Below are 243793 nucleotides of genomic sequence, written 5' to 3' on the forward strand. Positions count from 1 at the left end.
ACTAGTCATAAGCCATAACTGAACCATATAATCAGTTTTTAGAACTTAAAAAGTGATATTAAAAAGATTATACAACAATATTAAATTGTTAGAAATTTCTCATTTGCAGTCATACTTTTTCTATGTAAATTCCCAACTTAAATTTAAGATCCAGGTATCAGATAGAACCAAATCATCTTCAATTCAAATATTATCATATTATGATCACTCTTCCCCAAAGGCCCCTTACCTTCCATATTATCAATTAATTCTTTGGTATTGCAGAGTAACATACCTGAAAAGATCCATTTCCTCACCAAATACTCAACACACAGATCTTGAAAGCTATTGCATCGGCGCTCCAAAATGCATCTTCCACATTAAATGCGATTAGTTCAGTATATATGTAAATTACAATCAGCTATAATTATTACAAAATCATTGTAACATATGCCTCTAAATTCCTGGTGTATACTATGCTCTACATCAGTAATGATGTTTGGAGACCAATGGACAGCTCGACAAACATTTTTTGGTCCTTTTTGTGCTTAACTCCACGAAATTGATCACCCTTTCTCTCTACTGCCTTTATCCTATTCTTTACATTGGAATCACACTTATCACCTCAGACTTCTTTGATTTCTAAATTTCCCTTTGGCAAAACACTCCTTGTCCCTACCCACATCCCAATGCTGACTTTGGCAACAAAGGAGCAATAACAAAGCCATGCCACCATCTTATTAGTATTTTTGGTTAATGCCATATTTAGTGAAGAATTATAAGAATACTTGTGTATAAAAAAGATTATTGTTGCAGAAGCCATTTCTGGGGACTCAAAGTCAATTTTTAATAATATAACTCTTTCCTGTTATAATTCCACAGTTAAAATTTAATATTTAATATACATTATTAATACTACATGAAAACTAAATTCTATAAATAATCTTCATCTTATTTTGTCCCTTCAGCACAAAGCTGTAGAAAGAAATAACAAAGGTAGTAGTGGTGGGAGAAAAAAAAACATTTATGGTATCCGTTTTAAGCTTTTGACCGTGATGTTCCTATTACATGACAGCCTGCAATCATTCTACCTAGGTCATGCATAAAAGATGCTTCAATGAGATAACAAAAGTAGTAGTCAGCATCCAAAGAGCAATATCTCAACACTGTCAACACAGAACTTTTAGAATGGCTAGAATGCATGTGATAATAACAAGATAACTGTAGGAGGGAGAGAGAAATCTTGAATAACTTGCAGTAACTCATGATGAAATAGTACGTTAAGTGAAATGGCTACCACCAATCACTACTTCTCCACTTTCCAATGCTAAAATGATTTCATTTCATTGTAAATGGAAGATTACATTACTAGCAAAATTCCCATGATTTCATTGAGCACCTTAAAATGTACAAAATATTTACAGATTCTGAACATACTATAAAGTAATATCAGCCTATCTTGGCTAAATTAGACTGACTACAGTGAATTATTTCCTTTTCTCTTTTATTTTGAGAAACTTGGTTTGGCAAAAGTCCGTCATACAGGATAGCAAGGACAAGTTGAGCTGATCAATCAAACAGTGATTAGATCTTAGAAAACTTTGGTTTTAAAAGCATATTCACTACACAATTAAGAGAATGCTTGAGAAGGCGAGAAGTTTCACAATTTTAATGTCCAAGGAAGAGGTCATAAATTCGAATATTTGCAACCTGGAAGGAACAAGAAAATTCAGGTTTTATTTTCCGATCTGCTATAAGAAAGAATTCTAGATTTGTATACTTTCCATTATGCTGGTTGGTGGCTTAGTGGCACCAGCGCTGGACTTTGGAGCGAAGGCTCCCGAGTTTGAACCCAGCCGGCTCCCTTACACGCTTTCCATCTGTGCTGCGCATTGAGCTAGCAACTCAGCCCCGTAAAAAGTAAGAAAGCCTGCTAAAGAGTGCCATCATGACGGCGTCCCGATGACTCCACTCGGAGTTAAGGGCTTTCTTCTTCTTCTATACTTTCCATTAGTGCTATCACTACACGAAATAAAAGTACATTCAATGCGAGCTTCTTAATAGACGTCCATATTTCCCTGTAAATACCAGTAACACAATATTATGTTATGACAGAGTGAATAAAACTACCTAAGGTATCTATGTATTAACAACTTGACTGTGATAATACAGTCCACACAATTTGATTCGTTGGTATTGTTGTCTGACAGTAATATCGTAAGCTGTTCAAATACCTGTTGGGGGAGAAAGAAAGATACATAAAACAAGTAGAGTCACTCCAAGTGTGACATATGGTCTGCCTGTTGAAAGAAATACATATTTTTATAATTAGAATCAAAAACAACTGGTAAAGAACAGAGTAATGATAACCATTAGAATTGATACTGGTAGAATTGATACTGGTTGAATTATTTCTGACAGGAATCTAAATGTTTAGAAGAAACATCTCAAGAGATCCAATAAGACTATTTCCATAAATAATACAACACTTTACATTATATGGGTACAAATAAAGACAGGCTCTTCTGAATACTAAGCTAAGCTTCATTTGCATCCACCTCATGTATTACTTAGAAGAGCATCATGCTTTGCATGTCAAACAGCAGCTGTGAAACAAGGGGTTAAGGCTGTCTCCTTCCCAATTCCTTAACAATTCCAGGAATGTGTATTCTTGAAACACATTGACAATTAACATGAGACTTTTTTTAAAACCTTTAAAAATACTCCATTAAAAACAAGCACACAATATGTGAATAATTTCTATTATTGGATAGGTATAAGAAAATCTTCATTTCAGCCCAAATTAAAATCACTGATATACCAAGACATATTAAAATTGACTTGCATGCTCTTCAGTATAATGTGATTTTATTTTTAAAATATTATATTTGCTTTAAAAAGGGTAATTTGGCCCTATTTTCCTGCAAATATCTTCCAATAATAAACTGACAAATTTGCATGTAATTTAATACATTTAGTTTTTTTCTGTAATGTATACGCTATGTTCATATTCTACAAATCTTTGAAGTAAACCAGCTTACCCATTATTTTATGTTAATGGAATAAATAATACTTTATAGTAATTTGAATTTACTTGGAATTACCATATCATCCAATGCTTTCTTACTTGCACAAATTCTTGTACGTACAAGAAAATTGCATACTATTCAGTCTCTATACAACAATCAACATACAAAAGTTCATTGTATTTTCATACTTATAGCTTCAAAACATCAGCGCCTGAAAATGTGTTTATTGTACTGCACCATTACTACTTTCATTAAAATAGTAAAAGGGAAGGAAATTCAATATGAAAATGTCTTTTAACACGCTGCACTTGAAAAGGAATCGAGTTGTAAATATTTAAAAACGAACAAACTTTTTTCCAAAGTAAATAGATTGAAAACGTGATCTTTTGTCTAAAACTAGAATTGACAAAAAGATTAATCAAGCAAAATCAAACTTCTGACGGTGATCTTCCATTAATACTTGAAATTGTGCATATGTAACCGCCAACGTTTCAGCCTTCTACAACTATGCCTCAACTAAAGTCAAAACAAATATATATCGGAGGTGACACTTTATATGCAATATCCACTTGTCGACAGTGATCTTGCGAGTTATTCTGGAGTACATTACTTCAAGTATTCCAGTATTTGACAGTGCGAGAGGAGTTAAATCACTTTCACACCAGATAAACAATCTGTTACCGCCCTCTTGTGGAGTTTACCGCCAGCAAATACCAAACAACCTTGTATATTTGATTTTTAAAATATTAATTATTTTTTCTCTCTATAGAAAGTGACAGTTTGCTGAACACGAAAATTAATTCGGACATTGACTCTATTTCTGTAAGGAAATAGTTTGCCCTTCTCTATACTCCACACATAACGGTTTTCTATATTTACGATAAACCGTTTTTGCTCCATTTGCAGCGCTTCACACCCCCTTGTTCTGTCAGATTCAGCTTTTTTCCATCGTCCAGCAGGTTGTCATCATAAATAAATATTAAATACCAGTGATATTTTACACACACTTATATTTTTCTCCCAACCCCTCCTCCTTAGACCCTTACCTTCCGGCTTCTTTTCGGCAGCCATTTCAGTCCCCCACTTACATCCCTAAACCCGACCGCCGGAGAAACCGCCGCTCAACCAACCTTGAGCACCGGGCACAGAACCCACCCCGCCCCCCTCTTCGCTCCCTTCCAATGGAGACCAGATCATTGGGCCGACCGCCCCACCTTCCCGCCTCTTCGCTTGTCGGATCGATGTGCTATTCGTTAGGATGTAAGTCCATCATCGACCGGGAACTTCCGGTTATCGGGTTAGGTTGTGACCGCCCAGAAAGGCGTACGCGTTCCTTACGTGCGTGTGTCCGCGCGCGCGCGCCTCTTGGGGAAAGAGAAAATTCTTCTCGTGCTCGCGTAGCCAAGAGTAAATCTCGTGAGATTTGGGGATTTCGCTCCCAGTTCCCGTGACTGAACTAGTAACGACGAACGAATGTGAAGTAAAAGCAAGATGGGTCGTAAACATCAGCATAGGTTGGTTCTCCCTAATCAGCGCCGTAACTCTTGGAACATCATTCACGGTAATCGTGAGATCATCGCTACTATGGCTGAATTCCCCTATTATCAATATCTTGGAGGTCACTTGAACCAGCCGCAGAAGTACTGTGACTTCAAGAGCTGGTCAGAGACTGGATATCTTGTGGTGACTGATTCTGGTCCTGACACCTCAGAGCCTTTTTACAAGGCACCAGTCAGGAACATGGAGAGACAAAAGAAAATGAACGCTGGAATCTGGAGCAAAACTCTGCGAGACGAAGTCACTGGGCTAAGCGACACCTGTGGAAGCAAAGGGATAGAGCATGAGTGGAGTTTTGAGTCAAGCCCCTCTGTCAGGTCTGAGAGTATAAAGGGGGATGTAGCCAGTATAGGGAGAAGAAAGGAAGGGATATACGCAAGAAATTCTGCAGGTGCTGGATATCCAGAAAATGGCATGCAAATTGCTGGAGGAACTTGGCTCGTCAGGCAGCATCTTTGGAGTGGAGGGGGAAGGGATCGATGTTAGGCCAAGACCCTTCATTAGGACTGGAGAGGAAGGGGGCAGAAGCTAGAACAAGAGGTGAAGGGAGGAGAAGGAGCTGGAGGTGATTAGTGAAGCCAAGTGAGGAGGAAGGGGTGAAGTGAGAAGATGGGAGTGTTAAAGGGCTGAAGAAGAAAGAATCCAATATGATAGCTGTGGAGCATGGGAGGAAGGGATGGGGCAGGTGTATGATGGAATACTCACCGTTGGATGAGTGTAGCATTGAGCAGGGAGCACCAAATGACAAATATTACTGTGTGATTGGTAACCCACCAACCACCCTAAACACTCATTATTCCCCCCCCCCCCACTACCAGCACCAGGCCTACTCAGGCACCTCCCAAATCTGTGATGTCAGCCAGCAACAAGGATGCTGTTTCCTGTAGGTTCCCTTCCCAAGCAGCCTACTATTTGTTTCCTCTGAATCACTCCCCAACAAATGAAATATATTTAAAGTGACCTCACCAGAATGATGGTAACTTTCAAAAAATGTTACCTTGCAGGAAATTGAGGATAGGCACTTAGTACAAGTCATAACAGTGATGCCCAGTTCAAAACAATAAATAGTATTGTACCTGGGCCTATTCTTCAATCACCTTCTGTACCGTCATTCTGCATCTCAGATACCTCAGTCACCCTTCCTCATGGAACCTTGCTGTACAAATGTGGTGAATACACCTGCGGTTTTCCCTAATCCCTTCCTATTGCCAGTGCACCATGCCAATGAAATACTGATATACTTCTAATATCGTAAACTTTTTTCTACATATGATGCAAATTTCACCCTGTGCAGACCAAACATTACAGCATAGCTCAGAATCAGGTTTAATATCACTGGCATATGGCGTGAAACTTGTTGTTATGTGGCAGCAGTACATTGAAATACAAAATAATAATTGTAAATTGCAGTATATATATCTTTTAAAGTTATATTTAAAAAGTAGTGCAAAAAGAGAAAAAAGTAGTGAGGTGGTGTTCATGGGTTCAACGACCAATCAGAAATTTAATGGTAGAGGGGAAGAAGCTGTTCCTGAATCATTGAGTATGTGCCTTTGGGCTTCTGTACCTCCTTCCCGATGGTAGCAATCAGAAGATTGCAAGTCCTGGGTGGTGGCAGTCCTTAACTATGGACGCGGCCTTTTTGGGTCATTTCTCCTTGAAGATGCACTGGGTGCTGGGGAAACTAGTGCCCATGATAGAACTGACTGAGTTCACAACTTTCTGCAGCTTATTTCAATCCTGTCCAATGGCCCTCCCATACCAGATGGTGATGCGCCCATTTAGAACACTCTCTATGGTTCATCTGTAGAAATTTACGAGTGTCTCTGGTGATGTACCAAATCTGCTCAAACTCCTAATGAAATATAGCCACTGCTGTGCTTTCTTTGTAAATGCATTGATATATTGTGCCCAGGATCGATCCTCAGAGATGTGGACATCTAGGAACTTGAAATTACTTCCCCTTTCCACTTCATGAAGGATAACTTCATAAAGTTGACCATCAAGTTTCCAGGTCGACCCTGAGCCTTCAATTGCTTTTCCATTTTAATTCTCTACCCTCTTCTACTCAGCCTGTAGTTTTTTGTGTGGTTTATGTAATATTAGGTGTGTACTCCTTTAAAAACCATGATATATGTCTACCGTTTTCAAGGAAATAACTGGCTAAACCAAATTACCTATGTGACAGCAGGCACACTGTAAAGAAATGCAGCCCCTCTCTCTCTTTCTTTGCTAAATTCCTTTGTTTAATAATGATATTCTTCAGATCACTCACTATTTTGCAGTATGTTAGGGAGAGCTACTGAGATATGCTGTCGGAAGTGCTAGTTAATAAAATAATGAAAGTTGCTCTCCGAGCCTGAAACACAAGGGGCCAGCATTGTGAAACAATGATTCAAGTGAAGGAGCTGCTGGATTTCCAGGCAGGTAATCAGTCCACAGAATGGAAATCTCTACACTGCATATGGAGATACCTATGGTGGATAAGAGAATCGTACCGTACCATAAAGACCTCAGACAATTAACATTACCACTGATCTACTTACAATCTTGAGCAGGGAAATTCTGCTGATATTTTCTTAATAAATACCTCAGAGTTAGCAGATAATTGCAGATTCACAGATTGGAAAGGTTTGCTCATAGAAAGTGAATTATTTGTAGAGTCCATTCTGAGGAACTACAACAACATGGGACAGGGTTCCCTCCAATAAAATGTGTAAAGACATGCAAAGCCATGACTAGTGGAACAAAGAAGCAGAACACAGGAAGCGCAGCTAAGGTGCAAGTATTGTAGCAACAACATGGAGCTGTGAAAGTAAGTGTGCCCAATGTGTACCTTGGAAAATCCATTCTACCAACAATGCATAAATAAGGGACATTGAACATTCAGACAATGGCTGAAATGAGCTATGCAGAGGGAGGGTGCTTGCAAAATACTAGCTGAATGCAACGTATATGGTGCCATACCAGATCATATGTGTGTAAGGAATACCTAGTAAGTGGCATCCGTACCAAGATGTTTGTGCTAGAATAATCAGTGATGTTTTAACTGGACCTGAAGTCAACGTGTAAAGTCTGTCCAAACCAAGCTTCTGTTTCACAGCAATGGAATTAAAAGCAATAAGTAATGTGCCATCAGTGCTCAGCAAGATGACATTGAAGCCATCTGGATGGTCCTTTCTGGAGGAAGTGAACCAAAACCGCTATGCATATTTTACTATAGTAGATCAGGAAGTTACACATCCATACCAGTGGGCACTGCTACTGAAAGGCTAGTTCTGTACCCTTGAGCTACTGAATCTTCTACAATAAGTCATTCTCCACAACCCAATGACCATGGCTTTTCTGCTGGTCCAGCTCTTCATTCTAGGTCAAGAGGGTTTACTAGGAAACACACTCTAAACTTTAGGGCCTCCAAACTGATCTGATGGGAAACCAGCTCTCAGTTTCCTAGAATTAGGGCTTATTTACTGAAACTTACCAATTTTGCATCCACAGGCTTGTTGGCCTTTTCCTCTGGAAGTGTAAGACACGAGACTGTTCTCTGCAACCTACAGCTAATGGATCAGCTTACCAGGAATCCAGCTCTATATCCCTACACTTTTTTGGCAAGGACTGTCTCTGTACCCTTGGAATTTATGTGGATCTCTAGATCTGCACCCCAGGTCCATTGGTTCATTTCGCTGGTGGCAGAGGTGTACTGGGGTGCCTATGTCATTGAACAGAGAATCTAAAGGGATGGAACTGTTGGTAGTACATCCACCAAGCTGTGTCTTTGTGGCTCTCTTGGAGAGGTTACTTTGAAGAGAGAGTAGGTCCAGTAGATATACCTACTTTTGGATATCCATATTGGTGTTCATTGAAAAAATCAAAACATCAAGCTGAGAACTTAGTGGAACTTTATACAGGAGTCACTGCCCTATGAAAATGTAATAAGATCTTTTTCCAAACTTGGCTATGGCAAAAAAAATATCATTACCCTGGACGCAAAGAATGCATTTTGATACATAGACCTAGTACTTAAACTTTTTCAACACATCATTTGGTAGATACCACTGGGAGATAATGCCATTTGAAATCAACACAGCACCAGAGAAATTCTGGCGAAGTCTGAATGCTGCATCTGAAAGCCTCTGTGGGATTAAGATCACCCAAGATGAGATATTAATATTTCACTTTTTCCACATATCTAGAATTAGCTCCCTCATAAGCAGATCTGGGGAGAAGTAAGTGATGAACAAGCAAAGGTTGAATCAAAACAAAGGAAGTTTCCTTTATGGATCACTTGATCACCAGAACTGAAGGAAGATTCGGTAAAAGACAAGACAGCAGCAGAGTTGCTAAGCCCAATAAATGTTACAGGAATGCTATGCTTTCTGGGTCCATCAAATATCTGAGTACATTTGTGCCCAATCTGAGATGTGCGAGTCACTTGGCTGAGTAAGGAGGATGAAGACACCTATGTGTAAGCAATCTCCTGAATTTAGGAGACCATCACAGCAGAGCCTGTGCCACAGTACTTTGATGATGATAAGATGTTGACACTACAGTTGGACATCTCAGTAAAGGACTTAGAGCAATTATCTTGCAAGAGAGACAGCTGATTGCACACAAAAGCAGAGCTCTGACTGATGCAGTGACATGCCATGTGCATATTGAGAAGGATTCCATGCTGTGATCTTTGGTCTGAACAAGCTTCAGTAAATACATACGGGAGAACCATCTATATACACACTAATCATGTGCCACCGAGATAATTACTCCAGAGAAAACCAAAGAGGATGCAAAGGATCCTCATTAGAATGCAGGAACCAAAAGGAGTCAGTCATAATATTGCAACAGAGATGTCAAACAAGAGTTGGAAATAAAATGAAAATAACGCCCATATCCAATCAAAACAGATATAGCAGATGGCAGTGGTGATTCACAACACAGCATACATAGGATCACTTGTCACCATGGAGTTTCACAGCAGAAGAATAACAGAAAGGATACCACCAAAGAGACTTGCTTGACAAAAATAAACGCGTGATACCTGAGGATGCACCACTGACCCTGATGAATGAGAACACAACATCATGTTATCAGGCCCAAGGAGAACAACCATATAGGATGAAATCTGGAAGGAGAGTCCATTGACCTACAGTACTGTGCAAAAGTCTTCGGCAGATATTTGTTTTGTTCATTATATCATTTATACACACACACACACACACACACACACACACACACACACACACACATACACATACACACACAGTGGCATGCAAAAGTTTGGGCACCCCTGGTCAAAATTTCTGTTGCTGTAAATAGCTAAGCAAGTAAAAGATGAACTGATTTCCAAAAGGCATAAAGCTAAAGACACATTTCTTTAATATTTTAAGCAAGAAAACTTTTTTATTTCCATCGTTTACAGTTTCAAAATAACAAAAAAGGAAAAGGGCCCAAAGCAAAAGTTTGGCACCCTGCGTGGTCAGTACTTAGTAACACCCCCTTTGGCAAATATCACAGCTTGTAAACGCTTTTGTAGCCAGCTAAGAGTCTTTCAATTCTTGATTGGGGGATTTTCGCCCTTTCTTCCTTGCAAAAGGCTTCTAGTTCTGTGAGATTCTTGGGCCATCTTGCATGCACTGCTCTTCTGAGGTCTATCCACAGATTCTCGATGATGTTTAGGTCAGGGACTGCGAGGGCCATGGAAAAATCTTCAGCTTGCGCCTCTTGAGGTAGTCCATTGTGGATTTTGAGGTGTGTTTAGGTTCATTATCCTGTTGCAGAAGCCATCCTCTTTTCATCTTCAGCTTTTTTACAGATGGTGTGATGTTTGCTTCCAAAATTTGCTGGTATTTAATTGAATTCATTCTTCCCTCTATCAGTAAATGTTCCCCGTGCCACTGGCTGCAAAACAAGCCCAAAGCATGATCGATCCACCCCTGTACTTAACAGTTGGAGAGGTGTTCTTTTCATGAAATTCTGCACCCTTTTTTCTCCAAACAACCTTTGCTCATTGCGGCCAAAAAATTCTATTTTAACTTCATCAGTCCACAGGACTTGTTTCAAAAATGCCTCAGGCTTGTTTAGATGTTCCTTTGAACCTTTTGAATAGAACTTTTTGGCCGCAATGAGCAAAGATATGTTTGGAGAAAAAAGGGTGCAGAATTTCATGAAAAGAACACCTCTCCAACTGTTAAGCACGGCAGTGGATTGATCATGCTTTGGGCTTGTTTTGCAGCCAGTGGCACGGGGAACATTTCACTGGTAGAGGGAAGAATGAATTCAATTAAATACCAGCAAATTCTGGAAGCAAACATCACATCGTCTGTAAAAAAGCTGAAGGTGAAAAGAGGATGGCTTCTACAACAGGGTAATGAACCTAAACACACCTCAAAATCCACAATGGACTACCTCAAGAGGCGCAAGCTGATGGTTTTGCCATGGCCCTTGCAGTCCCTGACCTAAACATCATCGAGAATCTGTGGATAGACCTCAAAAGAGCAATGCATGCAAGATGGCCCAAGAATCTCACAGAACTAGAAGCCTTTTGCAAAGAAGAATGGGCAAAAATCCCCCAAGCAAGAATTGAAAGACTCTTAGCTGGCTACAAAAAGCGTTTACAAGATGTGATACTTGCCAGAGGGGGTGTTACTAAGTACTGCCATGCAAGGTGCCCAAACTTTTGCTTTGGGCCTTTTTCCTTTTTGTTATTTTGAAACTGTAAAAGATGGAAATAAAAAGTTTTCTTGCTTAAAATATTAAAGAAATGTGTCATCTTTAACTTTATACCTTTTGGAAATCAGTTCATCTTTTAGCAACACTGGCAACACGCTGGAGGAACTCAGCAGGTCGGGCAGCATCCATGGAAACGATCAGTCAATGTTTCGGGCCGGAACCCTTCATCAGGACTGAAGAAGGAAGAGGCAGAGGTCCTATAAAGAAGGTGGAGGGGGAGGGTGGGAAGGAGAAGGCTGGTATCTGTCAGCTGAAAAACCAGTAAGGGGAAAGATAAAGGGGTGGGGGAGGGTTAGCAGGGAGGGGATAGGCAGGAAAGGTGAAGAAGGAATAGGGGAAAGCACAATGGGTAGTAGAAGGAGGCAGAACCATGAGGGAGGTGATAGGCAGCTTGGGGAGAGGGCAGAGTGAAACTGGGATGGGGGACAGGAGGGGGAGGGAATTACCGGAAGTTGGAGAATTCACTGTTCATACCAAGGGGCTGGAGACTACCCAAACGGTATATGAGGTGTTGAGTTCATCTTTTACTCGCTTAGCTATTCACAGTAACAGAAATTTTGACCAGGGGTGCCCAATCTTTTGCATGCCACTGTATGTATATAGATAGGGTGCCTAAGACTTTTGCACAGTACTGTAGTAATTTTATGTATTGACTGCTGCAAATGCAAATGTACTGCTGCAAAAAAAAAACAAATTTCATGACATGTTGAGAGATGATAAACCTGATTCTGATATGGGTCTCTATCGTGGATTGAGAGTGGGAAGGGGGCAGGGAGAGGGGAGTGTGTGGGAAGCACCGGAGAGACATTCTGTATTGATCAATAAACCAATTGTTTGGAATCAAGTGACCTTGCCTGGTGCCTCGGTCGTGGGTGTGTCTGCACCCACATCAACCCCTGCCCCAGCACTCCTACTCTGCCACCTGTCCCACACCCTTCCCATGGTGCTCCACCTTTGCCATCCTTTGCTCCCACCAGATTTACAAACTTGCTCATTGACAAATACAGTACAGTGCAAAAGTCTTAGGCAACCCTGATATATATATGTGCCCAAGACTTTTGCATGGTATTGTGTGAGGAAGACTTAATATCAGAGTAAAGTATGCCAAAGTTGAAAGGTTAGTTGGATGCTTGTATTTTGTTACATAGAACATAGAATAGTACAGCACAGTACAGGCCCTTCGGCCCACAATGTTGTGCTGACCCTCAAACCCTGCTTTCCATATAAGCCCCCACCTTAAATTTCTCCATATACCTGTCTAGCAGTCTCTTAAACTTCACTAGTGTATCTGCCTCCAACACTGACTCACTTACTTCATTGTTTAAGACCGGATACAATCTATATGATTTATGTAACATTGAGTCCATACTCAAAAGATTGTTGCATTGACCTTCAGATCCCTATGAAAGGACCAGGCTTGAAACAATTTGCCTGTATGGCAGTAGGCACACAATGGAGAAATATGGTTTCTCTCTTTGTGAGTCCTTTGTTTAATGAGATTCTTCACTTAATTTGAATCGCCAACTGTTGTCCAGTATCTGAAAGAGATATTGACATATTGGCTTTACTGACCTTCTGCAATGGTATAATGAAGTTCAGGGATCACATCTCATCCTTTCAAGGAGATGAGACGGTATTCCTCATCTTTGGAACTCTTTTTTGATAGAAGCAGAGTCTTTGGATAGCTTTAGGACTGGGTTATATGTATAAACATAACAAAGTCTGCAGATGCTGGAAATCAAAAGCTACAAACATAAAATGCTGGAGAAACTCAGCAGGTCAGGAAGCATCTATGGAAGTGAATAACAGTCAACGTTTCAGAACGAGACCCTTCTTCAGGACTGGAAAGGAAGGGGCAGATGCCAGAATAAAGAGGTGGGGGAGAGGAAGGGATATATGTTTTCTTGATAAGCAATGAAATGAAAGGTTACTAGGGGGATCAATGGGGACATGAAATTGAAGGATTCCAGTCAGATAAGACAAGATCGAATGCCAGTGTATTCATTCATGAGTTCATAATTGTACATAAGTGGAATGATAAAAATTCCTCCTCACTCAACACTGAGCTGAAGAATTTCCGATCCTAACCAATGCTCCCTTGGTTTCAGACCACAACTTTTTATAAATCTGTATATCACTAACTTGAAGTTCATATAAGAGGTTTGCGATCTGAAACATTTATTTCTCTCTTCCCAGGATTGCCTGATAACGTGCTGAGTGTTTCCTCCTTTTATCATTTATTATTTCAGATTTACAGCTTGCACAATATTTTCCTTTGTATGTACGTACAAAGTATATGGATAGATTTTGGCATGCACTTACCTTCTTGTGATAAAACATAAATCATCTTTTAACCTTCTCTATTCAAAGGGAAAAGAATTCCAGTTTCTTCTGCCATTTCATGTTATGTGAAGTGCCTCATTCGTGGTACCATTCTTGGAAATGTCTTGTATTGTTACAGTAATAGTACATTTTGAAGTGTTATCAGTATTAAATTAACACACTCCAAAGAGGGGAAAGCAGTGATTTCTCTTGCAAGTTGTTACAGTCATTGTCATTTTGCAGATCTCCCAGACATGAAATCTTCACTCCACATGTTTTACTCACAACGTGCCCATCATCATTGGAAACCTTTCAAGTAGTTTGTCAATTGTAACAGAAACATAAAGACCACAAAGTCCCAGGGATTAATCCCAGTTGGTGCTGAATTAGCTAAACTAAGCCTGGTAGTGGACATGATTCCAAGAAGTGAAAAATATGTGTCTTTGGCATCAATTTTATTCCCATCACCCCTCCTCTCTTGTTCCCATAATGCAAAATTACTGCAGCTGGTCCCAGTATCCCTCAGCAAATGAAAGAGGTGGAAGGAAATCTGAGGATTCTTACTTTCAATCATTATCCAATGCCTATTTCTTTACAATGTGCTTAGATTCTGCTCTAAGACACATGTGGTTGAATAACTTGCACAACATTGTTCATATTTGATGTTGGGCCATTCAGCAAGAAATCAAAGGCTGATTTTGCCTTTGCAGTTATTTGATACCAACAGCTGAGGAGAAAAGAGAGAGAAAATTGGTGCCAAAAGATGTAAAACTTCCAGTTGGTGATTGTAGCTTGAAGGTGACATTTCTAACAAGCCTGTAGATTGAGCATTCATATGGTGCTCTGTTTCTGTTCTGCAGTGTTGCCCAAAGTGGGGTTGTAAAAAACATAGGGTTATAACGGAGGCAGGACATGAAGGTAGGCATATTAATAGGAATATACTATTGTCCATGATATCATACAAAGATAACTCAGCATTTCTGCAATACACATTTCATTGTTGTGCTTGGGAAATGTTGAAGCTTACATTTATAAAACCATAGACTCACAGAACATAAAAAGTTATTCCCTTTGTCCTTATGAGGAGTCTTGGCCCAAACCATTGATTCTTTATTCCCCTCCATAGACACTGCTTGACTTGCTGAGTTCCTCCATCACTCTCTGTGTGTATCCTTTTATGTCTTGGTTTTTCAGGTATTCCAACTTCTTCTTGTCACCTCTCCTCTAGCTATGCCTTTTTATTCACTAATCTTTACTATCTTCTTTCATACAGCCCAAAATGTTACTTATGACACACAAACTCTGCACCTTCACCCTGTAATGCATCTCCTTTTCATTGTCTCCATCATTCACAATTTTGTTTCTAGCTTTTTATTCACTAATTCACTAGAGTGGTTGTGGATGGGTCATATTCTGCATGGAGGTTGATGACCAGTGGTGTGCCTCAGGGATCTGTTCTGGGACCCCTTCTCTTCGTGATTTTCATAAATGACCTGGATAAGGAATTGGAGGGATGGGTTGGTAAATTTGCTGATGACACAAAGGTTGGGGGTGTTGTGGATAGTGTGGAGGGCTGTCAGAGGTTACAGCTGGACATCACTAGGATGCAAAACTGGGCTGAGAAGTGGCAGATGGAGTTCAACCCTGATAAGTGTGAGGTAGTTCATTTTGGTAGGTCAAGTATGATGGCAGAATATAGTATTAATGGTAAGACTCTTGGCAGTGTGGATGATCAGAGGAATCTTGGGGTCTGAGTCCATAGGACACTCAAAGCTGCTGCGTAGGTTGACTCTGTGGTTAAGAAGGCATATGGTACATTGGCCTTCATCAACCGTGGGATTGAGTTTAAGAGCCAAGAGGTAATGTTACAGCTATATAGGACCCTGATCAGACGTCACTTGGAGTACTGTGCTGAGTTCTGGTCACCTCACTACTGGAAGGACGTGGAAACTATAGAAAGGGTGCAGAGGGGATTTACAAGGATGTTGCCTGGATTGGGGAGCATGCCTTATGAGAATAGATTGAGTGAACTTGGCCTTTTCTCCTTGGAGCAGTGGAGGATGAGAGGTGACCTGATAGAGGTGTATAAGATGATGAGAGGCATTGATCATGTGGATAGTCAGAGGCTTTTTCCCAGCTGAACACAGAATGGTGTGAAAAGCAAAAAAAAAAATCATCCAATGAGCAGCAGTTTTGTGGGTGAAAACGTTTTGTTAATGAGAGAGGACAGAGGAGAATGGCCAGGCTGACAGGTAGGTGACAGTAACTCAAATAACCACCCATTACAAAGTGGTGTGCAGAAGAACATCTCTGAATACACAACATGTCAAATCTTGAAGTGGATGGGCTACAGCAGCAGAAGATCACACTGGGTTCCTCTCCTGCACCTAATAAAATGGCCACTAAGTATATTTCTAGTACCCAGCACCATATCAGGTGATGTATTCCAAATGCTTATGTCATTGACAGAAAAGGTTTTCTTTCTGTCATTTCTGATACTTCTACTAATCATCCTAAATCTGCTCCCATAGGAAATAGTTTCATTTTGTTTACTCTATTCAATCCTATGACAATTTGAAACACCCTGATCAAATTACTTCTAAGCTTGTTCAGTTCTGATTTCTTGATGATCTAAAGAAACTCATACCCATCCTGCCATCTTCATTGATCATCAGCACAGCACATAAAAGTAGAGCTATCTACTCCATCTAGTGGGGAAACTCAGCAGTGTCCCAGTTACATTTGTTGTTGTTATTTTAACATGCAGGTAAAAATTAATATTAATAACTTTTATAAGACATATGGTTCCTTAAGGTTGTTATAGCTGGGGGTGGTAATGGGGACAAGTTCCCACTACCTATTAAATGCTCCCAACTGTGTGTACCTCAGATAGCCTCTGACAACCAAGTCGGGCTCCAGGCCTTCAGGTGTGACTTAGCTACTAAGCCCGGCGGAATTGTTTCTATTGACAGGAGAAGGGGCAAAGAGGGTTACTGGCGCCTTAAAGCCAGACACTTTGGGCGGATGGGCCTCATCAGCTGTGGTTGGCAGCTCATCTAGGAGGAGGGAAAACTGATCTCAGACTCCACTGCCTTGATGCTATACCCAATCACGGGGAAGGCTTCGGGAGTAAACCCCAAGGGAAAAATCCAGAGCTAGAGTCCCTAAGGCAGTCCTACATTGAGTTCAATGTTGATAGGCAACTCTGTGATGCTGCTGGTACCAAACTATATCGATCTCTGCTGTTTCTTTGGGTTCATCAGAAGCATGGAGAGGGCAACAGCTTGCTCTCTATATGGTACTGCCCAGGCTTGCGATCCTAGACAGCTAGGATGCAATATCCATGGTCAACTCTGACCAAGGTAGGCCTCAGACATAGATAACACATAGCAACTGTACAGTAAAATTGTTTAAGTTCTTCAGTCATCTAACTGTACAAATACAAAACCAAACAAAACAACCTTCCTCCAGACCACAGAGCACCCATAAAACAGACACAGCACAAAACAAAATATTACCAGAAATAATTTTATAAAATATCATTCAAAATGCATGTAGTGCACAGCACAGATAAACAGTAAGCGGTAAGCAGCTCGCTGTCCTAGTGACGAGACCTTAGTGGTGACGGGGTATTCATTAGTCTCACAGACTGAGGGAAGAAGCTGTTGCCCAGTCTGGCAGTCCTAGTCCTGATGCTCCTGTACCTCCTTCTTGATGATAGTGGGTCAAAGAGATTACAGGATGGGTGGTAGGGATCCTCAACAACGCTTCGGGCCTCTCGTTGACAATGTAAATGTCGCAGACGGAGGAAGGGAGACCCCACTGATCATCTCAACGGAATTTACTATCTTCTGTAGGGCCTTTTGGTTCGATGGCTGGCAGCTTCCGTACCGCACAAGTATCACCTTTGGCTGAGTGGAAGCACTTTTGACTCTGAATCAAAATGCGATGATTGAAGACCCATTCTGGAGACCTGAGCTTATGATCTGGACTGTTACTTCAATGCTGTGCTGATCATTCCATCTGCTATGAAACTTGAGGCCTCACCTCTGACAGACATGAGGTATCCCAACATGTCATCCCAAGTATATATTCAAGCTTGTAATTCTGACACACAGCTAAGCAAACTAGCACCTCCAGGGCTTGTATTATCCACAAGCTCAGTGTGACCTCAGCAGTCACCTATTAAAAGCAGATGGAAAATTAGCACTATAGGCTGTTGATCAATGAGTGACTGCCTTAAAGGGACTCAACTTGGTCTTAATATTAGAATATTTCATTGAGAATTACATGGTCCTGTTAAAACAATGTATCATGCAACCTACCAGGAGCAATAACAATGTAGATCCATTAGTCTGATCAAAAAAAGTGATTAGGCGCGATAAAAGATAGTGGGTACGGATGCGTTCATATCCATTGTACAACCATTTTGACTTGAAATCAATTTTGAACTCAGATTTAATTTCATTTAGTTGATCTCAGGCAGGCTGCTGTTCAAGGATTTATACTTATTCTCTGAGGGACACAAATCAAGGTTTTGTAGTCCTTTTGGACTGTGTATATTTGCAAACATCAAAACCACATTTTTAGTGATAGCCTCTTACCAGTGCCAAGCCGATTTGGAAAGGTCGAGAACCGTTTCTTCGGCAGTGAAATCTAGGCCCGAAGCAAATTGCTCAGCAGCACATTCTAGGGCCCCAAGCAATTCGCTTCACCACGGCGGAGCCTGGGTCCTAATGCAATGTACAATCCACAATTCGGGCAATTTAAACGCCGGTCCAGATAGCCTGGGGACTTCTCTCTCCACGACGTGAGACCACCCCCCGGCTGCTGTGCTTTGTGTCTGCGAACTTTGCAGCAATTTGCCCCGCCAATATGATGAACTGAATACCGAGGCTTTGGGCCTACTCCAGGCTACTCTGGGGATTTGGATCTGAGGACTTAATTTGGTTCAGAGTTCTGTTGTTTACATGATTTGTGTTTTTTTTCTCTTTGTGCACATTGGGGGTTGGTCTTTTTTTTTAATTAGGTTCTTTCGGGTTTCTTGCTTTGAGGCTGCCTGTGAGCAAACAAACCTCAAGGTTGTGTAATTTATATGTTCTTTGATAATAAATCTACTTTGAATCTTTGAGTAGAATATCCTGGTGATGTTCACAGAGGATAACCAATGCGCATGGAGCAGCATCCTAGCCTGAGTCAGCACCTTCAGGAGAGGAAGATATAATTCCCTCTTATGCAATAGCTAAACATGTACCAATATTGTAATCTTAATACAATGAGAATGAAGAACAGAATAAGGTTTCTTCTGCATATATTATAGCAACAATAAAATATGTAGCATAACTATGTAACACTTACTCATCCTTTTCAACCACCAGTCATGTAAAACACTCCTACATATTCAAGTTGGAAGTGAACTGTTTCATTCTGCAGATTCCAAAGGGATTTGTGTTCCAACTGCTGTATGTGTTAGACAAGGGCAGATTCTCAAACACTGGCAGCTCTGTAATTCCCCCTGGGAAAATTCAAGAGGAAATCTAAGAACTTGGGAAATCATTTCTGTGGGAACTACCCACTTGAGGAAGCCTGGAACAACATATTCTCTTGTAGTCTCTAATTTAGCACATTTATTTAGTAAACCTGCTGTTAGTGAGGATGTTCTTTAGCTCTCTGCACGTTTTCTACAAAACCTAGACATCCTGTCATGATCTGCTTTCAGTGCAGCACATCTCCTTCCACCACAAGGATTCACTTGGCTCTTAGTTTAAGGAACAAATTTTCTCCTTAACATGTGCTTTTCAATGGGATGCGAACACATGATTCTTTCATTCTCGGCACCTGGTGATATTACACACAAAATGCTGGAAGATTCCAGCTGGGCAGGCAGCCTCTTTGGAGGGAAATGGAGCAACCATGTGCCCAACCTGCTGAGTCCCTCCAGCCTTTTAGGTGTGTTGCTCAAGATTTGCAGCATCTGCAGAAACTCTTGTGGCCCAATGGCATCAAGCTCTTTTTGGTCACCACAGCTATTATATTGGAAATAATTTTGTTCCCTTCCCTTAGAGTGCAATGATGTAATGGCCAGTTACATCCACAACAACCAGATGGCAGATTTAGAAAGAACTTCTAAGAGAATTTTGTATATGTACATGGATGGGAGGGCTATGGAGAGGCATAGTCTAGGTGTGGGTCAATTTAACTAGGCAAAATAACAGTTCAGCAAAGACTAGATGGGCCGAAGAACCTGTTTCTGTCCTGTAGTGCTCTATGACTCTAAGGTGTCTCATGCCATTCATTAGGCATCCTCATCACCAATGGACTCATTTTGAAATAATGTAGGCAAACTTGGCATTCTATTCGCAAGGTCCAACAGAGAGCAGTGAAATGGGTAATTATCTTTAGTAAACATGACAAACAAAAACAGAAAAAGCTTGCATTTATTTAGTACCTGTAGTGAAAGATCCCAAGTTTCTTTACAGCATTGTTATCATGCAATATTTAACACCAAGGGATTCGGGGAGCCAGTAGCACAGTGATTAAGGGTTTGGCAATAGAATATTGGTTTAAAGGGGTATTTAAAGAAGTAAAGTGAAAGAGGAGGGGGAAATTCCACTTTATGGACTAAGCAGCAGAAACGTGGGTCAAGGGAGGGGGGCAAAATGATTTGCTAATGCTGAGCCCAACGGGAGGAATGTTAGCTTAAGTCTTTGGTCTTACGATAATTTCCCTTCTTGCAGGAATTACCTGCATTCCTTCATATACAAGATGGGGCCTTGGTTTGTTCATTCTGAACAGTTTGATGCAATGTTCCCTTGCACTAGCCCAGACTAGTTTTCTTAGAATCCTTAACAATGATACAAAATGGTGCTGATTCTAGCTTCCCAAACACTGTGATAAGTGGGAGAAGCAGAGTCAGATATATAAATACGAATTCAACATTACGGGAACTGCAGTGAAGACCTAAGTGATCTTGCTGATCATGGTTCCAAGATGTCTTTATCCATTTCTGGTCATTATCTTGTATGTTTGACTTACTGGTAAACTATCTACTTCTGTGCAGGTTCAATTCCCTTTTCGGGATATGATTCTACAACGTTAGCTGCCAAAGCACCAAGGGAGAGCTGCACTTTCACCAGTGTTACCTCATTGGCAAGATGTAAAATTGGATTAATGCAGATAAATATTGAGGATATCAAATTTAGATAGATATTCAGGCATATCAAATGAAGAAGGGCAGGTTTATCAAAATACACTCAGTGGCCATTTTATTAGCTACCTCATGTACCTAATAAAGTGGCCACTAAGTGTACATTCATGGTTTTCGGCTGTTGTGGTTGACCTTAAGGTTCAATGTGTTGTGTGCTTAAAGTTTTCTTCTGTATAGAACTGCTGTAGTGCATGGTTATTTGAGTTACTGTCGCCATCCTGATGGCTTGAACCAATCTAGCCATTGACCTCTCTCATTAAGAAAGCCACAGAACTCCCATTCACCGGATGTTTTTTCGTTTTTCCCACTATTCTCTGTAAATTCTAGAGACTGTTGTGCATGATAATCCCAAGAGATCAGCAGTTTCTGAGATACTCAAACCACCCCATCTGGCACCACAAATCACTCCACAGTCAAAGGCACTGAGATCACATTTCTTCCCCATTCTGATGTTTGGTCTGAACAACTGAACCTCTTGACCATGCCTGCGTGTTTTTCTGCACTGAGTTGCTGACACATGATTGGCTGATGAGATATTTGCATTAATGTACAGGTGTACCTAGTAGAGTGGCCACTGAGTGTATAACCAGGTAAGAATATACCAGATGAAAAGATCTCAGGATAGGTGATCACGCAGCTGGACAAGGGGTAGGTTTCAACAAGGATCATTAAGAGAGGCTTGAATTGGCAGGTAGGGGTAGACAGGTAAAGGAAATAAACACTAATAAAAAAAACAAAAAAAATCGGGGAAGTGCAAGAGTTAGAAAATGCTGAATATTCATCTGAAAATTCAACTTGCATTGCTCAACCTTTCAAGATTCAGAAACCCTCTGCCTGTAAGTTAGTTGGTGTTCTTTCCTGCAGCCAGCTGATTAAAGCAGAAGTCAGATCTCGATTAAATGATTTTGACAGATTCTAAACTTACCAGACCACCTGTGAGACCACTCTGGATACTTTTCAAAAGTGAGATTTCAGTGCAAGGTTTACCAGCCAGAATCTTACAGCATAGCTGAAACAACTCTGGAATCACTTCAGATTGGAATAACTATGCAACTGGGCTGATTGCCAAGGAGATGTCAACACAGCAAACTTCTGTTAAGTGTGTAATCGATTTTCAACATACATCAGCAGCAACACATACAAGAATAGAAGCTTTAAGCTACGCAGCAATATAAAAGTTAATTTATTTAAACAAAAGTCTGTTTTACATCCATGGTAAAAATACATTGTGAAGTGGAACTGAGCCACAGAGATCAGCAAGGCTCCAGATTGGTTTATGGGTCTGTGCTGTACCTAGCTTCAGTTAGAGTTAGCTGCCAAGTCAGGGAAACATAAAATTTGCCAGCAATTCCGTGCCAGATTACAATCCAGCAACTATCACTGAAAATTGGTGAATGCACAATCAGTTCAGCTTGTCTTCAAAGCAACTTACAGTCCAAATTGCCTGCTGGTATTTATTGCCTACATTCATAAAGAATCGGATCTTGAAATTGCTATTGGAGGTCTGTTGACACCAGTGAAACCAAACTCAAAAGCATGTTTGTGTTCTGGGAGAGAAAGGAGAATATTATGCAGGAAAATTTTAAAGCGTGACTAATGATAACTAATGAGAGAAAGAACAACAATTATCTCAACCTGAAATTAGTTTTCACTGCACCTAGCCACATTATCACCAACATTAGTAAATACATACCCCTTGGAATAAAAAGCAAGAGAGATAAAAACTACAGATGTAGAAAAATAAAGAGCAGCCTCACTTCGATAGAACACCAAGCACCAGGCTGTGCTCCTTCTCCCTGCAGACAAACCAAAGCAGAAACACGAGGATCCAGTACATAAGGTCATTTAGTACTGAGCTGATGACCTTTTACATGACTGCTTTGAGTTGGTAGACTGGTCCGTGTTCAAAGACTCAGCAGCCAGTCTAGATGCGTATGTTAGCACCCATCACAGGCATTATCAACAAGTGTTTTGAGGACAATCCAGTGTTCCCGAACCAGAAACCATGGAGGAATGCCATTCTACAAAAGTCAACGACGATGGTGTTCGAATCAGGTGATCCTGACCTTTACAAGAAGTCAAGATAGATACAGCCTCCATAAAGCTATCAGGAATGCCAAGAGACAGTAACAGTCCAAAACAGTCCCAGGCCAGCTGTCAGTTGTGGCGGGGTTTACATGCTGTAAAAGGCTCCAAAATGAAGTCCGGCAGTATCACTGACAACAGCACGTCCCTTCCCAATGAGCTTATGCATTCTATGCATGTATTGAACAGAAGTGGATTGGAATGTAACCAACCACCCCACCAGAACAGCCTCCAGTGCACCTGAACCCACAGTCACCATTGCAGATGTAAGCTCAGTCTTCCAGAGAGTAAGCCCTCAGAAAGCATCTGGCACAGATGGTGTCTCTGGCCTTGTTCTGAGATCCTGGTATGGGTGTTACAAACATTTTAAACCTTCCCCTGCTTCAATCTGAGGTTCCCACCTGCTTTAAGAGGACCACAATCATCCGTGTACCTGAGAAAAACAAGGTAATCTACCTTAATGACCACAGCCCAGTGTTTCTGATAAAGTGTCTCATAAAGTGCTTTGAGAGGCTGGTCCACACATTAACCTCAGCCTCCCAGTGTTTTGTTACGCCATCAGGTTCTCAGATCCAGCTCAGACAGGCAGAAAGACACAAACTCTACTTAAAACTACTTTAATCAGGAAAACAGAGCAAGCATTAAAATACTTATCCAAGTATGCATGGCCCCTCGCATGGCAGTACACCTCCCACTTGATCCACAGCACTGTCTACGACCAGCCCAAACAAGAACTATCCCCCAAGCCCCCTGACCACTCTACTTTTATACCCTTTCCATTCATATGAAATGCTGCAGTAAGTGGACCAATACATAGCACCATCTCAAACCACTAAATAAGAGCCAATCACCACTCTTCAGGAGTCCCAACCCTGTGTTCAACTAAATTTCATGTTCCCACGGTTGTTCCACAGCAGTATTGCATTCCCATGTGTGTATTCCCATAACAGTAATCAAAATTCTGTTACGTTCAAGGCCACAGTGATGGTGAGACATTGGACAAGCACAAAGATTAACCCTTTACAATATACAAAATCAACCTTGGCCCATTACAATTCACCTAGCAGCAAAACGGATCCATCACACTGGTTTTACATTCACATGCACAGAAAAGACAGCTATGTTAGTCTATGGTTTATTGACTACATCTCTGCTTTCGGTACTATAATTCCAAGCAAACTCACCTCCTTAATACAAGACCTGGAATTCAAATCCTCCCTTTGCAACTGGATCCTTGACTACCTGACCAACAGACCATAAAGATGGGCAGCAACACCTCTGCCATCATCACAAGAGACTGTTGGCGTGCAGCTGCTCTGCCACGATCACAAGAAACTGCAGAGAGTTGTGGAAACAGCATAACATATCACAGAAACCAACCTCCACTCCACAGACTCTGCTTACGCTTCTCGCGGCCTCGGTAAAGCAGCCAACTTAATCAAATACCCCACACACCCCAAACATTCACTCTACTTCCGCCCACCCCTTCCATCAGACATAAGACACAAAGGCCTGAAAACATGTACCACCTGGGTTAAGGACAGCTTCTAACCTCTGGTTATAAACCTACTAAATGGTTCCCTGCTAATGTTGTTGCATGAACAAAATCACCGGAGAGAAGTACTGGTAGGTATGGAGCAGTCTCTTTATTTGACAAAATGAGATACAGCAGGCATCAGATGGAGCCCCTCTCTGCCTGACCCAACACTCATGACATTCAATATGCTAAAGATCTAAGGACAATTCCATACTTACAATGCTTCCTTTTTCCCTCTTAGCACCCACACAACAGACACCTAAATGGCACCCAAATAATGAATTTAATCAGCACTGTCTGGTCTTCCATTAGCTGTGGTTCAATATCCTAGGAACCCATTGCTCAGAGTTGCATTTTAGATTTAATCCACAGTTCAATTTGAATCTGAAGATTGGTGGTTGAAGTCAGTTGCTGAAGTTATTTGCTATATGTGCTAACCCCCCAAAATGCTCTAACACCACAATAAGATGGACTCTTGACCTCACAATCTATCTCATTACGACCTTGCACCTCGTTGTCTGCCTGCACTGCCCTTTCCTTCTAACTGTAATTTTAGGGAGTATTGTGAATATATCAGATATTAATTCAAACAAGAACCAGGCTTCAATTTTTGTTGTAAATGTAAATAAGTTTAGGAAGCTTGCAATTAGTCTTTAGTGTTTTTTTTTTGCAAATTGCAAGCAGTAAGTTACAGTTAAAAGCACAGGCTGCTCCACAGACTAAGAAATTGCATATGCAAGAGCCAAACGCTAAAATAATGGGGTTGTGTTACACAAAATAATCTGCAGATGCTGGGGTCAAAGCAACACTCACAACACGCTGGAAGAACTCAGCAGGTCAGACAGCATCTACGGAAATGAATAAACAGTTGCGTTTCAGGCCAAGACCCTTCTTCAGGACTGGTAAGGAAAGGGAAAGATGCCAGAATAAAAAAGGTGGAGGGAGGGGAAAGAGGCAAGCCAGAAGGAAATAGGTGAAGCTAGGTGGGTAGGAAAGAGAAAAAGATGGAGGGGAAGGAATTTGATAGGAGAGGAGAGTGGATCATAGGAGAAAGGGAAGAAGGAGGAGACCCAGGGGGAGGTAATAGACAGGTGAGAAGAGGTAAGAGGCCAGGGTGAGGAACAGAAGAAGGGGGAACGGGGTAAGAGGCCAGGGTGAGGAACAGAAGAAGAGGAAATGGGGTAAGAGGCCAGGGTGAGGAACAGAAGAAGAGGAAATGGGGTAAGAGGCCAGGGTGAGGAACAGAAGAAGAAGGAACGGGAAGGGAATTTTTTTTAACTGGAAGGAGAAATCAATATTCATGCCACCAGCTTGGAAGCTACCCAGATGGAATATAAGGTGCTGCCTGGCTCTCTGTTGTCAAAAGGTTTAATAATATTTATGTTAATTAGTTTCTCCCAAAGGTGTTATGGATCTTCAGAGGTGTCTTATCAATTAAAAATGTGCTTCCACTATGTATCTCAAAAGAACCATTTGTCAACCCAAAATACTGAAATAACTAATGTCATTGTAACTATTGAAAAGGTATTGAATCACCTACTATTACTGCTGATTTTATGGGTATAAAAATGTGATGTACCTTAGGGTTTGTAAGCCTCTATCTAGTGTTTCCAGAATGATGCCTGCTTGTTGTGCTAAATAAAGAGGACTTTATCACCAGCTTCCATGTCTCTCCAGTGACTTTGATCAAAGTCAGAACAGTGACACTTTATTCTGCAATCTGTTATTGTTTTACTTTGTACTAACTCAAAGTACTGATCTATATGAACAGTATGCTAGACAAGGTTTTCACTCTACCTTGGTACATGTAACAATTATAAACCAATTTACCAATTAACCAGTTTAACAAGTATTCCTGAAGTAATGAATAAACCTTCTATTAAATATTTTTTTTAATGTCTCACCTGTCCTGTATAGTTCTTAGATAGAGCAGTAGAACAGCGTTGGACTTTGACCTTTCAATGCTGGGATCAGGATTCAAATCCCGATCAAGGGACTACTTGTCGGTGAAAGAGATTCTGGTTGAGTAGAATAGCTGGGCAATTTCAGTGAACGTGTCCAGAGCACAGAACTGGCCCAAAGGACACCCCAACAAGCAGCATCAAAGTAGATTCTCTGGCCCTTCATCACTACCTCTGTTGTTATTGCTCCTCCAAACATGCCTACATAATGAGAGAGATTATACTGCAAATGTAATTCATTGGCTGTAAGGTCATGGCAACTAGAGACAATAAAATCAACTTTATACGCCTATTATGAATCATACAGAAGTAAGCATAAAGGTCACTCAAATTCAACATTAGATGTCATAAAGCAAAAACCTGACTCAAGAAAAGGCAACAGGGTAGTAGAATGAGAGAGACAAGAGATTGCAGATGCCAGAATCTGGGTAAAAGAACAAACAGGGGGAGGAACTCAGCAGGTCAGGCAGCATCTGTGAGGGTAAGGAGTTGTTGAACCCTTGGACCAGAAATGAAAAATGAGTTCTCAGAATTGGGCTGTGGTGCGTTGATGGGTGGAAGTGAGTTATCACTGGGATTTCTTAATTTAAAAACATTATTAATAAAATCTGCAAATGAAGATAGACCATTGAAGGTCCCCGTTTCAATCCAAGCCATATCATTCCATTTATATTACACCACCATGACAACAATTTATTTTACATCTGTTCATCAAGCAGACAGTCCATTGTCCACAGGACAAGCGTGCTCCAGCCCATCAGTAAGCAATGGGTGAGGACTGTGAGTGCCTCACCAAGGAATCAGTGTGGCTACTAAGTCAGACTCCTATGTGTCCCTCACATGTAGTCCTGGAGTACCGAGTGCGCTAGTCTGCACGTTCAGTGATGAGCGTCACCTTCTGCTGGAAAGTCAGTGAGCTTTCAACAAGATGGCCTTGGTGAGACCACACCTGGAGTATTGTGTGCAGTTTTGGTCCCCTAATCTGAGGAAAGACATTCTTGCCATAGAGGGAGTACAAAGAAGGTTCATCAGATTGATTCCTGGGATGGCAGGACTTTCATATGATGAAAGACTGGATCGACTAGGCTTATACTCTCTGGAATTTAGAAGATTGAGGGGGGATCTTATTGAAACGTATAAAATTCTAAAGAGATTGGACAGGCTAGATGTAGGAAGATGGTTCCCGATGTTGGGGAAGTCCAGAACGAGGGGTCACAGTTTGAGGATAAAGGGGAAGCCTTTTAGGACTGAGATGAGGAAAAACTTCTTCACACAGAGAGTGGTGAATCTGTGGAATTCTCTGCCACAGGAAACAATTGAGGCCAGTTCATTGGCTATATTTAAGAGGGAGTTAGATATGGCCCTTGTGGCTAAAGGGATCGGGGGTATGGAGAGAAGGCAGGTACAGGGTTCTGAAACAACAGGAACTCTGCAGATGCTGGAAATTCAAGCAACACACATCAAAGTTGCTGGTGAACACAGCAGGCCAGGCAGTATCTCTAGGAAGAGGTACAGTCGACGTTTCAGGCCGAGACCCTTTGTCAGGACTAGTCCTGACTAGTCCTGACTAGTCCTGACAAAGGGTCTCGGCCTGAAACATCGACTGTACCTCTTCCTAGAGATGTTGCCTGGCCTGCTGCGTTCACCTGCAACTTCGATGTGTGTTACAGGGTTCTGAGTTGGATGATCAGCCATGATCATACTGAATGGTGGTGCAGGCTTGAAGGGCCGAATGGCCTACTCCTGCACCTATTTTCTATGTTTCTATGCCTTTCTTTGAGTTATGGCCTTCCAGTACCAGCTGATATTTGACTGGCAATAGTCTATGATCATAGAGTATTGTAGCGCTCCGGGGAGTGGGGCGTGGTCAACAGGCTGCCCCAGCATTCCTAGTGGCCAGCACTATTTATTGTTCTTGTTTTAAAGTGTGTTTGTGGGATTATGGTGGGATGTTCAAGTTCATTTATGGTTACATTTTCGCTTGGGTTGTACAGTTTTGTGGGTCACCCTGCCTGTGACCAGGGTGTGTGATCAACACCCCCCTCCACCCCCATCTGTATGTGTCTGAGTGGGTTCTCTCCCTGGGTCTTAGTGCCCGGTCAGTTTTTGTTCTTGCCACAATAAAACCAGCAGTTGAGCTAAACGAGCTTCTCTCGTCTGTTATCATGGATCGAATGCTTGCCACAGTATTGTATTATCCAGCTACTGGAGACAAACCCAAACATACACTGTGCCCCTTTCCAGGGCTTCTGGAGAAAATGCACGGTTAACAATCTCACCCCGAGCACAGCCAAGTCTTGGGCAGAGCCTGGTGGTAATAACCCTCTGGTCACCTGTGAAGGATCTGACAGGAAGAGTCCTTCTCACTGCCAGCCAAGCCAGGTGCAGTCACTTGCTCGAATGTTCTGTTAACGAGGCATTGTGCCAAAAGCCAGGGTGCATCCAACAGCATCCACCTTTCTCTGAAAATCAGATCTATAGATGATGTAATTTAGAAACAGTCCCATGTCATGAGATTAATTTACGGCTCCTTCAAGGTGGCAGATAATGAAGGCTAGGGCACAATGCTCTAGTCTATGTCTATGTCTATGTCAGTCTATGCCTGTTCTTCTCTTGATTTTTCATTGAGATGCAATGGCTCCAAATGAAAGTGCATCATTCCTAACCGCGGGTATCTTTCTTTTACCTTGATGAGTACAATATTCACAGAGTGGAAGAAAGCTAAAAATAATTACTTTTTTTCCAACAGATCATAGCTCTTGTCGTTATTCATTTTACGTGATGGTTTCCTCTCAGAATGCTAAGTTCCTAGGGACACAAGCCAAAGCATTTTTTTTTTTGCAAGTTGTTAGTCTGGGACCTGCTGACGAATGTAATTTATAGAAGAGTTACATGACTCGCATTAATCCAGCCCCACCAATCTCCAGTCAGTCATTAAAAAGTGATGACTTTGTTATAAAAGATCATGAGATTCCAGGGCTGCTGAATGACATTAAACTCCATGTCTCTTCTGAGAGATCATAATATACCATTCTTTTACTGCTTGTCATTTTCTACGTACAACTTTTTATATAACATAATGGTTCAATGCAAGCTCATTTTAAATAACAGCATCAGATGATTCCTTTACAAAACCTTAAGCAATGAGAGCTACATATAAGACACCAACGTAAATAAACAACTTGCATTTATGCAGCATCTTTGAAACCATAAAACATTTCAGGGCAACTTAGAAGAGCACTATTGATAAAAAAGTATTGAGCCATATCAAGGGGTATAAAGACTGGTGGTCAATTGCTTGTTCAAGAGGGTTGTTTTAAGGCGTGTTGAAAAGCAGAGAGAAAGGGGTTAAGTGGTTTAAAGAGGAAATCATAAATTTTTGGGAAGATGCAAGAGGCAAGATTTACATGAGAACAAAGATCTTGGAGGATTATTGAAACGTTCATGAGCGAGAGAAAAACTGTATCTTATTATAGATTCAACAACACCTACTCAAATCAATAACACCAATAATATAACACTCTTGAATATTCAATCATAACCATGAGCTGATTTGAGGTCTTAATTTTCATGCCAATTGTGACAACCAGGTTTCGCTCCCAGATGAGCTCAATGCCTTTTATGCTTGCTTTGACTGACAGAAAATAGAGGCACTTTTACAGCCCCTGAAGACCCTGTGATGTCAGTCTCTGAGACCGACGTGAGAGCATCCTTCAGGAGGGTGAACTCACGGAAAGCATCTGGCCCAGACAGGGTGCCTGGCCGAGTACTGACGATCTGTGCTGACCAACTGTCTGGAATGTTCACTGATAACTTTAACCTCTCTCTTCAGCACTGAGGTACCTAGCTGCTTCAAGGAGGCTTCAATCATACCAGTGCCTAAGAAGAACGTGGTAATCTGCCTCAGTGACTATCATCCACTGTGATGAAGTGCTTTGAGAGGTTAGTGATGAAGCACATCAACTCCTGCCTGAGGAGCAATTTGGATCCGGTCCACAGCAGATGCCACTTCATTGGCTCCTCACTCAACCCTGGAACAGCTGGACAGTGAAGATGCTTACATCAGGGTGCTCTTCATTGACTACAGCTCAGCATTCAACACTATCATCCCTTGAAGATTAATCAATAGGCTCCAAGACCTGAGCTTCAAAGCCTCCTTGTGCAACTGGATCCTCGATTTCCTCACTTGCAGAGCGCAGTCAGTTCAGATTGGCAACAAAGCCTCCTCCGTGCTCTCCATCAGCACAGGTGCACCATAAAGCGGTGAGCTTTGCTCCCTGCTCTACTCGCTCTACACTTATCACTGTGAGGCTAAGCACTGTCTCCAAGGCCATATTTAAGTTTGCTGACGACAGCACTGTCGTTGGCTGAATCAAAGATGGTGATGAATCAGCATATCAGAGGGAGACTGAAAACCTGGTTGAGTGGTGCCACAACAACCCCTCGCTCAATGTCAGCAGAACAAAAGAGCTGATTATTGACTACAGTTGGAAGAACCCAGAGGTCCAGTCCTCAGAGGTGGAGACGTTCAGCTTTCAATTCCTCAGCGTTATCACTTCAGAGGATCTGTTGAGTTTAGCATGTAACATGGCAGAACCTCCACTTTCTTAGGAGTTTGCACAGATTTGGCATTATCATCAAGAACTTTGAATAACTTCATTAGATGTGTGGTGGGGAGAGTACTGACACGTTGCATCACAGCCTGGTATGGGAACATCAAAGTCCTTGAACAGAAAATCCTACAAAAGGCAATGGGTACAGCCCAGTCCGTCACAAGTAAACCCTCCCTATCTTTTTGAGTACATCTACAAGGAGTGGTGTTGCAGGAAAGCAGTGTCCATCATCAAGGACCACAACCATCCAGGCCACGCTCTCTTCTTGCTGCTGCCATCAGGAAGGAGGTACAAGAGCCTCATGTCCCACACCAGCAGGTTCAGGGACAGTTATTACCCCTCAACCTCTCGAACCAGAGGAGATAACTTCACTCACCCCAACACTGAACTGATTCAACAATCTATGGACACACTCTTAAGGTTTCTACAACTTGTGTTCTTGATATTTATGGTTTATTTATCACTTATTTCCGTTTTTTTTGTATTGGCACAGTTTGTTGTCTTTTGCACATTGGTTGTTTGTCCGTTGTTTTCATGTGCAGTTTTTCATTTATTCTATCGTTTTTCCTTGTATTTGCTGCGACCGCCCATGAGAAAATGAATCTCAGGGTAGTATATGGTGACATTTCTGTATCTTGATAATAAAGTTACTTTGGATTCGAACCTTGAACCTTCCCTCAGGGCTTCACTGGACAAGAGGCTGTGATTTATTTCATCGTTAATATCAGCCTTCATTGAGAGGTGGCTCAGACGTGAAAAGTAAGTCCATGTCTTGTGGATTTTGATTGTTGGTTGAGAGTTTGGTGTGAGTGGGAAGGGGTACAGCAGAGGCAGGCTGGAGGAGAATAGTGGAAAAAAATCAATGATAGCTTGGAACTCAACCTCCTGGTTGTGCACATACTGCAAGACCATCTGTGCTCTGTAACTTAATGACCAAAGCTGTGGTGATTTTGGGAAGAGGAGTCAACACTTGTTCTGTAGATTGATTAGACTCCGTTGCGGAGCAAAGAATCGTACACAAAGGGTGAGCGCAAAGGCAGTTGAAACGGTGGCATCACATTGCTTAATTTTCGCCTACACTGGGAATGCATCTATGGTAGATCCATCGTTGAGTATCACAGCTTCTGTACCATAGTTGTCCAGATAGAGAGTGGTAATGAATTTTTGAGAATAGTCTTAAACCCTCTCAGTTGATGGAATCAAAACTTTTTGTAAGGTCATAAAAGACAATAATGTCCACATTGACTGTGGACCCTACCATTTTTTTCTGATTTGGTACACGGTGGTTATCTATCGAGTGTCTCGATTGACAGATCTGCATTGCAAGATTGGGAAGAGCTCTTCACCACGCTCAAAAAAAACTGAAAAGTCATGAATTCACAGAAAGATTTTATTGGGGATTTTGTGTGCTTTAGAAGCCTAGCTGTTTAATGGTCTTTACAATCTCATGCTGGGGTTGCGGGGAGGGGGATGCAGAAAAACTAGTGAATGAAAATAGAGCCAAGGGCACACCAGTCAAAGGCAGGGTCCTGGGTGAGGAGATTTTCAGTGTCTTGTTATCCCACTTGAACTCTCCTGCATTCTTGGTTATGAGCAGGGTGCACACTAGAGCATTTGGTTAGCATTTGCCAAAAAATCCACATATATAGTGATGAGTGGCCATTTCCTGATGACCTTGATCTCCTTCCTTTCATTGCCTTCTCTTTAAAAAGTTTTTTCTGTTGTCCTTTTGTCCTAATTTGTTTCCAATCAAAGAACCCCTTGCCCTTACAACTTATTTGCTCAGAATCTCCTGGTTACTCTCATCCAAGCAGCCTTCACCTGACCTTTTGATCTCAATTGACTTATTTTTGCCATAACCACTCATTTTCATTTTGCAACATTAATCCATCATCTCTTTTAAGTCAGTCTTCCACTGTTATCTAATAGCTTAAAACCTTGTCCAACGTATAAATATCCCTGTGGTTTTGTTTAACTGTTTCTTGATATCCCAATGGGGTGTCATACAGAAAAGGAGGTTAAATTGCATGAAATCGATTACTTAAAAATGTAAACAGATTACATGATTCTCTGAAAACATTACTTAAAATGTACTTAAGAGTATTCAGGGTAATTAGTTGAGTAAGGTCCTTCACTGAACTAAATCTGTGTTTTATCTGGTCAGGCCTCTGTGATGCCAGCCCCGAGACAACACAGCTCTCAGCACTTGCGCGCACGTAGTCCTCCTGCCTTTTCCAGCCAGCAGGCGGCAGCAGGAAAAGAGCAAGCGTGACGGCGACTCTTGGCCTTCCTCGTTGGCGGCGTCGGCCAGCCGGAGGTGTGCCCCGCAGCGGGGTGAAAGGTGACAATGGCGGCGGCCTTGGTGGACGAGGAGATTAACAGCGATGACTTTTACGCGCTTTTGAACGTCAGGAGGGAGGTGAGCGGGGTGCTGTGAGCTCGCTCTGGTTACCGTGTAGTCGCTTTCGTCAAGGTCAGGCGAGTGCGAGGTGGAAAAGGAAACGTCTTTATTTGCTGCTACTGGTGACATTATTGACCGCGGCTCAGTCATTGTGCGAGGGGGGCGGGCACTCCACATATACCGCTGGTCAATTCACGTTATCGTGAAAGCGGATTCTGATTAACTATCCAAAATCCATTCCGTTCAATCCTACGGATGCCCTCATGGCAGACAGGCAGGGTAAGAGTGTTGCAGTTGTCTGGCGGCGAGTGCAGGAAAGTTTATCTGTTCACTTGATGTATGGAAAATCATCAACATTGCACCCATGTACAACGACACGATTGCCATCAGACTAGATTTTGGGAGAGTGAACTCAACGTTGGAGTGACTTCTGTCCACTGTCTGTTGACTCCATCTCTCGTTGCCTACTGCGTAGTAGTGAACTGGACCATACACGGCTAGAGAATTGTTTTAAATTTGATATAAATTATTGACGAAGTATCTAGTACGTTACTTAACGCAGGAGCAACTCCTTTCACCATCCCAGTCTGCTGCAAAAACACTCAACTATACCATTGTTATTGGAAAATTAAATTGTTCCAATTTGGCTAGCTATACAATTACCTCTAATTTTGAGCTCTTTCAAGTTCTGTCTGTACCTTAATTTTCACCAATCCATTCACTCATGCTCTTTCTTCTTGCTGACCCAAAATGTTTTACAATATGTAAATGCCTTGATTTTACTATTCTTATGTTTGCATTCAAAATCCTCCATGACCTTGCCCCCTCTGCCTTTAGAGGTTTGTGAAAATCTTATTTTTTTTTAGTTTCATGATCTTAATCCTTTTGTTGCTAACAGCCATATCTTACGTTGACTATATCCGTGAAGCCCTCCGTTGGTCGATGTTGACTATGGATGTTGCATCCTAGCTCTTTATATCCAAGCCAGGGCAGTATGATATGGAGAGCGAGCTGTTTCCCATGCGGCAGGCTCCCCCTGTCCCCACAGCTGATGAATCCAAAGAAACCGCAGAGACCAATACAGTTTGGCACCAGTGACGTCGCAGAAGTTGCCAGTCATCGTTGAACTCAATGCAGGGCTGCTCTGGACTTTTACTCGAAGCCTTCCCCATGAGTGGGTACAGCTGCAAGGCTGCAAAGGTTAAGATCGGTTTTCCTTTTTCTTGATGAGCTGCCAACCACAGCTGATGAACCCCATCTGCCTGGATGACCATATCCACAGTTAGGAATGCACCACCGAAAATATTGGCAACACACATCAAACTTACTGGTGTACGCAGCAGGCCAGGCAGCATCTCTAGGAAGAGGTACAGTGGACATTTCAGGCCGAGACCCTTCGTCAGGACTAACTGAAGGAAGAGTTAGTAAGAGATTTGAAAGTGGGAGGGGGAAGGGAGATCCAAAATGATAGGAGAAAACAGGAGGGGGAGGGATGGAGCCAAGAGCTGGACAGGGACCTAAAATATTGTATCTTTTAAGTTTCATCTTAAAACTCCTCCTTGTCTTGAGTCCATATCTTGATATGGTATTGATAATCTGTGATGTGCATTGGGGCCATTTATCATGTAGGTTATTGTTGAATTTCTAAATTGGATGCATATTTTCAGGGTATTTGTTTTTCTCATAATGATTTGAATAATTAATACTAGTCACAAATGGTTTTAATTTTTTTGATAAAGGAAGGTTTGAGTTAAACAGCCTCCAGGTTGAGCCTCTAGTTTTTCTAATCTGTTATAAATGAGCCAAGGTTTAAATAGGTATGAATCCATTGGATCTGGTTGGAGAAAGGGAAGTTCATTGTATCCTATTTCCATGAAATTGACACTTCCATTTTGTTGCTGACAATGATATGAATGGAATCATTTAAGATTTAAGCTGCTGCCTTGTAGTGGTTTCATTGAACATAAATTATGTGACAATCTTTAGAACATAGAACTGTACAGCACAGGAACAGGCCCTTTGCCTCACAATGTTATGCTGAACTAAATAAATTAGTAACCAATTGGCCAAATAAACTAATTGCCTTTGCCTTCACAATTGCCATGTCCTTCCATTTTCTTTACATCCATGTGCTTATCTAAATGTGTCTCAAAAGTGCCTAACATACCTGCCTATACCACCACCCCAGGCAGCACATTCCAGGCTTCTACCACTCTCTATTTAAAAAGAAAATTTGTCTCTCACATCTCCTTTGAAATTACTCCCTCTCATCTTAAAAATATGCCCTCTAGTTTTTCAACATTTCATCCCTGGGGAAAAAGGTACTGTCTGTGCACCCTGTCTGTGCTTCTCATAATCTTAGAAACCTCTTTCAGATCTCTATTCGTCCTCCACCGCTGCAGAGAAAACAGATCAAGTTTGTCCAACCTCTCGTTATAGCACATGCTCTCTAATTCAGGCAGCATCTTGGTAAACGTCTTCTGCACCCTTCCAATAATGGGGTGACCAGAACTGCATGCAATACTCCAGATGCAGCCTAACTAGAGTTTCTATAAGGTTGCAGCACAACTTACTGATTTTTGAATTCAGAGCCTCAACTAATAAAGGCAAGCATGCCATATGCCTTCTTAACCACCCTCTCAACTTGTGTAGGCACTTTCAGAGAGCTATGAACTTGGACCCCAAGATCCTTCTGCTCCTCAACACTGTAAAGGGTCTTCCCCCTAACAGTGTGCTGTTTCTACATTTGTTCTACCAAGGTGCAACACCTCACATTTGGCAGGTTTAAACTCCATCTGCCATTTCTCTGCCCATATCTGCAGCTGTTCTGTATCCCACTGTATTCTTTGCCAGTCATCTACACTATCCACTACATCAATCTTCATATCATCTGCCAACTTACTGACCCAACCATCTACTGTACGGTTTCATCCAGGTAATTCATATACATCACAAACAGTAGAGGTCCCAGTACAGATCCCTGAGGAACACCACTGATTACAGGCCTCCAGTGGTCCCTTTGACCACCACCCTCTGTGGGTAAGCACATTCTAAGTCCTAACAATTGATCCCATGCATCTTAATCTTCTGGATGAGCCTCCCATGTGGGATCTTGACAAATTCCTTATGAAGCTCCTTGTAGACAACATCCACAGATCTACCTTCATCAATCATCGGCATCACCTCATCAAAAAAAAAACTCAAATCAAGCTAGTAAGACTCGACTTGTCCCACACAAAGCCTTGCTAGCTCTCCCTAATTAGGCCACCGTTTTCCAAATGCTCATCAATACTATTCCTAAGATTCTGTCCGGTAACTTCACTACCACTGACATGAGACTCACTGGTTTATAGGTTCTGGGATTATTCCTGGTTCCTTTCTTGAACAATGGAATGACATTAGCTACGTGCCAGTGCTCTGGGACCTCACCTGTAGCTAGAGAGGAGACAAAGATATTAGCCTTCACTTGCCTCTCTTGATAATCTGGGATATATCCCATCCAGTCCTGGGAACTCGTCCACCTTAATGCTCTTTAAGAGACCTAACACTACTTTCTCCTTTACGTCAAAGCGCCATAGCATGTTGATACTCTTGGGACTGCTCTCCCTATCCTCCGTTTCCTTCTCCTCGGTAAATACTGATGTACTCATTACGGACCTCACTCACATCCTCTGCATCCAAGCAAATGTTTCCCCCTCCCTTTGTCTATGAGTGGCCCCACCCTCTCCCTCGTTATCCTCTTGCTCCTAGAGTTACGCAATTTGCCAAATTTAAAGAAGTGTTTTGCCCTACAGATTCAAGACCTGATTTGTATCTGACCAAATAATGAAGAAACTTAATAATTAAAAACTATCACAATACTCAAAAGAGTGGAAGAAGTGGATTCTCTGGAGTAAGGAAAAGGGCTGGTTTGTGTTTATATTTTAGAAATTTATAGACTCCCAAATCCATTGCACTGTTTGTCCCTATTTTGTACCTGTGGCAATAGTCATTTCCTGCACCTGGATCATTTGGAATGTTTTGACCTCCATTCATTTCAAGTCCAAGAGGTTAGTAAATTTGCAAGTATGGATGTTTGTGAACTTCCAGGGCATGTTGTTTGTGCTTATGGTGTATTATTTAAGAGAATAAGGAGAATGTTGCCTGATCTGTCTGGCATCCTTGCAGCAAGTTCTGACATGCTGCCATGTTGAGTGGCCATGACTCTCTGGGAGCCATGTCCTTTCTCGTATCCCTGCACAGGAAAATACCACCCTGCATGGAATGTGTCCTCCCTTGCCTTGGTGCGAAGGCACTGCTTCAATGTGAAAAGCACCTTGGAAAAACAACTGTGAAGATTAAAAATAGAAAATGCTGAAATCACTTAGCAGGTCAGGCGACATCTATGGTGAGAGAAACGGGTAAACATTTTGAATTGATTAAAGCTACGTAAAGCAATGAGTTCCTGTTTTACGTCCTGAGTGCCCCCTCCATTTAAGCTGACTTAATCTTGGCTACCCACTCTCCTGCTCCACTGATTAGTGTCTGGTCAGCATTTAACTCTGACATTTGCTCTGTCACTAGGAGTGCTGTGTACGCAGGGCCTTTAGTACTATTAAGGATCCCACCCATCCATCCAGCATCATCTTTGACTTTCTATCATCAGGCAGGAGACTCTGATGCATAAAAATAAGAACGGGCAGGATGGGAAACGGTTTCTTCCCTCAGGCCATTGGGCTTCTGAACTCCCTTCCGCATCACATTCAAAGTGTCACTGATTAATCTGCTTCATATCTTACTGTATCTGACTTATGAACTTTAGTTTGTTATTTATGTGAGATTCATCTGTAGATTTTATCCTACTTTCATAAGTTACTGTGTGTTACGTATACTACTGTGCTTTAAACAGACAGACAGACATACTCTATTGATCCCAAGGGAAATTGAGTTTCGTTGCAGTTGCACCAACCAAGAATAGAGTATAAATATAGCAATATAAAACCATAAATAATTAAATAATAATATGTAAATTATGCCAGTTGGAAATAAATCCAGGACCAGCCTATAAGCTCAGGGTGTCTGACCCTCCAAGGGAGGAGTTGTAAAGTTTGAAAACCACAGGCAGGAATGACTTCCTATGACGCTCAGTGCTGCATCTCGGTGGAATGGGTCTCTGGCTGAATGTACTCCTATGCCCAACCAGTACGTTATGTAGTGGATGGGAGACACTGTCTAAGATGGCATGCAACTTGGACAGCATCCTCTTTTCAGACACCACCGTTTTGGAGAAATGTCTCGTTTCTATATACATTACATACATGTATGTAGTTAAAAACCAGTAGGCTTGACTTGACGTTGTAGTAACCCATGGGGTCAGGCAAGTTCTTGGTCTTTGTTGATGTGCTAAGTTCCTGCAGGATTGTGAGGAGCAAATCGACTAGATTTCTGTTCCCGGTCACTGTCTGTGGCCCACCCCACCTCCGCATGATGAAGAATGCAGGACTTGGCTGCGTTGTCCTCTGTGGATCAATATCACCAACAGACTAATGGAAAAGAATGCAACTTGGCTGAATGTTGGCTTCATGTTCCACCTAAATCTGAGAGAAGCAGGGAAAAGGGGTGATATCATTTTATTGTAAAGAGGAGGATGGGGACTGAAGAAAATATCATGTACCCACTGTGATATTTTCTTAGCATCTCACTGACAGTAGTGAATTGACCGATACATCTTTCTGCTGAGTTAGATCGTTGTAGTACATTGCATTTTGTAACCACTTCAGACATCATTCATCAAATATTGAATACCTGACCTTAAGGAATCAACAGTGATGGACGATTCCATCAGTTGCCTCAATGAATTCAATATTCACAAAAAATGAAACTGTTCACTTATACCACATAATCGATCTATTATTAAACAATTTGTCAGATAACTGGAGACAGAAGGTCATTTGTGAAGTGACTATTAAGAGATCTTCACTTCTAATTCAGTTTTATCTTAATAAATGTGCAGTGTCGTTGTCTGCATTAAAGGTTCAGGTAATATATTATGTTTAGTCTTTTGTTCTCCCGAACAAAAACTTCTGCATTCTCTGTGGGATTTGTCCTCTCATACTTCTGAGGAGTGCAAATGAAATGAAAAGCATTTCTATACTGTTCAGAGTTGTTCTCATTGTGGGATTTAACCTTAACTTTAATCTCAATGGCTTCTGTGAAGGTTTGCCCATGGTTTTACCATATTCTGTGGCATGGCTTTAAAGGCAAGTGCTGAGTTTCTTATTTTGGTCAGCCTGTTTGGCAAAGTAGATGAAGAGGTTGGATATGGCATAGAAGAGTTAATTGAAGGTTTTCACCCAAATCCAGGCTGTGATGTGATTGATCGCGCAGCTTCAACTGCTAATCATGCATCATTGTCTGGGACTGCTGCTTGGATTCAAGGGAGGTTGTGAATGATAAAGAGAAGAAATATCCACTCAAGTAATGTATTACCTTTCCAAAAAAATAACTGTAGGTCATTCAGTGCCAGTTAAGTGGGTTAATATTTTGGAAGTGTGCACTTCATGCTAACTGAAAAAGCCTACACTCAAAGCAGCAAACCATGAAAATTTACAGCAAAACTCTGACCAATGTTAAATTTTATTGTTTTGTGCGAAAAGTTGCTATTTTCCAAAATGGGAAATTGGCAGTGTTAACAGCTTGCCTGAATTCATTTTGTACAGAATGCAGTTGGAGAATTGTTTACTGAAATACTCACTATTGGATTCCAGTTTTAGATCGTTTTAAAATAATCAGAATGTTGATTTGTTTTGCTCAAGACTTAACTTGTGGGTTATTTAATTATTTATTGAGATACGATGCAGAACAGGCTCTTTGAGCTGTACCATCCAGCATTCCCCCAATTTTTGTTTTTAATTTAAAGGCTGATTTATACTTGTGCGTTCCAGCTTACACCGTAGCCTACGCAAGTGGGTTACGCCGTTGTGAGCATTTATGCTTGTGCGTTGGTGTGTCTGCATCGCTCTGCAATTCGCGCACGTCATGCATGCGCACACATTTGCCCGTGCAAGGCTTCGTGGTCATGGTAGTCTTTCTCGCGGTAAACAAGTTTAAAGCGAGCATCTTTTTTTGTAAAAGCGAAATGGGTCCTCCATAATTTCGGAGGTCTGTAAAGCTTTATGGAAAGCATTGCAGCCAGAGCTCCTTCCCTGCCCTTCAGTCGCCCAATGAGAAGTTATTGCAGCACGAGAGGAAATGCGATGCTACCAAGTGGACTGATCACAGTTGTCGTGGTCTGTGTTGCTGCGATGCGTAGTTACATTTTGGGAGAGGTGCGCGTCAGGCTACGGCATAAGGATCCGCGTAGGCACTGCGTAGCGTTCATGGCTACGCCGTACCTACGGCGTCGAGTTGATGCACATGTATAAATCAGACTTAAGCCTAATCACGGCACAAATTACAATAACCAATTAACCTACGTACTGATATGTTTTTGGACTATGGGAGAAAACCAGAGCACCTGGAGGAAACTCACATAATCACAGGGAAATTGTACAAACTCCTTGTGGGCACTGGCGGGAATTGAACCCTGGTCGCTGGTACTGTAAAGGATTGCACTAAACTACGCTACTGTGCCACCCTTATCACATCATCGTGTCTTCATTTCCGAAGACTAAAATGACCCGACAGAGGACTTTGATTTCAAAAGTCCTCTGATTTCCATGACGATCTTTCTCCCTGCTGAAAGTGAACTGATCTGACCATCAGAAAATGTTCTATGAACTCCTACAGTGTCCTTTCTTTTCAAATCTTTCTATTGTTATATTATACAAAAGAAATAACATGAGTACATTGAAGTAACAACACTTACAATGTCTCAAAAAAGACATTATCTTAAAGAGTGAAAAAAATTTGTGATAACAAAAAAAAGCTACTAAGCAGAAAAAGTGAGAAAACAAAAGAACCCATTAGATGTACAACCCCGGAGCCATGCGTCATACGAAAAGCTTTTAAAAATAAACATCAAACCATCAGCAAGAAAAGAAAATATACCAAAAAATTTACAGTTAGATCGTGGAACTCCTACAGTGTTAGGAATGAGTTAGAAGTGGAGCTCATGGGGAGAGGAGATGAATAGGGAGGCTACACACACAAAATCCTGGAGGAACTCAGCAGGCCAAGCAGCATCTATGGAAAAGAGAACAGGCGACATTTCCGCCCGAAATGTTGACTGTACACTTTTCTATTGATGCTGCCTGGGCTGCTGAGTTCCTCCAGCATTTTGTGTGTGTTGCTCGGATTTCCAGCATCTGCAGATTTTTTCTTGTTTGTGAATGGGGGGGGAGTACCCATTTACTCACCATTCCTCCCTCTGCAGCCAGTTGCACGGAATAACTCGGGACATTAGTCTCCATTTACTCCGCATATCTTAACCCAGGCATGGACCTAAAGTCTTCGTTTTCTCAAAAGACAGAATTTTAAAAGACACTGAATCTTCTCAACAAATGGATGGAGTGTAGAATTGCAGGGGCCTACATGTTGCAGTTAGAAGCCAGGGGAGGTCACAAACTAATCTTTGGCTTCTGAGTGATTCTTGAATAAACTCTTGGGTCAGTTTTTCTGATAACCCAGTGTGCTTGCTCACTGAGCCCATATTGATGAAGAGACAATTGGTTAGGACTGAGGTTCTCTCAGACTCAAAAAGCATAATACTACATAGGAAATCTGAATTGAAAACAAAGTGCTCAATATGCTGAGCAGTTTAGGCAGCTTCTATATGGAGACAATCGGCAAACACTTCAGCTTGATCTTTCATCAAGATGTAGAGAATTTAGAATGTAAACATATTTTAATTTGTAGAGGAAGAGAAGGAACTTGGCCCTGAATGAGGACATATTGAATGACACAAGTGATAGTGTTAGCTGAAAGAGGATGGTAAAGACTGGTGACTAAAGTTGTCTAGAGAGAGAAAAGAAGAGAGGAGATAAATGAAATGTGAATTTATTGTGGGGGGGGGGTACTGCAAAGGACCGAAAGAAGCTACAGAAAGTTGTAAAATTAGTCAGATCCATCTTGGGTACTGACCTCTGCAGTATCCAAGATATCTTCAAGGAGCAGTGCCTCAGAAAGGTGGCATCCATCACCCAGGGCATTCCCTCTTCTTATTGTTCGGATCAGGGAGAGGGTACAGAAACCTGAGGGCACACTTGCAGCAATTGAGGTACACTTTCTCCCCCTCTGCCGTTCGATTTCTAAATGGACATTGATCCCATGAACATTAGCTTACTTTTTTTTAACATTATTTCTGTTTTGCACTATTTGTAAACTAACAATTTAATATACATCTATATACTTACAGTAATTCGTTTACTTATTTTTTCCTTCCATATTGTGTGTTGCGTTGTACTGCTGCTGCTAAGTTAACTAATTTCACGACACATGCTGGTGATAAAAAAACCTGATTCAGAGATGTTTTAAAAATTGAATACAATATTTTAAATTAGAAGTGCTGTGGCTTATTATCTGATCCTTTTGAATTTAGTATTACTTGCACCATTTCCTCCAACTCTGCCAGAGTACTGTTCCAACAAAGTTTAAAATAAGTTTGAGGAATTATGTCCCATTTTTGACTCAGCACATTATATTCGTCCACATTTGAATTAATGATTTCAGATTATCTGCCATTCCAGATTTGTATTTCCACAGATCCATCATTCAGTCTTTATTCCCCTCTCCACTTTGAGTAATTTCAAATATCATTAATCTTTTTACATTGCCCTTGGCATACCATTAATTATTTACTCATCTTCACTCCCGTCGACCAGTTGACATCACCATCACTTGTCTCATTCAGTTGCTCTTCATTTCTACTCTTATTTCAGTTTAATTCTTGCCCTCCCCGTCTCTCATTTCTCTCCTTGTTTGACTCTACTTTTTCTGGATGAAAAATCATCAGCTTGAAATATTAACTGTCTTTCTACAGATACTACCTAATCTGCACTCTTCCAAATTTTCTAAAATGTTCTGTTTTCACTAAGGCCCACCTGTGAAGAACTATCCCTGGATGAAATTAATGATACCTCTTGGATCTGTGACCCAATAAAATCTTCAGGAAAAGGATGAGGTGGTGGTGGAGGGAGATGTGGGGTTGGCATTCTAGACAAAAATCATACTTACACTTTATGCTAACTGCTGTGGAGGATTAAGAAAGTATTGTCTGGCTAGTTACTGTGACTTTACTGATACACTCCTCCTAGATAAAATGGTAGAAGACAAGTTAATCTCTTGAGTTTCTGAGTTTGGAAGTACTACATCTACCAACAGGAGTAACCTTCCAAGGTGTTGAGGGAGAGGGAAAATTGCCGCAAACAAATTGCAAAAACAAATATATCAATGACTACAAAAAATAAACATTAATCACAGCATGTAACAAGTTTTTTTAATCAAAATTGCTTTTAAACTTATTGATTCCTTTTGAGACAATTTATGTTTTCTGTGGGTGTTTAATTGTGTCGAAGCCAGCCAAATTCCAAGTTTTGTCACTCTGCTGAAATGAAAACAGAAAGTGCTGGAAATACTCAGCCCATGAAAGAGGGAGTCTTTTATCTGTGAAGAGAGAGTCAGTTCACGTTTCGGGTCTTGGACCATTCATCTGTGGGATTTTGAGTTGACTCCAATTTGGTAATTACCAATCCTTTCAAATATTGTCTCTTCTATTAGACAAGATGGAGTATATACAGAGCTCTGGTATTTTTAATTAAACATGAGTTATGTCAATGGAATATGTGGTCAGTGGAAGCATTTCCTGTTGGTTCATAGAAATGCATATCAGCTGCTTTTCAGTGAGAGGTTTTCTGGTGATATGTTTGAACTAGTTTGGGTCTTAGCATGACTATAGCTTGTTGGGAAGGAATAGATATATTAGCTTTATTTGTCACATGTACATTGAAACATAGTAAAGCGTGTTGTTTGTGTTAATGACCAGCGCGGTCTGAGATGTGCCGGGGGCAGCCTGCAAGTGTGGGCATGCTTTCAGCACCAACATAGCAGCTTACTGGCCCTCACTCGCATGTTTTTGGAATGTGTGAGGAAACTGGAGCACTCGGAGGAAACCCACGTGATCGTGGAGAAAAATGTAAATTCCTTGCATATAGCAGTGGGAATTGAATCCCGATCTTACAGCTGGCGCTGTGAAGTGGTATGCTTACTGCTACACAACCACGCACTGGATGACGTTGGAGCGATGGTTCCCAAACCACCTCCGTTCTGCAGGTCTTTGCCTGATTCTGATATCAGTCAGTTGATATCAAGTGATTAATCAACAATACCTTGCATAGTTATCAGCAGAGTCAAAGTTGTACTAGATGTGCTATTGAATCTTGATCACATTGATCTTGAGTTTCCTTCCTTTAACCAGAAGGCCAGTAATAAACCTACAGTCATCATTTTGAAGACATTCTTTGTGAATTCAGGAATTGGTTTAACAAGCTAAGCCACAGTATGGTGTATTCATCGAGCAATATAGTGTTCGTGTCTGAGCCTCAGGTCATCAGAATAAATTCATCCCTACATGTCTCCTACTCCACAGTTCTTAACAATCTACAGAAAAGCTTGGGTTGAAAACGCCTTTGTAAACGAACACCCAGTATCCAACATAGCAACTCAGCTTCAAACCGCATTAGAAAACTGTAAAGAGGACAAGGAATGATCTACAGATACGCAGTTGAGAACATCCTAACTTGTTGCATTACTGTGTGATGCAGAAACTGCACTGCAGCGGGTGGAGGGGGAATTGTAATTAAAACTGCCCAATGTACCACCAGCATACCTGCCATCAAGGACATTTATACTCAGTGGCTACTTTCTTAGATTACAGTAGTGGAACCATTGTGATCTGCTGTAGCTCGTTCCACTTCGAAGTTCAATGTGTTCGATGCATTCAGAGATGATCTTCTGCACAGCACTGTTGTAATGTGTGGTTATTTTAGTTCCTGTTAGCTTGAATCAGTCTGGCCATTCTCTTCTGATGTTTTGGGTTGAGGCCTTTCATCAGGACATTGTGTTTTATTGGATTGCTTTTATACTTATATTTCTTGTGTTTTGTTTTTGTGTTCTTATTGTGTTTTGTTTACCCTGCATTGGATCTATTTCGTTCTCCTTTACACTTGTGTACTGAAGAATGACAACAAACAATCTTGAATCACGGCCAATGTAGCCATCTGATGAGGTAACTTGAGAAAACCTCATTAAATCATGAAATACATTCTCACTTCCTGCCCAACGCAAGTCCCTGGGCAACAACTTGGAGCTGCACTTAATATTGAGCAGGGTTTGGAACTAATTAAGACTCTTGAAATTAAAGCTGTGCCTGTTTCTGCACCTAAGTCTTATGAAAGAAGAAGACCTGCTGAAGCTCTGTGCCTGATTGTAAGGACTGATCTAAAATTAAGATAAAAAGAATAATTTTGTCCCTTTGGACCTGTCATCCTACAAATGTCAAGAATGGAAAAAGGATGGAGATTAAATTGGCAGGCAGAAAGGTATGAGAAGGTAGCATCTGATATTAATTTTCATTTTGCCCTAAACTTCCTCCTAATTCCCAGTGAAATCTCTCTTTGAAACATGAAAATTGCTTATCCTTGTGCCATTCAAAAGTGTTTCCCCAGATGGTACCTAGCATAGCCCTGGCCTGTGTCACAATGCCATGTACTTTGTTGCATTGACCCAAGGAACCATGGGAATTGTTTGCTCTTTTCATATGCCAGGATCTAAGGATTGGTCATAATACCAGCATCTTTTGACATTAAGAATCTGTGTGATCTATGTGTATCTGTGCAGGTAATCAACTTTGAACTTCCAACCCTAGAGGGCATTCTTTGCTTTGCTGTTTTCAGTGCTTCCACCAAGTCTTCAACACAGAGCTCTGCTTCATCAGCTGAGGGAAAGTCCTCTTTAATTTCTTTTCCAACAAGGCTGTTGCAGTACAATTTGCTAGGTTGCAAAATCTTTTAAAAGCTGGAAGATTGAATCCAATGTTTCTATTGGTATAGTAGTTCCATTGATCCTTGCTCAGTCTCAGGTTGCAGGGCAAGAGATTTAGAACTGAGTTGGAGAAATTTCCTTCCTCAGCTGGCAAGCCCATGGAATTCGCTATCACAGAGGGATGTAGAGGGCAAGACACCAAGTTAAGTTAAAGTTGCTAGATGAATTTATTTCTGTGTTTGACATCGAGGGATTTGGGGAAAGAGTAGGAATGCTGTATAAGTGATTAACTGTGGTGGTATTGAATGGTAGAGCAGGCTCGAAAGGCTGAATGGCTGCTCCTGCTCTCTGATACAATTGGAATCAATGACCCATTCCAAAATTGTTTGTTCAGGCCACAGTAAATTGGATCAGACAGTTGAGTGATGTGGAGATAATATCCCAGGTCAATAAGAGTTAACTTTATTCTTTTTTTTAATGATGCATGATTAATCTTTTGATTGCAGGCCACACAAGAAGAATTGAAGGCTGCCTATCGCAGGCTATGTATGTTCTATCATCCAGACAAACACCGAGACCCTGAACTGAAACAACAAGCAGAGACTCTCTTTAACCTTGTGCATCAGGCATATGAAGGCAAGTACCTTTGGGCATTAGAGGAATATACTGAGCCACATTACATTAGTTCCTTTTTCCTTTACCCTTTTCCTCAGTTCCCAGGCTTGCTCAGCATATCACATGTAATAATCACATTATTCATATAGTTTTTCCTAAGAGCAAAGTGTTTGTGAACCAGTTCGTTGGCTAGTAAACCACACTCTACCTTTTATCATTAGATGACCAAATCACAGATTATCTGCTCTGAAGGCTGAAACTCAGTTTGAAATTCCCTTTTTTTTAAATTAGTGCGTTTTCATTCTTAGTCCTCTGTTTACTAAGTTGTGATAACATTTCAAATTCCAGTTTTTTTTTCATATTTACTCTTTCTGTCTGACCTATTCCTTTCCTTCTGGCTAACTTTCTCACTCTCTCTCCACTAAAGCCATGCCACAATTTAGATAGCAACTCCATGTGCAGATTATAGCATCCTGTGTTTCTTACATTATGTCTGTACTAGTTCTTAAACACTTCCTTTTCTGAATGCTTACTTTCTCCCTCTATTTCTCTTGGCAGTACTTAGTGATCCTCAGAGCCGAGCCATCTATGACATCTATGGTAAAAAGGGCCTGGAAATGGAAGGATGGGAGGTAAGGCACCATATCCAATGCCAGAGCTTCTCCCTCAACTCGACTAAAGTTACACTAATACATGCAGAATGCTGCAGGAACTCAGCAGCTCAGGCAGCATCTATGGAAAGGAATAAGCGGTCGAAATTCAAGAGCCTTCATCAGGAAGTTACATTACCTTTCTGTACTGGTTTTAAGGAAGCACGAACGTGGTTTGGGTCATAGTAATCTCGTTCCAAGTCAGTGTAAGCCTACATTCCAGACTTCTAAATCAGCATTTGGTTAATAATGATTCTGTTTCTTTGGTGACAGTACCATTTATTTTCAAATGCATGGTGCAAATGTTTGAAGTTTGATTGTGAGCTGATTAGTTGAAATTTGTTTATAAGATAATGCTCAGGATTATCTTCATTTGTATATTCTGTTCATCAAGCACCCTGGCATTTAAGGAATCAAAACTATGGGAATAAATAAAGATCTTTAAATGTTCTTTCCTACTTTGGAAAATATCAGACTGAATCTGCAGAAAGCATGTCCCTTGATCTCTGTGATTCTTGTACAGGTGAATTGAACAACAGGCTTCCCATAGGCTCTCATTTATTGACTTCATATCTAATTCCTTGATTTTTCACCTCTGCCTTTCACCTGTTTACTACCTCAATCTATTTGTAACTCTGTAACTGGAAACTGATCTGAAACAGGATGCTGCCCTTTTAAAAATATTATCATGGCTATGACTAACCTTTTAGTTCCCTTGTGGTGGGCCAACTCATTCAACTACTGTTGCCTTTGTGCTGTTGGTGCTGCATAATGGTATTGGTTTGGGTATTTCAGGAGAGTGAATGAGGAATACTGAAGGAATGTGATATATATCCCAAGTTAGGATGGTATTATCAAAGCATTTTTGCTTTTGTCCAACTCAACCCAGCTGAGATCAACCACAAGAGTACAGGATTTTGAGAACTGTCTTGGCTGGCTGAGGTATTTTCTCACTGCATCAACCAGGGAGTGCTGTTTACAAATTCAGTGTGGAAATTAATTAGAATGCATTTCACTAAGAAATGAAGAAAACTGAAAATTAAGACTTGTTGAATGCAAGTAACTGGTTCTATGTTTTATGTTATTATTACAGATAGTGGAAAGGAAGAAAGCAGCAGCTGAAATTCGAGAAGAGTTTGAGAGACTGCAACGAGAAAGAGAAGAGAGGCGACTACAACAAAGGACAAACCCCAAGGTGAGTAAAGACAGGATGGTAGAGAAATGAGAGTTCTCTATTTCTGCATGCTCCTCCTATTCATTCTTTCTCTGTCTCTGAATGTGCCCTCCTCCTGGCAAATATGAGAGCAAATGTGGATAAAAGAATAAGTTCTCTGCCTTGAGTTTGTTTGGCTATTGTCAGGTTGGATGCAGGGCATGTTTAAACTTTATGCCGAAACAGACATCCGATTCTTAAAGCTTTAATTTGTTTGGTGTTGAATGTCCAACATGCTTGGCCTGGAGTATTAATGACAGGGCACCCCCTGACTTTTTGAAGTAGTAAATTCCAAAGGGATGAACTCTGCAGGAGGGGAATACAAAAAAAAAGTCTGTGAACATGAATGGAATTATGTCCCAATTGCTTGAGACACAAAACATTTAATTGTAGTCCCTGACCAAGATTTGTGACTGAATTTTCCCTGATTTTGTTAGAGCTTACTTATTTGAGCCTTGTCTGTAGCTTTGGATATTTATGAAAATTCTTTCTTATTTATAACAAGATATCAATCACAATCCCAGTGACAGTGTCGCCATTTAATGATCAAACAAGCCTTTGGCCTTTAAAGTTCAGCTGAAGTGCATTGCTTTCCATGTGCTTTTCGATGTGCCAATATGCCAAGTTCAGTTAGTGTTCTTCATAAGTATGCATAAAGAAATTTCTAATAATATTTTAAATTAGGACATGATGTGAGGCTTGGAAACAGGACTGAATTACTAATATGCTCTCCAGTCCAACGATCATTTTTCCTTGAACGCTGCTTTTTCTTTCAGCCTCTGTCTTAACTCTTTATTGTATATCACAGGAGGAGAAGGACTAGTATACATATAAATTTAAGCCCATAATATTTTTGATTTAAAGGACTGCATTCATCATTGGTGGTTTGAAATATCAAGTAATATTCACTTGAAAGTTCCTGTTCTTTATTTTCTTGCAGGGTACAATAAGTGTTGGTGTTGATGCCACAGATCTGTTTGACCGCTATGATGAAGAATTTGAACAATCAGGCAGTGGATTTCCTCAGATAGAGATAAATAAAATGCACATATCGCAATCTATTGAGGTACGAAGCAACAGAAGGCACAGGTGTCCCTCATATCATGGGTCCCCTTTGTATTACTATATGTTTGAGGATTTTGTTTTAGATTTCTTATGAAAGTTTGGGATAAAAATTGTCTTTGAACTTAACAGTAGCATTGTCCTCATAGTCTATTGTGCCAATATGAATATGAGAGCTGTGGCCAGCACTGAACTCTCCTTGTTGCAGGTTCTCCTTTCACCATCCAAAATTCTCCAGGAAGTATTTGAGATGTGTGCAAACTGCCATATCCTGACTGGATTTGAAGAGCCCAGCCATGATAACTCAATAATTAAATGCATAATGCAGTAATAAGCTTCACAGACCATGAAAAGTCAAAGGTCCAGCTCCAGTATGTGCCAAATATATCTATCTTGGCTAGGAAGATGGATAAGCTGTAGTCTTTGTACAGTGAATCATAGGTAGCCAAGAGCTTCAAATATCCTTTCTTGGGCACTTCACCTGTCTCCTATCTATTTTGTGCGTTAGAAGTCTGTTTGCTTTCTACAATGCTTTTGGTAAAATTGTGAATTATTTGCGCTTGTAATTGTCAATGTTTGCATACATCAAGGTCTGTTATGAAGTTGGATTCTACACAGGTTAGTAGATGCAGGAACAGTTTTGGCACTGAAGTACACACTAGGATTGTACTCTGTCCTCTGCTCAATTAATCTTTCATTTGAACTGGGTTTTGGGGACGGACCATAAATGAACTTGCCTTTGGGAAGGCAAAGGTTGCTGCCTTTTTATCCTATTCATCACTACTGGCAGGGGAAGGATCGTGTGTATAGGTTTTATATTTATGGAAAATATTGTGTTTGGATGCATTACTATTCACAGTCAATAAATTCCCACTTGAAAATGGTGCGTGAGGGCTTGGAAGCTTGGATCTGCTATGGGTTGGCATCTTCAGAAGGGACAAGTAGGAAAGAAAGGGAAGTAAAAAATATTCTAACTTTACCTCATGTTTTTCCACCAAGGCTCCACTGACTACGACGGATACAGCTGTTTTGGCTGGGAGCCTCTCAACACAGAATGGCAATGGTGGTGGCTCAATCAATGTTGCCTTAAGGCGGGTAACCTCTGCAAAAGGGTGGGGCGAGGTAAGGACTGAATCTTGATATTTTGCAATAAACTGCAATATTGTGCCATCAGTCGGATTTCTTTACAATTATTGCTTTTCAAAAAAGTGTTGACTTTGAATTTGCATTATGCTTAGGTGTAGAAAATATGTGTCAGCTGGCCAACAGGAAATGTTTGCTCTTTAGTTCATTGCATCACGCAAGTGGAAAATTACAGAAGTGTTATTAAATTAGAAAAATTTAATCCATGTACAGTACCATGCTATGCAGAAGTCCCTGTTCTATTGGAAGGCAATTTATTTGATTGGCACCTGTAAAATTTATTTGTTCTAACTTTTACTGAAAGGCAGTAAATGCCTAGAGGATACTTGGTGATTCCAAGGGAATTTAGCAGTTGACATTACAAATGATATGCTTTCAAAATTCTGTTTGCATAAGTGAAAGTACTTGCCCTTCTTAAGCTTTTCTGTGACCCTTGATTAGTAATTTGGTTATGCTAGCTTCAGCTCACTAGAGATTATAACTAATTCCATTACAGTGTACTGATTTCAATTGATTTTTTTTGTGAAACCATTTGCATTTATCCAACCAGCACAATATTTTGCTTCTTTTTAACTGTTGCGCAATATTCTCCAAATATCCTCCAAATATCCTATAGCTGTCAACTACCTTGTTGTGTACTTGGTCTGGTAGTGTCACATTGGTTGTGTTACAAGGTCAGTTTCTTGAACAAGGGCAATGTTTTGTTTTTAAAGGTTGCATGCTATCATGCCCACTAACTCAGGGAAAGTTCCCCTGCTTTTTAATAACTGGAGAGGATTTTAGAAGTAAAACATTTTGGGGTGGAGATATGTGCTGTCTGACATTCAACTGATAGCTGTGTAGATGAAATAGCAATGAAATTTTTGGGTGAGGAGGGGGAGAATTGCAACTCATTATGGCAGTCATGTGCGTACAATGAAAAATGACTTGAATTCGCAGTGAAACTTCTCACACTGAAGGTCTATTATTGTCCAGCAGGACTCCCTGGTGTATTTCACATAACATCCCAGGATCGTTTATGTTTGTCTAATTCAGCCTGAGCTTATACACTCAGTGGGCACTAATTGAGTACAAGAGCGTACCTAATAAAGTGGTCACAGGCGTGCAACCCAGTGTGATCTTCTGCTGTGCCCATCCATTTCAAGGTTCAACTTGTGCATTCAGAGAAGTTCTTCTGCACACCACTGTTGTAATGCATGGTTATTTGTGTTACTGTTGCCTTTATTGCCAACTTAAACCAGTCCGGCCATTCTTTTCCGATCTCTCTCATTGACAAGGCATTTTCACCCACAGAACTGCTGCTTACTGAATTTTTTTTTGTTTGTTTTTCACACCATTCTCTGTAAATTCTAGAGACTGCTGTGCCTGTGCATGAAAGTCCCAGGAGATCAACAGTTTCTGACATACTCAAACCACCCCTCCGGCATCAGAAATCACTCCATGGTGGAAGTCACTTTGATCACATTTCTTCCCATTCTGATTTTTGGTCTGAACGACAACTGAATCTCTTGACCATGTCTGCATGCTTTTACACATTGAGTTGTTGCCATGTGTACAGCTGATTAGATATTTGTATTTAGCTAATAAGTATACTACTGTGTGGGTATTTAAGTCCTGGAGCCAAATGCAAGCCCATCATTGCTAACGTAAAGATGAGTGCCTCTAACTCACGATGGATGTTCAAAATGAGACTGATTGAACTCTTGTTGAAGTGGGAACATAAATTATTGCGGGGTCTATAGTGTTTTGTTGTAGCTCAGTTGCCTGCATTTTGTGTTCAATAGCTGGAATTTGGAGCTGGAGATGTTCAAGGACCTTTACTTGGGATGAAAATATTTCGAAACCTCACTTCACAAAGGTAAATGATGTAAACAGGTCACGTGGTTATATTTCATAACAGCCGTATTGTCACTGCTATTTTATTCTGTATTTATTGGAAAAATGGCCAGATGTTTTTTGACAATGGAAAGATGTAGATTTCCATTGTTCTTTATGTGAAAAGATGCTTGCTGGCTAAGATTTTTGCCTTGTTGTTTTGGATATGATAAAGTTTGCAGATGATATAAAAATCGTGGGAGTTGTGTACAGTGGGAAGCTTGTTGAAGGATTCAGCAAGATGTAGACCAGTTAGAAATGTGGGCAGAGAAATAACAGATGGAGTTTAATCCAGACATCAGAGAAGTGTCCAGTACTAAAGGGCATAGGTTTAAGGTAAGGGGAGAATGGTTAAAGATGATGTGTGAAGGTAGGGGGAGAATGGTTAAAGATGATGTGTGAAGCATTTTTTTAAACAGAGTGGTTGGCACCTGGCGTGCTCTGTCAGGGGAAGTGGTGGACGCAGGTATTATAGCAATGTTCAAGAGGTATGAACAAGGAATGGGGGAATATGAAGAAATGTGTGTAGTTTGCATTGGCCTCATGTTTAGCACAGACATTGTGGGCCAAAGTGCTTGTTTCCGTCCAGGGGGTCAGGGTGGACATGGTGGAGGTTTACAAGTACTTGGGGATACGAATTGACAATAAACTGGACTGGTCAAAGAACACTGAGGCTGTCTACAAGAAGGGTCAAGGCCGTCTCTATTTCCTGAGGAGACTGAGGTCCTTTAACATCTGGCGGACGATGCTGAGGATGTTCTACGAGTCTGTGGTGGCCAGTGCTATCATGTTTGCTGTTGTGTGCTGGGGCAGCAGGCTGAGGGTAGCAGACACCAACAGAATCAACAAACTCATTCGTAAGGCCAATGATGTTGTGGGGATGGAACTGGACTCTCTCATGGTGGTGTCTGAAAAGAGGATGCTGTCCAAGTTGCATGCCATCTTGGACAATGTCTCCCATCCACTACATAATGTACTGGTTGGGCACAGGAGTACATTCAGCCAGGGACTCATTCCACCGAGATGCAACACAGAGCGTCATAGGAAGTCATTCCTGCCTGTGGCCATCAAACTTTACAACTCCTCCCTTGGAAGGTCAGACACCCTGAGCCAATAGGCTGGTCCTGGACTTATTTCCTGGCATAAATTACATATTACTATTTAACTATTTATGGGGTTTTTTTTACTATTTATTATTTATGGTGCAACTGTAACGAAAACCAATTTCCCCCAGGATCAATAAAGTGTGACTATGACTATTTGTTCATGTTTGTGTTGCTGTATTTGTTTCTGCCGTTTTGACAGTATCTACTCCATCAAATCACTTAATTGCTTTAAATACCTCAACCAGCCTTTAATTTTCTAAATTCACACTGGGCTTATCTAATTTATTCTTTTATAAATTGTTTCTTTTAAGCCTCAATGGAGAATTGGTGATTCACTTCTTCCAAAATTATTCTGTCCTTCTTGATGTTTGAGAGGCAAATGATCGCTGCCTTTAGGATTCTGAAGGGACTAGAAAATATACTCTATGACCCGCTATTTTTGCTTTTATCCAAAACCAAAGCTGCAGAAGAGAAGAGGGATTAAATTGAAAATTAACCTGAAAGAAACTTAAATCAGTGAATGAAATCAGTACAGTAAAACTCTGATAATCTGGATGATCAGGACTTTGGTGATGTTGGACTGGCAGATTTTCCATTTGGGTTTGGCTGACCAGTGTGAATTGTCATTGATTACTCCTGATGAATGGTTAATAATTTAAAGGAATAGAAAAGTCAAGCAAGATGAGATTTTTATTTTAACACATAGCTGTCTTTGCCTACAAATATTCTCTTCATTTTCCTTGGTCCCACACAGTTTTGTCACCACTCACTGCGCCTTACAGTTTTCATCTCGTGGAATCCGTCCTGGGCTGACGACAGTTCTTGCACGAAACCTAGATAAGAACACGATGGGTTACCTGCAGTGGCGCTGGGGCACACAGTCCGCAATGAATACCAGTATAGTGCGGGACACCAAAACCAGCCATATAACAATAGCATTACAGGTAAGGTTAAATTTATACATTTTTAAAATATATGTACAGTTTTTTTATGATCTTGTTATCATGCCAAGAACATTTTCTGTTGTTCACTTTGATTCATTCCTTTTCTCACTCACCTGTCCCTCCCTACTGTTTGTGACCATCTTATGAATTGATACTGAGGCTTAGAACTCTTTCCCCTCTCAGTTATGTGGTGCCAACATTCCCAAGGCAGTTGCACCTGAGATGTAAAGTTCCTCTGGACCATCCCAACGTCAGAACACTAACTATAATGTCTATCACATTTTCCTAATTTCAGAAATACCCAGTTTTGACAGACTGGAATTGTCAACTTGTCCAGGAAGAGGTGATGTTCTTTTGTGGGTTGATTTCAAATCCATTTTACTTTGGATATTTAAGCCTATGGTCAAAAGGACTATTATTCTATCAATATGGCTTAAGACTGAACCAATATCCATGAGGTGAAATGAGTGCCTGACCCACTTTGCCACCAGTTTCTACCTCATTATTAAAAGTATTTTGAGTAAACAAAATATGTATATTTATTTTACAGCTTGGAATTCCTCATTCTTTTATGTTATTGAGTTATCAATACAAGTTCCAGGATGAAGATCAAACCAGGGTAAAGGGGACAATCAAGTAAGTTTTTTTTGTGTTTTTTTTTAACATAGAAGGTTAAGATCTTAAGATTAGCTTTATTTGTTGCATGTACATCAAAACATACAGTGAAATGCATTGTTTGCGTCAACGATCAACACAGTCCAAGGATGTGCTTTCTGGGAGCAGCACACAAGTGTCGCTAGGTTTTCGACACCAACGTAGCAGGCCCACAACTTACCCTTACTTACCTGTACATGTTTGGAATGTGGGAGGAGACCAGACCATCCAGAGGAAACCCATGCATTCACAGGGGAAAAAAAAGTACAAACTCCTTAGAGATAGCAGTGGGAATTGAACCCCAATTACTGGTGTTGTAAAGCACTACACTAGCCACTATGCTATTGTGTCGCCCTACTATAAAGGTTGCAACATTTACTATATAAGTAGTAAAGCATACTAGCACACAACTGCAATAACATAAAATGCAGATACCTGACATCAGTAAATGGGAATGTTATTAAATTTTAAAAAAGAATATGCCTTTCGCCAAATATTTCTGGAACAGAAATAGTTCACTAAATTTAAAACAATTTAAGACAAAGATTTATGTAGCTTGTGTATTGACCAACAGAGAGTTATGGCTACAGGCAAGAATCTAATAAAAACTTTTGATGGTAAAATATCAGCTAATAGATCTAGAATGTTTTAATGTGACAAAATTCAAAGATGCATAGCGAGGAAATAAATCTACACTGAAATGACTATATTTCACAGAACCTTGTGTGGTTCTCTCTGCAGGGCAGGATTCTTTGGCACTTTGGTCGAATACGGCGCTGAAAGGAAGATATCCAGACACAGCGTCTTAGGTGCAACTGTTAGCATTGGAGTACCTCAGGGAGTGTCTCTCAAAATTAAGTATGTACTGAAAAAGAATGCATTGTTATATGTTTTTAAAAAATTCTTTAGATGACCATATTTTGTTTTAAGAAGCCAAATAATGTGTTGATTTGTTGTTGGAAGTTTTCCATTTCAGAATATTTGTTCCCTGGACTTGTGTAGTTGCTGAGCTATTGAGCAAAAGGATGTGGGTTCAATTCCTTTCCATTCCGTAACGAGCTAGCAGGCCGTGAAACTGAGATATGATGACTTCACCAATACTTATCCTCATGCTTTAGGAAACGTTTAGTAGAGTTTTAAGGATAGATTCTTTTAATTGCCTTTACAACTTAATTGTACAGAAAAGATAAAAAGGTAGGTTCCTTGAAAGAATAAATACCAGGAGGAAAAAGTATATGCTATTTCCAGACCTGGTATATGACAGGCCCTATTATAGACTCATTTTGCCCAATGTTACACTATGTAAAAGTATTTAAAGATCATTTCAGATAGATGGAGTAGCCATGATCTAACTGAGTCACTGTGTGACTTGAATTGTCTCATTACAATACAGTGGATTTCTCTACAGAAGCGTTTTAATGTTTAATCTTGGGAAATTGTTCTTCACGTGGCGTCTCCTCAGTGTTTCTCCAAGTGCTGCAGCCAACATCACAGAGTAAAATGATACTATGCTTGTGACTGGCATGACAACATACTTTGGTGCGCAGCAGGTTGTGTTCTCTTTATCGAGAACAAGCTGTTGGCTTTTCTCCATCCCTCAACTTAATAGCAGATATGCTGCTCAGGGTACTGGACAGCTGTGCAGGTCAAAAGGTCCAGATTCAATTCCCAGACTTTTACAGAATTAGATACGTTCCATTGGAAGATTGGTGCTATCAGAACTTGCTGTGATGTTCTGCTTGATGTCATGCATATAGATTAGGTGCCCTAGCTTTCTGACTGTTGAGCAGTTACTTTGAAGAAATGGAGATATACATCCTGTCTCAAGCTTGTACTGCAGGTTAAGCATTTGTGAGTACCATTTTTTCTTTCTGAGTTTTGATTTTACTTTTCCATTTGTTCCAGATTAAATCGAGCCAGCCAGACTTACTTCTTCCCTATTCATCTGACAGACCAACTTCTGCCCAGTGCCATTTTCTATGCTACCGTTGGACCTCTGGTCATCTATTTTGCCATGCATCGACTCATTATCAAACCCTACCTCTTAGCACAAAAAGAAAAGTGAGTGTTTCTTTGGCAGGTACCAGTCAATCTTGTTCTTTAGTGTTTAGTTTTCCCTGCTTTTAATCCTACAATTGTAGTTAATCTAATTACACATATAGGTGTGTATGCAGCTGAGAGCCAAGCCATTAAGATCAGAATCCTGTACACCCGCCCACTCCAGACACATTTCTGGCTGACGACCAGTCTCTTCATTACTGTATTCCAAAGAGTACTGCCTTCAGAAGAGAGAATACACAGAAGAAAAAATATAGATATAAGTATTCTGCGAGTAATTATGCTGAAATCTTTTTGCACTTGGTATTACAGTGGTTGCTAAATATGAAAACAGGACCCAACAATCATGTAAATTTTGCAAGTCGTCCATATGACACATAAATTTTTCAAGAGCTTTTCTCAGTCACATTGGTCTTAGACTGTCTATTTCCAAAAATACATCCAGTGCACTTAGTTTGAAATCAGTTGGGAACTCGCTTCCAAAACCCTCCTACTGGACTCCAGTCTAATAATAACCCTTCAAGTTACTGTCATCTACCTGCTTCAGCATTCCTAACAACCAGATAAATTGCACCTTCTAAATTCCTCCATTTTCCACACATTGTTTTAAGTTAAATTGAAGAATTCTTGAACACAAACCTTGTTTCCAATTTTCCATATTAGAGCAAATATTTTGTGGGTCATTTCCATTGCAAATTTCTTTGCTGCATTTCCTGTTTAATGTTGACAGATACAGTGTAATTACAGGCTCTGGCCATATAATGGCTCTGTGGAGCAACTTTTCTGATATCTTTCCAAATTTCACTGCAACCTTACTGATGAAGGGAAACCCATATTCATCAAATGCTTGTCAGCAAGATCACTGAGAATTTATAAAAATTGTATGGACGTCACAATTGAGTTCAAGCCATAAACTACCTACTGTTGGTTCATTATCTAGTGCCTATTTTATCTTATTAAGGCTGTGAAGCCTCTTACTTAAAAATAGTTTGTTCATATAGTAAGTTAACATTTTGCTCTGTGTCTGTGTGTTATCTGCTAGGGAACTGGAGAAACAGAGAGCGAATTCATCAAGTACAATAGCATTAAAAAAGCAAGAAGCTGAGGCAGCGGTAAGAGATGCAACATAAAATCATTTATCAGTTACAAGAAAAATGCATGCGCAGCTGAAACATGAAGTGATGGTAATGTGACGTTTCCCAATGTCTTCCAGGACTGACAGTAGGGAGGTTTTATTTGCCCATAGTATATTGAGTCATTTCCAGTGCCCTCATTTATTGACCATTCTTGATTTCATTGTGCATTGAGAAGCACATACAACTAAGAGTGGAATTCAGTCATTCAGAGCAGTCCATCTTAAAATGCCCAAAACTGTGGTAAAAGTCAACCACACTGATGGTCTAGAATTTCACAATCCAGCTTTGTATAAGAACATAAGATATAGGAGCAGAATTAGCCCATTTGGCCCATCGAGTCTGTTCTGTCACTTCGTCATGGCTGAATCCAATTTTTCTCTCAGCCCCAATCTCCTTCCTTCTCCCTGTATCCCTTCTTGCCCTCAGCCCCAATCTCCTTCCTTCTCCCTGTATCCCTTCTTGCCCTGACCAATCAAGAATCTGTCAACCTCTGCCTTAAATATACATAAAGATTTGGCCTCCACAGCAGCCAGTGGCAAAAAAGAATTTTACAGATTCACCACTCTCTGGCTAAAGAAGTTCCTCCTCATCTCCATTCTAAAAGGACTCCCCTCTATTCTGAGTCTGTGCCCTGTGGTCTTAGACTCTCTCACCATAGGAAACATCCTCTCTACTCAATCAAGCCTTCCACCATTTGATAGGTTTTAATGAGATCATCCCTCATTCTTCTGAATTCTAATGAATACAGGCCCAGAGCCATCAAATGTTCTTCATATGACACGCCATTCAATCCTGGATTAATTTTTGTGAACCTCCTTTGAACCTGCTCCAGTTTTAGCACATCCTTTCTAAGATAAGGGACCCAAAACTGCTCACAGTACTCCAAATGAGACCTCACCTGTGCTTTATAAAGTTTCAACATTACATCCTTGCTTTTATCTTCCAGTCCTCTTGAAATGAATGCTAACATTGCATTTGCCTTCCTCACCACAGACTAAACTTGCAAATTAACCTTTAGGGGATCCTGTACAAGGACTCTCAGGTCCCTTTGCACCTCAGATTTTTGCACATTCTCTCCATTTAGAAAATAGTCAACCCTTTCATTTCTTCTACCAAAGTGCATGACCATACACTTCCTGACACTGTATTCCATCTGCCATTGCTTTGACCATTCTCTTAATCTAAGTTCTCCTGTGGCCTCTACTTCCTCAAAATTACCTTCCCCTCCACCTATTATCTGCAAACTTTGCAGCAAAACCATCAATTCCATCATCCAAATCATTGACATATGACATAAAAAGAATTGGATCCCAAAGAAGGGGAACACTGTGAGTCACTGACAGCCAACCAGAAAAGGCTCTCTTTATTCCCACTCTTGCCTCCTGCCAATCAGTCTCTGCTTTATCCATGCTACAATCTTTCCTGTAATACCATGGGCTCATAGCTTGTTAAGCAGCCTCACGTGTGGTACCTTGTCAAAGGTCTTCTGAAAATCCAAGAACACAATATCAGCTGATTTTCCTTTGAATTGAATTGAATTGAATTGACCTAATTACTTACGTCCTTCATATACATGAAGAGTAAAAATCTTTATGTTGCGTCTAAATGTGCAATGTGCAATTTATTGTAATTTATAATAAGTGGTATGTACAACAGGATAGTCAATGTAACATACAAATACAGTTGTGTCAGCATGAATTAAGCAGTCTGCGGCCTGGTGGAAGAAGCTCTCCTGGAGCCTGTTGGTCCTGGCTTTTATGCTGAGTCCTGCAACTGAGGGAAGTACATTTCCCATACCAGGCAGTGATGCAGCCAGTCAGGATGCTCTCAATTGTGCCACAATAGAAAGTTCCTGCTTGTTATTTCTTCAAAGAATTCCAACAGGTTTGTCAGGAAAGATTTTCTCTTGAGGAAACTACGCTGACTATGGCCTATTTTTATCCTCTAAGTACCCTGAGACCTCATCTTTAATGATCGACTCTAACATCTTCCTAATCAGAGGTCAGACTAGCTGGCCTATAGTTCCCTTTCTTCTGCCTCTCTTCCTTCTTGAAGAGTGGGGTGACATTTGCAATTTTCCAGTCTTCCAGAACCATTTCAGAATCTAATGATTCTTGGAAGATCATTACTAATATCTCTATGATCTATTCAGCCACCTCTTTCAGAACTCTGGGGTGTACACCATCTGGTCCAGGTGATTTATCTACCTTCAGACCTTCCAGACCTCCCAAGAACCTTCTCTCTAGTTATGGTAACTTCACATACTTCATGCCCCCAACATGCGGAACTTCCACCACACTGCTAGTGTCTTCCACAGTGAAGACTGATGCAAAATACTTATTTAGTTCATCTGCCATTTCCTTGTCCCCCATTGTTGCCTGTCCAGCATCGTTTTCCAGTGGTCTGATATCCACTCTCACCTCTCTTTTACACTTTATGTACCTGAAGAAACTTTTGGTATTCTCTTTAATATTATTGGCTAGCTTACTTTCATATTCCATCTCTATCTTCTTAATGACTTTTTTAGTTGCCATCTGTTGGTTTTTAAAAGTTCCCAATCCTGTGACTTCCCACTAATTTTTGCTGTATTATATCTCCTCTCTTTGGCTTTTATGTTGACTTTGACTTCTCTTGTTAGCCATGGTCATACCATGTTTCCTTTAGAATACTTCTTCCTCTTTGGGATGTACATATCCTGTGTCTTCCGAGTTGCTTCCAGAAATTCCAGTCATTACTGCTCTGCCGTCATCCCTGCCAGTGTACTTTTCCAATCAATTCTGGCCAACACCTCTCTTATGCCTCTCTAATTCTCATTACTCCACTGTAATACTAATACATTTGACTTTAGCTTTTCCTTCTCTAATTTCAGGATGAGTTTGATCATACTATGATTACTTTCCCCGAAGAGTTCTTTTACCTTAAGCTCTCTAATCAATTCTGGTACATTGCACAACACCCAGTCCAGAATAGCTGATCCCCTCATGGGCTTAACCATAAGCTGCTCTAAAAAGCTATCTAGAGATTCCCTTTCCTGGAATCCAGCACCAACCTGATTTTCCCAGTCTATATGCATATTGAAGTCCCCCATAACCTTTGTAATATTGCTCTTTTGGCATGTATTTTCTATTTCCCATTGTAATTTGTAGGCCACATCCTTACTATTGTTTGGGGGTTTGTATACAACTCCCATCAGGGTCTTTTTACCCTTGCAGTTCCTTAGCTCTATCCACAATGATTCAACCCCTTCTGACCCTATGTCACCTCTTTCTAATGATTTAATTTCATTTTTTGCCATCTGAGCAACACCCGTTCCCTATGCCCTTTGTGCCTATCATTTCGATACAAATGTGTATCCTTGGACATTAAGCTCCCAGCTATAATCTTCTTTCAGCCATGGCTCAGTGATGCCTACAACATGATACCTGCCAATCAGCAAGTTCATCTACCTTATTCTGTATACTGCACATATTCAAGTACAACACCTTCAGTCCTGTATTCACCCATTTTGTTTTTGTTCACCTTTTATGTTGCAACTCTCCAGTTGACTGCAATTTTGCCCTATCAACAACTCCTCCTCAGTACACATTTCCTCTACTTGTTAACCAGCTACCTCATCTTCCACATTATCCGCTTTTCTTACAGTACTTCTTGCATTGAAATATATACAGCTCGGCACTAGTCAGACTGTGCTTAACCTTTTGATTAATAACTTTGAATAAGGTCTTACCAACATCTGCCTCCACAACCTCTCCACTATCTGTTCTGGCACTCTGGTTCCCATCCTCCTGCAACTCTAGTTTAAACCCCACTGTACAGCATCAACAAACCTTCCCACTAGGATATTTGTCCCCCTCCAGTTCAGATGCAAACCGTCCCTTTTGTACAGGTCCCACTTTTCCTGGAAGAGAGCCCAATGATCCAGAAATCTTATGCCCTTCCTCCTACACCAACTCCTTAGCCCTCTATTGAAGTGTATAATCTTCCTAGTTCTTGCCTCAATAGCACGAGGCATGAGTAGCAATCCTGAGATCATAACCTTAGAAGTCCTGCCCTTTAATACCTATCTCCATGAACTCCCATGTAGAACCTCATCACTCATCCCACCCATGTCTTTGATACCTACATGGACCACAACCTCCGGTTGTTCACCTTCCCACTTAAGAATACTGAGGGTTTGACTTGAGATATCCCGGACCCCAGCACCCAGGAGGCAATATACCATCCAGGAATTTTGTTCTTGCCCCCAAAACCACCTGTCCATTCCCCTAACTAACAAATCCCTATCACCACAGTGAGGCTCTTCTCCCCCATTCCATTCTGAGTCACAGGAGCGGCTGTGACTTCTCTCCATTAGGTCATTTCACCCCCCCTCCCCCGCCCCACTGACAGTATCCAAAGTGTTGTTGAAGGGGATGGCCACAGGGGTACTCTGCACTGGCTCCTTAACCCTCTCCCCTTCCTGACTGTCACTCAACTTCCTGTGCCCTGCATCTTGGGTGTAACTACCTCTCTATATGTCTCATCTATCGCCCCCTCAGCCTCCTGAATGATCTGGAGTTCATCCAGTTCCAGCTTCAGCTCCTTGGCACAGATTGTGAGAAGCTGCAGCTGGATGCACTTCTCACAGTTGTAGTTGTCAGGGACATTGGAGGTCTCCCTGCCTTCCACATCCCACAAGAGGAGCATTCAACTATCCTGCCTGGCGTATCAACTGTCCTAGCTGAGCAGACAGAAAGAAAGATAGGGGAAAAAAAATCATCCTAGAGCTTTTCTTTCCTTTGCGTTCTCTGACTGAAGCCTCGAAGAGCTGTAGCCTCACCACTCTGACTCTCTGCACTCAGACGACAGCCGCTGTGCTTACCACTGCCTTCCTTTAACTTGCTTTTGCTAATCAATCTCAAACGCCGATTGGCTGCTGGTCAGAGCTCTTTTTCACTATAGTGACCCTCTGCTGCCTTTTGTACTTGGGCCCAGTTGAAGCCCCCTTCTCTCAAAACTTACAATATCCAGATTGGGTTCTGGTCAAAGTTCTTTTTATATATATATATATATATATATATATATATATATATATATATAGGTAGCATAATTTCTCTCCTGAAAAACAGTTACCACAACTTGGTAGCTTCACAGTTGCTGCTACTGAGATGATTTTTAATTGCAGATTTAAATACAAATATACAAATACAAATTTTTCTACCATTTTGTGATACAAAGTTGTGTTTTTGGCCCAATAAATTAGTTATTGTGTTCTGATACCCCACTAAAAGCAGCACTAGTGTGGTGGAAGCTAGGAACAGAAGAAAGCCATTTAAGCTCAATTGTGTTCCACTATTCATTGACATGTGTCAGCCACAGTATAACAGTTTCATCCACCTGTGCCTCCATCCCCTTTGAAATTCTTAACTAAAGAAAAAAGAATAGCAATCTTAATGTGCTGTACTTGTTGATCAACAGAAAGTATTGATCAATTCCTTAAAAGACCCTTACAAGCACAACCAAATCACCCTTAACCTTCTGTATTCCAAAAATGTAGCTTGGTTTGTTACCTAACCCCTGAAACTCTGGATATATACTGACATATCTGAGAATATTCCCTCCAAAGCCAATGTAAACTTTCTAAATAATGAACTGCACAGATGTAAATGGACCAGACTTGCTTTGCCTCAGTTAAACTAAGCTTAGCTGTGGCCAGGGATCCGACTGTGACTCGCTAACCCTTTATATTTGGAATGACTGTTTAAACAAAGAAAGAAACTGTGAAGAGCAACTGTGGTACAGTACTTTCACAAGGATTGAGCACCTTTTAAGGAGATTTATAATTCCAGTGAGAAATCTGTTATTTTAAGTCCCTGTGCAGTAGCTTAGCTGGGTATGGCTTGATGCATTAGAAAGCTATGCAGTTGTGGAGTCATTCTTGAATAAAATAGAATTTTTAATTCTGTTAACATGAAGCTGCTGAAATGTTTAGTTGTCTTTCAAGGAAGAAATTCTGCCCTCCTTAGTTTTCAGGCAAATAAGGATACCAGTAAGTGCTGGCATTGTGATCAGCATCCATGTTCTGTGAACAACTAAATTTTAAAACAAAATCGAACAACACAGGAAGGTGTCCTTTTCCAGTCTTGCATTGTAGTACAAGATTTCTTCCATTGTGTGGCACCAGAGAGCTTTGTTCCAGCACTGACCAGTTTCTGTTTAGGAGGCTGATCAGCAGGATATTTTTGAAAAGTAAGGTATTGTTGAACCAGAAAAAGTTGTTACTGGGTGAATGGAACTTCATGATAGCTAGATATTGGATGAGCTCCAGTTTAAAGGTTTAGAATGGAGAGGCTGGATGGAGACTGGTGGCCTTAATGAAGTCTGAAGACAACCAAAATACCCTGCCTTTTAGTTTTTCCACAATCCTGTCAAGTGTTTAGATTTTAACTTGGGGTGCATACCATTCCAATTTCTATTGAAGAGAATGCTTAGAACAAAACAGTTTTAACATTTATATCAGTTTATTATTTTTCTCTAGCTGCATATAATTCAAGAAATTCCTTGCTAATCACAAATTTATCCTGAACTTCCTATTGAGCTGATAGTCAACAATTCCAGCATTTTGATATAATCTGCACCTTGGAGTTTGAGTGGACTGATGATCTTTTAACAACTCTTGTTTTAGGTTCGGTTGATGCAAGAGTCTGTGAAGAGAATAATAGAAACAGAAGAATCTAAAATGGGTAAGAGTGTTGTTGCTGATTGTGTGGTGTTTGTCACTCATTTTATTTCTGTCCCATCAGCCCAGACACAATTTGTGAATTGCTTTTGACCTGAGCAATCTAAGCGCAGTGACTGATGTTGGAAAGTATTTTTTTTAAAAATGAACTTCAGTGCATGGAAAACTTGATTACTTAATTTTTTTTTTAAGTCCGTGAAAGGAGAGTGCTTTATAGTAGAGGGAATAAATTATACACTAGTGATTGAACTTTTGTGCTGAGTGACTATCTTTAGTCCAAAGTGGTGGGCTGCAGGTCATAATTGTCCCCAGCATCTATTTTGCATGGCACAGAAATAAATTTGTTCTGCACTCTCTCATGCTCCTATATTCTATTTGTAATTACTTCATACATTTATTTTTTGAGATCTTGCCATTGCTACAACGTCATCGTTAATTGGCCATCCCTAAATGTCCTTGAGAAGATGGTGGTTTGTTGACGTTATTAGTCACTCTGTTAAAAGTGCTCCTACAGTGGTGATAGGCAGTAAATTCCAGGAGTTAGACCTAGCAGTGATGTTTCCAAGTCAGAATGATGTGAACTTGGAGGGGAATCCTACAGGTAGTCATATTCCTATATGCTTGCTTCCTTTGTCCTTTTTGACGATAGAGGTCACATCTTTAGGAAATGTTCTTGAAGTTGTCTGGGTGTTTCTGGAAAATACACACTGAAGCCACTGTGTGCTGATGTTGGAGAGAATAAACACACATGGTAATTGATCGGGTGGCATCAAGTATTGAGATTGTTGAGATATATTGGCATTGCACTTACCCAGGCAATTTGAAAGTACTCCAACATGCTCCTGATTTATGTCTTCTGCATTGTGAAAAGAGCTTGGGGTTGTCAGGAGGATTCCCAGCCTTTGAACTTCTCTTCTCACCATGGTATTTATGCAGTTCATCCCGTTGGGTTACTGATTCATCTTGACCCTAAAGTTATTGATAGTGAGGCACTCTGCAATGCTAAGAGAATTGACTGGCAAGTGTCAGTGGTTAGATTCTACTTGAAGATAATCATTTGTAGTGTGGATATTATTTGCTACATATCAGCCCATGCGTAAATGTTTCTTGGTCATACTACTGACAGGAATAGCCTTATTCATTTGTAGAGAAGTTGCGATTGAAATTGAGTACGTATTGTGCTATTCACAGTGAATATCCTCACACTTAACCTTATGATGAAAGGAAGGCCATTGAAGGAGCTAATATTGGCTTCTCGATCAGTCTGTGATGCTTTTAATGGTCTGACCAGCACTCAATACCTAACTTTCCATGAGTTCAATTTCCTCCCTAGAAACGTAAACCTAATTGATTTTTTGTATGGCCTGTGTCCATAAGCTTTAATTTCCAAACAATAAATTACCTCTCTAGTCTTCCTCTCAAAATAACCTCCTTTTATCTGTAAACAACAGGAATTCTGCAGATGCTGGAAATTCAAGCAACACACATCAAGGTTGCTGGTGAACGCAGCAGGCCAGGCAGCATCTCTAGGAAGAGGTACAGTCAACGTTTCAGGCCCAGACCCTTCGTCAGGACGAACTGAAGGAAGAGTTAGTAAGAGATTTGAAAGTGGGAGGGGGAGGGGGAGATCCAAAATGATAGGAGAAGACAGGACGGGGAGGGATGGAGCCAAGAGCTGGACAGGTGATTAGCAAAAGGGATATGAGAGGATCATGGGACAGGAGGCCCAGGGGGAAAGATAAGGAGGGGGAACCCAGAGGATGGGCAAGGGGTATAGTCAGAGGGACAGAGGGAGAAAAAGGAGAGTGAGAGAAAGAATGTGTGTATAAAAATAAATAACGGACGGGGTATGAGGGGGAGGTGGGGCATTAGCAGAAGTTTGAGAAGTCAATGTTCATGCCATCAGGTTGGAGGCTACCCAGACGGAATATAAGGTGTTGTTCTTCCAACCTGAGTGTGCCTTCATCTTTACAGTAGAGGAGGCCGTGGATAGACATGTCAGAATGGGAATGGGATGTGGAATTAAAATGTGTGGCCACTGGGTGATCCTGCTTTCTCTGGCGGACAGACCGTAGGTATTCAGCAAAGCGGTCTCCCAGTCTGCATCAGGTCTTGCTCCCGATGTGGCCTTCTATATATTGGCAAAATTTCACGCACATCTGCTCTCACTCCATCCTCCCGCCACCCCACTAGGAATAGGGTTCCTCTGGTCCTCACCTACCACCCCACCAGCCTCCGGGTCCAACATATTATTCTCTGTAACTTCCGCCACCTCCAACGGGATCCCACCACTAAGCACATCTTTCCCTCCCCCCCCCCCTCTGCTTTCCACAGGGATCGCTCCCTACGTGACTCCCTTGTCCATTCGTTCCCTGCCCCCCCCCCCCCCATCCCTCCCCTCTGATCTCCCTCCTGGCACTTATCCTTGTAAGCGGAACAAGTGCTACACATGCCCTTACACTTCCTCCCTCACCACCATTCAAGGCCCCAGACAGTCCTTCCAGGTAAGGCAACACTTCACCTGTGAGTCGGCTGGGGTGATATACTGTGGCCGGTGCTCCCGATGTGGCCTTCTATATATTGGCGAGACCTGACACAGACTGGGAGATCATTTCGCTGAAAACCTATGCTCTGTCTGCCAGAGAAAGCAGGATCTCCCAGTGGCCACACATTTTAATTCCACATCCCATTCCCATTCTGACATGTCTATCCACGGCCTCCCCTACTGTAAAGATGAAGCCACACTCAGGTTGGAGGAACAACACCTTATATTCCGTCTGGGTAGCCTCCAACCTGATGGCATGAACATTGACTTCTCAAACTTCCGCTAATGCCCCACCTCCCCCTCATACCCCATCCGTTATTTATTTTTATACACACATTCTTTCTCCCACTTTCCTTTTTCTCCCTCTGTCCCTCTGACTATACCCCTTGCCCATCCTCTGGGCTTTCCCCCCCCTCCCCCTTTTCCTTCTCCCTGGGCCTCCTGTCCCATGATCCTCTCATATCCCCTTTGCCAATCACCTGTCCAGCTCTTGGCTCCATACCTCCCCCTCCCACTTTCAAATCTCTTACTAACTCTTCCTTCAGTTAGTCCTGACGAAGGGTCTCAGCCTGAAACGTCGACTGTACCTCTTCCTCGAGATGCTGCCTGGCCTGCTGCGTTCACCAGCAACCTTGATGTGTGTTCCTTTTATCTGTGTTGAACTTTGTCAATTATTGCCACCCATTGTACACGTATATTAACAACATAATTTATTGCTGCTCTCCTCAGAAGTGAATCTTGCCCATTGCATCAGCATATTTGGAAGTTGTGTTTTTGATTCCAAAGTCGAGATCAGATGTGCACAGCAATGGTCCCTCCATTAATCTTTGTGAAACGGCCTTCTACTGCAAATGGCTACCTTTTACTCCCAGTCTCTGCCTTCTATCCTGAACACAGTTAGCAATCCTCTCTGCAATATATCATCCTGCAGATGGCATGTTTGATCCTTTGCTAATTTTAATCTTGTTCCATGTGATTTTGTTTTTCTTTTAAATGTGTGTTATTTTATTCCTTTTGTGATTTTTGTTAACAATAAAAAATATTCTACTACTTTTTATCACTCTTTCCTTAATAAATATCATACTTTTAAATCCCATTTGATCTTTTTTCTTTATTGAAGTCATTTTCCTTTCAACCCTACAATGTCTTCTTTCCAAAACCTGATTGTCTCCAGTTGCCATTTTATTATAGGTATTGTGTATTGCTGTCTTGACAGTTTTAACTTGTAAGATGGTTAGCTGCCTAAACATCTGTTCTGAAAGTCCTTTGACCACCCTAATTTATTCTTTCCTATACCTCTATGTTTTTATATTTGATCTATTTGCAGTTATTGTAGATCCTTCGTGTTTCTACCTCTGCTCCTTTCCTTCACCCCTAGTATCTTGTTTTCAGATTCTCCGTTCTGTGTTCTCATTAGCTTGTGCAATTTATTGCGAATGTAAGCAGTGTTGCAGAAAGGCACATATCTACCTGTCTTCTCCCAGGTTTAATCATCACCAATGCCTGGTATGGGAAGTTTGTGACTGACAGCAGTGGTAAGAATGAGAAGGCAAAGGTTATTGATGTGACTATTCCTCTTCAATGTCTGGTGAAAGAGTCAAAACTCATCCTTACTGAAGCATGCAAGGTAAGGTTAATTTTTATATCTACAATGTTGACTTTCCCAACTTGCCTTTAGGCAGTCCATGAGCAACTTACTCCCAGTGCAGAACTTGGGATATTTTGCCTATTTTTTTGCCTTCACATCTACAGCTATGTTTAAACTTCGGCTTGTTTGCTATTCACTGATGACATCATTGACACTGGCATTGTAAGACCATAAGATATAGGAGCAGAATTAGGCCATTTGGCCCATCTAGTCTACTCCATCATTTCATCATGGCTGATCCATTTCCCCTCTCAGCCCCAATCTCCTGCCTTCTCCCCAGATCCCTTCATGCCCTGACCAATCAAGGGTCTATCAACCTCTCCCTTGGCCGCCACATCCACCTGTTGCAAAGATCACCACTCTCTGGCTGAAGAAATTCCTCTTCATCTCAGTTCTAAAAGGATGCCCCTCTATTTGGGGGCTGTGTCCTCTAGTCTTCGACTCCTTTACCATAGGGAACTTCCTTTCCACATTCACTCTATCAAGGCCTTTCAACGTTTAGTAGGTTTTATTGAGATTACCCCTCATTATGATGTGGGTGATTTGATCTTTCAGGTGAGACAAGAGACTAGAATGCAATACACAACTTTTAAAACCTACATATAAGACCGAAAGACATAGGAGCAGAATTAAGCCATTCAGCCCGTCAAGTCTACTCTTCCATTCTATCATGGCTGATTTATTATCTCTCTCAACCCCATTATCCTGCCTTTACCTTGCAACCTCTGATACCCTGTCTAATCAAGAACCTATCAACCTCTACTTTAAATATACCCAATGATTCGGACTTCACAGCTGCCTGTGGCATATTGGTTAGCACAGTGCTTTACAGTACCAGTGACCTGGGTTATCTGTTATCTGCTCCTGGCTTATCTGTAGGAATTTGTACGTCCCTGAGACCACGTGGGTTTATCTCCAGGTGTTCCAGTTTCCTCCTGCAATTCAAAGATGTGCTGGTTGGTGGGTTAATTGATCATTGTAAATTGTCCCGTGATTAGGTTGGGGTTAAACCGGGGGTTCTGAGTAGTGAGGCTGGAAGGGCCTATTCCGTGCTGTGTCTCAATAAATAAACAAATATAAATAATTCACTCTCTGGCTAAAGGAAGTCCTCATCATCATATGATGTACTGCAAGCTTCATCATTGCTTCTGGCTTAGGATCCCATTGTATAATTTTGTTAGTTTTACTGCTAAATGATGTACAGTGTGCTGTCATTATAAAAGAAAGACCTTGCAAATATACAGTGCCTTTCACGACTGCAGGATGTTCTGGAACATTTCACAGCCAAAGTACAATTGTTAGACAGGGAAACAAAAGCTCAGTTAATCTGATTTGATGGGTTTCATCGTGACTCTCGTTTTGAGGTAATTTCCCACCTTGTAACTGGAGCTTTAATTCACCACTTGAACCCACCATCAGCAATATCATGTCTACAGTAAGTGCTCATATACTGTTGTGGAGGACTCAAACTTGTGATTTATGTCAGGGAACAGAGTGCTTTCAACTAAGCCAAATAGCTAGAGAGCAAGGGTCATGTTCTAGCAACATTTTTGTAACTAAAATGATTTGTTCTCTAAACTTTGTTAATATCTTCCTAACATGATCGTCAATAGATCCCACTTTCTGTAATTGTGAATTAAAGTAGGATTATTACTGTGATATTGGACCACGAACAGCATCACAGCTAAGCATATTTTTTTTAAATTGCATCAATAAGTGTGTGTTCATCATCTGCCATGATCAAAAGTAAAACTTGGGAAGATTTATCTTCATTCCCCTTTCCACCAAGCTTGTCACCAAAGCAGCTTCTCAATTGCTGCTGAAAAGTGAATAAAGCTGAGGATGTTCTAATCTGCGTGACCTTTTGCTACCCCAACTCCCTCTTCGTTGTAACATATGGGGCCATGGGGACCCCACTGTGTACTTGCCAAGTTTCTTCCTGCTCGCATTCCATTTGCATTGTTTTGCATATCTGACATCTTTTACAGGTTGGCGTGCCAGGATTCTATGACCCATGTGTCGGGGAGGAAAAGAGCCTAAAAGTGATTTACCTGTTCCGAGGAGTTCTGCATCAGGTCATGGCAGCGGACAACGAATCTCTCAGGATACCAAAGCAATGTATGTTCAAAGTGAACCCTTTCAACCATTGCAAAAATACTCAGTTAATATATACTCTTAATAATGTGCAAAGTACCAAATTCAGGATTTTAAGTCCAGCATGAGGTACAGATTCCCGGTATTTTGTGGTCATTTTAAATGAAGTCAAACTTTTACTTTAGCAGCTGCCTTTTTTCAGCACTGTTTGATGAGTATTACAGTACATTGCTGGGATCAGGCTTGATGCATGAGATCTTGGTGGATGAGTTGCCAATGAAGCAAAGATGGCGAAGGCAGTTGGTAAAGTGGTAATGGGAAATGGCTTGGCTCTTTGGAGATAAATGTTTGGTACTTGTCTGTTAAACCTTTGCTTCACTGTTGTCCTGATCTTACCGCATGCAAATATAGAGCAAATTATTACTTAAGAAATAGCACACAGCCACACACTTAAACACTTCCAACTGTGACATTATTATAAACAGAGGATCACTGATGATTCTGGTATTCTGATGTTCCTGGAGAGGCCAGAATTTATTGCTTATTCAGCTGCTGAGAAGGATGTGATAAGATGGTTTATTGGTGCATTAAGAAAAAGCTTGTGGGACTGGGCGTTAGAAAGTACATGTTAGCATTCAAGGTTAAGAGTTGCAGGGAGAAGACAGAAAAATGGCAGTTAAGAAAAATAATGAGCCATGACTGAATGAAGAAGAAGACTTGTTGGTCTTGAATGGTCTAATTATTTAATTAAATCTTATGGTGTTAACTAAGACAAAATAACAAAGTTATTTCCAATGGGTTTAAAATGGGAAATGGAAGATTGTTGAGTGTTATCCACCACCTTTTGTTTCTCAGCTCCACAGGAAAAATAATTTCCCTATTAACCAGAGTTCCTCTTGTCCTCTCTCAGCACCTCATGAGCCTCCACATCCAGCACATCATTCTCCGCAACCTCCACCATCTTCGACAGGATCTTACCACTAAATACTTCTTTATCTCCCCCCTGCCTGCTTTCTGCAGGGGTCACTCCCTCTGTGATCCCCTTACCTATTCGTCTCCGCCACCCCCCATCGGTCTCCCTCTCGGTACTTATCCCTGCAAGCGGAGGAAGTGCTACCGTGCCCATTCACCACGTCCTCTCACCTGGAAGGACTGTGTGGGACCTGATTCCATTCAGGGTCCCAAACAGTGCTTCCAGCTGAGACAGCACTTTACTTGTGAATCTGTTGGGGTCGTCCACTGTATCCACTGCTCCCAGTGAGGCCTCTTCTACATTGGTGAGACCCACCGTAGATTAAGAGACCACTTCGTTGAGCAGCTTTGCTCCATCCACAAAAGAGAAGGATTTCCCACTGGTCAACCATTTCAATTCCAATCCCCATTCCCATCCCAACATGTCAGTCCGTGGCCTCCTTTATTGCCACAACGAGGACGCTATGAGGTTGGAGGAGCACACTTTATATTCCATATGGAAGGCCTCCAATTTGATAGCGTGAACATCGATTTCTCTAATGGTAATTTTCTCCTCCCCCTTCCCTCTTCTTTCATTCCCCACCCTGGTTACCCTCTGGGCTCTTCTCTTCACCTGCCTATCAGCTCCCCCTGGTGCCCCTCCTTTCTCACATGCTCCACTCTCCTCTCTTATCAGATTCCTTCTCTGACATTTTACTTTCTTCACCTATTACCTCTGCTTTTTACTTCATTTTGCCTATCCTCTCCCACCTCCCGCTCCGTCCCCTCTCCCACCTCCCGCTCCGTCCCCTCTCCCACCTCCCGCTCCGTCCCCTCTCCCACCTCCAGCTCCGGCCCCTCTCCCACCTCCTGCTCCGGCCCCTCTCCCACCTCCCACTCTGTCCCCTCTCCCTCCTTCTTATTCCGCTTTGTCCCCCTTCCAGTCCTGATGAAGGACCTCAGCCTGAAATGTTGATTGTTCATTTCCATGGACACTGCCTGACCTGCTGAGTTCCTCCAGCATTTTGTGCATGTTTCTCTGAATTTCTGCAGTTCTGTTCAGCAGCTCAAGTTTTATCCCCCCTGTGAGCATTGTCACTGTTTGCTTTGGTAGTTATCCTTTATAGGGAAGCAAAGGGAATGGTGGATATATTTGTAGCTTGAGATTTCTAAATTTGTATCTGATTTGTATTTCAATCTGGCATACTACTTAATAAAGGATATTATTGTCTCATCAACATTTTTAAAATAATCAACTATTTTTTATCTGCAATTAATGTGTGGTTTGTGGCTGAGTAACTGCTTCCTCTGATTCCCTTTACAGCGCACAGGGTTGACACGGATCGTTGAGGAGGAGATGTGCTACGATATGGGGTTGGACCTGAACAGAGATCAGCTGCTAAACATCTCCATATACCATAAATTAAAGAGAGAATGCACATATGATTATTTTTATGTATGTAGAGTTTTTTTGTTCTTTTCTGTGTATAGAAGATTAAAAAATGCTTTTACAGATCACTAAAACATTTGGTCATGGATTTTCCATGTCATTTTTGACACTGGATGCTGTAATAGTCTGAACTATTTCAGACCTTGTGTAGCAATTCCTGTGCTCTGGAAAAAAAAAAGATTGTTTTAAGTCTATTTGATGTACAAAGAAATTAAAAAAATAAACCCAGATACTATTGCCATAATAAAACTTCCTTTTATTTAGTTTCCATTCTCCATCTGCAAATCTAGGCAGGTTATTTCAGCATTATGTGAAGGAAGATCATCATGTCTTCAATATCAGACTAAAAAGAGCCTTGTTCTAAAAGTATGCGTCTTTAATATCCTTTTAAAAGAATGTGCAGTAATTTTTCAGAAAACCTTATTTTAAACCTTATCATTTATTTTAAAATGATTTCCTGGGAGAGAAATTTTACATTGTTATGATCAATGGCTAACCATAACGAGACTCATTAAGTTATGATCCAGTTGGATTCTCTTCTGGGATAGTGAAGAGTTTTGCTGGATATTACTTGCTTCAGCTGCTCTGGGATCTGGAAATCTGGCAAAAACCAAGGTCAAAAAATGGCTTAACAAGGTGTTAAGCATGAACAAAAATTGCTTGCATTTCTAAAGTGCCTTTAAAAGAGAGGTATATACAGGCATAATCAGAGAAACATTGAGGGGCCTGGGTAATGATCTTGGAGGCCGGGTTAGAAACGTAGAAAACCTAGAGCACAATACAGGCCCTTCGGCCCACAAAGCTGTGTCAAACATGATCTTACCTGAGAAATTACCTAGGGTTACCCATAGCCCTCTATTTTTCTGAGCTCCATGTACCTGTCCAGGAGTCTGTTAAAAGACCCTATCGTATTTGCCTCCACCACCGTTGCTGGCAGCCCATTCCACGCACTCACCACTGTCTTGAGTTTTTTAAAAAAAAACTTACCCCTGATAATTCCTCTGTACCTACTTCCAAGCACTTTAAAACTGTGCCCTCTCATGCTAGACATTTCAGCCCTGGGAAAATGACTATCCACATGATCAATGCCTCTCATCATCTTATACATCTCTATCAGGTCACCTTTCATCCTCCGTCACTCCAAGGAAAGAAGTCTGAGTTCCCTCAACCTATTCTCATAAGGCATGTTCCCCAATCCAGGCAACATCCTTGTAAATCTCCTCTGCACCCTTTCTATGGTTTCCACATCCTATAGTGAGGCGACCAGAACTGAGCACAGTACTCCAAGTGGGGTCTGACCAGGGTCCTATATAGCTGCAACATTACCTCTCTGCTCCTAAGCTCAATCCCATGATTGATGCAGGCCAATGCACCATATGATTTCTTAACGACAGAGTCAACCTGCGCAGCAGCTTTGTGTGTCCTATGGACTTGGACCCCAAGATCCCCTTGATCCTCCACACTGCCAAGAGTCTTACCATTAATACTATATTCTGTCATCATATTCGACCTACCAAATGAACCACCTCACACTTAACTGGGCTGAACTCCATCTGCCACTTCTCAGCCCATTTTTGCATCTATCAATATCCCACTGTAACCTCTGACAGCCCTCCACACTATCCACAACACCTGCAACCTTTGTGCCATCAGCAAATTTACTAACCCATCCTCCACTGCTTCATTCAGGTCATTTATAAAAAAATCACGAAGAGGAGGGGTCCCAGAACAGATCCCTGAGGCATACCACTGGTCATTGACCTCCATGCAGAATATGACCCATCTACAACCACTCTTTGCCTTCAGTCAAATGCCTTGCTGAAATCCACATACAAATAACAATTGTAATCAGATAACAATTCAGCATTGCACAAGAGATGTTGACATTGGGTTGGGTGTCTGAAGTTTGTTTCCAGTATACCTTTGGCAGGGTGTTAAAAGAGCAGTGAGGTTTGGAGAGGTTTTAAGACATTATTTAAAATCTTAAAGCCTAATGGCATAGCTGCTGCTCACGAGGAAATGGAAATTCAGGTCTATGAAAAGTTTGAGTTACAAGTTTTTGTAAAGTTCTCAGAGGAATGTGTAAAGTCAGCTGAGGCAATAGGGTTTTTTTTTAAGGAGTAATTAAAATCCAGGCCCAAGTAATTTAGCAAGGAACCAGGGTGATTGTTAATTGTGAGTTAGGACAGAGGCAGCAGAATGGAAGGAGTCTGAGTTAGTGATAAATGGAAGATGGCATGTCAGTCAGGAGAACATTAAAACTGAGTCTATAGGAAATGAAGGCACGTTTTGGGCTCAGGTAATGACAGAATGAAGATGGGCAATATCATGAAGGTGAAAGTTGCTTGTCTTTGTGAATTAATGTTTGTCAAGTCAGAAGGTCACCAAAAATGCTGATAATGCCATCAATCCAGTTCAACCTAAGACAAGCCATGTAGATAATAAGCATTGTATCTTTTTCTTTTGTGCCTCCAAATTTTCTGGGAGAAGATAACCACCTTTAATCTCCAAATATTTTGTGCACCAAGTTCATAAATCATAATTCTCAAACACAAAAATGGTTATAGTACTTCATACTGTACAATGAAATTGAAGTATCACTTTTCACAAATGAGGTATTATGAATTTTTTTTATAGACCCAACATTACACCTGGTCTTTACATAGACAGTGTGAGGTGCAAGACAAATAATTATTTTGGACAATGGAACCAAAGCACAACCTATCCCTTCAATAGTTTCAAATGATGGAGCAAATGTATCTGTTCTCAATGTAGGAATGTTGATCATGCTATCTGCAAGATCAATAGAATAATAGATTGAAAGAGGGAATCCCACACAGTAGCTGCAGCTTCTAACAGACCACGTTCAGCAGTTGGAGCTGGAACTGGATGAACTCCAGATCATTCGAGAGGCTAATGGTCAGGACATACAGGGAGGTAGTTACACCCAAGGTGCAGGGCATGGGTAACTGGGTGACTGTCAAGAAGGGGAAAGGGGATAGGCAGCTCAGTGGCCATTCCCCTCAACAAAAGGTTGGATACCGTGGGGGGGAGGGGAGCTGTACAGAAGAGACTGCTGGCACCTAAACTAGAGGGGGACTAACATCCCAGTGGGAGGGTTTGCTAGTGCTGCACAACAGTGGGAGGTGGGGTGTTAAATTAGAGTTGCAGTGGGATGGGAACATTGGATACTGTGTGTGTGTGGTGGGGGGGGAGGGGGGTGGTGTGACCTATTAGAGGATAGCCATAGCAGTCAGGTCTCTGGCACTGTCTAGCTCTATGGCTCAGAAGGGAAGGGATGAGCTGTAGTGATAGGGGACTTGTTGGTTAAGAAACAGAAAGGAGGTTCTGTGGGCGAGAGCAAGATTCCCGATAGTTTGTTGCCTCCCAAGCGCCAGGATCTGTAACATCTTGGATTCTTAAATGGGAGGGTGAGCATCTAGAGAGATTGTGGTCCACGGCGGTACTACTGACATAGGCAGGTGGGGTGACGAGATGCTGCAAAGCGAATTCAGAGGGTTAGGTGCCAAGTTAAATGACAGGACCTCCAGAACTGTGATCTCAGGATTGCTACCTGTGCCATGTGCGAGTGAGGCCAGAAATAGGAAAATCATACAATTTAACTTGTGGCTAACGAGTTGGTGCAGGAGGGAGGGCTTCAGATTTTTGGATCATTGAGCTCTCTTCCAGGGAGAGTAGAACCTGGACAGTTTGATTCTGAACTGGAGGAAGACTAATATCCTTGCAGGAAGGTTTGCTAATGTTGCACGGGGAGAGGGTTAAACCAGAGTTACAGGGGGATGGGAACCAAAGTGCCAGAACAGATAGTGGAGAAAGATATTGTTAAGTCTACATACAAGGTCAGGAATCAAAAGGTTGAGTATCGTGGGACTAATATTCTGAGTTGTGTGCATTTCAATGCAAGAAGTATTGGAGGAAAGGTGGATGAGATTAGGGCATGGATCAGCACATGGAATTATTACAGTGTAATCATTAGTGAAACTGAATTGCAAGAGGGGACAGGACTGTTGGCTCAATGTTCTGGTGTTCTGTTCTAGATGTGATAGAGCAGGAGGGATTAGAGGGTAAGGGGTGGCATTACTAGTCAGGGAAAATGTCACAGCTGTGCTCACTCAGGACAGACTGAAGAGCTCATCGAGTGAGGCTTTCTGGATAGACAGTGCCTATAAAAAGCATTCAACCACCCCCCCCAGAAGTTTTTGTTTTTTTATTGTTTTACAACATTGAATCACAGTGGATTTACTTTGGCTTTTTTGATACTGATCAATAGAAAAGATTTTCTTGTCGTGAAAGCAAATTTCAACAAATTGGCCAAATTTATTACAATTATTAAACACAATAGTTGATTGCCTCACCCCTTCAAATCAAGACAAGTATTTAGTAGATGCAGCTTTGGCAGCAATTAAAGCTTTGAGTCTCTGTGGATAGGTCTCTATCAGCTTTGCACATCTGCACACTGCAATTTTCACCATTCTTCTTTACAAAACTGCTCAAACTCTGTCAGGGATTGTGAGTGAACAACCTTTTTTCCAAGTCCAGCCTTAAATTCTCAATTGGTTTGAAGTCTGAACTCTGTTGTTTTTAAGCCATTCCTTGATAGCTTTGGGTTTATGCTTGGGGTCATTGTCTTGCTGGAAAACATTCTTCTCCCAAGTCAGTTCTCTTGCAGACGGCATCAGATTTTCCTCCAGGATTTTCCACTCAGCCAACACACTTTTCGTCCCTCTTCCCTCCAGGAGAAGGTTCAGGAGCTTGAAGACTCGTATAGCCAGATTTGGGAACAGCTTCTTTCCAACTATGATAAGACTGCTGAACAGATCCTGACCCGGATCTGGGCTGTACCCTCCAAATATCCGGGCCTGCCTCTCGATTTTTTTGCATTACCTTACTTCCCATTTTCTATTTATGATTTATAATTTAAATATTTAATATTTACTAATTTTAACTATTTTTAATACAAACCCCATTTCTAGAAAAGTTGGGATATTTTCCAAAATGCAATAAAAACAAAAATCTGTGATATGTTAATTCACGTGAACCTTTATTTAACTGACAAAAGTACAAAGAAAAGATTTTCAATAGTTTTACTGACCAACTTAATTGTATTTTGTAAATATACACAAATTTAGAATTTGATGGCTGCAACACACTCAACAAAAGTTGGGACAGACCCCTTTGTGCCAAAATTCGTGAGAGAATTGTTAGTCAGTTCAAAAGGAACATTTCTCAACTCAAGATTGCAGAGAATTTAGGTCTTTCAACATCTACAGTAAATAATATTGTGAAAAGATTCAGAGAATTCAGAGACATCTCAGTGTGTAAAGGGCAAGGTCGGAAACCACTGTTGAATGCGCGTGATCTTCGAGCCCTCAGGTGGCACTGCCTAAGAAACCGTCATGCTACTGTGACAATTATAGCACCTGGGCTGGGGAGTACTTTGGAAAACCATTGTCACTCGACACAGTCTGTCACTGCATCCAGAAATGCAACTTGAAACTGTATTACGCAAGGAGGAAGCCATACATCAACTCTATACAGAAACGCCGGCGAGTTCTCTGGGTCCGAGCTCATCTCAGATGGACTGAAAGACTGTGGAACCGTGTGCTGTGGTCAGGATGAGTCCACATTTCAGCTAGTTTTCAGAAAAAAATGTGTGTCGAGTTCTCCGTGCCAAAGATGAAAACGACCATCCAGATTGCTATCAGCGAAAGGTGCAAAAGCCAGCATCTGTGATGGTATGGGGGTGCATCAGTGCCCACGGCATGGGTGAGTTGTATGTATGTGAAGGTACCATTGACTCTGAGGCGAATGTTAGGATTTTAGAGAGACTTACGTCGCTATCAAGGCGATGTCTCTTCTTGGGACGTCCATGCTTATTCAGCAGGGCAATGCCAGACCACATTCTGCACGGGCCACAATACCGTGGCTTTGTAGACACAGAGTGCGTGTGCTTGACTGGCCTGCTGCCAGTCCAGATCTATCTCCTATTGAAAACGTATGGCGCATCATGAAGAGGAGAATCAGACAACGGAGACCACGGACTGTTGAGCAGCTGAAGTCTTGTATCAAGCAAGAATGGACAAAATTTCCAATTGCAAATCTACTACAATTAGTATCCTCAGTTCCAAAATGATTAAAAAGTGTTATTAAAAGGAAAGGTGATGTAACACAATGGTAAACATGCCTCTCTCCCAACTTTTGTTGAGTGTGTTGCAGCTATCAAATTCTAAATTTGCGTATGTTTACAAAATACAATTAAGTTGGTCAGTAAATCTATTGAAAATCTTTTCTTTGTACTTTTGTCAGTTAAATAAAGGTTCACATGAATTAACATATCACAAATTTTTGTTTTTATTGCATTTTGGAAAATATCCCAACTTTTCTGGAAATGGGGTTTGTATAAAGTATAAAGATTTCCCTGATTTTGCTGCATTCATTTAACCTTCTATTGTTACAAACCTTCCAGGGTCTGCTGCAATGAAGCATCTCTCACTCATCTCCTTCTTGCACAGTCAATCAGTCTTTGAGTACAGTCTGCTCTAGGCAGATTTACAGCTGTCATATTCTTTACATTTTTTGATGATTGACTTGAATACTCCAAAGGGTATTCAGTGACTTGGAAATTTTCTTGTATCCATCTCCTGACTTCTGCTTTTCAATAACCTTTTCATGGAGTTGCTTGGAGTGTTCTTTGTTTTCATGGTACAGTTTTTGCCAGGATACTGACACATCAGATGTTGGACCTTCCAGATACAGGTGCATTTTTAATACAATCAATTGAAACACCTTGACTGCACACAGATGATCTCCATTTAACTTCTGAAACCAATTGGCTGCACCAGTGATGATTTGGTGAGTCATATTAAAGGGGATGAATACTTATGCAATCAATTATTTTGTGTTTTATATTTGTAATTAATTTAGGTCACTTTGTAGAGATGTTTTCACTTTTCTTCTGTTGATCAGTGTCAAAAAAAAGCTAAATTAAATCCACTGTAATTCAATGTTGTAAAACTATAAAACATGAAAACTTCCCGGGGGGGGGGGGGTGAATTCTTTTTATAGGCACTGTAACTGAGAAATAAGAAAGGTATGAACATATTAATGGGATTATCTTATAGACTACCCCAAAGTCTGTGGAATTTAGAGGAGCAAATTTGTAGGGAGTTTGCAGACTGGCAAGAAATACAAGGTTGTGATAGTAGGTGATGTTAACTTTCCACATATTGACTGGGACTCCCATTCTGTACAAGGGCTGGATGGGAAAAGAGTTTGTCAGATTTGTTCAGGTAGGTTTCCTTAATCAGTACATAGAAGTCCAAACTAGAGGGAGTGTGATACCAGATCTCCTATTAGGGAATGAGAAAGGGGAATTAACAGATGTTTGTGTAGAGATCTCTTTGCATCTGGTGACCATAACGCCTTCAAAAGTGAAATTTTGAGAATACAGAATTTATATGTTCCTGTCAGAAATAGACTTATGGAACCTTGGTTTTCGAGAGATGTTGAGACCCTAGTTAGGAAGTGGTGCAGAGTAGGTATAGGCAGGCAGGAGCAAATGGGGTACTGAAGGAGTGAAAGAAGTGCAAGAGAACTCTTAAGAAGAAAATCAGGCGGGCTAAAAGAAGACATGAGGTTGCTCTAGCAGACAAGGTAAAGGAATCCTAAGGGATTCTATGGTTATATTAAGAGCAAAAGGATTGCAAGACACTAAATTGGTCCTCTGGGAGATCAGACAGGTAATCTATGCATGGAGCCTAAAGAGATGGGGGAGACCTTAAACGGACTTTTTTGCATCTGTATTTACAAACACAGTCGATAGGTGTGAGGCAATTTAGCAGCAAAGTCATGGTCCATATACAGAATATAGAGGAGGAGGTTTTTGTTGTCTTGAGGCAAATTAGGGTGGATAAATCCCCAGGGCCTGACAGTGTGTTCCCTCAAACCCTGTGGGAGCTAGTGCAGAAATTGCAAGGGCTCTAGCAGATATTTAAAACATCCTTAACCATTGCTGAGGTGTCAGGGGATTGGCACCTAATGTTGTTCTGATGTTTAAGAAAGGCTCCAAGAATAAACCAAGAAATTATATGTCAAATGAGTTTGACTTCAGTGGTGGAAAAGTTATTGGTATAAGTATTTTGATGGAAAGGAAAGGGACTGACTAGGGATAGCCAACATGGCTTTGTGCATGGTAGGCAGAGTCTAACTATCTTATAGAGCTTTTTGACAAATTTACGGGCGTAGTTCATGGAGGCCTGGCAGTGGATGTTGTCTACATGGACTTCAGCAAGGCATTTGACAAGGCCCTGCATGGGAGGCTGGTCAAGAAGTTCAGTCACTTGGCATTCAAGATGAGGCGATAAACTAGTTTGGACATTGGCTTCGCGGAAAAAGCCAGTGTAATTGTAGATGATTGCCTCTCTGACTGGAGATCTATGACTAGTGGTGGGCTGCAGGGATTGTAGCTGGGTCAGATGTTGTTTGTCATTTGTATCAGTGATCTGGATGATAATGTTGTGAACTGGATTAGTAACTTTGCAGTTGACATCAAGATTGGGGGTGTAGTGGATAGCAAGGAAACTTGCAGCAGGATCGGGATCAGCTGGAAAAATGGCAGGTGGAATTTAATACAGGCGGCTGTGAGGTATTGCACTTTGGTAGGACCAGCAAGGGTAGGTTTTACACAGTGAGTGGTAGGGCACTGAAGAGTGTGGTAGAACAGAGGAATCTGGAAATCCATAATTCCCTAAAAGTGGTGTCACAAGCAGATAGGGTCGTAAAGAAAGCTTTTGACACACTGGCCTTCATGGGTCAATGTACTGATTACAGGAGTTGGGATGTTATGTTGAAATTGAGTAAGATGTTGGTGAGACCTAATCTGAAGTATTGTGTGCATTTTTGGTCATCTATCTACAGGGAAGATGTAAGTAAGAGTGCAGACCAAATTTACAAGGAAGTTTCTGGGACTTGAGGACCTGAGTTTAAATATTGGGAAAGGCTGAATAGGTTAAGAATTTATTCCCTAGAACTTAGAAGACTGAAGGGAGATTTGATAGAGATATACAAAATTATGAGGGGTATAGATAGGGTAAATGCAAACAGGCTTTTTCCACTGAGATTGGGTGGGACTGCAACTAGATGTCGTGGGTTAAAGAGGAAAGGTGAAATGTTTACGAGGAAAATGAGGGGGAACTTCTTCACTCAGAGGATGGTGAGTGTTTGGAGCGAGCTGCGAGCACCATTGGTGGATGTGGGTTTGATTTCAAAATTAAAGAGAAATTTGGATAGGTACATGGATGGAGATCTGTGGTCTGGGTGCAGGTCAATGGGACCAGGCAGATTAATGGCTTAACACAGTGTAGATGGGCTGATGGGCTGAAGGGCTTGTTTCTTTACTGTAGTGTTCCATGACAATAATGAGCCACCCTCTTTTTTGGATAAAACAAACAAAATGTTATGACAAACAAGAGAAAATCTGCAGATGTTGGAAATCAAAGTAACACACAAAATGCTGCAGGAACTCAGCAGGCCAGGCAGCATCTATGGAAAAGAGTACAGTTGACGTTTCAGGCCAAGATCTTGATGAAGCGTCTTGGCCCAAAATGTCGATTGTTTTCTCTTTTCCAAAGATGCTGCTTGGCCTGATGAGTTCCTCCAAAATTTTGTATGTATTAAAAAATTATGACAACTAGTGAGATGTGTAATGTCAAGGATTACTTGAAAAGCCAAAACTAAAGGAAAAGAAATTTAGTGACTAATCATTTTGCTCCTCACTTTATAACATTAGTGTTTCAACAGGTCTCATCTGTTACGAATCTGCATCATCGTTCAAAGCAACTCATGCCAAATTTGAGTGATATTACAACATTAAAATTAGGTAGCAGGAAAAAAAAATAGTCCTTTATGAAGACTGGTCAAGCTGGGTTATGATATCCTCCAATATTAACAGTGCCTAGGTCCACACATGGAGAACCATGGCTTTGGAGAAAACCTGAGACCTGCTTAAAACCAGTTTGAAGTCTATAGACAGAAGACTCATCAAAGGAAATAGCATACAGTAGGACAAATCCAGAACCCTCCAAGAACCATGACTAGTAATTATCCATCGACTTCTGTGTGTTGGGGTCACTTGTGTAATTGGGAGTATTTTCCCCCAATGTTAAGCATTCTAACATGGTAGTAGCTGTCATGTGACCATTCACTTTCTCCACTTGTTGGTTGATGAAATATCAAAAGCAGAGTCTCAAACTCCTTAATGAAAAAGAAGGTACTGGTGATATTGAAACAGCTCCTTGCCATTCCAAATGACAGTGGTTTTGGGCTTGAGGGATGCTGCCAATGAATTTTTACTGAACTGGTACAACACATCATATAGGTGGTGTACACTACAGATGATGAAAGGAAATTATACACAAGGTAATGGATATGCTGCCAGTCAAGTGTCCTAGATGCCATTAGGCTGTTGTTGGAGCTTTTTATTTGGGAAAGAGGAGATGATCCATCACACCTCTGACATGCTTTGTTGATGGGGTAAAGATTCTGAGGATTAACAAGGTAAATCAACGCCCCCAGGATAACAAGTCCTTGTCCTCGTATTATTATTCAGCTTGTCGTACTATGTTTCTCATTAACCTACAGGGGAGCATCAAAAAACTTTCAGAATGAGCAATTGGCAAATGAAGGTTCAACATAAATGTGGAATAGGGCAATATTGGCTTGAAGGATAGCAAGGCCACTTATTTCATTTAAAGTACAAGGAACGTGTACCCATCACTAAATTTTAGCATTAAAGATTAACAAAAAGGCAGACACTAAAGGTTATCACTACTGGCATATAATTGAAAATCAGCAAAGTTATATTATATTGAACATCAGTTTTACTATACTGAGATTACTGTATATCATTCAGGTCACTGATATGGATTTAGAAACACTGATTTTTTAGCCCATTCTTGGTTTAGGTGTTAGGCCACAGATGATAGCTGAAGAACTGAAACATCCCATGGCTGTGGGGGAGTTGCTGCATCTTCTGTGCTTCCTCTGGCTCCACCTTCAGGTGCCTGTTTGATCTGTCTTATCCCCCAAAACAAAAGTTAAGTGTCTTGTCCAGAGCGGCTTACATTTACTGTGAATTAGGTCCTTGATTCTCATCAATCCAGTCCTGGTTCATTCTGTTAGCAAAGCCAAGAGTTTCTTCACATTGGTCAATTATGGTGCACAGGGTAGTCCATAAGCTCCAGTCAGTTGGTGGGTCCAGCGATCTGGGAGTTGATAGGTTGTTTATGAGGAGCTGTGTGAGAAGAGCCAGTTCTGTAGGGAACTTGAGAGCATTGAAAATGAACTTCTTGTGGCAATACTCCTAGTGACACTGATATTTTGAGGGCAAAGTTTTGGAGAAAGTGCAGATTAGATGATAAACACGAGAAAGTCTGCAGATGCTGGAAATCCAAAGCAACACACACAAAGTGATGGAGGAACTCAGCAGGTCAGGCAGCATCTATGGAAATGAATAAACAGTCAGTGTTTCAAGCCAAGACCTTCCTTCAGGACTGAAAATGAATGTGGAAAGGTGGTGTTGGAGCAACACTTTATATTCCATCTAGGTAGCCTTCAACCAGATGGCATGAATTTTGATTTCTCCTTCTGGTAAAAAAAAATCCCTTTCCCCTCCCCTCTTCTTCTATCCCCACTCTGGCCTACCTCTCTCACCTACCTATCACCTACTCCTGGGTCCCTTTCTCCTTTGGTCTATTCTCCTCTCCTACCAGATCCCTTCTTCTACAGCTCTATCTTTCCAACCTGGCTCCACACCTTCATCTTCTAGCCAGCCTCCTTCCTCTCCTCCCACCTTTTTATACTGGTGTCTTTCTCCTTTTCAGTTCTGAAGAAGGATCTCAGCCCAAAACATCAACTGTTTATTCATTTCCATAGATGCTGCCTGACTTGCTGAATTCCTCCAGCATTTTGTGTGTGTTGCTTCAGATTAGGTGATGGTCAGTCAAAAGTCATCAGTATCTATGGTGTGCAGATCCAAAGTTATCTTTGCTGTTTCACACTTAGGCAATGAATAATTCTGCAGGTTCCAGTTGGATCAGATATTCTGCTTGTCCCTCTGATGAAACATGAAGTTAATTATGACAAGGCTGTGCTCCAAGCACCCTACTGGAATTAGTCTTCCCTATTCCTTGCTTGCTCATCATACCTTGACAATGGGGTACATCCTTTTCCATGCTGCCACTGAAGTCCCTCAGGAAGATCAATTTGTTTCCCTTTGGGATGCAGATCAGATGTTTTTCTTTTTGAAAATGGAAACATTAATCCCCAATTCATTTGAAGTTTCAAGGGTTGGTCCTTTGATGGGGTTGAGCCCAAAGTTCTTAAGTCTCTCAATAATTCTGCAAAGTGAGTTGCTGAAATGGTGGCTGGGATCATTCTAGATGGCAAAGCCCATCTCATGAACGTGGTGCTTATTTTACAGGTTTGTCCCTCAACTCATACCTTGTTCTTTACTGGATCAAGATCTTGCTTTATGAAGTCCTCATGAAAGCTGATTAAAAAAGTACACAGAGACAACTTTTACACCACAAAAAGAAGTCCAGGATCTGTAATGTTACGATCTTCATACACAATCCCAAAAGTTTCGATTCTGAACACTTCTCCACCATATAGCTCATAAATTCAGAAGCTTTAACATCAGCTTTACTGTCCTACATGAGCTAACCCTAGTTTCAGTGGAATAGGGACATTAAACAATAATCAGCATGATTCGTGCTTCTAACTCTTGGAACGAGAAGAAATTTTAAATGTATTTTTAATCACTTTTCATGATCTAAACCTGTCTTCCTGTCCAGTTAGATACAGTGCAAGAAAGACCTGCATTTTCATAAAACCTTACATGACCTTCCAAAGCACTTAACAATTGGTAAAATACTTCTGTAGTCATTGCAGTTAGCTCAAAAATTATCTCAGAGCAGTGCATAAAGGAAAAGGAAATTCTTCAACCCAACATTCCCATTTCAGTCAACGATTAAAAAAGCACATTGGCCTCAATCTTTTTTTGCGGGATCTTAGTATGAAAATTATTTGCGGTGCTTGCTTTTATTCCTACATTGTCTTCACTTCAAAATAATTAAATGACTGCAGCATTCCTTCCTTTTTTGAACAAGCTGTTTGAAACTTTCTACTTCCAATCCATCCTATGTATTTAAAGCAGGTGTTTACTATTCTTTGCTATCTTTCCGGTGCCAGCACATCTGCTGGGCATTTTGTACTTTCACTTCATATTTAAACTCTATTGTACATTTGGAATAGTGTTGGTTTGAGTAACACTCAAATTCCCTGCTCTGATTTAGACCAAAGTAAGATATCAGATCCAGTGACACACAATGGGCTCCCTACAAGAAAATGATATTAAACAGGAATTTGGCACCATTCAATGTATAGTTTACATTTGCAACAAGATCAATCTCCAGTACAGTTAAAGCCCAAGCCATGTTTAATCCTCAAACGTTCACAAGTCTTTGATCTGTGTTTAAGAATGTTTTCATTAACAGAAAAAGATACACTTAGATTTGGATGTACGTGTTCCACATTCACTGAATAGAAACAGCAGTGACTTAAGCTTTAATGACATCAGTAAATAAATCACAGATCCGTGCACCACCAAATAGGCAATAATTTCATGCCAACTCTCCATGACAATTGTTCCCTTTCTTCTTCCCCTCCAAATATTCCAGCTGTTGGAAAGTGGATATCCACAAAGATGAATACGCTCTGTAGTTATCCAGTCTGTCTGCACATTGTCCAGGGTAAATCGTAGCGTAAGTTGGCTTTTCTCTTTCCTGATTGCCACCCATGCTGTTTCAATCATCATCCGGTGAAGAAGTGGTATTGCCAGTTGATTTTTTTTTGCAAGTTCAGTGAAGACCATCTTTTTGCAAACCCTACTGTAGACACAACCAAGATCAGCAAACTGGGGATAGTTTACAGTTATAACTACACACTGTACTACACTACATACATACTTGGGAGAAAGTGCAGAGGAGATTTACTAAAATGCAATGAGAAATGAGGGACTTCAGATTTGCTGAGGTAATAGAAAAAGTGGGATTATTCTTCTTCATACAAAGGTGATTGAGGGATGATTTAATTAAGCCTAAAATTAAAAACAGTTCAATTGAATAAATAACAAGAAACAGTTTCCAATGGTCAGAGGGTCGAACCACTGGGGACAGAGTTAAAATAATTAGATGTCCAAAATGATTTACTTTAAAGGATGTAGATTCATTAGTAATCTTCAAACAGAAAATCCAGCCTCCTAACTATCACTATTATAGCTGTTTTCAGTGCCCCAGACATGTCAGGCAAAACATTGGCAGGTGTCAAGGTGGAGAAGGGTCCACTGGTGGATAGATGTGGTGGAAATGGGGTACTGACAGAGGTGGGTGCATTACGATGAAACTTCTAGATCAATAGTCAATAACAGCCTATTCTCATTTTCCCCCAGTGTACATTCCTATGGAAGACAGATACAACTAAAAACTGAAACCACAACCAAATAATTCAGTTATGGCATGAATCTCAAATTCACATTCTAATTGATCAGTTTATCTCCTTGACTAATGTTCTCTCCCCACCTCTCCCAATGACGACAATTTGAGTTGGGAATGACCAGCCCCAACAATGAAATGCTTACATCTGCTCATTCACAGCAAGCACAGACTCATTGTTCGTAAGAGTTTCTAGAAATTAATACAGAGCAGGAATTTCACTTCTTCTTAATCATGATGGTTTACTGTGACCTCATGTAGCTCCAATTGCTGTCTAAGGCTGAGATTAACGAAGCGTAGATTGGGAAATGAGAGTCTACCAAGACGGAAGCCATATGAACTCTATACAGGCTGTCCCTGGGGAACAAATGAGTTCCCTTTTCACAGATGTCTGTAAATTGATTCTGTCCCCATGTTGGAAGATTCACAAAAATTACTTGATATGGTAACCATACCTCCACACACTGCAATGAATGGCATCAAAATCATATAAAACTGACAAGAAAGAACAATGATTAAAAGTCAAAAGTAAATTAGTTCTACTTTTTATGGGAATGAATGGATACAAGTATGTCAGACTTTTGAATTTAATATCAAAGTAACTCTTTTGTATGTTGGTGCGTCCATAAATTGGGCATTTATAACTCGGGGTCAACCTGCATATATTCCTTGAAGCAAATGTCTTTTTTTAAAAAGGGGTTGATTTTTGATGTTCAAATGAGAGATACTTTATAAAAAAGCTTTTCATTTTGTACATCCATTGTAGGCATCAAATGCTCCAGGGTTTCAGTACATCATAAATTCAATGAAGATTAAAATTCTCCATGCACTGCCTCAAACATGCTGGTTTTACACTATGGACAGTTTTGTACCCTGTTCAGTAAAAGTGTCAACTTGGTGTCAGCTCAGGTTGTTGGGAGCAGTTTTGTAAAGTCCTCCTTGAGAGGGGCAGCAAGGATTTTACAGTCTGTAGACTGAGGGAGCTGCTATCGAGTTAGCTGCGTGATGTGCAAGGCTTGACCCAAACCGCATCAAAATTATGTTGCAACACAGCAGATAACCACCAATGATACAATTAGGTCAACAGTACTGCCCCGAATTCATGACCTGACAACAAGTCTATGCTTCCCCACTGCTTACATTTGATTATCTGAGGGATTGCTGTGATACATAAATAGCCTAAGAGCTCAGAGAAGGCCTTGAGCACAAACTGAAAAATAAACAAAGGAGTTCACAGTTTGCAATCAAGGCATCTTATAACTAAGACAGTAAAACTAACTCAGGCATGAAAGGATAGGACAGGTTGCAAGTCACATTGCATTCTAAACAGTCAGACTTTTAATCCTAAACTGGCTACCAACAGAGCACAATTCTGACAAGTTCAGTCTCTGACAACCCAATTGCCAGAATTCTTTATGACTCAGCTTCAGAGATATCTCGATGGACTAATAAGACAGCATGACATGTTTCAACCATGCTGTATTGTGGCCAGCTCAATCTCCCGCACAAATATAATTTCCAGATTATGATAAGTCTATCCTTCTCCTTTTAAATTGTTCCAGCATCACTTAATGCAATTCGTTTGCACCAGCAAGTTTCGCCTCACAGAGACTGTGAGAACTCCCCACTCACTCCAGTCTTTGCTCTCCGCACACACGTGGTTTAATTTATACAGTCCTGCAGGTGAGCTATGTCTGTGAGGGTCACCTCGCTGGGTGTCGACAGGCTCTTCGCTCTCAGGGTCTCCAGTTCATCCTTGACTGCTTGCCACTTTTTCACCATCCTCCTCATCTCCTCCTGCTTCACCTTCAGCCGTTTCCGCAGCTTCTCATTCTTTTCCAGGGCAGCGAACAGTCTCCTCTTCATCATGCTGAGATTGGTGGCAGCGTAAGTATGATCTGCACTGCCTTTGGTGGAACCATCTTCAGCGGCAGGTGCCAGAGGCAGTTTCTCCTCTTCTCCACCCAGCACCAGCTCAGGCACCTGAAAACAGGAAGCCATAGTGACTCGACAGTGATGCAGTCAACAGGACAAGCACAGGTCAAAGGGAGAGATCGTATCACCTTACTTGTGTAATAAAACTCTTCTGCAAACACAAATGACCAAGACAAACACATCCATGACCACCTACTCACCTGCAGACAGATGAAATGTACATGTGCGTATACTTCATATAACATGAGATACCTCCTCCACCAAACAGGACTCTCTCTAGGATTCAGATTTTATGAACATACCTAACTCTCTGTTTTCCTTAGAAGCTTAACACTCATCAGCTTTATAATTATGCTTACTGTTTCAACATACCATCTCTATCACTTTTGATAAGTACATTTAAAATAGAGTTATAGAGCACAACAAGCCCTTCTGCCCATCTAGTCAATGCCAAAATGTTATTGTGCCTCGTCCCTTCAACCCAACTTGGGCCATAGCCCTTGCATTCATGTACTTATTCAAACTTCTTTCAAATGTTGAAATCAAACCCACATCCGTCACTCCCTCATCCTACACTCACATCACCCTCTGAGTGAAGATCCCTCAAGTTCCCTTAAATATTTCACCTTTCACCCTTAACCTATGACTTCTATTTCTAGATTCACCCAATCTCAGTGGAAAAAGCCTGCATTAACGCTATCCATACCCCTCATAATTTTGTACATCTCTATCAAATCTTCCCTTATTTCCCTATGCTAGGGAGATTAGCAATTGCTTACAACCGGCAGGGTGTGTTGATTAACCATTTAGTATTTGTATCAGCACCAATTTCAAAGTTTTCCAGACTGCTGTTTTATAGGCCTATTGACTTCGGCGAGAACTGTTGCTCTTGAGCAACACACAACCTGCTGCAAGAACTCAACAGATCGAGGAGCATCACTGAGAGGAAAGAAATTGCTGGTGTTTTGGGGCCCACCCAAACCTTGTTGTTCTTGCTCACCAGTCTGCACTTGGTTCAAAAGAACCTGAATACAACAAATATAAACCAGCAAATGCCTATCTTCATACGAGGGGGTGTATTGTTTCACTCAAAAATAAAATGGCACTGCCAACAGAACAGTACCCCCTGCTGTGCTGCATTTAGAAGGTCAGCCTGAACAGCAATGTCCTTTGATTCAAATGGGAGGGATTTGCACTACAGGTAAATTCTAATGTTCCCCATTGAAGCGAACATTCTGCTCCCACACCCCCACCCAAATTCTGAAGCAGTCAAGATTTCACGAGTTCTGACTTGTCCAAATACCCACCATTTCAGGCTTCTCTTCAGCCACGTCAGTCTTTGTTACTTCACCGATAACTCTCAGCTTTTTCCTTGCACGATGTCTCTGCTGGGGGAAACAAGCAAGGTCAAACAATGGACTATCACTTTAGAATGGGGGAAGAAAGGATAAAGATTCTCAAACTGATTCACAATTGTAAATAAAATTTTGGAACAAGCCAGAGACATGAGGGGCAAGTTGCAAGTCAGATCTTAAATAGTATCCGGAAGGAGGAGAGGGTTGAGGGAGAAATTCCGTAGGTTAGCTGATACACAACAAGGCATGGCTGCAAATTTTGAAGCAGTTAAAATTCAGGATGGCCAAGTTAACAGAATAGGACTAACACTGTACCTTCATGTTATCTGGGTAGTGGAAGACTGTGGGCACGGCATTATGCTTCAGATTTTTTCGGTTCCCCCAAGTGTTGAAACATTCTGGTTTGAAGTGGTCTGAGCAAATGACCGTGTGCTGGTTGGGTTTGAATTCAGCTCTTCCGACATTGTTCATCCACTCTATCAAAAGGTCCGGCTTGCTGAATGGAAACCTGAATAATTAGGGAAGAGCACCTACAAATGAAACAGTTTGTCCTTTCAATGGTACATATTACCTTCCCGCTTACGCCATCTACATACATCTCAGTCTCTACAGGACACAGAAATAACACCCTCTACCTTCCGATACTTGGACCATTGTTATCCCCTCTCTTCCCACCACAAGCCCCGCCTAATCCTGTTTCCACCTTCCTCCCCATTCTAGGACACCAGTAAGTACAAATGCCCTATGTTACTTTGGGCAGTGGGGTGGAGATTCATCTCTACAGAGGAGGTGTAAAACACTCCTTCCCTCGGCTAGCCTGCAGGTCACCCTTGGGCAGGGTGTAGCACCTGCTTATCCCCTGAATCAGGGTCACGTGAAGCCATGGGAATAGATGGTTGAATGGTCGTATGAGCAGCTGACGCCATGCAGACAATCCCTGAAGAGTATGGATGATGGCTGGGGTCATCTCTCTTGTAAAGACACTGCCGAGAAGAAGGCATTGGCAAACCTCTTCTGTAGAAAAATTTGCCAAGGACAATCATAGTCGTGGAGGCCAGGATCACCTATGTCGTACAACATGGCACATAATGATGATTATTTTATTAAATTATTTTTTTCTTATTGAGATACAATGCAGAGTAGGCCATTTGAGCCATGCCACTTAGCAACCCTGGATTTAACCCTAGTCTCATCACAGGACAATTAACTATGACCAATTAACCTACTGACCGGTACGTCTTTGGACTGTGGGAGAAAACCAGAGCACCCGGAGGAAATCTACGTGGTCATGGGGAGAACGCTGCCTTACAGGCAGCAATGGGAATTGTTTACGCTAACTCTTGGTAGCCCTATGAAGGATGCTACTTTCTACAGGTTACCTGTGACAGTGAATCTACTTGTCTCTGGTGTGCTATTATAATTGTACAGCAATTTTACATTTTTAAATTATACTACATTCACATAAAGAATATTCATTTTATGAATCCCTGACAGATTTACTTATCTGTGTCGGGTAAACTACTGGTACCCAAAATGCTGTGGCAGTCGTACAGTATTTCTGCATATTCGCTCATTGAAAGTGATTTCTCTGTACACATGCACACCGATTATGAATACGTTGGATCTCTGACAGATTTACCTGAGCTGTAGGTAGTTATAACAGCATACCGCAACATTATTTCTATCATCTAACACTGTAGGCTGATTAAAATGCTGCGACTCTGAGAAGCCTCCGCTTGTTTTACCTGTGGAAGGTGAGCTCCTTGTTCTTGCTGCTGTACCTGTTGGTACAGTTGAAGGCAGCGCATGACTTGGGCATGTCCCAGCCGCGGCCCCGCTCTTGCCCCCCACAATAATGGCGGCCTGCCGGCAACACCCGCCTCGCCGCACCCCTCACCACAAAATGGCGCCACCGCTCGGCCGCTCACCGCTCATCAACCCGCAGGAAAACTGACAAGAAGGATAAATGTCAAATCGAGCCTTTCCGAACTTAATTTACTGGGGAGGACACAACTGCATGTCGAAAAGGTCCGAATCCCTTGCCTCAAAATCAGCTCGGATTTTTTTCGGTGGGGGTGGAATCCGCTCAATGACGTATTTCTACGTTATGCGTGATGACGTTGAGACGGCCTTCAGGTAGAAGTGATTTGGGTTTTGGCGCAAATTCTGTTGTGGTTTTGGATTATACAGTTTAAAAGTCTCTGAATTATCAGACGTGCCCGGAGGCTACAGCAGTGTGGAAGTAGACTTAAGGATCTCAAGTGTGTGTTGCGTTTATCAGTGACAGCACGGTTCCTGTGCCCGGTTTCCCTCAGGCAATGCCTTCGCCACTGCTGGGTTTCTGTATGCTGCCTTCCCTACTCAGTGTGGTATCCTCACACTAGGCAGATTTACTGAACTCTTCCTATTTGAAATGTGCGCTTCATTGCTACTGCCACGCTTCAACTTATTCTAATGAAGGAAAGTGAGAGCTCAAAGTGTAACATCTCTTCTTACAGCTGCGCTGTACAATGGTGAACGTTGAATTTAATCATTTTAGATGTAATCACGCCTGTTTTCTACAGGTTTTTTAAAAATTGTTTCTCACTTGGCTGTAAATATTTTGAAATTCCACAAATTGCGATTCACTTGAACTGACAGTGCCGACTGCTTTCAGGAACTTCGATTTACCCAGACCTCCACTGGCTTCTTTTTACTCTTTAAATTTATGGACACCTGATTAAGGAGCACAATTACCCCATTAAGACCCTCAAAACTGGTCTGTCATTTAATAAGATCACAGTTCACCTAACTAATCTCAACTCCACCAACCCAATAACCTATCACTCTTGTTCATCAAACATCTATCCACCTTTGCCTTAAAATATTAAGACTTTTATTTTATCACACTTTGAGGAAGAGAGCAAACGCTGGAAAAAATTGACTCAAAACTTTTTAAGTGGATGATTTATTTTTAAAAAGTAATCCTTCATTCCAGATTCTCCAAGGAAAGGAAACCCTTCCCAAATCTGCACTATCAAGATCCTTCAATATCTTGTACATTTCAGTCAAGTCTCTTCCCACTCTTCTAAACTCTATTAGATACAATCGTACCCTGTGCAAATGTTCCTCACAAGACAATCTGCCTGTGTCAGTTAATTGTCTAATCCCGGAACTGCTTTCAATACATTTTAAAAGTTTCTTCTTTAAATGTCTCCCAGAATTTAACACACTCTTCCTTCCTTCAACTAGTTTAAAAGCTTTCCTTTGCCATTTCAATTCTTTACATTTTGGATCTGTCTTTTTATTTATTTATTTATTTATTGATTGATTTGATTTGATTTAGAGATGCAGCATAGAACAGACCCTTCCCACCCAATGAGCTGCAACACCACCAACCTACCTATTTAACACAAGCCTAATCACAGGACAATTTGCAATAAACAATTACCCATCCTGTTGGTACATTTTTGGACAATGGAAGGAAACTGGAGCACCTGGAGGAAACTCGCAGGGAGAGCATACAAACTCCTTACGGATGGCGCTGGAATTGAACTCCAAACTCTGAACTGTAGTACCATGGCTCCTTAAAAGCGTATTTAAAAATACACCTTTCACACTTTTTATCACATTAGTCCCGATGAATTAAAACCAAAAATGCAGAAACATTCAGCAGGTAGAAGTATTAGAATGTTGTGCAGCATCTTTGTAAAGAGAAATAAAGGCAACTTTTCAAGTGCAGACTCTTCATCAAAACTGGGAAAGTGAGAAAATGAATCAGTTTTCTGTTGCAGAGAGGGTGAGGGAACTATGGGTACGATAAAGGGAACACAGTGGATTCAGGTTAGTTGGGCCATTGGTTAATTGGGACAGCTGCTTATTTGGGACAACTCTTAAAGAGAAAAAGCTAATCAAGAAAATAGCCAGATTCTCTTCTTTTATTTGGGACACTAATCCACTTAATTGAATCAGGAGACTGTTGCTGAACAGTTTGCAACTAACATCAGTTGTGTGCACTTGTTTGGCTGTGCTTTAATCAAACAGTTTTTAAGTATCTTCAGCTCTGTGTGTTTGTGTTCAAAGGAGCTGTTCTGTTTCTAGCAAATTGTCAGGAGTGAAATTGAAACTATTTCATTACTTCAACAAGTTAGGAACTACAAAGAATTTGAAGTTATCGACTATCATCTTGAATGTTACAATGAAGATGAAGATTTGGAGGATGCAATCGTCGAAAGCATTGTATGAAGGCAGTCCATTAGCTACACTAGACGTCTTTGCTGATTTTGTTCAGTTGCAGTCAATCAAAAACACGGCAGCATACACTGAATGAATTCCTCCATCCATAACTATTAGGAACTAATACACAATTTTATAGTAATGTAGTAGTATTGACAGTATTCTAATTTGTTCTATATTTCATTTAAATACATAATTTGTTACTCAGTTAAACAATAGTTTGTCCTTTTTTGTACCTTTTTAATTATTCCCTTAACTTCGGCTAATTGGAGCAGCCACTCAATTGGGCCAAAATGTATTAGACCTGATGTGTTCCAATTAACCAGAATCCACTGTACATCTGATTGAATGAGGCCAGGATTGCCAAGCTGATTCCAATAGTTATAGAATTGGCTGATTAAGAGAACAGAGGACAGAGAGAGAAGAAACAAACAAAAGAATATGTAAAATCATGAAATGCAGGCCATCGTTGGTGTATAATAGGAAACCAGGAATGCTGAAAATGCACAGCAATGTCCATAGAAAGAGAAATAGGCAAGTTAATATAAAATGGATCATCTTACAACAGGACTGGCCAGTTCTGACACAAACAGAAGTGTGTTACTGAAACTGCTGAGTTTGATTTTAATAATCAAAGGTTGTCTGTTGCTAGAAAGAAGAGTGCTTATGTGGATCTGGTCGAACACAGTGCAGGAGGTCAGAGACGTTTAGGATGGTATATGAGTGGGCTAAGGAAAAGCAAGAAGCTCAGGCCTGCCAGTTTAATTTCTTTTATCCCACTCGCACTCCAACCTAAACATCTCTGACCAGGTGGAATGGAGGTGCTTTGTAAATTGGCCATCTGTTATGTTTATGGCTTGTTCAATGTCATGAGCACATTAGATTGCAAAAAAAAAATACAGATGTATTACTGCTTCACCTGGAAGGTCTGTTAGGTTCCTGGATGGTGGGAACAGTGAAAGTAAAAGAACAGATGTTGCACCTCCTATGGTTGCGTGGAAAAGTGCCATGACTGAGGTGTACCAAGGAGTCACAAAAGGAACAATCCCTTCAGAAAGCCAAAAAGGAGATGTGTCTGCTGGTGGATTTGGTTTTGAAGGTGGTGGACCTTATGAAAGGTGGTCATTGAGGAAATGGTGTTGAGAGGGAAAACAGATCAGCAATGATCAAATGATGGAGACTTGAGGGGCTGAGTGGCCCAATTCTGCTCATATGTCTGATGGTTTTATGGAATAAGAACACTGGCGTGAGTATCCTAGCCATGCTTGTTGAAAATGAGGTGAGAGCAAAGTTGTGGGAAATAGGTGAAATGTAACTGTGGTATGGGTCCTAATGCCCTTCCCTTGGACAACATTGGTGTCATGGAGAGGGGAGACTTGCATCATGGGCAGTTGCCGGTCTTCCATACAACATTGCCCGGGCCTGCGCCCTGGAGGTTGAAGACTTTCCAGCCGCAGATCCATGGTCTCGCAAGACTAACAGATGCCTTTATTTAACTGTGGAAAATGTATTGCAAAGGATTCTGTGTGGAAAATATCATCAAAGCAATTACAACAGAGATGGAAGAATTGAGAAAATGGAATGGAGTCCTTATAGAAAGCAGTGTGGGAGGAAATATAGTTAACATTGTATCTGTTAGATATCAGCTAATCTATCCCACTGAGATGGAGATGGAGAATATGTAAATCAAATAATTGTGAGAACAAGGTAGAAATCAGCAGCAAGTGTAATGACATTTCCAAGTTCTGGATGAATGCAGGAAGCTGCCTCAGTACTGAAACACAAAATGAATTGAGGGAAGGAACCTGAGCCAGATGAAACAAACTGTTCCAACCTATTCTACAAAGGTTTGGGCAAAGCTTCAGATTACACAAGTTCTCATAGCTCCATTTTTAATCTGGAGAAAGTGAATGGGGATGAAGATGTCATTCAATGTGAGCGTAATTTCATCTGGGTGAATAAATATGCCTCTAAGCAGAAGCTATTTGGCTTCTGTTCAAAGAAGTGAAAGGTCCTCAGACCACCACACCTGGATGGATGTGCAGAGGAACTGTATGTGCGTGATGAAGGCGAGCCTGTTAGGAAATAGAAAATTGACAAAGAAATTGAGGGCATCCGAGATGTCATAGAGTAAAAGCAAGATCAAAATAGGAAGAAATAAGTTTAATAGAGCAACAGCAGACAGAAAACAATGTGTCTGCCTCTACAGTCCTGCTTATGGGGAGAAGGTAAAAGTGGCTAAGCCAGTGGGGAATACAAAGCTGACGGTGTTAGAGGAAGATCTCTCTAGTGAGTTTTTTTTGATATGCAGGGAATATTGGTGGCCAATTGGTTAACCAAATGGTTCCATATAGAATAATTAGATTTCATTGCTTATAATAATTCTTAAGTCTTACACAGACTGCTGCCGCAAAATAACACATTTCACGGCATTTTTCAGTCATGATAAACTTGATTGTGATTCTGATCTCTTATTTGTCTTTGTAAATTGCCATGGGAACTTGTAACAATAGATATATCCTTATTTTAATCTCTCACTCAAAAAGACAGAATTTCCGACAAATCATACCTCCTTTACCTGCCATGATCAGGCCGCAAAATTTGCTTCTTTACCTTTTTAAATTGAGTCAAATAAAGCCAAACAACTTCTAATATTATTTTCATCCATTGCTATATTACCTAGTCCTGTCACTGTCTATATATCAAGTGTTGAGGTTGAGAGTTTTAAGTTCCTAGGAGTGAACATCGCCAATAACCTGTCCCTGTTGAACTACGTCAATGCCACAATCAAGAAAGTTCACCAGAGCCTAAACTTCCTCAGGAGGCTAAATAAATTTAGCATGTTTCCACTGACTGTTAACAGTTTCTATTAATGTACCAGAGAAAGCATCTGATCTGGATATATAATGGTTTGGTATTGCAACTGCTCTGCACGTGGTCAAAATAAACTGCAGAGTTTTGATCACAGCTCAGCACATCACGACAACCAACTTCTCCTCCGTGGACTCAGTATGCATGTCTCACTGCCTCTCTAAAGCAGCCAAGACCCACCCACCCTGGACATTAATTCTCCCTTCTTCCATTGGGCAGAAGACGCAAAAGTCTGAAAGCAAGTACAAACAGGCTTGAGGACAGCTTCCATTCTACTGCTATAAATCTATAAAATGATTCCTTAATATGATCAGATGGACTCTTGACCTCAATCTAACCTGACCTTATTTGTTACCAGCATTCCGTTAAGGTTTTATTTTGTTCTCCCTCAGCATAATGTGTAATTATTTGATCTGTATGAACAGTATGCAGGACAAGCTTTTCACAGTACCTTGGTACACAAGATAACAATAATAATCCAACTCCAATCTACATGGTGTTACTTCTCATTGGATGTATGCAAACTTTCACTTTCAGGGGAGCAACCTTATTTGTTCTGCATCTTACCTCCTTATTTTGCTGTACCCCTACCTTTGTGTCAGGTCAAAATAACACCTTGATACCTTGAGCCGTCAGATGGCTGTACTAATTGCTGCATCTACTAGATATTTAATTTTTCTTCTTCTGTAGAACTCTGTGGTAATTCTATAAATGACCCTGTACTTGCTGGTTGGCAAATAACACCGCAGTAAGACTTTCCACCAAGAGCAATTATTCTACACTATTTGCATCTACGCATCCACCAACATGAATAAAGGCAGGTATTTTCATCCAATACTTTTTCTCTCACCAATGCTCACGTGTTAATCTGAATATATAAACCATCTGTCAAGAGTGAAAATGTAAGGATACTTATTAAGGGGAACCATTGAGGTTAGGTGCAAAGTGTATTATTCTACATCTAATAGTTCCCTACCTGATCTAGGGTCTTGAGAAATATAGTGAGAATTTTACTCAGGATCAGTCCCTTGTGCACTTGTTCCTTTGGTTTGATTTCCTTTAATATGGTGTGAGAAAGGGAAAAAGAGTCATAACAGGTTCATCAATTAAAATACCAATAGTTAAATCTTTATTTACAAAATAACTTCCGATATACACGTACAAAGTTTCACAGAAACAAGGTTTTCTTTGTTCCGCTTTGATAAACCTTCCATGGAGACATTTCAACATTCCTTGCAACATCACTGCAAAGTGTCCCTAAATCAGAGACTTGTTAGTCTTGCATGACAAAGTACTGCAGATATTCCCATTGGGAGCAAAAGCACCCACCAGTCCTTGTAAAGTTGCAAAGCTGCTTTATAAAAGTCACCCTCATTAAAATAACTAAAATGGGGTTGCGGCTAGGATAAGTTTTCCTCTGGAAGAGTGTGATAAAATGAGTTTTGATCACATACCAAGGAACATTTTACAACTATGATTTACTACGATAGATTTCTGGGATCCTTATGAATTAAATTGTATATGTGTCACATATGGGTTTTATCTCCTGATAAAGTTGACTTTCTTTCAATAGTTCTACAGGGATCAGTCACCTTCCACCTGCTGGCCATTCCAGCTATTATTTACATCTCAAGCCTTGAGAGTGAGAGAGAGAGAGAGAGTGTGTGTGTGTGTGTGTGTGTGTGTGTGTGTATTAATTTTCTCTGACTAACACACCTGACCCCATCTCTGTCCTTGCTCACTGTCCAACAATGCAAACGCTAGCAATCACAACTAGGACTAAAGGGACAAGAGATTCTGCAGATGTTGGAAATCCAGAGTAACACATACAAAATGCTGGAGGAACTCAGCAGGTCAGACAGAATCTATGGACCAGTCCTGATGAAGCATCTCAGCCTGAAATGTTGATTCTTTATTCCTCTCCATAGATGCTGCCTAACCTGCTGAGTTCCTCCAGCATTTTGTGTGTGGTACTAAAGGTTCAGAACCTTATTTGATTTTCAATGGGAAATGAACCTAGGCTTTTCCCCTCATAAAATGATTGTTTCCTCACATCCCAATCCTAAACATGGGGAAAGTAAGTCTGAGGAGGTAGTTTTATTGACAAGGGAGACAACCAGTTCACACTTTTCTTGTAGCGGCAAAATATGGGGTGGGGTGGGGGAAAAGGGAATATTCTGGCGGATGAAATTTTGTATTATTTGAATGAGTGACTGAGGAGGCAAATTAATCTTGTGTGCATTAGTGCAAAGGGGATTGATTGTCAGACATCTTTTAGTACCCACTATATCTTTTATCCCCATAATTACATCTAGCTAGCCTAGATCATTGGTTATAGTGGTAAGACACAGAAAACAAAGATGGGCAAGAAGGTGAGATGTACAGTAAGGGGAGGATTCTCATTTCATTTACTTTATCCGTAGGCAAAAGTTTTGGAGCTATTTCTCGTAAGTGAGTTTACTAATGTCAGGATTGAGAAGATCCAAATTGGCAAGTATCCGTAGGATAAAAGAGAAAATAAAAATGCAGGTACAATATTTTACGGCAATATACATTTTGCAGTATATAGAGAAGGAAGGTTGCACAAGAAAGACAATCCCCTTCATGTAGCTAGAAGACCAGATTAAAAAAAACAGATGAATGATATGGGGACACTTCAATAGACAGTGATCTCCTAATCACATAAACTTTTAGCTTGACTTACTATTCTGAATTAATTCCAGTACGTTGCCATAACAGATCTAATGTACCATCAACAGATAGAATTTAAAAAAAACAGCACATCTGAACTAAATTGTAAACAGACTTTTTAAACAGCTAACTTTCAACCAGCAGTTTAATGTTATTGTCTGTAAACAACATAAAGATGGAAATCAATTCAATGACCATTTAAAAACTAGCTCCTAAGGATCTTATTTTCTCCTTCTCACTGTAGGAGTTTGTTTTTAAGTACCAAATGTTAGGCATCAGAAACTGTGTAAAGTCTGCTCAAAAATAATAAAAAAGAAATAATCTTAAAAAAGAATTCCAAGTTGCTTTCCCCATTCCAAATCCTTCTAGTAATGTCAGTCACACTACAAAAAAAAATGAACCCACCCATCAAATGTTTTAACACAGTTATCTACCTTTCCAGAAAGAATATTTAGTTCTGGTTCAATTGTTATTGACTTTTTTTAATGCAGGTGGGCAAATTATATCGTTGGTACCAAAAAGGGCATTGTTTTCTCTTGATGCAACAGTAAAATCCAGGAAATATGAAAAAAAAAGGCAAACATCACTTGTGAAGAAAGATGTTATAGCATCAAATGCGTATCCTGGCTGGAAATTAAGATACTTTAATCCACCTTTACTGACTGAATATGAAAGAGTTGAAGTGTATTTACAGCATCTTTAGGTTTTATTGCACTGTTAAATGCCAGGCTACTAGTTAAAGGTATTACTTATTTTTCCCCCTTTCTCAATTTAGAGTGTTTTAAGGCTTTGTCTATTGCACTGGGCCCCTTTTGTTTGCTTGAGACTCTTAATAACAAAGGAGTGCAGAGGAAGGAAGATGAGAATGATGAACTAAGATTATTGCCATCCTTACTTTCTCTTGTGGATTTTCTTATTTTGTACTCAGAGGTGGTGGAGTCAGGGTGATAACCAACAGAAGGCTCAGAAGGGTAAAGGAAATGTTGTTTGTAGTTGGCATGTTTGCCCCCACCTCCCACACCACCCCACCCCCGATGCCCAAATTCCATCCCATGATAGACTAGCCAAGACTATAATTGATATAGTAGTCTTGTAGGTTCTGAAATGGAAATCATGAGGGTGTGCAGAAAGAAAGTCAAAAAAGCAGGCAATTCTTGCATGAATGGGTGGAAGTCTCCAAGCAAGTCCATCAGGATGTTTGTCTTAAAAAAAGGCTTGTTTTTTTGCCTCATTATCATTTCAAGATTCTCTTTTCTCTTTCCCAGGTATAAAACAAATCAAGAAAAAGCTTCTGACACCTCAGTCAAGGAAATGCTTTCTGCAGCCGGTCCGGGACCGGTTTGATCGTCGAATATCACATTTGGAGTCTCGGCACCTTTGACAGACATACACCTCCGGGACATTGGACTTGCGGATTTTTGCACAGGACAGGTGGATCCAGGTACCACACTCATTACACTCTATCATTGGACGTCCAGCAAATGGCTTCATGCAGTAACACGTCACCAGATCCCAAGAATCATCATCTGTTCAGGGGAGAACTTTCAAAAGTTAATTATCTCACATCAGGTAATAACATCTTGCAAATATTCACATCAGTTTTCACAAGGTGAGGAACCCCTTGACAGTTGATTTGGATTGTATTTGTTATTATGAAGGAGAAAACTACACATTCCTTTGTGCATAACTGTTTTCATATATAACAAAGTGACAATAACCAGGTTAACCAATGACAGTTAAGAGATAAATATTGATGAGTATAGTGGTTAGGAATTTTTATTTTTACACCCAACTCAGAAGGCAAATGAAGCCTCAGTTTGCCATCTCAATTTAAATGTCACACTCATTAAAATGTTGCACTTTCTCAGTATTGACACTATAAATGTAAGCCCAGATCTTTTGTTCAAGTGCATGGAATGCACCTTGATCTTGAGGCAAATGTTATCCATGCACTGTATTGGGACCTGTATGGTCACTGAAGTGAAGCATAAAAGGGCAGCCAGAAGACTTAATTTTAAGTACATTAATCAATGGCCAAGGACAACAATATTTCTCAGTCCTAGTTTGAGCAGGACCACCTCTACTTTGACTGTTTGACCAAATTTCTGCTTTTCTGATGAGAATTACTACATCTGTGGAAATAGGTTGGGGTAACAGCTGTCATATCAAAAAAAAGCATGAGAGCAAATGAAAATGATGCTGACCTATTGATCTACTTTGATTTGTAACCTTCAATATCCTGATCTTAAAGATTAATTGAAATAATTCATTACAGTTTTCTATAGACTTTCTCTTCCCTTGTATGATTTGCTTTCAGGTCATCCTAACAGCCAAGTTCTAATGTCAAAGTTATTCCCCTTTCCTCCAGACCAGGGATTCCCAAATTTTTTTAAACCATGGACCCCAAATTGAGAACTCCTGCTCATCACTAAAGTAAATAGCTTCTATCTAATTTCTTTCTATCAGATCAAACCTTTTATTATCTTACATACTCTGAATAGATCATACATAATCTGAACAAATATAATTTGAACATTAGAGCAAAATGGGAATCAGCTTTGCCCAATAACCATCAAGTGAAGAATTGGCTTAGTGTGAAAATACATAAAGTCTTACTAACCAAGAAGACCTCAAGTTGTCACAGAGTTTGTTGATCTTAAGAAAGGCTCAAAGCAAGTTAAAACCAGTCTTGGTGATAACTGAGGTACAAAGAGATTGCTCATGTGCCCTCTACTGGAAGGTGCCTGTACAATCATAATTGCCATATAAAAAAGACTGGATGTGATTTCCCCACAAGTTTAAATTCCAAGTGGCTTAATTTATAAACTACAGAAAAAGGTGAAGGGAGGAAGGAGCTGGTATGCTCCAAACAGCAATAGAATCAAACCCAAGCAACGTTCTAGAGATAGAGTTTTGGACATGATTGCTCATGAAGAGAGCAAGCCATTTAGTTTTTGTAAATTGAACTCCAGAATTTACTGCATGATGTACACTAAACGACAGGGATTAATAAGTGAACCTTTTAATCTATGTGCGTTTGTGATGGGTAAGTAGTTGCCAAACACACAAACCAATGATAATAATGAACGGGCTCCATGCAATAAAGCGAGTGCTGTCACTAGTTATTTGTATGTTTATGACATATTTATTCCAAACACCAGAGTCATGTCCTGATCCTTGCTAGTCCTAGAGATTACAAATACATCCCAAGAATTGATGAGGTACCATTCATCACATGGGTATGGCAATCAAAAGCTGGCCTTTGTCACAATGCTTAAGGGTTAATTCTTATGCCACGATGCTCAAGGGTTAATGCTTAATTGGTTATCAATTTGTAAATTATATAATCTGCTGTTAGTTTTGGTGGTTAATAGTTTGAAAATAAACCACCTATCTGTAGATTTATCATGGTGTGTTACTCCATTGATGATTACACATTACTAAGGACAGACATGTGTCACCTCAGTTAACCCAGTCAACCCAGGGGACATTACTTGTCCACACAACCTAACCTCAGGTTTGAACAATTGTACCAGCCAAAGCAGAAGACACACATTGAGTCTGTAACACAGATACATACACACAAGGATGACCATCAGTAACAGCCATCAGTACATGGCACTCACCAGAATCCACCATGATATCCTCGTCATTGCCTGTTGTATCCACATCCCTGAACACAACCTGCTTTCCCTGACGGAAAACAGTTCTGTGTCGTTCCACTTTTTCACTTTTTATCATCTCATTTATTGTTTCTGTTGCAGTAACTGGCACAAAAGAACCGTCCTGGCCTTCACTTGGGAAGTCTGTGAGGGGCTCAGGAGCAAGAGATACTGTGTTAATAGGAAGTGGTGCTGTGTCCACTGCATGTTCAGTGAGTTCTTGTTTGGTCACTGGATCCAAGTTGGGTGATTCCTGCTTGACAGATTCCTCAACGTGCTGTTCTTCTATCCTCGGGCTTTCCTCTTTTGTCCTCACCTTGTGCTTCCTCTTCATCTTGTCAGACTTCCTACGATTGAAGGCAGGCAGCAGGAAGCCACCAGATTTGTGATGCTTAAGAAATGAATAAGGTTTGGCTCGCTTGAAGCTTGTTAGAGTTTTCCTGCGTTTAGCCTTGGAAGGAACAGACAATGGAAGATCATTGTAGCGAAGATCCCAGGGCTCACTATCTGCTGTGCTGCCTGTGCTGTTAGGAGGACTGGAGCTGGTCCGTAGAGGCAAATCCTGAAGAGAAAAAAAGGTAACACATCTTATCAGGTCAAAGAATAACGAGGAGTCCAGCATTGTTCAATAGAAAGAACTCTCATCTAACAGTCAGAAAGATGTGCGATCAAGTCCAACTTAAAAATCTTGAGCGCACAATCTGGGCTGACAATCTTGAGCTGAATGGAGAATGGAAGCAGGCTACTTGGGGCATGCATCAATTTTCTTTAGCCCTTACACAATTATTTTTGAATCCATGACCTAAGACAGTAACACCTCTATCAATAAAAATGGATCATTTTGGTGCAGCCTGTCACTTGCATGATACTTGCAGGATCTGGTTAAAATTTGTTTTGACCATGGTTGGGGGTGGCAGTGTGGTGAAGGAGAAGATAGAGAAATTCAGGAGGGGTCAGAGGGATGGAGAAACAAAAATGTAGTTAGTGAGTGGGGAGTGAAATGAGCTGGCCAAAAGATAAAGGGAAGGCTAAATGAGGTGGGGGGGAAGCAGGAGGGGGTAGGGAAAGGGTGAGAGGTATTGAAGAGAAAAGAGGGAGAGGATGAGGAGTTGAGAATGGAGTTAGTGAGGATGGGCAGTTGGTTGTTAGAGGGAAAGAAAGGACAGAGGGACTGAAGAGGTGGGCATAAATGAGTGAGGTCAAGGCTGATTCACCTCAACATTTTCTTTCCTCATCTCCATCTCCTTCAATTTCTTTCATAATCAGAAATCTATAAATCGCAGATTCTGTATGGAATCAGCATTTGAATCTTTATAGCACTCAAGGGTACACAATCTCCAAGATTTGGGGAGAAAACAGGGGAATGGAGTTTTAAAAAATCAGCCATGAATGAACGGTAGCCAGACTCGATGGGCTGAATGGCTTAATTCCGCTGCCATATCTACTGCCTTAAGGAATTTTGATTCAATGAAGTTATCTCTTATTCTTTTAAACTCCAGAGACCTAGAAGACACGAGTTTCTCAAATGTGACTCACTGTCCCAGGGACCAGCCTGACAAATCTTCATAGCAGGTGTTTACACTCAATGGCATTCACTTTATTAGGTACACCTGCTCATTGATAAATATCAAATCGGCCAATCATGTGGCGGCAACTCAACGCATAAAAGCATGCAGACATGGTCAAAAGGTTCAGTTGTTGTTCAGACCAAACATCAGAATGGGATGTGATCTCAGTGACCTTAACTGTGGAATGATTGTTGGTGCCAGATGGGGTGGTTTGAATATCTCAGGAACTGCTGATCTCATGGGATTTTCATGCAAACAATCTCTAGAGTTTATAGAGAATGGTTCAATAAACAAACAACATCCAGCGAGTGGCAGTTCTGTGGATGAATAAAACACCTTGTTATTGAGAGAGGTCAGAGGAGAATGGCCAGACTGGTTCAAGTTGACGGGAAGGTGACAGTAACTCAAGTAACTACATGTTACAACAGTGGTGTGCAGAAGAGCAAATCTGAATACACGTTACTTTGAACCTTGAAGTGCATGGGCTACGGCAGTAGAAGACCACACTGGGTTCCCCTCCTGCATGTAATAAAGTGGCCACTGAGTGTATATTTTTTAAATAAGCAGCATTACCAAAAATTGTACACAGTATTAGAAATGCGATCTCATCTAGCTGTACATAAATTGTAGTAAGAATAACCAAAACTCACTTCCTGAGGACAAGGGATATACCCAGCATAAACCAACACAAAAGTGCAGAATTTGTTAAAGTCTTCCACTGTTCTGCTCCTCTTATCAGATGGGGAGTAATCCTGGGAAGATTCAGAGAGACAAAGAAGGTTAGCAACGTATTTATTCAACACTAGATCAGTGGCATTCTGTATGTGTATTGGTAGTCAGGAGTCTTAAAATGTATCTTATGAGTCCTCTTCACTGCCTTTTTCCCTACCTCATTAATAGTCCAAACAGTACTTTCTCTAACCAATGAGGTACAGTTTCTGCTATTTACCAGTTTAAACTATAGTGTTTTACAGGGACGGTGTGGGCAAAGCAGATTATTGCTTTGTGTCAGCCATTATTGTGTTACAGTGAATGAAGTTTTCAAACTGATTTCTGTTAAATGTCAGCTGAATTCATTGCAGGACTTTTCTTCTGTCTAGCTGAAATTTTGCAGATGAAGAGTCAGTCCCTCCACAAGTGCTGCCTGACCCGCTGAGTTCCTCCCGCATTCTAAGTTTTGTAGAAATCTGGGCAAATGTCCATAGATACTGCCTCGCCTGCTGAACTCCTCTAGCATCCCGTGTGTTGCTTAACATTTCTAGCTCAATGAGTTTGTCCCAAAAATACGATTAGGCGTTTGTAAAATGATATTAAGTGCAGCAAGTAAAATAAGCTACATTGGAAATCTGTGCAACTCCTAACTGTGTGGAGAAAAACTGTAAACTGAACTCTGATTTTGTCAGGAAATGAGGAGAAGGGGAACTGGCGACATCAGAACCCATTAAACATCAAGCAATTAAACATCAAGCAAAAGTGTCCACAATCCTGGCACTCCAGACTTGCACAGCACCGTGTTTTATCAGCCTGTGCGTAATTTAGATTAGCGCAGAGAGTGCCGACTTCAACAGGAGACACACGCTCATTTTCCCCAGTTGTAAAATGCCACCTACATCGTAACTTCTCGGTCTAAACATTGTCTACGGCACCACAGATTTAAAGCTGAGCTACCCTGGCAAGCATCCGTTTCCATCAAATCTCACTTTTAGTACTTCCCCAGGGCTGACCTGCTTACTGTTAACACTCGGTTACACACGTACGAGCACATTTTATACGGTGGGAATTAACAAATCCAAGGGGGTCCATCTTTCCTTATACAACAGCTCCGAGTGACTGCACAAACAAAGGGGCCGATTTAGTCTCGTATATTTTAATACAATTTATTAGTAGTAGATCTTTATATTTGACTGAATTAAGTTGCCACCCAGAGTACCACCGAAAGGATTTTTAAAAAAATACATGGAAGTAGGGGCATTCAAGCATTGGTGAAATTACCCAAGATAGTGACGGGTGGGGTGCTGTTGGAGTTCGGGGCTGAGGGGGAGAAGAGCAGAGGTCAGTAGATGCAGGAATCATTAACTAGGAAAATGAGATAATTATTTTCAAAAAGGGGGGGGAGACAGAAAAAGGGAAGGGTCAGAGGCAAGATGGCGAATATTCATTATTTTTAAAAAAACACACACAGGGATTGGCGATCTCCCAGGAACAGACAGGCAGCAGACATATGAAGGGAGGACATTAAAAACCGGTCTAAAAGGGTAACGTTCCCCCTCCCTCAACAAATCCCCAACTTCAGACAGGCAGCAATGAAAGGCGGTGGGCGACACGTTATCGCCAACCTATCTCTCCGATTAATAAGGGGTTTAAATATATATGCAAATCAACAAGATGGCGCAAGGCGCTGTACTCCGAAACCTCAGGGTCTGAAATCGAATCGCCTGCCGACAGAAATCGACGAAAATTTTCATCTTATAAGTGGAATTTTTTGATTTTACATATACATAAAAATCAAACACAAGGAGATCCCATAATCTTCAACCGCCCCACCCCCAACCTCAATGCTGTTTAAATCAGATCTTACCTCCGAGTCGAAAGTTGAAGGCGATTCAGAATCCATCTCTATAATTATAAAAAGATAAAATAATTATAGATTTTTCCGCTGCTGAAGAGATTTGAGCGAGAGAAGCATAATCCTGCCACGAACCAAACGAGTTCAGGGTTGGGGGGGGGGATCGCCATGGAGGAGGAAGAGGAGGCGGCGGCAGCGGCGGCGGCAGGTCAAATTTAAAAGTTACCCGAATTTCCCTAACCTTTTTCTTTCATTTTATTCCTGCACATATTAAGTCTGATATTAAACTGGAATTTAATCGCGTTAGAAGCATTTCGAAAGCCGGTTTGCAGTTAAAGCAACAAGCCCAGATTGGTGTGGAGCGCTGGGGTGGATCCTATACTAGAAACCTCCTGATTTAAACACAGGAAAGTGTCTGCACACAACTAAAATGAAAAAAAATAGTCGCTGCTGATACTTCGAATCGATGCTGCCATTTCCCTCTCTTTCTCCGATAAATGAATACGGGATAAACGTTGATCGCGCCTCCAATTAAAGAGAAAATCCCTATATAATATTGACGACCGTGTTTTTTTTTGCCGGCGATCTCCCAAAATAAAGCTTCTATATAAGGGATAAAGTTAGTTTTGAATCTCTTAACCATAGCATTTAGAAAGGGGGGAAAATTCCAGGATCTGGAGCCCACCTTGGAAAGATCCCCTGGCGGTGCGGTTTGTTATTTCTGAATAAAAAGATTTCTCACATTCGAGGCTCTACGGTATCCTTGCAAAATTTAATCGCTATCGAAGGAAGAAAATTATAATTAAAAATAAATGGATACCTTTCTCCGGTCCGAATGATACAATGTAACAAAATCCTGATGTCAACCCTTAATCTCCATGCAAATGAAGCCCCGACCATTCTATTCCCAGTCCGGGGTGGGAGGGGTGTAGGAAGCGTCCATTCATCTTCTTAAAACGTGAACTAAAACAATGGGATTCATACATATATATTAATTATATCCTAAATTAGATGTATCTGTGCTATTTTGTTTACTGTGAACTAATAGATTCTGTTAAACAAGGGATCTCTCCTTCGCCTTTACCCCCTCCTTTCTTTGGTTTATGTTTGTGACCGGACCAACCCCCAGAAATAGTTGCAAACTGGAATTTGCAATAAGTTTTTTTTCCCCACCCTTATCTCCGAATTTATTTCTAAAGTATAGAGAGGGGGTTGGCGAGATTAGTTGGTCGTGAGGCTATCGGGTTAAGATTTCCGGTAAGTGCAAGTGATTTTACTCTTCGTTTTCTACGTCGTTTCTCGGGACTGCCTCCCCGCTCTTGTTGCAGGGGCGGGGAATGGGGCAGAGCAGAGAAATCCCAGACGCGCCAGGAAACGGATCCCGTCAGTTTCGTCGCCTCTTCAGTCTCCCATGTCTTCCCTCCAGCAATATAGCCTGCACCTCCAGGTAGCCGAGGGTTAACCGGGGAAATTTATACCTTACAGTTATTTTTATTTTGCTGTCGTTCAATATGCAGGAATCGTTTTAAATTGTGTATTTCTTTTTTCTAAAGAATAGGGATCGTGTTTTTTTGTTTTGCATTGCTCTTAACGACGAGGTTGTATCGAGGTTCCAGTATCTTGTGGATTAGCGATATCCACGTGTTGGGGAGACAGCGACAGGGTGTTTCTGGTGACGTGTGCGCTTCTGAGATTCCAAATCTCTCATTCACTCTCCCTTGTTCGTACGTGTGGGCTATTTTTGGCTTTCATTTACCCAGATTTTTATATTAAAAAAATAGCTGATTGTTATAGTTCCGCCAGGTTTATTTATTAGCTTTTATTAATTCGAGAATTTCCTTCCAAACTGATATCGTAGTGATTTCGTTTTTCATCATTAAGCTGCCTGTTATTTTAATTCAGTTGCAATGTTGGGGGTTTATATATAGAATATCAGAGGATGACTTACAGGCCTGAGATTTCATGGGGGATGGGAGTCAGATGATTCTGGAGTAAGGGAAGAAATGAGTGGCGGGTCTTTGCGTGGCTGGTTTCCGAGTGTGGAATGTTTTCACTTCAAACCGACCACAGGACAGTTAAGCGCATGGAGGCCATCGGCCTGTCGAGGCTATAGAGGCACGATCTAGGTGGTCTCTGCAAATATTTTTAGATACTTTTCCGACTCCTTTTTGGTAACTGCAATTGATTCTGAATGTAACTTGTGATGCATCCAGATTTTATTCGCTTGCTACATTGTTTCCTTTGTCACAATCATCTTCATCCTTTGCCCCGCTTTCCCTCCCCCCCCCCCAGTCTGGAACCCTTCTGCAACAGTATACTTCACGATTTTAAATACCTCTATCCGATTTCCTGTCAGACTTCAGTGTTCCGAGAAGCCAATCCCAACATCAGTCCTTGTACATTACCAAGGTCCCTCATCCCTGAAATACTTTTAGCAGATCTCTTACGTACCCTTTCCAGTGCACTTTAATCTTTATTGAAGTGTGGCTAGAAATGGATATGGTACTGTTCACAAACTCTTCTGTTAAGACAATGTAGCAGGACGGACTTGCTCTCTGCGACCATAATCAGAATCGGGTTTATTATCACTGGCGTGTGTCCTGAAAGTTGTTAACTTAACAGCAACTGTTCATTGCAATACATAATATAAAAGGGGAAAAATAGTAATAAATAAATAAATAAATCAGTTACCGTATACGTATATTGAATAGATTAAAATCGTGCAAAAACATAAATAATATATATTAAAGTGAGGTAGTGTTCAAGGGTTCAATATCCATTTAGGAATCTGATGGCAGGGGGGAAGAAGCTGTTCCTGCATCGCTGAGTGTGTGCCTTCAGGCTTCTGTACCTCCTACCTGATGGTAACAGTGAGAAAACGGCATGCCCTTGGTGCTGGAGGTCCTTAATAATGGAAGTTACCTTTCTGAGATACTACTCCTTGAAGATGTCCTGGGTACTTTGTAGGCTAGTACCCAAGAGGGAGCTAACTAAATTTATGACCCTCTGCAACTTCTTTTGGTCTTGTGCAGTAGCTCCCACCCCCCCCCCCATACCAGACAGTGATGCAGCCTGTCAGAATATGCTCCATGGTACATCTATAGAAGTTTTTGAGTGTATTTGTTGACATACTAAATCTCTTCAAACTCCTAATAAAGTATAGCAGCTGTCTTTATAACTGCATCAATATGTTGGGACCAGGTTAGGTCTTCTGAGATCTTTTACACCAAGGAACTTGAACTGCTCACTCTCTCCACTTCTGATCCCTTTGAGGATTGGTATGTGTTCCTTCGTTTTACCCTTCCTGAAGTCCACAATCAGCTCTTTCGTCTAATAACTTTGAGTGCCAGGTTGTTGCTGCAGCACCACTCCACTAGTTGGCATATCTTGCTCCTGTACGCCCTCTCGCCACCATTTATAAAGGCCATTTTTAAAAATCACTTTCTTGATTTGGAGTTGCTTCAACAAACTGTATATGTATCCACAGATCTTTGTTCTTGAGCAGTACCATTTTTAGAACTGTGCTACTTCGTTTACATTGCCTCTCATTTTTCCTATGACTTGTAACATTGACAGCATTAAATTTAATCTATCACCTATCAACAGCCTACCAACCTGTTTCCTTGGAACCCATTGTAATACCTTAACACAAAAGAGGAGGGAGATGAAACGCAGGAAACTACAGCCTGTTTGCTTAACACAAGTCAACAGCATCCATCATCAAGGCCCCACACCAATCCAGGCCATGCTCTCTTCTCGCTGCTTCCATTGGAGTGGAGGTACAGGAGCCACACCACCAGGTTCAGGAACTGTTATTACCCTTCAGCCATCTGGCTCCCAAACCAGCATGGATAACTTCACTCCCTTCAGCACTGAACTGATTCTACAATCTATTGACTTACTTTCAAGAACTGTACAACTCGTGTTCTCAGTATTATTTTATTATTATTTGTTTTTCTTTTTGTATTTTCACAGTTTATTGTCTTGTGCACATCGTCTGTCTTTGTTTTTCATTGACTTTATTGTGTTTCTTCATATGTACTGTGTATGTAGTAGTGCAGAGACACAACACTTGCAAGAAAATAGATCTCAGGATAGATGACATATACATACCTTGATAATAAATTTACTTTGAACTTTGATCTGTTGTCGGGAAAATATTAGAAGCTACTGTTAAAGGTGTAACAGGGCAGTTTAGAAAATTCAAGGTAATTATGCAAAGTCAAAATATGTCTGTGAAAGGGAAATTGTGGGCACCCTCAAGGCACAGTGGTGTAGCTAGAAAGAGCTGCTTACGGTTCCACAACCCGGATTCAGTCCTGATCTTTGATGTTTGGAGTTTGCATACTTTCACTGTGACTGCATAGGTTTCTTCTAAGTGCTCCTGATTCCTCCAGAGATGTGCGGGTTGGTAGGTGAATTGGCCCCTATAAATTGCCCTGAAGTGTAGGTAAGTGGTAGGATATGGGGGAGTTGACAGAAATCTGGGGGGGAACTAGGAGTAATCTCGGATTAGTGTAAGTAGATGCTTGATGGCTAGCACAGACTCAGTGGGCCAAAGAGCCTGTTTTAATCTATCACTCTCTGAACCACATCAATTTACAAGCCATTAGACTTATAAATTCAAGTGTCTGTACATTGCGATGGAGTCATAAAGCAAAGATTTTTACTCCCTCACGTTGTGGGATGGACGTAAGATTTAAATAAATTCGATTCAAATTCAAAGATTATTACTGAAAATAAAAATTCATTGTGTAGAGGTTACTTATGATTGACAAGAAAGGGTACACATCAATAGATCCTTTTCTGGTTGGCAAAATGTATCAGTGCTGGAGCGTGGACTTTTCTAATTTCTATGAATGACTTGAGTGAAGGCATCAGGTTTGGTTGTTGAACTTATAGGTTAGCAAGTAAGTTGTCAGGGTGCTACAACGGGCCACAGATAGGTTAAGAAAGTTGACAAAGATCTTGCACATGCAATATAATGTGAAATTGTTAATTAGGTTTTGTAATTTCTTTTGGAAAGTGTGAAAGCAAAGTCTATAAGTCTTGTATTTCAAATTTTCAGTATCTGTAATATTTTGATTTTCAGTTATAATTTTCTTTGCAAGCTTTGATTCCATTTACCTGTGCTATATTGGTTCCCAAATCATTGAAGTTGTCCTTTCTCCAACTGATCATTTTAACTTGTAATGGTATATATTCTAAGCTTTACAAAATCATGGTCACTCATCCTAGATGTTTCTCCATTACCTTCCCCCTTGGGACAGAACTATACCAATCAAGAACATTCTCCTGAACACATTCCAGAAACTACAGCCCTCTTTACCTATTGTTATTGCTATCCAGATATGAATTTGAATAATTGAAATCACACACTATCATTACTCCATAATTTATGCACATCAGTGTATTTCCCATGAAGGTTATAAACCTCCAATATTTATTGCTCAGTTGACACTGCTCTTCTGTCCCTATGCAGCTGAGCCAGGAATGGTACTGTGATCTTTTGTTTTTCATGGAAACAAACCATTCAGTCCAAATCATCAATACTGATCAGTAGGCAGCCTTCTGAATGAATCCCATTGCACAGCATATGGTCCATTGTCTTCCATGATTAAGTGTTTCAGGTGCTATGTAGACACTTCTTAAATGCCATCAGTTTAACCACTCTCTCAGGCAGTGTATTCCAGGTACCTGCCACTCTCTGGGTGAAGGTCTCCCTGATATCACCTCCACCTCTCTTCCCCCTCACTCTGAGCTAATATCCTCTCGTTTTATCTACTTCTGCTATGGAGTAAATGCTTTCTTCAATCTACATATACCCCATATACAGTGGATTCTGGTTAATTGGGCAGTTACTTATCTAGGACAACTCTTAAAGAAAAAGAAACAAATTAAGAAAATAGCCGAAATTCCCTTCATTTACTTGTGACATTGTGCCGCTTAATTGGGGCAGGAGAAGGTCAGTCACAGACCGTGAGAGCAAACAGTTGTGTCAGCTGCGGTGTGCTTATGTTACCCATTTGGGTCGACGGAAGCCAATTCAAAAAGCAGTGATTTTTGATAATATTTTTTATTTTGATCCTTGCTAAGATGCCATGAAAGCCTTTGATCTTAGCTGAAAAAATTACCTTACTGGACCAAATTGAAAGCCATCCGCCCAACACCGCTCTTCGTCAGGTGGCAGAGGTAACTGGAGTGCCGAAATCTACAATTTCATGCTTGATACATCAGCAAGATAAACTGTGAGAAGAATGGGCATTGCACGAGGGACAACAGGAAACATCCCGAAAACAGTATGGTACCACGCAGTGGTTAGCATGAAGCTATTATGACTTGGTGTCAGAGTTCAGAGTTCAATTCTGATGTCATCTGCAAGGAAAATGTACATCCTCCCCATGGAATGCATGGGTTTTCTCTGGGTGCTCCGATTTCCTTCCACAGTCCAGAGACGTACCGGTTGGTAAGGTAATTGGTGATTGTAAATTGTCCCGTGATTAGGTTAGTATTGAATCGGGGTTGTTGGGGCTGAAGAGCCTACTCTGTGCTGTGTGTCTCTAAATAAAAATGAAAGTGTGAAGGTAAGGTCCAGATGTTGAAGACGCCATTGTAACTGGACAAGGTGTGCATGACAGTGGACCGGTGTTAAAAAGCAAATCAGAGGAACTAGCTAAGAAGCTGGGTCACGAAGACTTTAAAGCAACAGATGGTTGGTTGTCTCAATGGAAATTTAGGTACACATTAAAATCAGGAACATTCACAGCAAGAAAGGTGGTGCAGAAACATGGAAATCTACAAAACTCCCCGACTTCCTTCAGAAATTTTGTGCAATGTCGATGGAACAGGCCTTTTTTTAATCATGCCACGCTGGATGGTTCTCTTTGCTACAAACATGCAGTACTATCAGGTTCAAAGAAACCAATGGATTATGTAACTTATGTTGTGCAAATATGTCAAGAACTGATAAAAAGAAATAGTTGGTTAGTTGGATAAGTGTTAAACTTTGATGCTTTAAGGCTAAGAAGAATAATTTATCCATTGAGTTTATGCTAATAAAATGTGTGGATGACTTTTGAAACTTTTAAGAAATGGCTGATAGGTTGGGATATGGAGCTACAGCAGAAATTAAGCAAAATTCTTCTGCTTGTGGACAATTGTACAGCACACTGTGATGTAGAATGTTGGAGAAACATCCAGATGGAATTTCTGCCTGCCAATACAACATCCTTGGTACAACCATTGGATATGGGAATCATAAAAAATCTAAAGACATTGTATCGCAGAAAGTTGGTGAACCACATTCTCGAAGCAAATGAAGAACTGACATCTTCACCAGCCAAGGAAATGAATGTAAGGGTTCAACTTTTACAGTTTGTCAATGATGAGAAATAAACATCAAGACAATTCGGAAGTGTTTTGCTCACTGCGGTTTCAAGCATTCAAGCTTGGAGATGCCCGAAACGGCCAGGAGTGAAAACGAAATGATTTCACTACTACAATGAGTTAGGAACTTTGCAGAATTTGAAGGTATTAATAATCATCTTGAAATTTACTATGAAAAAAAGAATTATGAAGAAAAAGAATTTCAGGATGAATATTGTATACAGTTTTCTGACATTAAATGTACCTTTTGAAACCTTTGAAATGAAGATTTTGGGGGATGTAATTGTCAAGAGCATTGTATCAAAACACCAAGGTGGGGAAAATGAAGACGAGGAAAATGATGAGTGTCACATAGTTGAACCTGAGCTTGCGACTACACAAGATGCCAGGAAGTTTATTGTTTAATTTTGACATCACTTCATTTCCAAAGCATTGAAGGCAGTCCATTAGTTGCACTAGGTGTTTACGCTGATTTTGTTTATGTACAGTCAATCAAAAGAACACACCAGCATATACTCGATGAATTCCTCTGTTAGTAACCATTAAAATCTACACAGTTTTATAATACTGTGGTAATATTGGTAGTATTCTAATTTCTTCTGTATTTCATTTAAATGCATTTTTTAAACTCAGTTAAATGGTAGTTTGCCTTTTTTAATATATCTTTTTAACTGTTTCCATGAAACTTCAGATAATTGGGACAGACAATTAATTGGGCCAAAATGTACCGGTCCCATGTGCCCCAATTAATCAGAATCCACTACCTCAGTCATTCCCCGCCTTAACCTCCTCCAGTCCAAGGAGAATAAACCTATTTTCTACAGTCTTTTCTCATGACTAAGTTGCTCCATCCCAGGCAACATCCTGGTGAATTTCCTCTGTGCCCTCTCCAACACTATCACATCATTGACACTTGAAAGGATCCATGGACTTGTGCCTCTGTTTCTCTATATTCCCTAAAGCCCTTCCATCTATTGTGCCTAACCTAGTCTCTTTAGTGCCCCCAAAATGCATCACTGCAGATTTGTCTGGATTAAATTCCATCTGCCGTTGTTTTTCAGCCCATTCCACCCATCAGTATCTCTGCAGCCTTTGCCCTCCACACTGTCAACAATTCTGCCAATCTGTCATCTATGAATTTTTCCTCCCACATCCAAGTAACTCAAGTACATGGCAGACTGCTCCCACATCCAAGTAACTCAAGTACATGGCAGACTGCATGGGTTTTGTTGCTTTGTTGGGGGTATCCATGATATTCGATCACAAAAACAACTCTCACCTTTCTGACTCCTATTGCCAAGCCATGTTGGCTACCTGATTAATCCCTGCCTTTCCAGTTGAGTGTTAGTCCTCTCCTTCAGAATGTTTTCCAGTATCTTCTGTGCCACCGATGTTAAGCTCACAGGTTTATCTTTACTAGCCTTTTTCCTGCTATATTTATTGAAGAAGGTGACCACATTTGCTGTCCTCCAGTTACCTGGTGTCTCACTTCTGTCCAGCAGTGTCTTCCTTGCTCCCTGTAGTATCCTGCAGTAAATCCCACCTGGTCCTAGAGACTCAGCCACCTCCAATGCTTTGAGTATCCCATCTTTATTTATGGAGATCTGTAATAGACCTTTGCCATTTTCCTTTTTCAATGGATTTTTCAACTACAAAGGCTTTAATTTATAAGAATACTGATTTTTTAAAAACTATTTAGGACCTTGCCTATACCTTCTGGCTCTATGCACAGATGGCCTCCATTGCCCTTAATGGAACCACTTCTCTGGTTATTCTTTTGCCCTTACTGTACTCTAGAAAGTCTTCAGATTTACCTGGTGACCTCTCATGACCCCTACAGAAACATATTTGCCTTGAAATCATGCTCTTTCCCCTTGGAGTGCTACTTGCTGTGTAGATGCTCTTCCCCCTCGGAATGCTACCCACTGTGTAGATGTAGACCTACAAGTAGATGCTCCCAATGTATCTTTGCCAAGTCCTCCCTTATGTTAATGAAATTAGTCTTCCAATTTTAAAATCCTTATTACTGATCCAAATCTATCCTTTACCGTAACTATTTAAAAAGACAAATAAATCTGAGTACCTCCACCTCAGTGGAGTTATGTTCCATATAACCCTCATTCCACTTGACTAGTTAGATTCTGCAAGATGAAACTTCATTCACAGAGTGTAGCACTTACTGCTCTGTCTATATATTGTGCCAAAAAGCTCCTCTGGATACCTCTCAAAAAAATTTTCCCCTTCAGAACCTTTAACGAACAGGCTATCCCAGTGAAATCGCCCAGTATGATTATGACATCCACCTACATCTTTGTTTCTCTCCCTCCTGTGAACTGCTGGGAGCTCTGTAATTATAGACCCAGCAAAGTGATAACTTTTTTTTTGTTTCTAACTTACCATTTATAGCCTCATTTGAAAAGGTTTCTGGAACACTCTACTGAAGTAATGTAATATTTGACGATCAGTGCAATACCATCTTTCCTTTCCCAGCCCCACCCCCACCATCTCGCTGATTCTCTGGGGTATAAAGTTGCCAGTCCTGCTCATCCTACAATCATATCTCATTAATTACATTAATATCATAGACACTTGTGTTAATTAAAGCTTTAATTTCATCCTTGACTTCTCACTTGTTGAATCTACTGGACTTGCTGTTTTCCCTCTTGGCCAGGGTTCCCAACTTGGGGTCCACAGGCCCCTCGGCTAATGGTAAAAAAGGTTGGGAACGCCTGCTCTCCGTGATTGTATCTCTCCATTTTGCTTTAAATATTTATTTAGTCAGTAACTTTCTGTAATTTGTGCTTTTTGATGGGTTTATTCATTGTGAAGATGTGCAGTACTTCACTCTTGTTTTAAGTAGGCAAACTTTCTGTGTAGTATTATTTAATTAAAGACATCTCATGTACAGTGGCATGCAAAAGTTTGGGCACCCCTGGCCAAAATCCCTGTTACTGTGAATAGCTAAGCGAGTAAAAGATGACCTGATTTCCAAAAGGCATAAAGTTAAAGATGACACATTTCTTTAATATTTTAAGCAAGATTACTTTTTTATTTCCATCTTTTACAGTTTCAGAATAACAAAAAAGGAAAAGGGCCTGAAGCAAGAGTTTGGGCACCCTGCATGGTCAGTACTCAGTAACACCCCCTTTGGCAAGTATCACAGCTTGTAAACGCTTTCTGTAGCCAGCTAAGAGTATTTCAGTTCTTGTTTGGGGAATTTTCACCCATTCTTCCTTGCAAAAGGCTTCTAGTTCTGTGAGATTCTTGGGCCATCTTGCATGCACTGCTCTTTTGAGGTCTATCCACAGATTTTTGATTATGTTTAGGTTGGGGAACTGTGAGGGTCATGGCAAAACCTTCAGCTTGCGCCTCTTGAGGTAGTCCATTGTGGATTTTGAGGTGTGTTTAGGATCATTACCCTGTTGTAGAAGCCATCCTCTTTTTGTCTTTGGCTTTTTTACAGACGGTGTGATGTTTGCTTCCAAAATTTGCTGGTATTTAATTGAATTCATTCTTCCATCTACCAGTGAAATGTTCCCTGTGCCACTGGCTGCAACACAAGCCCAAAGCATGATCGATCCACCCCCGTGCTTAACAGTTGAAGAGGTGTTCTTTTCATGAAATTTTGCACCCTTTTTTCTCCAAACATACCTTTGCTCAATGCGGCCAGAAAGTTCCATTTTAACTTCATCAGCCCACAGGACTTGTTTTCAAAATGCATCAGGCTTGTTTAGATGTTCCTTTGCAAACTTCTGATGCTGAATTTTGTGGCGAGGATGCAGGAAAGGTTTTCTTCTGATGACTCTTCCATGAAGGTCATATTTGTGCAGGTGTCACTACACAGTAGAATAGTGTACCACCACTCCAGAGTCTGCTAAATTTTCCTGAAGGTCTTTTGCAGTCAAATGGGGGTTTTGATTTGCCTGTCTAGCAATCCTATGAGCAGTTCTCTCAGAAAGTTTTTTTGGTCTTCCAGACCTGAACTTGACCTCCATCGTTCCTGTTAACTGCCATTTCTTAATTACATTACAAACTGAGGAAACGGCTACCTGAAAGCGGTTTGCTATCTTCTTATAGCCTTCTCCTGCTTTGTGGGCATCATTTATTTTAATTTTCAGAGTGCTAGACAGCTGCTTAGAGGAGCCTATGGATGCTGATTGTTAGGACAAGGTTTGAGGAGTCAGGGTATTTATAAAGCTTTGAAATTTGCATCACCTGGCCTTTCCTAACGATGACTGTGAACAAGCCATAGCCCTAACAAGCTAATTAAGGTCTGAGACCTTGGTAAAAGTTATCTGAGAGCTCAAATTTCTTGGGGTGCCCAAACTTTTGCATGGTACTCCTTTCCTTTTTTCCCCACTCTAAAATTGTACAAAACAAAAATAATACACTAATCTTGCTTAAAATGTTGAAAAGAATATTTCATCTTTAACTTTGACTTTTGGAGATCAGTTCATCTTCTACTCAACTATTCACAGTAACAGAAATTTTGACTAGGGGTGCCCAAATTTTTGCATGCCACTGTTTGTCCTTAAGATAGCCTTTTTATGTGTAAGTGAAATTTCAGCACAGTCAATATTAAAAGCAAATATAAACAGATTTCTGGAATGTGAGACGCCAACAACAGCCAAAATATTTGTACTTACATTTAACATGTTTATAAATTGTTAAACTTAAAATACTGCTCATTTACAGTTAAGACAGTAATGCATTGTATTTTCCTCAAACATTTTTTTTTCTTTCTGTCACTTTGTATTGTTAATTATTTATCAAGAAGCTAAAATTTGCAGATGTTCTCTACCTATTGGTAATACCTTAAGATCCTCCAGTTTAAAGAGGTACAAATTATAATAAATGAAGGAACCTTTTCAACTTGAATCAGCAAGTGATCTTATAAACCACTGACAGATCTCCCCACATTGTAGTGTGGTTGCTGAGTCCAGTCCATCTATTGGCACAAGTTGGGGGGTGGAGGAGAAGAAACTTTATTTAAAAGAATTATACAAACTCCCAAGTAAAGAAACTTATTCTTGTTAAGGATGAAGAGTGTAAACATTAGTCTTCATGGTGGAACAGCACAGATGGTGTCTGTGAAAATCTATGGAAAGAATGCTGTTTTATTTTATAAATGAGCTCTCTTGTCAGTCTGATTCCAGACAATTCATTATTTTTGACGAATTTTCCTTGGGTTACTGGGTTTCACCTTTGATGGCTTAATGAAATGTATAAGCTTTTAATTTCATTGGTGGCAGGATGGATAAATGTACATTGGGCACTTGGAGTGGAGGCATCAGCTGCTCAGGAAACCCCATTACCACTTCTGTGAACAACTGGCCTTTTCTGCAACATCCATGTCCCCAAAATTAATTTTTCAAATGAGCTGGAAGCTTCAGGTTCGGCAGTCTGTGCTGCATTAGGTGTCCAGGTTGGGGCTCATTGTCTCCATTCTAGGAGTAGAAGTGATAATTAGCTGTGCCCTTGCTTGAAATAGGTGCTGAGTGATTTTCCAAGATGCACCGCACTCGTGGGCATTGGATGCCAATAGGATTGAGGTATGAGCGTAAAGCCTGATGCTGTCAGGCACCTTTAAAATAACTAAACATCTCGTGGATGTTCAACAAAATTTAGTAACAAAATTCAGTCAACATGGAGTGTGTTTAAGCAAGTGGGGGAAATCGCAAGGAAGCCTAGATCAACTGAAGGTAAAAACTTCAATGGTGAAGAGATTAAAATCTTGTTGTCCAGACCCTGTTGTTTATAATAACTACTTGTGGCATTGGAAGTATCGAAGTCCCTTGGAAACTTGAGTGTGAGGCAAAAAATACCTGCATATTGCATCACCGATATCTTTAACCTGTCACTTCGGCAGAATGAGGTAGCCACTTGCTTCAAGCAGGCTTCAGTTTTACTGGTGCCCAAGAAGAACGGGATAACCTGCCTCAGTGACTATCATCCAGTAACACATCCAATGTGATGATGTTCTTTGAGAGGTTGGTGATGAAACAAGTCAACTCCTGTCTGAGAAGCTACTTGGGTCCTCTTCCAATTTGCCTACTATCACAATAGGTCAATAGCACATGCCATTTCATTGGTTCTTCATTCAGCCCTGGAACATCGGGACAATGAAGATACAAACATTAGGATGCTCTTCACTGACTAGAGGTTGGCATTCAATACTATCATGCCCTCTAAACTAATCAATAAGCTTCAAGACCTTGGCCTCAATACCTCTTTGTGCAACCAGATCCTCGATTTCCTCACTTGTAGACCCCAGTCAGTTCAGATTAGTAATATCTCCTTCACAATCTCCATCAGTGCAGGTGCACTACAAGGCTGTGTGCTTAGCTCCCTGCTGTACTTGCTTTCCACTTATGACTGTGAGGCTAAGCACAGCTCCAATGCCATATTTAAATTTGCTGATGACACCACTGTTGTTGGCTGAATCAAAGGAGGTGCTGAATCAGCATATAGGAGGGAGATTAAAAATCTGGCTGAGTAGTGCCACAACAAAACCTCTCGCTCTATGTCAGCAAGACCAAGGAACTGATTATTGACTTCAAGAGGAAGAAACCAGAGGTCCATGAGCCAGCCCTCATTGGGGGATCGGAGGTGGAGGGGGTCAGCAATTTTAAATTCCTTTGTGTTATCGTTTCAGAGGATCTGTCCTGGGTCCGAACGCAAGTGCCATTATGAAGAAAGCAGAGGAGTGCCTCTACTTTCTTAGAAGTTTGTGAAGATTCAGCATGTCATCCTAAACTTTGACAGACTTCTATAGATGTGTGGTGGACAGTATATTGACTGGTTGCATCATGGCCTGGTATGGAATACCAATGCTTTTCAATGGAATAGCCTAAAAAAGTAGTGGTTACAGCCTAGTCCATCGCAGACAAAGCCCTTGCCACCATTTAGCACATCTACACAGAGCGCTGTCATGGGAAAGCATCCATCATCAAGGACCTCCACCACCCAGGCCATGCTGTCTTCTCACTGCTGCCATCAGGAAGTAGTTACATATGAGGCTCAGGACCCGTACCACCAAGTACAGGAACAGTTACTACCCCTCAGTCATCACTTTCTTGAACCAGAGGGGATAACTTCACCCACCCCAACTAATGGACTCACTTTTAAGGATTCTTTATCTCACGTTCTCAATATTTATTGCTTGCTTGCTTATTTATTATTTCCCTTTTGTTAACTTTCTGTATTTGCACAGTTTGTTGTCGTTTGCACCCTGGTTGATTGTCCTGTTGGGTGCAGTCTTACATTGATTCTACTGTGTTTCTTGTTTATTGTTATCACAAGCAAATGAATCTCAGTGTTGCATATGGTGATTGTATATGTACAGCACTTTGATAAGTTTATTTTGAACTTTGAACAGCACTCTTGACCTGATGTGTAACATTGAATGAGATATGATGCTCCATCAGGAATTGAGAGTGGTGCTGTATTAAGTGTTTTGGGATTCACTTTTATGTCACAGTATGTTATCCAACCTTTATAAACCTACCCCATGATCAACCTAAATCTTCCCTCGTACACAGCCAAATACTCTACATTTATCTTTCATCCATGTACCTATCTAAAAGTCGTCTAAATTACCCTAATGCATCTGCCTCAACCACCACCCCCAGCAGTGCACTGCAGGCACCCACCACTCTCTGTTTTAAAAAAAAAACTACCTCTGACATGTCCCCTATACTTTACTACTCTCCTCACTGACCTTAAAAGGATGTCCTCTGCACTTGCTGCACTGGGGAAAAAGTTGTCCACTCTATCTACACCTTTTATAATCTTATACACCCCTACTCAGTCACCTGTCATCTTCCTTTGTTCCAAAGTGAAAAAACCTTGCTGGATCACCCTATCCATATACAGTACTGTGCAAAAGTCTTAGGCACATATATAAGACTTCTGCGCAGTGCTGTATTTGTCAAATGTGGAGCAGTGAGCGAGTTTGTAAATCTGATGGGAGCAAAGGATATTGGGAATGGTGAGGGTGGAGCACCGTGCGAGGGGTGTGGGACAGGTGGCAGAGAAGGGGTGCCAGGGGCGGGAGGGGTGGCATGCGTGAAGACACACCCTGCCCTGAAAACACCAGGCAAGGTAATTTAATACCTTATTATTGATTTATTGATCATTACTGAATGTCTCTGCAGTGCTTCCTGCTCCCTCCCCTCTCCTTTCCACTTTTCCCAACAATGATTCCCCTTTTCCTGTCCCCTTCTCACTCTCAGTCCACAATAGAGACCCATAACAGGTTTATCATTACTCACATATGTCATGAAATTTGATTTTTTTTTTGCAGCAGCAGCTGTACAGTGCAATACATAAAATTACTACAGTATTATGCAGAAGTGTTAGGCACCCGAGCTATATATATATGGCCAAGACTTTTGCACAGTACTGTAAGACGTGGAAAGGATGTAGCCTTGAGAGTACACACACACACCCTTACCAGAAGGGTTTCTGTGTCGTGTGCAGGAAACTTGTCTGGCTTACTCCTCCCTGACTAGAGGGCTTACAGCCTTGTCTCTTGCACTGTTCAGCCAGCTCAGTGCAGACGAAGACATTCCTTCTGAGTCTAAGTCACTCCCTGAAACAGCTGTGTCTCTGACAACCTCTTGCATGCAAGCTGAAGGAATGAGGAATGTGTGCTTACTATTTGTCTGATTTGCAGCAATCTATATCTTTTATTGTGCATTTTACAAAATCAACTTTCAGCAGGGTAATGGTAAAATGGGATTTGGTTACCAATGCTGGATGTCAATGATTGTTGCACTTAGCTTGCATGGGAAAATGTATGTGCTTGGATTACTTTTGTAGATTTTGTAGATTTTAACTGTTTTCAGATGTTCAACAGCAGAAACTTTTCCTTGCTGAGTTCTTCCAACACTTTATGTGTGTTGCTCCACACTTTGTCCTCTTCTGATTTCAAGTTGTTCCCTGTTTGTAATGCTGGAGATTTCTGAAATCTCTGTTGTGGATACCTGGGGTAACTTGCATGGCAAATCAAAACCTATGTTGCTAGTAAACCGGTTTTATTATTGGTCATGGATCAGGGCAAGTTTCATTTCTCTGGCCCATGGATAGTTCAGGGAATTAGAGATCTTAGTATTTACAAAGACTCCGAAATGGAGTTTGGGTGGAAGAGGCTCTAGGGTGATCTGATTTCAAAACAGCAAGGATGTAGGGAGGGAGCAAGGAAGTATTTGTAAGATGGGCACAATTGCAAGATGTGAGGAAAAAGTCAGAGTGAAATGGACTGAGCTGTGGAGCTAGAGGGAGAAGGGTTTGCAGTTTGGACTGAAGAGGTTTACTTACATGAGTCAATGGTTTCAGAAGCCTTTAAGTCCCATGCCACCAGGTTCAGGAACAGTTATTACCCCTCAGCCATCAGGCTACTGAACCTGTGTGGATAACTTCACTCACCTCCACTCTGAACTGATTCCACAATATGAAGTCACTTTCAAGGACTCTACAACTCACGTTATCAGTATGCATGTTTTTAATGTATGCATTACTTATTCAGTTAGTTAGTTGATTTATTTATTCCTTCCACAGCTTGCCTTTATATGCAGATTTGTTAATTGTTAATCTTTGTTTTGTGTGTAGTTTTTCATTGATTCTATTCTATTTTTGTGTTGTACTGCAAATGCCTGCAAGAAAATGAATCTCAAGGGAGTATATGATGACATATGCATACTTGAATAACAAATTTGAACATCATGTAATCTGTCTGGATTGTAGGTCAACTCCTAATATGGGCTATTACCTCTCAGAGGTCTGGGTTTAGTGCTCCAATTTAAAACTTCTGGAAGTTTGTAGTTAATAGTTATCGGAATAACATGGGGAGATGCTCTTTGCTATTTTATGATTTGAAAGGTTAGCATGAATAATTGTTTTCAGCACCTTTTACTCTGAGTTGAAATGACATTTGTATAATCTCAGTCACAGTATGCTTATCAAAGACTGCCATCTTCTTGCTGTCAAGTTACAGCCCACTGCAGCTCGAGCAACAGTACTTCCGGATTAAAGGTTTTGCATGGTTTTACTATCGAGATAACAGGATCTGAGCAGAATGAAATTCTTGCAAAAGACAGTGGAATTTTGTGCATTTGTTACAACATAAAACAGTTTACAGCAGAGTATCCAGGACACAGGACCTTTAGACTATTTCCAAAGCAATCCCCAGTCCACAAACTGATTAAAATGGTAAGCTTGAGTGGTGTTCATACCTCTGCCCAGATTCTTAAAGAGCATGGACACCCATTCAACTGTTAAGTGCCTTTATTTGCAGTGAACTGAAGCCAGATCCAGGTCCACTTCTTCTGTTGCAGATTGGCCTGAATCAGAGTTTAATTTGGCCTTAAATAAATGAATCTGTGCAGAATCTTGAATGTAGTTTCACACTGATGTGTATTCTGTGCATTCTACATCTCTTAATTTTGTTTTGGGATCTGGATGCATCTAGTAAGGCTAGCATCTATTACTCATCCCTAATTATCCTGGCAAAATGGTGGTGAGCCATCACTTTGAGCTACTGCACTCATTCTAGTAAAAGTATATCCACAGTATTTATTAAAGTTCAAAGTACGTTTATTATTAAAATATGTATACGACCTTGAGATTTGTCTTCCCACATGCAGCAACAACAATGACGAACTACCATAGAACCCATTTAAAGAAAGTCCCCACACAACACAACCATCAAACTTCTGAGGGGAAAGAAAAAGAACAAATTGTGCCAACAGCAAAAAGCGAACAAATAACAGAACATTAAACTCAAGCCACCGAGTCCCCAAAAGTGAGTCCACAGCCACGAGTCCCTGAGGCAAGGGAAGCCTGTCCAGAAGCCAATTGCCACAGTCACAGTCACCAGGTCACTCAATTCAACACTGTGTCGATGGCTGCAGGCCACAGCCGGAGATTCAGTTCCGTGCTGAGTGCATCGATCAAATTGCACAAATAAAAAAGTGCACTCGGCACTGAGGACATTAAACATCAAACTACAGAGAGTTAAAAGGCTGTAGACTCTGCATTGGTGAAGGACTGGTAGTATATTTGGAGTCCTGGCAGGAGTCCTTTCCGCCCCTTGTAAAGTGGCCTTGTTACAAAACAAACATCCCTTCGGTCTGACTGAACTGCACATAATCAGAGTATCCAGCTTTGGAACCCTTTCTGTTATATTTGCAGCAACACACATAAAAGTTGCTGGTGAACGCAGCAGGCCGGGCAGCATCTCTAGGAAGAGGTGCAGTCGACGTTTCAGGCCGAGACCCTTCGTCAGGACTAACTGAAGGAAGAGTGAGTAAGAGATTTGAAAGTTGGAGGGGGAGGGGGAGATCCAAAATGATAGGAGAAGACAGGATACTCCCTTTTGCCTATCACCTGTCCAGCTCTTGGCTCCATCCCTCCCCCTCCTGTCTTCTCCTATCATTTTGGATCTCCCCCTCCCCCTCCAACTTTCAAATCCCTTACTCACTCTTCCTTCAGTTAGTCCTGACGAAGGGTCTCGGCCTGAAACATCGACTGCACCTCTTCCTAGAGATGCTGCCCGGCCTGCTGCGTTCACCAGCAACTTTTATGTGTGTTGCTTGAATTTCCAGCATCTGCAGAATTCCTGTTGTTTGCGCTGTTATATTTGCTCCTTGCTCTTGTATAACTTCATTGTATCATTGTATTATAACTAATTGTTTGAAAATAGATGGAATGGGAATGTGGTTTTAATTTATGTGCTTTCTGTTGTATGTGTAGTGTAACACTTAACAGGGGAATTGGAACAGTGTGGTAGTAAAGTATTGTTATTGGATTAGTGACCGAGAGTCTTGAACTAGTCATTCACATTGATCCAGGCTGTAGAAAAATTTCAAAACAGCGTATAAAAATCTAAGACCTAGAAACCTGACCACATTTAGTAAGGATAGGCAGTAACATTTCCACCATGATTATTCTAAACACTGGTGTTTCACGAGGTTACGTTGTCAGACCCTTACTCTACTCCCTCTACACTCATGACTGCGTGGCCAGATTCTGCTTAAAACTCCTTCTCTGAGTTTGCAGATGATACCACCACAGTGGGCTCAAGTTTGCAAGGAGTCAAAATGCAGGAAGGAGATAGAGAGCTTAGTAACATGACAACAATCCCACCCTCAATGTCAGCTTAAGAAACAAGCTCTTCATTGACTTTAGAAAGCAGGCAATGCACATGCTTCTGTTTACATCAATAGTGCTGAGGTGAGGAACTTCAGATTCCTAGGAATAAACATCACCAAGATCCAGTCCTGTCCAACCACGAAGATGCCACAGCCAAGACTGCTCACCAATGCCTCCATTTCTTCAGGAGGCAAAAGAAATCTGGCATATTCCATCTGACCCTCACCAACTTTCATTGATGCACCATGGAAGCATCCTATCTGGATGCATAATGTCTTGGTATGGCAACTGTTCTACACGTAACTGCACTGATTTGTGGAGACAGCTCAGCACATCTCAGAAACCATCTACCTCTCCATGGACTCTGTCTTCTTGCTGCCTCAGAAAAGCAGCAATTATAATCAAAGACCCCATCCACCCTGGACATTCTCTCTCCTCCTTCCCACCGATCAGAAGATACAAAAGCCTGAAAGCACATACCACCAGACTCAAGGACAGCCTCTTCCCCACTGTTATATTCCACCGGGATACAACACAGAGCGTCATAGGAAGTCATTCCTGCCTGTGGCCATCAAACTTTAAAACTCATCCCTTGGAGGGTCAGACACCCTGAGCCAATAGGCTGGTCCTGGACTTACTTCCTGGCATAAATTACATATTACTATTTAATTATTTATGGTTTTATTACTACTTAATTATTTATGGTGCAACTGTAACAAAAACCAATTTCCCCCGGGATCATTGAAGTATGACTATGACTATAAGACTATTGAATGGTTCGCTGGTATGATAAGATAGACTCTTGACCTCACAATCCACCTCATAACGATCTTGCACCTCATTACCTACCTGTACTGTGCTTTCTCTGTGGCTGTTACACTTTATTTTTTATTCTGTTATTGTTTACTCTGTACTACCTCAATGCACTGTGTAATGAACAGGACTGTATGAACAATATGCAGGGCAAGCTTTGCACTGTACCTCTGTACTGTATATGTAACAATAATAAACCAATACAACTCCAAATAAAACTATGGTATTGGTAGAAATTCCATGAAGGTGTCAGATTGATGCGAAATCTCACCTGGCGAGTGTCTTACTTGCCAAGGCAAAAAAAAAACACGGATGAATCTGAAGTGACAATTCCAAACTTTTTCAAATCTTGCAGACAAAATAGGGTCAGGCAATAAATAACTCGCTCAAAACTTGCACACAGAGAGTGAATTGTATCTTTTAAAAAATCTTGGAATGTTTGTGGGTGTTGTTGGTGGGTGGAGTTCACAATGGAAAAAGGAGGACTGTCTGTTTCAGAATTGTCAGGCTGTGTTCAGTCTTGGGAGATCTTGCTGTTATCTGAAGCCTGTCAGACTTAAAGGTTATAACTTGCATTGAGCTTACTTGAGAATAAAGGAACTAACCTATAATGTTATTCATTTTACCCTCCATTGAGTTTGGAATTTGGAAAGCTGGAATCCATGGAACAGCTCACAGAATTACTGTACCTTGTATACAATTCAGGCAGTTTCTTGGTTTTTAATTCTGTTTCTCTTTCTGAAAGATCTGTCTGCTGCTGTGTGTTGCTGTCAAAGGGGAGTTCTCTGTGGTCTTTGTAGAATCTTGGTGCTTCTTCTATAGACAGGAAAAGGACTTGATTTAAAAGGGAAGTTCACCTCACCAAACTGAAATATGCTGCAGCAAGGGTGAAATAGGCAGGTTCGGGAGCAGTTACTGGTCTGCAGCTATCGGGCTCCTGGATGGATTTCACTCCCCTCAGCGCTGAACGAGCTGTGCAGCCATAGGCTCACTTTCAGGGACTCTGCAGTTCATATTCATAATGCCCCACCTCCCCCTCGTACCCCATCTGTTACTTATTTTTATACACACATTCTTTCTCTCACTCTCCTTTTTCTCCCTCTGTCCCTCTGAATATACCCCTTGCCCATCCTCTGGGTCCCCCCCCCCCGCCCCCCGTCTTTCTTCCCGGACCTCCTGTCCCATGATCCTCTCGTATCCCTTTTGCCTATCACCTGTCCAGCTCTTGGCTCCATCCCTCCCCCTCCTGTCTTCTCCTATCATTTTGGATCTCCCCCTCCTCTTCCAACTTTCAAATCCCTTACTCACTCTTCCTTCAGTTAGTCCTGACGAAGGGTCTCGGCCTGAAACGTCGACTGTACCTCTTCCTAGCGATGCTGCCTGGTCTGCTGCGTTCACCAGCAACTTTTATGTGTGTTGCTTGAATTTCCAGCATCTGCAGATTTCCTCGTGTTTGAGTTCATATTCCATATGTTTTTGTTTACTTATTTTTACTAATTGTGCAATTTGAGCCCTTTTGCAAATTGGACACGAGGTGGTCTTGTTGTGTGTGTTCTTTAGTGAATTCTGTTTGTTTCTTTGTGAGTGCCTGCAAGAAGACAAATCTCAAGATTGTATAGGATATATAGCGGTTATTTTTATAACCGCTCATCTACGCGCCCACTACATCTAGTGCTCTAAGGCAGTAAGCTCAACGTTGTAAGCAGTCAGTTTTCACAAAATTCGAAATACAGCCAGTTGTGAGACTGAGGGATGGGTGCACAGAATGGATTAAATAATGCGTTGTCATTTTGTAACTGATTTATAAACCCAACAAAAACTCTCACATTTGAACAAATTTTTTGTTGCTTCGTGAAAGCTTGGAGTTTAGAAGGCGACAGAGTATTTAACCTGAATAAGTATTTAATCCTAGGGGTTCTTGACATGTGGATTCGGAGAGAGTGCTTCCTCCTGAGAATCTAGAAGTTTCAAAAACAAGGGGTTGCCCATTTAAGACTGAGGCATTTTTTTTCTGAGAATTGTGGATCTTTGGAACTTTCTTTTGGGGGGGGAGTTCTTGTATTTCTTTGAATATTTTCAAGGGAGAGGTAGAAGATTCTTGATAAACAAGGGGGCAAAAGGTAATGAGTAGATTGGCAGAGAGCGGCTTGCAAGGAATCGCCACGCTGCAGTGCCATCTCGCATATATTCAGTTGTATTGAATCCTGTATCCTGTTATTGCATTCCCCTTGTACTACATCAATGTACTAATATGATGGAATGATCTGATCGAGGGCATGAAAAACAAAGTTTTTCTCTGTACTAATATATCATTTTAATTTATAAAGAAAGTTTACTGGGATGAACAGGAGTGTGAAGTTAAAGTTATAATCAAATCAGCCGTGGATTTATTAATTGGCCGATTGGTTCCAGAGGCCACTTGGCATACGTACGCCACTGCCTCAGATGCTGTTGTGATTGCTGCAGGACATGAGCTTGCTGTTAGGTGGCGCAGCAATGCAGGTTTGGGTGTAATGCTGGTCCTTTGCCAATAGGTGGGGTTGTACTCGCCCTCGTGGTGGCCCTGAGCGGTTGGCTTGCCGTACTCTATTGGGTTACTACCTGGGGGCTTTGGTTCAGTGCAGCCCAGGACATGTTCTGCTGACCCAGGGCATAACACAACTTCGGAGTTCAATTTGTGCAAATAAACTCAGTGGCCACTTTATTAAGTACAGGAGTGTTTTTTTTTACTGCTGAAGCCCAACCACTTCAAGGATCGACATGTCATGCTCTTCCACACACCACTGTTGTAATGTGTGTATTTTTTGTGCTACTGTTGCCTTCTTGTCAGTTTGAACCAGTCTACCCATTTTCCTCTGACCTCTCTCATTAACAAAGTGTTTTCAACCACAGAACTGCCACTCACTGGATGTTCTTTATTTTTTGTACCATTCTCTCTAAACTCTAGAGAATGTTGAATCAGGTTTAATGTCATGATATATATCATGAAATTTGTTTTATGGCGGCAGTTTAGTGTAATACATATGAGATATGGGAGCAGAATTAGGCCATAGAGTTTGCTCCACAATTCCATCATAGTTTATTTATTAATCCCTCTCAACTCCATTCTCCTGCCTTTCTCCCCTGACTAATCAAGAACCTATCAACCTCTGCTTTAAGTATAACCAATGACTTGATCTCTACAGCTGTCTGTGGCATTGAATCGCAGACTCACTACTCTCTGGCTCAAGAAATTCCTCCAGATCTCTATTCTAAATAGATGTCCCTCTGTTCTGAGGTTGAGCCCTCTGGACCTAGACTCCACCACTATAGGAAACATCCTCTTCCCATCTACTGTATGTAGGCCTTCCAATATTCAGTGGGTTTCAATGAGATTACCCCCCCCCCCCCGGTTCTTCTAAATTCTAGTGTTTACAGGTCCGGAGCCATCAAACACTCTTCATATGTTAACCCTTTTATTTCCAGAATAATTCTCATGAACCTCCTCTGAACGCTCTCTAATGCCAGCAACATCTTTTCTTGGGTAAGGGGCCCAAAAATGCTTTCAATACTCCAAGGGCAATTTGATCAATGCCTTATAAAGCCTCAGCATTAAGTCCTTGCTTTTATATTCTAGTCCTCTTGAAATGAATGCGAACGTTGCATTTGCCCTCCTTACCACTGACTCAACCTAGAAGTTAACCTTTAGGGAATCCTGCACAAGGACTCTTAAGTCCCTTTACACCTGAGATTTTTTAATTATCTCCCCATTTAAAAAGTTATCTGCACCTTTATTCCTTCTACCGAGGTGCATGACCAATCACTTCCCTACACTGTATTCCATCTGCCACTGCTTGCGTCTCTACCTACGTTCCACAAACTTGGCCACAAAGCTATTAATTCCTTAATCCAAATCATTAGCATATAACATGAAAGCAGCAGACAAACACCGACCCTGTGGAGCACCACTAGTCAACATTAACCAACCAGCAAAGACCCCCTTTATTCCTATTATTTGCCTCCTGTCGGTAAGCCGATCTTTCCTGTAATACCATTGGCCCTTAGCTTGTTAAGCAGCCTCATGTGTGGCACCTTGTCAAAGACCTTCTGAAAATCCAAGTGTACAATATCCACTGACTCTCCTTTGTCTATCCTGGTTGTCATTTCAACAATTATAAAGTGTAAAGAATTATATAAAGTTGGAGATTAAAGAACAGATATGGAGTAAAATGTGTATGAAGACAGAAACACTAGCGTGTATTTACAATTTATCACCATGTTTTAATATGTTTAGAGTTAAAATGGAGTTAAAGGAAAATCTGAAGACAGGTGACTAAAACAAATATTTTGAATCTTCAAACCGGTAAACAAACCAAGATCCAGTTTTGCACCCCCCCCCCCACTCTCCATAACCTCCCTAACATACAACATTGAAATCTGCACAGCTCCTGTTCGCTTGTGTGTTCCTGTTTGCCATGCCTTCAATTCTCAAGACTTTAAGTAATTTCCTGCCTCAAATACTCTAGTTCTCCTTTAAGGTGCTGCTTTAACCTTTCCTCTTTGACTAAACTATCTTACTCACTTCCACTATAATAAAAAATAAGAAAATGCGAGTCAGGCAGCCTCCATAGAGAGTTAATATATTGGGTTTCTTCAGAGTCTGGTTTATTCATCAGAGCCTAATATCTGCTATGTAGCTCTGTGTTTAATTTTGCCTATTTACATTTACAGTAAAGCATGCTATTAATAAAAAGCTGTTGCCCAATAAGTGGGGTCCATGATGAGTTGTTAAATTTGTTTAGCCTTAAGCATACATGTTTTTAAAACAACCTCAGCTCATTTAATTAGCCCGTGTTCTTGCTGACAACTAGAGTTACTCATAGCTGACGTCTGTGTACTGTGACTGGATATTGCATGTGAGACTCACACAGTCCTGTGTGTGAAGTTTACTAAGCTTGAAGGGACAAGTGAATTCAGAAACCATTTGGGAACAACAATTTAGTGAAAGATTCATAGTAAGTACAATGTCTTTTTTTTCCACTTTCTGTAGGTATCAAATCTTTACCTGCTGCTGATTTATAAGCCCAGCTAACACTTAGCTGTTCCTAACCTACCAGTTATCATTTACAGGCATCGACTGTTTGACTGGGTGGCTTGTGAGTTTAGTCTCACCCTTGTCCATTGTCATCATGATGGCCGTTCAGTGTGTCAGCTGCAACAATCCCAGCTGATTTTAATTTAAATGCACTCTCTGTGACACTCGAGTACCAAGGCCACTTGTGCCTCCCTTTCTGCCTGCTCTTTTCTTACCTGGGCCAGCTCTTTGAGTTAGACCACCAAGAGAAGCTTGAATCATATAAGATGCCAGAGTCACAGTACGATGGCGCTTTTGTTCATGATAATGGAATAAATGAACAAAATTGTTTCTCATTGGCTTAGGAATTTCCCTTTGATTTAAAAATATCACAATGTCATTCTTATTATTTATTTGTCTATTGAGATACAACACGGAACAGGCCTTTCGGACACTTTGAGCCACGTCACCCAGCAACCAATGATTTAACCGTAGCCTAATCACAGGACAACTTACAATGACCAACTAACCTACCAACTGGTACCTCTTTGGACCATGGGAGGAAACCGGAGCACCCGGAGGAATCCCACGCAGTCACAGGGATAATGTAGAAACTTTTTACAGACTGTGGCAGGAATATGCTGTTCATTTTACAGACCAACCTACTTCTGGTTCATTGTTTCCTCCGATTTCATTACCCATCAACACTGCAGCTCCTGAGTGGTGAACTCAAGATCTGGACCAGGCTTCTGCAACTCAGCTGAGATTGAAAAGCTGGTAAAAATGGGAGCTACCTTTAAATGTGTCAGTTAAAATGGTGATTTCTTTTTACTTTAAGAGTCAATCTTCAACCCTTTTTTTTATTAGTTAAGTTTACACAATGTTCTTAGTTAGAGAAGTGTGGTTCTGAGATCTCCATAACACAATAAGTGATGTTCCCTGCGATAATGTGAACTTGGTGCAGAAGTAGGTGACACAGCCTTTCAAGATGCTTTGTCACTTAATAGATGGGTTAATTAGTTGTGGGTAGCGGTGTTAGTGCTGGAAGCATGGTGATATTTGCGGGCTGCCCCAGCACAATCCTCGGACTGTGTTGGTCCTTGACACAAATGACATTGTTGTATATTTCGATATACATGTGACAAAGCTAATCTTTATCTTTATAAATTGATAGCTGATCTGATTGCAAACTTAACTCTGCATTCTGTTCCATCTGTGGTAGCCTTTCACCCTCTTATGAATAATCCATCTACCTCAGCCCTGAAATATTCAAAGGCACTGCTTCTGGAGTCATGGGGTGAGTCATAGAGCACAGGCTCAGGCCTTTAGTGCACCATGTCCTTATCAACCACTGCAACACACAAAATGTGGGAGGAACTCAGCAGCTCAGGCAGCATCTATGGAAATGAATAAACAGTCAACATTTCGGGCCAAGACCCTCATCAGGACTAGAAAGGAAAGGGAAAGAAGCCAGAATAAGAGGTTGGGAGGGGAGGGAGTACAAGCTAGAAGGTGATAGGTGAGGCCAGGTGTGTCGGGGAGGAGGATGAAGTAAGAAGATGGGAGGTGATAGGTGGAAAAGGTCAAAGGCTAGAGTATCGGATAGGAGAGCGGACCATGGAAGAAAGAGAAAGAGGAGGAGAAGAGGTAAGGGGGAGCCTAAGAGGGAAATGAAGAGAGGGAAGGGGTAATTACTGGAATTGGAGGTTCTTACAAAAATAGAGGGCTATGCGGTAGGGAAATTCTAGGCAGCTTCATTGTCAGTAGGTAGGTTACATGGTCGGCACAACATTGTGGGCCGAAGGGCCTGTTATGTGCTGTAGATTTTCTATGTTCTGTGTTACCTAGGCAGAATATAAGGTGTTGTTCCTCCAACCTGAGAGTAGCCTCATCATGAAAGAAGAGCAATCCATGGACTGACATGTCAGAATGGGAATGGGGATTGCGATTTAAATGGTTGGCTGCTGGGAAATCCTGTTGCAGATGGAGTGAAGGTGCTCAATAAAGCAGTTCTCCCCCCCCCCCCCCTTCCCCCCAATCTTTGTTGGGTCTCACCAATGTAGAAGAGGCAGCATTGGGAGCACTACATACAGGAAATGGCCCCAACAGATTCACAGGTGAAGTGTTGTCTCACCTCGAAGGACTGTTTGGTGCCTTGAATGGAGGTTAATGGGAAGGTGTAGCACTTCTGCCAATTACAGGGTTTAGTGCCCAGGAGGGAGATTCGTGGAGAGTGCCCAACACCAACCATAAGTATTTATCCATACTAATCCCATTTATCTACATGTGATCCCTTGCCCTCAGTGTTTTGGTGATTGAAATATTTGCCTCAGTACTTGTAAGTATTCTGAGAATTCTTACCTCTACCACCCACTCAGGCTGTGTTGTCCAAATTTATAGTCTTCTCTAAACCAATTACTGCTTACCTGAGATCCATCCCTTTAGTTTTAGGTGCTTCTGATTGAGGGAAATATTTCCAATTATCTTTACCATCAATACTCCTCCTAGTTTTGAATACCTCTGTCAGGTCCCCCTCAGCTTCCTTCACTCCAAGAAAAACATGCTGAGCCTAATCAATTTCTCATCATAACTGAACACTCCATTGCATGTGATATTCTGGTGAATCCACTGCAACTTCCTGTAAGATACCAGTGAGATCAGTACACAATACTCAAACTGTACTAAGTAAATCTAGCTGTGATCTAACTCAATCTCCCTGCACCCATGTTCTCTGCCCAGCTAACGAGAGCAAGTTTCCCATTTTCTGCCTTCATCACCTCATCTACAGGTGCTGCCACCTTCAGCAATCCTTGAACTTGTGCATCAAGGTTCTTCTATTCCTTGGATCCCATCTTTCATTTGTATGGTCACCTCTCACTTGTCCTCCCAAAGTGCACTTTCAATTTATCAGGACTATATTCTGTCTTCCATTTAAATCTCATCATTCCTTTGCCTGCAACGTTCTTGTGCAAATTCCAGTGATACTGAGGTGCCATTAAGACTTATTTTAATTGCTGAAGTTTTGCTGTAGTGGTTTACTCAGAATGTTCTGCAGGGACTAGAGTGAATAAGGGGTGCGGAATAAATGAAATTTGGTGCTTTAAGAGAATGAGAAGAGAAATTGACAAGATACTGTTTTGCACAAGGTAAAGACCATTGTACTATAAGGGAGAATGAGATGAGTTTGGTGGAAGGAGTCTGGGAGAGTGATGGACTGAATGGACTTATGCACTGTGGTAAGGTTCAATGCCATTAAAGTTACGTGGTGGTCCTCATTTCAGGGTTTGGTTTTTTGTTAAAGCTCTGCACTTGAACAAGAAGCGCACAGATGGCATACTCAAGGCTTCAGACTAGGTTCCTGACCAACATTATCCTGGGTCTCTCAAGAGGCTACAGATGCTGGAGTCTGGAGCAATAAACAAATGTGCTGGAGAAATTTGGCAGGTCGAGTAGCATCTGTGGGGGTCAGGGATTGCTGACATTTCGACAGTTCTGATTCAGGGTTTCACCCCAAAATGTTGACAATTCCTTCCCCTCTTCCCCCCCCCCCCCCACCACCTTGCCGCAGATATGCTCAACACACTGTTCCTCCAGCATACTGTTAACATTGTTGGAAATGCCAGCATTCTGGGAGAGCTTTTTAAATGGAGGCCATGACCGATTGAATAACTTGAAATCTATTGGAGTTGTCCCAGTGTCAGGGAACAACTCCATGAAGTTGAGGGATGGTCACACCTGTGTGACTGAGCCCAGACGTAGCGTGGGATTATTGGTTTTGTTCAGGCTCCATCAAACCACGTTATAAACTTTTGTGGGAAGAGAGCCATGGACATCCTGAAGGGCTTCAAGTCAGTGAAGAACTTTTGAAATGTTATGATACAGTTATGATTTAGGAGACATAACCATCAATTTGCTCACCCAAAGATCCAAACATAGTTATAAGTCCAGATAAAATCTGTGTTTGGAGCAGTTGATTGAGGTTTGAATATTAGGTAACCAGGGAGTTCTGCTGTTCTTTAAACCCTCTGTGAATATTTAAACCCATACCTCTCAAGTAGATGTAATATTTCCCATTCATAACTGTGACCACAGTACTGTAGGTGCTGGCATGATTCTGTTACTGCTCTGGGCGTTTCCGGTGACATCTGCTAGGAGTTTGTATGTTCTCCCCGTGAACTGCGTTGGTATTCTCCGGGTGCTCTGATTTCCTCCCACAGTCCAAAGACGTACCGGGTGGGTTAATTGGTCATTGTAAATTGTCCCGTGATTAGGTTAGGGTTGATCAGGTTTGTCCGGGGTTGCTGGGGCGGCGTGGCTTGAGGGGTCAACTCTGCACTGTATCTCTAAATAAATAAATACTTCTGCTTGGCGGGGAAGCGTTAATAGAGCTCAGCCATAAAGAGAAGGTATTGCATTGAACTCAGCGCTCCGACCCCAGTGGATCCTCACTTGTACTTGTGCTCCACGCAAGCTTCGTGCTATTGCGGAGGAGGAGGTGGGGTCTGGAAGGCCACAGAGTTGTTCCATGACTGTGTTGTGTGACTGAGCTGGGAGTATTGGGTTGCTGACAAGTTTCAGTCAGCCAAGTTTTAATCCATTGAATGCGAGTAGTGTCAGCGTGATTTATGAGTCCCACCTGGTGTGGTTGCTGGTAAATATAACGCGCCACATGAGGAGGTTGGCTATAAAGCTGCTGAGGTCCCACGCGCTCTGTAATCACCTCTCGCTCTCTCTGATTTTTACAGATGATTTGATCCCCAGCCATCAGGATGGAACGGCCGAGCATAGTAACCCAGGCCTCTGTGTTGCCCTTCTTCGACCCCAGTCATGCCCTCAACATCCTGCAGGGCATCAACGAGCTGCGGATAGAGCGCAAGTTTTTTGACATGACCCTGTGGGTGGATGGCCAGGACTTCCCCTGTCACCGCACCGTGCTGGCAGCAGCCAGCCACTACTTCAAGGCCATGTTTGCTGGCCGGCTGAAGGAGAGCTATGCCGAGCGGGTGGAGCTGCATGGGGTGAAGGCCGACATCCTAGGCCTACTGCTGGACTTCTCCTACACTGGCCAGGTGACTGTCACCCAGAGTAACGTGGAGCCTCTGGCCCGGGCCGCCGACCTCTTCCAGTTCCACTCAGTGAAGGAGGCATGCTGCGCCTACCTGGAGCGCCAACTGGACGTGACCAACTGCCTGGAGATCCAGGAGTTCGCTGAGGCCTACGCCTGCCGGAGCCTGGCCGAGAGTGCCAAGAGCTTCATCCTGCGCCACATCATCGAGCTGTCGGAGGAGAAGGAGTTCGAGGCGCTACCCCAGCGCCGGCTGCTCGAGTACCTGTCCGACGACAGGCTGCACGTCGACAAAGAGGAGGTGGCCTACCAGCTGGCGCTGCGGTGGGTCAAGGCCGATCCCAAGCGCCGGCTGCGCTTCTGGCCCGAGCTCTTCGAGCACGTGCGCCTGCCCTTCATCCGCCGCTTCTACCTGCTGGCCTACGTGGAGAGCGACCCGCTCGTCTACTACTCCCCATTCTGTCTCAAGCTCATCCACCAGGCCCGGGCCTTTCAGTCGTCCGAGTACGACCGGCATGACTACCCGTGTGAGAGGATGAGGGCCCGCCCCTCCACTGGCCTGGCCGAGATACTGGTGGTGGTGGGCGGCTGCAACAAGGACTGTGACGAGCTGGTAACGGTGGATTGCTTCAACCCACAGACTGGCCAGTGGCGATACCTCGCCGAGTTCCCTGACCACCTGGCCGGAGGCTACAGCATCACCGCCTTCGGCAATGACATCTATGTAACAGGCAAGTATTCACATTTAGCCCAGCACTGTCCCAAAGGGCCTCAAGGCTAGCAAACTACTTGAATTTCTGTCTCCATAGCAACACCTGTAGGCTCATGTGACCCCCCCCCCCCCCACCAGTCCTGCTGCCTATTCATTTTGGGTCAGGATCCCCCCCCTTGTGGGCTTTGGAGGACCATGTATTTTCTAATTCTGGGCAGGTGGCCATTGGCCCAGTTGTAGCCAGTTCTGAGGTCACTGGGCCTGTGCAATTTCAGATGGCATCCAGTGCTAATCTGATGGCACAAAATCCTACTGTGTACAAGACCGCCAAGAGCACTGAAGCAGGTATTTGTCCAGAGACTTCCTTCAGCTTGCTAACATCACAGTTAGAGAGTCTGAGGATTACCTGCCACAGGGATCCTCTCCCACTTTATTGATTAAAGATTAGTTTTATTTGTCATCAAACCATAAAGAATCTATCCTCTCCTATTAGAGCCCTCCTTCTCCAGCCCTGTATCTCTTTCACCAATCAACTTTACTTCACCCCTACTCCTCCCAGTGTCACCTATCACCTTGTGTTTCTCCCTCCCCTCCCTCCACCTTTTAAATCTACTCCTCATCTTTTGTTCTTCAGGCCTGCTGAAGGGTCTCGGCCCAAAACATCAACTGTACTTTTTTCCGTAGATGCTGCCCTGCCTGTTGAGTTCCTCCAGCATGTTGTGTGTGTTGCTTGGATTTTCAGCATCTGCAGATTTTCTCTCTCTTGTGAGTGAAATGTCTTGTTGGTGTCAACATTCAGCGCAGTCCTAGATGTGCCGGGGGCAGCCCGCAACTGTTGGCATGCTGCCAGTGCAACCATTGCGTGCCCACAACTTACTAACCCTAACTTGTATGTCTTTGGAACGTGGGAGGAAACCAGAGCTCCCAGGGAAAACCCATGCGGTCACAGGGAGAACATGCAGAAGCCTTGCGGATAGCGTCAGGAATTGAACTTTGATCGCTGACACTGCTAACCACTACGCTACCGTGCCGCTGTTTGTTTAGAGACCTGCTTCGGCTTGCTAAAGGTCCTGCCCTAACCTTGCCCACAGTCAGAGAGTCTGAGGATTACCCACCCCAGTGACCTTCTCACACTTTCATAGTCTCTACTCAATAAAGAGAAAGAGACCTGTTTCCTTTAACTGCTCATACAGAGCAGAATATCCAGACTTCCTTGTCAATACATCACGCTTCAGGCTATAGATTGTATCAGCCTGATGTTTAGTAGCTGATTAACATTGCAATCCCAGCATTTGATCCGTAGCCCTTGTCTCCAACTAATAAAAATCTACCTCAAACCACCTAGGAGCATAGAAGGTGATTGTTGTGCCTGTGCTGTACCATTCAGAGAACTGTAGACATGTTCTGATTGAGTATTAAAAGGCCTAGATAGAGTGGATCAAAGAAGATATTCCCTATAGTGGGGGAGTCTAGGACCAGAGGATACAGTCTCAGAATAGAACGATGTCAAAGGTTACAGTGAGAAGGTAGGAAAATGGGGTTGAGAGAGAAAATAAATCGGCCATGTTCGAACAGTGAAGTCTCAATAGGCCAAATGGCCTAATTTTGCTTCTATATCCCAGATTGTGTTAGTTTCCAGGGTTCATAACATTTCGGAGGAATGAGATTTCCATGATCAGCTGAATGAAAAGCCTTACCTTTATTTCACCCTGAATTTTATTAAGTCCATGTCCTTTGGTTTCCTCCCAAGCAGCAGAGCAGTTTCTCCTTTCTTACCCTATCTAGCTGGCCAGTGGTGTAGTGGCCTGGCTTTAATTGACAGGTAAGCAAAATTTGTTTATGGAGGGAATAGAAAAGGTTCTATGAGCAGAAATAGTTGGAAGAGATTTAATCTAAGATTTTAACATTTAGGAAAAGGTTTTGATAGAGTTGTGTTTTCCTTTTCGTGCCTTGTGACATCGGGCAGCATTTTTGCCCTTTCCGTAGCATTGGACTGTTTTTTACGAGGCCGAGTTGTTAGCTCAATGCTCAATGTGACATGGATGGAAAGCATGCAAGTAGCCAGCCGGATTCAAACTCAGGACCATTTGCCTCGAAGTCCGGTACTGATGCCACTACACCACCTGCCAGCTTGATAGAGTAAGAAAGGAGAAACTGTTCTGCTGCTTGGGAGGAAACCAAAGGACATGGACTTAATAAAATTGACAGGAGAACCAGAAACCAAGATGAGAATTTCTCCATTATATAATTAAATATTCTGCTTCAGAATGTGTTGCTTTCAAATTGGGGTTAGGGTATCAGGGCAGGGGATAGTATGAAAGCAGATTTAGTAGTAACTTTCAAATCAAAATTTAGGTAAATTCTTGAAGAAGAGGAATCATAGAGTTATAGAACACTGCAGCATAGAAATAGCCCATGTCAAATTATTATTCTGTTGAGCCCCATTGACCTGAATCTAGACCATAGCCCTCCACTCCACTCCCATCCATGTATTTATTAAAATTTATCTTAAGGTTGAAATCGTAGCCACATTTACCACTTCTGCTGACAGCTCATTCTGCACTTGCACCGACTTCTAAGTGAAGTTGTTTCCCCTCATGCTCCCCTTAAATATGCTCTCCTTAACTCATGACCCCTAGTTTTAGTCTCACCCAGCTTCAGTGGAAAAAGCCTGCTTGCTTTTACCCCAACTATACCCCCTCAGAATTTCATATAACTTGATCAAATATCCCCTCATTCTCCTACGCTCAAGAGGTGGAGGAAAGATCACAGTCGGTGGGCAAAAAGTGAGTAGTAGTTCAAAAATGCTGTCTGGTTATTTCTGTCCCCATTGCTTCAGTGCTTATTCCACATACAGATCATGCCATTATGGTCAGGGCATGTGACTATCTTTACTCTGGGAAATGCAGTTTATTTTTAATCCGCAGCCAGCAATGAGACATGGTAAATTATCTTTTCATGGCCCAGGTATGTATTACTTTCCCCACATACTCACATGGCTGAGCTGGGAAATAGTTGACTAAGTGTGTGGGGGTAATTTTTGCTTCTACCTCCTCATCTGCTGAGGGTCCATTACATAGTATGTGGTGTTTGGACTTGGACCACCTGGGACTGGGAGTGGGGGGGCAGGGATGAGTCTGGGTTCAGAGTCAAACCGTGCTTGAAGGAAATCAAATCAACTATAAGAGGCATGATGCTCCATGACCTTCTCTACTGCCATGATGAGGCCACTCTTGGGCTGGAGGAGCAACACCTTTTATTCCATCTGGGTAACCACCAACCTGATGGACACTAACTTCTAGTAATGTTCCCCCTCCCCCTTTCCTCTTTTTCCATTCCCCACTCTGGCTTCCTGCTTGCTTCTTCACTGCTCCTCAACTGCCTGTCACCTCCCCCTGGTGCCCCTCCTCCTTCCCTTTCTCCCATGGTCCACTCTCCTCTCCTATCAGCTTCCTCCTCCTTTAGAGTTTTACCTTTTCCACCTATCACTACCCACTTCCTAACTTCATCCCCCCCCTCCCACCCAGCTGGCTTCATTTAACGTACTTCTTCCCCTCCCTGACTTCCTTATTCTGGGTGCTTCCTCCCTTTCCAGCCCTGATGCAGGGTCTCAGTCTGAAACGTTGACTGTTTACTCCCCTCCATAGATGCTGCCTGACCTGTTGAGTTCCTCCAGCATCTTCTGTGTGTTAACTGTAGGAGGCCACTGCGGTGCTGGAGTTATAGTCTGCCAAAGCAGCACAGACCTAAACTTACACCCCAAACTCTGGGCTTGGGCTCTGAGTCTGACCATACTGAAGATCTGTAGTGCCTTGCCACGTCTGGTTTCAACCAAGCTTCCTGTTGCTAATGGTTATTCGAACTTGGCACTAACTACCCTTTGTGTTTTTGGAAATGATCGGGGGAGGAGGGGGAGTGGTGAAGGAAGGTTCAGAGATCCCAGTGAATGAGAGCAAGGAGTGGAAGGGAAGGAGTTCTTCAGAAGAGTCCTGAGATACCAGAGCCTGTTCACTGTGAGAAGAATGTTGAGCAACTATTGAGATGGTTTTAAAATTGTGACGATCAATTGCTCTGGTTGGTGAAGTTATAAAATAGACTCTTAGAGGAACCTCCCTTTACATGGAGAGTTGTTCATGAAGCAGTGATCTTTTAAAGTTTAGGGGGAAATGGATTAAACATTTGAAATGGGGAAAAGTACAGAACTTGATAGAACAGTGAGTTAAGCTGTCGATTTTTTTAAGCCATTCCATGTACAATAGCTGGAGTGGCCTCTTTGTGCTGCAGATCATCATTAATTCATCAAATTTGGCTGTGATGTTTCCATCGTGATGCCCACAGAAAATTGTTGGGGGTGGAAGGAGGCAGAAAAAGTAATTCTTCCAAATGCTTTGCACACACTGAGGTTTTTTCCCACCTTTGTTAAGAAGGAGTTGCTGCAGCAAATTTTTCACCAAACTCCTAAGCAAAACAATGTGATTTTTTTCTTAAAAAAAATATTGGACATGTTGGGTGATTGCTAGGGTACAAAGAATAACGACTTAATTTTTAGTTGGACATCTTCTGCCCAAGATATTAATTGACCGTTGCTTTAACATCTTACCCAGAAGCCAGCACCTGTGGGTTTGGGGCATTGTGTCAGCACCACACAATGGCAACACTGTAGCATAGCGGTTAGTGTTCGCTCGTACAGCACCAGCAACCCAGGTTCAATTTCTCCACTGTCTGTACATTCTCATTGTGACTGCCTGGGTTCCCTCTTTGTCATTGTGATTCCCTCCCACATTTCAAAGATGTATGGGTTAGTAGGTTAACTGGACACGTGTGTAATTGGGCAGCGTGGGCTGGTTGGGCCAGAAGAGTCTGTACCGGAAAATTTTAAAAATCAGCATTAAGCCTTCCTGGCAAACAGGATCTGATTCCCATTGGCTGCATTCTCTTGAGGCAGAAATGATTCATGGTTCTGAGGTGGGAACGGATAGTTGCCGACAGTTAGAACTTCATTGTGTCTATTTTTGTGTAATAGGTGGCTCTGATGGGACATCATTATACGATTGCGTGTGGCGATACAATTCCAGTGTAAACGAGTGGACCGAAGTTTCACCCATGTTGCAAGCCCGTGAATACCACAGTTCCGTTGTACTGAAGGGACACATTTACATTCTCGCCCACGACAGCCTAGAACGCTACGATCACTCTATGGACAGTTGGGAGGCCCTGCAGCCAATGCCATTCCCCATGGACAACTGCTCAAGCACGGCTTGTCGAGGCAAACTATACACCATCGGAACCCTTACTGGCGAGGAATCGATGGCAATTCAGTGCTACGACCCTGAGATTGACTTGTGGAATATGGTGACGTGCGGCTCATTGCCTCCGTGGTTACTTGTGCCAAAGATGGTGACTCTCAATGGATTAATATACTTTGTCCAGTAAGTTTGAAATGACTTGTGTTGTATGGAGTAAGGAGATTGTCAATAAATTAGTGAATGAAGGAATAATGGCAGGCTATGTGGGAGGGAAGGACCAGATTAATATATATACTTAAATAAGTTCAAGATTACTTATTTTAGTAAGAGGTACAGGCATGATGGACTGAATTGATGTCGCCTTCTCCAGTGTTCTGAGGGTGGTAGTGATGATCTGATTTGGCCCCAATAACTATGTCTGAGAAGTTTCTTGTGGGTTTGAAGGCCAGTATTGTGGTTAGTCACTTTTCAGACTGTGATATGACTGTAAGTACAACTTTCCCAGGATCCCTCCATGGAAGTGGGTGATGGAGTTTCACCTGGGGCTGCATCCTTTACATTGTTCCTGTGAGTTCTTCCATGATTTCCTTTCCCTTCACCAGCACCACCAGCCCATTTCCTACATCAGTGGAGCCCAGAGGTTCCCAGCTACAGCCTGTGACCCTTTCCTGCAACCGGGGCCAAAGCCAAGAAATTTGCTTATGTATTTCCTTCTATTTACTTCAGTTGATTTGGCCTGGAGTCTGGGGAAGGGTTGTCCTGGGAATTAGTTCTTTGTGAGGAGAAAGAACTTGTATTTTTATTGTCTTTCATGGGGATAATTGGTCATTGGGTATTGAAGGGTGAGCTGTGAGGCTTATGGCTTTGGGATGGAAAATATTTAAGTGTCTAAGGTGGATCCTGTGACTTAATGACTGTTTACTGAGATTACATTGACCAGTCTGCATTGGACCTGCAAGTAATTTGCCCCAACAACTGATGAAATTTTTATCCACAACTAAGCAATTCTTGATTACTGTTATCGGTTTCCTTTCAATATCACAAGCTTCAGAGAACTTCCAACACAGTAAGAGCCATCGCACATGTGCAAATTTTGTTTAGAAAGAGCTGTTCAAATATTTTCGCCCTGAACTTCAGTCTTGCATTGTGTTTATTTCAGTCCTGCAAATAACATTTGAGCCACATAAGTGCTAGGCAATGACCGTCTCCAATAAGAGAGGCTCTTACCATCGTCCCTTGACATTCAGTGGCATCACCATCACTGAATCCCCTATTATCAACATCCTGGGGGTTACCATTGTCAGGAAACTGAACTGGTCTAGCCATATAAACACCGTGGATATCAGAGCAGGTCAAAGGCTAGGAATCCTGTGGCGTGTAACTCACCACCTGACTCCCCAAAGCCTACAAGGCTGAGGTCAGGAGTGTAATGGAATACTCGCCACTCGCCTGGATGAGTGCAGCTCCCTGAACAATCGAGAAGTTTGACACCATCCAGTACAAGGTAACCCACTTGATTGGTACCCCTTCCACAAGCATCCAGTCCCTCCACCATCAACGAACAATTGTAGCAGTGTGTACTATCTACAAGATGCACTGCAACACACACCAAAGTTCCTAAGGCAGTGCCTTCCAGACCCATGACCAGTACCATCTAGAAGGACAAGAACAGCAGATACCCGGGAGCACCACCACTTGGAAATCCTCCTCCAAGTCACTCACCATTCTGACTTGGAAACATATCGCTGTTCCTTCATTGTCACTGGGTCAAAATCATGGAATTCCCTCTCTAACAGCTCTGTGGGTGTACCGACACCTCAGGAACTGCAGCGGTTCTAGAAGGCAGCTCATCACCATCTTCTCAAGGGCAACTAGGGATGGGCAACAGATGCTGGCTTAGCTGGTGACACCCACATCCCATAAATGATTAAATTTTAAAAAACGCTGCTTCTGCCACACTGTCAATCAGTGGCTTCCAGCTCATATTTTTTATTTAAGGACAAATAATTATGTTTCCCTGAAGTAACACACTGCTACTTCTGACACACAACTACTCTGTAAACAAGCGAGTCTGAGAGACACAAACAGCAACTGTCTGTAATATAATCACGTTGCTAACTGCGTGAGTTCTGATTTAGATCAACATTTTTGGTAGTTCACCTTCCCCACCCAACTCCCCAGTTTGGCTTCAGCATGGCTATTGACTGTTAAAGTGTACAGACGTATGGATGGGTTTTTGAATTGCGAAAGTGGTGGCTAACAGGGAGGTGGGATTGCATCCAAGTCTGTGCTTGGTATCCACACTCGCCTGAAGAAGGACACCAGTGTTTGCCCTTGCCTCAGTGACGGTACTGAGACCATTTGTTGCCACTTCGGTAGATGTTAAACAGCCTGAAAGTGAGCAGATAGATCCTGCATCTATTAACTACATGGGGGTAAAAGTGGTGCCTCTTAAACTAGATAGAAGTATATAAAAATATTTTTAATGTTTCAACATTAGCAAGTTTGATTGACAACTTTAATACCAGTATTTATTATTATAGAGTAAATGGATATTGGGTTTGTGAACAATAATGGATGCCAAGAGTATCATGTGAGGGAATTGTGTCTGACTCTGAGGTCCTGAGCTTCTAATATTAACCCCTCAGCGAGTATCCCTAACTCTGTTTCAATTACCTCATTATTGTTCATGGAAACTTCCTGTGAGCAATTGGCTGCCACTTTGATTGTTGCAAAATACAGACATCAATTAAGCTCTATTAAATAATATTCTTGAGGCTGTGGAAGATGCCAAATAATTCCAAGTGCTGGAGGGAAAAGAAACATTTGAGAGCCACTTTTTTTTTTAATTTGGGGTATCTGTTTGAGGATGCATATTCTGTTTGAAATTGTACTTGTGTTGGGTGGTGGATCGGCTGATGGTTCATTGATTTTATTAAAGACCAGCTATTCCTCTTTCTCCTCAGGGATGACTCTGCAGAGGTTGATGTGTATAACCCAACAAAGAATGAATGGGACAAGATCCCACCCATGAATCAGGTACAAGTGGAACAGGGGAGAACGTTCAGCAATAATCATTGTTCATCTGGTTTGCAGTGATGGTTGGTCTCCGTAGAATCTGTCCGTAGACATCTGGTTTGCAGTGATGGTCCGTAGATCTGAGGTCTAGGAATATAGTGGGAAAAATGGAAATATAGGAGAGGCCTAGAGGGTGGGAATGAGATTCAACTGATTCAACTGGAATGAGCTCCTTAGACAGGGCAGGACAATAGAGGAAATTAGAAAATGAGGATGAGTTTGTTGGTCATGGGAGTGGCTTAGTTCCAGTGATCCTTTGAACATCCAGTTTTAAGAAACCTGTTCCATTTCCCTGCCCTGGTGAGTATGCTGAGTCTTGTTTTTTCTCTCTTACCCCAGGTCCACGTTGGGGGAAGTGTGGCTGCCCTGGGGGGAAAGCTGATTGTTTCTGGAGGCTACGATAACACCTTTGAATTATCTGATGTAGTTGAGGCCTACGACTTTCAGACTGGCTCCTGGACGATTTTGGGTCACCTTCCTCAACCTACCTTCTGGCACGGGTCTGTCAGCATTTTCCGACAGTTCATGCCCACTGCCCGGGTCTCCTTCGAAGGAACTGCCAATGACAACCAGAACATTGAAATAAATAGTCTAAATCTGGCCCGGTATCGAAGGAATCTTCACAATGAGAACCTCCGCCTTTTGCACTGATCCCGTTGGAATGAAGGCTCAGACGTGTACAGTGAAAGCTGCTCTGGCATCCTCAAACCAGCTGACTGCCTCCAACTTCCAAAAGATTGCCAACAAGTAGTGAACTGTTTAGTGTCAATTTAGTGATTGTCTTTCCTTATTTCATTTAAAAATTGTCCTTGTTGCCACCATCAGCAGTCACTGGTCTGACTGAATTTGGTTTTGCCTTGGTTTGCAAATATTCCCTGGGTTTTAGCATTGACTGCTGGCTTGACTATTCATTTGGGGTTCACTAAAAATAGGAAGATAGAAGTTTTGTCTTCCTGGACTTCTTATCAATTATCATTTGTTATAAAGCATTGGTTAAGAAAGAAAATTTACCTTTATATAGCTCCAGATTATATCCAGTTAAAGCTTCACTTGCAGTCAGTTTACTTTTGAAGTTCAGCAATGTTGAAAAATGAAGGAACCATGCTGTGCATAGCAGAAACCATGAACAGGAATGTGGATAATTATTTATTTTAATGATAATGCTTGAAGGAGAGATATTGGAATGATAGGACATTGAAGAAAACACCAGTAATCAGGGAGATGGAATCATTGTTTAATGCTCTGAGAAGAGGAACGTAACTTTTTTTTCTAATATGAAATTGATTCTAAGTCATGCAAATCAGACAACATTCATAATCGTGAAACCAGAGCTTGAGCAGGTCAAAAACTGAGGGCTTTCTTTTGCGATAATCTCCAGACCAAGCTTCTAAAATGGCTAATGTTGTCATCAAATTCCAGGGCTGCTGTTGCTGGGCTGGCTGAGGATAAATTAGAAAGTGCAACTACAGTAAAACTTTAGTAGTTTGGAAATCCCATGTTTGACAACTGGGTCGCTCCATGCTCATTCCTATGCTTCCTACAAATACACACGAATCCTGATTTCCATGCTCTCTTTAAATTTAGTGTTTGCTGGAAATTTTATTACTAAAGTGTAAAAGGAGAATTAAAAGTGTCTTGGAATATAAATTGAAATACTAATCAGTAGTTCAAAAAAATCTGCCAGTTCAGCACCACTGAAGTCCCTAGTATGCTGGTTTAACAGAATTCTACTTTAATTGGAATGCTGTAATGCTGGCACAAAAATTATGAGATTATTGGCCTCTTAATGTACTTTGATTCTTGTGAATGCAAAAGTCAACAGATGATCTGTCACATGGCATTGCAGATGCTATTTAAAAACGTCACTTGGTGTAAACACTGTCAGGTGCTGGACTCTTCAATGAAGCTGCATGTTACAGTGAGGTCCTACTGTAAGTTTAAAACCGAACTCTGTTTGGGGATGGGCAAGTAGAGACTGAACACAGCTTAATATTGGGTACATTTGGCTTTGGCCTTGTACTGCAACTGTTGCACAGATTAGTGATATTTACTTGAAAGTGTTGTTGGTTTTGTTGGCTTTTGAAAAGATCTTGTTGGTTAAATTCAGTACAACACTGTGTGACCCTGAGCGATGGGAACCGTGAAGGTGTCAGTTCCATCTTCTGTCTGGTGCCCTCCATGATCCACCAGCTTTCTGTGATTCACTGTTGAAAGACCTGGATTCATATCAGACCTTTCATAACCTAGGAAATGCAAAAAGTACTTTATAGTAACCTAGTACATTTTGAATTGTTAAGCAGGGTAATAATTTGGGCAACTAATTTGTGCAGACAAGGTTTCACAAATTACCCAATTAATCATTTGCAGTTTGTTGATGGATGTGTGACACCAGATGCAGGTGTGAAAATGGGAAGTGATTTGAGCTACATATGTTTTCTAAACATCAGAAGAATTTTAGCAGTGATGCTATTTTTTAATATGGCAACAGTAAGAGCATGAACTATTGCTCACCCAGTCAGAGGACTCCAGGCAGACTTCATCAATAGTCCTTCGAAAGTACTGTCTTTTTGCATTTTAAGGTTGAATCTGATTAGATTAACTTCTGAATGAATCTTAGATTGTACTCCCCAATTCTAAACCCTCACTCAAATGGTGATATGGTATCTTTTAATTTGCTTCAGTTTCCCCACAGCTCTCAATCCCCCCAACAATGTACCACCCAAATTCAGAAGGATAGAATCTGCTTCTGGTAAAGGCTTGTTCCAGATTATCTCCTCTGAGTGGAATGGATGGGGTACTTGCATTAATATTTATAAAGTGGTGGAAAAAACGAGAGTGCAATTAAATATTTCAGTTCGGAATAAATCACAAAATGAAAAATTTTGTCTGGCTGTTTGCAAAAACTAATGCTGTGGATAATTTAGTGATGTGAATATAATGTGAAGCAAATTTGCTGGAAGCAGGATTCTGTCCATTTGTTCGGAAGGGTGTCAAATGTGTAAGAGTTTTGCTCATCTGTCTCTTATTCCTAAAGGCACTGCCTCTTGCTGGGTTACGATTTGAGGCCCTATTTTCCAATCATCCATTATTTCTCTGTCAACTCAACTCACTAATACTTGCATGAAAATAGAGCAAGTCATTTGATCACAGTTGGAACTGAGATATCCTCCCTTATGAATTGTAATCAGGAGTTTTGATTTATCTTTCTTCCTTAACTTGGTGTACTGAAGCCAAGAGTAGTCCCACAGCCTGGTGGCTGAGGTGAGATAGTGGAACCTGTGCCTTTGCTGGTTCAGAGTTCAGCTCAGGTGGAGAAACTTTCTTGAAGATTTTTTTGAAACTTTGAATTACAACATTATTATTTTATATATTGAAGAGAAATGAACACTTGAGAAACTTAACAGTTGCCTTTCAAAATCTCTGGCCTATGCTGTGAGTTTTGAGCACTATTTCCTGGTTTTATCTTGAGTTTTCAGTGTGTATTGTTGAAGTGCAGTGAATTGTTGTATATACATGCAGTTTATATTGAAGTTACACTATACAGATTCCACTAAATAAAATGTTTATACTTCAAGCTTGACAGTGTTTTACACTTTGGCATTTAGTTATCATTAAATTTTGAGTCTTTGTCTTTCTCAGTGTGAGTTTTAATGGTGGTGGGTGAAGATGGTGAAACACGGAGCAGTCCCAAGATCATTGCAAATTAAATAATACACTTCAGTTCAGATGATGAGCAAATGAATGCTGAGGTCTCCTGTTGTGTCAGCATTGACCATTGATTTTGTATCTTAGCTGTCATTCGTGAGGCAGTACAATAGTGAGATCGAGCTTTTTTCCATGCAGCAGATTCCCCCTCTCTATGCAGCTGATGAACCCAAAGGAACAGCAGAGACTGCTACAGTTTGGCACTAGCGTGTCACAGGAGTTGCCAGTCGGTGTTGAACTCAATATAAGACCATCCTAGCGATTCCAGCTCTGGATTTTTCCTTTGGATTTACTCCTGAAGCTTCCCCATGCGTGGGTATAGCCACAAGGCAATGGAAGTTTGAGATCATATCTCCTTGTTGAGCTGCCAACCACAGCTGACGAACCCCAGCTGCCCAGAGCGACAGGTTTTAAGGTGCCAGTAACCTGCCTTTGCCCCTTCTGTCAATTGAAACAGTTCCACCGGGCTGAGCAGCTAATCCACACATCAAGACTTAGAGCTGGACTCGGTTGTCAGAGGCTATTTGAGACACATGCCATTAGGAGCATCTAATAGGTAGTGGGAATTTATACCCACTTCTTCCCCAAGGCTATGACAACCTTAAAGAACCAAAGAATGATAAATGTATGCATTTATCTCAAGCAGTGCTAGTTTTCACATTTACTCAATACAATCCACCATCACAATGAAATGAGTGATTGATCATTTGATTATGAGAAGTTACTACATCAGCTACTGTGTGCTCCTATTGGTGTAGTCCAATGGACTTTTTAAAGAAAATCCACGGCAATCCACACCGCAGCTTTTACTAAATTAACAAGGAAGTACTCCTAATGCTATCCGGGAACAGATTTGGTTTGTGAATTTCCTGTATTATTTTTCATTATGCAGGCTCATATGTGGACCAAAATGACTTGGGCACTAGTTAGGAATTATCTGTAAAACTATGGTTTGGTTTAGTTTGACCTTTGTTTTTTGAGAAAATTTCCTCTATAATAGCTTTACTACTATTTAAGCATTTAATAATTCACACAAACTTGAATATGCTACCAGTATGCATTTTGCTACACATTTCATACTTCATTGTCATTTGATTATTCCTTTAAATTTAGAAAATCTATCTTGAATAAACTTAAATGAATAAATCTAATGCACGTGACAAATATCCAGAATTTGTCATCAGTTTTTTGTGAACCTGAAGTATTTTGTTGTTTGTGATTTAACTTGCTGCCACTTGCAATATGTTTACCTTAAAGTTCAGTTCTTCTGACAGCTGATTCCAAATTTGGTTAAGTAATTGGCATCAGATTTATACAAGATAGCTACAACCCATCTTTAATTATTTCCTAATAATTAAAGCTTAATTAATTCTGTGGTATCTGGCTTGCTTCCTGTCCTGGTTTTTGTAGTTCAAAGACAAGTAGATGGCAGCAACATTCACTTAGGACTTCAGTCAAGTTAAAAAGCATCAGCTGCAATAACTTGCCTGTAACATTTATCATTACACACTTTCACAGGGCCACAAGATGAAAAGTGGCCAGCTAGCCCTAATTTCCAAAGGGATTCCAAAGCCTGTCTACAAAGTGCTATTGTTAATGGATTGGGTGGTGCTGACTGTAGGTACCCACGACAAAATTCACTGGTCAGCTATTATTACAAACATTATTTTGCATAGGCATAATAAGTTACAAGAGTAGCATGGAAGATTTAAAGCATCTTTCTCAGTGCTGGTTTAATAATCACATCCATTTTTGGTATTTGGCTTAGGTGATATTTATCCCCCAACTAGTACTAAACCAGGACTAGGATTCTGACTAAATTACTATTGTATTTCTCAATTTAAAATAGAAATAAAAAGATGCTAAAGTGCTTTACAACCAATATAAAAATAATTTAAAAATTCACATTTTAGTGATATTCCTTAAGTTGAATAATCTGCTCAGTAAAGATTGTATGTCATGAACTGAGATCTCACACCTTAACAATAATATACCTTCAATAAGGAATAATTCCCTGACTTTTGACTGGAGTGGTGCCCAAGTTTTGGATTATTGGTTGAAAAGAGACTTCTCAATGAAGAGAGTGCTACTAAGTTAATGGAAGTGCAAAGGTGGTTGTCAGCAAATGCTTAAAAACTCAACTTTTATTTACATTCTTTATATAAAAGTCAATTTTTAGATCATTTCTACTAGTTCCTTATATCTCAACTATGGTAATCTCTTCTACACAAGTGTCTGTTCCACTGACTGTTGGCATCACGTTTTCCAAGAATCGCTGAACAGAGAGGTCTCTGGTTTCTGTGTTCTCACTGGTTGTCTCTTTTGCAGCTGAGGGAGGAGGAACCTCAAGCAGGCCAGTCACCTGTGGAGTCACATTTGTCTCGACATCTCCCTCCCTCTCATTGGGAATGATGAGATTGCGGAGCCTTCGCTGGCGGGGACTGTAGTTTTCCACTCTCCCATGTATGTCCATGTGTCTCCTCAAGTGAGCCTACATTCAAGCAAAATCAGTACTCAGCAGCAAACCAAAATTTTTAAAAATTACTCATTTACAGTGCCTTTGTGGCAAGATGTCTTGAGATACTTTGCAAGCAAAGATCAAAATTAAATCATAAGATATTAGGCCAAACTACTAAAACTTAAGTTGGTCGGCTCAAAAAAAAAAACTAGGTTCCAGTTTAAAGTGTGTAGTTGTGCATAGTGAAAGGAAGGGGCAGAGAAAACCCAAGGCAAGACTGGAAGTTAGGAAGTAAAGCCAGCCAAGATATGTAAGTGAGAGAGAAAAGAACTGAAATAAAAGCAGAAAATGCCAGAACCACTCAGCAGACCAATAAAAGTTCAATATGGAAATGTCAGCTGTTTCTCTTTCTACAGAGGCTGTCTGACCCACTGTATTTGAAGCATTTCTTAACTTTAGATTTCCATCATCAGCAGCTTTCCTTTTATTTACCAAGGAAAGGAACTGGTTGGTTGTGAATGAAATGTGGGGCCAGGGCCAAAGATAAATTGGAACAGCCTTTAGAGCAGCCTAAAGCGAAAACAGCAAGGATTTTGAAAAGTTCTTCCTTTATGGGAATACTTTTTGCTTTTGATTTCTGACCGGACATCTTTCAGATGTTCTGGAACACAAGCACCCTGTTTACTGCTGCTGAGCTCAATTCCCGACAAGCATCCAAGTAGTTTCTGAAGGTAAATGTGTAAATTATATCACATAGACAGGAAACAATCTATGGCTTATGCTGCACATAAGTCCCTCCAATCCTTCAGTTTATCACCTTCTGCTTTCTCCCTCATGACTTTAGTTAGCTTCCCATTAAATGAATACATCTGTTCCATTCAGGCTGCTAAATGTGGCTATTGAGTTTCACAGTGCTTGGTTCTTCCCTACACAACCATGTGATCACACTGCTGGAGTCGACAAAGCAGAATTATTTGAACAACTCTACTGCTGTAAAACTCAGTGGAGGGCTCACCTGTCGGGTGAATTTATATCCACATTCACTGCACTCGAATTTCCTCACCCCTTTGTGTCTTCCAACATGAACACGCAACTGATCGATGGCTGGAACAAAGGAACAGGGCATCAGTTAAACAGCGTCAACACTAACCTACTGCCTCGGTTTCAGAAGACCAAATTTCCCCAACAGCAAAATTCCCCAAAACGTTTTTCCTTTCTTTTTGAAAGTGTGTGGATATGGCAGTCAGTGCTCTATAGGTGCTATATATGCTCCTGTACCCAGTCATGCTTGGATGCAAGAGGCTATTCAATCATGGGTAGGTATTGAAGGGCTTTGTAACTAAACCTTTTTCTTCCAATATTCCTGGATTAAGAGTTCTTATCCTGCTATTAATTGTGTATCTTTTCCTTTTTATCCTGGACCTTTGCTTTCTGAACAGAGAGCAAGTGTTTAAAAAGCTGCCACTCTGTGACAAATTTCAGAGCTAATAGTGGACAGGAATCCAAATGGGCAACAGTCGAGGATGGTTGGGTGGGATGGAAAAGGAAAACCTGAAAAAGTATCTCCCCTGTTTGGTATTAATGTCAGCCACTGTATTTAAGCTGTCCTGTAGATAGGGATAGGAGAAGGGTGGAAGGTCAGAACAAGGCAAGTGTTCCTTCAGAGGAAAAAGTAAAGGCTTTAATTACTGCACAACCAGTTTTACCTTTAAAAGTCTTCCCACAAATGCTGCAATCATGTGGCCGACCTTCCTGGTGCTTACTGGCCATGTGACGATGGAGAGGTCCCCTCTCCGTAAACCTTCGACTGCAGATCTCACAACCAAATGGCCTTTCACCTGTGTGAGTCCTGTTGTGCTTGTCCAGGCTCGCTGGTGCAAATGAGATTGTTAGAAAGTCCATATCTTAGTAAGTTACAAAATGTGTCTGTAATAGGGTGAAGATTGAAATTTAGAAACTACAATCAGTTGCTGCCTCTTCAGCATCACACACCATTTCTTGTCTTCAACTTTCAAAAATTAAATTTATCAAACTTGGTCAAACCCTTCTCTCTAGCAAAACAAAAACAGTAAATACACCCTGCAGTGTGGTAAAACCATGTTCTTATTCCTGTTTGGGACAAGGATGGTACTGGTAAAGAAATGCATTGTCTGCCCCCACTTGCCCCAGGATGGAAGTGGATGTTTATCTTAAGTTACTGAAATCAGCAAGAGGGAGCAAAATAATTAAAGACATTGGTCCTGGACCAGGAGTTGTGTAACCCAGCCAGGGAGACAAGGGGAGGAGGTCTCCCTCCAAAAAGGGTGTTATGTAACCAGCAGGACAACACTCTATGATCATTTTTAAAATGGTATTGGCCATTATTCAACTACGGCAGACATATCACAGTCTGTCCAACAGTGATTACTGGGGAACTGAGAAAACAGAGGCACCAGCTCACCTCACTCCTTCCCAATGCAGAACCTTAGTGCTGCAACAGTGCTGGGTGTGCCAACCAGGGGAAGTGAACTGTGTGGGTTCCTTCATACTCACCCTGGATCCGGAAAGTTTTTCCACACAAGTGACATTGGAATGGTTTCTCTCCCGTGTGTGTCCGCAAATGGACATTCAAATTGCCCTTCTGGGTGAATCCACGGTCACAGAATTCACAGATATATGGCCTCTCATTCCTATAAGGGGTTAAACAAAAAAAAAAAAAAAAAGAGTGAATGTTATACCTCTCCATCATTCCCTGTCCAAGTGGAACCAACATTAACATTACTTGGCTATCACCAGATTGCTCTGACTACCACTCTCCCTCCCTTGTGGCAATGACCACACTTTAGAACAGTCATCGGCTGTAAAACATTAACAGAACATTCTAGATTTAAGAATAGATTGGTTTCTATACTTTCATAGGTGAGATGTATTTAAATAATTGTTCTGTGCAACTTGAGGTTGTAAACAGCAGCTAGTTACCTCCTTCATAAACCTCAACAAATGAGACACAGATGTACAACAGGGAAAATGGGAAACAAATGTTAGGAAAAAAATGGAGTAATAACCATCATTTCTGCCAGTGACAGTTCAGAATCATGCAGCCACTGTGTCTGTGCTTGCTCCCTCTGAAAAGGCTATCCCGTTAGTGCCACTCCCCAACTTTCTTCACAAGTCTGCAAATTTCATCTCAACAGGCATACATCCAAATCCCCTTTGAAAGGCACTGCTTCCATCACTTTCAGGTTATACATCCCAGAGCCACTGTATTAAAAGACTGCATGTATCCCTTCTGGTTCTTTGGAAATTTACCTTTAATTCGAAATGCATTAAAAACAAGTTTTGAAATTGTAATGAAATTCTGAGAATTCTGGAATTGTGTCAGAGTTTCTGATTATGATTCTTTTCCACCATAGCCACAATTGCCCAAACAGGAACCAGAAATACTCACTTGCTTTTGCCAAATACTTCAAAAGAGCATATTTTACCATTAAACGTGTAAAAATGAGTCGGAGCACTTGAATCAGCATGGTAGTTGATTTTTCTGATGCCTTATCCATTATTCTCTCAAAAACATCCAGCAGAGGTGCTGGTAATGTGGCTGTAATGGAGAAGACCATACCTCCTCCCTTTGGTAGTTTCACAGCTGCCTCACATGAGGGTTAGTGGACAGATGAAGAGCAAGTGTGGGGCTTTGGAGCACAACTGGAAAAACAAACTAGATGGCATTGGTGCACACACACAAAATGGTGGAAGAAGTCAGCAAGTCAGGAAACATCTATGGAGGGGAATAAACAGTTGATGTTTTGGACTGAGACCCTTCATCAGGACTGGAAAAGCTGCAGAAGCCAGAATAAGGTGGGGTGAAGGTGCACAAGCAGGCAGGTGACAGGTAGGACCAGCTGAGAGGGAAAACAAAGCCACACAATTTGGAGGAGCAGTATCTCATATTCTGTCAGATAACCTCCCACCCGATGGCATGATTCCCTGGCTTCCAGTGACGACCTCTCCTGCCCCCCTTTTCTTTTTCCATGCCCTTTTCTAGTTCCCCTCTCATTCTCTTCTCTTTGCCTGTCCATCTCCTCCCCTCCTCCCTCCCTTTATTCCGTGGCCCACTGTCCTCTCCTATTGGACTCCTCCTTCAGTCCTTTGCCTCTTTCACCTATTGTCTCCCTACCTCACCCCTCACCTGTCAGTTTGTGTTCCTTCCCCTCCCTCCACCTTCTTATTTGGACTTTTGCTCCCTTCCTTTCCAGTCCTGATGAAGGGTCTCAGCACAAAACATCAGCTGTTTATTCACCTCCATTGATGCTGCCCGACTGAGTTCCAACAGCATTTTGTGTCTGTTGCTCAAGATTTCCAGCATCTGCCAAATCTCGTGTTTAATATATGCATTGGTGTATCTTTTGATTGAAAAAAAACACTAACAGTCATAAGCACATTAATTTGCACAGCGTGGATTTTGCATATCTAGCCATCATTTTAACTTAGTACAAAATGGGTTACAAATGGAAAGGCATTTCTGTTCATTGAAATCCCTCTTGCCACCATCTATCTACAGCTTACTCTGAGACAAGATTTCCTCAGCCGTTCCAAGATCTTTCTATTTTTTTTTTAAATAAGTGCCACACAATTCTCAATTAAACCCATCACCTTTCAAAGACAGTGATTCTTACAGGAATTATAAAGTATTACTTTGTAGGGTGTTGTTCTACGTAACAGTTCAGAATGACAGTTTAAGTCAAATCATTAATTTAGACCATTTATAGGTTTCAACACTTGATCTTCCGAGCTCCCAATATTTTATGATGTTACCAAATGAAAAGGTGTGCATGTATATCCCTCATTTCATTGTGGCAGCTATGCACTGTACCTGTGCTTGGATTTTATATGCATCTGCAAGCCATGGCGTGTAGAAGCTCTGTGACCGCACTCCTCGCACACAAACAGCTTCTCTCCCTGATGTTTGGACAATTCATGCTGATGCAAATCGTTGCGGGAGAGGAAACACTTGGAACAAGCGGGACACTAAAATTGAAGAGATATTACACATTAATTATGTACCAATCCATCTGTGCCCCACTAAGCAGGAAGTGTTTCGCAGACAGCGGGTGCAAGCCGAAGGAATACCCAGGGTCAGAGACTCGCAGCCACCAAGAAACTGACAAACTCAAGTGAGGATGTATTTCAAACAGATGGAAACATCTTCAACTCTCCCAATCTGCCCACTGCTGAACTTGTATGTTCACTTGCAGACTCCAAGAGTTGGGGTATTAACACCAACTTTAACACCTCTCTCATTTCTCTTGGTTTCTATTTGCTCTATGAACATAAACCAAAGATTGAATCTGGCTGGTGATGCCCAAAACTGTGCCTTTGACATTCTCTGCTACTGCTTCATAAGCTATTTTGGGGTTCCCTCTATTTAAAACCATTTCATTTCACAACCCAAAACCAAACCCACTACTGTTCCCTATAACTCCAGTGTGCAACAGAAACTTCACAAATCAGCACCTCCCAAATTCTAAACACCACCATGATTTAAAAGTCAAGGACAGCAAGTGAATAGGATCCAGGTTTCTCTGCAAGTTATCCCTGATTGGAATTGGTCATTTGAGGTCATTGGGACAAAGTTCTGGAAGCCTCTACCCCAGTGCAGAAACATCTTTAGCACATAGGGGACAGTGGTTCAAGGCAGCACCTCATCACCCTAGTAAACAATAAATGCTAGTTTTCCCAGCAATGTTTGCAGCTCCATAATTTCTTTCTTTTTTTTTTTATATAAAAAGAATCCTGACAATAAAGATGTGGCCTTCAGTCACTGCCATCCTCCAACAGCTTTGGCAGTGTAAATGCAAGATCCAGAGAGATTTATAAATAAAGGTCTAATAGTAATGACATAGCCTTGCTTGACGAGAGTCTGTCCCAAGACTAGATCTGCTTTAGAACATCCGGCTGTAATCCCAATATGTAGCAGGATGAACTTGAGAAGGCAAAAAACAGTCAACATTTCAGGCTGAGATCCTTCATCAGACATCAGCTGTTTATTCTCCTCCACTGATGCTACGTGACTTGCCAAGTTCCTCCAGCATTGTCTGTGCATTACTCAAGATGTCCAGCATCTGCAGAATCTCCACCAATCCCTCTCACTTGACAGCCAAAGGCTTTTGCAAGGTCAAAACAGCAGACCAGTGTACAGTGTCTGAATCTGCTCCCTTTTCCTTGGAGTTGTCAAATGGTGAAGATGATGTTCCACTACATGGACAGAATTTACCAATAGCAGATGATAGTTGAGTAGGATCTTGCAATTACTTTCCCTGTGGTAGACCTTTCTGTAGTTGCACAGATTTGTCTCTTGTTTATAATTACAATGTCCCTGACATCCCATTGTTGGGGGGAAAAGGCTGTGATTTTGTCTCCAGTAATTGTGGAACTTCAGCAGTATACCATTTGCTCCCAAGTCCTTGTGTCTTTTCACAAATGATTATATGGACTTCTGTTAGTCTGGGGTAGTACCAATTCTGAACTAGATAGTATGCTGTGGGACTGAACCAAGGACACTCAAAAGACAGAGATTCAGTTGAAGATGTCAAAGTGCTGCTTTCAACAGCAGGCTATGATGTCTTTGTCCTGAGTAAACTCTTATCTGTTCTCAAGCTGTGTAAGTCACCCCATTACAGTTATTGAGCTGCTGTTCACAAACAATGCTTGTAGAATGGTCCAAGCCACTGACTCATTCAATGAAGCAAAGGAAAATGGACCTCACGTTAAACTTATGTAAAAACAAAGAAGTCTATCAATCAGCCTTCAATGCACAAAACTGAAACCCAACCATAATCGGCAGACAAAACATCTCTTCTCTGCCAGCTAAAGGTCAAGCTAGGCACAAAGTTCATAGACTACCAAGTGGTAATGATCCTTGCCTTTCTCTACACTTCAGAGATATGGATGACTTACTGAAGGCATCCAAAATCAAAGAATCACACCAACACAAAAATCCTCCAAGTTCACTGACAAGATAATTGTGTCCTCTCTCAAGCCAAATCTTTGTTACAGATGAGAGTAGCAGATGAGGAAATAATTCTGAAGTGTTCCCAAAATGTTCTTGGGGAAAAAAGTGTCCCCAAGTCCATGACTGCTCACAACAGGGCAGCAATGTGGGCAGCTACTACAGCTGCTGCCCGAGGCTCAGTCTGGAGCTCCAGTGCTTACTATGTGGCAGTGTGGGTTTATCCAACAGGTCTGGTTTGGTCCCACAGTCATTCAGTTTGGTAGATTAATTGGCCATTGTAAGCATCCCCTTGTGTGTAGCTGAGGGTCAGAATTTGGGGGGAGTTAGGGGACTGTGGGCAGAATAAAATGGTACAGTGAAAATAGATGATTGATGGTCAGCCTGGACTCAGTGGGAGTGGGCCAAAGAGCATGTTTCCAATCTGTCTGACTCTATGGGGAAGGAGCACCTGAGATAGCACTGCAAATCTTGTAAGGTACACATGGAAAAGCAGCAAAACAAAAGGAGGAGGCAGATCATTACACGTCATACACTAGACAACTACCTTGGAGTAGAATCAAATCACCCTTGACTGAGGGCGGAAACAAGAGAAAGCAAACTTCTTTATAATACCACTCATTTCTATCCTACAGTATTTACATCTTTCCTACCATCTTATCCATCCTTTCAATGAACTGCCCCTTCTAACCCCTTCAGCTAGCCAATCATCAAATGGGTATCTAATGAAGAAGCTATTCCAGGTCTGCCTGCATTACTGAACGTGGAGCCCTCAGGCGTCCCACCAATGAGAGAATATAATATTAAATTTACATTTATTACTCACCGGGAATGGTTTTGGTGCTCCATGGGATTTGATCATGTGACTCTGCATATCTTTCTTATGCATGAACTGCTGAGGACATGAGGAACACTGAAAGGGTTAAAATACACAGAACATCAGGATTGCAAAGGGGTGTATTACCAGAAATGAAAGCACATTTGGCAGTGTGGGATTGTGGTCACTGTGCACGTTGCTGTTTTACAACACAGAAATTGCCATTTCTAAAGAAATCCTTTTACCACATCTGAACTACAAGAATATGATGTTCCTTCAGTAAGCATAAACAAATATTCATTGACTTACAATTACTCAGTATGTTGTTTTGGAGTTTACTACCCTTCAGTAAATAATGGCAGTATTTTTTAAACTGGTTAGGCTTCTGTTGTAGTATTGTGGTCAACTCTGGTTACTTTAAAGATGCCAAAGCTTTGAAAGGAGCGTCAAGTCAGTTTACTTAAAGTTAACAGGATAATGAATTTTGAAGTTGGCTTCTCCACATGGCCAGAAACTGGGTAATTTGTTTGATATGGGGACTGGGACTGGGACTGAACCTGAACATAGATTTAGAAGAGAAGAGAATCAAAGGTGCAAATGAAAAGCAAAGGAGTAGTAACTATGGTTGGAAGGAGATGATAGATTTTGCCAGTGTTTAACAGTATAAAATTCAATACAAGGGAATCCAGGCAGAAATGCTTACAATATTGTCCCTTCTATAGTGGAAAAACTAAATACAGATTGGGTGACTGCTTTGCAGAGCACCTGGTTTCAGACCGCAGCAAAACAGATTCCAATATCTACTCTTTTTTACTCTCAGTTTGTGGTTTCCTGTACAATTACAAGAAGGAGAATTGATGAAAACTTGCTGAATAGCTCAGCAATTGCCTGGGTACATTCCAAACTCAATTTTAAATTCTCCAACTATAGGCAACTTGCTCTTTCTTTCTGCATCAGAAGTTAATCATTTCTGCCAGTCATCCATCTGCAATTTTGTCTCAGTTTTTTTAAACTCTCTCCATTAGTACAACCTAACCCTTGTGGTTACGGGGGTCAGGGGGTATGGAGGGAAGGCTGGGGCGGGGTTCTGAGTTGGATGATCAGCCATGATCATAATAAATGGCGGTGCAGGTTCGAAGGGCCGAATGGCCTACTCCTGCACCTATTTTCTATGTTTCTATGTTTCTAACACGTTGAGCACATCCCACAGGCCTGCTAGTTGCACCCCATAAAATAAAGCCGAAGTCTGCCTCTACAACCACAGATATATTCATTTTCTCCTATAGGTGCCTCCCACACTTTTTTCTGCAACTTTAATTTGTTTTCTCTCTCACAGTTCCCACAACCTTGGGCATGAAATGTCAACTGTTCTTGTTTTTTCCAGAGATGTTACCCATCCCGTTGAGCATTTCTAGCTTGTTCTGCTTTTACTTCCACTTTCCAGAATTGGCAGGGTTTTTTTTTGTACTTTTCATGTGGCACACTGATCTGTGATGAAAAAACTTAAAAGATTCAAGGGAAAGTAACAAGCTCTATTACCCTTTGCTCCAGTCACATCAACATTGACAAAAAACTGGACTGGTCAAAGAACACTGAGGCTATCTACAAGAAGGGTCAGAGCCGTCTCTATTTCCTGAGAAGACTGAGGTCCTTTAACGTCTGCCGGACGATGCTGAGGATGTTCTACGAGTCTGTGGTGGCCAATGCTATCATGTTTGCTGTTGTGTACTGGGGCAGCAGGCTGAGGGTAACAGACACCAACAAAATCAACAAACTCATTCGTAAGGCCAGTGATGTTGTGGGGATAGAACTGGACTCTCTCACGGTGGTGTCTGAAAAGAGGATGCTGTCTAAGTTGCATGCCATCTTGGTCAACGTCTCCCATCCACTACATAATGTACTGGGTGGGCACAGGAGTACATTCAGCCAGAGACTCATTCCACCGAGATGCAGCACAGAGCGTCATAGGAAGTCATTCCTGCCTGTGGCCATCAAACTTTACAACTCCTCCCCTGGAGGGTCAGACACCCTGAGCCAATAGGCTGGTCCTGGACTTACTTCATAATTTACTGGCATAATTTACATATTACTATTTAACTATTCATGGTTCTATTACTATTTATTATTTATGGTGCAACTGTAACGAAAACCAATTTCCCCGGGATCAATAAAGTATGACTATGACTACGACAAATGCAATGGTTGACCTAGATTTCGTGGACCAGAAGATTATCTGCAGTCTGCTTTCAAGGAACTCACTCCCACGTCTTACCTTTTGTAGCATACATCAATGCTTTAGAATTAAACATCCCTCCTCTTTGTCTAACCCTGACATTTCAGATATAATTCTACCTACCAATACTAACTCACCCAAGGTCAATTAACTCAGTGCAAATCAGAGAGCCTGCAAATATTGAGGGCCACCAGACCTACCTTGAAGGGCATCTCACCTGTGTGAGATACCAAGTGGTTCCTTAGCTCAATTCTTCCTTTAAACGTTTGGTTACATTCAGGACAAGTATAAATCTGCAGAAGAATGAAACATTTAAAATTACCATCAAAATTATAGAAGGTGCTCAAGAGGCCAGCTTGCACATTGCCCTGCAGCATTTCTACTTATTAACAGAACTTCACCCATATGCACTTTAAACAAGACAAAATGGACAAGAGTGATGAGTTTAGAGATGAGAGGCGGTACAGTCAAAAACCGTTTTAGAGGGTTTAAAACAACATGGGGAAAGTACAAGAGTAAATCAAACTTGGGGGTGAGGGGCATGGAAATAGCTCTAGGAGAAACACCAACACAGTAGAGATTCTCTGACCAATGTATGCACAAGGACTGAATCCACAAGCCGAAGACTACACAAACTAGGATACTGTACACGGTTGAGGCCATGTACTGATTTCTTGATAAACAGAACTTGCATTATAAAGCCCCACCCACAGTCTGAACATCCAAACACTTCACAGCTAAAAAGGTAATTCTTCCAAATGTGTCACTATTATAAATAAAGGCATCCATTAGTCTTGCGAGACCATGGATCTGCACCTGGAAAGTCTTCACTCTCCAGGGCGAAGGCCTGGGCAAGGTTATATGGAAGACCAGCAGTTGCCCATGCTGCAAGTCTCCCCTCTCCATGACACCAATGTTGTCCAAGGGAAGGGCACTAGGACCCATACAGCTTGGCACCAGTGTTGCCTCAGAACAATGTGTGATTAAGTGCCTTGCTCAAGGACACAACACGCTGCCTCGGCTGGGGCTCGAACTCAGGACCTTCAGGTCACTAGTCCAATGCCTTAACCACTTGGCCACATGCCCACACATCTATTATAATACAGAAATAAAGGACAGGATTAAGAAATATGTGCTTGGAGGAACAGGGCCAGACTACAAAGCACCAAAGAAAGGGATTTATTTTTGATACAGTCATGATAATCATGATATATCAATGTTATTACCCAAGTATTACTCAAGAGGCCAACTCAAAGCGGAGATTCTAGAGGACTGGGGGCTGGTACAGATCTTGCACCAGATGCCAGAGTGGTACTTCGTCCCTGCACACCCCAACCCAAAAAAAAAACATTAAATGTAAGTTTCATCTGCTTTCTCAGATTCCAAAATTCAACTGCACCACTTCCAAGAATAGCAGGTAGTTTCTCTTGTTGCCCTAATCAATGTTTATTCCACAAATGTAAAACACCTTTATAAAAAATCCTCACACTATTGTGCCAGCTGCTATATTTCTTAGCCATATGACTAAATTTTAGAAGAATACTTTCTTGGCTGTGAAGTGATCAGGAATGTCCAGAAACTGTAATTAAGGTAGTACAAATTTCTCTTTAATCCCCGTTTGTATCAATTTGTTTAATTTTCAAAGTGCTGATTGTAACAGATCATTCTAATATAGGATTCATCCCCCCACAAGACAGTAGTATTCATTATTAAATGCAGCAACTTACAAACTCATGTAACTCAAATAAACTGGACAAAATGGTCAAGGTCTATTTGGTGCCAGAAATGCATCAGTGTTAAAACATGAAGTCAGCGAAATTTTTAATTTGATTTACAAATTCAGCCAAAAAAAAATCCTGGTAATTGAAAAATCTACATAGAGACCTAGTTTCCATACCACACCCGTCCTGGTCATGCAGTTCCTAGCCTCGTGTTTAAGTAGGTTTTCTTTCCTGAAATAGCATTTTCCACACTTGATGCACTTAAAGGGTTTCTCTCCTGTGTGTTTTCTAAAGGCAAAACACAATAGGAATTTGTTAGTTTGTACAATTACCACAATTTAAATTCAGGCCATCTCAGTATTAGGAATACAAGCAGGAAATATACCAAGTCAGCAGTCTAAACATAGACAAGTGGTTTTCTTTAAAAGTTCATACACTAATTGATTATCTTTTCATCTTCAATTTCCAATGACTCATTATATATTTAAAAACAAGAGAAAATCTGCAGATGCTGGAAATCCAGAGCAACACACACAAAATGCTGGAGAAATTCAGCAGGCCAGACAGCATTTGCAATGTTTTGTGCAGAGACCCTTCATCAGGACTGGAAAGAAACCTGAATTAATAATCCAGGTGAGCTCCAAATCCTTCGATGGTCATCGTGGAAATTCAATTAATAATCTAAAAGTCAAAGAAAATAACTATTCTTATTCACCTGTGGTGCAGTCAGTGTGCCTTGAAACAAGTTTTGTTACTCGATTCAAGTCCCTATAGGACCATGAAGTCTTCTGTTGAGCCTTTAAACTGTTATACAAACCCATTTGGCCTATTAAAAGTTTTTCAGGAAAGGAAGAATGCCATCCATTCTTATGACTCCAACCCACAGCAGTATTGTTGAAAGAAGCCCTCTGAACCATTCAAAGAAAACAATCGAAGCAGAAAAATAAAACTGAACATCTGGCATCGACTTAGGCACCAAAATTATGCATAGCAACTGTCCACACAAAGATCTGGGGATTGGTGTTTACATTCATGTGCTGTCCCCACAGACAAACAAATAACAGCCTAACATCATATTCAGATTCATACTTCATGAAAATCCATAGGAACAACCTGTCCACTGAACAAGACAGATCAAGATGGGGGAAAGAGGTCAACAAAATCAAATGCAGTCAAGAGGAAGTAACTCTGAGAGTCCACAACACTGACTCCAGAATCCATGACATCAGGTCAAATATGGGCAAGGAAACCTAATTACTACCAACCATCTTCCCTCAGCTATTGCTCCATGTTCACCAACGGTCTGCTTGGGTTTCACCAGAACTAAAGAGCTCCAGACCTCATCACAGCAGTGATCCAAACATGAGCTGAATTCCAGAGATGAGGAGAAAGTGACTGCTCTTGAAATCAGTCAGTATCTGGACAAGAGAGGTTTCAAGCAGCCTTGGAAAAACTCAAGTCAACTGAGACCATGGGGAAAAGGCTGTGGTTATTGATGGGCAATCATTCTGTAGCCCCAGGGCATTACTGAAGAGTTCCTCAAGGCAATGTTCTTCTAGGCCCATATTCAACTGTTTCTTGGAAGTCAGATATGGTGAGTTTGCTGATGATTTCACAAAGTTCAATTCCAATCAAACCCCTGAGGAAATGAAACAACATAAATCTATGTGCAGCAGGTCAAAACACCATTCAGGTAGAGAGTCTAAACCAGCTTCCTGAGTTCCCCAACACCAACACCCTAGGGATCACCAAACACTCATATGAATCAAGCACAGAGCTCAGAGTCCAGCTAACCTGCTGAAAATGACTCATCCCCTTCCACCGTCTCCATCAGTAGCATGCTGAAATGCTCTTGACTTGTCCAAATAAATGCAGCACCAACAACATACGAGTGGCTTGAACACCATGCAGGATAAAGGAGCAAATGGCTGGCAAATTATCCAAATCCCACTAAACATTCAACCCCTCAATACCAGTACACCATCGACTCGTACCAGAGACTAGTGTAGGCCTCTCCCAGAGCACCTCCCAGACTCACAACTTCTTATGAACAGACAACCAATGTGTACGAGATAAGCAACTGTGCAAATACAGAAGAGAAAATAACAGTAGTAATAAATAGGCAATAAATATCAAGAACATGAGATGAAGAGTCTTTCAAAGTGAGTTCGTTGGTTGTGGGAAGGTTACAGTGATGGGGTAAGTGAAACGGAGTTTGAGAGCCTGATGGTTGAGGAGTAATAACTGATCCTGAACCTGGTAGTGCGAGTCCTGAGGCTTCTGAACTTCCTTCCTGATCGCAGCAGCAAGAAGAAAGCATGACCTGGTAGTGGGGTCCCTGATGATAGATGCTACTTTCCTGCGACAGCATCCCATGTAGATGCTCTCAATGGTAAGGAGGATTGTGACGAAGTTTCCCGACAATCACCCACTTAAAAGAGAGATTAGCTTTATTTGTCACTTGTATATTGAAACATACAGTGAAATACATCATTTTAATTCAAATCAAGCCAATGAGGATTGTGCTGGGCAGCCCTAAGTGTAATCACACTTATAGTATGCCCACACCTCACTAACCCTAACCGTACATCACTGGAATGTGGGAGGAAACTGGAGCACACACACTGGAGTCACAAGGAGAATGGACAAGCTCCTTACAGTCACCAGCAGCACATCTCCCAACACCAGCATTGTCCCTGCTCTTATCCCATGGTGCCTCTGGTTATGTTATAAAGAAATCCCCCTACCACAAGAGACAAAGCAAAATAAGAACATGGGAATAATTTCAGGTCAACAAACTCATTCTTGATCTTTAAAGTGCTCTCAACACCCACAATTAATATCATTCCCCACAGTGTTACAACATCTCCACTGACTTCACAACAAACAAAAATGGATCAAGACAACTGTGAATTTACCTGTTGTGGACCTTGAGGTAATATTTGCTGAGGAACTTCTTATGACAAGTTGGACACTCAATGGGCTCATTCTTTCTATTTGCTGGGTCTGAGGCTTTGCGCTTAGATGTGCCCAGCACTAACGTGGTGCTATCTAGTACATCAGTTTTTCTGCGTTTTCTACAATTGTGCCTAGATGGAATGTAATCATGGTCCAGTTCTCCCTTGTTGTTTGTATCTTCCTCACCATCCTCCATTTTAATGATGTCCATGTCCAAGCTGGGGTCACTATTGCCACTGGTGCTCTCATGACAGTTCTCCTCACTGCTGTCTCCCAAGTCACCTTCTTTGGCTTCCTTCAGCTGTTCAGAATTTGGGCTTCTGTGGGAGGTCAAGGAAGCTTTAGATCTTTTCTGAATAGCAAGGGATCGTATTTTGTCATTCTCTTTCTCAGTCAGCAGCTTAAGTGTTTGTTTCTTGTTGCTTCTGGTGCTCCTTTTGCCAAATTGTCCGAAATCATTACTTGCATTTTGTTCCTCCAGAACTTCAATTTCTCTCATTTGTGTTGTAGTGTCCACTGCTGCCTTTACAGGTTCACATTCATCTGTTTGCTGGCTGCATACAGTTTCATCACTCCTCTCATCATCGATGTATTTCTGCTGATAATGCCGACAAGCTTGAATAGCATCGGGGATTGAAAGTTCTTCTGCTGCGTTTAGCACCTTGGAGACATTTGTTTTTGTCAATTGAAGCTCACCCGTGTATATAAAGTCAAACAGAAGGCCCAAAACACCAGAGCAACTCTCAGGAAGGTTGATTTCAGCAGATGTGCCAGCTCCATAGACATTGTGAAAGAACTTACTACAACATGCCAGGATACTGCGATGTGCATTTAAACAGTAACCTCCCAGGTCTAGAGTCACATCACAAAATTTACCATCTTCACGCTGCTTGTTCAGAGCATGAAGAATTTTCTTGCTGTGTTCAGAAAAATGGTCTTGCATATCTTTAAAAAGAAAACAAGAGTGAAGGGATTATTCCTCCTTCTTACAAGCATGTTTAACACTGTTTCATTACACATTCCCAGGACAGATACAGCACAGATTAGACAGAATCAGAAAGTCACAAATTTAATGCATTCAATGGTGAACTTACAAAGAGAGAGGACAAATTGTATAAATTCACAAAAGAATTACAAGGCATTGGGGAAAAGTGTATTCAAGGATGACACACACAAAATGCTGGAGGAACTCAGCAGCTCAGGCCCCACCTATAGAAAGGAATAGAGCTGATGTTTCAGGCATCGGGACTAGAATGAAAGGAGGAAGAAGCCGGAATATGGGGGTGGGGGGGGGGGCGGGGGGAATGAGAGAAAAGGAATACAGGCTAGGTGAAGCCATGTGAGGGGGAAGGTAGGTAGGTGGGGTAGGGGTGAAGTGAGAAGCTGAGAGGTGATGGGTGGAAAAGGTACAGGGCTGAAGGAGGAATCTGATAGGAAAAGAGAGACAACCATTTGAGAATGACTAAATGGATTGTTCTTACTCTGTTCAGTTTGATAAAATACTCCCAAGCAGGTACAGCAAAGAGTAAAGTTCTCCACACAGTTTATCATGGCCTGATTACGTATATCCATAAAGTCCCAATGAGCCACTTTCATGGTATTTTCAACCCCTCCCGTCCAACAGCCAGTCAGGTGATTTCATAGTGTTGTATTTCTTAATAGTCACAAAACCAGCCCTCAGTTTCACAAAAAGATTTTCTTAAACAGAAGAATATACAATGTAAAAGCAAGGATTTCTAACAATTGCAGGTGAACATACTTCTGCGCCCACAATCATTGATTGTGACAGACTATAAACAAGGCCAGCGTATATCAATGTCACATTGTGCAAACGTTTACATCCTACAAGCAGCCACACTGTACAACTTGGGGTAATGTAGCAAAAAGTATATTTAACAATTCAGTAATAAGCCCAGGTAAGGTAATGGACAGTAGCATGCAGTAATTGGACAATGGTTGGATCGAAGTGGAAGGTTTTGAAATTTATTCTGTTTGGTCCATTGAGACCGTTTGCAATTGAAACTGAAACGGAACAGAAAAGTATTTAGTCAGCTGGGACTGGGGAAAAGTCTGATCCAATGGAATTCTGTTAAATAGAGCTCACAATTTCAAGCGCCACTTTCTTTGAAAATACCAACAATAACTATTATTCAGTGATAAATGTTTTGACCCCTAAATCAAGAAGACCAAGTTCCAATCCAAGACCCTAATCACAAAACCAGACATTTCCAGTGGGCAGAAAGAGGCGTGGTGTAACTGAAGTGCTGGTTGCAATCAATTGAAATGGTACTATTTTTCCTATTGTCTTGGTCGGTCATGCATCCTCAAAACAAACAAAAAAAAATCCATTACTGTCATATTGCTGTTTGTGGAATTAGATAGAAAATGCCAGAATTTCTTGGCAGATCTTTCAGCATCAGGGATGATGGAGAAGAGAAATAACTAAGACAACATCAAGGCAACACACAAACAAAATGCTGTCCAGCAGGCCAGACAGCATCTATGGAAAAGAGTGAACAGTCAATGTTTTTCAGCTGAGACCCTTCATCAAAACTGGAAAGGAAGGAGCAAGGAGCCAGAGCAAGAAGGTGGGGGGAGGGGAGGATGAGGTACAAGGCAGTAAATGATAGGTGAAATTGAGAGTGAGAGGGGTGAAGTAAAGAGCTGGGAAATTGATTGGTGAAAGAAATAAAGGAGGAGGAGAAGGGGAACCTGATAGAACCATAGAACACCACAGCACAGAAACAGGCCATTCAGCCCCTCCAGTCTGTGCCAAAAAACAGAAGGGAAAGGGGAGGAGCTCCAGTGGGAGGTGATGGGCAGGTAAGTAGATAAGGTGAGCGAGGGAAATAGGAATGGGGAAGGGTAGAGGAGAGGAAGGGAGGGCCATTAACAGAAGTTTGAGAAATCGATGTTCATGCCATCAGGTTGGAGGCTACCCAGATGGACTATAAGGTGTCGCTCCTCCAACCTGAGTGTGGCCCCATCGTGGCAGTAGAGAAGGCCAGGGACTGACATGTTGAAATGGGAATGGGAAGTACTAAGAGAGTAACCCCTCATCAGATATATTCCAATGAACAACCACTGCCATGAAACGTTAGATATATTTTGCTCTCTTCAAATATTACTTGATAGTTTGAATAAATGGTATTTTATAAAGTTTATCAAGTTAATAAGTTTGCCAATTATCACTAATTGGCAAATTTGGTGATATAGCTTCCACAACTGTGGAACAGTTAATTGTTTAATGCAAATGACACATTTCACTGTATATTTCAATGTACATGTGATAACTAAATGAATCTAAATTTGTAATAATCTCTATACTAGGTGTAAAACACCAAAACATGCCAAGTCATAAAAGAACCTATATAAAATAATAATCTTTCTTTCAAATTCCTTTGATTCACATATTAATAACTGGATTAATATGCTAGAGGGTTAATATTTTATTTTTATATTTTTGAACTCTGTCACACCCCAAACACCTTCCAATGCTCTCCAATCTTTCCATTATTGCCCCATTTCCCTCAACCCCACCCCAGAACACATCATCACCCCCCATACCCTAATAGTTCCATCCACCCACACAGGTTTCTCTCCCACTCCATGCAATTCTGATTTCAACTGCCATTCACCTCTCCCCTAATGGTTCCCATTCTCACCCCCTTTATTTATCAGAGTCTGGAACTGTTTGCCCTTTCTCCCTCCAATCTTCATACTCCTCTTCCCATTTTGCCCCATTTGTCTCTCAATACATTTTCTCTCCCTGTCTTTGTCTGCCTCCACCTACCATTCACTTGCACTGCCTCCCATCTCCATCCCGGCTCCCCTCCCCTACCTGCCACTCATCATACACCTCTCCTCGTTCCATGAATCGCCTTCTGTTTATACTTGGCATCTTATCTCTCCATTCTCAGTCCTGATGCAGGAGTTTGTTGACAATTCCTTTTCTCCTGTTGATACTGCTCAACCCTCCAGTGAAGTCTTTGTAGCTCCACACTCCAGCATCTCGTGTCTCAACTACCTCTTAAGTTCAGTCAAATACAACACACTACCTGAATGTGTTCACAGTGGTAAACTGTTGAAACTCCAGAACTCCTATTCTCCCACAAACTGCTTCAATTAAGAAAAATTCTACAGATGCAAATCTCAGTATTTTTAACTCTAAAGGAAAAAGAAAGTAGAAAAAGGACCAGCTAACTAGGGCAAATTAAAAGATGTTTCAGCAGTTATCTACCTGTTAGCGATGGAGCTCTGGGGCACAACAATGGAAGCTTGTTGTGGGCAAAGTATTCAAGGATTCAGGGAGGGCATCGCAAATAATTAAAACTCCAGATTGCAGGAATAGAAAGACCCTGAAAGAATCTTAAATGAGGACCGACATGACAGTTGTTTACACTATCAGATGGATGTAGGGGAACACGTCTAGGAAAGCAAGGAACAAGAACTGAATAAAAATAACAATTACTACAATTATTTTAAAGAAGGAGTTTCATTATTACAGAAGACCCTGTGGCCTTCCTCTTCGCAGAAGAAACAACCATATTCTCTCAACTGAGCCATGCACACGGAAAAGAAGGATGTTTTAAGTAAATAAGTTGCAGGTTGACTCTAAATAACTTACTTGTTCTTCAGGTATAAACATTTTGGCTAATTGGTACTTGGGTTTTCAGCAACTTAAGGCATTTTTTTTAAAAGAGGGCCTCTTCAGCCCAAATAATTTTAATCAAAAATTGTACGATTATAAAAACAAGAAATTCTGCAGATGCAACTCTTCAGAAGCACAGAAAAGCACGCAAACATGCAATTAATATCAAAACATTTAGAAAGCGTGTGAAGACATTTTTCCATGACCTGCACATCCCAAAGTAACAGAGGACTGAAAAACTGTTTATCGATGGCAATAAGCCTTTTACACAACTCACTTTACCTGAGAGGGGGTGGTTTCTGTACCTCTGAAGATGAATGTGATGTGAACAATATTACTGTCTGCAGCAAGAAAGCGCTTTTAAACCATTTTGAAGCAACTGTCAAGAGAAACTTAATCGAAACTGGGCAGGCGCGGTCTGTTGACCTCCGAGACACACTGCCCACGTGCCAGGCCGCAGGGTATGCTGGGGGATGCAGTCCTCATTAATTTACTCCGGGGATCCTCTTTCTTCCCTCCCCGCATAATTTCCCTCGGTCCTTTTGGAGGCTCCACGTACGCGGACAGATGGCAGTTACTCGGCTCTGTCCGGCCACAAACGGCGGTCTGCAGCCGCCGCTCTGCGTCAGCGGCATCACAAAATGGCGACCGAGGGGGTTCCGGTTCGTCATCTGTCGCGACGCCATGTTGGAATAATCTGGTCACCATGGAGACGGTGACCGGAACGCATCCGGACTGTCCCCAGTGAAAATAATAAATCTATTTTGTTGTGCTAAGACACGCGTTCGTCTCGGCGGCCGCTAGAGACACAGGACACTGCACATGCTGGAATCTGGAGCACATTTCAATATACCTTACCCTTGTCCTCTTCGAACCGCCACTGGCGGATCAATAACATCGAAGTATGATTCATCAGGAAAAACAAGTTTTTCTTTGCAACTTCCAGCCGTTCGGGCGAGAAACAGAAAAGCTCTGTTGAAAACTTTTTGACCAGAAATATTAACATGTTTAAATTATGTCTGTTAACTCTGCAAACTGATTTGCTGTATACTTCCAGCACTTCCTTTTCTTTTACGATTTCCAGACTCCCTAGAATTTAGGTTCAAGTTGGACGTCCACATTTAAACTATGACTTGGAATCTTTATGCAGAGCTATTTTGGAAATCACCAGCAAACCATCTTGGGTGAAGGTTTATCTGGACTGCTGTTTATTTTTGTACCTACTAATCTAATCTAGATTGGGATTATATGTTTTAGGGGTGAGTTTTTGATAGCTTTCACAGGAGGTCTGCTTCACTCTGATGGTGAAGCTGATATGGTCTATCCATGATACTGTGTTAAATTATTTTCTCCGTATCTCTGGTCCCATGAACCCTGGCAAGATCTGTAAGGATAAGGCTTTTCAATACTATGAAACCAGAGATTGTGATTACAAGCTTGTATTCCAGCTATATTTAATTCGATTCAATATTAAAAGCTTGAGAATATTAGGTATTGAACAGACTACCTGAGTATTATGTACAGTTTTAAACTGATATATTTCACTGTTTCTTAGGATGGTGGGTTTGCCATTTGAGGAGATAATGAGCTGGTTAAAGAATTTAATAAAACAAGTTTATCTAATTGAAATGACAAACCCCTTACAATTTTTACAGGACTCACTCAGCATGTTGGATTCAGGGAGGACATTTACACCGACAAATCCATAGCAGTGGACAGAGTTTCACTGAAGGTGTAGATAATGTTAGGATAAAGATGCAGAGAAATTTCTTCATCCAGTCTACATAATTCTTTATTCTAAAGGGTTGAATCATTGAGTTCATTGTAAAACAGATTGACAGATTTCAGAATATTTAGGGAATGGAGTGATACAGGAATAGCAAAGGAAAATAATATTTCCCTTTACTATCTGAGGAAGTGAGGCAGAAAACTAAGGATAATTATACAGTAAACTTCTTTATGTACAGCATTATTTAGGCATTTCCAGCCCCTCAAGCCACACAACACAGCCCAGCAATTCCCTGATTTAATTGTGTACAATTTATAATTGACAAATGAACCTACCAAACCGTAGGTCTTTGAACCGGGGCACTCAGACGAAAACCACACAGAGGAATGTACAGACTCCTTAAGGGCAGTGTTGGGAATTGAACCCAGGTCTCTAGTACTGTAAAGCATTGTGCTAACCACTACACACTACCACCAAGGAATAGTGTGAACAGAGGGACCTTGGAGTTCAAATCCACACTTCCTAAAAGTAGCCACAAAGGAAGATAAAGCAGTGAAGAAGGAATATGGCATGCTTGCTTTTAACTCAGAACATAGAAAATAAAAGTTGGGATATCACAGGACACTGGTTAGAATGCATTTTGAACATTGTCATTTCTGGTCACACTATAAGGAGGATGTGCTTGTGCTGGGGAGATGCATCAGGATATTTCCTTGATTGGAGTGTTTTAGTAAGGGGAGATATTGGATAGAATGGGCCTGTTTTCCATGAAGTGAAGGATGCTGAGGGGAAACTCGATAGATGTACATTATATAAAAGCCATTGTCAAGATAGGTGATCAGAATCTGTTCCCCTCAGTTATGGTATCAAAAACAAAAGGGCATGGGTTTAAGGTAAGAGGAAGTTTTAAAAAGGATCTGAAGGGCAAGGTTTTCCTTTACACAGAATGTGGTTAATCTCTGGACCACGTTCCCTCTCTTCCTCCATATCCATCAGCTCCTTTATTGTTTAAGTATCTGTCAGTCTCTACCTGGGCTCCACAACTACTCCACCTCCATAGCTCTTTGAGCTAAAAAAAAATTCTAAAGAGTTAAGATTCTCTGATAGAAGAAATTCTTCCTCATCTACCTTTTAAATACCTTGTTTGAGATAATACCACAAGGCAAAATATTCTCAGCATCCATTCTGTAACTCCCCCCTAGAATTTTACATTTCAAATAAGATCATCTCTTTTTTTTCCTCAAATCCTTGGTGTGAGCAGAATTATCTGCAGCTTAATGTGAAAAAGACTAAGGAGCTGGTGGTAGACCTGAGGAGAGCTAAGGTACCGGTGACCCCTGTTTCCATCCAGGGGGTCAGTGTGGACATGGTGGAGGATTACAAATACCTGGGGATACGAACTGACAATAAACTGGACTGGTCAAAGAACACTGAGGCTGTCTACAAGAAGGGTCAGAGCCGTCTCTATTTCCTGAGGAGACTGAGGTCCTCTAACATCTGCTGGACGATGCTGAGGATGTTCTACGAGTCTGTGGTGGCCAGTGCTATCATGTTTGCTGTTGTGTGCTGGGGCAGCAGGCTGAGGGTAGCAGACACCAACAGAATCAACAAACTCATTCGTAAGGCCGGTGATGTTGTGGGGATGGAACTGGACTCTCTCACGGTGGTGTCTGAAAAGAGGCTGCTGTCTAAGTTGCATGCCATCGTAGTCAATGTCTCCCATCCACTACATAATGTACTGGTTGGACACAGGAGTACATTCAGCCAGAGACTCATTCCACTGAGATGCAACACAGAGCGTCATAGGAAGTCATTCCTGCCTGTGGCCATCAAACTTTACAACTCCTCCCTTGGAAGGTCAGACACCCTGAGCCGATAGGCTGGTCCTGGATTTATTTCATAATTTACTGGCATAATTTACCTATTACTATTTAACTATTTATGGTTCCATTACTATTTATTATTTATGGTGCAACTGTAACGAAAACCAATTTCCCCCGGGATCAATAAAGTATGACTATGACTACGTACAGGCCCAAACTGCTCAACTATTCTTCTTACACCAGCCCATTCAACTCGGGAATCAAACTTGTGAACCATTTCTACTAGTGAACCTTACCTACATTACCTCTAATACAAGTAAATCATTCTTCAAATGATGTACTCATATCAGAGGTAGAGTAGGTGAAACAAATTTCACAACGTATGCCAGTGATATTAAACCTGATTCTGAAATATGGAAACCAATTGTACATAGTATTCCAGTAGGGCTTCTACCTGAACCCTGTAAAGCTGTAACAAACGTTCCTATTTTTTATATTCCACCCCCCCATAGTAAACACCAACAATGGAATAGCCTTCCTAACTATTTGCTGTCCAAAGTTCTATTTCTTAACATATTACTTTGTAAAATATAACTTCATCAAACCCCTTTACCCAATCCACTGTAACAGCCAGGATCCTAAGGGGAAGAAGATAAAACAAGCCTGAAAACACAAACCCCCAGGCTTGAGGCACAGCTCTTGTTATTAAACGGACTTCTTGTACTCTTAACTTGAAATCTACCTCATCATGGTCTACATGCACTGAACTTCTCTGTAACATTTTATTCTGTATTGTTACTGTTCTTCCCATTGCACCACCTCGAAGAACTGATGTGATGAAACAATATTGTACGGATGGCGTGCAAAACAAAGTTTTTCACTACACCTCGCTACATGTGACAACAATTTAGCAGTACACTCTTCTCGAGCTTCGAGCCGAGTAAAGGAATGGATCATAACCTAACGCCGGGAAGCACTAGAACATTTATCAACAATTTATCAAGTATGCCAGCAAGGCAGCAACCAATTTACACAATTCAGCTACGTCTTGTGACGTTGGTTTACGGTCAATAGTGGCCATAATACTGGGAATAACCCTGCCAGGCTTCTTCAAATTTGCCCTATTGCCCCTGAGGTCCACCTAAGGAGGGGGACGAGGCTTCCACATAACACCCCGCCCGTCCACTGACACCCTCACAGCAGCCCGGCCAGTCCTCCTACCGCGATCACGTGACCCGGTCAATGGCCACCTACCGCGATCACGTGACCCGGCCGGCGATCACGTGACCCGGCCGGCGTCCACCTACCGCGATCACGTGAGCCGGCCGGTGTCCACCTACCGCGATCACGTGACCCGGTCAATGGCCACCTACCGCGATCACGTGAGCCGGCCGGCGTCCACCTACCGCGATCACGTGAGCCGGTCAATGGCCACCTACCGCGATCACGTGAGCCGGCCGCCTCTCCCCGCGGCTGCGCAGTTGGGAACGGGTGCGAGGCGTCCGCGGACTTCCGCGAGATCCGCCGGGTCCCGCAGTGAGCGGCGCGGGTCTCGCGAGAGCCGCGGTGGCGATGGCAGGTGGCCGGCTGGTGGCGGAGGGCCGGTTGAGCGCCGGTTGCTTCGTGCTGGGGGTCTCCGTCGTCCTGGTGCCGGGGCTCATCCGCGCCCAGAGCGTCTTCACCAACCGCGCGCTGCTGGCGATCCACCTGGCTGTCATCAACGTCCTGTTGCTGCTGCTGTACCGGGGGCTTCATTACCAGGTAACACCCGCGGTGGGGAGCGGGTGTTCCCGCTCTGCCTCCCTGAGAAGCACTCGGGACGGGCGAGGGGGCGGAATTGCACCCCGGTTACTAGGGAGCGTCTCCTGGCGACGCGGGCAGGGCTGGGGATTGTGCGTCCCTCCCTCGCACACCATCCGGATTCTTCCCACCACTAAAATACCGTCCCTTCAGCCTGCCGCCTTTGCTCCCCTGCGCCGCCACCTGAGCCAAGTTTAAAGAGTATCCACGGCGCTAAAACCCAAGTTTAAAGGGGGTGGCGTTAACCAACACAGTATCCATTGGATTAAAAGTTGAAAACTTAACGCGAAGATGCTGAAAATCTGCAAAAAACAACACAGGATACAGGGAGTGAGGAATAATTTCAATGTGATTTTGTTTTAATCCAAACTATAAAAGTGAGGAGACACAAGTTTTTCGAAGAATCCGAATGGATGTTGTAATGACACATCCATTCGATTGAACAGTTGATACTGTTCGCGAGGATGTTTCTAAGGCTCTGATATCAGCGGAGAGGAATATAGAGGCTTGAACTGGCGTGCAACAGGCACGTCGTTGCTTCCCAAGCCCCGGTGACTCAGGTTTGATCCTGACCCCTGTCGCTACCTGTGTGGCGTTTACAATGCTATAACTGGGTTTTCTGTTTTATTCCCACACCCCAGAGATGGTGGTCAATTGCCTCCTGTAAATGCCCCTTTCTGTACGTGGGTGTAGGAGATTCTGTGTGGAGTTTCTGGGCATATGAGGGAGAAAATGTCACAGGGAACTAACGTGAGTGAAAGAAAATAAAGGGATTACTGTCCAAGCTGATTATAGCTTGGATGAATTGATTCTTTTTTATGTTGAAAGAAGCATGAAAAGATTTTCTCCTTTACCCCCGCCAACCCCAGGGCATTTTGAACGGAAGAAAGCAATGGATACTCAGTCCCTTAGTTGAGATGTGATAATTGTGTGGGAAAGTGGACTTGAGGCAAATGATCAGTCCCGATCTTACTGAATGGCCAAGTGGTTTCAGAAGCATGTAGCCAATTCTTCAAGTTCATCTGTTCTCTGGGATTGTTGGAATGTCGGGGTCCAAAAGCAAAATGATGCACGTTTGGAAACCTGTATAAAGCAAAACCGCAATGCTCCGAAAACCCAGCTAAGGAAACAGTTAACAGTTCATCAGGAAGGGGCAATAACATAACCTTTGTTGCAGAAAATAAAAAGGCAAGTCTGCAGTGAAATGGAGGCAGGGGAGAGTGACAAATATTAGATAAGATGCATCCTTTTTTAAAAAAAATTTTTTCAGCTGCGTAAAATTGCTATCCTATTGAATCACTTTAGATTATTTTTCAAACAATATTTTTGATTTGTAACTTTGCCTCCAGATTGCTGTTCGGGCCTGTTTCCTTGGTTTTGTTTGTGGTTGTGGTTTAATACTGAGCTTCGGAGGATCATCATGGCAACATTTTGGATGGTATGTTAATTTGCTAGATTGTTTATGGCCTGCTTGCCAGAGGCTTAATTAATTTAAAAGAAATCTTGTTCGGCACAGCTTCATATTCAAGCATTGTTTCATGGTTTCAAAGTCACTGTTCATGTGTCTGCACGTTAACGTTTCCGCTAGACATAAAGCAATTAATCAGTATTAAAGGTGCACAATATCATTGAAGTTATATTTCTATTAATTAGTGATGATAGAATAGCCGTTTAGTACAAAGATTTTTTTTACTAAACCATTTGTATGCTGAGAAAATGGTACCAATGTACTGAGACATCAAAAGCGCTTTCCTAATACCCTGTAAATCAAGTTCTTTGAAATATGTTAGTAATATGAATATTAATAATAGATTAGAAATATGACTAGTAACTGTTGTATTTTTCTCTTCTGGTAGCTTCAGATAATGGCCTAGCTTCATGTGAAGTCTGCATGGTACAGTAGGGTATAGAATTCATGGATATCAGTAACATTTTAAATATCTGTTCTTTCAACAGGTATTTGTGCTCTCTGAGTTTTTTCCACTATTCAGAATACTTTGTGACTGCAGTTATTAATCCCAAGTCCCTCTCTCTAGACTCTTTCTTGTTAAATCATAGTGCAGAATACAAACTAGCAGCCATGTCTTCCTGGGTGGAGTTTACCATTGAGAAACTTCTCTTTCCAGGTGAGTTGTGGCTACTTTTTCCAAATTGACACGTGTGATGTACTTGTTAAATAGAATAAAGAATTTTCCCTGCCCCTTATTATGTATGTTGTGGCTTGTAATGTGCTTCTAGATTTATTTGAAGAAATGAGACAAAATTGCTATATTCTAAAACCTTTAAGGTGTGGCTTTAAGTTGTATGTCCTTACAGAGCAGAGGTCGGTTCCATTCTTGTTTGGCACTAGACATCAGTAATTTTTACTCCTTACTCCTGCAGTGTAGATGATAAAGTCAGATGAGTCTGATCTCTAAGCTACAATTTTGGTAAAAATATTTTTGCAGCTGATTTGATTGTTTCTAGTAAATGATGAATGAGGGACTTCAAAGCCCTTATCAAAGAGAAGGAATACTGTGCAAAGGTCTGAGGAACATGTATATAGCTGGGGTGCCTAAGACTGAGGGGAACACGCCTGCACACCTCCATAAGATCGCCCTCATTCTCCTGTTCCAGCAAGTAAAGTCTGAACCCTTTCAGCCTTTCCCCATTATTCAGGTCCTCAAGTCCCAACAAAGGAAGAAATTCAGTTAGTTTGAGTGGCAAACTGTTCAGGATTCGTTCATTTCGTTAATTAGCGGAGAATATTCATGAAGGAGTATTGAATACTTAAGAATGGAAATCTTGCTGTGAATTCCACTGAGGAGAAATGATTGGGAATATGGAGTTTACACAACCCATCAATTGCACTCTCTTCTTAGGAGCTACAGTACTGTGCAAAAGTCTTAGGCACAAATATATAACTAGGGTGCCGAAGACTTTTGCCCATTACTGTATTTGTCAATGTGGAGCAGGGAGCGAGTTTGTAAAGCTGGAGCACAGAACTTTAGGAATGGTGAGGGTGGAGCACCATGGGGGGTGGTATGGGACAGGTGGCAGAGAAGGAGTGCTATGGTGGGGCTCCAGACACACTCAGCCCTGAGACACCAGGCAAAGTCATTTGATTCCATGCAATTGGTATATTGATCATTATGGAAAACTGCTTCCCACTCGTTCCCCACTCCCTTCCCCTTTTCCCAACCATAATTCCCCTCTCCCTGCCCCTTTCCCCTCTATGTCCACAATAGGGACCTGAATCAGAATCAGGTTTATCATCACTCACATATGTCATGAAATTATATTGTTGAGTAAACGTCATTTCAAAAGAGCGGAGGCGGCTCTGAATTTAGACTGAATTAAAAATTCAAATTAGACTGTTGAACAGAATTTGCTTATCTCCGTAATATTCTGTGTAAAGTAACAAATGGCCGTGGAGATGCTCTCTTAATTAGAGCATTCAACAGTAACTTTGCTTTGAAAAGTTGTGTAGAACATGGTCTCACCCACTTGTGTAGCAGTTGGAATTGTGTGATTTCCTGTTGTTTTTCCTAAAATTCTTATTTTGCTGCTCTAGAGACATGGTTAATTTTTTTTCGAGAATGGAGTTTCACAATACTTTGAGATCTTGCCTGTGTAGCCTAGCATTTTCTATCGATAGGGATAAAGATGGAGATAGCTGAGGATCACTGCTATGTCTTGTCCATAAAATCCATACATAATTTTCTGTAGGGTTTACTGTGTATTGGTCAGGAATGGCAGTACAGAATCGTCTTCCATATGCCCTGATACTCTCTTCTTAGGAGCTACAGTACTGTGCAAAAGTCTTAGGCACAAATATATAACTAGGGTGCTGAAGACTTTTGCCCATTACTGTATTTGTCAATGTGGAGCAGGGAGCGAGTTTGTAAAGCTTGGATAGGTTGGGCGAGTGGGCAAATTCATGGCAGATGCAATTTAATGTGGATAAATGTGAAGTTATCCACTTTGGTGGCAAAAATAGGAAAACAGATTATTATCTGAATGGTGGCTGATTAGGAAAAGGGGAGGTGCAACGAGACCTGGGTGTCATTATACACCAGTCATTGAAAGTGGGCATGCAGGTACAGCAGGCGGTGAAAAAGGCGAATGGTATGCTGGCATTTATAGCGAGAGGATTCGAGTACAGGAGCAGGGAGGTACTACTGCAGTTGTACAAGGCCTTGGTGAGACCACACCTGGAGTATTGTGTGCAGTTTTGGTCCCCTAATCTGAGGAAAGACATCCTTGCCATAGAGAGAGTACAAAGAAGGTTCACCAGATTGATTCCTGGGATGACAGGACTTTCATATGAAGAAAGACTGGATGAACTGGGCTTGTACTCATTGGAATTTAGAAGATTGAGGGGGGATCTGATTGAAACGTATAAAATCCTAAAGGGATTGGACAGGCTAGATGCAGGAAGATTGTTCCCGTTGTTGGGGAAGTCCAGAACAAGGGGTCACAGTTTGAGGATAAAGGGGAAGCCTTTTAGGACTGAGATTAGGAAAAACTTCTTCACACACAGTGTGGTGAATCTATGGAATTCTCTGCCACAGGAAACAGTTGAGGCCAGTTCATTGACTATATTTAAGAGAGAGTTAGATATGGCCCTTGTGGCTACGGGGATCAGGGGGTATGGAGGGAAGGCTGGGGCGGGGTTCTGAGTTGGATGATCAGCCATGATCATAATAAATGGTGGTGCAGGCTCGAAGGGCCGAATGGCCTACTCCTGCACCTATTTTCTATGTTTCTATACTGAAAGCAGATATTTTCTAGTTATTGCCAAATAAAATTGGCAAACTGAAGATAATGAAGAGATAAAAAATTAAAGCAAAAGTACTGGAAGTATTCAGGAGGTTAGGTCTGTAAAGAGGAAACTTACCATCTCAGATTGATCTTGTGTCACAACTGGGAATTGTATTTTATAATGAAGCTGTAACTCTTATTTGCATTTACTCTCTTTTGTTTTCCGCATTATCTATCATTTCTTCCCCTACCCAACCATATTCCATGGTTCTGTGCTTATTCAAATCAGAATCTACATTTCTAATGAAAATTAATTGTCATTAAATGTTAATTTCTTTTCAGAGGTTGCAAACCTGATAGCGGTTTCTCAGCATTTTCTGTCTCAGTAATTGAGAACACTAAATCTCTTTGCATCTCACCTGCAGACATGAAGCAAGTCACGTGGCTCAGTTTCCTTGGTTTGCTGATGGCCCTATTTGGGGAATCGCTACGCAAAGCAGCCATGTTGACAGCCGGATCAAATTTTAATCATATTGTACAAAATGAGAAGGCGGAGTCCCACAGGCTCGTCACCTCTGGAGTTTACTCTTGGTCCAGACATCCATCCTATGTGGGCTGGTTTTACTGGAGCATTGGCACTCAGGTAGGTTCACCATTGATTTTTCTTGGCAAAGGTTGGGAGCATAAATCCAATACCCTGCTGATGACATGCTATACATTGCAAGTGGGGTGCCCACATGATTCAGAAATATAAGCAATTAAAGCTAAGCGAGAGCAGTAAGTATTGAGGTTTTCTCATATCCCGTTCAAAAGAAGCTATAATGACAATCATCCAGATTAATGATAATCAGTTTCTTTCTTGACTGATTGGCATATTAAAATATAGGTGCGGTTATGCTTTCTACACATTTCCATTCCAGTAGAAAGGATATCAATTGAAATGGAACAAATATGGTACAATTCGTGTTTTCTCAGACTATAAGGGGATGTAATTCTTGCTACTGTCATTTATTTTTCAGGTAATTTTATGTAATCCCATCTGCATCGTGGGATACACATTGGCTTCTTGGCGCTTTTTTCGCGAACGTATTGAAGAAGAGGAGATGACTCTAATCCAGTTTTTTGGTGAAGACTATGAACTGTATAAGAAACAGATTCCAACACGACTTCCCTTCATCAAAGGTGCAAAATTAGAACCATGAAGTGAAAAGGGACAATAAGAAAGAAACATACAATCAAATGAGCTGACAACAGGCTGCTGTTAACCCTTAGCACCTCAATATTTGATTTCAATCTTGAGAAGAGTTCCTCAGCTGTTGCTGTTGAGAATATCTTAGCTAGCTTCAATCTGTTAGAGCAAGAGTGTGGTGCTGCAGAGGACAAATCTGTAAAGGAGCACTGTGGATAGTGGGAACTGAAATACTCAGTGCAAATTTTAGAGGCCACTCACTCCAGCTATTGCTTTGACAAAGCCATTCATTATAGACTTTGTACTTCATATAAGGACTGTTTATGACCAAAAACAATTCCAGGAGGGCTGCTTTATACTATTTTAGGGAAGATGCATTATTGTAATGTACCAACACATTGTATCAGGAAAGGTAAATTACATAAATATCAGTCTTACTATAAACAAAGATAATCATGGTTTGTTTTAAAAAAACAGGTGGATTTGCTTTATTTTGTCTTGACCAGAATCTGTTACTTTTTATTCAGAAATATTTTATGTTGAGCTTTTATTTATACAATGACAAAGGACCAGCTTTACACCTCCTGGATCCTGGTTATGTAAGCACCCAGGGCGATGGACTGAAAGTTTCTCTTAGCAACCACCCTTCATAAAATTGATGTCTCAACTCAATTCCTACCAAGCATGGGCCTATTTCTCATAATCTGCCTCTCGTTTTGGATGAATTGGCACTAAATTGGCTTTCTCACAAGAGATTTGAGCTAGGAGTGGTCATGTTTGGGCAAGCATCTGAGATTTGGAGCTGAGTCATTGTCGGGGTGCTTTTGAGGGAGCTGTGTTGTGTGCTGTACCTGACCTAGAACCACTAAATGGTTACTTTGAGTGCCTGAACTGAAACTGTCTCTTTTCCCATCCTTCACCTTGAGAAAAATAGATATAAAGTTGATCACCACTTTTTTGTTACCTCTGCACCATTGGGGGAGAATGGGAAAAGTATTACCATATTTAAATATGGGGATAAAAACTGCAAATGCTGGAAATCTTAAATAAAAACAGGTGTTTACCTAAAATATTAACCTATCTCTTACACTGTGCATGCAGACTCACTGCTTTCTAGATTTTGTGGCAGCATGGTCATGTTCTATCACTTCAATTCTAACCCCAAGTTACCATCAGCAGAGTTGGTACATGTCCACAAATGCACAAATGAGGTAATTTGCTATGAGCCACATTTCCTTTTGGAGTCTATCATTTCATATCTTGTAAATTAAAGATAGACATGCATCAAAGCATAATCTCTGATTTTTGAAGTTGTCTGATTCTGATCTGTTTCTCTTGTCTCTTTCCTGACCCTGTTGCCCAGGACCAAAGAACACTAAAACAGTTTCCCATTGACATTAGCCCATATCCCAATTTGGTATTTGTCTTGTGAAGCTTCAACTATTAACAATAGCTTTTATGTGGCATCTTTAAATGTAGGAAATGTATTTATGCCTCACTGGTGTAATCTAACAAAAGAATACTAAGGCAGATATTTAAGAGAATGAACAATATCTTGTCCAGAGTTAGGAGAAAAGGAGTACTTCAAATAAACTAGCACAGATACTATAAACTGAATAACCTCCATCCTTCTATTCAATGATATTTTTAAAGGTAAGTAAAGGAAAAGTTCCTCCCCGTGCTTTGTTTGGCGGTATCAGGCAGGAACCTTGTTGTTTCTTTAGCATCTTTCTTTTTTACGAGGCCACGTTGCTAGCTCGATGCTTAACCCACTGTGGATGGAGAGCATGCAAGGAGCCGGCCGGATTCAAACCCGGAACCTCTTGTTCCAAAGTCCGGGTGGTGATACCACTTCACCACTGTCACAGACATGATTTTTAAAACGAGCTAATAATTCTCAAGGGGATGGGTTGTTGCGAGTGCACAAAGGTGTAATTTATATGGCAGCAGGGGTTCCAAACCTGGGTTCCATGGACCCATTGTTTAATGTTATTGATCCATGGCATAAAAAAGGTTGGGAACCCCTGTGCTAAAGAGCAAAGGTACAACAGCCGGAGGGAGAGTGAAGAGAATACTTCAGTGTGTTTACAGCAGAGCTTGTAATGCTGAATCAAGTTTCACATCAATGCCAAGGAGTTTGTGATTAGCCAGCTGAAACTGTTGGTGTGCTGTTTCACGTCTACAATAATTTGTCTCATGGTTATCCATTCATCATGTCAGACAGGAGAAAATGAAAGGTTAACCGATGGCCTGTCTAAATTACTGTAAGGTAACTCCATTGTCTTGTTCTGATTGGATAATTGTAATTTAGAGAAATAGTGTACACTTGTTTGAGGCCTTTAAAGATGAAACTTTAGACAATATGTTTTGAAGGACACATTTTGTAAATTTTCAAAAAGTGGGCTTGTTGAAAATTTTTGTGATGAGTAAAGATGTGAAGGAAAGTTATTTTAAAAATTGCAGGTTCTGGAAATCTGAAAAGGAAATGTTGAAAACTGCGGGTAGGCAAAGTCTGCAGAAAGAGTAGACCTTTCATCAGAATATAAAACACAGAACCATACAGCACAGTATAAGCCCTTAACCCCTTAATATTGTGCTAACCTTTTAACCTACATCAAGATCGGTTAATCCTTCCCTCCCACAGAGCCCTCCATCTTACTTTAATCAATGTGCCCATCTGAAGAGCCTCTTCTATGTCCCTAATGTATTTGCCTCCACCACAACTGGGGAAGAGAGAGAGGGAGAACAAGTTACTTTTGAGGGTCAGGGAGGGATGGAAAGTTGTTTCCTTGTAAAACTAATCTAATGAGTATTAAAATATAGTTGGGCTTGAATGGGGGGGGTACATTTTGGAAGCAGATAGGTTAGAACTGTAAAAGCTGCTGATGAATAGCTGCTGCACAAGTGAAATTTAATTTTTTGATTTGAAGTGAATAAATTGGTTGCATTGTTGTTATCGTTGGCCTCTATGACCTTGGGTTGGTGTATTGCAGTTGAGAGGGGTAGGAGTAAAGAAATATTTAAAGTTTCACATTTTCTGAAAAGTTCTTCCTTGTAGCATAACATTTAAGGATGTTACGGCTATAGTCCACTAACTCATTTGAGTGGCCTTTCACATTTAAACTCTTGTAATGAACACTGATGCATTAATACTTTGTAGATGACTTAACTGCTAACATCAATTTAAACCCCTTCATTGATTACAGTTGAGAACTTGGTTGTGAGACACACTGGAACTTTTGAAATGAAGAGGTAAAGATGCCTAACCCATTGTGATTAGCAGAGGTTTTCAGGACATTGACTGGACAGATTCAATGTATAGTTCATGTATGAGAGGACATTTTCTTTAAGGTAGTCCCATGTGCCCACTGCCTTTGTCCTTACAGGCAGTAGAGTTCTTGCATTTAGGTATTGCTGTTGTAAAAACTTTACCAACTTTCTACATCTTGCAGACTACAACCGGAATGCACAGGTATTCCAAAGAGCTAATAAATTGGGCAGGTATTTTCTGAATCTTGTCAAATCTCTTGTATGTTGAGAATTGCATTCATCTGTGCAGACATAGAGTATTCTGTCACACTTCAGTCCCATGCTTCAAATGATGGAAAAGCTTCAGAGCAGTAGTGGGTGAGTTGCTCATTTTTGGATGCCCAACCTGTGCGTGTATTTGAAATCACTGCAAGTACTGGTTGAAAGGAGTTGAAAGGTTTGCATAGAATATAGACCCTAGCACAGAACAGATGGATTGAATGGCTTATTTTGTCAAACTAGCTCTATGCAAGTACTGAAGTTAGTTACCGATTCACTGATGAACAGCACAGGAGGAAGATTAGTTAGATCACTCTGCAGCAGATGTGCTAGCATGAAAGGATGGATAAACAACATGGGGTCGTTAACTACTTGTAATGTGTTGTTATGCTGAGAAACTAAATTTATCTGAATCACAGGTTTAATATCACTGGCATATATAGTGAATTTGTTGTATCAAAGGGGTAATCCAGCCTGCAGTCATGTCCAGAGTAGGCAGACCAATATTAAACTTTTGATTTAGTTTTGGCCAGGATGCATTATAGAGGAAGGACTGCTGCAGGCAAAGCTCTTCACCTTTTTATCTCCTGGAATGACTGTGACAAAGAGAGAAATGAAAAGGAAGATTGCAAGATAAGCTAAATGGAAAGCCATAGGAAAGATTAGTGAACTTCAGTCAAACAAGTCAGTGCTCAGAAATTTAATAATACAATGATCTTATGTGGTACTTTGACATTATTACAATAAGTTACACTGAAAAAACAATGGACTTGTTCCTCTTTACATAACAAGCCTTTTGATTTTTAAACTAGTTGTAGGGAAACTGCAATTTACTATGGTACCCATTAGTTTAAGAAACCTTAGATAAGATTTGTGCACTTGAATGTGTGTACACACAGTATACAAGATGCGTAGAGGCTGGGGAAAGATGGAACAGCCTGTGTTAATCCGCACCATTCAAATAACTTTGTCTTGTGTTCAGGATGTGGCAGATACTGTCACAGCCAACATTTATTGCCTTTGAAAGTTATAAATATTCAACTGTTTTAGTTCAAAAAATGACAATGAATGAACCAAGTACTAATTTAGGTTACAGTCTTTTATTGAGGCATCAAATGTCAAAATTATTAGCTTGCAAACAGGAACTGGTGCCTGCAGTATATCCCCCAGTTTAGTGTTGACCCTTTGATTTTTCACTTTCTTCAGCATTCTTCATTGAGGTACAGTACCAACATCTCCAATTCCTTGTCAGATGATTGTTTATACAAACTCCTGTCATTTCAGTATGATTTCAACCATGATGCACACTTTACCTCCAAGTCTTATTCTACCAACACTTGTGCACTTTTCAGCTACGTTTGGACAGAATCAGCACAGAACACAAAGTAAGATAGAGTTAGGATTGCCGCATAGAAGGTGGCCATTCATCCAGAAATCCAGCTTCCCTTGAGTGCATCCATTCAATCATTCCATGTGGTAGTACCCTGAGTGAAGAGAATTACCCTAAATTCTTTCTTTGATTTATTAGTGATGATCTTCTATTTCTAGTTTTAGGGTACAATTGAGTGTAAACAAGCTGCTGATTTCATCAAACCTCTGCACAATTTTAAAAAACCAAAAAATAATCCTAACATGCTCATTCTTCTCTGGTGTCTTTTTGATTTGACTGGGCAGTTAGGGTCAAGATTTTTCTGTAGGCCATGAATTGAGCTTGTTTATATAATGGCATTAGAGTCTAGGATGAGGGCTATAATCTTAAAATTACAATTCCAAAACTTGGGCCACCCCTCAGGCTCTAACTTTCCAGAGAAAACAACTCTGGTTTATGCAATCTCCTTGTAGCTCATGCCCTCAAATCCAGGCACCATCCTGCCTAAAGCTCTTCTGACAAATGACTTATTTTTCATGGAAATTAAGTTAGTGGAGATATCCTCCAACTTCAATAAATTATGTCATGCAAAAGTTACTATGAACATCTTAAAAGGAAAGGAAACATGTCAATTGATAGCAATAGCTTGAATATCTTTGTGTTTCTTTCACCTGGACCTAAGCAAGCCCATCATTTACATAATTCATCAAAGGGCTGTTGAAATATTTAAGTTACACATAGTCAACATCACAATGAAAATACTTTAGAAACAGCAGTGACTCATTAAATATTGATAACTCACAGATATTTCTTTGATTGTTTATGAACAAGTGGTGGCAATTTCAATGCTTTAAATTAACATTTTAGAAAAAGTTCTAAATATATAAAATTATGTTTATGAAACAGTTTTTAATGGTAGTGTTAAGTTGGAAAACTTCTATTTCAACCACTGAAACATAGCTACCATTAACATCCAACATGAGGTTCACACCCTGTGGTGGCTTTCAGGAGTTTCTATGAAATACCGTAATCCCCAGAAGTGAGAAATAACCAATATGTAATGTACATGTAAAAACTATAGAGGTTTCAGGAATGGAGCAGGGCTGAAGTTTCAGGAAGAGGGAGAAGCGGGTGAGACAATTTACTGATTTGTAAACTTTTCTGTTTTATTCATGGAAACTTTAAGCTTTATCCTTCAGTCACCAAGGAGTAATAAAAAAAACTTTTCAATTTCATTGTTCCGCTTGTACAAGATATTTTGCTGTAGCCTAATTTGCTGTTAACCTTTACTGACAAAAGTAGATAATACTGTAGATATACAAAAGTTTAGAAGGGGGGGGGGAGTTGATAGTTAGGGGTTGCGTCCTTCATCAGACTTGCTTCTGTTTACACCTGGAACATGAACTGGTCTCTTTCTTTTCAGATGCTAATTGAACTGTGCTTTTCCAACACATTTTTTCCTATTTTAGTTTAAACAGCATTTTCAATCTGTACTTTTTGCTATTTGCTGCTGCTTCATTATTGTATTTAAATGCACACACTCCATGTTGTCTGGTATATATTTCTTGTGGCTTTACACAACCAAAGTCAGTAATATTCTGTTATGAGTGACATAGTTATTTTATGGATGATCTTTTATAACTAAGTTCATGTGATGTGGCATTAGTAATTGTGAAGCTACTTAGCCCACATTTCATGCACATGGGAAGGGGGAGATGGGAAATGTACAGAGAAAAATCAGCACATTTACTCTTAAGCATCATCTAGCAAGTCTGGTTGCAAATATACTACCAGGATATCTGTTGATGATATGGTCAGACTTGGTTGTACTGGCCATTATCATTCTTTGCTGATATTTGAGCCCCAATTTTAACTTGAGTACACCAGAGAAGAATGAGGTGGTATGGATCAGATGTCTAACCAGGCAGCATATGAATCAGACTCCTTTGAGATTAATGGACAGCAAAACTAAGCTGGTTGCAAAGGATTCTACCCCAGTGCCTTGTGTTCAGTCTCTCCACGTTTATATTAGGATTTGGAATTCTTAAACTACCTACTGGCATACTTCTTGGCCTTATCTGTGGAATAATAGTAACAAGCAGTAGAAACGTAACACTGGGGAGCAAAAATGGGACTAGATATCGCATGAAGCAAACTATTAAGGCCTTAATATTTCTCCTTCCACATATTTGCAACACCTACCCATTGTCACAGCCACGTAATCTCCTGAAGCATTAATAAAAGTCCATGGTTCAAGGGAGGAGATGACATATTTAAAAACCATCTGTTTTTAAATATCATAAATATATAACTGCAGTTCATTCAGTGTCTAATACCTGCAGAGGTCTTTTATCCCAGTATCAATTTCACACACTAATCCCACATCCCTTGATTAAGAAAGGTCAATTGGCTTTTCAATATTGAATATACTCAGCAGTTGAAGCTCCACATCCCTCTTGGGTAGTGAATTCCAAAGATTTGTTACCTTTTGGTTGAATAAACCTCTTCCACGAATGGCATATCTCTTATTTTGACTCTTGTGTTTGAGACCCTCTAGACAGGAATAACACCAACTTCACATCTACCTTTTCATGCCCCTGAACAATTTTGAAGTCTATTTAGTGCGTCTACATTTGACAAACCTGCCTCCCCACAAATCAATCTGGTATACTTCTATTTACATACAATTTCTTGTAAGTATATTCCTGGGTAAGGACCTATACTGTATACATAACTGGAGTAAGACATCTCAACTGTTGTAGTCACTTGTCTCACTTTATTGGCCAACATAACGTTTTCCTTCGTAACTACCTGTTGAATCTGAGTGCTTCCCAACTTTATCACTTCATTTTGTTGGTGCTCCTTGTAGAAGAATCCTATAATAATAAATCATGTCTTTGTTCAAATAAGTAATGACGTGACCAGAAATGCAAGAAAGCATAAAACATAAGGGTAGTCAGAGCAACATCAAACAAGCATTATGAGTAAACTGACATCATCTCTTGGGTTTTATTCTCTGCTGAAAGATAATGGAACCAAATATCTATGTTTTTAACTATGAGGTTCTTATTTAAGCATAATGTTGTGAACCAGATCTGTGGTTGTTAAAGAATAGTGAACAGCTTCCAAAGCCATGGTGAAGTCAATATGTTGTATTTACATTCTGCAGCTGTCACTATTAACTGGAGGATATGTCTCTTAGTGTACATGTACTATAAAGTGATCTCCTTTCTGTCAGGGGTGTCCAATCCACTTTTCAGTTTTGTTGTACGATACAAGTCTTTGCATTTCACCTCCGAATCCTCCGACAGAATATTTAGAGTTCGGTTGTCAATAACCTTGTCCTTGTTGTCCATCTGTTTTTCTTTATCTTCACTCATGCAAGCAAGGTCATTCCTGAAAGAAAATCAAAAAAGTTACACTTTATCTTCTGGTTTTATTCCCCGTCTCCAATGAGATCCTGCCCTGGAACCGGTTCTAGAGGTAGGATGGGCTGTTTGACAATATTAAGTGTCAGCTTTGGCACCTGCCCACTCCATAAACAAGCACATCCTAGTTGATCTATTTACACCTTTACCTGCTTCCACCCCCCCCCCACAACTGTATTCCAACCTAATCCAGTACAGATTGAATGCAAAACAATCATAACTTTTTTCCCGAGGAAATAACCTGGTGGAGAAAATGGTAAAAGGTTTACACAAGAACCAGGGTTAAGAACAGCGAACTCAGAATTAAGGTGCTCTGAGAAAAGGTTCAGAAGAGAGGTGAGAATTTCTTATTTACACAGATATAATCTGTAGACTGCTGGTAAAGGGAATGAGTAGAGGCTAATTTCAAAATAACTTTAAAAAAGAGACTTGGATAAATAATGACAAAAATGAGGGCAGTGGGGAAAGAATGGTTGAGTGGAGTTAATTGTCATCACATAGTTTTGAAGGGCCAAATCACTTTTCTATGTGCACCAATCTATTCTTTCTCATTGTGGGAATAGCTCAGTAACACCTGCAATTTCAGTATTTATCATACTCTTGGCAGGGACAGATTGGCATTCAGGGCAGCTGCCAGACCACTGTTAGAAATAAGTTAGCCCAGGATGGTCATACTCACTGCTATAGTGAGACGTTTCCACATTTTCTTCCTCCAGTAGGTTGCTGGAATGGCCTTTGATATGAAACTCAACTGAGTATGTTGTGTTATTTGAACTAGGTGAATATATTTTCCAGCTGTCGTAGTCCTTCAGTACTGACGATTGGGAAATCTAGTTTTCCTTTGGAGCCAGGTCAGATAATTTAGTTAAGATCAGATCATTAAGCCCAATTAGTCACAGCAGTAACTTTGTCAGTCATTCAGGTGATGTGGATTCAGACTGCATTCAAGGGACTGGAATTGCAGGTGCTGGAATCTGGAGCAAAAACAAATTGCTGAAGGAGCTCAGTGGATCTGGTGCAGGGAGTTGACCAAGGATATTAACAATTCCTTTCCTCCTCGCACCTCCCCCCCCCCCCCCAAACTGCTCCCTCAATGCTTGCCAAGTTCCTCCAATAGATCCATATGTTCTTGAAGACATAATCTAGGCTGTTGCTCCATGCAGTATAGAGGAAGGTACAGCAGTTTAAGATACTGTCTTCCTGATGAAACCTTTTATTTCTTCAGATGGATGTGAAAGCTTGTGTCTTGGTAATATATCTCCCTCCACTAATGTGAAAAACAATTAGCCATTTTCACATTGTTGCCTCTGGGATCTTACTATGTATAAATTCCCTGCTACATTTCCCAAATGCATTAAAGGGTATCCTTCAAAAGTATTTCATTGTCTGTAAACTGCTTTTGATTGACCTTGGGTATAAAAGGTGCTACATAAATGTATATCTTTGCTGATCTAAATGGGTCTGGTATTCACCAATTACATTTGGGAAGATAGACTTGAAATTTTGCAGATGAAATCCTACCTGTACTGCCCATCTGAAGTCATAATAGAGCCTTCATCATAAATCTTCAACATGTTATCTGTTCTGTCATCCTTCACTTCCTTTGGCTCTTTAAGTCTGCCAACAACAAGCAAGGTGCAAATTTCATTAAGGGAGCTGTAATAAAGTCAAGGATGAAGTGAAATTTTATTCTACCAGAAGGGAATGCAAAGTTAAACAGTCTGAAATTAAGAAGTGCGGGAGGAATCCTATTTAGAGCTTATGATTGTTCTGGGCTATTTCTGTGCTGTAAATCCAGCATAATCTGGTGACACATGAAACAGAATATTACGGCAAGCTGAGAGCAACCAATGCCTATTGGTCAGCTGTCAGTCAATCCCAGGCTGACTTTCTCTTATTGATCGTTGTTCCAGGCAGCCTCTCGAATGTTCTTCCTGACCTTTAAGTAGTCGTGCTCTGTTGAGTTCCGCTGAGTGGTTTGCTCAATAAATTCTTATACTGTGCTCCAGCCTTGTTCTATCTCCAGGCTCAGGATCTCAATAGTAGTTATAGGTGAGCAAACACAACAGAGGGATTTTCTTTATTTGTCACATGTACATCGAACCATGCAGTGCAATGTGTCATTTGCATATATCAAATGAGTGAGGGTAATGCTGGCCAGCCCACAAGTGTCACCAAATTTCTGGCACCAACACAGCATGCCTACAACTCACCAGCTCTAATTCTAACCGTATGTCTTTGGAATGTGGGAGGAAACCAGAACACCTGGAGGAAACCCTCATGGTCATGAGGGGAATTTACAAACTCCTTACAGACAGTGGCAGGAATTGAATCCCAATCGTACACCTGGTGCCATAAAGTGTTATGCTAACTGCTACTCTGCATAGAGTAACTGCCAACTGCATAGAGAACTATAACACAGAAGATATTGACCGAAAAGCAACGAGGAGGCACTCATTAATGTCAGCTTAGCATTTGAACACCTTGAAGCCCGGAAGAAGGAGAAGATAAAGGCTGATCACAGCATCTACTGGAACTCGATAAGAAATTCAAGGAGCACACGTTTAGTCTAGGTTCCCCCTTCTAATCACACAGTGATCTCTGCTTGGGATTAATTACTTGTGCTTAACTGAAGTCAAGATAAGCCCTGGCTGTGAAGCTTCTCAGCAGAAAAGAACATGTCTTTAATGAAGAAAGGCTAGCAAAGGACATTATGTCCATAACTAGCTCAGAAACACTGGGAACCTTCAAAAGGGGAAAGAAACGTACAGAGATAATGGTGAGAACAGAAGTAATAACAATAAATGTATCTCACCTGGGTTCCAGGCGTTCCTTCACTTTGGCAATCGAGCGAATGTACGGGCTGATCTGGCGGGTGATTGTCGTTAGGTACAGGTTTTCTTTTTTGAGTAGCATCAGATCATGAAGTTGTGCTTAAAGATAAAATGTGCAAGCTACATGAGTATTCTGGATGTATGTTGGTCATGTGCAGTGTGGTTCGGGAATGAGGAAACAGACTTGTGTTATTGTGTATGGAACTTGGGAGAGGAGCTCGAGGTAAGTGGTGGCATTTTTGTTCAGCTATTGCCCTTGTCCTTCTAGATGAACAAAGTTATGGGCTTATGACATGCTACCCAAGTAGTACTGGGGAGAGGGTGAAGTGCATCTTGTGGATGTTATAAATGTGCACCTACACAGAAGGTATGTTTAGGGTATTTATAAAGGAGTAACATCAGAGCATGCAAAGCAGATGGTAATTGACTTGTGCAGATCCAGATACAGTAGATTCTGAGACACATCGGGATCAGTACATTTTAGCCCATTTAAGCAGTTTTCCCATTTAAATGAAGTTTCATGGGAATGGTTCAAAGCTATAAAAAAAACTTAACATTTAAGTGAGTAACAATTTATGTATTCTAATGAAATAGAGAACAAATTAAAATACAGTAACTCCTACAGTATTATAAAACTGTTCATTGGCTCCTCATAGTTATTGACAATGGAATTCATCTGCCATGTTCTTTTGATTGACTGCAAATGATCAACATCAGCACAGACACCAAGTGCAGATAATGGACTGCCTTCATACAAAGCTTGAGATGACTGCATCCTCCAACTCTTCATTTTAATTCTAACATTCAAGATAATTGTCGATACTTTCATAATTCCTAACTTGTTGAATAAGAGAAATGGTTTTTATTTTCACTCCCAGCCATTTCTGGCATGTCCAAGTCTGAATGCTTGAGTAATGCAGTTTGAAATGTCTTACTGCTTATTTCTCACCAATTATCAGTGACAAATATAACTGCTTTTTGAACACAAACACACAACTGATGCTACTTAAAAAAATGTTCACTCAAAGCACGGTGTAACGTTTAACGGCAACACAAGTGCACACGACTGACACTAGTTAGAAACTTCGGCAACAGTGTCTTACCCAATTAAGCGATAAATGTTCCAAATAAATGAGGGAAATCCTAACTACTTTTTCAATTTATTTTTGGTTAAGAGTTGTCCCAAATAAATGCCTGTCCCGATTATCAGAAGGCCTAATTAACCAGAATCCACTCTATTCAGTCATTTTACTTTCTGCATCCCATCTAATCTCACAGCAGAACTACCTCACCAAAACAGTGCATATACCTGACATCTGGACTATGTTATTCAGCTTGCTGTAGTTGTGTGGGCTGGGTAAACTTTAAAAAAAAAAATTTTGGAGCTGCATTTGACAAATTCTACTAAAGTTTCGCTGAAACTATAAATCCTATCTTTTTGACCTCTTTATTAAGCATTAGTGCAATAAATTTTTATCATTTTTTTTCTTCCAACAATAGAAAATGCAACTTGGAAGAAATAACCCAGCTAGTAACGTGTGGGAGAGAAATGGACATAACTTGCATCAGTACCTTCATAAATCTCTTGCTCGTTTGCAACTCTCTGATAAGTTTCCTCCCAGACCTGAAGAACATAGCAGAAACATGAGCATTAGTTTATCCTTTGTAAGCAATTTAAAAGCACAACATATTTCTTAACAACTTGCACTTATTTGGTTCATTTAATTTAGATAAAATGCCTCAAATTACACTCAGTGGCCATTTTATTAACTACACCTGTACATCTGTTAATGCAAATATCTAATCAGACAATCATGTGGCAGCAACTCAGTGCATAAAAGCATGCAGACGTGGTCAAGAGGTTCAATTTTTCAAACCCATCATCAGACTAGGAAAGAAATGTGATCTAAGTGAACTTGACCACAGAATGTGGCCAGAAGGGGTGGCTTGAGTATCTCAGGAACTGCTGATCTCCTGGGATTTTCACGCACAACAGTTTCCAGAGCCAATGAGCTTTACCATTAACTAAGGGGTACGTAGACCCCAGGTTGGGAACCCTTGTTCTGGAGTTCACAAAGAATAGTGCAAAAAACAAATAACTTCCAGTGAGTAACAGTTCTGTGGACAAAAACACCTTGTTAATGAAAGAGATCAGGGGAGAATGGCCAAACCGGTTCAAGCCAACAGGAAGGTGACAGTAACTCAAATAACCACACGCTACAACAGTGGTGTGCAGAACATCATATCTGAATGTACAACATATTGAACCTTGAAGTGGATAGGCTACAGCAGCAGAAGACCATGATCATACACTCAGTATCCACTTTATTAGTTACTGGAGGTACCCATAAAGTGGCTATTGAGTGTCTATCAAAGGTACATTAGCAAAATTATGCACTAATTAAGGAAGAAATGTTAGAATATATCATTCTAACATTTATCAGGACATTAAGACAGATACACTGATAGAAAAGGATTAGGGGGACATGGGTCAAACACAGTCAAGTGGGACTAGATTGCTTGAACATCTAGGTTAGCATATGTGTTTGGGGCAAAGGCTCTGTTTCCATGCGATATAACTCTATGACGATATGAGAATTGGACTTTAAGTAGCGTTGGAAAAGAACAGGGTTCTGTAAAGAGGTCCGGCATGAATTCTGGAAGCAAAAGCTCTAAATGGTGAGAGATAAAGACAGATCTCTATTTATATTGCACCTTTGACAAAGCCCTCTTAAAATTAGAGTACACCATTCCAGAATGAAATTTAGGACAAAAATTAGGTGAAATTTCTTTACTCAAGAGGATGGTGAACCTGTGGAATTTGCTATTACAGTGGGGTGCAGAGGACAAGTCACCTTGTATTTTAAAGAAGGTGGTATATAAGTTTCTGGATGCAAAAGTCGTCAAGGGGTAAAGGGTCAGAGCAAGAATATGGTACTGACGTAGCTAATCTGCTATGATTGTATTGAATGGTGCAACAGGATTGAAGGGCCCAATGGCCTACTCTTGACCCTAATTCCTATGTTCCTACATTTCTAAATTAGAAAGCACACATTCCAGAAAGGGACAGAGAATATTGGAATTCAATCCAATGGAAAGAGCTCTGGATAACCAGGGCCATAAAACTTTCAAGATAGAAAATTATGGCTTATATATTCAAGAGACTTTAATTCTTTTAGTTATTTAGAAATATAGTGAAACAGGCCCATCTGGCCCAACAAGCCACGCCACCCACCAACCCACTGACTTAACCCTCGCCTAGTCACAGGACAATTTACAATGACCAATTAACCTACTAACCAGTACGTCTTTTGGACTGTAGGAGGAAACCAGAGGAAATCCACACAGTCATGGGTAGAACATACAAACTTCTTACAGACAGTGTGGGAATTGAACTCCAAACTCCAACACCCTGAGATGTAATAGCGTCACGCCAACTGCTGTGCGACTGGTGCACCCTGGTTGGTGATCTGGATCACAGCCTGTCATGTGGAGGTGAGATACAAGTTAGCCATGGTGTAAGAGCCTCAACGGGGTGAGGTGGGTAAAATAGGATGTTTTCACCCAGCAGTGCTTGTTCCTGATACAATGTCTTTGAATGGAAAGTATTCAATTCCTAAACATTAAATAACATCCTGCTGTCAGTGGAGCACAACAACACAACACAAGAAAACCTCAGTTATGGAACAGTGAACATACCTCTTCAAACATAGTCCTCATGGTCTCCACAGAGGAGTATTGGGAGGAAATCTGAGTGTCCATTTGCAGAGATTTCTGTAGGATCTCTCCCATTGCATCTGTCCTGATGAGCGAGTGGTGTTTAGTCAGATCACGGTGCATCTCTTGCACCTGGTCTTTCAGTGTCTGAAGTTCTGTCTGTAGGGCCTGGGTTCATAAAACAATTACTGACTCTGTCAATTGATACAGTACGTCAATGTAATAATGAGAAAAATTGAATACATGATCCCCCCCCACTTGGAATTTGTCTTCCTCAAAATCAATGGTTCTCTTGTACATCTTTCCTGATGCTACCTAACTGTAACATTCTGCTTAAAATACTGATTTACCAATAATGCTGGAAGTATTTCCGCTCTTGAAATCTACACAAGTTCACAGAATAAACCCTGTCTCCATTAACCTTAAAATCACCACATACCCTTTTTTTAAGTGTTCTTAGTGATCTATTATATAATTTTGAGGGAGAACCAGCACAGTAACAGGCTATTTGGCCCAATAAGTCCATGCTAAGATTTATGTTCCACTTGAGCCTCTCTGTTCCTCATCTACATGTATCAGTATGAATTTCTATTCCCTTCATACGCTCATATGACCCTCCCTTGAATGTTCTAATATTTATTTAAAATCTTTATTTCTTATAGATGTTGGGAGAAATGGTCACTAATGGAATACGAGTATGCCTCCAACGTTGCAACAGTAACTCTAGATCTCTAATTCAGCAAAGGTTGCTGCCGATAGACTGCGAACCAATGATTTAGTGGATTATATCTGTTTGTAAGTACAGAGCCATGTTTATTCTGGCTCACCTCAGCAATGTCTCAGAGGGTAGTTCCCCCAAACCTTGGGAAATCATGAATGGAAGTTCCACCCCGAAGGCTAATTATTTAGGCTGATCTGAAGTTTATCAGTTTGATTTCTGAAGTGGAAGGTTTATCACATTAAGCAGAATGGGTCTAAACATAGATTGGAAGATGAAGAGTTCTCTAACTGAAATGTACAAAATACTTTTGTGACTCAACAAGGTAGATACAGAGTTACTGTTTCCCTGAGCTGGGTGCCTGGAACTAGAAGTTACAGTCTTAAAATACGGGAGACTATTCTGGCCAGAGGTGAAAAAATAATTCTTTACCCAGGGGACAGAGAATCTTTTGGCTGCACCTGTGGAGGGAAATGAACGGTCGATGTTTTGGGCCAAAACACTTCATTAGAACTCTGTAGATGCCGCCTGACCTGCTGAGTTCCTCCAGTATTTAGTATATAGTGCACATGGGCTAATCCAATCAAGAATACCACATATGCATAGCAATAGTAGATTTCTAATGATATCCCGAACACCTAATCATTTATTCTTCCAGTTCCAATAAATGGGTATGATTTGCTGTTCCTGTACAATAGCTGCTTACCAGTTGCTGCAGATGGTAGCTATAAGTGGCACCAACGAGCTCTTAAGTAGATTGACCTGCTTTTCACAAATACACTTTTCAAGAGTACTTCAGCGTTTACAAAATACTTTGAGATATTGTAAAATTAAGAAAGATGCAATAAATGGAAATTTTTTCTTTCTACTGGGCTGACGAGTCTCAAAGACACTCCATCAGATAATATCAAATGTGGAGTTAGTAGCACCAAGCCCTGAAGATGCTGTGGGCTTCTTGTAAACCTGCTTTTCAGGCTGTTGCTGAATTTAAACACTTTCCCTTACCCTGAAGGTATTTTCATAATTCCGACAGTGCTCCATGAAGGGGCTGTGCCCTCCCTCTGCTAGCAGGACCTTGGTGCTGATGTAGCGATGGGAGGTAGGCTTGCACGTCACAGCATTTGTCAGGGACATGTCCCTCAGGGATGCAGGAGAGCCAGAGGCTGGAAATGCTTTTGTTCCCACAAGGTTCCTTGTTTTCAAAAGGCAAAGAATATCGAACACAGTTAAAGGCAGAAGATAAAAATCTGCAAAAGAAAAAAATGCACGTTTTGGATACGGACTTTTATGTTATCAAAACATAATCCCAAACAAAATTATATTGCAGGCTTTGGATAGTTTATATGGAGAGTTACATTTACATGGAGAGAGTTAGCACTCCATTTAGGTTCAGAAGCAGAAAGTCTGCAGGTCAAGCAGCATCTGTGAAAGCAAAATATGTAAGTTTATGTTTCAGGTTGATAGCCAAGAATGAGAGGAAACAGGAAAGATTACGGTACGTGGCAGTAGGAAAGGAAATGGGACCAACTGGGACAGGCAGGTGGGGAGAGGATGCTGTGGTGATGGGGCCAGAGAGGGAGGGATGGAGAAACTGTTTGCATCACTGGGAAAATTCTGGTTGCACTTAAACATCTCTTACCATTCCAGCACCTTTTCCACTGTCATGGTGAGGCCAATTACAAACTAAAAAGAACTACATTGCATTTGGGTACGATACATCCCCTCAGGTAACTGCCCCCCCATCGAATTAATTTCCACTCCCACCGCGCCCATTGCTTACATTTTCCATCCGTCCCAGTCTCATAGTCTAGGCTCATCACTCTCCCTCAATTGGCCGCACTTGCCTATCACCCACAAACCTATCTACCAAGATTCCACCCCCCCCCCCATTTACTTTTCTTCTATGTTTAGTTCAATATGCCCATCGTCTTTCCATTATCTGGGTCCATCTATCACCTAACAGCATCAGTGTATACCCTTCTCCCATCCCAACACAACCACCATTTGCTTTTTATTTCTGCTACTTCCATCTATTGCCTCTCATCTCCCCTTCCCCTCCCCAACTAGATCCCACTTTCCCATCACTGCCCTCACCAGCACTCACCTTTTCTCCTCATCCTGATTTCATCTATCACCTACCCCAGCCTCTGTACAGAATTGAGAGGCAGGGGTGAGTTAGAAGCTGATTAGTGATAGATGGATCACATACCAGCCTCTCAGTCCTCATGCAGGGTCCCAACCCAAAAACATCAACCCTCCTTTCTCCTTCACAGTTGCTGCTTGACACCACCCCCCCCCCCCACCCCCCGAGTTTGCTTTTCACATACTAAAACGGATTATCTTCCTCTTATTATGTTGTAGTGCACGTGGCTTTACCGGGTGTAAATTAATTGCTATTTTTCAGACAGTGCAAAAGTGGCTTAACCTTCAAGTGAATACATATTTGGCTGTAAACTGTGTTAAGATATTAATAAGTTTGTGAAAAATACTGAATAAGTAAGAGTCTTTATTTTCTCCTTTGAATCAACTCAAACAAGTGCTGGCAGACTGTCCACTTATGGTGACAACAGAGATAAATCCAATCCAGCAAACATTTTAAATTAATGGTTTGGAACGTAAATTTGAGCCTGTTTCACCCCCCCCCCCCCAATGCATCACACCTCTTTTAGCTTAATTGCTTTTCTTAGTGTGAGTAATTAACTTTTGCAGACTGCTCATTAAACTGATAGTATGGAGTTTAGTCATGTTATAACAGTGACGACATTTCAAAAGTTTATTGGCTGCAAAGCACTTTGGTGAAATCTAAAAGGGACAGGAAAGGTGCTGTACAAGTGTGAGTCCCTATTTCCTTTCACTCACGGGATAAACTGAACTAACCATTGGGGCAGCTAATAAATCACCAACACCCAGACAAGGAACTGTCAAAATAACAGTACAGTCTCCAAGGCTGGGGTGGAGGTTTCGGGAAAATGGTGTTGAGGGAGATAGCAGATGGAAATAGTTGAAAGTGATCCTAGACAATATACTTTAAGATATGGTTACACTGGCTTCCAACCGTGAGGAAGCTTTCATGAGGAAAGTGAAGTACTGAGCCAAATGCTGGAAGTATGAAGTAAAGCCAGCTGGCTGGAAATTCAGGGCTGCCTCAAGGCCCTTCAGCTTGAGATAGCTATAAAGCCTTACCTGATACACCTGATCCAAAATGTACCAGAAAAATAACTAATGGGAAAAGTGGATGCGCACCGAAAAATAGGAGCAATTATTCCTTGGTTTGGACTCAGAGTGAAAGTGGGCTAGTAACTATGCAACCACAGCATGCAGTAAAAGATGTGCAGATGAGGTTTTAAACCTTAACAGCATGAAAGACGAGAAGCTCAAGCATATTGATCAGCAAGTTAAATCATAATCAGCAACCTACCTGCAAAGGAACTGCCTCTAGTTCCCAATCTTTCAGTAATACAGAATTCTGCTTTGAAATCTCACAGCAATCTTCCCTTTTCCAAATCACAGTCCCCTTAATGTTCCCCTCTGTCTGAGTTCTCGTGTAACTATTTCACATTGTGAGGGACACACTGACATCAACGAGACTAAATATAAACAATCCCAGTGAATTGTGTCCGAGAGAGTTCCCTGAAATTCTGATAAAAATAGTGGCAACAGGCAAGGTCTTGCTCCTGAGGTCTCACTCTGCCACTGGAGATGCCGGTCAATCGTTCCCAGAAGAAACTGGGGGCTAAGCGTGACAGAGGATTTATGTGGAAAATAATTGGGATTCACATCATTGCTTTGCAAAGAGAAGATAACATGCTAATCTGAACTAACACATTGACTATAAAAGGCTGCCATATTGAGACGTTACGCAAAGCAAAAGCAGTGTTCAAGACGTTTCATCCTCTGAAAAATTCACTGCACTTTTGCACTTAAAAGATTGCCTCAAAGGGATATGAAGCAGGTTAAACAAGAAAGAACCTGCATGTGCATGGCACCCAATACACCCCAAGGGACCCTGAAGCACTTTATAATCAATGATATACCTTTGAAGAGAAGCCACTATCCTGATAGAAAATAAACAGCACTCATGTTGCACACATAAGGCTCTAAAACATAGTGACATATAAATTGTGTTTTTTGTTGTTAGCTAAAGGATAAATATCCACCTGCACTATCCTGCTTCTCTCTAAAACAGTGGTCTTGGATTTCCGTACGTCAGCTGCAGGGGGTAAACAGGTTCTAAAGACAAATCACCCACGGTGCTTCTGACCAATTAGAGTGTGCAGGGCAGGATCGAGCAGGTAGTTATGGTTAACCACCTATCTCATGAAGTTACTGAGTAATAGCTTGCAGTTTGAGTATTACTCTGGTGTGAGTAGGAAAAAAGGAAGGTCCAGAGTGAAGATTAAAAAAGCAAGGATTGAGGTGGGCTTGCTGCTTTCTGGAATGTGTAGCCGTGCCCAGCACTCATGGTCCACACAATAGCACAGCTCACCACGGTTTTATATCTACATTTCCAAGAACTGCGAGATTTGGCAGTCACAACTTGGAAATAAAATTATTCCATGTATTCAGAGTACCACCTGTTAGCTGAAGGAATGCAGTTCCACTGTAGACAAGTGAAGGCTGTATTTGATACACTGAATTGCACACTAATGCATTAGCAGAGCATTAGTCCATGTGCAATCGTGTTTGCAGCACAAATGTGAGCCCAAAGCATTGCATGCAAGACCAAGGTGAATTGCAGATGTTTCTAAAGCTTTGTTATTGGAAGTTGATACCACTTCATAGAAAAGCTCTCAGATATACTCTCTCATTTTCTTTTAGTAAGGTTGAATCTAATGACTTATAGCAGAATTAGCCTTTATTCTCCTCAGTGCTGAAAGATCTCAGTGAAAAAAAAAATAAAAACTTTGGAGGGTTTCCAGAACAGATGTTAAGAGATTGCTGAAAAGTTTTGACTTCAGAGATGGAGGATAAGGGACCAGTCATTATGGATTTGGATTGACAAGAAGTTCTTTTGCTCCAGTGAGCTGTGAATCTTTTGCAGTTACCTACCCAGAATCTGTGGATGCTCAGTCGCTGAATTTATTCAGCCTGAGATCGGTGAGCAATATGGGGATAATGCGAGAAAGTGGGGCTGAGGTGGAAAAGTAACCAAGACATACAGAGTAGCAGAGTATATTGTGGCATCACACAGCCTTGTCCACCTCCTACTTCTTCAGCTGGTTCTTCAGTTTTGTAGATGGGGCACTGCCGAGCTTTTCTTGCTAAAATATCATGGCACAGTAGCCTAATGGTCGGTCCAATCGCTTTACAGTGCCAGCAATCAAAAGATTATGGTTTAATTCCGGCACAGCCTGTCAGGAGCTTGAGGGTTCTCCCCAGGACTGCATGGATTTCCTCCAGCTGCTTTGGTTTCCTCCCAAAACCCAAAGACGTATGGTTAGCGTTAGTGTGTTGTGGGCTTGGTCTATTGGCACCGGAAGTGTGGCAACACTTGTAGGCTGCACCCAGCATAATCCTCGGACTATGTTGGTCATTGACACAAAATGATGCATTTCACTGCATGTTTCAGTGTTTTGGCATACATGTGACAAATAATGCTAATCTATCCCTGGGATAAAGCAAGTAACTGAAGGACCTGCAAGATAGTAGGAAAACGTGGCAGATGTGTGATAGAAGAATATGATGTTTTGTGCAGGCAGGTGATGAAAGAATGGAGCAAGAATACTATTTTAGGAAGAAGATTGGAATGTGCATTTGGGCACAATGGATGAGAAAATAATCAGATGCCTCTGAATGCACGACCAAACCCTACAGAAGGCACCAGTCATATGAATGAATCAGAAAAGATCTGAATTATAAATACACTGAATTGGGCAAACTTGGCTAGATTGTTCGTGTAGAAGTTTCACCAAGTACCCCACTCTTCGGGGTCCAGCTGAACTAAAGGCAGAATAAAACCAAACACAAAGTAAGCTGATTCACTGTCAGGTTTTGGGGGGTGATGTGGCTACTGCACAGGATCGAAGTAAGCTGCAGAGCTGTAAAATCAGTCAGCTCCATCATGGGTACTAGTCTCCATAGTATCCAAGACATCTTCAAGGGAGTGGTAATTTCTCATTGTTACCATCATGAAGGAGGTACAGAAGCCTGAAGGCACACACTCAGTGATTAAGGAACAGTTCCTTCCCCTCTGCCATACAATTTCTGAGTGGACATTGAAACCATGAACACTACCTCACTACTATTTTTATTTCTGTTTTTGCACTACTCATTCAATTTAACTATTTGATATATATGTACTGTACATGCTTACTGTAATTCACCATTTTCCCCTATACTAACATGAATTGCATTGTACTGCTGCCACAAAGTTAACACAGTCTCTATTTCCTGAGGAGACTGAGGTCCTTTAACATCTGCCGGATGATGCTGAGGATGTTCTACGAGTCTGTGGTGGCCAGTGCTATCATGTTTGCTGTTGTGTGCTGGGGCAGCAGGCTGAGGGTAGCAGACACCAACAGAATCAACAAACCCATTCGTAAAGCCAGTGATGTTGTGGGGATGGAACTGGACTCTCTGACGGTGGTGTCTGAAAAGAGGATGCTGTCTAAGTTGCATGCCATCTTGGTCAATGTCTCCCATCCACTACATAATGTACTGGGTGGGCACAGGAGTACATTCAGCCAGAGACTCATTCCACCGAGATGCAGCACAGAGCGTCATAGGAAGTCATTCCTGCCTGTGGCCATCAAACTTTACAACTCCTCCCCTGGAGGGTCAGACATCCTGAGCCGATAGGCTGGTCCTGGACTTATTTCATAATTTACTGGCATAATTTACATATTACTATTTAACTATTTATGGTTCTATTACTATTTATTATTTATGGTACAACTGTAACGAAAACCAATTTCACGGAGATCGATAAAGTATGACTATGACTATTTCATGACACATGCTAATGACATTAAACCTGATACCGATTCTGAGGGCTTTTGGAGGAGATACACAGCATCAACAGTGTCCTCAGAAACATTTTGTATCAAAGGATAATCCTTGCTTTTGTACAAGGCGGAAAATTGTCAAGTAAGGCAGTTTAAAAAAAAATCTGTTTGGTATGCTTCCTTCACGGTCAGGGTATTGAGCATAAGAGTCAGGAAGTCATGTTGAAGTTTATAAAAACTTGTTTAGGCACACTTGGAGATTTATGCAATTCTGGTCACCCCAGACTTTACAAAGGACACAGAAAAGATTTGCCAGGATACCAGCCGGATTAGAGGTTTTGAGATGTAAGAATAGGTTGGACAAACCCTGGACTGCTGGGGGTGCAGGGGAGACCTGATAAAAGTTTATAAATTTATGAGAAGCATATATAGGGTAGACAGTCAGAATATGTTTTTTGCCTCAGACCAGAGTACATGCATTTAAGGTGGAGAGGGAAGTGTAAAGGTGATGTTTGGGGCAAGTTTTTCTTTTGAAGCAGGGTGGAAAGAGCTGCCAAGGGTAGTGGTGATACAATAGAAGTATTTCAGAAGATTTTAGATAGACACTTCAACATGCAGTGAATGGAGGGATATGGGTCCTGTGTAGGTAGAAGGGATTTAATATAATTTGGAATCATGTTTGGCTTGGACATTATAGGCCAAAGGACCTGTTGCTGTCTACACTATTTGATGTTTTAAGATCTAAGTTGACACAAGACCAAAAGCTTCTAAGAAAGCCAGCAATCTCCTAATTCCCATTTCTTTAATAAGTCTTCAGACTTGCCCACATCTCTTCAATGATTATTTGGTTGTGTGATACTTTTGATTTTCGATCATTAGTTTCATTTCTAAATCTCTCCTTGACTTCCCCCTTCTAATCCTTGAGATCTCCTTTAGCCCAAAACTTGCAATTTTTCCATTCATCCAACTCTGGTACCTCTTGTTCTCTTGTACACCTCTGATTTCATTGCTCCTCCTTTAATGACCAAACCTTCAGCTGCCCCATGTTCTTAAATTCCATCCTAAAACCTTTCCACTTTACCTCTCGTTTCTTGTTTAAGATACTCCATAACATCTATCTCTCTGTCACCCCTCCTATTACGCTATTACAGACACAATTTTTTTTTACCATATTTAAGGCTCCATATAACTCCAAGATACAGTTGCATCAATGTTGTTGTCTTTAGAACACTTACATTCCGGATCCATTGTTAATGCCTGTCCCTGAGCCGCCGCCTGTCACTGATCCAGAACGCCGTTGGCTCAGGAAGAGCAGAGGTTCAAGACATCTTGCAAACTCTGACCTGTACTCTGTGTTGATCTGAAAAAGAAATGCTTCTCAGTTTAAACTTGACTTTCTCAATGATGTGCAGTTACCAAAGTTCAGGAATAACTAATTCGATTTTACCTTGCTGCTTTGTGTTGGCCTCAAGTGATGGGGGAGTTTAACAATCTTCTGCAGCCTCTCCATCAGTTGCTACAAAGAAAAAAAATGCCTGAAATTCTTCCTGCAGATTAGGGCTGTCAATTCTAGCTGGACATAGTAGTTTCATTGGTTCTTCTACCTCCAACTGTTCTACATAGTCAAATAGCTCATTTCTAATATCTTTTAACTAATAGATAAAACCATTCAAAGAATAGGAACAAAAATCTTTAATGTAAACTTGTGTGTTTTTTCCTACAAGTTGCCTGCAACAACATGCTGGGGACTAATCTTCAAATCATGCAGACATTAGCCCAACCCTGGAAAGTTGGCAACCTACCCCAAATATCCTTAATAAATTGCACTTCCATTTATGAAAGTACTGGGCACTATACAGAACAAACAAAAACAACTAACTCATCCTTGCCTGGTGTTATTTGATTTCTCACGCAGTCCAGCATGACACCTTTCTAGAATTTTCCATAGATACATTTGGAAATCTGGGTATTTAACCCACGTCTGGTTCAAACTGCACAGGTTCAGAGGTTGCATTCATTTCAAGGTCAGTAACAGATCTGAGAGCATTAAGTTAAATGAGCTGGCATGTTAGCAGATCGGAAATCAGAATCCTCCACGTGAGACCTACCTATACATTTCTTTGCAACCTGGCCTTTGACCAGTTTTTGATCAGCTGCCCTATTATTTTCATGTATAGGCTGGTTATTAAAGTTCCTTTGATAACATTCTTGTGAATCTCCTGGAGATATGATAACTATGTCAAGGAATTTGCATTAATGCACATTGCTGTCTCATACTGAGGGTTAAACAGCAAAAGCCTTAACCAGCTGGAACTACTCCAATGCCAAAGCATGGAGTGTGGCTGAAGGGGGTGCATGGAAAATACAAATAAACAAAAGCTGTATTCCACAGCATCATAATTGGAATATCCTACTAACACTTTATTTTCATAAAATATCAGTTATTATACATGCAATAGTCCCCTAACGAGCTTTTAATTTCTGCATATAACCCACTTACTTTGGAATTTTAGGAGGAGTCACAGTTAGACCATAAGACATAGGAGCAGAACAGGCCACTTGACTCATCCAGTCTGTTCTCTCATTCCATCATAGCTGATTTATTAACCCTTTCAACCCCATTCTTCCGCCTTCTCCCTGTAACCTTTGACGCCCTAACTAACCAAGAACTTATCAACATCTTCTTTAAGTATACTCAGTGACCTGGCCTCCACAGCCGTCCATGGCAATCAATTCCACAGATTCACTACCTTTGGCTGAACAACTTCCTTCTGTTCTAAATGGATGCCCTTCTATTCTGAGGCTGTGGCCTCTGGTCCTAGACTCGTTTACTATAGGAAACACCCTCTCGACATCTACTCTGTCTAGACCTTTCAATATTGATGAAGGGTCTCAGCCTGAAATGTCGACTGCACCTCTTCCTAGAGATGCTGCCTGGCCTGCTGCGTTCACCAGCAACTTTGATGTGTGTTCCTTTCAATATTTGATAGGTTTCAATGAGATCCCTCCTCATTCTTCTAAATTTCAGTGAGTACAGGCCCAGAGCAATCAAATGCTCCATATACATTAACCCTTTCATTTCAGGAATCATTCTCATGAACCTCCATTGGACCTCTCCAATACCAGCACATCTTTTCTTCAATAAGAGGTCCAAAACTGCTCACAATACTCCAAGTTCGGTCTGACCAATGCCTTATAAAATCTCAGCATCCTTGCTCTTGTATTCTAGTCCTCTTGAAATGAATGCTAACATTGCATTTGCCTTCCTTACCATCAACTCAACCTGCAAGTTAACCTTCAGGGAATCTTGCAGAAGGACTCAAGTCCTTTTGCATCTCTGATTTCTGAATTTTCTCCCCATTTGGAAAATAGTCTATGCCTTTATTCCTTCTACCAAAAAACATAACCATAGACTTCCCTACACTGTTTTCCATCTGCCACTTCTTTGCCCATTCTCCTAACCTGTCCAAGTCCTTCTGCAGACTCCCTGCTTGCTCAACACTGCCTACCCCTCCACTTATCTTTGTGTCATTTGCAAACATGGCCACAAAGCCATCAATTCCATCATCCAAATGATTGATATATAATGTGGAAAGAAGCGGTCCCAATACCGACCTCTGCAGAATATCACTTGTCACAGGCAGCCAACTAGAAAAGGTCTCCTTTATTCTGACTCATTGCCTTCTGACAGTCAACCAATTTTCTATCCTTGCTGTTATCTTTCCTATAATACCATGGGCCTCTTATCTTGTTAAGCAGCTTTATGTGCAGCACCTTGTCAAAGGTCTTCTGAAAATCCAAGTAGACAACATCTCTTGACTCTCCTTTGTCTATCCTTCTTGATTTTTCCCTCCCAAAGAATTCCAACAGATTTGTCAGGCAAGATTTCCTTTTAAGGAAACCATGCTGACTCTGGCCTACTTTATCATGCATCTCCAAGTACCCCAAAAGTGCATCCTTCATAATGGACTCCAACATCTTCACAAACACTGAAGTCAAGCTAACTGGCCTATAATTTCCTTTCTTCTGCCTCCTGCCCTTCTTAAAGTGTGGAGTGATCTTTGCAATTTTCCAGTCCTCTGAAATCATTCCAGAATCTAGTGATTCTTGAAAGATCATTACTAATGCCGCCACAAACACTTCAGCTACCTCACCCTAGGGCGTAGTCATCTAGTTCAGGTGACTTATCTTCCTTCAGACCTTTCAGCTTACCAAGCACCTTCTTCTAATAGCAACTATGCTCATTTCTGGCCTCACATTCTCAAATTTCCGGCATACTGCTAGTGTCTTACACAGTGGAGACTGACACAAAATACTTATTAGGTTCGTCTGCCATTTCTTTGCCCCCAATTAGTGCCTCTCCAGCATCATTTTCCAACAGTCCAATATTCACGCTTGTCTCTCATTTACTCTTGATAGATCTGAAAATCTTTTGTATCCTCTTTGATATTATTGGCCAGCTTAACCATTATGAAATGCTTTAAAAGGCTGGTTATGGAGCACATAAAAGCCTATCTCCCAGCTACATTGGACCCTTTCTAGTTTACTTATCGCTCAAATTGATCCACTGACAATACAATGGACTCTGCCCTCCACCCTGTCCTGTTCCACCTGGAAAACAGGGTCTCAGATGCCACACTGCCGTTTATAGATTTCAGTTTGGCATTCTACACCATCATACCCTAGAAACTGGCGGAGGAACTGTCCTCACTGGGTCTCAACACCTCCCTTTTCAGTTCGATACTGGACTTCTTAACAGTAAGGCCACAGTCAGTCCGTGTCAGCAGGATCCAGCTCAAACCGTGTCATCAGGCTTGTGGATGACACAACAGTGATTAGCCTTATCAAGAACAATGATGAGACAAAGCATAGAGAGGAAGTGGAGCGGCTGGTGGATTGGTGTGACTAGAACAACCTAAGCCTGAACCTGAAGTAGACAAATGAAATCATTGTGGACTTCAGGAAGGTGCAGACAAACCACTCCCTCTGCAGATGCATGGCTTCTCCGTAGAGAAAATTAAGTGCACCAAGTTCCTGGGAGTTTAAGTCACGGATGACCTCACCTGGTCCCTTAATATCACCTCCCTGAACAAGAAGGCACAGCAGCTCCTCCACTTCCTAAGAAGATTGAGTGAAGCAAGGCTCCTCCATCCTGCCGTTCTTAACTATGTTTTACTGGAGCACCATTAAGAGCATCCTGACAAGTTACATCTCCATCTGGTATGGGAGCAGTCGAGCATCGGACCAGAAGTCTCTACTAAGGACTGTGAGAACAGCTGAGAGGATCATAGGGGTCTCCCTATCATTCATCAGGGGACATTTATCAGAAGCGCTGTGTACGCAGGGCTCTTAGTATTATTCAGGATTCCACTCCATCCAGCGTCCTCTTTGACCTTCCACCATCAGGCAGGAGACTCCGATGCATAAAAACAAGAATGGTCAGGATGAGAAACAGTTTCTTCCCTCAGGCCATCAGGCTTCTGAACTCCCTGCCACATTATATTCGAAGTGTCACTGGTTAATTTGTTCCGTACCTTACAACATTTAATATTAATGCACTTTAATTTGTTATTTATGTGCAATTCATCTGTAAATTTTATCCTTTCCTTCATAAGTTATCATGTGTTATGTGTGTAATGTGTACTACTGTGCTTAACACCTTGGTTTGAGAAACGTCTCATTTCTATATACATTATATACCTGTATATAATTAAATAACAATAAACTTGACTTATTGCTCACTTATCTTCATATTTCATTTTTTTTCTCTCCTTATGGTCTGTTGGTTTTTAAAGGCTTCCCAATCCTCTAACTTCCTATTAATTTTTGCCATTTTATATGCCCTCTCTTTTGCTTCTATGCTGTCTTTCACTTCCCTTGTAGGTCAAGGTTTCCTCATCCTTCTTCCAGAATATTTCTTCAACGTTGGGATGTATCTAACCTGTAGCTTCTGAATTAACTCCAGGATCGCAATCCATTGCTATTTTGCAGTCATCTGTGCTTGTGTCCCCTTTCAATCAACTTTGGCCAGCTCCTCTCTCACTTGCCTCTGCAACTCCCTTTACTCTACAGGAATACTGATAAATCTGACTTTACCTTCTCCATCTCAAAATGCAGGGCGAATTCTATATTATGATCACTGCCTCCCAATGGTTCTTTTACTGTAAGCTCCCTAATCAAATCTTGTTCATTACACAACACCCAATCCAGAACTGCTTTTGCCCTCGTGGGCTCAAACATAAGCTGCTCTAAAAAGCCATCTTGTAGGCATTCTATAAATTCCTTTTTTTTTGCAATCCAACACCAACCTGATTTTCCCAATCTATCTGCATATTGAAATTCCTCATGACTATAATAACATTGGTCTTTTTACGTGCCTTTTCCATTTCTTGTTGAATTTATATCCCACGTCCTGACTATTATTTGGAGACCTGTATATAACTTCCATCAGGGTCTTTTACCCCTGCAGTTTCTTAATTCTAGCTATAAGTTGAAGTTGTATAAGACATTGGAGAGACCTAATTTGGAGTAATGTGTGCCATTTTGGTCACTTATCTACAGAACAGATGTAAATATGGTTGAAAAAGTACAGGGAAAATTTACAAGGATGTTGCCAGGTCTGAAGGACCTGAGTTATAAGGAAATATTGAATAGGTTAGAACTTTATACCTTAGAATGTAGAAGTTTGAGAGGAGATTTGACAGAGGTATACAAAATTATGAGGGGTATAGATAGGGTAAATGCAAGCAGGCTTTTTCCACAGAGGTTGGCAGGGACTACAAGCAGAGGTCATGTGTTAAAGGTGAAAAGTGAAAAGTTTAAGGGGAACATGAGGGGAAACTTCTTCTCTCAGAAGGCTGTGAGAATGTGGAATGAGCTGCCTGCAGAAGTGGTGCATACGAGCTCAATTTCAATATTTAAGGGAAGAGATGGTAGGGAGTATGGAGGACTATGGTCCCAGTGCAGGTCAGTAGGAGTAGGCAGTTTCAATGGTTTCAGCATAGTCTAGGTGGCTGAAAAGCCTGTTTCTGTACTGTACTTTTCAATGATTATATGACTATGACAAGAATTCTACATCTTCCGATCCTCTTTCTAACGATTTTATTTCAGTTTTTACCAACAGAGCCACTTCCCCGCCTCTGCCTACCTGCCTGTCCTCTCGCTACAATGTATACCCTTGGATGTTACGCTCCCGACTATAATCTTTGTTCAGTCACGACTCGGAGATGCCTACAATGTCATACCTGCCAATCTCTAACTGTGCTACAAGATCATCTACCTTATTCTGTATACCGTGTGCATTCAAATATAACACCTTCAGTCCTGAATTCATCACCCTTATCCATTTTGCCCCCATGTTACACTTCACCTCATCCCGCTGACTACAATTTTGCTCTATCATTTGCCTGTCCTTCCTCACAGTCTCACTACATACTGCATCAACTTGGATACCAACTGCCCCATCCTCAGCCCTATCGCTCTGTTTCCCGTCTCTCCGCCAACTTAGTTTAAATGCTTCCCACAGGGGCTCAAGTAAACCTGCCCACAAGGATATTGGTCCCCTTTCGGATTCAGGTGTAACCCAACTTATAAATGTATGAGAGCCAGATTGATACATTGGAATAAGGATCTGCTTCTTGGACCCTAAATGACACCCATAATAAGAGAAGGCCTGATGGCCTCTTGAGCATGCTCCAATGTTCAACAGATCATGGTAAATCCAGGGCCTTGTCCTGTGTAATCCCATATGCTTTCATATCTTTAGAAGTCAAAAATTTATAGATTTCAAATTGAATGTTCATGGCCATCTGAGGCAGAGAATTCTAAAGGTTTATAGTCTTTAAACAAATGTACTTCTTTCTAAGTGGAAGACTCATGATCTCTGGGCTATAGTTCTGGTCCCTCCAGAGGGAGGATATAGTTATTGAGGCTACCCTCTCATTCCCTCTCAGAATTTTGAATGTCTTGGTGAGACAGAGTTCTTCCAAATTCCAAGGCCTCATGATACACCCATCATTTTCAGAATGGAGCTGGTGAGTCTATGCTACAATGAGCCACATATATCCCTTCATAAAACATTTACTCTTTCAAATACAACTTTCTCACTATAAATCATTTGCCATCTTGCCAGCTCATTTAACTTAACTCTCTCAGATTGGTTACTGACTATTGAAATGAATACAGTCACTGAACATCTGCAGTTCAAACTTGGCACGGCTTAAATGCCCAGACTTCCAAAATTTAAAGCAAATTTATTACTTAGGTACATATATGTCACCACATACAACCCTGAGATTATTTTTCTTGCAGACATACTCAATAAATCCTTAGAGTAATAACCTTAACAGAATAATGAAAGACCGCACCAACATGGGTGTTCAACCATGTTGAATGACTGGAAAATTACAGAAATTTGGCATGCTGGACTTTGTGAGAAATAGGGAAGTTCAAGGCTTCCCTATTCATAACAGCAGCCCTAAAAAATGTTTGGATTGTTAATCTGGCCCACACACCAATATAATTTTGCTCTTGTGGTCTCGTTTCTGATGGATCAGTGCAAATTTTGAAATGCATTCAAATGTCAGTCATAGTATAATCATGTTTCATTGGATGATTATGCATAGTCCTCATCTATGACTTCCTAACATGCACTGGCCCCTATTCCCACAATGAGTCAATTTTAAGGATCTGTGATCTTGCTTTGTCCCTATCTCTTTAATATTCCCTAGGCCTTCACGTCAGCTTGGTGGGAAAATCTTCTGTCTTCAGAATGTAGACTCTGGAATTCCTTTTCTAAACCTAAACTACTTCTCCTCTATGCCTCTATGTGCCTAAGATCTATCACTGACTGGGCCTTTTCGATTTGAGTCCTGCTTTTAACCATGCATAGAAGGTGACATACTAGCTAAGGAGCTCATTGCAATGAACCCAGGGCTAAATCTTCCAAGTTCATCTATCTTTTTCATAATCAGGAGTACAGAAAACAAAAGCAATCATTGGATATGGAGAATCATTTGGGGATGGATTGAGGGTCAGCAGGTGTGGCCACTGGAAGATGGAATGTAGCTGGAATCAAAAGAGAGAGATGTATGAGTGGGGACAATGCTGAAGTGATGTATCAGAGGACCAATTGGTGGCGGCAAACCATTAGGGAATGGTGCCTAGTAGAAGATCAGTGGGATGAGTCCAGGAATGATTTTCCACTTCAAAGTCAGGGTGCTGACATGACTGAAATCAGAGTGGAGATCAAACCTGGGCCTAGCCGTTATATGCGTCTCATTGTTTAAAAAGAAATTTATGGGAAACCGAGTTGTCAATAACCTATCTATTAATCCCATATCAACACAAGTCCCAATTTTTAGGCACTTCTGTGTGCTGGAACACATCTGCACTCCAAACATATCACACATATCGTACTGCACCAACTTACATAGCCCAAGTCCAGGAACTCAAACTTATTGGCAGAGCTGAGGAAAGCAGAACAGGTGACGAGATGGACCTGTACCACAAGGTAAAAAGAGAGCAATCAATCTATCTCATTCATTTACCAAACTCAAAATAACGAAACACAATGATTAAGCTGGATCCTATCATATAAGACCATAAAACATTAGAACAAATTAGGCCATTCAGCCCATCAAGTCTGCTCCATCATTCGATCATGTTTGATTTACTTTCCCTCTCAACCTATCTTCAGAACAATTCAAAGCATTTCACATCATGCCCCAGTTTTCACTAGGGAAGAGAATGGAGAGACATTAATTCACTTTCAGAGATAGAAATAGAGACTGGGGTACACAGATAGAGACCAGTAACCAAGTACAAATAGAGATAGAAACAGAAAAAGAGAAGAAGAAATAATTTGAAAAAGTAATTTCTGTTTCTGTATTACCTTCCTCAACTTTGGATAATCCAAAACATTGAAAAAACAGTTCAATACTTCTGACAAAATTGTTATAATGAGAGATAGGCAGAGGCTTATTTGCACACAGTAAGATCCATAGTAAGCCAGTGGATAATAATCAGATAATCTGCTTTAGGTTCGATATATCATTTGACCAGAGCTACCGTATATCAATGTCTCAGTGCTGCAGTGGACCTTCCATCCCTGGATTTTTCAGGGCACGCGGGAAATAGGAATGTTGTTACACAAATATCCACTTGCAAACTATATGAGAAAGATGTCTTATGGTTATGTAATTTTTGAAACTGCCTGATTCTGATGTATTTCATGGGAGTGGGTGTGGACTGGTTTTGGGGTGATGGTATTGAGGACAAGGAGTCGATGGTGAGACTAGCTCAGGCTCTCTCAGCAGAACTATCCATAATTACCCTCCTACACTGTCTGGGGGACTCTGAACAAGCTGCTCAGTTACACCTCAAACCTTGAGGGGTTTGCCAAAGAAGAACAAAACGTATGGACACGAAAACAAATAAACCTCAAGCAAAAATCCACACAGAAAATTAATGTTTTTTTTCACACATAAACAATGTAGAGCTGTATTATTTGGAGTTTAGAAGATTGAGGGGTAATCTTGGTGAAAGGGGTATGACAGGGTAGATGTTGAGATATTGCCACTACTAGGAGAGACTTCAGTAGTTACAAGAGAAGGGGACAGTTATATAAAACTGAGCTGGTTGGGATTGTCTTCACGTAGCTGGTAAATCTCTGGAACTGTCAACCACTGAAAGTTGGGGAGGCTGAATCACTGGAGGTACTTAATGAGATGGTAGATAGTTTTTTTAAAAGACCAGGGAATTGAGGGCAATGCAGAACTTGTGTTGAGCATTGAATAGATCAATCATGATCATATTGAATAGCTGGGTAATCTTTAGGGGACAAATGAGCTGCTCCTGCTTCTACTTTCTTGTGTTCTTGTATACAGTTCTCAGTAAGTGAAAATTTAAAAATTAGCTTGATTGTGAAAACCTGAAATAAATACATAAAATATTGGAAACACTCAGCAGGTAAGGAATATTTGTGGAATGAGAAACAGAGTTAAGGTTTCAAAATAATCTGATGTATCTTTCTCTTCCCACTTTTGTTGCCTACCTGTGTTTCCAATATGTTCTGTTTCTATAAAGTTCACAACCAACTTTGAATTCATTTTAACTTTTGATAACTATGCAAGGATCAGTTCTCAGATTAGTCCTGGTGAGAATCAGGAAAGGTAGACTGGTCAAAACATCCTGCTCTGAATGCAATCCACTGGTCCCTGATGGAGTGGGTCTGAATGTAATATTGAGTGTCATGGTGATGCTGTTGCCTGGGTGCAATAGCTGTGAGCAGAAAAATTAATGTCACATAATGATGTCTTCAGGTACTGAACATGTTCCAGTTTTACAGAAGTCCTTAAGCCAATCTTGTCCATAAGTTGGAAAGTACACAAAAATCGCTTGATAGATAAACATATTATTACATTTGTTAAAAATGGCATCAAGATTGGCTTGAAAGAACAGTCACTAAAAGCGGAGAGAGAGGAAACTAATTGTATATAGATAGGTCAGACTTATTAATTTATTATTATCACAAAGCTGGTTCATATATAGGTGTCCATAAATCGGCCATTCTTACCCAGCATTGTAATTGTTACTGCAGATCTAACTCCAGTTGATGTGGGTTTTAATTACTCATTCTCTCCAGTCAAATTGACCCATTTTTTTCACTTTGGCTTCCTTTGCACTGAGCAGCAGTTGTTCCACAACAGCCTGTGCAATATCTGTTCCCCAACTACCACATGCTTCACTCTACTAACCACTTCCTCAGTCACTTACCTGAAGAGTGGGTAGGAGTGCAGCCATATTTGAAAGCTGTTCTTTGAAAGCTTTCTCTTTCTCTTCATGTTGGCTGGGAAAAAAAAGAACCAGAAGGTTTAAATGGTGTTAGATATCTCTGTATTATGTTCCTTCAAAGCAGAGATCAGTGGACCTTTGTTCAGGGGAATGGGGACCAAACCAAAAGGTGATCTTGAGACATATGATCAGCCATGATCTTATTATGTGGCAAAGCAGGAACGAGGAATTATACATCTTACTCCTTCCTCCATTTCTTGTTCTTAAATCATTATTATTTTGTCAGGTGAACACTCAAATTGGCGTGATCTTGTCAAGCACTTAACATTCAAGAAATACCTTTACAATTTAACATTCAAGGAAGTCTGAAAATAGAGACTGTAAATATAAGATAGTAACTATTGGAAACTGCACTGCGGCAGATATGAGCATGATGCATTGGGCAGCTCTAAGACTGCCCAACGCAGCACCAGCACCTGCCTATCCACCATCAAGGACAAATAGAGAAATGTGCTGGGGAAAGGCCAGCAATATCATCGCCCGCCCTGGCTCATGGACTGTTTGTCCCACTCCCATCAGGGAAGAGGATACACAGCATCCACGTCAGGGCTACCAGAGTCAAAGACAGTTACTTCTCCCCAGCTGTCAGGCTGATCAACACCTCTACCCATTAACCCCCTGCCACCCCCACCCTCCAGCACCATTACTTATCGTTTCCTGTCAGAGTCACCTACGTACAGTTAGTCCTGTACTCAGCACCAGTTTACATACATACAATCAGGCTATGTATATAAGTTAATCTATGTATTTATAGTTATTGCATTTATTTTTTTTATGTTTATTGTTTTTTTTTGCTGTATTAGTTCCAGAATAACAATCATTTTGTTCTTCTTTACACTAGTGTACTGAAGAATGACAATAAACGTGAATCTCCAAATGCAATAAGGATACCAAGAGAAACTAGTTTACTGATAGAGCAGTTATAAGCAGGCCTAACATGTCAACTGTTTATTCTCCTCCGTAGATGCTGCCTGACTTGCTGGGTCCCTCCAGCATTCTGGGCATGTGTGCGTTGCTATAAGCTGGGCTGCATGTTCTTATTTTCCCCCAGACAACCCCTGCATAAAGCATTTTGAGCAAACAAAGTTCCCATTAAAGTTCCTTGTTCCTGAAACTCAATAGGCAATGTGATAAACCATATATATGTTGTAACTGGGTAACCTGTCTGGACACGCCCCTCTGCTGACTGCCCCTGTGGCTCCACCCACAGAAATCTGAATAAAGGTGTTTCACCTTGCCCCTCCCCCTCAGTCCAGGGGCAGACACTCAACATGGAAGTCCTATTTTACTGCGAATAAAAGCCTTTCAGTATTTACCCTACTTCTGTCGTTTGGAATTATTGAAGGTGCTTCAGGTACGTATGTGGAACTTGAATATGGTACCACACCCATCCAGTGTAGTCGCAAATTGGTTTGAAAATACTGTTACCACATGTTAGAGTACAGAACACGCTACCACATGGAAAGCTTTCAGTAAGTTGTCCAGGTATGCATTAAGGGAACTTGGATAAACACAAGGGGTCAAGCAAGTTGATCAAACTTAGAGATATTGCTGATAAGGTCAGATGAAATAGATTGGGACTACTTGCATAGAACATAAGCACTATGATGGTACTGCTGCTCTGATGGATTTGTTTCTTTTTGCAGACTTAAGACCATAAGACATAGAAGCAGAATTAGGCCACTCAGCCCGTCGGGTCTGCTCCACCTTTCCATCAGGCTAATTTATTATCCCTCTGTACCCCATTCTCCTCCCTGCTCCCCATAATCTTTGATGCCCTTACTAATCAAGGATCTACCAATCTATTGATGGAATATATGAGAAGGAATTGCAGGAGCATTCTGTTGCACTTGCAACCTGGTCTGGGCGGTTTAGCTGCTCATTGTTCTCATACCGTGAGCCGTCAGGGAAATGTCCATCAATATCCTGCGCTCCAGTCGTACCCACCCACACTGTTCCCACGTGGCTGTTGAGGACATACTTACTTTTGAGCAGTTTTGAGCAACACTTTCTTCTTTTCAGCTAACTTTTCCTAGAACATGGAAACAACTGTCAGATACAAAATACATGAGCACCTTGAAGAATCTTCCTTTTCTTTCCCATGCATTGCACACACAGTCTCTTCCCAGGCATTTTACACGTTGTGATGTCACAACGGCAGTGAAGGTGGAGGAAGGTTGCAGCAGTGACAGGTTCCCGGTCATCTTGCATTCCATTTCACTGGACCCCAAACTTGATCTGTCATGGACTGTGTGGTGGCTGCCCGTGCATCAGCCTCCCCACATTAAACAAAGTCACACACAGGCATTCTCCATGAAGGGAATCCACCCTAACATCCCAGATTAAGTTGCATGCCAAGTGGCGAAGGGGGTGGGAACATATGCATCCCAGACTGGTCTCTACCCCTTAGGAGAACATCCACTCAACTCGAGTGATCACAGTACCACTACACTTACAACTAAAGATGAAATTCTAGATTAAAATCTTAAAAGTGGAGCTCGATCATTAAGTAAGCCAATCAGAAAACAACTTAGGAGTGGAAATCTGTCTCCAAGGGATTGTGGATGTTGCTACTTTCATGTCTGATTGGGTGAGGATATCAATAAGTAGGGAAGTAAATGAGGAGGAATACCAATTATAACCTAATTAAATAACAGAAATAATTCAAGGGGTTGAAATGACTTCTTGTGTCGCCACATGAAAGCCAAACTGAAATGTACCAGAATTCTAAGACAGGAGTTAGAAAAAGGACAGGATCTGATTGCAACCTGAAAGCAGTTGGCCCGTGGAAGCTGGCAATTTAAACTGCCTCAATTTTCACAGATAATCTTGTTCAAAATGAGATGACAGGTTTAGATTGGGTCAAGGCTCCCAGGAGAACACTTGCCCACACAGCTGTTGCCGTTACTCATTCCAGTCAGACTGATGACCTCTCATGAACAAATCAGATTCATGCTGCCACAACTTTTGGTGTTAATGATGTTGGCACTTAACGCTTTGGAAGTGATGCCGATACTATCTTGGAGTTCTAGCCCCTTCCACCAGGTCAGGAACATTTGGTGATTTACTATTTTGGTAGTATTGAGGCCTAATAGGTTCTTTTTTCTTTCTATCTGCTCATGCAAACTATTGTTTTTAATAGAGAAGCATAAACTCTTAAAATATTTGAGTTGTTTTTGATTGGTGTTATGTTTTGTCACTCCAAAACTTAAAAACTAGTTGAGAGCAAAATTACAAAGCCAGGAGAAACCGTGTATGTTTTATTTTGACCTTAAGTGAGGCACATGCATAAGATGTGGCAACATCATGACATATGCAATTCAGTTATTTTTACATATAGCCCATAATGAATTATTGAAATGAACAAGAATGCTAAATGAAACTACATATTTACATTACTCAAATAGCACTAAAATATTAAACACTCCTCTGTGTTTAGCTATAAGCTCCAATTCAATATAGAATGCATCTCAACTTATGTACACAGTATACTATAAAATACAACTACCATTCAGACATCTACAGCATGGTAAATTTTAAATTGTCCCATTTAAGTCTATAGATTTGATCGTTGTGGAAGATTTCTTACTCTTGTGGGATACGGTAATGTGTTTCCTGAGAAGCGGGATTACTACTACTTGGCAGGAGATTCTTGTGGCTGTGAAACAATCTCAGACTCTGGGGCCTGCTCAGTGGTGGCTGTCGGACTCTGGGACTGACAGCTCTGGACATCTTTCTTCTAGACATGCTGGCATGGTAAGCTTCATTTTCAACATGGATCATAATGTGCGAGTACAGAGTCCAACATCCCTATTTTCTTCACTTTTTAGAAAGCTACCTCACACTGTATTGCCACTTCTTCCAGTCTGGAGTACTGAGTTCAAGATAGGAGCCAGATAACTATTACCTGTTATATTAATTGACAAATCCTAAAAAGGACCGCAACTGTGACACTTCTTTTGGCCATAGCGCATCCACCACTGCTTGAATTTTCTCAGCACACTTATATAATACATGTGCATCGAAGGTTTGACCACAGTAAGTGATGCTTGGTTTAAATAATTCACATTTGTTGCGTTGCGCTCTGAGCCCATAACCTTCTAATCTTTTTAACACCGTCTAGAGATTTGGAGATGTTTTTTGTCAGTATTACTGGTAACGAGGTCGTCCAGGTAACTCTGAGTGCCTGGGCAGCCTTGCAGCATCTCGTCTATAGGTTTCTTCCAGAGCACAGGTACAGATGCTACTCCAAAAATAAGCCTTTAATAGCGATAAAGCCCTTTGTGAGCATTTATGATGGGAAACGCTTTGGACTCTTTTCCCGTCTCCATCTGTAGGTAGATCTCAGCTGTCCACTTTGCTGAAGTGTTTACCTCCAGAAAGGTTTGTAATGATATCCTCTATCCTGGGCAGAGGGTCTACTTTCAGTGCTGGGTTGATGGTTGCCTTAATATCATTACAGATCCTGACAGGCTCATCTTTCTTGGCTACTGGTACCACTAGCATTGCCCATGGGCTCCACTCAACCTTCAAAACAATTCCTTCAGCCTCTATGTGATCTAGCTCACTGGCTACTTTATCACGGATAGTATAGGAACCAGACGGGCTTTGCAAAACTTGGGTGCAGCATTTTCACTTAATACTATTTTACTCTTGACATGTTTGAGTTTTCCAATGCCATCCTTAAACACTGCTGTGGCACCATCCAGCACTTTTCTTAATTTGCTTTCAGTTGACTCTGTTGCAGGGGCTGTGGCATGCAAATGGTGGATGGATCTCCAATCAAGTTGTAGTTGTCTCAGCCGGTCATGACCTGACCCCACAATACTGGCCCTCCTGTTTTTACCACATACAAGCCCAATGTAGCTTGTCGGTTGTTGTATTTCACAGTTACAAATGTCATTCCCACAGGAATTATATTTTCTCCAATATAGGTTCTTAGTTGGATATCTGCAAGCTTCAGATTAGGATCTTTGAAATTCCATTCAAACTCATTTTCTGGAATGATTGAAACAGCCAAGCCATTGTCCAACTCCATTTTAATTAATTTACTTTTCATTTCTGGTATAAGCCATATTGTTTGTCTATCGTTAGTTTTCACATCGTAATCCTCAAGACTACCAAGTCCCATGTTGTTCTCATCATAATCAGACTTTTCATCAACAGCATGCAGATTAGTGCTCTTTTTGAAACTGCAACTTGACTTTTTTTATCTTCTTCTCTTCCCTGTGCAGTCCATTTACTTTTGTCTGTCCGACATGCGCTTTGTATGTGTCCTACTTTGTTGCATTTGCTGCAAGTTTTGTCTTTAAATCTGCACTGGTCTGGTGTTTGTGAGCCCATGCTACAACAGTAACACAATTTGTTCAGCCAAACCAGCTTCTGTTTAGACATTGCAATTTTGTTCACACTCACTTTTACTCCTGACTGCAACTCAATTGTGTCTCTATCTGCTGTTTCTATTGATACAGCAACTTCAGCTGCTCTTTTAATGTAAATTGAGCTTCAGTTTTGAGCTATTTTTGAACATTTTCTTGTAAGATTCCACAAACTAAGCAATCTCTTAGTGCATCATTAACCCCATTAATGAACTGACAACCCTCAGAGAAACTCTTCAGTTTAGCCACGTACACTGAAATGGACTCCCCTTTCTTTTGATTTCACTTATGAAATCTAAAACGTATTGCAATCAACAATGGTTTTGGTTTTAAATGTTTCTGCATTACTTTCATGATATCAACAAAGCTCATTTTGGCTGGGTTAGTTAGAGCAGTCAAACTTCTAAGCATACTGTATAACAGAGGTTTCTGATTTTTTAATGCCATGGACCACTATCACTAACCAAGAGAGCTGTGGACCCTGGGTTTGAAACCCCTACCTTTAAACCCAATGCACCCAGCAAAACTGGTACTTGTTTCTCATTGCCTATTTCACTTGCTTTAGGATACTACTCTATTCACTCAGTATACAATATCTAGTTATCTGTTGTGTAATCAAACTCACGAATCTCTCTGATGTACTCTGCCATTACTGCTCTTTTTAATGATTATCACTTGGTGCTCACTGTTAATGAACCTGTGAATTTGTCCGTTTCTGCCTTTTTTTAAAACTCTTTTCTTCTCTTGTGAAGAAAAGAAATGTGCTGCACTGCTTTTCTTACTCAACCATTTCTCACTGCGCTTTTTTTTTACTCGGACGTCCCGCTGCCCTTCAACAGGCAGGCAGTCATCTCAGGTTTGTTTAAAACTTACTCATTGCCACTGCTATGCGTTGCAGCTCCAAAACATAACAACTAATTGAAAGCAAAAACACAGAACCAGGAGAAATTGTGTACGTTTTGTTTTCACTTTTAAGCGAGGCATGTACATATGAAGTGGTAGTGTCATGACATATGCAATTCACTTATTTTTACATATAACCCATAATAACTTATTTAAATGAACAAGAATGTTTAATTAAATGATATATTTACAATATTACTCAAATTCTACTGAAATATAAAATACACAACAATTGGGAACTGCACTTCACAGTTGAAAAGATATCATAGCTCACTCAGAATACTGTATTCAGTGACTTAAGTTTTTTTCAGATTGAGTAAATGAACCCCTGCCCCAAGAATACATATTACATTGCTAAGGCGTTCTATAATCTTTGTGCTTGATAATGGTCCTTCACCTGTTTTCTTAATGAACTGTTTTAGTTCTATCTTTGCCAATTAGTAAATAAAGTACAATGACAATGATTAATATCCTTATGAATTATATCACAACAAATGTATGCTTGTTCCTCTCCTCTCAAGTATTCATCACAGTTTCTTAAAATATTAATTTAAAATTTTCATCTTAAAATGTTATGTTGCAACTTAAAATATTATTTTCTAATGTAAACCTATTTCATTTATATTTCAAGTAATAGTAGGAGAGGTAGATCACTTCCAGGTCTTTGAGTTCCAGTTTATTGATTATAATTACCAATAGATCAGGAATATGTTTCCCAGCAGTATACACCCTGATATCTAATTTGGGGAGGATGTGGTGACTGAGCTCAGAGTGAAAGGACTCTTCGGAGATAGAAGAACAACCCTACTCTACACTGTTCTGGTGAAGAATGGCACCCATAAAAGAGTAGAAAACAATGACAACTTGCACATTTACTATGATGAAACATTCTAGAGCACATCACATAAAAAGTTATCAATCAACATTTGATATCAGACTTGATCTGTTGATTTAGGGAAATGAAGAAGAACAATTTGTGTACAAGAAGGATTCCTAGATCCTCGCCCTCGCCAACAGGCCACAATCAATGATGCCTCCCATTTAATTAATTGAATTGGTGCCTTACCTGCATACTGTTGAATAGTGAGCTGATGGCCGACTCCTCTTCATTGGCATTGAGTCTCACCTCATCTATCATGGCTTTCAGTAGGATGATGGCCTCTCGTGTGGATGTCTGAAGCTCTTTCACTGCCTAGTAAACAGAACTCAACAAAATGACCTGAAAGGTCTTTAAAAATGCAAACACGAGAAAATCTGCAGATGCTGGAAATTCAAGCAGCACACACAAAATGCTGGTGGAACGCAGCAGCCAGGAAGCATCTATAGGAAGAAGTACAGTCGACATTTTGGGTTGAGACCCTTCATCAGGACTAACGGAAAAAAGAGATAGTAAGAGATTTGAAAGTGGGAGGGGGAGACCCGAAATGATAGGAGAAGACAGGAGGGGCAGGGATGAAGCCAAGAGCTGGGAAGTTGATTGGCAAAAGGGATACAAGGCTGGAGAAGACCATAAGACAAAGGAGCAGAAGTCGGCCATTCGGCCCATCGAGTCTGCTCCGCCATTTTATCATGAGCTGATCCATTCTCCCATTTAGTCCCACTCCTCGGCCTTCTCACCATAACCTTTGATGCCCTGGCTACTCAGATCAAAGAACAGAAGGCCTTGAAAGAAAGAAAGGGGGAGGGGAGCACCAGGGGAAGATGGAGAACAGGCAAGGAGTTATTGTGAGAGGGAAACAGAGAGAAAAAAAATTAGGAATGGAGTAAGAAAGGGAGGAGGGGCATTAACGGAAGTTAGAGAAATCAGTGTTCATGCCATCAGGTTGGAGGCTACCTAGACGGAATATAAGGTGTTGTTCCTCCAACCTGAGTGTGGCTTCATCTCGACAGTAGAGGAGGCCATGGATTGACATATCAGAATGGGAATGGGACGTGAATTAAAATGTGTGGCCACTGGGAGATCCTGCTTCCTCTGGCGGACAGAGCGGAGGTGTTCAGCGAAGCGGTCTCCCAATCTGTGTCGGGCCTCACCAATATATAGAAAGCCACACCGGAAGCACCAGACACAGTATATCACACCAGCAGACTCACAGGCGAAGTGTCGCCTCAGCTGGGAGGACTGTCTGGGGCCCTGAATGGTGGTGAGGGAGGAAGTGTAAGGGCAGGTGTAGCACTTATTCCGCTTACAAGGATAAGTGCTGGGATGGAGATGGGTGGGAAGGGATGGGGGGGACAAATGGACAAGGGAGACACATAGGGAGCAATCCCTGCGGAAAGCAGAAAGGGGGGGGGAGGGAAAGATGTGCTTGGTGGTGGGATCCCGTTGGAGGTGGCGGAAGTTACGGCGAATTATATGTTGGACTCGGAGGCTGGTGGGTGGAAAGTCTTTACCTAATTGCATTCTTAAAAGCACTCTTGTTGCACAAAACCTGGCCTTGCTCCTCATTATATTGTCAAAATTTTATTATATTGCACTTAGTGGTTCAGTGGTCAACACTCTTGCCTTGAATCAGGAGGTCACAAATCTAGTTCCACTCCCTCTGCAGATTTAGAGCACATAATCTTGGCTGACACTTAAAGGTGGTAAGAATTGTCAGGTGAGGCATTAAACCAGGGTTCCAACTAATCTTCAATCAGATGTTTTTCATTGGCGTTGTTTAAAAAAGCTAAGAAGTTACTTCCATCAACCAATCTTATTTGAAAGCTACTTCTTGTTATCACATGCTCTATGTGGGAGCTTGCCATGTGTATATTAGCTATTGCAGTTCCCACGTTATAACAATGGCTGCACTTCAGATGCTCAATATTGGGTGTGAGATACCAGGTCCAAAAATAGTGCAAGAATTTGGTTGATCTAAAAAAGGACAGCTTAAAATTATGCAAAAGGAATTTTAGTCCAAGGGTAAAAGTGCACATTATCTGTGTATGTTCTTAATGGTTAGGCTATGATTAATTACTGTAGCTCTGACTCAATCGACTGAAGGGGCTGTTTTCGTGCTAACTACATCTGACCCCATTAAATGAAGTTTTACTGATTTAACATTTTTTTTCTCTCACTTCGATTTCTCACCACACAGTATAATTCTGAAAATCCAGTACCTTTGCAAATTTTTTGGGCTATTGAATGTTACACCTATTAATACGCAAATATACAGTACTTTTAGTTTAATTTTTTTACATGTAACATTAATCTTGTGAGTTTTATTCTTGCAATTAATATTGCTGTTGACTAATTCTTGATATTTCATTGCTGGTAAGAATCCTGGCAATTCTGATGAAATATAAAACAACTTTCAATTGTTCACGGCCTAGTCTCTCACTTTTGAATACTCTTACAAAGTCAAAAGTCAAAGTGAAATTTATTATCAGAGTACATGCATGTCACCACATACATCCCTGAGAAACCCTGCCACAGATTGCTCAATATGCTCATTATAATGTTGCCCTGATTTGCTATACCAATTAGAATGTGAATGCTCGTTTTGCCCTTTGAATGCTGGGTTCTACACGGGAGTGTCATTTCCCATGCACAATATTGTTGCAATTGATAAGAAAAACATTTTCAAAGCAAATTTTTTAAAGAATGACTATTTCATTTAATGAAACATGGTTTTTCTTCAGGATTTCTCTCACAGAATTGTATTAATCTTTGATTCCTATGGACTCCACAACATTCTTGGAGGATTATGGATCTGAGTTATATTTTCTACTGGGGTGGCAGGGGAGCTCAGTGGTTACTGCGGCACTTTATAGTGAGAGAGCTGTAAGATCAGGGTTCAATTCCCTCTGCTGTCTGTAAGGAGTTTGTAAGTTCTCCTCATAACTGTGTGGGTTTCCTCCAAGTCTCCGGTTCCCTCTCACATTTGAAAGATGTACGACTTAGGGTTAGTAAATGGTGGACACGATAATGTTGGCACCGGAAGCGTTGGCACACTTGTGGCCTGCCCCCAGCACATCCCCGACAAGAGCGACACATTTCATTTTATGTTTCGATGTGCATGTGACAAGTAAAGCTAATTTCTATTATACCCCTGTAATTAAATTTCCAGTGTGCATACCATTACAGCTAGGTCCAGTTTCTCACAACCTTGCACGTAGGCAGTCTCAATGTCGATGCAGTGGGCTCGGCTCTCACTAGATAAGGCAAATAGTTGGCATATGAGTGAAACAGCTCAGCAGACACTCTTAATGTAACTTCACTGCAAAGCATAAACACATGCCTCTCTCACTGATCTCGTGCATTAATTCAGTTTCTCTCTCCAATGGTGGTACCTATTTCTTCCCATTTCAAATTTTCAATACATGTTGGGTTTTGCTTTTGACTCCCCAGGTCCTGTCATTGATCCAAAGGATCAATATTCTATTCTCAGCAAAAACATAAAGGTCCCTGGCACAATTATTGGTAATGATGGCACAGCTTTATTACCTCACTTGCCAGCTGTGAAATGTGGTTGATCAGGGTGGGTTTTTGCTGAAGCAATCTGCTTGATGTTCCCCTCCTTTGACCAGAGGTGCTGAGTGAAATGAGCATTTTCTTGTGCTACCCTGACACTGGTCACAATGGGAGCTGAACCTGAAGCCTTCCTTTTCCAAGGGTTTCACAAGATCAGTGGCAGGGAGCCTGTAGCTTACTCTGCTTTAACACCCAGCTAAGAAAGTATATTGTTAATTCCTCATGGTCTGCATGCCCCGTTTCTGAAGTCTACATTCTGTATCATCTTGTGTAAAATATTGTGGGCCCTCGGCCAAGAATGTCTGACTCACACTTGCATGTCCCGAAAGCAGTTGATACAGAGCATGGATTTCTTTTCTGTCGAGAACATGATGTATGGTTCTTCATGAAGAGCTGTGGAGGAAAACCACAAGATTGGAAATTGGCCTCTTGATCCATCACCTCAAATGATTTTTTTTTCTCTCTATCCCTCATTTTTCCTGATTCCCTCAGTGCCCAAAGAATCTGTTGATGTCAGCTATCAGGGTCTGCTGCCTGGCAATGTTTGTTGGCTGTTAGAAGAACTAAACAGACAAAAGAAGAGGCAAACTTGCAGTCCAGCAAGATGGAGCATTAGGAGGTTTTAATCAGAACCAGAAAGAGAGCTCAGCGGGGGATCAAAAACCATGAATGAAGTTTATAGAATCATTCACAAAATTGTTCGGGTAGCACGGTAGCATAGTGGTTAGCACAATGCTTTACAGTACCAGCGACCTGGGTTCAATTCTCTGCCACTGCCTGTAAGTAGTTTGTATGTTCTCCCCATGACCACGTGGGTTTCCTCTGGGTGATCCGGTTTCCTCTTACAGTCCATTTGGTAAGTTAATTGGTTGTTGTAAATTGCCCCATGATTAGGCTAGGATTAAAGTGGGAGATTGCTGGGTGGTGCTGCGCAAAGAGCTGCAGAACTGTGCCAACTCTTTAGAGGGTTATCATATATTGAAATAGTAAAATATTGGATAGTAAGAGATGAAATAATAAGGGATCTGGTATCTTCGAAAATAGATGAATCTTCCGGCCCATATGAAATGTACAGTAACAACTACAGTTAGCAGTCCTACTGATTGTTGTACCACTTTAAAAGAGAGGAAGGAATAAACTATGAACTAATAGGTCAATAAATAATAAACTATAAGCCATTAGCTTAATCACAGTTGTGTGTAAATTACTGGACACAATCCAAAGGGACAATGTAAAGCATCATTTAGAAAAGCACAAATTAATCAAGGATATCGCAATGAATCTGTCAAGAAAAGGTTATGTGTGACCATCTTGACCAATTTTATTTGAGGAGTTAACAAGGAGGATCAGTGAGTGTAGTGGATTTGATGGAACCAATATGGAATTTACCAAGACGATTGACAAGGTTCCACAAGATCTGGTTAAAAAAGTAAAACCCCATGAGATCTAAATGATTATGGCAAAATGAATACAAAACTAGAAGTGGCAGGAAGCAAAGAGTTATGGCTGGTAGGTGTTTTTACAAGAGGAAGATGGTTACCAGTGATGCTCCACAAGTCTCTTGACCTTGTATAAGTATTAACTTTCAGACTCAGATGTACACTCAGTGGCCATTTCATTAAGTACACCTGTACACCTTATTGTTAATGCAAATATCCAATCAGTCAATCACGTGACAGCAACTCAATGCATTCAGCGGTTCAGTTGTTGCTCAGACCAAATATCAGAATGGGGAAGAAATGTGATCTACGTGACTTTCACTGTGGAAATTTGTTGGTCCCAGACAGGCTGGTTTGAGTATCTCAGAAACTACTGATCTGGGACTTTCATGCACAACAGTCTCTAGAGTTTACAGAGAATGGTGTGAAAAAAACAAAAAAAAACATCCAGTGAGCAGAATTACTGTGGGCGAAAACACCTTATTAATAAGAGGTCAGAGGTGAGTAGCTGGACTGGTTCAAGCTGACAGGAAGGCGACAGTAACTCAAATAACCACACGTTACAACAGTGGTGTGAAGAAGAGCACCTCTGAACACACATGTTGAACCTTGAAGTGGATGGTGTATAGCAGCAGAAGGCCGCAAACAAACACTCAGGGTGCAGGAGTGACTTGACTTGATTGGATTCAGGAGGTTCCTAATCAAGCGGCCACTGAGTGTAGAGGACATAAACAAATAATCGCAGCTGGTGTAAACCTGGCCATGTGTTATGACAGTGAGGAGGAAAGTTTTGAACTTCAGGAAGTCTGAAATCAACCCCAGTGAAGTACTGACTGTTAAATTGCTGGAAGGTATATATTTCAGATAAACTGTTAATCTGATGCCCTGTCCAGCCTCATTGGAGATAGGTTGTGAAGATAATGATGAAGTAGGAGCGCTATATAAACATATGTTTTACCTGGGTGTTTACCTAAGGATTCTGATTGTCCTAATTTCTGAAAGGCAGAGATTAATCAATGCAGTTTGCAGTTTTATGCCAGTTTCTGGTCCTGGGGTATATCGCAATCAAGTCCAATTGTGCTGTAGTTTGATGCACATTTTCCAGCTGGTAGTTTTCTGGCTGGCTCTACAAATTATAAACTCTGTATTTGTCACTGGCTCGGGTTAGACACTTGTCACAAATCAGGGATTGAATGACAAACCACTCTAATCTGTGCAGCTCAGAGGCGTACTGGTTTAATAACACTTTTAAAACTGATTTATATGCTGATTCGTTTTTTAAAAATTCTCATAATATGGTCACAGTGACATGCATTAGCAATCCAAAGGATGGTTAAGAGACCACCATGCTGATGGAGTACTGAGTTACTGCATGGGCAAGAACCACTCTGAAGGGATATTCTGAGCCAGAGCTTTTGTTTTGCAATCCATTTCTTCTCCCGTGTTTTTTTTTTCAAAACTGAATTCAAATTCTCAAACGGAATGTGAACTCGGGCTCAGGTTTACTACTCCATATCATGAGGATGAACCTTCCAAAAGCACAAACGTATATCACCACAAAGATTTTCAGAGTTTGCAGCTTTCCAAATAAAGACGAGAGATACTTACGGCACTTTTTGTGCAGCTCCTTGGTACGTTTGGCGAGAGTGACAATTTCATGCCGGGCAAACATTTTTGCTCTGTGGGTATCCTCTCGACAGGAGCTACAGAGCGGTTGGTTACAGGTGTTGCAGTAAAACATGGAATCTGCGTCCTGAATAGGAGAAAGTGCCAACATTAGACACTGCACAAAACTGAGAACTTGTAGTTATACTTTTAAAAGTATTTTTCCCCTACCACTGCTTGTTGTAAATGGCCTCTGATACACAGACTGCTAAGATAATGGATGTCTACAGGGATGCATTACAATAGCACCCAAACCTGCTTTCAGTTTGAGTCACAGGCTAATGATCGAACCCCAGTCAGTCATTTCTGTTATGCCACAACAACTATCAAGTATATATGCCTCTAATGAAGTAAAACATCCAGAGACACTTCGCCATCAAATAAAGTTGACATAATGATAAGTTATAAAGAAAGATTGGTCAAAGACAAAGAAGAATGGGCCAGTGAGATAGACAAAATACCTTTTCTGTTGAAGATTTGAGTATGAAGGAGATAGGATTCTGGGCAGCTACACTGAAGTGGCTGTGATGGAAATAGGGTATTGCAATACAGCTTGGTCCTTCAGCCCAACAAGTCCATGCTGACCACCAGGTTGCTAGATTTGGAGAGACTTAGAGATTTGAAGAATGTATGAGGTTGTAGAGATGGGGAACAGCCAGACCATGGAGAGGTTTGATTAGAAGGATGAGAATTTAAAGATTGACACGATAGTGGAACGGGAATCAATGTAATTCTCTGAGCTTAGGGAAAATTCCTCACTTGGTCAAGTGAACTATGTCACAATTGTAATTTTCTCTCTCAAAGCCAGGCCATGAGAGGCTAATTCAGCATAGCGCACACACAGATCATGCAGGGATCCATCGTGGAAAACACAGACATTCATGAGTTTGGATATTGAATCATTGCTCTTTGATTGAGGGCTGAGTCATTACAAAATTCAAATTCAGTCTGGAACCACAGTGTTTCCAGCCAGTTTTGAAAAATATCACAGCAGAAGAGCTGAGACAATTGCTGCTAAATGAAGAGGGCAGCAATTGTCTCAGCTCTTCCGCTGTGATATTTTACGTGTCTCCCCACCTGCTTCTTGCACTCCAGGTCACAGTTTGCACACTGCACAATCTCCTCGCAGTCCGCTGAGCTGTCGACCAGGAACTTCAACAATCGATCTACCTTTGGGAGCCCACTGGTGCCCTTCACAATTGACATGCGTCTGAAATAGAAACAGAGTCACCTTCCAGTGCAGAATAACTAAAGAGGCACATTGAATATTCCTGTGGAATATCTAAAACCAGCTGCAGGATAGGAGCTGGGAAAAGCAGTTGTATGTAACATAGTAGAATACAAGGTTGGAAGGTTCATGAAACTACTTGAGCCAAGTAGATCAATATCACTGGAACTTGAAAAGGCGAAAAATACCTTTAATCTCAGGACATTTGCTCATGATAATACCAATCTACATTTATACATCTTTAACATAGAAAAATGCTACAAAAAAAAACAAGATGGTAGGAAATCTACACCGAAGATCAAGAACTGTTGAATTTTAATACTCCTCCAGAATTTTATCCCCTTTCATTTTCCTCTGACCCCATCTCTACATCCAGCTTTAACTCTTGATGTGTCACCACTTTCTGTTCACATCTTCCCTAAATAATCTGTCCTCACCAGAGGTCCTAGTTTTATTTCCCTTCACTCCTTTATCAATGAATTCTGAGGCTGGGAATCACTTCTTCTACTAAGTTCACCTCCATGCCCATTTCTTTGATTGGGAATCTTCACCCCAGACTGTGGACTCTATCTCCTGCTTCTTCGTTGATTTCATCTCCTTCTGACAGCTCTCCAATGTGTAACAAAATTTCATTGTTTTTTCTCTCAGCCCAGACAACCTCCATTTGTATCACAAAAAATCAAAACCTGCAGATGCTGGAAATCTGAAAATAAAAACAGAAAATGCTGAAAATACTCAGCTGGTTAGGCAGTATCTGAACTGGAGAAGAGAGAGAAAGGAGATGCCGTCACTGGCATCACACTTCCTTAGTCTTCACCCTTTTATTTATTTCCACCTTTCTCCCTTCTCTACAGCTTACAATATGTTTGTTTTCTAATGGCCAGTTCTGATGAAAAGTCATCAACTTGAACCAATAATTGCTTCTCATTTGACAGATTCAACTTCGCCTGCTAAATGTCTCCAGTTTTTTTTAATGGAAAGTAAAAAAATGCATTTCAGGAAGTCCCAAGTGCTTTACTGCCAGTGAAGTACCTTTGAGATTTAGTCACTGTTGTAATGTAGGAAATGTGACCACAAATCTGTAAGTGCCAACTTTACACAAGCAGCAATGTGTTAACAACCTGATATCTGTTTTTAGTGATGATAGTTGACAAATATTGACCAGGCTCCAGGGAGAATGCTCCTTATATACTTGAATCTCCTGGTATTTTTTGTCATTCATTTGAGAGGGCAATTGGCTCAACTACTCATCCACAAAAGATTTCATTTTTGATAATGTTACTGTCTTCATACTCTGATGAAGTGTCAGATTACACGTTCAAGTCTCTGGGGGAGAACCAGAATATTTTCCGAAGCAAGAGAGCAATGTTCCAAACTGAGTGATCCCGTAATGCTACACTAGCTCAAGATAGACAAAACATTGCCATGTGTTTGCTTTCATATAATAAGAACAGCCTCAATTCAGCTCAGTTCCTCACACTGGATCTGCTAAACACCACCTCGTAACTCAAATAACTCACCAATCAAGACAAAAGACGCAGAAAGAAACGGGAGCTCTCACCTGTGGTCATCAGTTTCATCCAGCCTCATCTCTGATCCTCGATTTTCTGAATCATCCAGGTTACAACACTCGCGGCCCTCCTCCCTACCCTGCAGCCACCCCCTCCCCCACCTCACACTGACCGCCCTTCCGTACTTTTCCCACCAATGGAATGTCCCGAATATCCGTCAGTGTGGACTATCGAGGGTTGATCAGTGGTTGCTGGAGAAGCTTGCAGGGACAAAATGATCATCAGGTTGGCAAGGGAGGCAGTACAGCGACTAAAAAAGACACAGCCAGTCAGTCACCTGTGGGGGATTGCATTTCATGACAAAGGGTTCCAGCTGCCCTGTACTATGCTTATATTGCTGGCCCAGCTCCTGGCCTCTCGAATCTTCATGGCGATGCCCACAATCTAACTGCAATTCTCATCCAGAAACAATAATTCAGCACTACTTTGGAAATATAGAAAGAAAACCTTCAAGTCCTGAAACAAACACGACCCAGTCCAATCCAAATATGATATTTTTTAATCCCACTGCGAATAGATTTTTGCAAAGTCAAATCTAAAATTAAAAATTGACAAGAGGATCAGATCACCTTGTAAATGTCACCCAGGGTTACAACCTAAAAGGTACACACCAGAACTCCTCAACAACAGAAGTTTGTTTTTGTTTTTTGTTTTGGGAGGTGGGGGTGGCACAGGGAGGGAGTATTTGGTGGTGGATGGAACTGTCGAGGTGCATTTTAATTGGTCAGTGCTGGATTTAAGGCCACTATTAGATTAGAGAGCCTCTTACTTATTGTCATGGGGATTGCATGCCTGTGCTATCTTGGCTTTGTTAGCCTGATATGCCTTGCATTGCGATCTCTCTAAAAGTAGCCTGGCTTTTATTGTGCAGCTGTTCCACAATGGGAACGGTGTGAATTATGCTTCCTCTTAGTTACAGAGAACTGACTGGGTGACCGCAGCTCATTAGCATGAGATAACTGTCCACTTGAGAGCTTTCATGTCATCTGGACCCACAGTGAGGATCAAGTTTTATGTCCCGGTCTCTCCAGGGACTGACTGTTTGATAGCCATCCCTCCCTGTTCCTCACCTCTCTGAAAATGCTGCACAATAGGGACACATTGAAGTGCGGAACGTGAATTTGACCTGATTCCACACAGGATCCTTAAACAGTGAGCTTGGTGTTAGATGGCTCATCACTGCTGGCAGGTAGGTCATGGAAATAGAGGAAGATCTGAGCCTCTGTCCACGTCAGGTCCTGCCAGCCAGGGTCACACTAAATCAGGATGAAGAACCATCTTTTCTCTCCACAAACCCCTTATGGCCCCTCTCATTCCCCCTAATCACTTATCTCTTCATTAGTATCACTTCCTCTCCCCAGCTCCACCAATCAGACTGATAACATCCCAGTCAGTGAGTTGGGAAGAATCTTCCCTGGCTCGGCACGGCATTATCAGAGGACTTCTGGTTGAGAATGAGATGCTTCTTCAAGCAGGAGCAAAGGTCACATGATCACAATGAGGAGCAGAGAGTGCAGCCTGTTTTTAAATCAACATGATTTATCCGCAACAAACAGGATTTCCCGATTGTCAGCCATTTAAATTCCAATCCACATTCCCATTCCGACATGTCAGTCCATGACCTCCTCTACTGTCACAATGAGGCTACTCTCAGGTTGAAGGAGCAACACCTCATATTCCATCTGGGCATTCTCCAACCTGATGGCATGAACATCGATTTCTCCAACATCTGGTAATTTTCCCCCTCCCCCATCCCTCTTCTTCAATTCCCCACTCTGGCCCCCTCTTACCTCTTCTCTTCTCCTCCCCTGTCTATCACCTCCCCCACAGTCCCCCTCCTCCTTCCCTTTCTCCCGTGGTCCACTCTCCTCTCCTATCAGATTCCTTCTTCCTCAGCCCTTTACCTTTTCCACTTACCACCTCCCAGTTTCTCATTTCTTGCTGAGCTGTAAATAACAGCAACTTTATAGCCAATTTCATAAGTGTCAATTAAGTATTTAGCTTCATTCACAAGGTCTATAAAGTTCCGTGTTTTTTAAAATTAATGCCACACACTTCTTTTTTCATTAATTCCTTCACAGGATGTGGACGTCATTAGAAATACTGGTACTTCTTCCCTCACTGCCCCTAAACCAAAGAGGAAGTTAACAGTCACCATATTGAGAGTCCAGAGCAGGGGTTTCCAACCTTTTTTATGCCATGGACCCCTACCATTAAACGAAGGGTCTGTGGAACCCAGGTTGCAAACCCCTGCTCTCGAGCTATGTATAAGGTAGGTTGGCAGATTTTCTTTCGTGAAGGGCATTAATAAATCAGGAAGGTTTTTTTTAAAGACAATCTAGTGGTTTATTTAATGTGCTGGGGTTCATTTTTAAATTTCAGATTTATTTAATTACCTGAAATGTAAATTCCCCAAACTTGTACCTGCAAACATGTGGAAAGGATTTCTCTAATTCTGTACCCCAACTGTCTGTGAGTTGAATATATACAAGCCAAACACATTATGTTTTAAATGGGATCGGCCCTCTTTCTTTATATCTTGCTCAAGTTTCTTACCCACAGAGAGGGCACAAGAGGCGTCCTTCTGTAGCCCTGCCCCGCAGGCAGGTTGCACAGAAGGTATGGTAGCAGTCCAGCAGGCAGGGATGTTCATACTGTTCATAGCAGAGATAACAGACCAGGGGGTGGCAATTCGCATTGTCCAAATCATACAGATTATCCAAAGGGGAGAATATTCCACCAGACATCTGAAAAAAAAAGAAGAAACTTTAGGAACCAGCTGTTCTTTTGCTGTATAATAAGTAAAAATAGTCATGGATGAATGATTTTAGATAGATATGAAAAACTGAGTTCCTTTCCTTCAACTGGAGAAGGTTAAGATTAATAAAATCCTGAAAGGTCCTGACAGAGCATTTAGAGAAAAACTGTTCCTATTGGCAGCAGGGCCATAGAGCCAAAACTAAGGCAAGGGTAAATTGTTTTACAGTGCAACTCGCTGAGGTCTGGAAAGCACTACTGAGAATAGTAGTGGAGGCAGATTCAAAGGTGTTCACAGGGGAGCTTGATAAGTATCTGAATGGAAAGGCTTAGCAGGGCTGTGGGGAGAGGGCAAGGAGGGTAGAGCTTGCTGGATTGCTCATACGTAGATCTGGAACGGACTCATTTGACCACATGGCCTCATTTTGTGCCATAATAGTTATGTGATTCTGTAATTGGGAAAAGAATATAAAAACACTGGAGAAGATGCAAGATAAAGTTATGAGAAAGGACCCACAATAGGAGGTTCTAACCACTAAGAAAATCTAAACAGACTGGGGTTCTTCACTAGAAAAGATAAGCAGAAGGCGGACGAGGTAATTATGAAAATAATGAAAGGATTTGATAGGGTAGATGTAGAGAAAACATTTCCACCTGTGGGCTAGTCCAAAGTATGGCAATAAACATATGATATTAATAATCCAATCAAAATTACAGGGGAAACTTACTCAGAGAAAATCTGTAACTTGCTACTAAATGGTGTAGTTGTGGGAAAACAGAGTAGTTTTATTTACAACAAACAAAAGAAAATTAAAGCACGAGAAGCAGAGGCAAGAGAAAACCATTTGGCAGAAAGAGTTCGCAAAAACAAAACTTCTATAACAACACAGCTGATCTCTTACCTCCGCACCACCATCCTGCGTTATTCCTGATCCTCTTAATATCAAAAAATCTATCAGTTTCTGTCTTGAATATACTCATCTACTGGGGTTCCACAAGCTTCTTGGGTAAAGAAGGCACCCTCTGGATGTGGAAATTTCTTGTTACCTACGTTCTAAATGGCCAACCACTTATTTTGATAATAGATTTAGATACCCCAGCTGGGGAAAGATCACATATTCATCCATCGGGTCAAGACCGTTAAGAATTTTGCATGGTTCTATGAGATCTAAACTTAACAGAGTATAAACCAGTCTGCTCTTTCTCCCTTCAAGTGAAAAACCTGCCATCCTTAAAGACAATCTGATAAACCTTTGCTACTTTCCTCCTATTCTAGTTCCAGATAACACAGCCAAGGGCTACACCCACATCTACCTTGTCATGCTGCATTAGAATTTTTTATGTTTCAATTAAACTCCCTCTCTTTCTTCTGAACAATGAGTACACACCTAATCTGATTAAGCTGTCCTCATAAAAAGCAGCAAACCCAGGAATCGAGCTGATGACCCTTTGCTGCACTCCCTTTGTTGCAAGTATATCCTTCCTTAGCTTAAATAGGTCAGATGTGCACACAATAGTCCAGATGCACATTCAGCATTGTTCCGTATAATTGAAAGATGTCCCTACCATTTAATTTAAATCCTCTTGCAATAAAGGCTAGCATACCATTTTGCAGACACAAAAAACTGCAGGTGCCAGAGTATGGAGCAACAAGCAATCTGTTGGAGGAATTGAGAGGGCTGAGCAGCATTTGTGGGAGGAAAGGAACTGTTGATAATTTAGGTTGAAACCCTGCATCAGGACTGATAATAGAGAGGAGAAATGGCCAATATAAGGAGGAGAAGGGAAGTGGTGGGCCAGGAGTCTGAGGTGAATTTTGCTTACCGTTCCATCTGTCCATCACCTACTTGCTTCTCCTTTGGTTTCCCTTTCCTATCCCCTCCCCTGTCAGTTCTATCTGTCCATCACCCCCCACCCCTAATCTGGTTCCATTTATTACCTACCAATCTCTGTCTCTTCCCCTTACTTCCTCCTCCCCGCACACCTGGCTCCATCTGCATAGTTTTTCCTTCTTTCTCATCCTCCCATCTATCACTGCCAACCTCTGTCTCAATCTCCTCCCTCCCTCCCTCGCTCCCACTTGGCTCCATCTGACTATCTTCCCTCCCTCATTTGTTTCCATCTATCACCCACCAGCCTTGGTCTCACCCATTCCCTCTTACTTCTATATATTGCTTATTCTTTAAATGCACTCTCAGTCCTGAAACAAGGTTTCGACCTGAAACTTCGACCATCCCTTTGCCTCAACAAGTGTTGTTTGACCCTCTAAGTTCCTCCAGCGGTTTTTTTGTTACATTTTTCCCTGTTTAATTGCTTGCCAAACCTACAGTACATACTCAATTTCAGTGATTCATATACAGTACAAGGAAACCCATCCCTCTGAATACTAACACCTTTCAATACTTTTCCCTTTTAAAATGCTCCACCATGCTATTTTTCTTCAAACTTAGAGGATTACATTTTTTTATACATTATATTCCATCTGCCATGTCCTTGCTCCTTCACTTTACCTGTCTGAATCCCCTGAAGTCTCTCCATATTAAACACCAGCACACATCGTTACTTAACTTATGTTGTCATCATACCTACCAGCTGAGGCACTGCAGCTCCTGTATTGAAAGCAGGTGTCACTTCATCATAAGCACATTACATTGCCATTTTCCATTATCAATGCATTCATAGAAATTTCGAATTGAAAAAGTTGACAAGCTATTTTGTAAATGCCATTTTAAAAAAGTATAAATTAAATTTAGTAAGATTTCCATGTTATAAAAGTAGGACATTAAAATCAATTTATTTTGAAGCATTCAGAGAATTTCGTAACTGCCTCCCACTTTGGTTCTTTTAATTTTGCTTTAACCCATTCAAAGATGTCACTCAGATTATAAGTTGTTTTATTAATTACTAATATTGTAAAGTACACTAATCCAGACACCAATATTCACACTCAACATGCAATAACTCTGAAATATTCTTTTAAAATTTGCAGTATGAATGCAAATGAAGTAAATATCTGATTTAGGTTGTAATTTCTCTAAGTTTCTATAGAGATACTTGTGAATTATATTATCCAATGATGTCACTACTATACTGGAATTCTAAAAAGAGCAAGCTCACTCAAAAGGCTGCAGACAAATCCTCAAACAGGTATGAACAACACAGACAGGAGTTGTATTCAGCAGTCCCCACTGCCACCTCACACCACAGAGCAGATCCTGTGACTATGTTGTACAATAATACCAGATATTAAAGTGATTTTAACAAGAGTAGCTGGAGATGTTATCTGGGATTCAGCTCCGCTCTCCTTACCTCAGTTCCGTCTCTCTGGCCTCTGGCTGGTATGAGAGAAATCTCTGATCTCTTTTAGAAAGCAGCTGCCCTTTGACGTCAGGGCCCCATGTACTTGTGTCCTTCACTGGGAGGCTCCTGGTTTCAGCAAGCTGGGGATTGGCCTGATGGTGTTTTACTCCTAGTGTGTTTTACTTCAGCACAAAATGCTGCTGTACTAGTGTTGGTAACTTTAATCAGCTCCTATTGTTTTGCGTGAAGGGATTGTTTCAGATTACTCTGCTCTGTTAAACTTTTCTCCTAACTCCAATCAAATTTCCCCCACCATGGACTGCCAATGAGAGTCACAACTAGTACTCGACATAATGACTGTGGTAAATTGCCCTGTATTTTACAACCTTTTCAAAAATGTTGATCATACCACTGTACCCCTAATGCATCTCTTCTCTCATCTGATTCCATGGTTATATAACCAGAAAATTGCCTGAAATAGCTTCTTTATCTTGTTGGATTTTCACCACAAGTTGCCAAAGGCTTTTAATGGAGGTCACTGGCCTGAATTATTAAATATTTCACTTTGCAGATGCTGCTTCATTGAAAATAAAAATGCTCTGTAGCCTAAATCTGCCTTCCAGCATTTAGTCTGCAATGCTTCCTGATGGTTATACTTCCAAGTACCATACTTTTAAAAATTGCTTTGTATTTTTCCAGCATTTTCAGATTTCCAATACAT

At 41.2% G+C, this 243793-nt stretch overlaps 8 protein-coding genes across 19 annotated transcripts in view; 3 read left to right on the forward strand and 5 right to left on the reverse strand.

Annotated features, from left to right (window-relative positions):
* The window catches only part of LOC140188529 (calmodulin-binding transcription activator 1-like), a 1232669-nt gene extending 1228516 nt beyond the window's left edge, over positions 1-4153 (reverse strand). The window contains exon 1 of the mRNA XM_072244898.1: positions 4055-4153. Coding sequence (XP_072100999.1) covers positions 4055-4079 — 25 coding nt within the window. The 5' untranslated portion in view covers positions 4080-4153. The remainder of the gene's footprint in view (positions 1-4054) is intronic.
* Positions 4154-33331: 29178 nt separating this feature from the next.
* LOC140188609 (dnaJ homolog subfamily C member 11) lies at positions 33332-74473 on the forward strand. The gene is made up of 16 exons (XM_072245042.1): positions 33332-33435; positions 46881-47010; positions 47548-47621; positions 48733-48834; positions 49793-49918; positions 50914-51036; positions 52842-52915; positions 54793-54982; positions 55533-55618; positions 56378-56494; positions 57542-57697; positions 58737-58806; positions 65495-65552; positions 69578-69720; positions 71730-71859; positions 74111-74473. Exons 1-16 carry the CDS (start codon positions 33364-33366, stop codon positions 74134-74136), a joined length of 1677 nt encoding a protein of 558 aa, XP_072101143.1. The 5' UTR covers positions 33332-33363; the 3' UTR covers positions 74137-74473.
* Positions 74474-87329: 12856 nt separating this feature from the next.
* On the reverse strand, positions 87330-94241 carry thap3 (THAP domain containing, apoptosis associated protein 3). Of its 3 annotated transcripts, XM_072244867.1 has the most exons (5): positions 93842-94241; positions 92412-92604; positions 92049-92129; positions 90514-90789; positions 87330-88200 (listed from the first exon to the last, which is right to left on the reverse strand). In XM_072244867.1, the coding sequence occupies exons 1-5, from the start codon at positions 93913-93915 to the stop codon at positions 88174-88176; spliced, it is 651 nt and encodes a 216-aa protein (XP_072100968.1). In that variant the 5' UTR covers positions 93916-94241; the 3' UTR covers positions 87330-88173. The 3 variants fall into 3 exon arrangements, with proteins under 3 accessions (XP_072100968.1, XP_072100966.1, XP_072100967.1); XM_072244865.1 differs by having other exon boundaries at positions 87332-90789; positions 93842-94233; XM_072244866.1 differs by having other exon boundaries at positions 87332-90789; positions 92049-92126; positions 93842-94227.
* Positions 94242-100159: 5918 nt separating this feature from the next.
* Positions 100160-110633, reverse strand: phf13 (PHD finger protein 13). Of its 6 annotated transcripts, none has more exons than XM_072244861.1 (6): positions 109911-110099; positions 109682-109719; positions 107754-107855; positions 105500-106097; positions 103172-103399; positions 100160-100239 (listed from the first exon to the last, which is right to left on the reverse strand). In XM_072244861.1, the coding sequence occupies exons 1-5, from the start codon at positions 109936-109938 to the stop codon at positions 103173-103175; spliced, it is 993 nt and encodes a 330-aa protein (XP_072100962.1). In that variant the 5' UTR covers positions 109939-110099; the 3' UTR covers positions 100160-100239; position 103172. The 6 variants fall into 6 exon arrangements, 5 of the variants coding, with proteins under 5 accessions (XP_072100962.1, XP_072100964.1, XP_072100965.1 ...); XR_011883319.1 differs by having other exon boundaries at positions 100161-100239; positions 100345-103399; positions 109911-110098; XM_072244863.1 differs by lacking the exons at positions 100160-100239; positions 109911-110099 and adding an exon at positions 110490-110633 and having other exon boundaries at positions 100315-103399.
* Positions 110634-110819: 186 nt separating this feature from the next.
* klhl21 (kelch-like family member 21) lies at positions 110820-152755 on the forward strand. 5 transcript variants are annotated; one of them, XM_072245325.1, is made up of 6 exons: positions 110999-111116; positions 120123-120179; positions 139820-140870; positions 145875-146280; positions 149064-149136; positions 149515-152755. In XM_072245325.1, the coding sequence occupies exons 3-6, from the start codon at positions 139844-139846 to the stop codon at positions 149824-149826; spliced, it is 1818 nt and encodes a 605-aa protein (XP_072101426.1). In that variant the 5' UTR covers positions 110999-111116; positions 120123-120179; positions 139820-139843; the 3' UTR covers positions 149827-152755. The 5 variants fall into 5 exon arrangements, with proteins under 5 accessions (XP_072101427.1, XP_072101426.1, XP_072101425.1 ...); XM_072245326.1 differs by lacking the exons at positions 110999-111116; positions 120123-120179 and adding an exon at positions 110820-110926; XM_072245324.1 differs by lacking the exon at positions 120123-120179.
* An 837-nt stretch (positions 152756-153592) lies between these two features.
* Positions 153593-175322, reverse strand: LOC140188738 (telomere zinc finger-associated protein-like). Its single transcript, XM_072245321.1, has 10 exons — positions 174986-175322; positions 170013-170997; positions 167271-167382; positions 165574-165666; positions 163150-163236; positions 160188-160342; positions 157871-158007; positions 157045-157209; positions 156354-156442; positions 153593-155371 (listed from the first exon to the last, which is right to left on the reverse strand). Exons 2-10 carry the CDS (start codon positions 170993-170995, stop codon positions 155078-155080), a joined length of 2115 nt encoding a protein of 704 aa, XP_072101422.1. The 5' UTR covers positions 170996-170997; positions 174986-175322; the 3' UTR covers positions 153593-155077.
* Positions 175323-179721: 4399 nt separating this feature from the next.
* icmt (isoprenylcysteine carboxyl methyltransferase) lies at positions 179722-192089 on the forward strand. The gene is made up of 5 exons (XM_072244870.1): positions 179722-180016; positions 181405-181493; positions 182012-182181; positions 185224-185441; positions 185818-192089. The coding sequence occupies exons 1-5, from the start codon at positions 179828-179830 to the stop codon at positions 185998-186000; spliced, it is 849 nt and encodes a 282-aa protein (XP_072100971.1). The 5' UTR covers positions 179722-179827; the 3' UTR covers positions 186001-192089.
* rnf207b (ring finger protein 207b) lies at positions 190297-243158 on the reverse strand. Its single transcript, XM_072244868.1, has 18 exons — positions 243082-243158; positions 239572-239762; positions 235294-235426; positions 234160-234304; positions 231424-231505; positions 230718-230793; positions 227726-227851; positions 222364-222410; positions 220301-220373; positions 217956-218024; positions 209973-210041; positions 209761-209885; positions 202587-202773; positions 200846-201031; positions 198719-198770; positions 197128-197245; positions 195834-195929; positions 190297-194280 (listed from the first exon to the last, which is right to left on the reverse strand). The coding sequence occupies exons 2-18, from the start codon at positions 239760-239762 to the stop codon at positions 194097-194099; spliced, it is 1959 nt and encodes a 652-aa protein (XP_072100969.1). The 5' UTR covers positions 243082-243158; the 3' UTR covers positions 190297-194096.
* Between the last annotated feature and the right edge of the window lie 635 nt (positions 243159-243793).

Source organism: Mobula birostris, chromosome 27, assembly GCF_030028105.1.
Source record: "Mobula birostris isolate sMobBir1 chromosome 27, sMobBir1.hap1, whole genome shotgun sequence".
In the NCBI taxonomy this organism is placed as follows: Eukaryota; Metazoa; Chordata; class Chondrichthyes; order Myliobatiformes; family Myliobatidae; genus Mobula; species Mobula birostris.

Excerpts from the sequence above, each read along its gene's own strand:
- thap3 (XM_072244865.1), bottom strand. The coding sequence starts at position 93,915 with ATGCCCAAGTCATGCGCTGCCTTCAACTGTACCAACAGGTACAGCAGC. Across the intron at positions 92,605-93,841 it reads AAGGAGCTCACCTTCCACAG|GTTTCCATTCAGCAAGCCGG; the intron begins GTAAAACAAGCG and ends CTAATTATTCAG. Across the intron at positions 92,130-92,411 it reads ACTACCCAGATAACATGAAG|CAGAGACATCGTGCAAGGAA; the intron begins GTACAGTGTTAG and ends TGTTTCCCCCAG.
- rnf207b (XM_072244868.1), bottom strand. The coding sequence starts at position 239,762 with ATGTCTGGTGGAATATTCTCCCCTTTGGATAATCTGTATGATTTGGAC. Across the intron at positions 235,427-239,571 it reads CTCTTGTGCCCTCTCTGTGG|ACGCATGTCAATTGTGAAGG; the intron begins GTAAGAAACTTG and ends TTTCTATTTCAG. Across the intron at positions 222,411-227,725 it reads CACTATTCAACAGTATGCAG|GAAAAGTTAGCTGAAAAGAA; the intron begins GTAAGGCACCAA and ends TCCATGTTCTAG.
- icmt (XM_072244870.1), top strand. The coding sequence starts at position 179,828 with ATGGCAGGTGGCCGGCTGGTGGCGGAGGGCCGGTTGAGCGCCGGTTGC. Across the intron at positions 180,017-181,404 it reads ACCGGGGGCTTCATTACCAG|ATTGCTGTTCGGGCCTGTTT; the intron begins GTAACACCCGCG and ends CTTTGCCTCCAG. Across the intron at positions 181,494-182,011 it reads TCATGGCAACATTTTGGATG|GTATTTGTGCTCTCTGAGTT; the intron begins GTATGTTAATTT and ends TTCTTTCAACAG.
- klhl21 (XM_072245326.1), top strand. The coding sequence starts at position 139,844 with ATGGAACGGCCGAGCATAGTAACCCAGGCCTCTGTGTTGCCCTTCTTC. Across the intron at positions 140,871-145,874 it reads CAATGACATCTATGTAACAG|GTGGCTCTGATGGGACATCA; the intron begins GCAAGTATTCAC and ends TTTGTGTAATAG. Across the intron at positions 146,281-149,063 it reads GGATTAATATACTTTGTCCA|GGATGACTCTGCAGAGGTTG; the intron begins GTAAGTTTGAAA and ends CTTTCTCCTCAG.
- phf13 (XM_072244861.1), bottom strand. The coding sequence starts at position 109,938 with ATGTGCAGGAATAAAATGAAAGAAAAAG. Across the intron at positions 107,856-109,681 it reads CTTCAACTTTCGACTCGGAG|GATTACTCCCCATCTGATAA; the intron begins GTAAGATCTGAT and ends GAATCTTCCCAG. Across the intron at positions 106,098-107,753 it reads ATATCCCTTGTCCTCAGGAA|GATTTGCCTCTACGGACCAG; the intron begins GTGAGTTTTGGT and ends TTTTCTCTTCAG.
- LOC140188609 (XM_072245042.1), top strand. The coding sequence starts at position 33,364 with ATGGCGGCGGCCTTGGTGGACGAGGAGATTAACAGCGATGACTTTTAC. Across the intron at positions 51,037-52,841 it reads CTGCAAAAGGGTGGGGCGAG|CTGGAATTTGGAGCTGGAGA; the intron begins GTAAGGACTGAA and ends TGTGTTCAATAG. Across the intron at positions 55,619-56,377 it reads AGGGTAAAGGGGACAATCAA|GGCAGGATTCTTTGGCACTT; the intron begins GTAAGTTTTTTT and ends TTCTCTCTGCAG.
- LOC140188738 (XM_072245321.1), bottom strand. The coding sequence starts at position 170,995 with ATGCAAGACCATTTTTCTGAACACAGCAAGAAAATTCTTCATGCTCTG. Across the intron at positions 167,383-170,012 it reads TACCTCAAGGTCCACAACAG|AAAACACACAGGAGAGAAAC; the intron begins GTAAATTCACAG and ends TTTTGCCTTTAG. Across the intron at positions 158,008-160,187 it reads CATATAAAATCCAAGCACAG|GAATGAGAGGCCATATATCT; the intron begins GTACAGTGCATA and ends AACCCCTTATAG.